Source organism: Gymnoscopelus microlampas, assembly GCF_963454915.1.
Source record: "Gymnoscopelus microlampas genome assembly, chromosome: 9".
In the NCBI taxonomy this organism is placed as follows: Eukaryota; Metazoa; Chordata; class Actinopteri; order Myctophiformes; family Myctophidae; genus Gymnoscopelus; species Gymnoscopelus microlampas.
In genome coordinates this window covers 549,231-805,000 of record NC_139946.1, presented here as the reverse complement: position 1 = coordinate 805,000, position 255,770 = coordinate 549,231, and the positions used below count along the sequence as shown (strand labels likewise).

Here is a 255,770-nt window from a genome sequence, read left to right as displayed (position 1 = left end):
TTGTAACCTTTAGCAGCCCAGCCTAAGTAGAGTAAAGGAATAAACACACTCCACAGCAGGGCCACTGTCATCTATATAAGGCCTACCGGCCGCTGTTGCTGTTGCTTACGGCCATACCACCCTGAACGGCGAGACGTGGATAGTCGTCACTCACTGACAGCCAATAGAATCGCATTAGGTTTTCCAAACGCAAAGGCCCTGTAGTATCAATGTCCAGTCAACAGGAGGCAGCATACCGCGGTAGGGCCACTTTGAGGCCAGCACACATCAAAACAGTATACTTGACCACCAGATGGTGGCAGCACTGCACTGTAATAACAGATCAATAACGCTTTTCTATTAAACTGTTACTATCAGCTCCTGCCCCGCGACACGAGACGGCCGCCTCTGGGCGTGGTGGCGGCAGGGGCATCCCTGTCGATAATGGTAGTGAATGCCAGCCAATGTGATTTCAGTATGCTTTAGCATGTCCATGGTATTGCAATATATAGAAGTGATTCCAGAGATTTAAATTTAGATGTATGGGGTCGTGGTCTAATAGAAATGGAATAGAGCCTGCACACTGGTAATGCCGAAAAAAGCTCTGCTTTGTATTTATTGAGTTTGTCAACGTTTCGGCCTGTTCAGACCTTCATCATGACCTGATGAAGGTCTGAACAGGCCGAAACGTTGACAAACGCTTTTTTCAGCATTACCAGTGTGCAGACTTTATAATACTTTTGTTTGTCTTGCACCTGGGCCAGTAAACTGTTGGGGTGTGTGCACTATCTTTTTCATCCGTGGTCTAATGCCTATCAAAGTAAGGGTCCTTGAAAGTTAAAAGGTTGAGAATCACTGAAACTATTTATTTTCAAAAAAACATGAACCAGATATTTACTCAGAGCTTTACAATGTTCTTTTCATGCTAATTGTCATTTGTCAGCTTTCAATTGTGAGAAAACATGATCATAGTTTCAGAGAATCAATAGGGATTTATTTTGTCACTTATACTGACATTATTGAAATGTTTATGCCATATGTTTGCTAATACAACACCATACAAAAAGATAAAAACGTAATAATTCTGGATATAATGAAATACAATATATATATATATATATATATATATATATATATATATATATATATATATATATATATATATATATACATACATACATACATACATACACACACACACACACACACACACACACACACACACACACACACACACACACACACACACACACACACACACACACACACACACACACACACACACACACACACACACACACACACTCTATAGGTAAGACAGAGGTAAATATTGTACAGGTAGAACGGCAGGTATGACAGAACTATTAAGGCATATACTGTATGATATGTTTTGCAGCCGTGGGTTATGTGCAAGAAGCAGAAGTCATACGTGTACATAAAATGTGCTAGAAGCAGCCATCATTCACAGTATATAAAAATGTCCAAGAAGCAGAAGCCATACATACAATATGAATGGAATTTCACTTGTCTATGTACAGTACGTACATTTTGCAAATAGCTGTTCAGGATTCTTTACAGTTTAGATTTAGTTCTTTCAGACCTTGTCCATGATCAGGGCACTAAAAGCTGCTGGGAAAAATGGGGGTGGGGGGGGTGGGGGGGGGGGGGGGTTGGCATATCTCTTTCTTCCTCTCTGCTGTCCACCTATCCTTCTCCATGGCATAGAAGGAGGATTGTTGGAATTCCTTCCATGACATCTCCTTTGCCATGCCTTTGTACAATAAAAGCACTTTTGATGGACAGTAAATGTACTTCCCAGTCACTCCTGGAAACCCAGTATGGATATGCGGACTGTTTGGGCCCTGCTTGAGCCCCTGGCGGCAGAAGCGGCAAAGTCGTCCGCTAGGTTGAGTGTCTGGGAGTTTCCTCTTTCTCTTGGCTTTGGCCTCCACTCTCTGTTTTGTTGAGACCGGAAAGTAACATCTACTCTTCCAGGGAAATAGGACATTCTTCTGTGCATGTTTGCCTATCAAAAATGAAGAAGAGAAAGTATTAGATTTATACATTAGACATATTTATTTTGAAACAAGTTATCTTAATTATATAGTGTGTGAGTCAAGCCATGGCTCGTGATTCATAGCTCTGTAAATGCCCAGGGCTATCAGAGATGTCTTGTGTCCCACATTATAGTTTATTTAGGTTTCATTCACAACACAGCTTATAGCATGGGCCTCAACAAATGGTAAACTTCACTGCTGGCTTGTGGTGGACATTTTTGTCAAAATTCTATTTTTGCCATGGACATACAAAGGAGCAGACAATAATATTACCAGAAACATATAAAGAGCTATAGCCTTAAATTACCTTTACAGGTCTGTAACTCTGGGAGTGTACAAATGGAACCAAACCCATTTGTGCACTCTTATAGTTATGGGGGTCCTTGAAGATAAAAAGTTAGAGAACCACTGTCCTAAGGGACTCTTAATGTGCCATAGCGTCATAGTAAGTCAGTGTCATACATATTCTGAAGAAAACCCAAAGACTGACACTCAGTAATTTGGTCTTATGTTCAAAACAAGAACTATATTATAATGTTATGTTATGTAAAAAACGAACAAAACAAAAATGTGCCACAGACAAGGCCAAGTCTTGCAGACACATTGATGATCAAGACAATCCCTGCAAATAACTTAAATATGCAAAACATATTACTGAAATATACAAAGAAACCCTGATTGACAATGACGGAATCAATAATGAAAATAAACAATGTAAAAACTATTGTTAACACAGGCCATACATATCCTTAATAAAGGGGAACTTTAAATGTATTTTTATGTATGAACATTTTTTAATTGTTTCGCCCAAAATGCTATAGGTTGAAAGGTGTTCAAAAAAGCATGCATGTGTAAATATGTTTAATCCAGCTGTGAGATATGTCATGTAAAGGGGGGAGGGGTGCATGGAAGGAGAGGTGGGGCAAATCAAGTGTGATTTTGGCCAAACCTACAATGATTTAATTGTTTATTATTAATTATTATTATTATTATTATTATTATTATTATTATTATTATTTGTGTTCAAATACCCAACGACAATAATCAACCAGCTTATTTAAATTTAATTTAGAGTCAACAATATGGCACAAATGACTGCAAACAACCGGAGATTAAATGGGTCAAACGTTACAAGTTGGGCATTTTATCCATCCCCAAATAACAAGACAACAACATGCACATGTATTCATCAGTCAACTTTTCATTCATCCAAAACAAGCAACTTACCTTTGTTGTGTGTAAGGAACGAAATCAAATGCAGTAATAATCATGGATCATCTTCTCTGTTCTCTCACACTGACCGACTGGCCGTTCCGTCCGTTCACCCATACTGGGGGGGGGGGGGGGGGGGGTCTAAGTATCCGTATCTTCCGTATTTTTCAATAAAAAGCCTTTTAATCCAATCGGTGGCCATTTTTTCATATGCTTTCAACAACGCAACCTTATCGGCTGGAAGGTGTACTGCACTCTGATACATTATAACTTATACAAAAATGGCCGCCGATCGGATTAAAATGCTTTTTATTGCACAATACAGAAGATACAGGTACTTAGACCCAGACGTTTTAACTTGTTACATTCATGGCCATGAGTTCAGCACTTTATATTTGAAATGTTAACGTTTATGTAGATGTACGGGTTGTAAATGTAGAAATCTTAAAAACAGGAACAAGTAGCGCCATGACTGTCATGATATGACGGAGCTAACATGATAACAGTACTAATTATAAAGATGGCCCAAATAAAACGCAAAAACGGCATGCTGACTAAACAGACTATGTCACAGCCTATTTAATAATGCACTGGTGCCCTTCTATGATAGAAAAAAAAAAAGAAAGAAAAAAAAACATTCTCGCAGTATTTTCGGGGACGCGTCCATTTACAGTTCAGTCCGGTCTAGACCCCCCGCATACTGTATCCGGTACGGCACACGTACAATACACAACGCTGTTTCCGTGTCCGCTCAAGACCGGATATGCAAACTGAAAAGCCAATTGGAACCCATTTAAAATGTACGTTCCGTGACCATTTTCTTAATCAAACATGGCCAACACAGCATTCTGACTAAACGTACTGTGTCATGCACGTGTTTAGTAGTGTACTTTTGCGTTCTATCGTTAAATACAAACATATTTGCCAGTCTTAACTCTATGGGTCCTGTCTATAGACCAATTATTTGTTTACTAACATTGAGCCTGGACGCACAGGTGATTGTTTCACGCAATCAATTCCCAACCTGTTTCGGGGTGCACTGGTTTCAGCACACCCAAACCCCCTCTTGTGTGTGTTGGCTAGTGAGACGCGTCCTAACGAGACCTGATATAATGGGTTTCGTTGCGCGCATACGTCGTCTGTTAAGGGGTCTATAGAGTTAAAGGTCCTGTCCGCACAAGAACTAAAAGCAAGATGGCTGCTCCTGCAAAACTGAGCTAGCCTGTGATTGGCTGGCAGAGTGAGGAACAGCGCCACTGACCTGCCATAGAGATAAAACGGTGGCCAAACACGGTATTGCATCCGTAGTGAGTTAAGACTACCATAGACTTTGCATTGGAAAAGTTAAGGGCGAGTTAAGCTTAACATTTCCCAGTGCTCGAGGGCCGGGGCCACTGTCATCTATATAAGGCCTAACGGCCGCCGCTGCTGTTGCTTACGGCCATACCACCCTGAACACGCCCGATCTCGTCCGATCTCGGAAGCTAAGCAGGGTCGGGCCTGGTTAGTACTTGGATGGGAGACCGCCTGGGAATACCAGGTGCTGTAAGCTTTTTTCATTTGGCAGACTGACTGAATGAGCAATCGTCTTGTTTATGAATGCAGCACTAATTAACAAAATGTCACTGCTGAAAAATGTCACTTGTAACCTTTAGCAGCCCAGCCTAAGTAGAGTAAAGGAATGCACACACTCCACAGCAGGGCCACTGTCATCTATATAAGGCCTACCGGCCGCCGCTGCTGTTGTGCTTACGGCCATACCACCCTGAACACGCCCGATCTCGTCCGATCTCGGAAGCTAATTAGGGTCGGGCCTGGTTAGTACTTGGATGGGAGACCGCCTGGGAATACCAGGTGCTGTAAGCTTTTTTCATTTGGCAGACTGACTGAATGAGCAATCGTCATGTTTATGAATGCAGCACTAACTAACAAAATGTCACTGCTGAAAAATGTCACTTGTAACCTTTAGCAGCCCAGCCTAAGTAGAGTAAAGGAATAAACACACTCCACAGCAGGGCCACTGTCATCTATATAACGCCTACCGGCCACCGCTGCTGTTGCTTACGGCCATACCACCCTGAACACGTCCGATCTCGGAAGCTAATTGGGGTCGGGCCTGGTTAGTACTTGGATGGGAGACCGCCTGGGAATACCAGGTGCTGTAAGCTTTTTTCATTTGGCAGACTGACTGAATGAGCAATCGTCATGTTTATGAATGCAGCACTAACTAAGAAAATGTCACTGCTGAAAAATGTCACTTGTAACCTTTAGCAGCCCAGCCTAAGTAGAGTAAAGGAATAAACACACTCCACAGCAGGGCCACTGTCATCTATATATGGCCTACCGGCCGCCGCTGCTGTTGCTTACGGCCATACCACCCTGAACACGCCCGATCTAGTCCGATCTCGGAAGCTAAGCAGGGTCGGGCCTGGTTAGTACTTGGATGGGAGACCGCCTGGAAATACCAGGTGCTGTAAGCTTTTTTCATTTGGCAGACTGACTGAATGAGCAATCGTCATGTTTATGAATGCAGCACTAACTAACAAAATGTCACTGCTGAAAAATGTCACTTGTAACCTTTAGCAGCCCAGCCTAAGTAGAGTAAAGGAATGCACACACTCCACAGCAGGGCCACTGTCATCTATATAAGGCCTAACGGCCGCCGCTGCTGTTGCTTACGGCTATACCACCCTGAACACGCCCGATCTCGTCCGATCTCGGAAGCTAAGCAGGGTAGGGCCTGGTTAGTACTTGGATGGGAGACCGCCTGGGAATACCAGGTGCTGTAAGCTTTTTTCATTTGGCAGACTGACTGAATGAGCAATCGTCATGTTTATGAATGCAGCACTAACTAACAAAATGTCACTGCTGAAAAATGTCACTTGTAACCTTTAGCAGCCCAGCCTAAGTAGAGTAAAGGAATAAACACACTCCACAGCAGGTCCACTGTCATCTATATAAGGCCTACCGGCCGCTGCTGCTGTTGCTTACGGCATGTTTATGAATGCAGCACTAACTGACAAAATGTCACTGCTGAAAAATGGCTGCAGGAGCATAGAGCCTACCATTATGCACCACCAACTACGATGGCTTGGTCATGCTGTAAGGATGCTAGCCAGTTGATTGCCTCGCAAGACCCTGTATGGCCAACTCCACCTGGGCCAACGCTCTGCAGGTGGACAGAATAAGAGGCTGAAGGCCAACTGAAGATCACCCTGGAATCAAGCCCCCTTCCCTTGAAGATGCCACTGCAGATCGCTCCTCCTGGCATGGACTCTGCCAACAAGGAGTCCAACTGGCAGAGGAGGAAAGAAGGAAACAACAAAGCCCCATCGGGTCAGGTTTTCACTTTCCCTGTCTGTAGCAGACAGTGTGCATCTTGCATTAGATTATACATACAATCATCAAAGGACCCACAAATAGTAGCAGATGGACTGAATACCAGTCATTTCGCCCATTCCGCAGTTCGCCCAAAAAATCGGACATTTCGCCCAGACATTTCGCCCTTAGATAGTGAAGCTAGCTGGCCGTTTGTGTGCGAGAATGAGAGAGGGTTAGATAAAAGCTCTCTCTCTCTCTCTCTCTCTGTGTGTGTGTGTGTGTGTGTGTGTGTGTGTGTGTGTGTGTGTGTGTGTGTGTGTGTGTGTGTGTGTGTGTGTGTGTGTGTGTGTGTGTGTCCCTTTTAAGGACCCCAATTGAAACAAGCCTAGAAGCTTTCTTGTGGTGTTTATCCTTTTAGTTGACCTTGTACCAGTGAATTGTACTGTCATGAAATTGTACCTTTTCCTATGCAAACTGATAATAAAAACCTCAATCAATCAATCAAACTGACTCACATAAGAGATCCATATGAAAGCAACACAACAAAAGAGGTCAAATGTAGGAATATATATCAGTTTATTGACAAAATAAAAGAGAACAGGTCAACACAGTTATTATGACATAACTGTAGTGCCAAATGTAACTGTAATAATAATAATAGAAGAAAAAGTTAGTTTCCAAAAAGTTACAAATGTAAAAAATAAAAAATAAAAAATAAGAAACATGTTTTTTTTCAAAGATAATGTCTAAAAATCACACCCTGTGTGAAGGAAGCGGTGCCTTTGGGGCGGGGCTTAACTCATTTCAGTTCGTCCCTATTGGTGGTCTGAGTCCACTTACCAAATTTGTACTTGGTAGCATGCTGCGAACTTGAGTTATGGCTGTTTAAAGGCCAGCCAATGGGAAGACAGAGGGGGCGGGGCTTGAGCAATTCACGCTCAGCCCGTATTGGTGGTCTAAGTCCACATACCAAATTTGGACTTGGTGGCATGCTGCAAACTGGAGTTATAGCTGTTTAAAATCCCGTGCTCATCCCGTGCGCATACGGGTGGACGTCCCTGGGGGTCCCTGGACCCCTCTTTGATAACCGGTGGCACGTGTGGCAAATGAGAGGAGAGATGGCATAGGCAATCTCCAAGTCCGTGTGTGTGTGTGTGTGTGTGCGTGTGTTTGTATGTGTTGCTTCTTTGCCGTGCTCATCCCGGGCTCATACGGACACACAGACACACAGACACACAGACACACAGACACCGAGTCAAAGCCACGTATAGAGCGGTTGGCACGGCTAAAAATACAAAAAAAAGTTCTATTCTGTGCTACTGTCCCACAGGTGTCACTGGGTTGCTCTGGGAGGGAGATAGGGCGGGACACTCTGGCGAGATGCCTTCTTCAGTAGCTGCATGACGGATATCTGGTTCCTTTCAAAGGCCTTCCATAACTGGGCCAAATTGCCCTCGGTCTGCTTAGTTGCCCTCCGTTGGTAGCGGCGTAGCTGGTTCTCTGAGACCATTCGCATCTGGTAGGGGATATGGTCAGCTTCCTTATACAGCAACGTTACAAGCATATACATCGGCAAGTTTGCTCGCACTGCGTGCCGGTTTAGCCTGTGATGCCATCCTTCCACGTCATTGTTCGTCCTAATGGCACGTTTGTACACGCTCCAATTCTCTGGTGGCCACTGGCCATCTATCCAGGTGTATTTGATGTACTCAGTCAGGGGTTTTAGCAGTTCTGTGGCAGACAATGTGAGGAGATTGAATGCTCCTTCAATCTCATGGGCAGGGAGATACGGAAGGGCAAGCAGTTGCTTTATGTATTTCCTGACATCTGGGTTGGTTTTGTAGGGCACTGCCAAGCCCAGGTGCTGGATATTACGCCGACAGCCTGAGCCCAATGAAAACTACATCCGTGGCCAACCATGCCAGGAAACACCTTGCGTGCAGCGCTCCAAATAGCTCTCTCAAAGTCTGTCACCATCTCCATGCCGTCGTCGTTCAGGTTAGGGGCCAGGTCCTTGATGGCCTGGAACACTGCAACGTAGTCACGCTTGCGCATGCGTGACATTAGGATGTAAACCAGAGGAACTTGCCTGACAGTCTTTTCATCCTCATCCGTCAGAAACCTGTGAAAGCTAAAAAGCTGAGTGAAAGGTTTTTTCACCACTTTGAATGTGCCGTCCAGGAACACCTGCTTTACAGTCTGGAGGAGCCTCAGTTGCTTGGTTGTGGCGAATATGAGATGGCGTGCCCCTTCAACGGTGATGTCCTTCTGCAGAAATCCTTCTGGTATGTGAGCTTCTTCCAAATCAAAGTCGGAGCTGATTGGATCTGCAGGCCTGTGTTTCTGGCGGTGTCTATTCGCATTTCTGGCCATATGAATTTGATTGACACAACACATTGCATCTTCGTCCAAGTCCTGCCTCACCACACCCTCCACGATGACTTCAGCTGATCTGTAGACATTCGCCAGAGAGAGTTCCTTGACCTTTTTGAAGATGTTGATCTTAGTTTCAACGCCAGGGGTTCCCTCATGGTTGTGGTCATGTGGTCCTGGTGTGTAAACGTTTCCAACTTGCTTAACTGTAGCAGGGCATTGCTTCGACTTCGTCTTTCCTCGTAAATGGCAGCGCCAGGATGTTTTCCAACACCTGGAATGACCACTTGACCGACCCCCCTCCCCACACGATCTACAAGCTCACACCTCCTCCAGTTATGAGTGAGAATGACACCTTATTCAAGCACAGCCATTGAGATAGATGGGTCAATCAAGTCTGTATATAGTCCTAATTTGTAAAAGGATTGCTGCAAATTCCTGAGACCTGGATGAATGGATGAATCCATTGGCATTATTCTTGTTCTGTCATAGCACCTGATGGCTTTCTGTGCCTTCATTGACGGCAAGGACATCAAACAGGTGCTGAGGCTGGTGACCTCAGAGAGAAGAAGCAAGCTTTGAGGGTCTCGACGTCATTGAGAATATTTATTACTTGTCCATGACCTTTTAACTGTTGAAGCTGATGTTGTATTGTATCTGTATGTTGTGATAGAGATGATATTGCAATGTTCCCAATAGGGTTGTCCGATATTGGCTTTTTTACCGATAACCGATATACCGATATTGTCCAACTCTTAATTACCGATACCGATATCAACCGATACCGATATATGCCGGGATTATTGTGATTAGGGTAAGCTCAAATTTCATATCACACACACCATATACAGTAAGAACTCCTGTAACTTATTTATAAAGCAAAAAAAAAAAAAAAAAAAAAAAAATCATTTTTTTTTTTCAAAAAACCATACAGATATTTTCCCGATATCCATTTTTATGCTAAACACACACTTGTCATTTCCATGAATCCCATTTGTAGCCAAATGTATTCATTGTTTTGAAGTAACAGGTTAGGAATGAACGATGAACTGGTGCAATATAATTATATATGTTACATTTACATTTATCCATTTGTACACTCCCAGAGTTAAATCAAAACTCTGGATTTTATTGTGTAAACCTGACTGGGTGCTGCAGTCAGACTTATCAAATGGCACACAAATAACAGATAATATATACCGCTGTGACTGCGGAGCAAATAAAAAACAAAAATGCCAACTCCGGTAATTATCTATAACTAGAAGCTCGGCCGCCCGCGGCTGAGGGTCTTGTCGGGGACCGGCCTACACAGGAACGATGTAAATAGGGAATGAATGCTCCACCCTTTAAATCAAACCCCATTATACCTGTTGTCATAGGACCCGTTTTGGCCATCTGTTTGCCTGTGTCCATTTATGCCCATCTGTGTGTGCATTTATGCCCATATATGGAGCTATCTGTGTCTGTGATATATGGACATCTCTGTATGTGTCTGGGTGTATCCCTTTTATGCCCGTATATGGAGATCTCTGTGTCTGTCTGTGTCCATTTATGCCCATTATCCTAAAGGAGTTCGCTATAAACAATGTTGTCAGTAATGCCCTTGTCATTATCCACAATGAAAACTTTTACAGCGCTGGCTCTCTTTCCTCTAGAGAAGGCTGTGTAGAGTTGGCCATGAGCGAACACAGGTTTAGGCAAGTAGATGCCAACTCGTTCATTCTCTTGGCCCTGACCCTTATTGATTGTAACAGAGAATGCTAAGCGGATAGGGAACTGTCGTCTAATGAAGGTGAAGGGAAGCTCACCTCTGTCATAGTGAGGTATTCTTGGTAGGAAGATTGTTTCACCCCTGTTTGTGCCTACTGCAATCTCACACTCAATGACTCTGTCCATCATTTGCATTACCACCATTCTGGTGCCATTCTTGAGAGTGCGGTCAGGACCTGATTGCAGGTTTCTAAGCAGCATGACTGGTGCGCCTACTTTCAATTTGAGGTTATGATCAGGGATTCCAGAGGGTGTCAGTGAATTGAGTAATTCCACAGTCACGTAATCCTTGTGGTCGTCCTCCTGAATTGAGTCGGCTGAAAGGTAGACTCTCTCTTCTGTAGGTAAGTCAGCCAAGCATATGTTGTTGATTTCTCGGATGTCCATCTGCTCCCCAGGAACACTGTCTCCTCCTCCGTCTGCTCCTCCTGTCTGGCCAGCAGATGTTGACTGTCCCATCTGATCCCCAGCAACAGCCTTATTAGCTTTCCATTTCGCATCCCAATCGAGTTTTGTAATTCTTTGGTTAATTTTTCTTTTTTCCTGCTCCAGTTTTTGTATATAAAGAAGGACTTGAGTCGATGTCTTGAAGGCCTGCTCCTGCAATTCCTTCCGGCTTTCCATGAACTTGCACTGATAATTTAGAAGTACCAAGTTGTTACGAATTATTTCTCCTTCACCGGGGTTTAGCTTTGGTAGCTTTTCTGGAGTACTCATTTTTTTGAGAGCTGCTTATAGACTATATGCAGAGGTCTGTCAAGAGTGCTGGACTTAGCTTAGAAGCCGGCTTATATGCTTTCATCTGTCACCTCGGAGTGAGAGGAAGAAAGACTATAGTTTATGCCACACTCAGAGATTTTTTGTTGACTCATCTAGTGTATGTGATGCCTTTTATGAAGTGATGTCAGCGCTTGCTCCGGAACAGCAGTGTGTGTGTGTGTGTGTGTGTGTGTGTGTGTGTGTGTAAAGCAAAGCAAAGTTTGTTGTTTATCCAGGGTGTTGGACTAAGTGCGGAACTTATTTACAGCCAGACCCTGCATGGAAGCCTTGCTCAAGGGCTATTCAGCGGTGATTCATGATTGATGTGATGAATTGGGGAATCGAACTAGGGACCTTCCGGTATCAAGGCCGCCCCTCTAACCACTAGGCCACCGCCGCCACTGTGTGTGTGTGTGTGTGGGGGTGCGTGCGTGCGTGTGTGTGTTGTGATGCATTAATACAACATATGGAAGACATATTGTGAGTCACAATTTATTTGTGAGATTTGAGACAATTAAAAAGGATACTTATATCCATCTGATAAAGGCATGCTATGAATCTGCATCATTTAATCTGTATGTTGACTGTAGAACACACACTTAAATTTAATCTGGAAACATATTATTTCTAAATGGATCAATGGGATTTTCATATTTCAGTTCAGTTTTGGATTTGGTGTCCAGTGGCGGAGCGTCCGGGGAGGCAAGGGAGGCGGCCGCCTCCCGGCCCGCGACCCTGGAGGGCCCGGCCGGGCCCTCCAGGGTCGCGGCCCCGACCCGGTCGCCGCGACCGGGCCGGGGCCGCGACCTCTCCGCGGCGCCTCTCCGCCTCTCATTTAATTAAAGCAACAACATAACCCTAACCTAACCCTATCCTAACCCTAAAACCGAAATAAAGTGACAAAAAGCCCCCCAAAAGGTGACCCGACCCGACCCAAACCCGCAAAATTTTCCGCGCGCTTCGCGCGCGGGATGTGCACCCACGCACGCGCGCTGCGCGCACGTGCGTGGTGGCACGAGGGGGGGCCTGATCACTGTGCTCTGCCTCCCGGCCCGGCTTTCAGTTGTTCCGCCACTGTTGGTGTCCCAATGCAACGTTTAATCTCAGTGGAATGGTGGATTCAGGGCTGAGTTATGAAGATGATCATTGATCATGGGCCATATTGTTTAATACATTGTGCTGTAAATGACAAGGATTGGGGGGAAATTACAAGCTGTCTGTCACAGGCGTCGCTACTTGTTCCAGTTTTTTGAACATTTCACATTTACAACCAGCAGCACATCTACATAAACGTTCAGATTTCAAATATAAAGTACTGACCCCCCGGCCACGGATGTTACAAGTTAAAACGCATGGGTCTAAGTACCCGTATCTTCCATATTGTTCAATACAAAGCTTTTTAATCCAATCGCCGGCCATTTTCTATTTATGTTTATTTATAATGTATCAGGGTGCAGTACACCTCCCAAACGATAGGGGCGCGTAGTCAAAAGCATTATGGAGAAAATTCAATCGGATTAAAAGGCTTTTTATTGAACAATGCAACAAGTAGCGCCATGAAACATGACTGTCATGGTATGACGGGAAATGTTTAATCATTCTCTCTCTCTCTCTGTCTCTCTCTCTCTCTCTCTCTCTCTCTCTCTCTCTCTCTCATATGCTCTCTCCTATCTCTCTCTCTCTCTTCTATGCTCTCTCCTATCTCTCTCCCTCCCCCCCTCTCTCTCTCTCTCTCTCTCTCTCTCTCTCCCCCTCTCTCTCTCTCTCTCTCTCTCTCGCTCTCTCTCTCTCTCTCTCTCTCTCTCTCTCTCTCTCTCTCTCTCTCTCTCTTCTCTCTCTCTCTCTCTCTCTCTTATATGCTCTCTCCTATCTCACTCTCTCCCTCTCTCTCTCTTCTATGCTTTCTCCTATCTCCCCCCCCCCCCACCCCCCCTCTCTCTCTCTCCAACGTAGGAACCATGCTTTTAGGGGGGGTTGTCGTCGGTTTCCGAACGGACTTATTTTTCAGACGCACACGTTGGATGGACCGTGATAAGCGGAACACACCGCTGGACGCAGCGAGTAGATACACACAACACATAAACAACAACACAGTCTGAACAAAACGACAACAACTCAACACAACAACACACTGTGACCACCGGGTCAATGCTCCACCAGGCATGGCGAGAGACAGGACAACGAGGTACACACACACACACACACACACACACACACACACACACACACACACACACACACACACACACACACACACACACACACACAATGCACATTTACTATGAGGCTGATTCTACTAATGTCTTCTAAATTCTAGTTTCAGTGGTGGAAAAAAGTACTCAAATTATTTACTTAAGTAAAAGTACCAATACTGCAATATAAAATACTCTGTTACAAGTAAAAGTCCAGAATTCAAAATTCACTTGAGTAAAAGTACAAAAGTATTGGCATCAAAATGTACTTAAAATATCAAAAGTTAAAGTACTAAATATTTGAAAATAGCAGATCTACAAGCTCACAATGCGTCGCATCGCGTAGCCCAGGTATAAAATAATGCTAAGGCTAAAATGTATGTTTTATAATGTAATAATTTATATCTGAAAAGTAACTAGTAACTACATTTTTCAAATAATTGTAGTGGAGTAAAAGTACAATATTTGCCTCTGAGATGTAGTGGAGTAGAAGTAAAAGTATTGGATATTGGAAATACTCAAGTAAAGTACAAATACCTCAAAAGTGTACTTAAGTACAGTACTTAAGTAAATGTGCTTAGTTACTTTCCACCACTGACTAGTTTAGGAGTGCTCAGTGGTGCTCAAACTTTTTCATGTCAAGGACCCTATCTATCTATCTATCTAATCTATATTATTAAAAATACATATATTTTTTATAGGGTTTAAAGAAAACATACCATGACATATTTTTTTCCCCTTCTTTTTACCTAATAGTTTCTGCCCACTTGCAATATCCTCACGGCCCACCCATGGGCCCCGGCCCGCAGGTTGAGGACCACTGGCATATTCATTACGGGGCCAGAGCTCAACTCTGGACCTGTTTTATTATTGGCATTATCTGTCTCTTCTTCTTCTTCTTCTTCTTCTTCTTCTTCTTCTTCTTCTTCTTCTTCTTCTTCTTCTTCTTCTTCTTCTTCTTCTTCTTCTTCTTCTTCTTCTTCTTCTTCTGCTTCTTCTTTTTCTTCATCTGCCACTTTTCGCAGTTCTGGCTGGAACCGTGCAGTCGCTTTTACGAAACTCGGCCATATGGTAGATGGTCATTAAAAACGATCAAGAAATAATTCTCACACTCATTCGTCAAAAGGTGGCGCTATAGCACTCAATTGAAAAATGCCAACTTTGAACAGGTACAACTCATGCCCTGTTTGACCTACAGCCATGACACTTGGATACACATATGCGTCTCCTCATGCTGAACAACTTTCACCCTCTGACTTTTGACCTCTGACCTTTAGATCTCCCACCATTTTGAATTATATGAAAAACAGTCATTGGCTCCTAACTTCTGCATTTTTCCACTCCTATCGTTTTGTCGGCAGAGGTCCAAAGTTCATGTGTAAAAGGTTTCGTGCAAATTGCTCAAAAATCCCAGGATTCCATAGATTTTAACTATTGCAGTTTTATGAAAATTATTCATCTATGCCTAAAACATACATGCAGACTCACATTTCTTTGAAACTTTGCAGAAATGTACAGGGTCATTCCAAATATCACTGAAACCAATCTTACTCCAATTGGCCAAAGGGGGGCACTATAGCAATTTTTTGAAAATGCAAACTTTAAACAGGCATAAGTCATGCCTCGTTTGGCCGAAAGTCGTGAAACTTGCTTACACTTGTGCCTTGACTCATGAGGAACACATGTATCGCTTTGACCAGTAAGCTCCGCCCTTAGATTGTCCGCAATTTTGAGCAGTTTGAAAAATACTTGTTTTTGGCAGTTCTGGCTTAACCGTGCATACGCTTTTTACGAAACTCGGCCATTTGGTAGATGCTCATGAAAAACTACCAAGAAATAATTCTCACACTCATTCGTCAAAGGGTGGCGCTATAGCACTCAATTGAAAGTGCCAACTTTGAACAGGTACAACTCATGCCCTGTTTAACCTACAACCATGAAACTTCGATACACACATGCGTCTCTTCATGCCCGACAACTTTCGTGGTCTGACTTTTGACCTCTGACCTTTAGATCGCCCACCATTTTGAATTATATGAAAAACAGCCATTGGCACTCATAACTTCTGCATTTTTTCACTTATGGAAAATCTGCCGCTTTTGTTTTGTCGGCAAAGGTCCTAAGTTCATGTGTAAAATTTTTCGTGCAGATTACTCAAAAATCCCAGGAGGAAATAGATTTTAACTATTGCAGTTTTATGAAAATTATTCATCTGCCCCTAACACATACATGCAAGACTCACATTTCTTTGAAACGTTGCAGTAATGTAGAGAGTCATTCCAAATATCACTGAAACCAATCTCGCTCCAATTGGCCAAAGGGCCAATTGGAGTGTCTCTTTCTCCAGTTTCCATCTCTCTCTCTCTCTCTCTCTCTCTCTCTCTCTCTCTCTCTCTCTCTCTCTCTCTCTCTCTCTCTCTCTCTAGTATCCATCTCTCTCGCTCTCTCCAGTTTCCATGTCTCTCTCCCTCTCTCTCTCCAGTTTCCATTACTCTCTCTCTCTCCAATTTCCATGTCTGTCTGTCTGTCTCTCTCACTGGCCCCGTATTATCACTGCTTGCAGCTATATTTATCTTGTTTTTGTTACCTAGGCTTGGTTTTCTTGACCAATTAGTAAATTGCTACTTAGCAGGCTACTTAGCAGGTTATTTAAACTAATGCTAGGTTCATTGTTTTCCTGGTGTCCTATAGTTTCAATGTACAGTACATATTATTATTTTTTCATAGTATATTGTTGTTTAGAGTGATCCTAGTTTACTGAGGCACTACACTGTCTCTCTGCATTTGATGTATATGATTCCCTTACTGTAAAGTCACTCTGGTTAAGAGAGATGGCTTGATTGATTGAATACTTTATTTAGAAGTTTGCAGAAAAAAAGCACATGAAAGTACAGTTTAAATACAAGGTCAACTAAATAGGATTAAAAAGCCCATGAAAGCCTAACGGCTTGTTTGAAATGGGGTCCTCACTCAATTCATAGTGATATTAAATGACAGATATACACTACTATGTATTCAGAACATCATATAAACAATTTACGAATTGAAAAATAAGAAAAACACAAATGTGCAGTAAAAAGTTCAAGAAATAAAAAGGGGGGGGGGGGGGGGGGGGGGTTAGGTTGACTTTTACAGGGGCCAGTTTTGAATTGCAGCCACCTGAAGGTATTCTTTTAGGGCAGTTTTGAAGGAGGTTTTACTCTCCTTCACTGCTTTTGGTAGGAAATTCCACATTTTTGTTGCATAGCAGGAGAACGAATTCAACCCCTTGTTTGTGCCAAATCTGGGTTGGACGTGATCAGTGGAGCTACCTCTGGTGTTTTGAAGTACTTTGACAGGTACATGGGTATCTTAACGTTGTGGTGTATCTTGTAGACCAGGGTGAAGTACTTTGACGGATACATGGGTATCTTAACGTTGTCTTGTAGACCAGGCCCATTGCAAGTTGCTGTACTCTGTCCTCTACCCTGAGCCATCCGACCCTAGCACAGTGAGCAGGGGTTAGATGAGTTGTAGATGTAAGGCCAAGGATTAGCCTTACCAGCTTGTTTTGGGATGTTTGCAGGCTAATTGCCTACATTGGAAATTGTATGTAGTTTGATGGTTCTGTGCTGTTTTTTAGGTGGAGGAGGCAGACCACATCTTTCTGCTGATGAAGGAGGAGTACCGCATCTCCAGGAATGTGCGTCTGGCCTGGTTCCTGGGCAAACTCAACCAGGTCATCTGCCCCGTCTCCAAGCCTCAGCTGGTGGGTTTGCAACCTGGCAATATACAGCCTATCTAACCCATTAAGACCGGGAAAGCATCTGTCAGACTCATTTTAGATCTGAACCACTTTAACCATTATCTTATACTTCGGCTATTAAAAAATAGCAGATATACAAGCTCATAGCGCGGCACCGAGTGCTGCGCTATGAGCTTGTAAATCTTTGAATACATATTTTTTAAAGCAAATATTTGTAACTCAAATCTTTGCTTCTGGGGGGATCTACAAATGTCTTCTAAATCCTAACTTTTTTTGAAAAATGTTGCTATAATCAGAGGTTCTCAAACTTTTTCATGTCAAGGACCCCCAAAATTATATGTATTTGGCAGCGGACCCCCATCTCAAAATATGTTGTTCCAGGGACCCCCCCAGAAGCAAAGATTTCAGTTAAAAATGTTCGCTTTAAAAATATATACATTCAAAGATTTGCACAAATGATTTTTCAAAAATAGCAGATCTACAAGCAAAATATGATTTAGAAAAATAAAAATGTCCCTGCTTTCTGTTGCTTTTTGGCGAAAACAAGCCACATTCAACTGCCTACAACTATGGATTGAATTATCACGGCGGCACAATTCTTTTTCTCCGATTCTACGAGACTCGGCTACGTCTTTTAAAGTGAACTTAGTGATCTTAAATATTCTATGATATGGTTAGTGAAAACGCTTGGAATCGCTGGCAAGGACAGCCATAGACGATGTTTAACTCTGGCAGTCAATGAGTTAAAACAATATAACTTATATAAGTGGGGTGGTTGTATTTTGTCTCCCTGCTCTTCTATTGAGACATTTAGATCGTGTCAAAGGTCATGTCTCATCTAGACACAGGATCTGACACACATTTTGACCTGATGGTAAAGATTCAATTTATCCACTGAGCAAGCAGGCAGGCTCTATAGCTCAATGGTAAAAATGTCAGCACTCGCGCAGGAAACCGGGGTTCAAATCCAGGATAGTAGAGGATTGTTACATAGTGCAGCTTGAAGTAAAAAAAAAAAGAAAGAAAAAAAGATCCCACCACTGACCAATGGTGGAAAGTAACTAAGTACATTTACTTAAGTACTGTACTTAAGTAAATGTTAAGGTATTTGTACTTTACTTGAGTATTTTCAATTTATAATACTTTTACTTCTACTCTACTACATCTCAGAGGCAAATTTTGTACTTTTACTTTAGTTATTAGTTACTTTCAAGATTTTGATTTATTATTACAAAACATACACTAACTAACCACTTCAGCCCTATATACATTTCAGCCATTTCAATATCAAAGATGTTTTACTTGAAATGGGACATTCTGCATAATGACTACTTTTACTTATGGTACTTTAAGTACACTTTGATGCCAATACTTTTGTACTTTTACTCAAGTACATTTTTGAATTTGGGACTTTTACTTGTAACAGAGTATTTCTATATTGCAGTATTGATGCTTTTACTTAAGTAATACATTTGAGTACCTTTTTCGACCACCACCACTGACTAAACCTCTCCCTCCATCCTTGTGTAGCTGAGCTCAGAGAATGAGTTGGACCTGCTGAGCATCCTGCCTAAAGGATGGCAGCCAGACATGTCCTCCAGCTCCACGTCATGTCCCTACGTCCTGGTGCCCTCCACTCGGGCCACCTTCCTGGCTCGCCGGTACCGCTTCATCATAGAGCTGGACCTCAGCCCTTCTACTGGCATCGTGGTGAGAGTCAGTGTGTTGCCTCGTCCGCTTATTATAAGGAACTTTGGGCTTCTTTTTCTGTAGTCGCTTGTGAGTATTGGTGGGTTGGGATTTTTATTTTGTTGGGCTTGTTTCTAAAGTGTAGTTGCTTATTTGGGCTTGCTTCCAAATGTTTTAATTATTGTTTAAACCAGTGTTTCTCAAATTAATATATGTATTTGACCCTAACCCCCATCTGAAAATGGTTTGTGCCAGGGAGCCCCGTACCAGATTTGTCAAAAATCTTCATTTTACAAATATTCCTAATTTTATTCCAAGATTATTTGTATTTCTTTTATAGCAGATCTACAAGCTCACAACGTGTCACGTCGGATACTGTATACAGGTTTAATGTGCTCATGTGGCCTATAATAGTTCCTTCTTTTGGGCTAGTTTTCCTAGACCTGGGGCCCCGTTTCACAAAGGCATCTAATAAATCATCCTGGATATAAGACAAATCCAGGTTTGACAAAGTCTGCTCAGTGCAGCCTGGTTTATTCCGTTCCACGAACGCCAAGCCAGGCTGTGAAGGAGCAACTATGTCGAGCCAGACTTTGCAGACAGAAATACTACTATTGTGAAAATAGCGCTGCGAGGCGTTGTGAGGTCTTTTTTCTTTTCTTTCTTTTTATTTTTTTCCAGGTATTGAAACGTTTTTAAAAGTCCTTAAATTGTCACTTCACTGTCATCTGGGGACCCCCCCAAACTTATTTGGGGATCACCCTGGGTCCCGACCCACATGTTGAGAACCACTGCAGTACAGGGTAGATGATAGTCGTCAGTGGTGTAAAGTAACTAAGTACATTTACTCAAGTACTGTACTTGAGTACAATTTTGAGGTATTTTTACTTTACTGGAGTATTTCCAATTTTCAGTTCTTTCACTTCTACTCCACTGCATCTCAGAGGCAAATATTGTACTTTTACTCCACTACAATGATTTGAAAACTTTAGTTACTAGTTACTTTGCAGATATAAATGATTACATTATAAAAGTTTGGCCCTGTTTTATATATAGGCTATTTGAAAATGGCCGGTCTACAAGCATCGCGACGCGTTGTTGTGAGCTTGTTTTACTTTTGGTACTTTAAGTATATTTTGATGCCAATACTTTTGTACTTTTACTCAAGTAATATTTTGAACACAGGCCTTTTACTTGTAACAGAGTATTTCTACATTGCAGTATTAATACTTTTACTTAAGTAGAAAATGTGAGTACTTTTTCCACCACTGATCGTTGTTCTAAAACCGTTGAGTTTGTTGTTTTTCCCAGGACGACAGCACGGGGGAGATGATCTTTGACGAGGTGTTCCATGCCCTGTCCAGGTGTCTGGCCGGCCTGGCTCGCCCCTTCAAAGTCCCTGGCACAGACCAGGTCTTCCAGCCCAAGATCTTCATCACCATCCTGGCCTACTCCTCCATCATCGGCCTCAGTTCTCACCAGGTTGAGCCCACCGCAGTTATTCTCACGCGCTTCAGTCTCAAGGACTCAAGGGGGGAGGGAAGCCGGGCGGGGGACGACGACGGTAGTTGTCACTGCACTACAGATCTACAAGTTCACAACGCATCGCGATAATAACACGCTATGAAGTTGTAGATCAACTACTTTCAACGAGTGTACGACGAGGCTTCTCAGTACTTTGATGTGTGTGTGTAGTGAAAATGGCCACGTTGTGAGCTTGTAGATCGGCTATTTTTGCAATGTCTGCCTCTTTTTTTAAATTTGGTGTTAAAAAGGTCTTTAAAGTAAATAAATCCCAACAGAATGATTAGGCACCGACGCGTAGGTGCCTAAAATCATCCTGTCGGGATTTATTTATTTATCAATAATGACCGGCGACCCGTCAATTACCCCGCTTATTACACGGCTACTTAATATATACATTTATACACAGGGGTGCACATAACTGGTGCGCAGGTGCGCAAAACTAAAAAATAAAAGCCTGGAGAACGAGGACACATGCTGCACGTGATTGTGTCATTGTCTGGCATCGCCTCGCATTGCCTGGCTGCGTGCGTGAGAGAAAAAGAAACGGCAAACATCGGATTTGGAAGCAGACCGTCCTTTTTTCTCGAGCAGCACCCCCCCCCCCCCCAACAAAGCAAAGTATTTCCTTGTCTACGGCAATGAAAGTATTCCATAAGCTCTGGGCGGACACGGTTGCCTCGGAAAACAAGGAAGTGTTGATCAAATAGAATACATTTTCGGTTGCTGCGTTGTCTATTTCTTGCTTCAAATGTTTTCAAAAACATTCTTGAGAGCAATGTTTAGCTGTGAATGACATTGTGTGTTTGTTTACATGGCTGTCATGGTGGATACGGCACAAAATCAAGCAGCGCAGACAGGTGCTTTGAGCCTTTGATTAGACAGCAGTCTGTTATAGAGCTCATCGGTCATTATTCAGAAATAACACACCGCTGAATATTCAGTGATTGACCAATCAGAATCAAGCATTCAACCAAGCCGTGTAATAAACACTTACCGTATAAAGTATGTTGGTTTGTTTACTGTTGAGTGAAAAAACAATGTTGCACATCAAGCTAATCATCTGGGGACCCCCCAAAACAATTTGGGGACCCCGACCGCTGCACTAGGTGCTGGTACAGGGCTGTAATGGCAGGTTCTGTCCACTAGGTGCTGGTCTGGGGCTGTAATGACAGGTTGTGTCCACTAGGTGCTGGTCTGGGGCTGTAATGACAGGTTGTGTCCACTAGGTGCTGGTGCAGGGCTGTCAGCTGGACTGCGTTGAGTTGGATCAGTTCTTACATCACATCTACCAGCAGCTCAGGACTGTGGAGAACAACATCGCCGAGGTGCTTCAGCAGCAGCAGCAACACACACACGTAAGTCACCATGACTGACTTTTGACCAGTGGTGGAAAAAGTACTCAAATGTTTTACTTAAGTAAAAGTATCAATACTGCAATGTAGAAGTACTCTGTTACAAGTAAAAGTCTGGAATTCAAATTACTTGAGTAAAAGTACAAAAGTTTTGGTATCAAAATGTACTTAAAGTACCAAAGATAAAAGTACTTAAATGTTTGTAAATAGATCGGCTATTTTCAAATAGCCTAGGTATAAAATAGGACTAAAGTGGTTAATGTATGTTTTTATAATGTAATCATTTATATCTTCAAAGTAACTTGTAACTTAAGTTTTCAAATAATTGTAGTGGAGTAAAAGTACAATATTTGACTCTGAGATGTAGTGGAGTAGACGTAAAAGTATAGACAATTGGAAATCCAGTAAAAAGTACTTCATTTTTTTAAGTACAGTACTTGAGTAAATGTACTTAGTTACTTTACACCACTGATGAAAACTAAAAAAAAAGGTATGATGACACAAACTATGACTAAATATATTGACAATTTTGTCGGCAAATAAAAACGAGACGGAAATGTTAGGGAGGGACTAGTGGAGAGGAGATCCAGTAGAACTAAGACAAGTTTCTTTATGCTCGGCTGTTCACAGATGTCGTGCTCCGAAAACAGCTTGTAGATCAGCTATTTTCGGCACTTAGCCAAGTATAAATCAGGCATTACGACGCCATCACGGCCCGCCATGAGACATTTTAGTCGACTAAATCAACTGCAGATTTAGTCGACTAAAATCTTATATTTGGTCAACTAAAACTAGATTAAAAACTAAAACATTTCAGATGACTAAAATATGGCTAAAACTAAACTTTATTCAAAAGACTATGCCTAAAACTAAGTCGAAATTTGCTGTCATAATTAACGCTGCTTTTGACTGACGTTGTCCATATTGTAGCAGTGGAGTAACAGTAGTTTTTGAACTCGTTCTCTCCCCCGCAGCCTGAGAAGCCTGTGCTAAGCTCCTCCCACTTAGAGGACCCGCCCCCCCAGAGGAAGCAGGGTGTCACCATGGCGACTGCAGATGTGGGGTTGGTCAGCATGGTGCGTCAGGGCATCCTGGCCCTGCAGCTGCTGCCCCCAAACTCCAGCGCAGGTGATGCACGGGGCTTCACTTCCTCTATAGCAGGGGTCTTCGACAGGGGGTCCGGGACCCCTAGGGGGTCCTCAGAGTTACTACAGGGAGGCCTCCAAATCTTTGTGTGATAGGTACTTCTTTACATGAACCACTTGAACCCTAGCATCCCTATTCCAGGGGGAACATTAGCCAAAAATCGCCGATCTACAAGCTCGCTGCGAGGCGTTGTGAGCTTTTAGATTGGCTATTTTCGGCAACCAGGTTTGGTGTGTAGAGGAATAAAAAAATCAAAGGTCCAATTTATTACGTAGTACGTATTGAGGGTGAGTGGTTAAGTGTCTCAAAATACGCATTAACATAAATCCAACATATTAACAGAAAATATCATGTGTTTTTCAACAACTCATAACATAGGAGTGGACGGAAATGACATTTTTTGGGATGATGTCACATCTGTCCATTCCTTCTCTCAGAGTCGAGGGATCATTCCTAAGTTGCGTTAGAGCGCCCTCTTGTGGAATTTTGAACACATCTTGAATTGACGGAGATCTCCGTCAATGGCAGGGAATGTGTTAACATTAGATCGGACGGGGCTGGGTTTGTTGTGATCACGTTATTTCCGGGTCTACTCTTCTCCGGAAGTCATAGGATCACGAATAGGTTGGCGAAGAGCGCCATCTAGCGTAAATACTGAAAACATGACATGTTACATGTCATTGGCACTCTGGGCTTTGGAAAAAAATGTACGTGTTACACATCATTGGCAGTGAATGAGTTAATATAACATCTTGGGTAACACGTTGTGTCTTTCTACAGGTATAATCATTATCACAGATGGAGTGACCAGTGTGCCTGATGTAGCCGTGTGTGAGACTCTGTTGAATCAGCTCAGAAGTGGAACCATCGCTTGCTCCTTTGTGCAGGTACAGTTAGAGCCGTCGGCCCGTCGCAGCTATTGACGTTTTTTCTTGATTACATTGACATTCAAATCATTGCGATCAGCGATTCCATTGTGTGGCTTTTAGGTCTTGGGAACAACAGAAATCAGAGAAGTCGTGTCACAAGCAGTCACAGCATGGATGGATATCAACTTAGAACACAACATTTCTGAGGATTCATTTTAAATGGTTGATGTCATACACTTTAGGACTGCCATCAACTTTGCACTTTGGACACAAATTGGCAAAAAGACTGCTCTCCATAAGCTTTATATATGACAAAAACTTTATATATGACAAAAAAATAAAAATAAATGACTGACAATGACATATACCAATAATCAAATACATAATGTGTTATGGCCAAAATACAGCATATTTAATATGAATTCAAATATTTTACAAAATAGTGTAAATAACCGATCTACAAGCTCACAACACATCTCGACGCGTTGTGAGCTTGTAGATCGGCAATTTCCACAGTTTTTAAAAATGTTTAAAAAATGTATGAACCCTTAACATGGAACCAATTATATGCGAAATAATTGCGATTATCTCAAATAATTGTGATTATGTAGCAATTGTGACAGGCCTAGGAACAGTGGGATTAAGATGCGCTTGGGTGTGTTCACAATGCTCACACACTGCTTGTGTTAAAAATCCATCTGATTTCAACACATCATTCATGTTCAGCAATTTGCGTTTGGGACATTTCTGAGAGACTCAGCATTGAATGATTAATGAACTGGGGCATTTTGTCCATATACAGTATATGGCGAGTGCATCACCATCAGCCAATTTTCCATATGGTAGAGTACCACAACAAATGTTTATCATTGACATTTTTCATTGTGCTCAAACGGCAGATAAATAATTTAGATTTGTTTTGATTCTTTATTAATCCCATTATTAAGAATGAAAACAAAATTGTTGCTGTTATGCATTCCCAAATGAGCGGTGAGGAGAGAGAGCGGGTGAGAAAGGGAGAGAAAAAGAGATGTTGTGACTACATGGCCTCCTGGTATTTTATCTGTCTCTGTGCTGCAGTGAGATCATCATCGATATGCAGATGGAGCTCCCAGGGTGCACAGAATGCATTCCTGATGTCTCTCTGTCATGTTTTGATATGCATTTAAAAGAAAGACTATCTGAGAACGAGCATTTGAATATTCATTTGATATACCAGGACACCACAGACAACTCTTTGGTAGAAAAAGTACTCGGATGTTTTAATTAAGTAAAAGTATCAATACTGCAGTGTAGAAATACTCTGTTAGGGCGCGCTCCCACCGCACTTTTATTTTACCTCTGGGGCAGAATCTGCCAATGCTTTGTCAATGCAAATGCGTGGATTCACGCAAGAGCAGATTTTTCCGCTTATCGCGCAGACCTTGCGTTTATCCGCTCTACACGAAGAGGCAGGAGCTGATTTTCCCCCTCTGTCCAATCGGGTGAGTCGAAGGCGGACCGTCCCAAGACTCAGGAAGCAACATGGTGCTCTCAGTGGACCAACTGGTTGTAGCTGTTGCATCTCACCCAGTACTTTATGATTTGTGCACTTGGGGTTCGTACATCTACATACACATTCAGATTTAAAATATAAAGTGCTTACCCCATGGCCACGGATTTTACAATCATGTACTGGCCCTCATAAGTACCCGTATCTTCCGTATTGTTCAATAAAAAGCATTTTAATCCGATTGGTGGCCATTTTATAATGTACCAACAGTGCAATACACCTCTTAACCGCTAGGGTCGCGCAGTTGAAAGCATACGGAGAAAATGACCACTGATTGGATTAAAATGCTTTTTATTGAACAATACGGAAGATACGGATACTTATGAGGGTCCGTACATGATTGTAACATCCGTGGCCATGGGGTAAGTACTTTATATTTTAAATCTGAATGTGTATGTAGATGTACGAACCCCAAGTGTGAAAGTGCAAAGACATTTTTTTTGTCTAGTGGCTAGTGTCTAGTGGCGGTGCGGGCTACGGGGACGGTCTTGAATGTGAGTGACAGGTGCGTCACAGCGTTTTTCTAGAATCCGCTGGCTGCAAAAAACTGTGGCCGCGCACAACCTGCGTTTAACAGCGGCCAGCCAACTTTTGGTGAGAGCGCGCCCTTACAATTAAAAAGTCTGGTAATCAAAATTTACTTGAGCAAAAGTACAAAAGTATTGGCACCAAAATATACCTAAAGTACCAAAAGTAAAAGTACTCATTTTGCAGAATGTCCCATTTCACAAGTTCAAAATGTATACAAATCTTTTGAAAATAGCAGATCTACAAGCTCACAATCGCGACGCATTGTGAGCTTGTAGATCGACTATTTTCAAATGGCTGAAAAATATATAGGGCTGAAGTGGTTAATGTATGTTTTGTGATAATAATCTTCAAAGAAATCTACAAAGTAACCAGTAGCTAAAGTTTTAGAATAATTGTAGTGGAGTAAAAGTACAATATTTGCCTCTGAGATGTAGTGGAGTAGAAGTAAATCTACTGAACATTGGAAATACTCCAGTATAGTAAAAGTACCTCAAAATTGTACTTAAGTACAGTACTTGAGTAAATGTACTCTTACTTAGTTACTTTCCAACACTGACAACTCTTGGGCATGAGTGAGTGTGTGCGTGCGGTCACACACACACACACACACACACACACACACACACACACACACACACACACACACACACACACACACACACACACACACACACACACAAACACAATAAGCACTGATCATCAAATGAATTGAATGACTGACAACCAGTGGTGGTAAAAGTACTCCAAAGTACTCCACTTTTAATATACTAGAGTTTACGCCCCCCTCAACCCCAGCCGCGCACGGGGCCCAGCGTGGGCGCATGTATATTGGGGTACCCAAATCGCCGGAGTGAAACTGTGGAAAAGTAAAAAAAAAAAAAATTAGAAGAAATTATATATTTTCTGTTTCAGGGGGTCCGCGGGCCCCCTGCTGGTCCACGGACATCCTGTGGAGTGTTGGGACGCGCGGGGACCCCCCTGGAACATTGCGGACCCCTTCGTGTTTTTTTTTTTTCATGAAGGTGTTTGCTTGTTTCTGGCGCTTGTTTTTAGAAAACCTGGCATGCCAACTTGGCAACCCTCATGTTTACCCTTAGCAGATGCAGTAACGGTGCGTGCTGTAGTTGTTTTCCACGCTCGCGCTAATGAAACACTAAACAGAGAAGCTTATGATTGTGAGGTTGAGCGTGAATGTATTAGCATTGTAGTCACCTGAATTGAGCGTGGAAGCAGAAGACACGGTGAAGGGGAGGTGAAGGAGGCGCTTCTGTTGTTTTTCTGGCGACGGAGAGAGCTGCGGAGTTTCAATGGCGGCCGTTCGTGTTGTTTCGGCGAAACCCGTCGCCGTTCGGTGTCGGTGGTGCGCACGCTAAACGGTAAGAAACTGATTCACCTTCCGTTTTGTCCGAAATGTGGTGAGTGTAAAAAATTATGTTGCGAAGTGGAAACTGTGGAGTGAGCAATGATAGGTGCCCTACGCCACCCGTAAATTGTGAAAGTCGGCCGTGGCTACTGTGGTGGCGACATGTGCTGTGTCGGCGTTGTGTTTACTCGATTACAGAGCTGTGGCTAGCGTCAGCGGCGTGCGGAAGTAACTTGTCGTTTATATAATTAGATAAAATCCTTTGAAAATAGCAGATCTACAAGCTCACAATGCGTCGCTTTGCGACGCGTTGTCAGCTTGTAACTTTTAATATATAAAATCCTTTGAAAATAGCAGATCTACAAGCTCACAATGCGTCGCTTTGCGACGCGTTGTCAGCTTGTAGATCGGCTATAAGTGAAAGTACCTCAAAATTAAGTACAGTACTTGAGTAAATGTACTTAGTTAATTACACTACTGCTGACAACAGGAAGTGATGCCCATAATTTACACACCCACCTTGGCACTTGTGGATAGTCTATGTCGGGTGGTTATTCAGGAAAAGAAGTGTTCCATTGGATCCAATGTAGTTATGATTAGAGTTGTTCCTATACTGATAGCAGTATTGGAAAAGCTGCTATCAGTTGTTTTTTTTGCTTAGAAAAAATCCCCGCCATGGTTTTGTCAGCGTAGGTCCCTGTGTAAAGTTTGGTGGGAGATCTAAAGCATATATGTGTAGAATGTGTTCATGGCTGTAGGTCAAACAGGGCATGAGTTATACCTGTTCAACGTTTGCATTTTCAATTGAGTGCTATAGCGCCACCCTTTGACGAATGACTTTGAGTCATTCCTTGACCGTTTTACATGACCGACTACCATATCGCCGAGTTTCGTAAAAAACGACTGCACGGCGAACTGCGAAAAACGTCAGAAGAAGGAGAAGAAGAAAAAACAGAACAGAAACAAAAAGGGACCAGCACAAGTGCTTGGCCTCTTAAATAGTGAAAGTGTAGAGATGCATTAAGGGTCCAAAGGCCCTACGGCCTTGGCCCCTTAAAAAAGTTGAAATATGGAGATCTCCATATATATAGATCAGGTCTCTGCCCGACAGTGACTGTGCGTTTTAACCCATTCAATCCGGGAACGCATCTGTGTCATTTTAGATGTCTTTGGGCTATTATATATATTAAAATGTTTGCTTTAAGAAATATATATACTGTAAATATTCAAAGATTTGCAAATGTTTTCACTATTTCACAAAAAAATAGTATTAGCATAGCGCGGCACCTATGAGCTTGTATATCTGCTATTTTTGAATAGCCAAAGAAATCTAAACAATCACACCCTGTGTGAAGGAAGCGGTGCCTTTGGGGCGGGGCTTAATTAATTTCAGTTCGTCCCTATTGGTGGTCTGAGTCCACTTACCAAATTTGTACTTGGTAGCATGCTGCAAACTGGAATAATGTCTGTTTAAAGCCCAGCCAATGGGCAGACAGAGGGGGCGGGGCTTAAGTAATTACAGTTCGTCCATATTGGTGGTTTTAGTCCATGTACAAAATTTGTACTCCGTAGCATGCTGCAAACTTAAGTGATGGCTGTTTAAAGGCCAGCCAATGGGAAGACAGAGGGGGCGGGGCTTCAGCAATTAATGCTCGTCCCTATTGGTGGTCTAAGTCCACATACCAAATTTGGACTTGGTGGCATGCTGCAAACTGGAGTTATAGCTGTTTAAAGCCCCGTGCTCAAACATACGGACGGACGGACACGGTCATGCTCAAACATACAGACGGACGGACACACACACACGGTCAAGTGTGTGTGTGTGTGTGTGTGTGTGTGTGTGTTGAAGTGGCGCATGTGTTGCTTCTTTGCCGTGCTCAAACATACGGACGGACATAACATACGGACGGACGGACGGACACACGGACACGGTCAAATGTAGAGCGGCTGGCACTGCTAAAAATACACAGAAGCGTTCCCGGTCTTAATGGGTCAATCTTTGATTATGTTGTGTGTGTTGCTAGGTGGGCGGGGCGTACAGCTTTGACTGCAGTTTGGGCTACATCCCCAACGTGGAGCTGATGAAGTTCATCTCTCTGGCCACGTTTGGCTCCTACCTGCCCAACTGCCCAGACCCTGACCTGCACTGCATGGAGCTCAACACCTACCACAAGGCCTTCCTCACGTACTCCTTCCTGCGCACCACGGACGCCATGCACTCTGAATACTACAGTGGTTAGTTTGAAATGGGATCGAACCGATTCCGGTTCCTCAATTTTAGCACACGCGCACACACGCACACACACACACACACACACACACACACACACACACACACACACACACACACACACACACACACACACACACACACCCACACCCACCCACCCTAAGCCTGCTACATATTTAAAAATTGCCCAACCAAACAATTTTGGGCCTCGGAAGTGCTTGCGGTCAGCAGGGGTGTATTGGTGATTTTCTGGTCGAACGGTATTTAAATTACGTCGCGCGTTGCACGCGCACACCGTGCGCATTTTATTTTACCTTGAAGTAGTTAACATGTTAGTATAGGAAATGTGTTTTAGCTTAGTTTTAGTCTTTTTAAACTACTGTAATACAAATTCAAGGAATGCCATGAATTATAGAGCTGAAACAAAAAGTTTGCTTTGAACGAGTATTTTTCTCTTCTTCGACGGTGGCTGAGGCATTGCTGCGTGCAGATAGGATACTGGCAGCTGCCCTACTGAAGCCAACATGCTGTGTTGCTTACCGTGTAGCCTGTGAGGAGTGAGGATACATTTTCACACTCGCTTGTAAACCTGTTATGCAAAGTAGCCATTTGAGTACTTGGCTCGTGAATCTAGGGGGGGTGAGTTCTAGCGTGCACGTGCCATACCTTTCGAGTGAAAAATGTACCAGCCACATGGCTGTCCTACTGGCCCCCATGACACCACTGCCGGTCAGTCAAGCAACTGGCTTGCATAATTTAGGAAAACAAACAAACCAAGTAAAACATTTAAAAAAAGTACGGTATACATAAAAAATATGAAGCTGCAATGTTTCTTTTTTTTAATATTTTTGCAGCTTTTCTGCCTTTATTCATAATATACAGTGGAGACAGATGGGAGATCGTCGGGATTGGGATTTGAACCCGCGGTGCGGATGTCCACGCCCATATGCGCATTAGAGCCCATATAGAGCTACAAGCGTCGACACAATAAGATGTGGTCAGTGGTGGAAAAAGTACTCAAAATGTTTTACCTAAGTAAAAGTATCAATACTGCAATGTAGAAGTAGAAGTCCAGAATTCAAAATTTACTTGAGTAAATGTACAAAAGTGTTGGCATCAAAATATACTTAAAGTAGCAAAAGTAAAAGTACTAAGATGTTTGAAAATAGCATATCTACAAGCTCACAACGTGTCGCTCAAACTCAACTTGAGTAGGGCTAAAGTAGTTAATGTATGTTTTATAATGTAATAATTTATTTCTGCAAAGTAACTAGTAACTCAAGTTTTTAACCTTACAAAGACCTTTGTACGCCGAAGCAAAAACAGGCACTCTGTGCGTTCCTGCACAGATATAAAGCAGACGAGAGAGAGCCTCAATATAGATTACTCTCCTCTTATAAAAAAAGAAAGAAAATTAACCTAAATTAAAGCCATAATGATGCGCTCACACGGGCAGATTAAAAGATACATGCTACCATTAATTTTCAATGGAAACCAGCGACATGAAGATACAAAGATACATCCAACGTTTGTAGCTGTAGCTCTAGCGACAAAGATACAAAGCTACAAATTCAAGTTGAGCAGGGTTCAACTTCCAGATACAAAGATACAAAGCTACAACTGTAGCTCCGATGTCCGCACGTTTGATGACGTCAGCAACCGCGTTGAGCAACACAGATACAAATCAACACAGCGACAAAGATTTGGTGTATTTTTGTATTGTTATATAATTATATATTATATAAAATATTAAAATATATTAAAATATGAAATATAATAAAGCATTGAAATTCAGAGAGAGAGTCCAAAGGCGAGAGCTCTACTGACTGAGCTACCTGGACACAAATCTGTGGTTGTGGTTCGATATATGTAAATAATGTACATTATTATTATTATTTACAAGTTCTCTAACCTCATAGTTCCATATCGTCTCTGTCGGTTGGAAACCTCATAAGTCCAAAACTGTTACTTTTCAGGATTCGGATGCAAAAGTAGCAGATCTACAAGTTCGAAGTGCGGCGTGAAGATACTTGACTATTCAAAAATAGCAAATATACGAGCTCATAGTGTGGCACCGAGTGCGCGCTATGAGCTTGTAGATCTGCTATTTAAAAAAAAAAAAAAGTATTGATAATGTGTGCAAATCTTTGAACATATATACATTTTTAACTCAAATCTTTGCTCCTGGAGGTCCCTGGAACAAAATATTTTCAGATGGGGGTCTGCGGCCAAATAAATATAAATTTGGGGGTCCTTGACATGAAAAAGTTTGAGAACCACTGACATATAGCAACATATGTTCCTAAATGTTCGCTTTAAAAATATGGTGAAATATCACTTCCTGTCGATTTGATCAGGTATCGGAGATCAAATCGACAGGAAGTGATGCCCATAATGCCCTAGGAAACTTGTGGATATAGTCAAAGATTTGCACATTTTCACGATAATTTTCAGTGGGTCAGCACAAGCTGTTCAACGAGCATCTGGTGTCGGCCAGTGGGAACCCGGCGCTGGTGCTGAGGAGAAAGAAACACATGGAGAAGGATGTCCACGCCCACCTGGTCAGCGTGGTGTCTGTGCGGCTGAGAGAGGGGTACACCATACGAGAGGTCAACTTCACCAAAGGTATATACACCTATCCACCTTATTTCCACCGGCTTCGAATGCTATCAATGCATTGAATGGGAGATTATCACGTTTTATCAGACCATTGAATGGGCGAAGTAGGCGAGCTACTGTCTACCCCGCGATTTGTCAGACCATTCATTGGGCGTAATCAGGAGCTACTGACCTACCGACGGAGGCGGAGCAGTCCCCACAACAATATTTACGATTCTGTGCGTATCGGTACATAACTCGAACGGCGCTGAGTAGGCACAGGCGAGCGTCGCACCGCTCCGGACGGCAACTCGGTCGCCTTAGCTCCCTCGGTGGCCCGTCGCGGGGCTCCAGCTCGCCTGAGACTGCGCGCCTCCGTCATGGTCCGAAACCAAAACAACCAAAACCAAAACCGAAACTGAAGTATTTAAGTCATCTCCGTCGGTAGGTCAGTAGCTCCTGATTACGCCCAATGAATGGTTTGATAAATCGCGGGGTAGCTAGTAGGTCGCCTACTTCGCCCATTCAATGGTCTGATAGAACGTGATAATCTCCCATTCTATGCATTGATAGCATCCGAATCAGGTGTTATTTCCCTACTGACTCCTACCTGGATCCTCCTGACCCCTGCTGACTCCTCCTGAGGCCTACCTGGATCCTCCTTGCTCCTGCTGAATCTCTCCTGCTCTCCCCGTGACTCCTGCTTACTCCCTGTGACTCCTGCTTAGTCCCTGTGACTCCTGCTGACTCAGTCATTCAGTCAGTAAGAGTCAGTAGGAGTCATGAGGACTCATTGGGTGTCAGTAGGAATCAGTACGAGTCAGTAAGAGTCGGTTGGCTGTCAGGTAGACAAATAGAGTCTGTCATTCTCTTATGGCTTATGCTGCAGGCTCTCTGCCTAGAGGTGCTCTATTCCACCAACATGGTCGCCGCGGGAAAGGGGGATAGCCCTCTATTATATGTATTTTCTAGCTCATAGCGCGTCACTTTGTGCCGTGCTATGATCTTGTATATATGCTATTTTTTAATAGCCAAAGTATAAAATAATAGTTAAAGTGGTTAAAATCATAATATGTGTAAGGATAATTCCTTTTAACAGGTCGTTCATGAAAGTCCTTGCGGTCTTGTTTCCAATGAGAACCTGTGAGCAATTAGGGGTTAAGAGTCTTGCTCAGGGACAAATTTCATTTCATCGACACATATGCTGACCTGGCCTGGAATCGAACCTGGGGCAACCAGGGCCTCTGGCTCCCTAGGCGGGCTCACTAACCATTCAGCTATGGCCGCCCCCGTGTCATTTTAGATTTTAGATTTTAACCTGCTTTTTACCTGGATTTTAACCCAGTTTTAATGGGTGAAGGATCACTGGTGAATTTTAAAAGATCTTCATGTTAAACAATCAGTTTTCTCCCCTGTCTTGAGGCGGGGCCCAGCTGGAAGTGAAGCTGGTGTTGCTATGGAAACACAACATGCGTATCGAGTACCTGGCGGTGGCGCCGTGGCCGCTGGACCCCGGCAAGAGGAGCACCAGGGTGGAGGTGACCATGGAGGGAAGCTACGACATCCTGCACGATATCAGCTGTACCCAACGCAAGCCTATCACCAGCCCCTACCGCACCTCTGTGATAAGACGCTTCTGGAACACTCTGCAGAGGTATCTGTCCCCTGTGGTGGAAAAAGTACTTAACATGTACTGCTAAGGAGTAAAAGTACAAAAGTATTGGTATCAAAATGTACTTAAAGTACCAAAAGTAGAAAGTAGTCGTTATGCAGAATGTCCCATTTCACAAGTTTTTTAAATGTATAAAATGTATAAAAATCTTTTGAAAATAGCAGATCTACAAGCTCACAATGCGTCACACTCACACATTGTGAGCTTGTAGATCGGCTATTTTCAAATGGCCGAAATGTATACGGAGCTGAAGTGGTTAATTTATGTTTTGTAATAATAATCAAAATCTACAAAGTAACTAGTAACTAAAGTTGTCAAATAATAGTAGTGGAGTAAAAGTACAATATTTGCCTCTGGGATGTAGTGGAGTAAAAGTATTGGAAATTGGAAATACTCCAGTAAAGTGAAAGTACCTCAACATTGTACTTAAGTACGGTACTTGAGTAAATGTACTTCCTTACTTTACACCACTGCCTGTCCCTAACACTAAACCCTAACCTAACCTAACTAACTGTACCCAACGTAATCCTATCACCAGCCCCTACCGCATCTCTGTCTTACGCAGATTCTGGAACACTCTGCAGAGGCACCTAATCCTAACGCATTGCTCCCACCCAGCTGTGTGTGATAAACAATATTAATATCTTTACTTATTTTCTATCAATTGCACACCCCATGAAGCCTTGAATTCATGGAGATTTGTTTAGTTTTTTTCACATTCCTGAGATATCATTTGAAGACCCGGGTGGCTGCTCAGTAGGAGACTCAAGTGCCCTATCGGAGTACAGACTTTAAGTACATTTTGATACCAATACTTTTGTACTTTTACTCAAGTAAATTTTGAATTACATTTACTTGAAACAGAGTACTTCTACATTGCAGTATTGCTACTTTTACTTAAGTAAAACATTTGAGTACTCTTTCCACCACTGAGTGTATGTAGGCTAGCTTTACTGTGTTTTCTGATGTGTTGTGTTGTCGTTGAAGTATCAACCAGACGGATCAAATGCTGGTCCACCTGCAGTCCTTCAATTCTCTTCCTGAAAACTACACCATTCCTGAGAGCACCAAGAATGGAGTTCCTCTCTTCTACATCCCGCCAGGCTCCACCACGCCGGTACTATACACTTCACTTATAATGTGCTTTGATTTTGAACACAGTTAAGATGATATATAGTGATGTTTTTGTTCAAATAAGTGTTAAATGGCTCTATATTGTGATCAGTGGTGGAAAAAGTATTCAAATGTTTTACTTCAAAAGTGTCAATTCTGCAATTTAGAAGTACTCTGTTACAAGTTAAAGACCAGAATTCATAATTTACTTGATTAAAAGTACAAACGTATTGGTATCCAAATGTACTTAAAGTACCAAAAGTACTAAAATGTTTGAAAATAGCAGATCTACAAGCTCACAACGCTGCAAGCTTGTAGATCGGCTATTCTCTGGCACCCCCATCTACACTGTAAAATCCTCAGTGTTGGCAGGTAGCTGCCAGCATTAGAAAGCATTTTGACACATTTTTCAATAACCTCAGAATATGTATCTCCAGTATGATCGATCCCCTGATGGTTGTTAATCATGGAGGAAATCACTATATATATTATTATTATTTTATTTTTTTAAAAGACGGATATATCCGTCTTTGGCGGTGAATGTGAAAGAGAGTTGCAGACCTGTAAGGGTCTATTTGGTTCCTAACTATCAATCATTTAGCTGGGGACCTCCAGAATCTAATAATCTTTGTGTTGGCGTTGTGCAGGTTTTGCAGTGATGAAAGAAGTACTCACATGTTTCACTTAAGTAAAAGTATCAATACTGCAACGTAGATATACTGGCCCTCATTTATCAACGCGGTGTAGACCAAATAATGGGCGTACGGCGAGATCACCGCAACTTTCGGCATTTATCAATATATCTTGGCTGATCTGGCTGCATTGGCTATTGAAAATAGCAGATGTACAAGCTGACGTTGTGAGCTTGTAGATCTGCTATTTTCAAAATATACAAGCGCTTATGCGAGAGCATTTTCGGGAGTTTGGACCGGTGCGTGGGCGCCGCTGTTATCTTTTCATGGACAGTGAGTTCTCCAAAACCTATATAGGCCTACAGTAGAGTGTCCTATGGAGTTACCTGGGTTTCGGGCTGCAGTGTGTCCCGTGGCGCTCCACGGGACACACTGCAGCCCGCCCGAGTCTCGGGGAATAGCCTTACATGACTGCTTTATTTTGGTGTAACTCTAACGCGCACTGCTCGGTATGGGTTAAATAAATGAATATACAAACGTATTCCATTCATGGTGATGTGATTGGTATCATCATCTGTCATTCATGTAGGCTACTAGCCTACTTGACAAAGATTGTACCGTTACACAGTTGGGCTTGCAAGTGTGTGTGTGTGTGTGACTTGACAGGCGGCGAGGCCAGCAGGGGAAACTTTCTTATTGGCTTTCCATGCTTTGTTTGGTCGTATTCTGGTTCTTCATGTTGTAAAATCGGGGCATTTCGAGAATATTTAAGGGTGTGTTATTTAAATGACGCTCGTTTTCAGCCGTCAGATTTATCAAAGCTCCGACCAAATGTACGCTAGGATTGGCTGTATAGGATCCTTTGATAAATGTCACTTGGACGTTGGCCTACGGCCAGATTTAAGGCCAAAAATTTGCCGCTTTTACGCTCCATTGATAAATGAGGGCCATACTCTGTTACAAGTAGAAGACCCATATTAAAAATGTACTTGAGTAAAAGTACAAAAGTATCGGCATGAAAACATATTTAAAGCACCAAAACTAAAAGTACTTATAATGCAGAATGTCCCATTTCACAAGTTCAAAATGTTTAAAAATCTTCACATCGCGACACATTGTGAGCTTGTAGATCTGCGATTTTCAAATGGCCGAAATCTATATACGGCAGAAGTGGTTAGTGTTTTTTGTAATACTAATGAAAGTAGTGCTAAAGTTTTCGTATAATTGTAGTTGAGTAAAAGTGCAATATTTAGAAGTAACTATTGAAAATTGTAAATGCTGAATAAAGTAAAAATATCTCCAAATTGTACAGTACTTGAGTACACTTTAGACCACTGAGGTTTTGTCTATAGACTCATCTACAGCAGTGGTTCTCAAACCTTTTCATGTCAAGGACCCCCAAAATGATATATATTTGGCCGCGGACCCCCATCTCAAAATATTTTGTTTAAGGGATTTTCACGATTTTTCAAAAATAGCAGAGTGCCGCGCTATGAGCTTGTATATCTGCTATTTTTAAAGTGGTTACAATTATTGTGATGCTATTTTGCTGCTGGGGACCCCCTGGAACCCCCCCCCCCCCCTCCCCTCCCCAAGGACCCCACTTTGAGAACCAATGGTCTTACAGTATGTGTTGGTGCTGTTGTTACAGGTCCTGTCCCTGCAGCACAGCGGGTGTAAGGACTCGTCTCAGTCTCTGTTTGCGTCTTACTGGAAGCCCATCCTCTCCATGGACGCCAACTTCTGGCAGAGATGGCTGCACATGCATCGCATCGCCATCATACTGGAGCATGACATGTGAGGGCACCGTGCACCTGCTACACACCATAGACCAGGGATGATAATGCAACTTTGATGATGGAGAGGGCCACTATATTTCCAAACTCACTCCAGAGGGCCCCATTGCATATACTGTCAGACACCTCTCACACAAAAGTAGCAAAAATACCCGATCTACAAGCTCAAAACGTGTTTGTTTTGAGCTTGTAGATCAGCTATTTTTGCTACTTTTGAATTAGAATCCAGATTTTTTTTAAAATTTCAAATGCATAAATTATACTTATGTTAACTTTATGAACGTAAATACAAATACATTGGACCTAAAAAATACATTAGAATTTTAATACTACTCACTAAGCTACTAAGATAGACTGAAGTAATTAAAGCGGGTCATGTTTGCATGTTTGGAATTGTAACAGCTGAAATCAATAATATATCAGTATTCTGATTAACCTGCGGGGCCGCATTAACACATTGACTGCCTGAATTATTTTCACTGCCTATTGTTATTCATGCCAGAGATTTTTCAATGGAAAAAAAAAAAGTACTCAGGAGCCGAGATACAAAATTTTAAAGTTTTAAGTTAACAAGGAAGTGGATGAGAGTAAAGATCTTGGAAAATTCATATCTCCTTGGTCTTTGGGTCAATTTTTTTTTTTTTAAAGTAAAAAATATTTTTTTACTAAAAACGAGTTAACTCGATCTTGGCAGGCAAGTGATGAAAAGCTAAAAACGAGTTAAGTCGTTCTAGGCAGTCAATGTGTTAAGTGAAGGTGGGGGCCGACACATGATCTAAATCAGTTTGAAAAATCATATTTGAACTGGGGACCCCCCAAACTAATCATATTTGAACTGGGGACCCCCCCCCCCCAAAATAATCATATTTGAACTGGGGACCCCCCAAACTAATCATATTTGAACTGGGGACCCCCCCCCCCCCAAAAATAATCATATTTGAACTGGGTCCCCCCAAACTAATCATATTTGAACTGGGGACCCCCCAAAAATAATCATATTTGAACTGGGCCCCCCACCCTGACAAGCACTTGGAATTATAAGAGTTGAGGCATTACATTTAGTTTGACTCAGTTCCACAGATAAATATTGTGAAAATAGCCGATCTACAAGGTCATAACGCCTCACACCGCGAGCTTGTAGATCGGCTATTTTCAAACAGCATAGGTATAAAAAAGGGCTAAAGTGGTTAATGTATGTTTCATAATATAATAATTGATAATTGCAAAGTAATTACTAACTCAAGTTTTCAAATAATTGTAATGGAGTAAAAGTACAATATTTACCTCTGGGGTGTAGTGGAGTAGAAGTAAAAAGTACAGAAAATTGTAAATACTCCAGTAAAGTAAAACATACCTCAAAATTGTACTTAGTTGCTTTACACCACTGGAAATCACTTGTTTAAACTGACAGCTGTGTGTGTGTGTGTGTGTGTGTGTGTGTGTGTGTGTGTGTGTGTGTGTGTGTGTGTGTGTGTGTGTGTGTGTGTGTGTGTGTGTGTGTGTGTGTGTGTGTGTGTGTGTGTGTGTGTGTGTGTGTGTGTGTGTGTGTGTGTGTGTGTGTGTGTGCAGGCCTGTACCGAAACACCTGCACACAGCTGGGAGTAACGGTCGCTTCAGTACCATACAGTGTCGCATCTCCCACTCTGCACTCACCTCCCTGCTGAAGGACTGGAGCAGCTTTGTCCTGGTGGAGGGATACTCCTACGTCAAACTCATATACAGGTGAAAAAAAGTCTATTTTATGCAATTATTTTAACCCATTAAGACCTGAGGCCGATTCTACAAATGTCTTCTAGTTGTAACAATCGGCCTTTATCTCTGAAAGGTTAACTATTAACTAAAAGGAAAAACAACGGGATCGGCAGGTGTTTAGCTGATTGCTTTAACACATTGACTGCCAGTCGCGTAGACCTACGCAAACCTATTTAAAGCCGCCACGTGCCAGTCGCGTAGACCTACGCAAAGTGGTGTTTTTTCTTTTTTTCGAAAAAAAGTTCACATTGCACTTTTTCCAATTTTCGATACGGCACATTTCATTGCAGCACCACCGGAAACGGAATTATCCGGGATCCGGTTTTGCCGATCCCGTCGGCCTCCGTTCTAATGACGAAACTGAAACGCCATTTTCTCTTTGTAGTTTTTCTCCTCGCTGATCACTGTTTAACATAAACCGTTCTAACTACAAGATGGCGATTCCGTTTGACACATGTTTTTTCTCTGGTCGAAGCAGTCACATCTCCGCGATGTTTACAAACAGTTTAGAGCTCAATCTTAAGGATTTTAACGAGGTCTATGGCGACATGAAAAAAACAAAAAAAATAAAATAAAACGCTGGCACTGGTAAGTACATTATGAGATTAACCTCTGGCATGGAATGTGCTAATACTCAAGCCACAAAAATAATAATTGACAATGCAAAATGGTAAATAATAATACACTTCTTGGTTTTAAATTGACTTCTGTCTCTATCTCTGTCCCTAACAAACAAAAGAAATAAAAAACAATTCAACAATCAATAATAACTTCACAAGCCCCTCCCAACCCAAACAATTCCCAAGTCCTTTACAACCCTCAATTCAGTGAATTCACACGTTCAACCGTTAACATAAACAGGGTCACATAACAAGGAAGAAACGCAACCGCAGTCAGACGTTTACTCGCTTTACATAACAACAATAAACAGTCCCACGTTACGGCCCGAACGGCTTCTTCACTCCGCGGCCTTGAGAATGTCTATTAAGTCCTTTGAACCAAAACAAACCGCAAACGGTCTTCCGCAATCGCGTTCCAAATAATAAAGCAATGTTCAGGGTACCCCTTAAGTTTGTAATCCACCGGAAAAGAAGCTATGGATTTATCTCACCCGCGGCTCCATCGGAATCCTCTCGGCGACCGGCGGTTCATTCATAAATCCTGGCTGGCATCACCACAGCGTTGCAACATGGCCGTTCCATCCGTCCTCCGCTGGGCTCGACAGCACGTAACTTTTGGCTGCAGTTTACACTCAGTTATTTCTATAACTTAACCATATAACACTGGTGCCTCAGAGCTCCTCTCTTCCCACCCGTTCACACTAGTACACAGGTTGTTTGTTTGATCCCCCCTCCCCCCGTGCCACACCTCTATTTGTAAAGTCGGGTGGCTCCAATGTTCCACCCACAGCACTCAGCCCCATTACCCCTCACGTGAATAGGAAATGTCCATATATCTCACAGTGTCCAACATGTTACATATCAATCAGATACAATAACATGCATAAGTAAATCAGATGTTACATATCCATCAGACATAATAACATCCATAGATCAAGCAGATATATTTAATAAATATAATGTGCATTTGTCACATAGTTTTCTGGAAAAAAAACATTGTTGCTATATATCGTTGCTGTCCACAGTACACTGCAGGCATGTGTTTTGCTGGTGAAAAACTGCTTACATGTTGTATTTCGTTGCTGTCGGGCAGAAATCTCCTATCTCCATGTTTTTACTTTTTGTGTTTTACTTGGTCACACAAAATTTACTTGAGTAAAAGTACAAAAGTAGTGGTATCAAAATGTAGTAGTACCAAAGTAAAAGTACTAAAATATTTGAATATTTTCAAATAGCCTAGGTATAAAATAGGGCTTATCTGTGGTTATCTGCACAGTAACTAGGTGAAAAAAAGTATTTTTGTCTCCATTCTTTCATTTGTTTTCTTTGCTTTGTATTGCAGTGGTTCTCAAACTTTTTCACGTCAAGGACCCCCAAATTGACATGTATTTGGCCGCTGACTCTCTCAAAATGTTTTGTTCCAGGGACCCCCCAGAAGCAAAAATATAGTTACAAATGTTCGCTTTGAAAATATATATTCAAAGATTTGCACACATTTTCACGATTTTTCAAAAATAGCAGATATACAAGCTCATAGTGAGCTTGTATATGAGCTTGTATATCTGCACATTTTTAACAGCCAAACTATAAAATATGGTTAAAGTGGTTAAAATGATTGTGACACTATCAACTCATTTTGTCTCATTTTGGGACCCACTGGTACCCCTCCAAGGACCCCTGGGGGTCCCCGGACCCCACTTTGAGAACCAATAGCTTATTGTATTGGAGAATAACACTCCTGCTACCACTGGGTCACGGAAGTATTTTTGTATAAGTGGCACTCGATGCCGCGCTATGAGCTTGTATATCTGCTATTTTTGAATAGCCAAAGTATAAGATAATGGTTAAAGTGATTAAAATTGAAAATGACAAATGCGTTCCCGGTCTTAACCCATTAAGACCTGGAACTGTGTCATTTTTAGATTTGAGCAAAAAAGCATTATTTTACACTTTGGGCAATTCAAAAATAGCATATATACAGGCTACGAGCTTGTAGATCTGCTATTTTAGAAAAATCGTGAAAATTTGTGCAAATCTTTGAATATATATATTTTTAAAGCGAACATTTTTAACTCAAATCTTTGCTTCTGGGGGGTCCCTGGAACAATATATTTTGATGGGGGTTCGAGGCCAAATACATATCATTTTGGGGGTCCTTGACATGAAAAAGATTGAGCACCACTGATATAGAAACATACGTTTTTCAGAAAACTGTTGAGATTTAGGAGACATGTAGAATCGGCTTCAGGTCTCAATGGGTTAAAGTGTTAATGGATCAAACAATGAAAAAAGGACCAGTTTTGAAGGTTTCCTCCCGACTCTGACGGTATGTTCTATAATGGATGTTTGTCCCCACAGTTCCTCTGAGCAGCCTCCCACCAGCTTCTACCTGGTGCGTCTCATCTCTAAGGCACCCTGCATGGTGCTGCGGCTGGGATTCCCCATCGGTACCCTGGCCCACGTCCGGAATAAGGTACTCACATTAACTCATTGACTGCCAGAGTTAAAACATCGTCTATGGCTGCCCTTGCCAGCGATTCCGAACGTTTTCACTAACCTTTGAAAAATCATAGAATATTCCTCTTCACAACGATCCACCCGCCGTTCACTTTAAAAAGACGTAGGGGGGTCATTGTAGAATCTGAGAAAAAAAATTGTGCCATCATGATAATCTCTTCCATAGTTACTGGCAGTTGAATGTAGATTGTTTTTGCCAAAATGCAACAGAGAGCAGAGCATTTAAAAAAAAAAAATCCTATTCACCTGTTTCCTAGGCTGTGTGTTTTCCACTTCCTGTCGGATTTCATTGGATCAAATCGACAGGAAGTGGAACACACACAGGAAATGAAAAGCCTAGGAAACAGGTGAATACAGTAAACATGAAGTATACAGTTGATGTATCCTCGATGATCTTTCTTAGTTTCATTATTATTATATCACACCACGTCAAAATGTGACACGTTGTGAGCTTGTAGATCTGCTATTTTGAAAGGTACTTTTACCTTTGGTACTTTAAGTATATTTTGATGCCAATACTTTTGTACTCTTACTCAAGTCCATTTTTTACACCAGACTTTTACTTGTAACACAGTATTTCTACATTGTGGTATTGATACCTTTACTTAACACATTGTGTGCCAGAGGTTTATTAAAATAGGGTACGTTCAGTGTCAGCATATCTTCCATCCACTTACGTGTATATGTTTCGTGCTGTAGAAGCCCCGACGCGGAAGTGCATGTAAACAAAGCGTGCGAGACGGCGGAGGGCCCCGACTAACGCCTGGAACAATAATATTTCTAACGCGATCCTCCATTGCAGAGTGATCGCCGATCGAAAACGTCTCACTTCCACCACGTTAAAAAGAAATGGAGATATTAAGCCTTTAGTCAAGCAGTTAACATTGGAGCGGCCGACCGGAAGGATTTTTGACATGGAGCCACATCCGGCCTCTCCTTCTCAGAGACTCCTTGGATGATCCCAAAGTTTCGTTAGAGCGCCCCACGTGGGCCCCTCGTATTAAAAACAAAAATGGGCCAAAAACGGTCCAGACCGTTTATGGCCCTCAATGTGTTAACCCATTAAGACCTGGAACTGTGTCATTTTTAGACTTGAGCTAAAAAGCATTATTTTACACTTTGGGCTATTCAAAAATAGCAGATATACAAGCTCATAGCGCGGCAACATTTTGGGGGTCCTTGACATGAAAAAGATTGAACACCACTGATATAGAAACATACGTTTTTCAGAATGCTGTTGAGATTTAGGAGACATGTAGAATCGGCTTCAGGTCTTAATGCGTTAAGTAAAAACATGTCAGTACTTCTTCCAACGTGTCTTTTTCCCCAACAGATCGTAGACGAGCTCCGCGAGCAGATCCTCAGGCTGCGCTTCCCCCACCGTGTCCAGAACAAGGAGGCCACGCCCAAGACCAAGAGGAAGCTGCTGGGTGGGCACCCGTCCCCCCCGTCCAAATCCCCCTCCTCTTCCTCCTCCTCGTCCTCCTCGCTGCCTGTCCCCAAGCCCACCCTGTCTGACAGGCCCTGCGTGGTGGTCCTCAACAAACCACTGGAGAAGCTGCTCATAAGGTAACGTTTGTCCCATTAGCACAATCCTTTTCCATTTCAAGGACCCCCGTTTCATATGATTAGGACATAACTGTCTCTGAGACGGTGGTGGAAAACGTACTCAACTGTTTTACTTAAGTAAAAGTATCAATACTGCAATGTAGAAGTACTCTGTTACAAGTAAATGTCCGCAATTCTAAATTGGTATTGGTATCAAAATGTACCAAAAGTAAAAGTACTAAAATGTTTGAAAATAGCCGATCTACAAGCTCACAACGCGTCGCGAGCTTGTAGATCGGCTATTTTCAAATAGCCTAGGTATAAAATAGGGCTGAAATGGTTAATGTTTGTTTTATGATGTAGTAATTTATATCTGCAAAGTAACTAGTAACTAAAGTTTTCAAATAATTGTGGGTGGGTACAATATTTGCCTCTGAGATGTAGTGGAGTAGAAGTAAAAGTATTGAAAATTGGATATACTCCAGTAAAGTAAAAATACCTCAAAATTGTACTTAAGTACAGTACTTGAGTAAATGTACTTAGTTACATTCCACCACTGCTCTGAAAGTGAGGGTCCATTTGGTTCCAGTTCTCCAACTTTTTCATGCCACCAAAGACCCCCAGCTTTTAAAAAATATATATATATTATGTTGGAACTGAAAAACGGGAGGGATTGTATCGCTTGTGACGTCACGTGCGGGGGCAAATCAGTTTGGCCTGTTTTGAGACCAAGTTACATAAAGGTGAAAGCCTGAGTGCTCAAACTGGGCTATTTTTTGGGATAGAAGAGAGGTAGGGGAGACCAAAAACACACAAAAAAGAAGGAAAAGTTCAAATTCATGGTGTAGTCCCTTTAAGTCAATATTAGTGCAAGTTCAATCACATTTCATTTGAATGAAAATAACTTGTGGGGAAAATACATACAATCTCTAATCTGTGAATCTAATGTGAATAATGTGAGCCCTACTTCAGTCAGTGAAGTCTAGGGCTGAATGTGACAAATATTGAGACCTATGACTTTGTACAAATATTGGTAATTTGCCAATACATTATTTTGTGAAATAAATGGGTTATATTTCACATATAGTTATACTATTCTTGTACTATATTAAAATGAAATCATCCTTAAACTTCAAGTTAAATAAATTATTTCCGTGGACTTAAAAATCATTGTTTTATTTGATGGCCTTCCTGCCCTGGCATTTGGCCTTTGTGCCCTTACAATGTTTTCAACACCAAAGGCCTTGCCCCTAAAATGACGAAATTCCAGTCCTGGTTACTAGTTACTTAGCGGAATAAATTATTATATTATAAAACATACATGAACCACTTAAGCCCATTTTATACATGGGCTATATATAATATATAAGGCTATAGGCTATTTTCTACATAGCGATGCGACTCGTTGTGCGATTGTAGATCGGCTATTCTCAAACATTTTAGTACTTTTACTTTTGGTACTTTAAGTATATTTTTATGCCAATACCTTAGTACTTTTACTCAAGTAACATTTTCAACACGGGCCTTTTACTTGTAACAGAGTATTTGTATATTGTGGTATTGCTACTTAAGTACAATATCTGAGTACTTTCTCCACCACTGCCTCCAGGTATGAGAAGCTGCCGTCAGACTACAGGACTCCCTTCATCCTCAACATGGAGAACTTCTCCCAGCCCGCCAATATGGCTGCCGCGGCCCCGCCCCTCAGCGTGGCAGCCAATCGCACGGCCTCCTCCACCCTGGCGTCGTTGTCGCGCTACTTCCTGCACCGGCGGTGGGTGTGGGCGGTGCAGAGTGAGCAGGGTCCCACCGTACCCCTTCACGCCGTCGCACACATCCTGTCCATGCTGGCCGAGTGAGTTATTTTTTTTTTACTCACTTTATTATTTGATTTATAATTATATTCAGGGTTCCCACGGTCATGAAATTCCTGGAAATAAGTTAGAAAAACTGTTTTCCAAGCCTGGAAAAGGTTTGTAATGAATGAAATGTTATTGGAAAATGATTGAATATACATACAGTAGTTTGTGGCTATTGATTTTGTTCATAACAACAAAACAACATTACGTGAAACATATACTGTAACATGTTAACCCTTTAAGACGCCAGAGGTTAATCTCATAATGTACCTACCAGTGCCAAGCTCTTTTTGTTGTTTTTTTGTTTTTTTCATGTCGTCATAGCCCCCGCTAAATCCGTTTAAAATCCGCGTTCATTTGGTTCGACACAAACACGGGATCCGTTAAAAACAAATACAAAAAAATCCGAGCCGTTCCGTGCCGCCATTTTGAAGTTACAGGCGAGAACGTTAGACAGGACGATGCGGTGAGGAAAACAACAAGGGAGATAAATCCATTCTAAGCTGACGCCCAGACAGGAAACGGATGCGAGCGAAAAAACCGGAACCAGTTTTATTCCGTTTCCGGTCGGCCCCGGAACCGGAAATGGGTCGAAAAAAATTCCGGAATGTGCACTTTTTCGATTTAACATGGGAAATGCGAGTCGCGTAGATCTACGCGACTGGCACACTGCGGCTTTAAATCGTTTGGCGTAGATCTACGCGACTGGCACGCGATGTGTTAAGACCGGGAAATAATCAGTGTCATTTTTTGATTTCTTTGAATATTCAAAAATAGCAGATCTACAAGCTCATAGCGCGGCACCAAGTGCCGCGCTGTGAGCTTGTAGATCTGCTATTTAAAAAAAAAATCGTGAACATTTGTGCAAATCTGAATGAATATTTTTAAAGTGAACATTTTTAACTCAAATCTTTGCTTCTGGGGATCCTACACATGTCTTCTAAATCCTAACAGTTTTTTGAAAAAAACGTATTTGGCTATAATATCAGTGGTGCTCAAACTTTTTCATGTCATGGACCCCCACAATTATATGCATTTGGCCGTGGACCCCCATCTCAAAGTATGTTGTTCCAGGAAACCCCATGAAGCCAAGATTTGAGTAACAAATGTTCCCTTTTAAAATATATATTCAGATATTTGCACACATTTTCATGATTTGTTTTTCAAAAATAGCAGATCTACAAGCTCGTTGCCGCGCTATGAGCTTGTATGTCTGCTATTTTTGAATAGCCCAAAGATATGTAAAAATGACACAGATGTGTTCCCAGTCTTAAAGGGTTAAAATGCAGTGCAGCGCTGCAGGAGCTGCGTGAGTGCGGCCTAACATACAGGATGTCACTTGACCAAAATAATAGATCTATGCTAACAACATGTTGCACCGTAATTTGTTGTTAGCTTGTAGATCTGTTATTGTTGTCACGTGACGCCTTCACTCGAGTCAGTCTTGGAGCATTGATAGCACACTGGTGCTAAGAGCCTCGTTATTGCACCATATGATCGCTATAGGCCTGGAAATGGGGTGAAATACTTTGGAAAAGTTATGGGAAAGTCTTGAAAATTCATTAACACATTGGGTGCCAGCATTTTTTAATAACAGAATACGTTGGGTGCCAGCAATCTCACCATTGACTGCGCTTTGCTGTTTAAAGCTCTAGACTCCACGACGAGCAAATCCACGTAAAAAAAAGCATGCATTCATGGAGCGCGATGACCCTGGCTACATCCTGGAACGATAACAGTTCACTCGCGAGTTACAACGGGGAGGGATTGTGCATCGCGCATGACCGGTTTTCCCCAGCGGAAACAGATTCGGAGATACAGACGTTTTAAAGAAGGAAATAGACAGGAAGTGGATGGGGAGCCATGTTTTCCTTCTCAGAATTGCCTAGGGTGACTCCAGAGCTGCTCTAGCCCCTCCCGTGTGGGAAAAAACAAAAAGACTGAAAACACGGTTCAGACCGTGTTCGGCACCAATGCGCTACTCTGTGTAAACACGGTTCAGACCGTGTTCGGCACCCGATGTGTTAAAAATATGTGGGAACCCTGTATATTTTGTTTATAATTGTGTAATTATTTTATTTTGTTTATTCTCTTCCATCTTTTCACTTCTTAATAACTCATTCACTGCCATAGGACGACTTTTTTCCAAAGGCCCAGACTGCCAAGGACGACTAAAACGACTTTTGGACTTTTAAAAAACTTTAAAAAAAAATATATATATATATTTTATTTATTTAAATGTTTTTATTTGGCCCACAGAACCAGGAGATAACGTGATCCAAAGATGTACTGTTCCATTTGTAAATGTTCTATTTTTGCATTGCGCATTATTATGGTATCTACGGTTCAGCCACTCTATTAGGGTGTTTACGGTACCTCCCAGCGAGCTTTGCTGTATGCGCGGGCCCATGTAGTCAGTCTATTATGTGAAATGGCGGTGGCCAGTTTGTTGTTGTGTTGCCTGAAGTTCAACTGAGTAAAGTATACTAATACAAATAAGAAGGTTGTCGTTATTGAGTCATCAATGGTAGCAGAGGATGGCTAACAACGCTAACTACAGAGTCCCCCCTGCGTTTGAAGAAAAGAAGTCATATGAGAGCTGGAAAAATGAGATTGAAATGTGGAAACGTGTTACCGAACTGGATAAGAAGAAACAAGCTTTGGCTGTTGCTCTATCACTGACGGGAAGAGCTAGAGATACAGCTTTGGAAATACCTGCAGATGATTTGAATAAAGATGATGGAATGAAGACGCTTGTAGAAGCACTGGATAATGTATTCTTAAAAGAAGAAAAGCACCGAGCATATGATGCATACACAGACTTTGACAAGATCCGGAGAGAAAATGACGTTTCCATGGCGGACTACATCGTTCATTTTGAACAGAGGTACAACAAAATGCGCAAATTTGACATGGTCCTACCCGACGCTGTTTTAGCTTTCAAGTTGTTGGATACAGCCACTCTTGATGTTAAAGATAAACAGCTTGCGCTTACAGCCTGTTCAACTCTTACATTTGCAAACATGAAGTCAGCTCTAAAAAGGATTTTTGGAGACAAGACTGTGTCACCCACATGCAGCGGGGGAATTAAAGTGCGTCAAGAAGAAGCTGTTTTCTATCTGGATCAAAGAAAAGACGTCAACAGATTTCGTTCCCAAACCAACCACGGGAAGGCGCCATTGGGCAACTCAAACCAGGGCTCAAACACACCAGATTTTTGTTCCCAAACCAATCAAGTGAGACCACTGACTGGCACAAACCCAGTTGACAGGTATGGAAGGAGAACAAAGTGTGCAATTTGTCAGAGTACATTCCACTGGGTTAAGGACTGCCCAAATAAGGCTGAGCATGTTAAACTGACAGAGGAAAATGCAGAGGCAGAACAAATTGAACAAATTGAAGAGTGCAACATTACATTGTTTTCTAAAGAGTCAGTATCTGATTCTGAAATATTCATGGTAGAGGCTTTGGGTTCAGCTGTAATTGACACTGCATGCACTAGAACAGTCTGTGGTGAAAAATGGCTGGACAGTTACATTCATACACTTAAGGAGAGTGACAAGAAAAAAATGGAAAATACACAGAGTAGAAGAGCTTTCAAGTTTGGTGATGGGCAAGTTGTTCATTCCATAAAAAAAGTAAAAGTCCCAGCTAAGATAGGCCAAACCAGGTGCCACATAGAGACTGAGGTGGTCCCAGTAGACATTCCTTTACTATTAAGCAAAACATCACTTAAGAGGGCAAAAGCAGTGCTTGACATTGAGAATGATAAAGCCACAATGTTTCAGAAACCAGTACCTCTTGAGATTACCTCCTCAGGACACTATTGTGTCAGCATAATAGACAGAGATTGCACAGCCACTTGTGAGAAGGAACCCCAAGCTGATGAGGTTCTGGCCATAACAGATGGCATGAGTAAAGATGAAAAACACAAAGTCTTGGTGAAACTTCACAAACAGTTTGGACATGCTTCAGTTGATAAACTTAAAAAATTACTGATTAGTGCTGGAAGTAATGATGATGAGAGCATTGCTATTCTGAAAGACATTGTAAGCAGCTGTGAAATATGTCTCAAGTACAACAAACCTAAGCCAAAGCCATCAGTTGGTCTACCAATGGCTTCAACATACAATGAAACTGTGGCAATGGATCTGCATGAGCTAGAACCAAATGTGTGGTACCTCCACATGATTGATCACTTCACCAGGTTCAGTGCTGGTAGCATTGTGACCACAAAAAAATCCAGTGAAATTGTGAGGCACTTTATTCATTCCTGGGTGAGTGTTCATGGGGCCCCATCTAAGATTTTTTTTGATAATGGAGGTGAATTCAACAATGAGGAAATGAGAGACATGGCTGAGAACTTTAACATTGAAGTCAAAACCACTGCTGCCTACAGCCCATGGAGTAATGGATTGATAGAAAGACATAATCAGACCCTTACAGAGATTGTATTAAAGGTAAAGAAAAGCAGTGGATGTGACTGGAAAGCAGCCCTAGATTGGGCCTTGATGGCAAAGAATACAATGCACAATGTACATGGATTTAGTCCATACCAGCTAGTGTTTGGACAAAATCCAAACCTACCTTCTGTGCTGGTTGATAAACCACCTGCTCTGGAAGGTACCACCATGAGTAAATGGGTAGGACAGCACATTTCAGCTTTACATGAAGCAAGGACAGCGTTTACTGAGGCAGAATGCTCTGAGAGAATCAGGAGAGCTCTGCGCACACAGCTTCGTCCCACAGATGAACAGTACGAAACTGGAGATAAAGTGTACTACAAAAGAATAGACTGCAATGAATGGAAAGGCCCTGGGGTGGTAATTGGACGAGACGGGGTGGTAATATTCGTAAGACATGGAGGCACCTATGTCCGGGTGCATCACTGTAGACTACGCAAGGCCAAAGATCACTACACTGACAAATCTGGTGACAACCAAGAAAGTCAGACAGAACTTAATGCAGCAGAATGTGACATGGACAATGTTGTAGATCCACCTAGTACTGTATCTGGGGATGTGGACAGTGTGCCTGACACAGAGAATGCTGCAGGGGGCTCTAATAACGACAGAGACAACAATGAGCATGATAATGATCCATCCAACCGACAACCTCCTATCATAAGAACAGACTGTAGCATGAATCTAAAGGCTGGACAAGTCATTAAGTATGTGGAAAGAGACACTGGAATTTCACACACAGCGAAAGTGCTAGGTCGAGCAGGAAAGGCAACTGGAAAAAACAAGGACTGGTACAATCTGGAGTACACTGAGCCAGTTACCCTCACTGGCACAACAAGGTCAGCTGACCTTTCACAGGTTGACACACTGCAGATTGAATCATTGGACAGGGTGGAACAGCCATCTGACAGACATCACGAGGATGTACTTGTTACAAAGGATGTGTCATTCGAATCAGCTAAACTCACTGAAATCAGTAACTGGGAGAAACATGGAGTATTCAATGAAGTAAAAAACATGGGACAGAAGTGCATTTCCACAAGATGGGTATGCACACTCAAAGACACAGCAGACGGCATAGTCCCAAAAGCAAGGCTAGTGGCAAGAGGATTTGAAGAGCTAAACACAAAAGATCTCCCAAAAGACTTGCCAACATGTGCCTCAGAGTCTCTTAGACTACTCATGTCAGTGATATGTCAAAACCAATGGACACCCCACTCTATGGACATTAAGTCAGCATTCCTTCAAGGAAATGAGCTATCCCGAGACATATATGTCCGTCCACCACCTGAAGCTAAGCGTGAAGGAATTCTGTGGAAGCTGAATAAATGTGTTTATGGACTAAATGACGCATCACTGTACTGGTACAATAGAGTTAAAGAAACAATGTTGCAAACTGGAGGAAAGATGTCACAAGTTGACCCTGCCATTTTTTATTGGTTGGATAAAGATTGTAATGTGTCTGGGGTGCTTGCCTGTCATGTTGATGATTTTATCTGGGGTGGTTCACACACTTTTGCAACAACAGTAATTCCTCACCTGCAATCTGCCTTTCAAGTGGGCAGAGAAGAACATGACAGTTTTCGCTATGTAGGCATGGAGTATGTCACTGCAAATGGAGTAACATGTATGCATCAAGACAATTACATACAGAATCTCCAGCCAATTCAAATAAACACCTCCAGAGTCATGATTCGGGATGCTCCTCTGACTGAAAGTGAAACGGATGACCTCAGATCAAAGATAGGTCAACTTCTGTGGGTTGCCAGACAAAGTAGACCTGATGTTATGTTTGATACATGTGTCCTTGCAGCTAACATAAAACATGCTACTGTGCAGACTTTACATGACACAAACAAGGTGGTGAGAAAGTTGAAATCAGAACAAGTGACACTGAAGTTTCAGAACCTGGGAAAAGACAGTTCTCTAAAGCTAGTAGTGTTCTGTGATGCCTCACTGGGAAACCTTCCAGATGGAGGCACTCAAGGGGGACATCTCATTATGCTGATGGGTGAAGATGGAAGATTCTCACCTGTTTATTGGCAGTCAAAAAAGATCAGGAGAGTCGTCCGAAGCACTCTTGCTGGAGAAACTCTTGCCCTTGCAGATGCTGTTGACAGTGCCATTTCTCTATCTGACCTGCATACAGAACTTACCACAGGGAATGTAACACAGCATGTCTTACCAATATTGTGTGTCACTGATAACCACTCCCTTGCAGACGCCATCAAGTCTACTAAATCAGTGACAGAGAAAAGACTCCGCCTTGAAATAAGTGGCATCAAGGAACTTCTTCAGAGCAAAAGAATCCAACAGATACTGTGGACACCTACAGGAGAGCAGCTCGCTGACTGCTTGACAAAACGAGGTGCATCCGCACTTCAGCTCCTAAAGGCACTCAGTGTTGGAGTATGGAAACTGGAATAGAGACTATTCAGTTTGTGAACTTTTTTGGACAGTTTTGTGTTGGTCACCATGTTCTTACTTACACATGTTTATGGACATTAATAATGACATTGACCTTTTCTGTTAAAAAAGAAAAAAGAAAAGAAAAGTGGGAGATTGTAAATGTTCTATTTTTGCATTGCGCATTATTATGGTATCTACGGTTCAGCCACTCTATTAGGGTGTTTACGGTACCTCCCAGCGAGCTTTGCTGTATGCGCGGGCCCATGTAGTCAGTCTATTATGTGAAATGGCGGTGGCCAGTTTGTTGTTGTGTTGCCTGAAGTTCAACTGAGTAAAGTATACTAATACAAATAAGAAGGTTGTCGTTATTGAGTCATCACCATTCACTTCCTCGTTAAAGTATTTGGGAAATATTCTGTATATCGGCTCTGTGTTTTACTATGTATTTTGGGCGAGACATGCTATTTTCAACGAAGTATAACAAACAAACGGGAGGTCGCGATGACATTTTTTTTTCTTTCGCGGAAGCACAGTGAACCCCCCCGTGATTAGCAACCATCAGGGGATCGATCATCCTGGAGATAAATATTCTGTGACTACTTGAAAAGAAAATCGCTGGCAGTGGGCAAACACTGCCAGAAATAAGTCTAGCAGTGAATGAGTTAACAATTTGACATGTTCAGTTGAGTTATTTTTTTCTTTGTACTTATAATACAACATCACCCCAAGGGGACTCTGTACACTTCACAACAAATCATAAAGGCAAAACACATGTAATTAAATTCATTATCACAGAACCTGGCGTCTGTGGAAGAAACAAGCAACCAACGTCATCTTGTTCTGCATTAGCGTTAGCTCGTCGGGGACATTCAGTGCCTGTTTGAGTATCATGAGACTCCACAATGAGTACTAGGAGAAAAAAAACAGACTTTGCATTTGTTAAAATAGATTTTCAGTCATACACACTCTCCCATTATGCCGCTGCAAGGGGTCTGCAGAATGTACTACAGGGGCAGATCTGCTATTATTCAACGTTCCTTTGTATGTTGGTGAGTGATTAGCGACACATCAAACATACAAGCTAAAATGACCGGAATTCTCCTTTAATATTATAAATGATACACATTTAAGAACAACATATTACCAAAAATGTCCTTCTCTGTCATTTGAATAATCAAAAAGCTAGTGGATAGAATAATCACTGAGATAGAATCAGAATGCAAATCAACTTTAGTGTCACTTCAGGTTTAGAGAAGTGGGTGAAATACTGTAAATTTTTTGTGGTTTTCAGAAAGAGAAAAAAAAGATGTGTCTTCTTTGCAAAGGACACAAAATCAAATAGTGAAGAAAAAACATGTCAAGGACATGCACAAATCTAATTTATCTACTACACATAACATGAACTGGCAGGTTCATATTAAATATGTGATAGTTGTAGCCCTAGTGTGAACATGAGTAGAACTGTTCCCAAAATATCGGAGTACTCAACGTGTTGTTTGTGTTTTGTTCAGGATCCGTCTGTCGGAAGGCTTTCATTTTGCTGCCAGTGGGGAAGGCATCGTAAACATGGTGATGGAACTGCCCATTAAGGTATTACATCCATCACAATGGATTGACTACAAAGCCAAAGTGCAGTAACTATGTTTTTGGACACACCGTATGTATCCCAAAGGTCAAATTAGCCTTCATGATTTTGGGGAATAAACAATTACCTCAAGAACAGATGTACAATTAGTGTAATATCACTTATATGCCGATATCTCATTTGGCTGACCAGTTGATTCACTTTTAAACCCATTTTCAGCGTTTTTTTCCCACAGTTACTGCACTTTGTGAGGCATGTGACATTTCCTAATCTGAAGGCACGCCCACTTGTAGGCCAGTGCGTACGCGATATGACGAACCCCCCCGACAGATTCAAGCGGAGAGCAGAATCTGTTCTTGAGAGATTATGCACAACGTTATGACGCTATGAGCTTGTATATCTGCTTTCTTTGAATAGCCAAAGTGTAAGATATGGTTAAAGTGGTTAACATGATTGGGACACTATATTAACCCATTGGGGACCCCACTTTGAGAACCACTGCTTTAATTAATCTTTTCTTCTTCTGCTTGTTTTTGGAACAATGGCGGTATGTAGGGGATGTCAGCTGAGCAGGACAGAGAGAGTCACACCTGTATCGTTCAGTACATCCTGTTCCCACCGCACTCCTCCTCTACTAAAGACAGGTCAGCAACTCTTCATTTTATGACATGTACTGAGTTATTGCTTTGATAAAACCAGTGGTGGAAAAAGTACTCCATTTGTTTTACTTAAGTAAAAGTATCAATACTGCAATGTGGAAACACTCTGTCACAAGTAAAAGTCCGGACACACAGTTAAAAAAAATAAAATACGTATGTTGCTGTAATATCAGTGGTTCTCAAACTTTTTCATGTCAAGGACCACCCCAAATGATATGTATTTGGTCCCCATCTCGAAATATATTGTTCCAGGGACCCCCAGAAGTTGTAACATGAGTTAAAAATGTTCGCTTAGAAAAAATGATATATTCAAAGACTTGCAAAAACAGCAGATCTACACGCGCTATGAGCTTGTAGATATGCTATTTTTGAATAGCCAAAGAAATTTTAAATGACACACAGATGCGTTCCCGGTCTTAAGGTGTTAAATTGCAATAGTCACATTGATGCTTTTTGTGTGTGTGATCGGACACAGTTTCTCCACGGACGATGACAATGACACGGAGGTAGAGCCCGTGGACGCCGACACGGAGCTGAGCCTGGTGACAGAGTGCTGGGTGGAGCCGCAGAGTGGCACCGTGTGCAGCCACATGGAGCAGCATGCCAGCTACCAGGGACTCCCCTACCAAGACATCCCTAAAGCCGTGCGTACCAGTGTTAACCACATTAAAACCGGGAAAGTGTCCGTGTCAAAATGTGGTCCTTTTTTAGCACGAAATCTTCGCTTCTGGGGGTCCCTGAACTAAGTGTACAGTTGATTTAGTTGGCTAAAATGTATTTTGGTGGACCGTAGTGCCTGATTTACACTACCGGAAATAGCCTATCTACACATTTTTATTTGTTGATGACATTGTCAATACATTGAGTCATAGTTTTCGTCAGTGAAAAAAGGTAGTCGACGGACATTTTTCGTCATAGTATTAGTCGACAGTATTAACACTCCTAACTGCTATATTAATGCTGCATGGACTCACCTACAGTACCAGGATATCCCTAAAGCCGTGTGTACCAGTGTTTAATTGACCTTTTTATCATTGACGAAAACTGAATAAACATGAAATCAAAACTAAGCTGTGGTGACTAAAACTATAAATGAATATACTGACACTTTCGTTAACAAATGAAACCTAGACTAACATGTCATGGATGGACTAGTGGAGACGAGAACTAAGTAGAACTAAGACGAGTCATGTTGTGCGCACTCCGGAAATAGCCGGCACGTTGTGAGCTTGTAGATTGGCTATTTTCGGCACACAGCTAAGTATAAATCAGGCATTACGTTATCAAGACCCTCAAAATACATTTTAGTCAACTAAATCAACTGTACATTTAGTCGACTAAAACTAGATTGAAAGTAAAACATTTCAGATGACTAAAATATGACTTAAACTAAATGGAATTTTATTCCAAAGACTATGACTGAACCAACCTCAACATTTACTGTCAAAATTAAACACTGGTGTGTACAAATATACATTATTATTATGCTAACATATTCATAATGCTGCATGGAGCAGCTCACAACGTGTCTGGTTGTAAGCTTGTAGACCGGCTATTGAAAAAATATAAAAAAAATATGTATATATTAGATATTGAAATTTGAAGTTGAAATATTTGGAATATGTTTTCTTTTTAACCTTTTAAATACACAAATCTTGTATGGGGTCTCTGGCACAAAACATTTTCAGATGGGGTTCCGCGGACAAATACACATTAATTTGGGGGTCCTTGACATGACAAAGTTTGAGAACCACTAGTTAAAACAATACTTACAACATTAGGAAGCCCAAAGCAACCCGCAACTACTAATATTTACAAGCGACTTTACATGAAAACAAGTCGCTTATAATAAGCAGACATGGCAACACTGCTAATAACCAGCTGTGGGAAGTAACTAATTATACAATTTTAAGGTACTCTATCTTTACTTGAGCATTTTTATTTGTTAATAATTGAAACTTCTACTGTGTATGGTCTTGCAGATCTTCCCCAAAGACGTGGCCTGCATGTCTACCATGATGACGTTTGAGTACCTCAGTCAGCTGTGTCACAATAAAGAGCAGATCTACACGCTGCCTGCTGGCCTGAAGAATACTGCTGGTACATCTTAATCTAAACCGTAATTTATTTTAGAAATAATAGCAGCTCTGCAAGCTCACAGCGCAACAGGTTTTGAGCTAGTAGATCTGCTATTGTCACTATTATTGAAAAGAGGGCTTTTTTTATGGAACAAGCAAACCTGCCTGTTAAAACAAACCTATTTTCAAAGGATTTTATACATTTGAAAACCTGTGAAATTCAACATTCTGCACGATGCACTTATTTACTTTTACTTTTGATACTTTAAGTATATTTTGATGCCACTACTTTTGTACTTTTACTCAAGTAAATGTTTTATACCGAACTTGTACTTGTAACCGACTACCCAGTTCAAATATGAATTTTCTTTTTGTGTGGGGGTGGGGGGATCGCAGCCTGAAAAGGTTGAGGAACCACTGCTCTAACATGCTGCCTGTCATTGTCAGTAGGAGTGGAGGTCCCGGCCTGTGAGGATAACATCCACACCGTTCCCTTCCAGTTTGACCTCATCCAACTGCTGCCCAAGTGTCAACAGATTGAACTGTTCTTCCTCACGCTAAGCACAGGTCGCACGCACGCACGCACGCACGCACGCACGCACGCACGCACGCACGCACGCACACATGCACCATTTTCTAGCCTTCGCCAATTTCTGTGGTCTTGTTTTTAGCGGCGCTAGCCACTCTATACCTTTAGGTATAGAGCGGATCCTGCTCTATACCTGACTTTGTCCGTGTTCACCGTCAACGCTCTGATTGGTCAGACCCGTCAACGCTCTGATTGGTCAGACCCGTCAACGCTCTGATTGGTCAGACCCGTCAACGTTCTGATTGGTCAGACCCGTCAACGTTCTGATTGGTCAGACCCGTCAACGCTCTGATTGGTCAGACCCGTCAACGCTCTGATTGGTCAGACCCGTCAACAAAGTGATTGGTCAAGCGCCGCTACCTTCACACAGGGTGTGATTTTTTTCTTTATATATTTTTGATTTTATTTCTAAAATGTATGCATAAGATCATGGAGCCCATTCTGATACCAATTTTGTTTTTCTGATTTCCTAAAATCATCAGAGTTCATTTAAAGGAAAACAAAATGACTGTTTTCCTATCAATTACTCACCCCATTTTTTTTCTTTTTTTTTTTTCGACATTCCTGATCCTATAATCTAATATTTGACTAATTTAAGTTCATCAGTAGGCTCATCAGTGATTAACACTGTGAGAGTTGTTTGGTTATGAGCTTGTAGATCTGGTATTTTCACTATTATTTATATCTTTTTGGACCATTTCAGGAAACATGTGCATTTTTTGGGGATTCTTTTTTTTAATGCACTGATAAAAGTACATTGTAATTGCTACTTTTGAATACATAGGTGTTTTTAAAAGCAAGTACTCCAGTACCTAAACTGAAGTATAAATTTGACAGAGCAACTTTCACTTGTAGTTGAGTAATAATTGACCAGGACTATATATACTTTGACTCAAGTAGACACGTACTCGAGTTGAGTACTTGTCAACCTCTGATTATGTCTTATCCATACTTTGTGGGTTATGCTATAAGAATAACACAGAAAGCCCCGGGGGCTTGTTTCCATTGTGGTCCATTGCACTCAATGCATCAGTAATACATATGATACAGCACATACAGTACAACACAATACAACACAACACAATACAATACATATTGGTAAAAAATCTGTAGCATCAAAAGGTATTTTACAGAGAAAGGAGGGTCTTTTAAATTACATTCTATTTAGTTTTAGTCATAGTCTATTCGGAAATAGCTGATCTACAATCTCACAACTGTAGATCGGCTATTTTCGGAGTGCGACATGTGTGCGCAACAAAGCATAAAAAGTCCCTCCTTAGCGTTTTCATCTGTGAAAAAAGGTTGTCGACAAACATTTTTCCTCATCATTTTAGTCGACACAATGGACACTGGTGGGAGGCAGAGGATGTGACTACCAAAGTGTTCAAAAGTGTTAAACTTAGCCCTATTTTATTTTTCAGTGGAGAATGAGGAGCAGGTTCACGGTGCCCCCTGTCTGCCAAACGAAGTACTGCTGAGCTTGTTCCACACCAGCCTGGAGACGGAGCTCACTGACCGAGAAATCCCATTGGCTGCCGCTGACCATGTGACCTTCATGCACCATATCTTAGAGAGGGACCGGGACGGCCACGTTGCACCTTTCACCTTACCCCTCATCAAAGGTCAAATTAATACTATATTACCCCTCATCAAAGGTCAAATTAATACCTTATCACCCCTCATCAAAGTTAAGGAGACAATGATATCTCAAATGTATATAGCGCTTAAGTACCCAAAGACACTTTACATCGGGGGCATGAGAAAACAACAAAGAAAAACATCTTTATTAGGGGAAAAAGACTAAGGACTATAAAGAACTGTGGCATTTTGAAGAAGTGGGTTTTGAGGGTGGTTTTGTAGGTTTGGATGGTGGGTGCGAGTATTGGGGGAGTACATACTAGAGTTGGGGCAGCAAAATCGCCCCAGGTACGGTACTTAGTCCTGGGGACCTCAAGGAGGTTTGCGTCATCAGACCTGAGGGAGCGGGAGGGGACATCACGTGTGAGGAGATCGAAGAGGTAGGGGGGAGCCAGATTGTTCAGTGCCTTGTAGGTGTTTAGTAGTATTGTGAAGTGGATTCTTTGTTTGACCGGGAGCCGCTGAAGGTTGTGGAGGACTGGTATTATATGGTCTCTGGAACGGGTACTGATGAGCAGGCGGGCCGCTGATTTCTGGACATATTGAAGTTTTTTGAGGACTTTGGAGGTGATGCCATGGAGGATACTGTTGCAATAGTCGAGCCGGAATGTGATTAAAGCATGGATGAGTGTTTCAGCTGCAGAGAATGACAGAGAGGGCCGGAGACGGGCAATGTTCTTGAGGTGGAAGAAGGCAGTTCTGGTGACCTGGTTTACATGGGGGAGGAATGAAAGGGTGGGGGGGAGAATGATGCCCAGGTTGCGGACATGGTGGAGGAGGGTGTGACACTACTTACTTACTCCTCTTCGTCCCCTATGGGACATAAGGCTTCAATGATCGCTCTCCACTGCATTTGGTCCCTGGCAGTTGTGTTGTAACGGTTTGGCCAAATGCAAAATGGTCTGGGGTGCCAGCCAGGTAGCTAACCTGACAAAATGCTCAATAATAGTAGCCTAACCACTACATAAGGCTGTGCATGAATTGTCCGTCTTCTCTACACACCCTATACTGTAAATACACACTGTAACACACAATAAACTTCAGACACCAGAGATTGTCGTTCAACGTAGTTATATTAACTCACTGAGTGCCATTAACGTGTTTCACGTGTTTTACCGCTATTGTGCAACGTGCCATTAACGTGTTTGACGTGTTTTTGAAAAAAATGAAAAAATTGGGGGAAAAAAACATTTTATTTATTTATTTATTTAAAAAAAAAAAATGTTCAGAACCCAAGATATCATTACCTGAAGATGTGCAGCTCCATCCACTCCTTGTTTAACTTAGAACTAAAAAAGGCTATATCTCTCTTCCTAAGCACTTTTTGTTTTCTCTGAAAAAAACTCTGGAACTTTTCAGAATCAATTCTGAAATCATTCTGGCAATCCTGGCACTCAGTGAGTTAATATAGTTCTGGTTATATGGTACAGTTCAGTTTCATTCACAGTTCCAGTTAGTTTCACACATAGTTTTCGTGAGTTAGGTCGAGCCTGTTTGTCCACACCTAATATCCCAAATCACTGTATTTACAATTTGCATATTTAGGCATTTGCACAAAGCACAAAACCAAACACTTTCATGAGGAGGAGAAGCTATCAAAGGTTTATTTCTGAAGTATTATGCGACTCATTCCTCCGTTCAAGCAATGAAGTCCAGTGGTCTGTTGAATCCACCTTTTCTATTCATATACTGCCTGTATTTTCTCTTCTGGGATACGTTAATAGCATGTGCATTGACTGATCCATCAGTCTTCTTACCCTTTGTGGTGTTAAAACCGCCAAATCCCATTATTTTCATCATCTCGATCTCTTTTATCCAGGGCGACTTACAGTACAGTGTAGTGCTTCCGTAAACTAGGATCACAGGAAAACCAGGAACCTAGCTCTAAACACTCTAAACAATATCCTATCAAAATAATAAGCTGTACATTGCAACTAGTATATGATACCAGGTAAACAATCAACCTAGCATCTGTTTAAATAACATGCTATCTAATGTATGGATCAGCGCCATGTTTCTTGACAGGTACGTCTTGTACATTAATGGAAAAGATAATAAGAAAATAATAGAATGAAACATGCATTGCCATTGACCAATCACGGACCTCCTTAGACCAACCATGGACTTCCATTACAGTCCAGTCAATGTAGCATCAGCAAATAAACCCCCATCATAATAGAATCTGAGTGAATACACACACCACACAACACTTTTAAAGGGACTACACCATGAATTTTAACTTTTCCTTCTTTTTTGTGTGTTTTTGGTCTCCCCTACCTCTCTGCTATCCCCAAAAATACCCCAGTTTGAGCACTCAGGCTTTCACAGCATATCCGGGGTTTTATGTAAATTGTTCTCAAAACAGGCCAAACTGATTTGGCCCCGAAAGTGACGCCACTAGCGGTACAATCCCTCCCGTTTTTCAGTTCCAACTTCTTCTTTTTTTTTTTTTACTTTTTCCACTTGAATGAGTATTTCACAGTAGAATGAGTATAGTGTGTGTGTTGTGGTTTCAGAGTAGAATGAGTATAGTGTGTGTGTTGTGGTTTCAGAGTAGAACGAGTATAGTGTGTGTGCTGTGTTGTGGTTTCAGAGTAGAATTAGTATAATGTGTGCTGTGTTGTGGTTTCAGAAGAGGGATTGAAGGCCGCAGACAGACAGGACACAGTCATGTCCTTTCACACCATTGGAAGCAGCAAGGAGGTGACTGGTTCCTCCAGCACCTTACAGGTAATCCTCACAACAACACTCTCTCATAGTACTATGCTACCACCAGTGGTGGAAAGTAACTAAGTACATTTATTCAAGTACTGTACTTAAGTACAAATTTGAGGAATTTTCACTTTACTGGTGTATTTCCATTTTTCTATACTTATACTTCTACTCCACTACATCTCAGAGGCACATATTGTACTTTTACTCCACCATAATTATTTGAAAGCTTCAGTTACTAGTTGCTTTGTAAAACATACATTAGCCACTTCAGCCATGGCTATTTGAAAATAGCAGATCTACAAGCTCACAACGTGTTGTGAGCTTGTAGATCGGCTATTTTCAATGGATTTTTATACATTTGGAAACGTGAAATGGGATATTGTGCATACTGAGTACTTTTACCTTTAGAATTTCAGCATATTTTGATGCCAATACTTTTGTACTTTTACTCAAGTACATTTTTATTCCTACATTGCAGTATTGATACTTTTACTTAAGTACAACATTTGAGTTGTTCCACCACTGGCTACCGGCATAATGAGGAATAATCTACCAAAATATATGAAGGTTCTTGACTCCCTACCCACACAACACAAAATGAACCTACAACAATTCCTGTCCTTAACCGGGAAACCATCTGTGTCATTTTAGATTTGTGGAAAAAGTACTCAAATGTTTTACTTTTTAGTAGGGTAAGTGATTTACTTTTGTTAAAATAAGTGTTAAATAGCTCTATATTCTGATGCATTTTCTGTTTAATAAAGAGCTGGAGAGACATGGAGACTCCTTTTACTGAACAAACACTCTCCAGCTCTTTATTAAACAGAAGATGCATTTTCAGTGCCCTCTCCTGATTGACCACACTCAGCCTTATATACTTCGGCAATAGCTGACGCGTCGCTCTGTGAGCTTGCAGATCGGCTATTTTCACACATGAAAATGTTTTATGCATTTTGAAAACTTGGCATAATGAGTACTTTTACTTTTGGTCCTTTACGTATATTTTGATGCCAATACTTTACACAAGTACATTTTGAATACCAGACTTTTACTTGTAACAGAGCATTTCTTCTATCTTGTAATGATACTTTTTAATTTTATTACTAAGTAAAAAAATGACTGTGTGGGGGGCAGAGTTTCAGTAACACAGAGCTGGTGGATGAAGAAGTTTCACCAGCAGGGGGCAGTGTGTGTGCACCTCAGTGGAGATGTTACATCAAACACATCAACTCCCAGCACGTCTTCATCACCTTCATCCCTGCTACCTTCACAGGTACACCGACACTCACCTTCATCATCTTCCAGTGACAAAGTCATACAATCAGTTTAGTTTAGTCCTTAACCTATTAACACATTGACTGCCTGAGATTAATACATCGTTTTTTTTATCCCATGCCATTGTTTTTTACCTTAAATTGACCATCTTTGTAGAGCCGTGGAAGCTACGATGTAGACACGGAAGTAAACAAAAAGTGTCTGGGGGGTGGGGGAGGGTCTCCTCTATACCTCCTCTTTTTTTACCGTGATCGGCCATTTTGATGCTGTCGCCCGTTGAATAAGGCTTGCTTTCACCAACAAAATAAGAAATCCGAGCTAGATGTGTTCTTCTATAAATCATAACATAGGAGTGGACGGAAGTGATTCTACAAATGCCTTCTAGATCAAACTTTTTCGTGCATGTATTTGGCCGCGGACCCCCATCAGATTTTTTTTTTGCCAGCCAGGGACCCCCAGAAGAGAAGGTTTGTGTTAAAAAAAAATCAAGATTTTTCAAAGTAATGTTCAAAAATTTAAGATGTACAAGATCTGCTATTTATGTTGTTTGTTCGGGCGCTTCTCGCGACACATGAACTGAATATGCACGCACACACACTCACACGCCCTCTATAACTAAAATAAACATTTTAAAACACCTTAAATATTGTATTTATTTTACTCAAGAGGGGCAATGCCCGTTGCAAGTTGATGTGTCCATGTGTGGTCTAGCCCTATGGAATTTATGGACTGCATGTGCAAAAAAAAACATTTAAAATATTTGTTTGATAATCATATTAACCTTAGGAAGTAGGGGTGTGCCAATACACTCATTTCATGATACGATACACGATATTGGGCTCACAATATCGATACGATACCATATATGGCACTTTTTTAGTATGAAAATATATGGGGGGAAAAAAAGCAAATGCAAACAAATACTTATGTTTTTGCATTATTATTACTATTGCAAACAAAAATGTATTGAAAAAAAATGGGGAAAAAGTAAGTATCAAGTTGTTTTTTTATTTTCACATGCATTCCATAAATTCCATAGGGCTGGATTACTCATGGACAAATGACATCATCAACCTGCGACGGGCATTGCCCCTATAGACGGGTTTCCGAACGACGTCATCACAGAGCAGAATGCGCAATCTGCGCATGCCTGGGGGTGGAAGGCGCGTTCGAAAATACAGCCCTGAGCGGCAGTGAGCGCACTGGCCAATACAAACTAATAGGCGAGTGTGCTCCGGTGCGTAATTTCCAAACGCACCCATAGGCTTCCCCCCGCAGCTGCGCGGTCATATTCCTCTCAATGTTTACTAACAGGAAACCTGTCTATAGAGTGAAAATTATATTTATAATAAAATTATAAATATTTTACAAATGTTCGCTTTAAAAAAATATATATATATTCCAAGATTTGCACACATTTTTCCAAAAATCTTAAAATGACACAAATGATGCTTCCCCGGTCTTAATGGCTTCATGTTTTATTATGCTCGTTTTGTCAGACGTTTTAATGCTGACGTCGTCCGAGCCAGAGCACAACGTGAGCACGCAGGAGGACGAGGAGGACACTCTCACCCCGTCCTTCAAGTCCCAGGCCAGCTCTCTGTCGGGCTCCACCAGCGGTCTGGAGCGCTCCGAGTCGGGCCCCAGTCTGAGCGGCAGGCCGTGTAGGAGCTCCAGCAGCGGGCCCCAGGGGGGCCTCCGCTCCCCTGTCCTGTACCCAGGAGGCCCTGAGGGACACACGGACACAGAGCAGGACACAACCCCCGACGCCAAGGATGGAACCCAGAGCTTAGGTACATGCAGTGTTGGAAAGTAACTAAGTACATTTACTTAAGTACAGTTTTGAGGTGTTTGCTCTTTACTTGAGTATTTCCAATTTCCAATACTTTTTTTGAAGTACATTTTGATGCCAATATTTTTGTACTTTTACTCAAGTAAATTTAGAATTCTGGACTTTTACTTGTAACAGAGTATTTCTATGTTGCAGTATTGATACTTTTACTTAAGTAAATAATTTGAGTACTTTTTACACCACTGGGTACATGTAAGGTTCAGGTTAAACCCGTTCTGAGGCCGATTAATAAAATAACATATGTTGCTATATCAGTGGTACTCAAACTTTGTCATGTCAAGGACCCCAACAATGATATGTATTTGGCCGCGGGCCGCCCATCTCAAAACATTTTGTTCCAGGGACCCCCAGAAGCAAAGATTTTAGTTAAAAAATGTTTGCTTGAGGGCACGGTGGCGCAGTCGGTAGCGCTGTCGCCTCACAGCTAGAAGGTCCTGGGTTCAATTCCCGCTGGGGACGCTGTGGGCGCTGGGGGCGTGTCTCCTCCTCCGCGTCATCAGCGCCCATACCCTAGGTGGGGTTGGCGAAAGGGCCCACTCTGTGTGGAGTTTGCATGTTCTCCCCGTGTCTCTCAGGGTAGTTGATACCCTCACAAAAACATGTAGTAATCCTGGTCACTAAACTCCTCCCCCAAGACAGCCGGGGCGCCTGATGGAGGGGAAGGGAACTGGTTGGAATAACGTGTTCCTTCCACGCGCTACTTCCAACCAGGGAAACTCCCTCCTGTCAGGTGACAAGAAGGTCAGTTGGCTCTCATGCATGCATTGAAGGAGGCATGAGCTCGGCCCTGGCCTCCCTAGGCTGGTGAGGGGAGTGTAGTGCCCAGGATCACTTAGAAAATTGGCACCGGGTGAAAAATAAGGGTTACAAAATCGTGGGATAAAAAAGAAAAAAAAATGGAAAAAAAAATGTTTGCTTTAAAAATATATATTCAAAGATTTGCACACCTTTTCAGGATTTTTCAAAAATAGCAGATCTACAAGCTAATCTGAGTTCCCAGAAGTTTTCGCCAGCTCTCGCATACAAACGGGAGTGCTTCTGGGCCAGAGCCCTGGTATTTGTGGGCGGGATGTAACTTACGCTCAGAATCTGAGCGGACACGCCTCTTACCGGTCTGAGAGCTGTGCAACTCGTCTAAACAGTCCGACGAGAGGCAAACAGCAGTACACAGCAATGGCGGCCGCAATTTCTCAAGGGGAAATTGCTTCCCGTCGCTCCTATTTACATGCAACACCCACTGCATGTGGATCCCGCCCCCTTTTCTTCATTGGCTGTTGATTTGAATCACAACGCAGTGGCCGCGCCCCTGCTGTTAAAGCTCCGACGCAATGCCTCCCAGACTAGGCACGAAGTGACGCGCTATGAGCTTGTATATCTGACACAGATGCTTTCCCGGTTTTAATGGGTTACAGAAGAATTCTGCTCATTTTCAGCATTATAAACTATGTCATTATTATGAACCCCAATGTGACTTGTTAGCTTGTTGATCTGCTATTTTCAAATATCTAATGTATATGGTTAAAGTGGTTCAACTGATTTTGATGCTATATTTACTCATTTTGCTGGGGACCGTGTGTGTGTGTGTGTGTGTGTGTGTGTGTGTGTGTGTGTGTGTGTGTGGCAGTGGTGTGAAGTAACTAAGTGCATTTACTCAAGTACTGTACTTAAGCACAATTTTGAGGTATTTTTACTTTACTGGTGTATTTCAAAATTTCAATACGTTTACTTCTACTCCACTGCATCTCAGAGGCAAATATTGTACTTTTACTCCACTGCAATTATTGGAAAACTTTAGTTACTCGTTACTTTGCAGATATAAAATATTATATTATAAAACAGTAATTAGCACTATTTTATACATAGGCTATTTGAAAATAGCAGATCTACAAGCTCACAACGTGTCACATCGCGACACGTTGTGAGCTTGTAGATCTGCTATTTTCAAACATTTTAGTACTTTTACTTTTGGTACTAATCAAAGTATATTTTGATGCCACTACTTGTGTGCTTTTACTCGAGAAACATTTTGAACACAGGCCTTTTACTTGTAACAGAGTATTTTTATATTGTGGTATTGCTACTTTCACTTAAGTGAAATATCTGAGTGCTTCTTCCACCACTGGTGTGTAGGTGTGGGAGAGAAGGAGGGGGTCCAGTTCTCGGAGCCTCCTCCCAGGAGAGATGCCAGCGCGCCGTTGAGCAGACAGGGGTCCCAGCAGAGCGGCAGCGACGTGCCCCAACCTCGCTGTCCCGTCTACGTCTACAACTGTTCCCTGGAGCACCTGAAAGAGCAGCTCATCCACCCACACTCCAACCGACAACCCCGAGACATCTTCTTCAGGTACGCACAGGGGCGTGTCACGATTAGGACATTTTGCTTGACTTGGCAATTAGCAATTTAATTGCGTTTTCTGTCGTTGAACATTGTCAGAAAAGGCTACAATTTTCAATGTAGGCATTTAGCAGACACTCAGACATTCTTAACCCACCCAAGGCCGGGAACGCATCTGTGTGTCATTTTTAGATGTCTTTGGCTATTCAAAAATAGTGCCGCGCTATGAGCGCGACACTTGTAGATCTGCTATTTTTGAAAAATCTTGAAAATATGTGCAAATCTTTTTGTAACTCAAATCTTTGCTTCTGGGGGGTCCCTTGAACAAAATATTTTGAGATGGGGGGGGTCCGTGGCCAAATACATATCATTTTGAGTTTGAGAACCACTGATGTAGAAACATACGTTTTTTTTTTTTTCTTTTTTTTTTTACAGGATTAGATTAGATTAGATAGACTAGGATTCAAAAGACATTTGTAGAATCCCCAAAAGAAAAGATTTGAGTTAAAATGTTTGCTTTAAAAAAATATATAAATTCAAAGATTTGCACACATTTTCACGATTTTTCAAAAATAGCAGATCTACAAGCACATAGCGGGGCACTCAATCTGCTATTTTGGAATAGCCCAAAGATATCAAAAAAATTACACGGATGCGTCCCCGGTCTTAAAGGGTTCAGAGCGATTTACAGTAAGCAAGCTAAACACGAGGTAATACATCAAATGCATAGAGACAGTAATCTTGCATCATAGGTAAACCAATAACCTAAACATTATAATATCATTATCAATAAATACTATGTACATTGAAACTATATAAATATATAGGATATAGGATGCCAGTTCAACAAATTAACCTAGAATTTGTCTAAATAACGTGCTATCTAAATTACATTTTAACCTTTGCATAAAGGCCAGACCGCACAAATGCAACTAGTCAGGGACCCCGCATCAGAAAATATGTTGTGCCAGGGATCTCCATATAACATTTTGAGTTGGCAAAATGTATCATTTTACCCGCCTTGGGGAATTATTTCAAGTTTCAATTTCAAGTTATTGTGGGATCGCTAAGACGATCACACTAATGTTATCTTCACTACTTATTATTGTTTTTATTCTGTCCTTTTTTGACCCCTAACTGGTCCTTCATACTTTTAGCTAGAAACTGCGTTCCAACTCTACTGTTGGCCTACTTGTGGGCTACCTTTTGAATTTTTTTAAATAATTAGTACTTAACGTTTAATTGCTTAAAAATCACATTACGGTAATTTGAATTGGGCAATGCCATTTAGCTACAGTGGAGCCTAGCAACTACTTATTATATCTAATAAGCAGTTGTTGTTGGATCTAATAGCAACCCTAACCCGAACCCTGGAAACAACATTTTAGACCATAGCAACCACCCATTATACCCTAGCAACTGCCTATTAGACCCTAGCAACCACCATTTTAACCTAGCAACCACCTGTTTTACCCTAGAAACCACACATTAAACCATATAAACGGCATATTAGACCTTAGCAACCACTTATTAGATCCTAGCAACTGCCGATTAGACCCTAGCAACCACTGTTTTACACTAGCACACACCTATTAGAACCTAGCAACCACCTATTGTACCCTAGACACCAAAAATCACACCCTGTGTGAAGGAAGCGGTGCCTTTGGGGCGGGGCTTAACTCGTTTCAGTTCGTCCCTATTGGTGGTCTGAGTCCACTTACCAAATTTGTACTTGGTAGCATGCTGCAAACTGGAATGATGGCTGTTTAAAGCCCAGCCAATGGGCAGACAGAGGGGGCGGGGCTTAAATAATTACAGTTCGTCCCTATTGGTGGTTTTAGTCCATGTACAAAATTTGTACTCCGTAGCATGCTGCAAACTTGAGTTATGGCTGTTTAAAGGCCAGCCAATGGGAAGACAGAGGTGGTCTAAGTCCACATACCAAATGTGGACTTGGTGACATGCTGCAAACTGGAGTTATAGCTGTTTAAAATCCCGTTCTCATCCCGTGCTCATACGGGCGGACGGACATAACATACGCTGGGGGTCCCTGGACCCCTCTTTGATAACTTCATGAATTCATGCTCGTCCCTATTGGTGGTCTAAGTCCACATACCAATTTGGACTTGGTGGCATGCTGCAAACTGGAGTTATAGCTGTTTAAAATCCCGTGCTCATCCCGTGCTCATACGGGCGCTGGGGGTCCCTGGACCCCTCTTTGATAACTTGAGCAATTCATGCTTGTCCCTATTGGTGGTTTAAGTCCACATACCAAATTTGGACTTGGTGGCATGCTGCAAACTGGAGTTATAGCTGTTTAAAATCCCGTGCTCATCCCGTGCTCATACGGGCGGACGGACATAACATACCAGGGTCCCCAAAAAAAAAAAAAAATCCAGTACTGGAAAAGGTTTGAAATTGATCAAACATCATCAAAGGTCCTGGAATTTATCAAGGGTCCTGGAAAAATATTTGGCTATGCATTGTTTTTGGCTATTGATTTTGTTAAAACAAAACATTTTCATAAACATGAATAATATTACACGAAATATGTAACATAAGTAGTTTTTCGCCGAACGGGCTGTGTGACGGCAGCCTAATGTATGTCTCAAACTTTATTTTTGCTACACTGCCTATCTTTGGGCATTCTACATAGGAGTAAGAGACACATTATTGCGCCGAATGATTGTTATATAGGCCTGGAAATTGGGCTAAATATTCTGGAAAAGTTTTGGAAAAGTTTTGGAAATTCATTGCTAAAAATGTGTGGGGACCCTGACATACGCTGGGGGTCCCTGGACCCCTCTTTGATAAGAAGTGGCACGTGTGGCCAATGAGAGGAGAGATGGCATAGGCAATCTCTAAGTCCGTGTGTGTGTGTGTGTGTGTGTGTGTGTGTGTGTGTGTGTGTGTGTGTGTGTGCGTGTGTTTGTATGTGTTGCTTCTTTGCCGTGCTCATCCCAGGCTCAAACAAACGGACGGACACGCAGACAGAGTCAAACGTAGAGCGGTTGGCACCGCTAAAAAATAGCCGATGAGCTTGTAGTCCTCACAAGTGTAGTAATGTACGTGTGTGTGTGTGTGTGTGTGTGTGTGTGTGTGTACAGGTCGTTGTCCCAGGATCGCAGTAGCAGCGCTCCATGGACAGAGCTTCTGACCCACAAGCACAAGGAGATGGCAAACTACTGCAGTCTGCTGCAAGAACACTACCACCAGAGCTATGTGAAAGGTAACATTATTACCCTAAGCACTACTGCAAGAACACTACCACCAGAGCTATGTGAAAGGTAACATTATTACCCTAAACACTGCTGCAAGAACACTACCACCAGGAGCTATGTGAAAGGTAACATTATTACCCTAAACACGACTGCAAGAACACTACCACCAGAGCTATGTGAAAGGTAACATTATTACCCTAAACACTACTGCAAAAACACTGCACGAGGACATGAAGTTAGGCTAAATGCGTCAACTATAAATAGCTAATGTCAACAATACCAAAAGTTCATAAGCACAGAAATACATATTTTAAAAACGGCATACATAAAGCAGAAGACCAAACGACATTTGGGAATAGACTGCTTAAAGGGCCAAGTACGTACAGGGCCAGAGACAAACGGCACAATTTAAATAAATAGGAGGACAATTAATAGAGAACCCCTGAGGGGAGAAAACAGATTGGAGTGCACAAAGGCGGTAGATATTGGACATAATGTGTATTACTTTGTGAAACATGCCAGTGTTTTTAATAATGCTTCTTTGTCAGCTTTTTGGAGGTGTAGAGCCAGACCCTATATAGCATTTCTAGATTGTAGAATAGTTGTCTGGCTACGCAAGACTATGTTAAAGGTAACATTATTGCCCTAAATAAAACTACTGCAATTACACTACCTCCAGAGCTATGTGAAAGGTGACTAGCAGGGGCGTCATTTTTTAACCTCAAATGCCGTTACAGGCATGCAAACGTGTTGCTTTTCGGCGTAAATCGGCATTTTGAATCCAAAATAGGTGTGTGTGAATCTTACAGATCCGAGGAGAAAATGTTTTAGGGGGATTGTGTCGATTGTAAAGGCTGCACTGGTCGATCGCGTGCAATTCACAAGAACAAGAAGGATTTTAATGAACTTAAAACCAAAACCTGCGTTGATTAATCATAATACATGATACTGATCAGCGTGAGTGTTATTTTGAAAGCCTGCTACAGGAAGTCTGAAAGTCTGCCGTGACGCAGTTGGGGGAGATGTTTGAATGACAAATGAATGGATAATATGTTTGTGACTCGCTCAGCTTCAGTTTTTAACAATTAAATGTTCAGGTCGGGATACTGATTTAATCCAATCAGGCGATAACTCATACAGGATAAACTAGTGAAATTTGAAGTAAAATGTTGCTGATTAATGATCTTTGGTCTTTTTGTAGGTGTATAAATAAATATGATATATTTTATGCATGTGTAGGTGTGTACAGGAGTCTGCAGCAGTCATACAGCATAGCGTCCCAGGACGTGCTGACAGCCATGGATTACTGTGAGGAGTCTCTACAGGAGATAGACATCACCTCCTTCCTGCAGACCCTCTGTGGTCACATCAGGTACTAAAGTGTTAATTTTGACAGCACATTTTGCTATAAATGTGCTGTCTATAAATGTGCTGTCTAATAATATCATTATTTTGGGGGTCGCGGCCTGAAAAGGTTGAAAACCCCTGTCTTAGAGAGCCTATATGGGGTACGTGTCTGGACCGCTAGGCCAGGGGGCGCCCCCACCAGATTTGTTAACATTTCCTTTTTTGGTCATTCTTCTCAGGGTCTTCCAGGAGCGCAGTGAGAGCGTAGCGGTTCAGAAGTCCGTGAAGACCCCTCCTACGTTCCTCATCGGAGAAGAAACAGAAGACGAGTGGCGTGCAAAGAGGCCTGCTGTGACCTCATCACCCAGGTGCGTTTAACGATTCCGGTTCCTTAACGATTCCCTCTGAACAGTCTGATTCCTCGACGATTCTCTTTAATTCTCTATATAAAAAATGTACTCTACAGCTCTCTGTTTGTAAGGAAGGATTCACAACGTGTCGTTGTGAGCTTATCTGCTATTTTTGATTTTATATTTTTCAAGTATAAAATCATTTTGTAATAATAATAATCTAAATCTACAAAGTTACTTGTAACTAAAGTTTTCAAACAATTGTAGTGGAGTAAAAAAAGGTGCAACATTTGTCTCTGATATGTAGTGGAGTAGAAGTACAGGTATACAGTATTGAAAATGGGCACACATGTACAATTAAGTACAATACTTAAGTAAATGAACATAGTTCCTTTGGGCCACCAGTTGCCACTGTGCCAAAGTGCATTTGCTTGAGTACTGTACTTAAAGCTGCACTGTAACTTTCCTCTTCTACCCCGGATTTGAACCCGGTTTCCTGTTGTTCTGATATTTTTACCAATGAGCTAATAGAGCCTGCCTGCTTGCTCAGGGGACGAATTGAATCTTGACCATCAGGTCAACATGTGTGTGTCAGATCCTGGATCTAGGTGAGACAAGACCTTTAACACAATCTAAATGTCTCAATAGAAGCGCAGGGAGACAAAATACAATCAACCCAACTATATGAGTTATGCAAGGGATAATTGACGGCTCGCCGGTCGTTGTTGAGAAATAACTCCCGACAGGATGATTAACTCATTCACTGCCACAATAAATAAATAAATCATATACTGCCAGCGATTTTTCATTTTTCTTACCTTTTCAAGTAGTCACAGACTATTTATCTCCAGTATGATCAATCCCCTGATGGTTGCTAATCACGGTTTCGTTGCTTCCGCAACGAAAAAAAAAGTTTCGAGTTGCGTTTTTTGGGGCTTTTTTCTAAAGTGTAGCTGATTTTTTTTCACGATCACGGAAGTGCCACAGATGACCCAACTACTCTGACAATTTCTGAAAATGTACTCGAGCATATCGTCTCTGTCGGGTCATATGTCTAAAACTGTTACTTTTCAGGATTCAAATTCAAAAATAGCATAAGTAGCAGATCTACAAGCTCTACAAGCTTCGTGCCACATTTTCGAGTTTGTGGATCTGCTGCTTTTGATGCTTTTGTGTGACGCTGTAGTATGATCAAGTAGGCCGTTAATTAAAAAGAAAAAAAAAGCTAGAAAATGTGCTCCTCGGAGCACAAGTCTCCGCCAGCAGACCCGTGCTATTTTAACCAAAGGAAATCACTTACCCTATCTTTAACCATAGTTTTCTAGAAATGTTCTGATGCTTAGATTAGAACATCTAAGGATTAGAACATGTTAGCACATGTTAGCTTGGCTAACATGTTATATGTTTTGAAGTGACATCAGTGCCATCAGCCAAGCTAACATTGGACATGTTAGCTTGGCTGATGGCACTGATGTCACTTCAAAACATATAAATAATGTTTTGAAGTGACACACCTATTTATAGGTCTCTATTTCGTCATGCGTCTCGCTAGCTAATCAAAGCACACCCTTTCAACATATTGTCACGTGTCACGTGAAGCTTGACCAATGTTAGCTTGGTGGACACACGGAAGGACGAGAACGAAAACATAGTCTCTTGGCGGAGACAATGACATAAGAGGTTTCTGCCCGACAGCAACGATATACTTTGTCCACCACCGGTTCTTATGTGTGTTTATGTGGTTCTAGTGTGGACATGGATACTCAGGCCAGTGTCTCTGCATCATCTCCACCCATGCTGGACGAGCCCAAGATGACCAAGGGCTCTGACTTCCCTCTGTCTCTCCTACAGACACAGCACAAGTGTGAAGTGTGTCCACACCTGCACAAGATCATCCAGGTACAGCTGGAAAGTCAGCACTAATTACTACATTGGAATGCAGGCTAAAGGAGGAGTTCACCCAAAAAATAACTTATTTTCTATCAATTACATACCCCATGAAGCCTTGATTTCATGGATTTATTTTTGTTTTTGTGGCATTCCTAAGAAAATCATTTGATGACCGTGTGTATTTCCGGTAGGAGACACAAATAATCTACGTTGTGTCTCCTACCGGATACATTAGCAAATTATCAAATTATTAGCTTAGGAATGCCACAAAAACAAAAAATAATCCATGAATTCAAGGTTTCATAGGGTGTGCAATTGATAGAATTTTTTTTTTTTTTTACCGCCCGACGGTGACAATATAATAATATATATATAATCGTGCTCATTCCACAATTGCACGATCCTTACAAATCATACCACGTTGTACAGGTGACTAATCATTGATAGCAACAATATCTATAATACAATTTGAATCTGCGCCAGAACGGTTGTCAGTATGTCGGTTGTCAGTATGTACGTTGCATCATTCCTGTCCCCGTGTGTGTAAGTTCCACTCTTTATATGGTTATGGCTGAGTCGTGTGACATGAGCGTGACGTCAGAGGTCCGTGCTCACAGGTCTGCCATGCCAGGTGTGAGTAATCACAAAGTGGGTTTTGGTCATTGCAGAGGTCATGCACGTCACCTGTTTGTCAAGTGGGTATTTTCATAGCCTGGCGTGGATTTAGGGGAGCACAAAACTCTCTCTCACACTGTGAGGTGCCGGTAATGTGGCACTGCCAAGTGGACGCCGCGTCACGCTAGACGTTCGGGCCGCGTAGCGGAAATCTGGGAACCCATAGCAAAAAAAAAGGAAAAAAACAGCGCCTAATGCTGTTTAAATTTTTAATGTTATGTTATGTTATGTTATGTTATGTTATGTTATGTTATGTTATTATTGCATTATAATAATTCCAAAATAATCTAACAAAAGTTATATTAAAAGTAACATTTCTGGGGGTTCACACAGAATTGTAGGATTGAATCCTAGGATCTTATGGTAAAGACATTGTCCAAAATGTGCAAAAGCAGAGGCATAACACATCCTGTATTTCTATTCTTTATATCTTCTTTATGAAAATAAGCTGAAGGCACACATCAGAAATAATAGTCCCATGTCTAGTTCAGTTGTCTACTTAGCTGTACTTGGGTAAGTAACTATGACAATGACTGTTGTCTTAATTGTGTGTTTAACAGGACAAATTCATGCAGATTGGAGCTCAGTATTTCAAAACGGTGCCATCCAATCCACATTACTTCTTCTACTGTCCGCCATCATCAAAGAAAGAGGTGATGGTTTTCCCCCTTCTTTTTCTTACTACCGACCCCAGTGGCGCGTGTGTGTGTGTGTGTGTGTGTGTGTGTGTGTGTGTTGGGGGTGGTTGTGGAACACCCTCAAGGACCCCTGGGGTTCCCCGAACCCCACATTGAGAGGCAGTGTCCTCGGTCAGTGGTTCTTGAGGGTGTTCCAAATTAACCCTTATGCTGTGTTCACACTGTCAGATACAAAGCTACTCGGGCTACCTATCATTTTCAATGGAAGCCAGCGACATGAAGATACAAAGCAAACACCGGTCGTTTGTAGCTGCTACAAAATCTACAAATCTACGATTCAAGTCAACTTCAACTGCTGCGTCAAAGTTACAAAACCATTTTTTTTTAAAAACCAGTTGATTCAGACAATATAGAACATCATCAAACTCAGTACTGTTTTTTTGTTTTGTTTTTATATAAAAAAATTAACTTCCTGTTGATTTTGCTATTTTTATTAGGAAGAAAACCCGGATCTGGATCTTCAAATAGTAAAAACAACAGGAAGTTAACATTTTTATAAAAAAAAAAACAGTACTGGGTTTGGTGATGTTCTTTATTGTCTTAATCAACTTTGTTTGCGTTTGTTTATGTGCTAAAAGAGTGACTTTGAGAGCTGTTTCAGCGTACACCGTAAGTCAATGAGGAGCATACAGTATTTTGAATGATCAATTTCTAATCAATGGAGCAATTATTTTTGATTTCTTGTCCACCTTTTGGAGTTACATCATGGCAAGGTAACTACACAACCCAAACCTCTACGAAAGTGGTCTCTCCCTTTAAAATGGGGGGGCAACTAATTATGGCTGTGTTCTTTTTAACCCCAGGCTTTATTTTCCTTCATATTGTTCTTGCTTGTCGGATGTTGTGTCTCTTTGTAGCTTTGCATCTTTTGTAACTGTATACAGCATGCTGAATGCAGCAATACAGGTCTGTAACTCTGAGGGCGTTGGTTCCATTTGTACGCTCTCTGAGTTACGGGGGTCTTCGAAATGAAAAGGTTAAAGGCAGTGTCCTAGACATGGTGGGGGTCCTTGAAATGCGGTGGGGGTCCGCAGCAAAAGTAGTTAACGTAGCATCACAATCATTTTAAACTACCATTGTGAAGCAGAATTCACCAAGCGTTGGATTGTTCACCCACTAATAGGGAACGTGAGCTGGGATTAGACCGTCGTGAGACAGGTTAGTTTTACCCTACTGATGATGTGTTGTTGCAATAGTAATCCCGCTCAGTACGAGAGGAACCGCAGGTTCAGACATTTGTACCTTCCACTTATACTTTGGCTATTCAAAAATAGCAGATCTACAATCTCAAAGCCAGTGACGTAGCGCAAAATCGCGGGGGCCCCCCGCGGGAGGTTCACGTACATGCACACGCGCGCACAACCCGTGCACCCGTGCGCACGCCTGATTTTACCATCTCTATTTGACCAATATAAATCTATTTATTTCCGGTTTTATGGTCGCTCGCGGGTGTCCGCCACGGGGGGGGCCCCCGCGTTGCGTCGCTTGCTACCCCTCCGCTACGCCACTGCTCAAAGCGTGTCACTTTGTGCCGCACTTTGAGCTTGTGCATCTGCTTTTTTTTTTACATTTTCCTTTTTTAAAAACAAATCTTCTCTTCTGGTGGTCCCTGGCACAACACATTTTCAGATGGGGGTCCACGGCCAAACTACATATCAATTTAGGGGTCCTTTGTACATAAAAGTTTGGAAACTAACTAACCCCCCTAACCCTAACCAACCCTAACCCTAACGTTGTATTGTTTCTACAGGAGGACTCTGACGGGGAGGACTGGAGACCCACTGATGAAGTGGTGTCAGAGGCTGAACCAGCTACTGAAGATGGTGACACTTCTACACTATTCATATGATTTAGCTGTTTATTTTGAATATCATTTCGTTGATTAGCATGGGATACAATGGAAGTGAAAGGGAATGGCTGAAAACATTTTCTTATTTAATTCAGACTTTTGAAAGGTTTCGTTATTAACACATTGAGTGCCATAAACGGTCCGGACCGTTTTTGGCCCATTTTTTTAAAATATATTTTTTTGGGATCATCCAAGGAGTCTCTAAGAAGGAGAGGCCGGATGTGGATCCATGTCAAAAATGCTTCCGGTCGGCCGCTCCAATGTTAACTCCTTGACTAAAAGCTTAATATCTCGATTTCTTTTTAACGTGGTGGAAGTGAGCTGTTTTCAATCGGCGATCACTCTGCAATGGAGGATCGCGTTAGAAATATTATTGTTCCAGGCGTTAGTCGGGACCCTCCGCCGTCTCGCAAGCACGCTTTGTTTACATGCACTTCCGCGTCGGGGCTTCTACAACACGAAACATATCAACATAAGTGGATGGAAGATATGCTGGTACTGAACGTACGTAGATTTTTTGGCTATTCAAAAATAGCAGATATACAAGTTCATAGCGCGGCACCGAGTGCCGCACTACGAGCTTGTAGATCTGCAATTTTTTTGAAAATGTTTGCAAATCTTTGAATATATATATATTTTTAAAGCGAACATTTTTAACTCAACTCTTTGCTGCTTTTTGAATAGCTAAAGAAATCTAAAATGACACAGTTGCATTCCCGGTCTTTATGGGTTAAATCGTTGACAACAAGACATGTGCGCGCGTGCATACGTACATAAGTCTCAAAGAAAGACAACCAAAACAAAAAACTGCTGTATAGGCTGGCTGTGACATCTCCTCCTCCACAGAAAACGCATACGGCTGCAGCATTGTGACGGAGAGCGACACGGACCTGGAGGTGGAGTACCAGGACCCCACCGTCTCGAGGAGCCAGGGCCAGGAGGGGGAGGAGGAGGAGGAGGAGGAGGGGGAGATGGGCAAGGAGGAGTCTGGGTCTGACTCCAACACGGTGAACCATGATGAGGACTCCTTCAGCATCCTGGAGGGAGACAGCCTGCTGGACACGGACACTCACACGGAGATGCCTCCGCTGTTCCTGCACCTCACCTGCTCTGTCAACATGAAGAGCTGCCATGGATCCATGCCTGTACACACCCTGCCTACATGTCTGGGTGAGCACGCACGCACGCACGCACTTTGCATTACTATACTTGTGAGGACATACACATACACACAAGTTTGTAGATCAGATATAACTTTAACTTTTTATTTCTTACTGTAGGATTAATGAAGGAATTAGTCTTGCCACCAAAGTTTAAGTGAAAGAACAGTGTTTCAGATCGGATCGATTGATACAGAGTGAGTAGGGCTCTGGCTGCCTATCATAATGCATGCCTGCGCTCTGCGCCTGCCACCGCCTGACACTTGCTTTTCGCCCTGAAGCGTTTCATATAGATATAATGAAATCATAATTGATACACCAAATGAACATAGACACTTCACAGATTATAGAGAACTTTGAATTATAACAATCGCTTGAGAATTGGCCGAGTATGGCTTAGTTAAACTGCCGGTGTCCTACAATCAAACTTTTGTTTGCACTTAAGACGTGATCCTGAGGACGTCTTAGCACTAAGCACTGAGTCTTGGTAAGTCACGGTACAAAATACCAGATACCACATACCGCCCTAAATTAACATATACACACTCCCACGGGCGCTAAATATGCTGTCTAGTCTTAAGTCATAAGTCTCTTCGTTCTGCACGGCTTGTAAAATAGCGATTGCACATACGATGGTGGCGTTATGACTTCATTACCGTCTAAGACCTGGAAATATAAGACTCGCAAAATAGGCCCCTCTGTTTCATTAAACATTGTCTTGTGTTTAATGGCTTTTCCTTGCAGGGGAAGTGATATTGTGTCTGGAGAACGCAGACAGTCTGCAGTCAGTGGATCTGAACGAGCTGACTGTCACATTAGACATCTTTGTCCTGACATTACCTCTGGAGATAGAGGTCATGGCCTCTGATTTCCACCACAACAGGTGAGTGAAAGACATGCACTATTGACATCCGTCTGACAGTCACTCTACACCAGTTGTATTAAACACTAGGGCGGTCACCATCATGACATTGTACTTGAGAATTAATTGACACACAAATAATTGTGAATAAGGATTAATTGTTGTTTTAGCATTGGGCATTGGAACATATAAATATAAAAATACATTTCTTTTTGGCTTTTAGGCTTTGTAAACTGAAATTTCGTAGGGCTGATACGACAAATAACTTCAATATGCAAATATATTACTGACATATTTAATCACTTTTTACATTAGAAATGTTTTAAACAAAATTGAAACTAGCATTTTAAGCTTGTAGGTCAGCTATTTCAGCTACCAAAAAATAAACAATTGACACATTTGAAAATGTACAGTATGTGTATTTTTCAACATGGAAATTATTGTAAAAATAATTGTGATTGTAACGATTTATCGTAAATCGATTTAAATTGATTCAAACAGGTGACGATTTAAATGGATTTAATACAAAATGAATTGCGATGTGAAAAATAGCCAGAAGAAACATTTGGACGGGTGGAAAACTTTAGTTAAACTTGCAGAGTGACGCATTACTTTACCTGGTTTACATCTTCTGATAGTTGTATTTGAATGTTGACATGAAATAATAATTCCGTTAAGTGTTTCATTAGCGCGAGCGTGAAAAAAACAAAATACAGCGTGTAGTGATGCAGCTGGTAAACACCGACACGTTGAAAAGCTAGGATCATAATACCAAGGATTCCACTATGCGACCTGGAAGTAGCACGAACGTACGCCATTATGTTCAATATAAAGATACCAAGAATTCGTCAGTGATGTCACTGACATGTGCAAAAGAAGATACAGGATCTTTGTAAGAGAATTTGTTACTGTATTGAAATTGTATTGAAACAGAAAAAACAGTATTGTAAAAAATTAAATAAAAGAGAAGAAAATACTGGAATACTGGAGAAATTTACATTTACATTTGTCTGGAAAATAATTTTAGTTAAAAAAATTGTGAGAAATCGTATCACGAACCTCAAATCGTGCTTTGTATCGTGAGTTGAGTGAATCGTTACAGGTACTATCTACTATGCATCCAAATCATCCTCAGAAAGCCATCGCTTTTTACCGTGTTTTGACGATCTTTGGATAGCTGCTGAAGCCACAACGTGCACCAGGATGTAAACAAAGTGTCTGGGGTATGGGGGAGGGTCCCGTCTATCCACTGGAACATTGTTTTTACTGTGATCGGCCATTTTAGAGCGATCACCCGTTGAAAATGGTTGGCTTTCACCAACAAAACATTTTTTGGGATGACGTCCCAAAAACATCTGTTGATTCCTTCTAGCACAGTCGAGGGATCATTCCTAAGTTGCGTTATTTTAATTTAAATTTTAGTTAAAAAAAAAATATATATATATAGGAAAAGACGTAGATCTACGTTAATGGCACTCGACGGTTGTATTTCAAACGTCGTAGATCTACGTCTTAGATCGTTCGATCTAATGCTGCAGCTTCCCAGGTGTCCAGGTCGATGTTCAGGGCCTTCAGGTCTCTCTTGCAGATGTCTTTGTTGCGTAGTTTAGGTCTACCTATGGGACGTTTTAACAGTTTTAACAATGTGTTAACAATTATTATTCGTTGTAACTTTGTTTTTATTTAGCATTTAGTAATGCTTCTATCAAATTAAATACAGCTCTACTGCTAAACAAAACTTCACATTCCTGAGCATGCCTTTCAGAGTATTGCTGTAACCTTGGTTTAAAAATATACAAAAAATAACACCAGAATTATAATTAATAAGGCTACTATTAAAATAAACAAGAGCGCGCTCTACTGGTTGACTGTTGTAATTAAAATGGATCATGGAAAGTTGCAGCTGAAGGCAATAAATAGTTTACCATTTCGGATATGGTTACATTACTTTGTTTTTCTTTTATGATTTAGAAAGTACAAAAGAAAAATATAGCTGCAATCAGCGATAATACGGGGCCAGTGAATGGAGACAGAGAGAGAGACACAGAGAGAGAGAGAGAGAGAGAGATGGAAACTAGAGAGAGAGAGAGAGAGAGAGAGAGAGAGAGAGAGAGAGAGAGAGAGAGAGAGAGAGAGAGAGAGAGAGAGAGAGAGAGAGAGAGAGAGAGAGAGAGAGAGAGAGAGAGAGAGAGAGAGAGAGAGAGAGAGAGAGAGAGAGAGAGAGAGAGAGAGAGAGAGAGAGAGAGAGAGAGAGGCATTGAAACGGAATAGATTGAAGAGAGAAAGAGAGTGACATGGAAACAATAGATTGATGAGAGAGAGAGAGACAGACATGGAAACGGAATAGATTGAAGAGAGAGAGAGTGACATGGAAACAATAGATTGAAGAGAGAGAGAGATGGAAACAGAATGGTTTGATTGGACATCTCAACCTATTGCCATTAACAGGATTCGAACTCTCAACCTTCAGACTAATAGGCTACAACACTACCTATAGTGCTATAGCTTTGTCCAGGCTGATATTGTCTGTTGAAGATCATAAACTCTTGCCTTCTTTCATGAACCAAGCCCCTGTTTCACTAACACTAAGATCACTCGTTCACAAACCATTTACCGATGAAGAAATTGTACATCTCCTCAGAACCAAAACTAGTGAAAGTAGCCGATCTACAAGCTCACAAACCATGAAAAGTTGTGAGATTGTAGATCAGCTATTTTCAGAATGAAGTATGTCATACATTGAAAAAACGTCCTCTCAAATAAGCATTTCAGGTTATCTTTACCATTTGCACATGTATTCATTGATACAGTCATGTTGTTTGCAATTCAACTTAAATTAAGTCTGTATCAAGTGAGGCTTGAACTGGCGACCTTGAGATTGTGAGGCATTCATTTAAGGGAGACGCCATTGGACCAACAGACAAGTAACTGTGAAAAAGGAGATCACACAGATGATACAGTTTCACGCAAATAGCTGAAACATCCTGGGTTTAAGTGTTTTTCAAACTGCTCAAAATTGCGGACAATCTAAGGGCGGAGCTTACTGGTCAAAGCGATAGATGTGTTCCTCATGAGTCAAGGCACAAGTGTAAGCAAGTTTCACAACTTTCGGCCAAACGAGGCATGACTTTTGCCTGTTTAAAGTTTGCATTTAAAAAAAATTGCTATAGCGCCCCCCTTTGGCCAATTGGAGTGAGATTGGTTTCAGTGATATTTGGAATGACTCTCTACATTACTGCAACGTTTCAAAGAAATGTGAGTCTTGCATGTATGTGTTAGGGGCAGATGAATAATTTTCATAAAACTGCAATAGTTAAAATCTATTTCCTCCTGGGATTTTTGAGTAATCTGCACGAAACATTTTACACATGAACTTAGGACCTTTGCCGACAAAACAAAAGCGGCGGATTTTCCATAAGTGAAAAAATGCAGAAGTTATGAGCCAATGGCTGTTTTTCATATAATTCAAAATGGTGGGCGATCTAAAGGTCAGAGGTCAAAAGTCAGACCACGAAAGTTGTCGGGCATGAAAAGACGTATGTGTGTATCGAAGTTTCATGGTTGTAGGTCAAACGGGGCATGAGTTGTACCTGTTCAAAGTTGGCACTTTCAATTGAGTGCTATAGCGCCACCCTTTGACGAATGAGTGTGAGAATTATTTCTTGATAGTTTTTCATGAGCATCTACCATATGGCAGAGTTTCGTAAAAAGCGTATGCACGGTTAAGCCAGAACTGCCAAAAACAAGTATTTTTCAAACTGCTCAAAATTGCGGACAATCTAAGGGCGGAGCTTACTGGTCAAAGCGATACATGTGTTCCTCATGAGTCAAGGCACAAGTGTAAGGAAGTTTCACAACTTTCGGCCAAACGAGGCATGACTTATGCCTGTTTAAAGTTTGCATTTTCAAAAAATTGCTATAGCGCCCCCCTTTGGCCAATTGGAGTAAGATTGGTTTCAGTGATATTTGGAATGACCCTGTACATTTCTGCAAAGTTTCAAAGAAATGTGAGTCTGCATGTATGTTTTAGGCGCAGATGAATAATTTTCATAAAACTGCAATAGTTAAAATCTATGGAATCCTAGGATTTTGGAGCAATCTGCACGAAACGTTTAACACTTGAACTTTGGACCTCTGCCGACAACTTCTAGGCGGCGGAATTTCCATAAGTGAAAAAATGCAGAAGTTAGGAGCCAATGACTGTTTTTCATATAATTCAAAATGGTGGGAGATCTAAAGGTCAGAGGTCAAAAGTCAGAGGGTGAAAGTTGTTCAGCATGAGGAGACGCATATGTGTATCCAAGTTTCATGGCTCTAGGTCAAACAGGGCATGAGTTGTACCTGTTCAAAGTTGCCATTTTCAATTGAGTGCTATAGCGCCACCTTTGGACGAAAGATTGTGAGAATTATTTCTTGATCGTTTTTCATGACCATCTACCATATGGCCGAGTTTCGTAAAAAGCGACTGCACGGTTCAGCCAGAACTGCGAAAAGTGGCAGAAGAAAAAGAAGAAGAAGTGACAGAATACTGCCAATAATAAAACAGGTCCAGAGCTGAGCTCTGGCCCCGTAATAATTCTGTTTTTATTATCATATTCAAAATAAGCATGATTCGTGAAGCATGATTTATTTTTTTTATTTTCGGATATTGGCCTGGGGCTGCATTGAGTGACGGTGAGGGCCGCATGTGGCCCGCGGGCCGCCAGTTGCCCATCCCTGCTTTAAGTCTTTTCAAGTCACTTGACACCTACAAAAAGCTTAGGACTTGGGGCTTGACTACATACATACATTAGCCCTATATACACTTTAACTATTTGAAAATAGCCGATCTACAAGCTCACACCACGTCACAATGTGACACATTGTGAGCTTATAGATCTACTATTTTCAAAATAGTTTTATGCGATTTGAAAACTTGTGAAAATGGGACATTCCACATGATGAATACTCTTTTACTTTTGGTACTTTACGCATTTTGATGCCAAAACCTTTGCACTTTTACTCAAGAGAATTTTGAATAACAGACGTTTACTTGCAAACAGAGTATTTTTTACAATGTTTTATTGATACTTTTACTTAAGTAAACCATTTGAGAACTTTTTCCACCATTGGTCTCTGTGCAGGTACACATCAGAGAGCAGTGTGTCATTGAATCGCTCTCCGGGGCAGCCCTCCTCCTACCGCTCAGATGAGGAGCTGATGGGGACACTGGACCAGCTGAAGGGAGAGGGCATGGAGGCGTAAGGAAAAACCATAGCACCCATATGTGATTGAGTACAATGCTTTGGTCTGCAAGGGGGCCATGGTCATTTTTCAGCTTTTTACAGATTATGAAAGTACAGAATGTAAGCTTTCAAGTCGTTTATTGAAATAAAACGGCTTTCAAAGATTTCACACATTCAGGGCCTGTTCATGGGCGTTAACAATGGGTAATTTATTCAACCCCTAACCACAGCTCTAATCACCCCCCCCCGCCCCACCTCAGTCACATATGTCATTAGAGCCAGACTTTGTGACAGATTTTTGCGTCCTAGACCCCCCTTTACCAATGTTTTGACACATGTTTTGTCAAAAAGGTACACGATCTGGAAATCAATTTGAAAAACGTAACCATACAATAAACAGGGAAATATAAAATGCACACACACATGGAACTATATTTCATTTCAACCATTTAATAATAATAATAATAGAAAATCGCAGATCTACAAGCTCACAATACTTTATGTGTTAAGCTATTCCAATATGTTGGACAACAAAAGAACTTGTTGAATTCTTGACTGTTTTCTTTCTATCTACAGGATATCTGGAGACCCCCTCTCCAAACTCCCAGCGCCTCACAAGTTAGCCATGCTGGCTACAATGGATGAGGTGAGTTTGAATATCTATCCCAGAGTGACTTGAGAAGACAGTTAAACCACATTCGTTATCGCTTGCTGGTTTATTAACACATTAACAAAGAAAAAAAAAGAAGAAAATAGCAGATGTAGAAGCTCTCAACACATCATGAAGTGGCTGGGAGGTGCTGTAAGTCAAGACTGTTTTGGTCGAAACGAAATGTAAAAAGTGTTTGTTCAGTAACGGTGTTAAATAGCTCTATATTGTGATAGTAATAATACCAATTTCATCCAATCATGAGAGAGACCCCATTCATCAGTTTATCGTGTGTGTGTGTGTGTGTGTGTGTGTGTGTGTGTGTGTGTGTGTGTGTGTGTGTGTGTGTGTGTGTGTGTGTGTGTGTGTGTGTGTGTGTGTGTGTGTGTGTGTGTGTGTGTGTGTGTGTGTGTGTGTGTGTGTGTACGCGCGCTAGATTCGATGGCTGTTAGAGGATGAGATGGTGTCAGCTCTGCGTCATTCTCGCACCATCACAGCCTCCACGCTGCAGAAGGTTGCGGACCATGTGCTGCAGTCCAGCGGCCGGCCGCGGTGTCACTGCGAGGTGGTCCCTCTGCAGTTTGTCTTTGGACCTGAGCAGTCCCTGGAGAGGTTTAAAGAGGTGAGCTCACTCCACATTAGAGGTTTAAAGAGGTGAGCTCACTCCACATTAGAGGTTTAAAGAGGTGAGCTCACTCCACATTAGAGGTTTAAAGAGGTGAGCTCACTCTACATTAGAGGTTTAAAGAGGTGAGCTCACTCTACATTAGAGGTTTAAAGAGGTGAGCTCACTCCACATTAGAGGTTTAAAGAGGTGAGCTCACTCCACATTAGAGGGTTAAAGAGGTGAGCTCACTCCACATTAGAAGTTTAAAGAGGTGAGCTCACTCCACATTAGAGGTTTAAAGTGGTGAGCTCACTCCACATTAGAGGTTTAAAGAGGTGAGCTCACTCCACATTAGAGGTTTAAAGAGGTGAGCTCACTCCACATTAGAGGTTTAAAGAGGTTAGCTCACTCCACATTAGAAGTTTAAAAAGGTGAGCTCACTCCACATTAGAGGTTTAAAGAGGTGAGCTCACTCCACTGTGAAATCATGAATCTTGATCCCTAGAGCACATTTTGTGTGCTAGCTTTAGCAGTGCTAAACGTGCTAGCGTTAGCAGTGCTAGTGCTGGCGGTACTAAGCGTGCTAGCGTTAGCAGTGCTACGTGTAACTAACATCATGCATTCTCTCTAGGAGTTCCGCAGGGTGTCGTTATTGGGTTACGTGCTGAACGGAGAACAGGACAACTTCCACTACATGTCCCTGAGCCGCATGCACCCGCACAGGATGCAGGTAGCCAGGAAGCTGTGCGAGCCTGCAGCCACCAGCAGTCCTACATGTCCTACTGGAGGACATGCTGAGGACAGCTGCTCCACTCCGGGGAGAGTCCTGGACACTGACATGGACATGACGGGACCTGACATGGAGGCACTGGTGGAAGAAGTACCCATATTTTTTTTCTTAAAGGACGACTTCACCCATTTTCAACCTATATTAATATAATTGGTCCTCACTAATGCTCATTATAAGATGGTACCATTTTTGTCTACCCCGTCTGTGTCTCAGAGGAGGGCTGTGGACAGTTCAGAAACTCGCATACCAGTGACATCATCAATGGGAAATCCAAGCTAATAGAAAGTGCAAGCTTTCTATTCCTGGAAAGTTAGCATGCTATAATGGAATCCATTGTTCTCACGTTTATAAAAAATGTAAATCTTGTTTGAAAAAAAAAAAACCTGCCTAATGATGATGTCACTGGTAGGCGGATGTCTGAAGTGTCCACAGTCCTCCTATGAAACACAGAGTAGACTTTTTTTTGAGCATTAGTGAGGACCATTTATATGAAGAATGGTTGAAAATGGGTGAAGTCGTCCTTTAAGTAAAAGTATCAATACAGCATTGTAGAAATACTCTATACAAGTAAAGAATTTGGAGGCACAATTTACTTGTGTAAAAGTACAAAGGTATTGGCATCAAAAAAGTTTAACAAGTTTTCAAATTTATAAAAAATCTTTTGAAAATAGCAGATCTACGAGCCCACATCGTGTCACATCGCGACACATTGTGGGGTTGTAGATCGGCTATTTTCAAATAACCTACGTTCAAATGGGGCTGAAGTGGTTAATGTAAGATTTGTAACAATAAACTAAAACTACAAAGTAACTAACTAAAATTCTGGGGTCCCCCAAATATGTTAACTCATTGAGTGCCATTGACGTGTTACACGTGTTTTACCGCAATGGTGCAACGTGCCAATGACGCGTTTCACATGTTTATGGAAAAAACGTTCAGAACCCAAGATATCATCATTTGAAGATTTGCTGCTCCATTCACTTCTTGTTGAACTTATTACTGAAAAAGGCTGTATCTCGGCTCCTGAGCACGTTTTTATGTTATTATTTTATTTTCAAAAGGCAGACAATTAATGTCAACAAGGTCCAATGACCTCGTTGACATTTGTGAAACCACACAGTGCAACCCTTAGTGATTAGCATCCATCAGGGGATCGATTATACTGTTGACTCTGTGTCTCAGAGGAGGGCTATGGACAGTTCACAAACCTGCCTCATCAATCGGGATTCCAAGCTAATAGAAACTACAGACTTTCTCTTCCTAGAAAGTTAGCATGCTGAAATAGAAGCCATTGTTCTTGCATTAATGAAACTACATTAACAACAAGTTTGAACTCTTGTTTGAAATAGATAGAAACCCCATTCATTTTCCCCCTAGAGATTTACAAAAATATTTATATAAATTATTTTAAGCCTGGAACCAAGCCATCCAGGCTCTTGCTGAAATATGTATGACCATAAAACATTTGATTCTGTGTCAACAAATATTGGAATATTTAATTACATTATGTATTATAATTATTAAATACACTTTATTTTGTGGTTTTCAAATATATTTTTTGACACAGAATCAAATGCGTTGGTCATTATTTACCAGGAGCCTGCATGGCTCGGTTACAGGCTTAAAATAATGTATATCAATATTTGCGGAAATCTCTATGGAAAAGTACCACCAGAAAAAGTACCCATTATGCAGAATGTCCCATTTGACACAAGTTTCAAATGTATACAATGTATAAAAATGTATACACAAATCTTTTGAAAATAGCCAAAGTATAAATAGGACTGAAGTGGTTATTGCGTATTTTGTAATATTCCAAATCTACAAAGTAACTAGTAACTCACGTTTTCTAATAATTGTAGTGGAGTTAAAAGTACAGTATTTGACCCTGAGAGTAGTGGAGTACAAGTATAACAAATTGAAAATACTCCAGTAAAGTACAGTACTTGGTTGCTTTCCACCACTGGATGTGATTTCCATGTAATTGCAGGGTGAAGAGAAGAGGAGTGTGGATGTGTCCATGGACCCTGGCAGTGGGCCAGCAGCCGAATCTACGGAGATGTTCACGGACGCTAAACACGAGACCGAAGACGCCATGGCGGTGGACGCAGCCCCCCAGCCCGGCACAGTCCCACCGGAGCACTGCTGTGAAAACCCCTCCTCACCTCCGAAGACCCCCTCTGCCCTCAGCCTGGCCGAGTCTGTACAGTCCGCCACACAGAGTGAGTCTTCAAAAGTTGATCGATTTAATCAAATATGAAAAGTTATCGATTTTAACCCATAGAGAGCGGGCTGCTTTGCGGTCCTCACATCTAGAGAGTGGGCCGCTTTGCGGTCCTCACATCTAGAGAGTGGGCCGCTTTGCGGTCCTCACATCTAGAGAGTGGGCCGCTTTGCGGTCCTCACATCTAGAGAGCGGGCCGCTTTGCGGTCCTTACATCTAGAGAGTGGGCTGCTTTGCGGTCCTCACATCTAGAGAGCGGGCCGCTTTGCGGTCCTCACATCTAGAGAGTGGGCTGCTTTGCGGTCCTCACATTTAGAGAGTGGGCTGCTTTGCGGCCGTCACAGCTGCGCTGCACCATTGGTCCAACTGATATGGCCATATATGGAGATATATATCTGTCAGTCCTTGTCCCTTTTATGGGCATATATGGATCTCTGTATCTGTCAATCGTTGTCCAGTTTATGGCCATATATGCTTACTTATGCAGCTCAGAGTGAAAAGGTCAGCCTGCCAGGGTGACCTTTTGGTTTTGCGCCGCCTACAGGCTACACTATGGAGACCCTCATTTTGTGGTTATTAGAAATGGAGACACATGTGAAGGTGGAAAAGTAGATGTTTGACTTGCCAGAGCCATGAGTTAAGTTGGGAGAGAATTGGACAACTTGCTTGGCTCTGATCTAGTAGTCCGCAGAAATACAGGCTGGCTGGACCGGGCTTCAATTAGGTAGCAAGAAGCCTTCCAAATCATTAGTTCTCAAACTTTTTCGTGCCAAGGACCCCAAAAATGTACTTGGCCCCCATCTGAAAAGGCTATGTGGCAGGGACCCCCAGAAGATTATTGTGTGGAAAAGAAAATCTAAATTATTCTAACTTTTTCAAACACTTTCAAGATTTTTTTAAAATACTCAAAAAATAGCAGATCCGGCACGGAGTGACGCACTGTGAGCTTGTACGTATGTCTTCTATTTTTGAGAACCACTGTTCTACATCCTAAGAGTGTTCTGAAAACATTCTAAAATGTAAAATGTTACAGACGCTTTCCCGGTTTTAATGGGTTAATCAAATATGAAAAGTAATCGATTTTAATCAAAAGAACCTGTTTCTCGCTCCTTTCCACCACTTCATTACAGATCCACTGCACTGTTCCTGTGTTTATCCATAGTTGTATCCATAGTTTCCTAAACCAGTGGTTCTCAAAGTGACCCCAAGGGGTCATTTTATACAATAATTTAAAATTCCAGTAATGTATTTGTATATTTAAGTTATTTTGTGTGTGTGTGTGTGTGTGTGTGTGTGTGTGTGTGTGTGTGTGTGTGTGTGTGTGTTTTCAGGTAGTGGGAAGCTGCGTCCCAGTCGGGTGCAGAGTGTGGTGTCCAGCCAAGGCAGCCTGGACTCTGACATGCTGGGTAAGACTGTGCACTAGTGTTGATTTTGACAGCAAATTTGGATTTAGTTTTAGTCATAGTCTTTTGAATACAATTCTGTTTAGTTGTAGTCAGATTTTAGTCATCTGAATTGTTTTACTTTTAGTTTACTTTTAGTTTTAGTTGACTAAATATATCACAATGCGTCGACTGCAACACATTGTGAGCTTGTAGTCTGTGACACCCGCGCACACCCATGATGACATGTTTAGTTCTACTGGATCTCTTCTCCACTAGTCCCTCCATAACATTGTAGTTTGTATTTGCTGACAAAATTGTCAGTATATTTAGTCATAGTTTAGCTTTTATTTAGTTTTCGTCAGTGAAAAAGGTAGTCGATGAACAATGGTGATCATAGTTTTAGTAATTTTCCCCAATTGCTAAATTATTTCAAGAGTGCATTAGATTGCTCCCATCCCCTGATGATTCTCTAGACCAGTGGTTCTCAAACCTTTCAAGGACCCCCAAAATGATATGTATTTGGCAGCGAACCCCATCTCAAAATATTGTTTGTTCCAGGGACCCCCAGAAGCAAAGACATGAGTTACAAATGTTTGCTTTAAAAATATGTATATGTATTCAAAGGGTTGCACACATTTTTCAAGATTTTTCAAAAATAGCAGATTACAAGTTCATAGCGCTGCACTCTGTGCCGGGCTATGAGCTTGTAGATCTGCTAAAGTATACAAGGACCCCTAGGACCCCTAGGGGTCCCCCCTCCCCGGACTCCACTTTGAGAACCAATGCTAAAGACCAGTGTTTCTCTAGACCAGTGGGGTCCATGGCCAACCAGAGGTCATAGGTCATAAGACATTAAAGTAAAAAAGGATACACAAAAAAAGTCCTGGGGACTTATTTCCATTGTGGTCTATACATTAAATTCATCAACATAAAAAAATGACACAATAATACATGTCATCAACAAATACAATCACTATTATGTACAAAGGAGATGGGAAAAGTACATTTGCCTTCTCTTGTGGTCTCCTTATAGATGTTTTTTTTGTCGTCTTAAGTCGCCCTTGGCAGTGTGGGCGTTTGGACGATGTCTTGTCATAAGTCGTCCTTGGTAGTAAATGAGTTAATAGATGTTGTCAGGGCATTCCACATTTTGGTGGCAGAGGCAAAAAAAAAAACTTTTTTACTCCACTACAATTATTTGGAAACTTTAGTTACTTTGTAGATTTAGATTATTATTAAAAAAACATAAATTAACCACTTCAGCCTACTACATACTGTACTATACTATTTTCAAAAGACTGCATTTTCAAAACTTGAAATGGGACATTCGGTTCAATGAGTACTTTATTTACTTTAATTACACTTTAATTACCAAGCCTTTGCTTTAAACAGAGTATTTTTACATTTTGATATTGATACTTTTACTTAAGTAAAAATAAATTGCGATGTACAGTTTGTTTGTATTTTTTGGCATTTAACATTGGGACCTACACATAGAAATTGCATTTCTGTTGGGCTTTTAGGATTGTAAGCATAGATTGCACAGGGCAGATATGACAAAGAACTTAACAAATTACTGACATATTTAATAATTTTCAGAATCTGAAAAGTGGAAAAGCGGTTAATATACACGTTGTGAACTGCTATTTATCTTTATATGTCTGAAAATGCATGAACATGTTTCAACACAAAAATGATGACGATCATGTAAAATAATTGTGATTATCTCAAATAATTGTGATAAGGCGATTATGTTATGATTGTAACAAGCATTGTGTGTGTGTGTGTGTGTGTGTGTGTGTGTGTGTGTGTGTGTGTGTGTGTGTGTGTGTGTGTGTGTGTGTGTGTGTGTGTGTGCGTGTGCGTGCGTGCGCGCGTGTGCAGGTTATGATGGTGGCAGCAGTGACTCGGAGTGTGACGGCTCTTCCACCATGGTGGATGATCAGGAGGGACAAGCCCGTCTGATGCCCGACTTCTGGCTCATCGTCAAGATCCACCAGGACCGAGTGGAGGTCTACTCCCATTCTAGGTGACGCAGTTGTAGGATTACGCATGTAACTAAGGTTCTATGAATTCCGGATGACCGCCAGAGGGCAGTGTTTTCAACACCTGGATATCCATCGCACGCACCCACTTAGGGGAATTTTTATCCGAGCTGCTGTGTCGTAGCTCTTAGTAAGGTATTCATCAGTGATCCTGCATTGTGCTCATGGACAACGAGCATCCAGTCTGAGGACCTCATCTGGCGACACTATCAAGGACGCATAGTCATAGGATCCATAGTCTCCAAGTGGTTCAAACCAAATTTTGCCGCATTGTCCATGGCCGCCAAGGCCCTGCAGTTTTGTGGCAGGTGGAGATGAGACTTGGGATCTGACCAACATCTCTGAAGCTCATTGATGAAATGCTTAGAAGGTGGCACACTGAAAGAGGGTTGCTGAGTGTGCCTGGAAAAGGCATTAGGAGGCGGGGCCACCCCAGGGGGGATATCAAGTCCAAGCCGTGATAAGGCCAGCTGAACGGCCTCCTTGACTGTAGAGAGCCCAGTCCTAGGCACATGAGCATCTGCTCCAGACTCCTGAGAGCCCCCCACTGAGCGAGGGGGCGACCCCCCCTCTTCCTCTGGGTCCTCATGTTCCGTAGCCTCGTCCGCAAAAAGTCTGAGGCTGCAATAGACATAGCATCGTCCTCTCGTTGATTAGCAACATAGACAGCTGCACGGTTATTGTTCCCATCTCTGACCTGGAGTGGAGGCGCTGGGGCCGCAGCATCGGTGTGGGGTGCACCAGGCTGCAGGTTGAGAAGAAGGGCCTTAATCTGCGCAAACCCAGAGGCCAATGTGTCCACTTTGTGAGACAAGGGATCATCTTCCTGACGTCTCCTCTTGGCGCCTGTGGTCTCAGCATGTGAGTGCTTGTGCTTAGGAAGACCTCTCACAGGGCTCAAGACTGGCATTCCTGAGGGAGCCACAGCCAACCTTGCTGCCCTTTGGGTCCCCACGGTCATGAAATTCCTGGAAATATTTTGAAATAAATGTAAAAAAAATCCAGTACTGGAAAAGGTTTGGAATTGATCAAAGGTCCTGGAATTTATCAAGGGTCCTGGAAACATATTTGGCTATGCATTGTTTTTGGCTATTGATTTTTTTTAATACAAAACATTTTCATAAACATGTATAACATTACACGAAATATGTAACATAAGTAGTTTTTCGCCGAACGGGCTGTGTAACACCCCATCCGCACTGCCAGCGATGCGACGTGATGCGACGTGACGCGAAGCGAGCGGGCGATGAAATCTCATTAAAATACATGTTTTTGAATGAGACCGTCCTGACCTACCGCGAGCGACAACGTGCAACGACGTCGTCCACCCCTCCTATTTTCGCTCGCAGGGTCACTATGCCCTAATTTTGCACAAAATGTTGAATGAAATTGTACTATTTTATATTCTATGCTTTATTTTTGCTACACTGCCTATCTTTGGGCATTGTACATAGGAGTAAGAGACACATTATTGTGCTGAATGATTGTTTTATAGGCCTGGAAATTGGGCTAAATATTCTGGAAAAGTTTTGGAAATTCATTGCTAAAAATGTGTGGGGACCCTCAGCAAAAGGCATGCAACTGCAGTAGTGCAAGCATCCTCTGTCAAGGCTTGTCTCAGATGTCCGATGCCAAGACAGTGTGGGCACAGGTCATGGCCATCCCCTGGTCCCAGAACGGCTAAGCACATGGTGCAAACGTCATACATGACCAGTGACAAGCAGCAGCAGAGCGAAACACTCAGAATGCTTATACTTATAGTAATTCAAATAATAATAATAACCGTAGCACAAGTGCTCATGCTAGATTACGGTGGGCAGCACACCGAAACACGGTCATACAACAGCGGTAGGGCTGGGTGCACAGTCAATGCTATTGTTAGCCACAAATGCTACCAAGCAGATGTGCTACGCTGGTTCTAAATACCCAGCTAGTACACACCGTCTTGCAGGGCTGACATGTACGATCCGACAGCAGCGGTAGAGCGAAAACACTCTTAAAAGAGAATTTCGTCCGACGGTTTTATTACCTTTCTTATGATGTTATGAGTGGTACAGTAGAGCGATTTCATAACTCCATAATGGGTCCGCCGCAGTTCAAAACCTGCGCCTATGGTCCTTGCTCTAAATCGCGTATTTAAAAAAAAAATTCGGGAGAGATCTGATGTTAATAGTGTTAGAGCAGTATGCAACGTGTCTGTCTTGAATGCACGACTTGATAGACTAGGCAGGATTTCAGAAAATGTGCTTATTTAAAGTGCTGAAGGCAAATCGTGTTAATTTATGGCACACATGTTTTAGGGGTATTAAGGTGTGCTGAATCCAAATCTGCTGTGTGCCAAGCTCAAAAATGGCCGCTAAGCCCTCAAAATGGACCATTTAAAGATGGCGGCCGCCACTATGCTGGAATATATTACAAAGCATCTTTTTGACTAAACAAGGTAGAAACTTGATTGATTTTCTTTTTTTTTGTTTTTCATTTATGAGGAATCCAATTAAATATTTTGATTTGAAATCAAGTGTGAGGAAACTGCTTAAAAAAATTGGTGAATATTATTCACCAATAAATGTTCCCAATAATGATGTACATAAATGTGTCATTATATAAAGGTAACCAAGTTCATAATACTTGTGAAGAAACTGCTGAAAGAGCATATTGCAAGCCTGTGGTATAAAGTGATGGCCTAACTCAAATATCAGCCACAAACACCTTGCTCAGCGGACCAAAGTAGAGAATGGCTAAATGCTACAGGAAAGAAGAGTGGAGGCTTAGTAGGTATTACCAGAATATGGTCTGCACTGAGTAGATGGACATTGTCATATAATCTGAGGACACACATAGTTTATCAGACAGCAGCTTTGCTAGGAATGACATCAGGCAATGAAGATGATGAGTACACACACAATGAGTGCACAAAAAAAGAAAAAGACGACTCTGATGAAGGCAGAATAGTTGTGTCATTGAAACAGCATGGTGTGTTTCAAGATGGTGGCGACACATTGAAAAACATGATCAACAAGGATGTAGTCACATCTGAGATTCAGGAATCTCTGCTTAATGCAGAAGAACTTGGACAAGTACAAATGAAAGTCTTTGTCGAGAAACGTCTGTGTGAGCCTCCAGATAGTGACCAGCACCTGGCTCTGAAACCACCTATTCGAAAGAATAAGGCCAAGACATTTGCCTCTTTATATGAAGTTGTGCAACTTTCCAAGGGAAAGCAAAACACTATCAAAGTGGATCTTCTTCTTGCGTATGTCATCAGATCCTCATCTCCGTTGCAGCAAGCCAGTCCAGCAACATTGTAGACACGGTCTTGTCCACACTGAGCTTGAGGCGCCAGTCCTTCAGGTACGAGGACAGGATGCTCATGTCCTCCGTGAGGCCCTCCTCCACTGCCTGCCAGGATGGTTTGCTGGTTAGGATGGCCAGGTCATCTGCATAACCGTACTTCCTTGATGTTGTTGGGGGTAGGTCATGGATGTAGATGTTAAACAGCGTGGGTGCCAGCACCGAACCCTGTGGGACACCGTTCTTGAGCTTTCTCACCCTGCTGCTCTGGCCGTTGCTGGTCAGTAGCCGGAAGCTGCGGTTGCTCAGCGTCTCCATTATAAAGCTCACCATGTGCTTATCTGGGATGGTTTCCAGAAGCTTCATGTGTAGCCCACGTAGCTAGACCGTGTCGTAGGCAGCTGTGAGGTCCAGAAAGACGGCACCGGCCTTCTCTCCTGCCTGTAAGCTGTCCTCTATGTCTTGGCACAGGAGGGTTACCTGGTCTGTTGTTGACCTGCCACTTCGGAACCCTGCTTGTTCTTTGGGTAGCTGGGGGTCGATCACTGGGGTGATGCGGGCCAGAATGAGGCGTTCCAGGAGCTTGAATGGGATGCTCAACAGTGAGATGGGCCGGTATCCCTTGGGGTCATCGCTCGGCTTGTTAGGCTTCAGCAGGGCGATCACCTTAGCACAACGCCAGATCTTCAGCAGCTTTGAGTGGTGAAGACATGCGGAGAGGAAGGAGCAAAGCCAGTAGTTTGCCTTCTTGCCTTGATGTTTAATATATTCCGCATGGATACCATCTATGCCTGGCGCCTTACCGGTCTTCATGCATTGGATGGCCTGCTCGATTTCCTGAGCCGTGAAGTCGGTGGATAGGTTTAAGTCACATCCTGGGTTCCTGAGCAGCTCATGGACTCTTGCTGATGTTTTTCTGGTGAAGTCCTTATCTGCATTAGGGAACCGGCCATTACTCAGCAGAAGCGACGCAATGGAGTTTGCTGTGATGGGACATTGTGCTGGGGTTGTTGACCTTCCAGTCAGCTTGTTCAGGGTCTGCCACGCCCGGCGGCTGGAGTGTGTGAAGTCGATTGACTCCACAGTCTCAGTCCATCTTTGCCTGCTATTCTCGTCCAGCCTGCTGAAGAGCTCATCTGCTGCTTTGTCCCTGTCCTCGATGTTTTGAGCTTCTGCGTGGGCGCGAAGTAGATGTTCACATTCGTCGTCCCAGCAGGGGACATAGGCTTTGCGGATGCCGCGGGGGATGTTCTTCTTGGCAGCATTCAGAAGCATCTTACGGTATGACTCGTAGGCATCGTTCAGGTTGTTGGGGCACGGGGCTGGCAGACCAGCGGCTGCCCTGTTCACTTCTTTAGAGAAACCTTCCCAGATCAAAGTGGATAGGAACATTCTACAAAGGCTCATTACTGCTTGCAGAGCAGGGTGCCAGGTAAACCTTGAAAACATCCTTACGCATGAACTCATGACCATCCCACTACCTTTGGCCAAGTAAACATACTGACAGAACAAGTCCATCCCCTGCAAAAGTTACACTTGATGATTCCAGCTGACTGCTCATTGATGGCCAAGCACTCGTGATGGCACTAGGAAAACAACCTGGAACATTTGGTGAATATGCCAACATGTTTGCTGGAGCTGTGTTTAGAATGGGAGAAAACTGCCAGAGAATTGATGTAGTCTTTGACAGGTATCAAGAGGAAACGATCAAAGCAGGCACAAGGATTAAACGCAAGCAGCGCCACCGACCAATACGTTGTAAAATAGAGAACAAGTCAGTTCCTCTTCCACCAGACTGGTCTAGCTTCATGGCACTTGAGGAAAATAAAGCAGACCTTGCTCAATTGCTTTCCAACCATCTGATTAAACACAGCCCTAATAATCTAAGTTGTATCAGGGGGGTTTGCCGAAGGATTTGTCATCGGATCCAGATCTTGAAGTCTCTTCTCTAAGTGCTGACCATGAGGAAGCTGACACACAACTGATTTTGCATTGCATCCATGCTCAAATGGAAACACTAGTTGTGTCAGCACGTGATACAGATGTGCTTCTTCTACTTCTGGCACACTATGTCAGAATGCAATGTAAGCGTCTCTACATGAAAGCTGGGACATCAAAGGCGCCAAAGTATCTTCCAGTACATGAACTTTGCATGTTGCTTTCTGCTGATCAAGTTGACACACTACTTGCCTTCCATGCTGTCACTGGATGTGACAGCATGTCATAGTTCAGTGGCCACAGTAAGAAAACAGCCTGGCAGGTGTTCCAGCAACATCACACAGGTCTCATTGGGCTTGGAAAAGGCCCTCTCACAGTAGACATAGCGAGGTCAACAGAGAAATTCATCTGTAAGATATACGGTGTGCCTGAAGTTGATACATGCAATGAAGCAAGAGTCAAGTTGTTTTGTATAGGTCGTGCACAAGAGACTCTGCCACCAATCTCAGATGCAGCAGTTTCACATCATGAGTTCCCACTATCAAGCTCTTGTCTGGAACCAAGCTCACTTGCCACATCCTGGTCTTCCTCCAGTGAGCGAAATGGGATGGATGCACCTGAATGGTCAGTTGGTGCCACGGCTGCTTTCCCTGCACCTATGCCAAAAGCATGCAGGGAGATCACGTCATGCAGTTGCACAAAGGGATGTCTGAGCCAACGCTGCAGCTGCAGGAAAGTACGCATGGAGTGCATTGAAGTGTGCAATTGCAAGAAACCTGCCAGAACACTGAGCAAATACAAGTCAGAAACACAAATTAAGGCAATTATACATCTTAAAGCAATTATTCATTATCACCCCCCCCCCCCCCCCCCCCCAAAAAAAAAACATTATTCATTACCAAAGAGGCCAATTTTCACAATATAATTTATATAAAAGTGGTTCCTTCACAATTTATCTTAAATCAGAATATTGCATTGTATTCCCTATATATGTAAACATAAAAAAGGACATTTCAGTCTATTTTCTACCTTGTTTAATCAAACATATAGCGTTTTATTATGTTTCAGCATAGTGGTGGCCGCCATCTTTAAATGGTCCATTTTGAGGGCTTAGTGGCCATTTTTGGGCTTGGCACACAGCAGATTTGGATTCAGCACACCTTAATACCCCTAGAAAACATGTGTGCCATAAATTAACACGATTTGCCTTCAGGGTTAAGATTTTTGGAAAACTGACCTAGTCTATGAGGGACATTCATAGTAAAATATGACGAGAAATCTTGTCATTGGCAGTCAAAGAGTTAAAGTACCAAAAGTAAGATTACTCATTAAAGATATCATATGTAAAACATTTATTAAAGTCTTTTTAAAATAGCACATCTACAAGCTCACAACTCGCCGCAATGTGACACATAGATCTGCTTTTTAGATTTGCTATTTTCAAATAGACAAAGTTTAAGTAGGGCTGAAATGGTTAATGTTATGTAATAATAACCAAAATCTACAAAGTAACTAGTAATTATAGTTTTCAAATAATTGTATTGGAAAAAAAAGTTCAACATGTGTCTCTGAGATGTAGCAGAGTAAAGTAAAAGTATTGAAAATTGTGGTTGTGGGTTTTATAAACATTTGTTTTTTTTTCTTCTCCATTTCCAGAAAAGTAATGTTTTTGAACATACAAGGTTTCCCCCATTGCAGCTGTACAATTGATTACATGTATGGTTTTGTTTTGTCTGATCTGCAGGAATTTGACAGAGGGAAAAGAAGAGATTGCAGAGGAGTTTGAAAAGAAGACAGAGACCGAGACAGAGGAGTTGGATGAATGTCTCACCCTGCATCGGACTGCGGTGCAGAAGATTGGAGAAATCTGTCGAATAGTGAACCAGGTACATGCATGTCAGGGGTGTGTAGAGAATGGTAGAGGGGCAGAGGCAACATGTGTTTTTTGACGATTCTAGCCATATTTAGAGGAATATCTCATTTTAACCCATTAAGGCCGGAAAAACATCTGGCTAATTTTTTGATTTCTTTGGCTATTCAAAAATAGATCTACAAGTTTGTATATCTGCTATTTTTTTAATAGCAGCCAAATAAAAAATAGCCAAATAAATCTAAAAATGACACAGATGCGTTCCCGGTCTTAACTTATTCACTGCCAGACTTATTTCTGGCTGCGTTTGCCCACTGCCAGCGATTTTCGTTTTTCTAAGCTTTTCAACTCTTTTCAACTATCACATAATATTTATATCCATGTATGATCGCTCCACGTACGGTTGCTAAGCACGGAGGGGATCACTGTGCTGACATAAAAATAAACCTTACCGGAACTCCTCCTTCCCTTCTTACTGGCTGTTGAAAAAGCGTGCCTCACCAAAATGTAAGGGGAAAAAATAACTCAAGATACTCAGGTGATAGACAACAGTGCCATCTGGTGGAAAACCACTGAAAACGAAAAAGTCGTCTTAAGTCGTTCTTGGCAGTGTGGGTGTTTGGACGATGTCTCGCCATAAGTTGTGGGGGGAACAGTGCCATTTTGTTTTAGTTTGCCATATATATACACAATCACACGCACGCACACACACCTTTTAGGTCAGGGTAGCTCCTATCTATGGTGTTTAGCGAGCCGGTAGGAATAGCCCGTGACAAATGGGGGCTCGTCTTTACTGAACCGTTTAGTTGGGTAGTTTGTTTGTTATATAATTAGTAGCCGAGGAGTTAACCAGTAAAAGTAAATATGGGTGATGAATTTACGCCCGAGACATTTTTAGAAAAGATTTGCAGGCTTAGCGAGTGGTATGAGCTAAAAAAAGATGATTTACGCCGAGTGGCCGAGCATTTAGAAGTGGTATTAACGCCTGAGATGAAGAAGGGAGAAATGGTAGAGATCTTGGTGCAACGGGTGGGGGGAGAGCCTCTTGATAACGCCACTCGACAGCATTTGTCATCAGTGGAGTTACAACGAGTAACGCTTGAGCAAGTGAGAGTCAAGGAAAGGGAGGAAACAGAGCGGGAGCTTGCTCGTATTGCACTAGAAAAAGAAAAACTGAGAATTCAATTGGAAATTAAGAAATTGGAGCACGGGGTGGGTAAAAGTGAGAAACCATTTGAGGTGGGGCGTAATATATGCCTCGTGCCCAAGTTTTGTGAGCAAGAAGTTGATGTATTTTTTTTTGTCATTTGAAAAAGTGGCAAACAGTTTAAAGTGGCCTTCACAATATTGGTCGCTGCTAGCACAAAGTGCATTGACAGGAAGAGCTCAAGAGGTGTATGCAGCTCTAGATGAAGAAAAGTCGGCTGACTATCAGACAGTAAAAAAATTAGTATTGGGTGCTTATGAATTGGTACCTGAATCCTATCGACAGAGATTTCGGGGCTTGCAGAGGAAAGTGGGGGAGTCCCATTTAGAATTCGCCAGACAGAAGGAAATGGCATTTGATAGGTGGTGTCGGGCCCGAAATGTGAATCAGGATTATAGTCAACTTAGGCAGCTTATCCTAACAGAGGAGTTTAAAAATAGCATTGCCCCAGGAATAAAAACTCATTTGGAAGATCATAAAGTGGAAGATTTACAAAAGGCAGCCATGTTGGCAGATGAGTATGAATTATCGCACAGGACAAACTTTGGTAGTAGTAAAAATACTAGTTATCACGAAGTACAGGAGGATTTTGGAGTATCAAATAACAGAGAATCCAGGGTAGGGTTGAAGGTGAGGAATGACAGGCCATGGGTACCCTCGACAATGCCATCTGGGCCAACATGTCATTACTGTCGGAAAAAAGGACATATAAAGGCAGAATGTTGGAAATTGCAAAATGATGTGGGAAGAGAAGGTGGAGTAAAACCAGTGGGGGTGGTGTCGATGGGCCCTGAGTCAGAGGAGAGGAGAGAAAAGGAGAGAACCCTGGAGATGTACAAAGAGTTTATTTCAGAAGGATCAGTCATGGTCGATGGGAAAGAGAGTCCTGTTGTAGTGTTGCGAGACACGGGAGCTAGTCAATCTCTGTTAGTAGAAAATGTTGGGGAGAATGATAGAACATTTCTAAAGACGTATGCTCTCATTAAGGGGGTTGGAGGGGAGTTCGTATCTGTACCGATTCACCAAGTAACATTAAGGTCTAAGGTGGTGAGTGGGCTGGTGTCCGTGGGGGTGGTCACCAGTTTGCCGGTACCAGGGGTGAATTTTATTTTGGGTAATGACCTAGCTGGGCACAAGGTATATGCAGACCCTGAGATTACTACCACTCCAGCTTTGTCAAGGGAGACTGAGGGGTTACAAGACGAATTCCCAGGAATATTTCCCGCTTGTGTAGTGACGCGAGCACAGGCTCGACTGGAGATTTAGGCAAAAAGGGAAGACGAGGCAGGTGAGGCTCAGACTCCTCAGAGTAGTTTGGCCAATGTTTTTTTTTCAAATGTCGAGGGCTCGATTAAGACATTTACTCATAATGATTTGGGTGCCCAGCAGGAGGACCCAGATATTGGGAAACTGTGTGAGAGTGCGATACCACAGGAGGAAATGGGGAACGAAGCAGAGGGATTTTATTTGAACAATGAGGTACTTATGAGGAAATGGAGGTCTAGGGAGTGTCCTGCTAACCAGGAGTGGAAGGTAGTGTATCAGGTGGTGCTCCCACCCTGTTATCGAGAGGACATTCTTAAATTAGCTCATGAGGTTCCAACAGCAGGGCATTTAGGAATAAGGAAAACGCAAGCCAAAGTTCAACAGCATTTTTATTGGCCAAAAATGCATAAGGATATAGTCCATTTTTGTAAATCATGTCATGCCTGTCAGGTGGGGGGAAAACCAAACCAGGTTATTCCCAGGGCACCACTGATTCCGATACCTGCTTTTGAGGAGCCTTTTACTCGGGTGTTGATAGACTGTGTAGGGCCCCTGCCTAAAACGAAAAGGGGGCATCAGTATTTGCTCACAATAATGGATGTGGCTACGAGGTATCCGGAGGGAATTCCCCTGAGAGATATCAAGGCAAAGACAGTGTTAGATGCACTAATAAAGTTTTTCACACAGTATGGGCTGGCAAGAGAGGTGCAATCGGATCAACGATCGAATTTTATGTCAGGAGTGTTTCAAGAAGTAATGTACCAACTAGGTATAAAACAGTTGAAATCATCCATCTATCACCCACAGTCTCAGGGGGCCCTTGAGAGGCATCATCAGACGTTGAAAACAATGATTAGAACGTACTGTGTGGAGGACCCAGGTGACTGGGACAGAGGGATCCCCTTTCTGCTATTTGCAGCCAGGGATGCAGTAAATGAGCCAACAGGCTTTAGTCCGTTTGAACTGGTTTTTGGACATGAAGTAAGGGGACCGTTAAAGTTGGTGAAGGAGAAGTTTCTGGGGCAGGAGACAGAGGTGAACATCTTAGATTATGTAGCAGAGTTTAAGGCCAGACTGAGAGCAGCATGTGGAATTGCTAGAGAACATTTGAAGGGGGCCCAAGAGAAAATGAAGGCTACGTATGACCAAAACGTGAAGGCGCGTAGTTTCAAGGTGGGAGACAGTGTGTTGGTACTGTTGCCTATTAGGGGAGACCCCCTGCATGCTCGTTTTAGTGGACCCTATCTGATTGGGGAGAAGATAAATGATGTTAATTATGTCATTAATACCTCGGATAGGCGTAAGAAGAAAAGATTGTGTCACATAAATATGTTGAAGTTGTATCATGGTCGGGGGAGAGGCCAGTAGTAGCTATTAACATAGAAAAGAGTGAGACAGAAGAAGATAGTGGGGCAGAGGGTTTGGAGCCAGTGGGAATACGCTTGGTAAATAGTGAGGTGATGGCCAAGTGGGGTCAGGTGGTGGAACATCTAGAGCCAGAGCAGGGGGTTGAGGTGCATGCTCTGATCCAGAAATTTCCGGCTGTGTTTACAGATACTCCTGGGCTAACCTCTGGGCTTAAACATGATATAGAGGTAGGGGATGCGTTGCCTATCAAACAGCATCCCTATAGGTTAAACCCAGGGAAAATGGCTGCAGTTAGGGAAGAAATAAAGTACATGCTAGAGCATGATATTATTGAACCTAGCAGTAGTGATTGGAGCTCTCCTATTGTACTCGTTCCTAAATCAGATGGGAGTATCAGGATGTGTGTGGATTTTCGCAAAGTGAATGCAGTGAGTAAAGCGGATTCATATCCTATTCCCCGGATTGAAGACTGCATTGATAGGATAGGTTCAGCTAAGTATGTGTCGAAATTCGACTTGTTGAAAGGGTATTGGCAGGTGCCTTTGTCGGAACGTGCAAAGGAGATTTCAGCATTTGTGACTCCATATGGCCTGTATCAATTTCGGGTTCTTCCGTTTGGCTTGAGAAATGCACCAGCATGTTTTCAGCGCCTGATGAGCCAAGTCACCAGAGGGTTGATGAACTGTGTGACCTACATTGATGACGTGGTGTTGTACCATGACACTTGGGAATAACATGTAGCTCAGATAGAAGAATTCTTTGAACGGCTGGCCGAGGCAAAACTAGTGATTAATTTAGCAAAAAGTGAGATTGGCAAGGCCCAAGTGACATATTTGGGGCATGTAGTAGGACGCGGCCAGGTCCGCCCTCGTGCTGCTAAAGTACAGGCAATTACTGATCTTCCGGTACCTCAGACAAAAAAACAGTTGATGAGGGTACTAGGAATGTGTGGATTCTATAGAAAGTTTGTGTGAAATTTTGCAGCAATTACAGAACCTCTTACAAATCTATTGAAGAAGACTGTGAGATATACTTGGAATGAGCAGTGTCAGAGAGCATTCGAGCAAGTGAAGGCCATTTTAACTTGTCAGCCTGTGTTAACGGCACCTGATTTTGGGAAACCATTTAAGTTGGCGGTAGATGCATGTGATGTGGGAATCGGAGGGGTGCTCATGCAGGAAGACAGCACTGGTATTGATATGCCAGTGGCCTACTATTCAAAGAAGTTAAATCGTCACCAGAAGCTCTATTCAACCATAGAGAAGGAAGGGTTGGCCCTGGTGTTAGGTTTGCAGCATTTTGAAATTTATGTGACCAATCGCTGTGGGGAGGTTGTGGTCTATACTGATCATAACCCTCTGGTTTTTATTGAGAAGTTTAAGACCAAGAACCAGAGGCTTTTCCGATGGGGTCTGGTCCTACAGCAATACAATCTGTGTATACAGCACGTAGCAGGGAAGGATAACGTCATTGCTGACACACTGTCTAGGGCAGCGGGGTGAGAGGTTAGGTGTAGAGGAGAATAGGATTTAGTGTAGTTGCAGGGTAAAGAAAAAACGTTTTTTTGTCTTTTCTTTATGGAGGGAGATGTTAGGATATTGTGCAGTAGGCAATATAGGCACACATACATACATATCTTTTCACATCTTGCACCCATGTTTTGTTTATTTTCATTTATTGTTTTGGCACTGTTTCTGTACGTCACAACGGTAGCCGGCCACTGGAGGTACGGCTATATAAGTGAACGTCATCACGCCGGGACAGAAGGAGGAAGTGTTTGAAGAGCGTGGCGGCTCGGTTGTTTGGAGTTGCGGTTTGGGAGTTAGTAACGTTCGGTATACAGTACATACGGAGGCCACCTCTCAACTACGGATTTAGAAGATAAGCGACGGATGGATATCGCTGTCCTACTGTGCCTTGTAGTTTCTAAAGGAAGTGAGAAGAGTGGAGCTTCGCGTACGATAAGAAGTTACTGACGGTCCCACCGTAGTGATATCCAGTGTCGGTGTGGTACAGAGACTAATACATACATAAATAGCACAAAAACCCTACGGGAGAAAAAAAAAGAAGAAAACCGAAAAATACCATAAAAAGAACGTGGGTTATTATCCCCGCACCTGAACAGTGAAAGATCCAGCATCTCGCTCCGGCTGTGAGGGCCAACGCCAGTGCTGGCCGTATCCAGTAGGTGAGTGGAGCTGGGGGGGTTGTTGACGTGGGGGGAACAGTGCCATTTTGTTTTAGTTTGCCATATATATACACAATCACACGCATGCACACACACCTTTTAGGTCAGGGTAGCTCCTATCTATGGTGTTTAGCGAGCCGGTAGGAATAGCCCGTGACAATACCAATTTTATCTAATCAGGATAGAGAACTCAGGCAGGATACAGATTAAACAAGTGAAATTGGAAGTGATGACACAAAGAAATGAGCTGACAAAATTGGAACACTATAAAAATGAAGCTGATGAATGGGTACTCTCTCCTGATTGGTTGAAAATGTGTTACCTACCAGAATATGCATTTTCTGTTTATCAAAGAGCTGGAGAGACTAGGAGACTCCTGTTACTGAACAAACACTCTCAGAATATAGTGCCTTAACTCATTCAGTGCCAAGCTTATTTATTCATGTTAATGGAATTTTGGTTCTGAGTGCCACAGCCAAAATTCATTGTAAAAAAAAAGTGCTTAGGAAGCGAGATACAGCCTTTTTAAGTTATAGGTTAAACAAGGAGTGGATGGAGCAGCAAATCTTCAAATCATCATATCTTGGGTTCTGAACATGTTTTTCCCAAAAAAAAACAACAAAAAAAAAAAACTTTTATTTTGAATTTTTTTTTTATTTTGAATTTTTTTTTATGACGGATTTGACGGATTGTGGCGCTCTGGGCGTCAGGCCACGTGACGGATTTGACGGATTGTGGCACTCAATGAGTTAACCTTTTAACAAAAAAACATTATTTTTAACCAAAACATATCGCTTTACCTTTAACATTAGGATGATTCTTGTCACAAAAAAAAAAAAAAAAATTATGACACTGTTGTGATATCATTATTCAATATTGAACCTCAATATGTGCTCCTTTTCTCACTCTCTTTCATCCCATCACATGCCCTACTTGACAAATAAGATTGAAATGAGCAGTATACTGTATAATACTTTGTTTTGTCCACACATACGTATACCTTTCTCAAATGTAAACACATGTGTGCCGGGTTTGGTTTCGATTCAAGGGCTGGGCTTTATATACTTTTTGCACGTGGTGCACCGAAGATAGCCAATCTACAAGCTCTACTCCACTACATCTCAGAAGCTAATATTGTACTTTTTACTCCACTACAAGTATTAGAGAACTTTAGTTACTGTACTTTGTAGATTTGGATTATTATTACAAAACATACATATAAACACTTCAGCCTTATTTAAACTTTGGCTATTTGAAAATAGCAGATCTACAAGCTCACAACGCCTCCCATCATGACACTTTGTGAGCTTGTAGATCTGCTATTTTCAAAAGATTTTTATACATTTTATTCATTTGAAACCTGTGAAATATAGGACCCCAACGGAAACAAGTCTGCAATGTTTTTCTTTTTGCCTAATAAAAATTTCTTTCAATCAATCAAAATGTGATTTTTGGTACTTTAAGTATATTTTGATGCCAATACTTTTGTACTTTTACTCAAGTGATGGTTTTATTCTGGACTTTTACTTGTAACAAAGTATTTCTACATTGCAGTATTGATACTTTTTGTGTTGGTGTTGTGTAGTGTTTGTTACTCCAGGACTTACATGACAGTCATCAGTGTAACAGTCTACTGGTGGCAGAGAGTGAGGAGGACATCTGGAAGAACGAGTCCCTCTACAGGCAGAGACTGGCCACTGCTGACGGTCAGTCTTCCCTCTATCTTCCCTGCCAGGCTCTATGCACGGCAGCCATATTTGAAAAGAAATTGGGCCTCTTCCTTATTTCCTTCACAGGTTTTACCAATGATGCTAATGAATGCGCTGTGCCATTCTGGTCAAACAGAGTCAGGGTGCTGATATTGTGCATGTTGGCTCACTGGAAACACCAGTGTGTCTCAAAGTGTGGTCCAGGGACCCTCATGGTTCCTTGAGGAGGTTCCAAATGGGCCCTTACGGGTGTGTAACTCTTGAGAGTGCACAGATGGAACCAAGTGGACCTGTAAAAGTTCATTTGGTTCTACTAGCAAACCTAGTTTAACAACTAATCAAAACTACACTGATATTGAAAACAAAAAGTCAAAACAAAGTACAATAAAACTAATGAAAAAACGATAATAACCTTGGCCATTGACATTGTGGATGTATGTCCACTAGAGATGCGCGGATCGCGGTTGCCGCAGTTAACCGCAGTTTGGGTGGATTTGGGCCAATCAAATATAATAATGAATTAATATTGGATAAACCGCGGTGTGGGAATTACATTAATGATATCAATCTATAGGCCTATTATAGCTTTTAAAAATTGTTGCAGTGTTGCAAATTGCAGTTGGTGCGGATCTAGAAATAGGATGGTATAATTAACCGCGGCTGGATGGCGGGTGGATAATGAACATGTATATGCAGATTCGGGTGACGATAAACCCTATCCGCGCATCTCTAATGTCCACTGACTATGAGCCTAACGTGTGTCAGACTATGTGTCATTTTGGGTGTATGTCCACAGACTGTGTCATTTGGGTGTATGTCCTCAGACTATGTGTCATTTTGGGTGTATGTCCACAGACTGTCATTTGGGTGTATGTCCTCAGACTGTGTGTCATTTTGGGTGTATGTCCTCAGACTGTGTGTCATTTTGGGTGTATGTCCTCAGACTGTGTGTCATTTTGGGTGTATGTCCTCAGACTATGTGTCATTTTGGGTGTATGTCCTCAGACTATGGCACGGAGGAGAGCTACCAGCCCAGGGACTACCTTGCAGCCACCATGCAGTTCATTCCAGGACACTTTGCCTGTGAGGTGGCCTGGAGCACCATCATCCACATCCACCCACGCCTCAAGATGGGACCCAACATGGGCGTGTCCAGAGGTGAGTGGACCAATTCTGAATATACCTTCTCAAAGGATTAGACCCAACATGGACGTATCCAGAGGTGTATCCATGCAAAGAAACATATTCACTGTCATTTTACTACCATCTACGGGGCTGTAAGGGTAACTGCAGTCTGGATTAAAGGGATATCCCACCGCGCCTCAAACCGAAATCAGGCTGATCCGGTGCGTCTCAGGAGCGGACACGTATAACTGAATAAAGAAAGCGCTGGAGCAACTCGGATGATCTGAGCTTTTTATTTTAGTAACAGGGTGCAAAGCACAGAAAAAGACAACAACGTTTCGATGTGTGTGTGTGTGTGTGTGTGTGTGTGTGTGTGTGTGTGTGTGTGTGTGTGTTCTCTCCTCCAGCAATCCAGGCCCTGCGCTCCGTGCTCAACTCCTTCTGTGTGGTCAACAGGAAGAACATGTTTGTGTACCAGGAGCGCACCACCAAATCAGTCTTCTACCTCAGGTTAGTCACACCAGTTGTTCCTCAAATCTTTCTTTGCCGCAACCCCCAAAAAGAAACATATTTGATTTTGGGACCCCCCCACCCTGACAAGCACTTGGAATTGTAGGAGTTGAGGCATTACTTATTTAGTTTGACTCGGTTCCATAGATAAATATTGTCAAAATAGCTGAACTAGTAGTTCATAGTGGAGTCAAAAATGGAGGTTCCGTGACCATCCTCTGGCAAGGATGGTTTGACGATTGATTTGACCTCTATGGACCCTTTAAAAAAGATTTAGCCTCCAGGTCCCTCCCAAAAATCCCGGCATTTTTTGCTAGACAGCCAAATTCAAAATGGCGCCCGGCGCCATCTCTAAAAATTTACTTTTGATCTGGATGACCTAGAATCATGTATGAAGGCACTTTTCCATACAAGTCAACCATGAGGATTCCAAATCTGACACAATTTTTATTGTAAGACCTCGTTTTGACTCCGAAATTCAAGATGGCCGACATCCAGTAGAGTAAAAACGTATACCCAGGGGGCAAAGGGGGGTATGCTGCATTTGCCCTGCCATAAAAGGTTGGCCACCAGAAATAATATCTATGACCCAGTAGGATCACAACCTATATGGACAACAAGGTCACCTTGCTGCTGGAAATCCAATATGGCCGCCTCAATATTATCAGAAAATAGCTTTGGCAATAACTTTTGAACCAGATGGGCTAGAAATAAAAACTTGGTGTCTATTTCATGGTTTCAGAGCATGAGAAAGTCAATGGAATACTTATCTTTATGATTGGGTGTGTCTGGACCTTTCATTTGCATATTTCCAAGATGGACGCCACGCGAAAATGAGTTTTACTATGACTTTTACAGTGACAGCTGGCTGTTATGGCAAAAAGTCTGCTTTTTAAGCAATATGAACACATTTGGTCAGTTTGAGCTTTAATTTATATGTTGTCAATATGGCTGCAGTCATAAATAATGTATGGTATTACATTTTCCCTCAGATTTATTGATTTATAGATCTATAGTTGTGGGGATGATTGCAGAGAAAAATCGGAGAAAAAGCCCACAATGTATCTTATGTATCATTTTAATAAACTAAATACAATATAAACAGACACATGCACACTCCAAGACTTGCCAAAAACTTCAACTTTAGGGCTATACAAATTAACATAGTGGTATGCATTCAAGTAACATAACAAAAGATAGACTACTTAGTGACAAATAGAGTAAAGGCGGAGTTGAGGTTGCCTACAAAAGGTTCATTTTGACCTCTATGGTGCCAAGCCAATGATACTATGGTACAATGCTATTCACTGTCACTGTTGTCATGTGTTGCACTGATCTTGCTGCATCATGTCTCTAGTCCCTGGCAACGGCATCCTAAGTAGCATGGAATTGCCTTCTTTGCACGGGAACAGTTTTTCTGGCAGCCTTTGATACAGCTGCATGATATTGCCTTGTTCATTGACACAGGCCAGGCTGGCTCGGTAGATGCAAGGGGGACTGCATTGCTAGCACTGAGAGACCATCCATACTCTGTGAAAGAAGGAATATCCGGCTTGGCGATATGTGCACATTTATCTATTATGGTTGCTAGAACAGCTCTTCTCAGGTGCAGGTCAAAGGCATTCTCTGTCGGGGGAGGAGCTTTAAGAGGGTTGATCTATTATTGAGGAACTTGTACACTCTAAGCTTACTCAGGTCAAAATCCTCCTGGTGGTCCGCTTTGGATGTATATACAGCAATTGTGAGGTCTCGTGCCTTATTGATGGACGTCATCTGAGAGGGAATCATAAGAGTTTTCACCAAACTCCTCAAGTGCAGAGATCCAGACGCATGATGGCCTTGAACCATGCCTTCTTCCCAGTGAAGAAGGGATAGCTGGTGGTACAGTATCTCTGCCACTTAAACTATGGATAAAGGGCAGGGCACGACACTGTGGGAGCCCCAGTGCTGATACCATTTGATGGATAGGAAGGTATGAATTTTGCTCTGTTCTCACCCACAGCTCTGGAAGGCATCTGAGATGGGTTGCTGCATAGTAAAGGCACATGATGATGATGTCTGTGTCATTGGCATGGATGACAACTCTGTCAACTTTGTCATTCTGGACACTGTACAGGGTGTGGAGTATTGTTCTTGTATCAGCCTCCTGTTGTGTGGAATCTAGTGCAGGGACATCTTCAATAGACCCCTCCTTGATCACCACACTCCTTGTCTCTTCTTTAAACCCCCCACCCAGGTAAAGATGTGTTGGACCAAGGGCCGACTTAAGTTTCTCATTTTCACACCATTCGTCACAGAGGAAACTCAATAGGTTTGCCTTGTTAGCTGACACAGCAAAAAACTCCTGAGGATCTGGAGCTGTGTAATGCATACTGACTTCATATTATTTGGTAGGTTTTGGTCAAGCATATCTGTGTTCTTGCTCAGCTGTCTTAAGACTAGGTCCACTGTACCGGTCAAAACAGAAGTGAATGATCTCTGTGCCAGCAGGCACATCATTCAACAGCAGACGTTGGTATCGTTCAGCGATTGTTCCAAATGCTTCACCTTTCAGGAACGACCAATGGCGCATGGCATACATGGCATCAATAACTACTGCTGTTTTTATGTCTTCTGTAGGCAGGTCAGGGATGCATGCAACTTTGGTCTCCTCTTTCAGGACCTTAACAAGGCTTGCCTTGGTACCTGTTCTCATCCTGCCATCTTCCTGGAAGAGGGAAGGGGGGAAGTCACTGCACTCGTGGTTGCCTATAAAGTCAACAAGGTTGAGTTCTCCACCACTGGCTATGATTTGGGTCATGCGCAGGAGGGCAGTAATTTCATTGCTCTTGCCAGGTGCTGAGGTTTCCCCTTAGATTTTTTAGATTTTGTGTTTTGAGTGTAGAAAGTGTTAAGCTTCATTATGCTTGTCTTCTTCTGTTCACTGGACAGTGACTCACACAGTGTCTTCAGACCCAGTTCTTTCACACTCATCAAGTCGTCCTTGACTGTGGAATCAGCACACTGTCCTGTAGATATGTTGATCATGGATGATGTGCTCACTGTAAATGGGTTAGTCTCCACTGCTGCCTTGACTACCATCTCTGCATCCCGGATTACACGACTCTGACCAGACTCATGGTGTGGGTCTACCATATTGACAACATATAAATTAAAGCTCAAACTGACCAAATGTGTTCATATTACTTAAAAAGCAGACTTTTTGCCATAACAGCCAGCTGTCACTGTAAAAGTCATAGTAAAACTCATTTTCGCGTGGCGTCCATCTTGGAAATATGCAAATGAAAGGTCCAGACACACCCAATCATAAAGATAAGTATTCCATTGACTTTCTCATGCTCTGAAACCATGAAATAGACACCAAGTTTTTATTTCTAGCCCATCTGGTTCAAAAGTTATTGCCAAAGCTATTTTCTGATAATATTGAGGCGGCCATATTGGATTTCCAGCAGCAAGGTGACCTTGTTGTCCATATAGGTTGTGATCCTACTGGGTCATAGATATTATTTCTGGTGGCCAACCTTTTATGGCAGGGCAAATGCAGCATACCCCCCTTTGCCCCCTGGGTATACGTTTTTACTCTACTGGATGTCAGCCATCTTGAATTTCGGAGTCAAAACGAGGTCTTACAATAAAAATTGTGTCAGATTTGGAATCCTCATGGTTGACTTGTATGGAAAAGTGCCTTCATACATGATTCTAGGTCATCCAGATCAAAAGTTAATTTTTAGAGATGGCGCCGGGCGCCATTTTGAATTTGGCTGTCTAGCAAAAAATGCCGGGATTTTTGGGAGGGACCTGGAGGCTAAATCTTTTTTAAAGGGTCCATAGAGGTCAAATCAATCGTCAAACCATCCTTGCCAGAGGATGGTCACGGAACCTCCATTTTTGACTCCACTAACATGCTCACATTTGCCGTTCACATTGGCAAATTGGCAATCACATTTGCCAATTTGGCCAATGTTTGACAATTTTTATAGTATAATTTGTTGATTATGTTTGGCACGTAATGGTCATATTTATTTCTTACTTTTAGAGGTATTAACACATTGGGTGCCAAAACCGTATATATATACGGTTTTGGGAATACAACCATGGAGTGCCAAAACTATAGGTTACTTACGTAACCCCGGTTTTATAAATTGCGAACGAGGTGTTCACATATGGGAAGCAGCGCCCTCTGGCGATGATACAGAAGCTTCACATTCACTCCCTCAGGGCCAAAACCCTTTTTGGCCCCGAGGGTCTCCCGTCTCTTTCCGGTAGTCCTTTCCCCAAAGGCATAAAAGGAACCGGAAAACTGAAGTTCGTTCTCTTGTACACCAGCTTCCTTCTGCCGAGCAAAAAGAAGGGTGTTTTTGTGAACACCTCGTTCGCAATTTATAAAACCGGGGTTACGTAAGTAACCTATAGTTTTATTACATTGCTCTCTCGGTGTTCACATATGGGAGATATAAACCCACGGAAAAGTATCTACAACGAGATACCACAAAAACTGCCCCAGCACCTAGGCGCCAGGGCCCCCGTCCCCCCGGGACGTGGCCCCCTGGCACCCCTGTGCCTCCGGACCCCCAGGGTCCGGAGCACGTCCCCAGACCCACCGGGTCTGGGGAATGGAACAGTAAAAGTGGGGCCCTGACAGACCTAAGTCTGCCTTATGAACTAAAAAGGCAGGCAAGCCTGTCTATTCTAGTGAGGGGAAGGGCCCTGACAGACAGAAGTCCGCCTTATTAATCTAAGGCCCAAACGTCGTACACTAAAGAACAGGGGCATGAACAGATCCACAACCGTTCCATGCCCCTAACCACCTTTAGGTGGAAGCCACACCCAGGACCGCGTGCGCCATGGAAGATGCCGCCACGTCCAGGCTATAGAAAACAGCGAAAGTTGACGGAGACGCCCAACTCGCTGCCATGCAGATGTCCCGAATAGCCACCCCTTTGAGGAGGGCCCAGGACGTCGACACACCCCTAGTAGAGTGCGCTCTCAGGCCCTCAGGCACTGGGGCTCCCCTACTAGTGTAAGCCAGGCGAATAGCCTCCACAATCCAACGGGAAAGCGTAGACTTAGTCACCGCCTTTCCCCCAGGCCCCGGGCCCAAGGAAACGAACAGCTGGCTAGGTCGGTCCTGGGCCGCAGTCCGCCGGACATACAGCCGCAGGGCTCTGACTGGACAGAGACAGTGCAGCCTCTGATCCTCCTCTGAGGCAAACGGAAGCGGGTGAAAAGCCACCAGCTCGGTCGGTGTCACCACCGCCAGATGGTTCTTGGGGATGAACGCCGGGTTGGGTTTAAGGACCACCCTACTGCCATCACCAGCGAACCTCATGCACTCCGGAACTACCGACAGGGCATCAATGTCGCTCACCCGTTTCGCTGTTGTCAGCGCAACCAAAAGCACCGTCTTGAGCGTGAGGAACTTTAATTCCACCGTCTCCAAAGGTTCAAAAGGAGGACGAGAGAGTGAGTCGAGCACCAGGACCAAGTCCCACGTGGGAAACAAGGACCGTGAAACAGGATGTTCACGCAACGCGCCCTTCATGAACTGGCACACCAGGGGCTGTCTTCCCACGGTTTTCCCATCCTCAAAACCAACATGGTTGGCAGAGATGGCCGCCAGATACACTTTGATCGTAGAGAAAGCATTTCCCAGATCCAACCTATCCTGTAGGAAGGTCAGGATGTCTGCTACAGACGCCTGGAACGGAACCACGACCGGGGACCGTTCCATACACCACTCCTCGAACACACCCCACTTAACTCCGTAGACGGACCTAGTGGAGTGTGCCCTAGCGGCCTGAATAGTAGCCACCACTCTAGGTGGAAGACCAGCCGCAGTCAAATTCTCCCTTTCACGGGCCAGACCCACAGGTCTAGGTCTGCGGGTCTGTGATGACGAATTTCGCCCCCCGCCTGCTGCACCAGGTCCTCTCGCAGCGGGAGGGGCCAGGGCCGATCGTACAGGAGGGGAGCTATCTTCGACCTCCACGTGCCCCATGCTGGAGCCACCAGCAGTACCGTCAGGTCCCGGAGCCTGATCCGTTCCAGGGTGGGATGGATCAGCTCCAGCGGCGGGAACGCATAGAGCAGCCCCCTCGGCCACTCGTGCGCCAGGGCGTCCCCACCCAGCGGAGCCTGGCCTTTCACTGAGAAAAACAGCGAGCTCTTCGCGTTCTCCTCTGATGCAAACAGGTCCACTCGGGGCCGTCCAAACCTGGCCCAGATCTGGTTTGCGACCGCGGGGTGCAGAGACCATTCCGAAAACTGAATCTTGCCTCTGGACAGAAGATCGGCTCCTCTGTTCAGAACCCCTGGTACATGAGAGGCGCTGATTGACTCCAGGTGCATGTCGCACCACAGTATCAGCCTCCGCGCCAAACCGTCCAAGGTACGAGACTTCAAGCCTCCTTGCTTGTTGATGTAGGCCATGGTCGTGGTATTGTCCGTCTTGACCAGAACGTGACAGCCACTGATGTGGGGCTCGAAGCGTTTCAACGCCAAAAGGACCGCCATCAACTCCAAGTAGTTGATGTGGGCCCTCCTCAGACTGAGGTCCCACACACCCCTGGCCGTCCTGCCCTCGAAGGTAGCGCCCCAACCGGTCAGACTGGCGTCTGTGGTTATCATCTTCCTGGAGATGATCCTTCCCATTGGGACGCCCTCTGACAGGAAAGAGGCTATTTCCCATTGATGAAGGGACTGCATGCACGCTGCGGTCACCGTTACCCGGCGAAAACCCTGAGTGACCGGGATCCCTAGGGAGCCCATCCATCTCTGAAAAGGGCGCATGTGCAATCTGCCCAGGCGTACCAGGGAAATGGCTGAAGCCATGAGTCCTGCCGCCCTCATGCAGACTGTGTACTGGACCTTGCGTTCCAGTTGAAACATGGCCAGACACTTCAGAAAAGAGACTATCCTCTCCTGAGATAAGAGAGCCCTGAGAGTAATAGCGTCCAGCTCGATGCCTATGAAAGAAGCGTGTTGGGACGGGGTAAGCATGCACTTCTCGAGGTTCAGTGTGAAACCTAGGGAGGTCAGATGCGACACCACTGTATGAGTGTGGTGAACCACCTCCTGATACGAGTCCCCGCTCAGTAGCCAGTCGTCTATGTAACTCGCGATGCGAATACCCCTCTGTCTCAGTGGGGCTATCGCCGCCTGAGTACATTTCACAAACACCCTGGGACTCAAGGACATCCCAAACGGGAGGACCAGGTATTCGTACACACGACCCTCGAACTCGAACCGCAGGAATTTCCTGTGCGGTGGGTGAATGGGGACGTGAAAATAAGCGTCCTTGAGATCTATTGAGCTCCACCAGTCGCCCTGACGGACCGAGCGTAGTAACGCCGCCGTCAACATCTTGAACTGAAAGGTTTTCAAATACCTGTTGAGAGCTCGTAGATCCATGATGGGACGTAATCCCCCCCCTTTCTTCTTGACCAGGAAGTATCTCGAGTAGAAACCGAGCCGGCTCTCTCCTGGTAATACTTCCCGCACGGCGTTCTTGCGTAATAGGGAGGCTATCTCCTCTCGTAACGTCAGCGCCGCTTGACCACTCGCTCGTGACAAAAGTACTCTGTCGGACATGGGTGGTTTTGTAGAAAACTGCAGCCTGTAACCCTTTGCTATCGTACGAAGCACCCAGGGGTTGGCGTTGCATTCTTTCCAACGCTCGATGTGTAGCGTCAGAGGATTGGGGGGGATTGTTATTGTAGTCGTACTCACATGAGCCGCCATCTTGGCTGCGCTCGTTGGCATGGCTACCGTGCTTGTTGTTACATTCTTGCTCATGGGCGCGGCCATTGTCCTGGCTGCGCACAAGGGGCCGGTCAAAGTTATCGTCGACACGTGTCTGCGTATGGGGGCCGCCATCTTGTTTTGCGACACGTGTTGCATGGTGGAGGCGGCCATTTTGGCTGCCGCCGCCGTCATTGCGACAATAGTTTGGCCTTGTCTTACCTTGAGGCGCCGAGGAAAATTTTGGCGTGACCCATGTAGCATGTGACTGTTTTGGCCCGCCACAAAGCCTTTGTTCTGTCCGGAGACCACCATGGACCCCCCGGAAGGGGTCCATCGCGGTCTCCGGCTCATTCTCATTTCGACTGTTTTTACTTGCATTTTTTTGTTGGTCATCTTTATTACAGGAGCAGTCAAAAAAGGCACAACATTGGCAACAATCACAGGAGAAACAATAGCACGCACGGTCAGACATTCTGCTCTGTTTAGCAATCTTTTTTCTTTGTGGATGCCCGGCGAGCGATCCTCCGTCGCGTCTGCCGGCTCTGATGAAGATCTCCTCCTCTTCCTCAGTGACCCGTAAATGAGGCCCGAGGCCACTAGATTCAGGTGCGAATCCCCCGTCTGAGGGGAGAGGGAACCGGGGGAGAAAACTTCCCTGCTGTCCACGCAGGGAGTGCAAATGTCATTTACGCGACCTGGCACCGCGACCCCTGGTCGAGCCTCTCTGGCTGGGCCGGTTCTGCGGGGGGCGAGGGCGGTCGTCCTCCCTTCGGTCCCGCTGTTCTCTGACGGCTGGTGGAGCGGAGGAAGACTGGGCCTGGCGAGCTGGGCCCTCCTGCCGGGTCACCGGCCTACCCCGGTCTGGTTGACGTGCAGGACGGGACTGTGGTCTAGGTGGAGGTGGCCTGGACGGGGCTTGGATACAGGATAGAGCAGCCTCGTCCTGGGCTTTTCGAGCCGTGTGGCTGTCCTGCAAATAGCCCAAGGCGCCCTGAAAGAGATTCTCTGGAGTGATTTTTAGGTTCAGCAGATGCTTTTTATCATCCGGGCCTCGAAAATTAACATGATCGAGCCACCGTGCTCGCTCGTGGACGACGCAAAGCCCCAGTACTCTTCCCGTCCACTCCACAGGGGTGTATTTGTTCAGGCTAATCATCTCCTGAGTAAGGCGTTGCATCTCGGCCAACTGCTCTGGTGTGGCGGCGTCTCCCGCCTCGCTCAGCAGCTCCTTCAGGGAGCCCTGCAGAAGTGCGGTGGCGTTTAGAGCCCTGCCGCCCGATGTTGATGCCTTGTAAACGGCTTTAGTAGCCGCCGAGCCAGCGACGTCCTTGTCGTTGCTGAAAACAGGAGGGTCCTTCGCCGTCGAGAAAGGAGCCTTCTGGCCACGAGGCTGGCTATGCAGAAGGGAGAGGGCCAGTGTGCGATCCATGGGTGGGGGGGGGGCCGAGGCCCAGTTCGCCCGCACCCGTACAATCAATGTCGAAACGTGGTCTGGGATCCGCGTCGGGAGCTGTAGGAGTGTTCCACGATGAAGTGAGAGCCGCCGCGAAGCCTTTTGCCAGGGGAAGTTTGCTCTTTTTTGTAACCTTCTCCTCGACTGATTCGAGACCCTGGAAACCTGAGCTGTTGACGGGGGTTTCGCCTACCTCATCTCCTGGCCATTTGAGGCCACACCTGACGGTGGCTTTTTTATATAGCTCGAGGAGGGGAAAATCGGCTTTTTCGGCCGGTGGGGGGGCAGTGAGTGCCTCGGCGCGAGCAGCCGTAGTGGGGGGGGTTGGGGCGAGGGCTAGGGTGAGGGTGGGGGGGCTGCGGTCCACCGCGTGGGCCTTCTCCCGGACGATCTCCCCGTCCTCCACCACCTCGTCGATGACTTGGTAGTCCCGTTCACTTTCATGCTGCTCGGGCTGGTAAGGGGTGAGGGCGTCATCGTCCTCGCCGGCCGAAGCTACGCTCCCGGGCGCCAAGGAGTAGTGGGAAACCGCACGGTGTTCGGTGCGGCTACCGGGTGGGGTGGGGGGGGGTTCCACGCGGGGCACGGCACCCCCGTAGCCGTCCCTCGGTGGGGAACGAGAGCGGGGAGACTGGGTAGATCTCGGCCGCTCCAGAGCCCTGGAGCCGCTAGCTGCTGGGGGACGACGCCGGCGAGAGGAGTCCCAGCCGGCAGCTCGGCTAGCGGAACGCCGGGAGGAGAAGTAGTGGTCGTCGCCACGCTGCTCCTCGTGGTCCTCGTAGAGGGAATGTGGAGGCTGGAAAAGGTTTCGAGCCTCGTGGAAACGGTTCCTCCTCTCGTTGGAGCTGAAAGACGCGCACTCGAGGCATCTCGGGTACAGCTCATAAGCGGCGTCCTCGGCGTGGGCGAGGCCTAGGCAGGCAACGCAATGGCTGTGTGCATCCCACTCGTCGAGCATCTGGGGGCAGGAACGGGAGCCGCACCGCCGAAGCTGGAACTCCTGGCGATCGGCTACTGCAGGACGACGTCGAGCCATAGCAAGCTAGGCTGTTAGCTTAGCTGTAGATTTGGAGGGCTGTGCTTTCCTCCGGAAAAACACAGCGGACAGGGAAAAGGAGAGAGATCTGGGGAACTCTGTGGACGAGATCCGCCTTGTTGCTGTAGAGTTAGAAGACCCGCAGAAAACTTGTGCTTGATTGTAGTTTGTAGTAGATTGTTTGTAGAATTTTTGCGTGAAGCTCCTTCATCTGAGGCAGAAGGAAGCCAAGAGAACGAACTTCCGTTTTCCGGTTCCTTTTATGCCTTTGGGGAAAGGACTACCGGAAAGAGACGGGAGACCCTCAGGGCCAAAAAGGGTTTTGGCCCTGAGGGAGTGAATGTGAAGCTTCTGTATCATCGCCAGAGGGCGCTGTTTCCCATATGTGAACACCGAGAGAGCAATGTAATAAAACCGTATATATACGTTTTTTGAAAAAAAATAATAATAATGAAAAAAAAAAAAATAATTCAAAAACAGCACCAGGAGATATCATTTTCCGAAGATGTAGACTCCAATCCACTTCCTGGTTAACTTATGACTTCAAAAGCCTGTATCTCGGCTCCTTAAAAATGGTTAAAAATCCTGGCACTCAGTGTACTCTGTTTTTAAAAAAACCTGGCACCCCATGTGTTAACACTTCCGTGACTAAGCAATCAATGGGACCGATTTTGAGAATTGAAAGTGGCTTAACTTCTCTCAGGAAGCTCTGAGAAAGTTCCCCTTTCATGACTTTTCCTAAATATATGTTTCAAACCATCTCCGTTTTTTTTTTTTTTTTTAACTCATTATAAATATGAAATACATACCATGTATCCCATCCCAGCCGTTTTATTTCGGCTAAATTGATCGCTCTCCCCCTCTCTCCCCCTCCCTAGAGCACTTTACACCTCGAGACCCCCCACAGAGCGGCCCGTAGACAGCAGACTTGCTGCTGCGCAACTATTCTATGTTGCCATGTCTGCTTATTATAAGCGACTTTGGGCGTCTTTCTATTATTATTATTATTATAATGATATATATAATTACATTATAATGGTAATACTTTTCTACTCCACTACAACTCAGAGGCAAATCTTGCACTTTTACTCCACTACAATTATTTGAAAACTTTAGTTAGGCTACTAGTTACTTTGCAGATATAAATATATTTTCATACTTGTTTAGATTAGAGCTTCATGCATGTCCTTTTGTAGATAATTTTTATAAGTTAAATATTTATATAGAAAGGTCTAACCAGGGACTGGGGTTGCAAATTTGCCTCGGATATAAACCCCATTTACAATGCAATGGTTTCATGCCTCACTGTTTTCTTAGGGCACAATGCATGCAGTAACATTTTCATAGACCTGACTGCTTATTTTTCTCGCAAAATTTGGCAACCCTTTCACTGCAGTGTACAGAGTGTTTGCTACTGGATTGCGCTGTTTTAAAATGCTGTGCCAACAGATGTGATCTACAAGCATATGGCTCGTCAGGCAGCGATTGTTTTATGTTTGTAGATCAGATATTTAGCGCAGGAATGAGCACATTTGTGGAACATATAGCGATGTGTTCACTTGTTACGCTGACAAGGAGATGAGAGGGACAGGAGAGGAGACGCTTTCTCATCAGCGTGAACAGCTGATAGAATGAGAGCTTTACGCTCAGACAATAATGTGAATATTATATAATATAATATTGGTTTGTCAAGAGATATCCATGTGTTTTGCACAATGGAGATCACGTAATCTAACCCTAACCCTAACCCTGGAGTCACGTAATTAGACAGTGGCTTCAGTGGTTCATATAGGCTCCATGTTTCACTGAAGAGTTTAATGTGTGACGCTAGAGATCGCGCTGTTTTATACGCTTTTTTTAAAATAAAGATTTTACATACAGAATCTGCAGTTACCATTACAAGTTAATTACAAGCCTAATTTTATAATGTTTGTGTCTGCCTACAACAACAACATTATGTGGGCTCACTGACTGCGCAGAGTGCAGTTGAGATGTTAATGGCTATTTAGAAGACAATGGAACCCCCCACTGTGTGGGTGAGAAGGTGTCAGCTAGTCTGGAGCACAGAGGTGAGACAGTAACGAATAGGAGAGCTTGATTTCTTGTTCAAAATGACCGTTTTGCAGGCTGTGTGTTGGATAATGTAACCTCAGTCATGCCAGTGTTAAAAAGGAACAGTGGCCTCTAGTGTAAACCACTGAAAACACCAAATCTTTCTTTCTTTTTCCTTTATTTATTCAGGGGAGCCCATTGAGAGCAAGCTCTATTTTTCAAGGACGCCCTGATAACAGCATCTAAAACAAATGAAATACATACATAATGAAAAACCATAACAAACATTTGAATCAAATTACGATCATCACAGATACAAATAAATATGGTGTTACATGAAACAGGTGCAGTTACTATGCAATGTGTCCTCAAGAAGTACCCTAAATGTTTCTATTGAGACCAATCGCTCCAGTTTCAGAGAGTCCTGAAGTTTGTTCCATTTGTGTGGAGCATAATACATGAAAGCAGTCTTTCTTTGTTCACTGCTCTTCCGTGAAACTGCTTTTTGTATCACATAAACAAATGCAAAAGATTCTGCCAGTATCTAACATCACAAAGCCCAGACAGGCATTTAATTCTCTTTTTTACTGTTGATTTATTGTCCGCATATTCAGTCTGGGTCTTCTTTAAATTATATTTTTGGGGGAGATATCAATTTCTAATCAATGGAACAAAATATCTTCACCAATATTTGGAGCTACATCATTAGAAGGTAACTGCACAACCACATAAACCCTACTGTATATGGAGTCCCTCAGGTCTCTATACTAGTGTCTCTTCAGTTTTTGTTTGTTATTGTGGGGAAAGATTTTGATGAAAATAGCCGATCGACAAAGTCGCAACACAAAGTCGTTTGCGGCACGTTGTGAGGTTGTAGTTCAGCAAAATCTTTCCCGACAATACGGTTGCTGGGGTTTAAAGGAGTAGTTAGCCCAATGTTTTTTTCCTATCAATTACACACCCCATGAAGCCTTGAATTCATAGCGATTTTTTTTGTTTTTGTCGCATTCCTAAGCCAATAATTTGATTACCGGCGATCAACTTATTGGCTTAGAAATGCGACAAAAACTAGAAATAATCGACATGAATTTAAGGCTTCATGGCGTGTGTGGGTGAACTACTCCTTTAAGTGGTTAAAGCTACAGGGAGTGTTGTGAATGACTGTGGACTCCTGTTGTCTCCTCCAGGCTTTGTGAAACATCTCAAACCGGGAAGTCCTCCGAGGTGGATGGAAACCTGCACACATCTCATTCTGTTGGACTGGCCAGGAGTCAGGAGCCCTTCTTTTCAGAGGACCTCACGGTACTGAAAGATGACCATATTGTCTCTGTTCAGGTGGAAACCTCATACGTGACATGTCCAAAACTTACATTTCAGGATTAAAATTAATACAAAATAGCAAAAGTAGCAGATCGGCAAGCTCAGCTTGTGGATCTGCAACTTCTGATACTTTGGTGTGGCACTGTAGTATGATCAAGTAGGGCATTCATTTATGTAAAAACACACAGAGTTAGAATATGGAGATAGGATTCTCCATTCACTACACTGGCTTCCCGTCTCCTTTGGGATTGAGTACAAGGTCTCTCTCCTTACCAATTAGTGCATCCACAGCAATGCCCCCTCCTATCTAAAGGAACTCCTCAAACCCCCGACCTCCACCCGCTCCACCCGCTCCCTCCGCTCTAGAAACTCAAACACACTCAAACCCTACACAACAAAGTTCAATATGTAGCACTTTAAGATTTGTTTCAAATATAAAGTGTGTTACAAATAAAATGTATTATTATTATTATTATTATTATTATTATTGTTATAGGAGGTTTCTGCCCGACAGCAACATTATACAGTGGTTACTAGAAAAATACACATAAGAAATACAATTTAGGACTTACTGTAAGTACTACATAATTTCATAGAAAATATATTGAGGACACACACATACAGTATGCTGCGGTGCTTTGTACTGTACAATCCCTTGCTCGTTTGGTGGACACTTAAATTGCCTAAAACTGTAGTCTACCTTTAAATGTAATTAAAGGACCACTTCAAACTATCTACATATAAATGCTAATGCTCATTATGATATGGTACCATTTTTGTCTACTCGGCCTGTTTCTCAGAGGAGGGCTGTGAACAGTTTAATTTTGAATTTGCTTAACATAAATCGTGTCTTCTGGGGGTTCCTGGCACAAACAATTTTCAAATGGGAGGGTTCCATGAAAACGTTTGAGAACTACTGGTTTACAGAACGTTATCGTACATCAGTGTTGATGCTCATGTAGTAATCGTTACAGTTGTCGGTATCGTGCTCAGTGTGAATGGCGCTTAGCCGATTTAATCTGTGTCATTTTAGATTTGAGCTACATATATATAGCGCATCGGTTCTCAAAGTCCAGCAAAAGTAGTTTAAGTTAAAATAGCATCACAATCATTTTAACTGCTTCAACCGTTATTTTATACTGTACGTTTTGTATAAAAATAGCAGATATACAAGCGGCACAAAGGTGACGCACTAAGGTGCGTCACTTTGTGCGGCGTTGTGAACTTGCAGATATACTATTTTTGAAAGATCTTGAAAATGTGCACAAATATTTGAATTTTCTACTTTTAAAGCAACATATTTTTAACTGAAATATTTGCTTCTGCAGGGGTCCCTGGAACAAAATATTTTGAGATGGGGGTCTGCGGTCAAACACATATCATTTTGGGGGTCCTTGACATGAAAAAGTTTGAGAACTCCTGGCATAAAAAGATACTTTTTTCAGAACACTGTTAGGATTCCGAAGCCTCAGGTCTTACTGGGTTAACCCATTAACACGTTGGCTGCCAAAAACGCAGATCCGCGTTCTATTGAGTCCATAGAACGCAGGCTGCCAAAGACACAGATCTGCGTTTTATTTAAAAAACTTTTTTTTTGTGTCAAATTTTTAATTTGACCCAAAGACCAAGGAGATATGATTCGTTGAAGATTTAGACTCCCATCCACTTCCTTGTTAACTTAAAACTTAAAAATGTTGTATCTCGTCTCCTGAGTACTTTTGTTTTTTCATTGAAAAAGTATGGCAGTCTACTGTAGAAAATAAATAAATAATTCTGGCAGACAATGTGTTAAGACCGGGAACGCATCTGTGTCATTTTAGATTTCTCTGGCTATTCAAAAATAGCAAATGCTATTTTTGAAAAATCATGAACATTTGTAACTCAAATCTTTGCTTCGATCAGGGGGTCCATGGAACAAAATATTTTGAGATGGGGGTCCACGGCCTCAGGTCTTAATGGGTTAATTAATGGTGGTTATGGTTTTGTGTGGTCAGGGCTCCAGGTCTTCTCTGGAAGGCTCCAGGCCTGTTGGACAGGTGGACAAACACATCCTGCTGCTGGTGCATGGAGTTGGAAACGCTGGTAAGATTGTAGCTTAATTGTATGACACATGATGGAGACAATAACTTTCTATTAACTCTGTGTGTGTGAGAGAATATATTAACTGTGTGTTAATCGGTCATGGGCATAGTATATACTAATATTCAAAAGTACAAATTACGAAGTGCATTACATTTTTAATATCAATGCATTGCTGTATTGAAATATACAACATTTAAAAAAAAACATGTGAGCTTGTAAATGGGGTATTTTCACTGTATTTGAAATATGGCATAAGTGGTTAATTCATGATTTATTTGTGTAAGTTTGGGTCCCGACTTAAATTTCCTAGAAATGTAGTGGAGTCACAAATACCATATTTCTATTTAAAATTTTGCGGAGTGAAAGTCAGCTTGCAAAGAAAACAAATACTCCAAAATTGTACTTTACGTTACATTACTCAAGTGAATGTACTCAGTTACTGTCCAGCCACTGGTGTTAATGTGTTAACCCATTAAAACCCGGAAAGCATGTGTCATTTTAGATTTGAGCTAAACAGTATGTACAAATTCTTGAAAATCGGACAACATATGTATTTGTTTTTATGTATTCTTCAATTATGCTGGGAAAACTTATTTTAAAACATCATAGTTTTCACTATTAAACCATGTAATGGGCCAACCTCCCATGTTTATTTTTTTTAGATGTCATTTTTTTTTTGGACAACTGACAGAGTCTGACGGAGTTGACAAAATGTTATGTTTTTTTCATTCGACAACGCAGTCGTAGTGAGTTGACAATTTATTAAGTTGCTTTTTATATAAGTTGCTTAGGTTCTATTAATGTTAATAGAATGTTTTATTTTATTTTATTTAGTTTTGATTTAGAAGGACTGACGGAGTTGACATGTTATGGTTGGGACACACCAGATAGTAATATTATTTAGTGCATTTATCAAAAAATAGAAATTTTACCAGAGCTTTCGCAACCTTCGCGCCCTTTTTAAACCGGGAAGTAAGACAGGGGACATTAGAATATAGCTAAAACCTGTTTATGCCTGATTGAATAATTTTTTTGTAGAAATCTGACAGAGTTGACAACGATCTTAGACACAACTTTAAAGGGCAAAACTTTTACAAAAACACATTACAAAAAAGTTGATATTAACAGTACATTCTTACACCTACTGTATGCTATCAATACACATGGTTAGTTTTTTTTTATGCTTTTAACAACAACATAAGTTGTGAATCCTTGTCTTAGACAAGGGTGTTTTCTGGCAGAGTGCAAGTTTAGATGTAAAAAAAAAGAAAAGAAAACCAGACTAAGGATAAGGATAATTTCTTTTAACAGGTCAGTCATGAAAGTCCTTGTGGTCTTGTTTCCAATGAGAACCTGTGAGCAATTAGGGGTTAAGAGTCTTGCTCAGGGACAAATTTCATTTCATCGACACATATGCTGGCCTGGCCTGGAATCGAACCTGGGGCAACCAGGGTCTCTGGCTCCCTAGTCGGGCTCACTAACCACTCAGCTATGGCCACCCCTGACCAAAATCTTATACAACTTATGTAATTTATATATAAAGAACAGGGAAAACTGTTGCGCCCTTCTTTGTCCTTTGGTCCGTGCTGTGTGCTTGTACATCTGCTAAATCTTGAAAGTGTTTGAAAAATGTTTGAATCATTTTGATTTTTAACACGAATCTTCTCTTTTGGGGGGATCACTGGCCCAAAACATTTTCAGATGGGGGTCTGAGGCCAAATACATTTCAATTCGGGGGTCCTTGGCACAAAATAGTTTGAGAATCACTGGTTTAGAAGGCATGTGCAGAATCGGCCTCTGGTGTTAATGTATTAACTGAGTGTGTTAATGTGCAGGTCCAGAGATCACAGATGAGCTGGTCAAGGTGTTGCGTAAGCGTCTGGATGAGACCACCCTGGACATCATCACTGTCATGCTGGTCAGGAACTGCAAGCTGACCCCTGCTGACGTTGAGGTAACCACAGCAATACAGTTTTCTTTCTTTTTTTAAAGTTATGCGAACGAGAGCTTGACCCATATGTTGATCTGGCTGATGTATCAGTCATCATTTGACTTTTTTTTCGTGGTTTTTAAACACTTAAGACTCGCATGACAACATTTGGACGGCCTACCACACAAACGGACTTGCGATCAAATGTACTGTTTTTTTCCTGTGATTTTATTGGCTACTGTCAATTAACAGTATCGCTGTGAGGCATAATTACCGTATAATATATCCATAGGTTATGTTTGTGACCCACAAACAGACCGCTAGTAGGCTAAACACGTCACCGATTATCCTTGGATAATTATTTGTTCGACATCACGAGGGGTGGGATATGGGTATCTCACGATATGATATCTGTGGCAATATTAGGCCCTCGATAACATTAATATCACGATATTCGATATATTGCGATATCACGATATATTGCATGAAATTTCACCAACGATATATCACGATAGTCCTTGTATTCAATTCATAAACTCATAAAATAGCACCAAACAGTTCAAAATCATCATTACACAAATACAGAGTCGAAAAAACAACGTATCACAGTATCATTTTATTTTTTTAATATTGATATTTTTCGGCAGTATATCGATTATTTATCGAGGGAGAAAGTATCGCGATATCGATATATCGTCCCACCCCTAGACATCACACATAGGGCAAAATGGTCCATTTGTCCACGACGACCGTCATGGATAAACCTGGTGTTTGCACATTTACGGCCCATCTACAGAAACGGTACATCTACAGAAACGTTCATATTTCAAATATAAAGTGCTTACCCCTTGGCCACGGATATTACATTTATGTACGGGCTCTCAGAAGTACCCGTATTATCCATATTGTTCAATAAAAAGCATTTTAATCTGATCGTGGCCATTTTCTCCATATGCTTTCAAATGCGCGGCCCTATTGGTTGGTAGGTGTATTGCACTCTGATACATTATAACTATGAGAAAATGGCCACCGATCGGATTAAAATGCTTTTTATTGAACAATACAGAATATACACCCGTAACTTCTGAGAGTTCCGTGCATAATTATAACATCCGTGGCCATAGGGTAAGCACTTTATATTTGAAATCTGAACGTTTATATAGATGTACGGAAAATGCAGAAAGTACAAACACCAGGGTGAAGTTCATCCATGACTGTAACAGGAGTTTTCATGTAGGCCTACCGCAGGGTAAGACTACAGTAGCAGTTAATACATTAGCTGTGTTTGTGTTCAACAACACAGCCATGCAGCCTTGCAGTTTAAGCACAGATTTCAGCTTGGGAAAAGAACCCTCCAACGGGTTTGGGTACGTGGAATCTGTTGCTGGTTCATAGTCACCATTGCGTTATCGTGGTATTCCTATTCTTGCTATTATGTTGCAAATGATTGTGTGTGTGCGGGCGAAATAACATTGACAGCTATGACAGGTGACGAAAGCTTGCCAGACCTATGCCAGGCTAACAACGGTTGCTAAGCTGGCATTGGACAATCGCTTTTGGGGTGGGGTTTAGCGAAGGGTCCATTGAAGGGGTTGGAGTTATTTTAAACACATTTTAGTTTTCATTTTTATTTAGAGAGAGAGAGAGCGTGTCAGTCATTTTTGGTGTGCCTCACGCATTGCACAACAACGTAGGGCACGAGCATGAGATTTTATTTGGCTGTCATCTGCGCAACGTGATAAACTGTTCTTTCAGTAGCATTCGAGTTGACATTGTGAAACACTACACCACTTTATACACACATCTAGGTGCAATGGATACAAAGGATCCCATTAACATGTTTCAGTCCATTTGAATGGAATATTTAGGAAAAGTCTGGCAAGGGGAGCCTTCTTGAGAGCTTCCTGAGTAAAGATAATTGACTTCATTTTCAAATGGAACCAAATAGACCCTTCTGATCCCATGGTCTGGGGACCAGCAAGGGGATCCGAATGGACCCTCACAGGTCTGTAACTAAGTTAAATTAACACTGAGACCTTTGCGGTGTAGATTAGGGTCCCAAATATATATATGAAACAAAACAAACAAAACAAAAAAGTTCCAACAGACTTACATACCCATAAGGATCCATTTGCACTGCTGGTGGGCCCTGGCCCCAGATGCTGATAAAGTGTCATAAACTATGTACTGTCACCTGATATTGCCTGAAATATGGCAAAGCAGTCATATCTATTCCTGCACACTGTCGCACATATGTTTGCCGAGTCGGAAGTAGGTCGGACCAGCGATTGCCCAAAACCAGAAATGTATATCTGTGTATTATGCCCATAATATACTGCATATAGAGGTCTGTCTGTCTGTGTCCCTAATGTCATCAATATGTCGTCATCATAAGCTGGCCTCAGAGTACAAACAGCTACAACAGGTGAAATGGGTACGTTGGCTGTTGCATAACCTGAGAGGCTTCCAATGCAAACGGGCATTGCTCCCAACGGGCATCACCCCAGTTCCATAAAATAAGACAATATCCTTCCCGCAGCTGAGCCCGGTTTGAATCCAACCAGAGGTGTTGCTTTTCCTGTCCCTCGGTTCTCTGAAATAAATCCTCAACAAAAACATGACTAAGCAGCATAAAAAAACACAAGGTCTCAACCTTTGCAGTCATTTCCATCTCCCACTCACAGTTGTTTACAAACATATTCTTTTTTTCTTTTCCCTGAAGTCCTCTCTTATAACTGCCCGTTCCTTTACCCAAAGGTATCAACTGGCTCTTCTTCCTTTCGTGTATCAACAGATGTCCAGCGGAACGTTGTGTAGCCATGCCCTCGTCTCTAGACCTACGTCAAAGTGGCCGGCTTCTGTGGGTGGTCTGTATAGGGGGCAGGTGGTCATTTTATGTTTGGCAGTCTGCTCAGGCTCGCTGCACTCGCATGCTGCACTGTTTGCCAAGCACCACTTCTTAATGGATGATTTGATGCGGGCGACTCCAGTGTGTGGGCAGTTCAGCAGGGTCCATTGCCGGCGTGGTAGGTCTTCACCTTTGACATCCCTGGGTCCCAGCTGTAGCAACGGGGCCCAACCGTCTCCCACTCCTGCCAGCCATGCGTTAATAGACCGATCCTCAGGGATAGGGTGGCGTCATCCCTTGTGCCACCCTGTTGTAGAGGTGGCAGGATTTGAGTCTGCTTTGAGGCGCCACTGTCGTCGTGGTGTCACGCAGGATGTGCCAGTCATGTTTCTGGGCTTTTTCTCCTCTTGTTGCTGCCGTTATTCATGGCTGCCAGTTCCCACCTGATGTTGTGTGGGAGTCCCGACGGCTCCAGACCATACAAAATAACTTTTAGCTTACATAACGTCTTCAGACTAGGACTTAAATCTAAGATTAACCCTACATTGGGTATGTATTTGTATCCTCCAAAAATGATGATGCAGTCTCCCACCATGCAACAGCACATCCCAAACCTCCAACACGGGCTCCCCCCCTTGGGCTCAATCTTCCTCCAGGAGAAGGTCTCTGGATTGAATTTCCACATATCGTCGAAGGTCTGGTTCCAGCTATGGCCACCAAATATATACAGCTCTCCATTGTAGGCAAAGGCTGAATGATCCTCACGTCCCTCTGGAAGAAAGACCGGAGCGTGCACGTTCAGCCACCAGTCGTTGGTTTCCGTGTCAAACACTCTGATCGTGTTGTAGTAGTGCTGGTCCTGGTCCCCATGGCCGCCAAACACAAACATCTTTGTCCCGATGAAGGTGGCAGAGTGACAAAATGAAGCCGGCACGGGAGTGGCATCAATTAAAGTCCAGACCATTGTGGCGGTGTCCAATTTGTGGATGTCATTGGTGTATCTAGTCTGCTTATTGAAGCCTCCATAGATATACATGACCTTGTGCAAGACACAGGCCGAGTGTTTGTACCTCGCCTCCGGAAGGGTCCCTGAGACCGTGGGCATGAACCATCTGTGCGTGTCGACGTCAAACGCGTGGAGCACGTTGCAGTTGTCCCCCGTGATCGTAAGCCTGTTGCGGTCCTCCGTTATTGTGAAATTGACTATTCCTCCCCAGATGTAGATGACATATTCTATCAGCACAGCTGTGTGGCCCAGGCACATGGAGGGAACCTCGAGGGGGTCGTCTCCTCTTCCGGTCGTCACCGGGGGCAACTTGTTCCAGGTTAAGGACAGTGTGTTGAAGACGTGCACGTCGATCTGTTCCCTTTCGTTCACGTGGTCGTAGCCTCCAAAGGAATACACCTTGTGCCTCACTGCCACCGCAGCATGGCGGGCTCTTTTAGGTCCTCCTTTGGGGTTGACCGTCCAGCGTAGCATGTCAAGAAAACAATGTAGCAAAAGTCAAGCTCTGTAAAGAATGACTTCCATTGTGTCCACACTGCCACTTATATTGCTAGAGTGGCACAAACGCCACACGAAGCCTGGCCAAGCCGTGAAGTCGACGCAGCTGGTTCCTGTTGATCACCTTAATATGGCAAATCATCCTAGCAGCCCGTCTTACATTAGAAACATACAATTTTTATATCTGGGACCTGAGACTGGCACCCTAATACCCTGTTAACCCATTTAGACCTGAGGCCGATTCTAAAAACGCCTTTTAAATCCTGACCTAGGTTTTCTGAAAAACTTCAAATATTTATTTAAGAATTACAACAAATGTATGTTGCTATATACTGTACATAGCAACACGAACCCCAAAAGGGGTTCCCGTCTTGAAAGGTACAATTACAAATAGGGGTTCCCGCCCAAAATGGGTTAATTTAACCATGCACAAATTTAACCAAATGGACCCGCAGTGGTGTAAAGTACATTTACTCAAGTACTGTACCTAAGTTACTAGTTACTTTTCAGATATGAATTATGATATTATGAAACATGCATTAACCACTTCAGCCCTATTTTATACATAGGCTATTTGAAAATAGCAGATCTACAAGCTCACAACGCATCGCAAGCTTGTAGATCGGCTATTTTCAAACATTTTAGTACTTTTACTTTTGCTACTGTGGGGTCCACAGTGGTGGAAAAAGTACTAAAATTCTTTACTTAAGTAAAAGTACCAATACTGCAATATAAAAATACTCTGTTACAAGTAAAAGTCCAGAATTCAAAACTTACTTGAATAAAAGTACAAAAGTGTTGGCATCAAAATGTACTTAAAGTACCAAAAGTAAAAGTACAAAAAAAAACATGTAATAGCAGATCTACAAGCTCACAATGCCTCGCGATGTGTAAGGGCACATTTTAGTTCCATTGTATTACTGATGAATGGGCCATAATGGAAACAAGCCCCCTGGGGGTTTTTGTGTTATCCTTTTAGCATAACCGTTTCTTCAAAAAACTGTTTGGAAGACGTTTGTAGAATGCCCAGAAGCAAAGATTTGAGTTTATAGACATTTAATACAAGAGCCATATTGTTGTTGTTATGTTATATAATTGAAAATGCCAATAAATGTTGTTTAAAAAAAAAAAATGTTTGCTTTAAGACCCACGATTTTCCACGATTCTTCCAAAAAATAGCAGATCTACAAGCTCGTAGCGGGCACTCGGTGCCACGCTACGAGCTTGTATATCTGCTATTTTTTTTTAAATAGCCCAGAGAAATCTTTAAATGACGCACAGATGCGTTAAATCAATAGCACAATTATTCCAAACATTTGCCTTGACTATGAATAATAAAATTCTACAAGCTTCGTGAGCTTGTAGATCGGCTATTTTCACTATTTGAGTACGGCACCACTGTACAACGTATTAGTATAATGAAGTGGTTAATCAGACTAAGAAATTTAGTCGGCTTAATCTATTAGATTAAGTCGACAAAAAAGAAAAAAAGAAGAAGGTTATCTTTTTCCCCCCCAATATATATTTTATTTCAGAAAAGTACGTAGTGAAAGTGGCAAGTATTTAAAATGCAATATAACTTGTACAATTGGGGTGGTTGTATTTTGTCTCCCTGCTCTTTTATTGAGAGATTTAGATCGTGTCAAAGGTCATGTCTCACCTAGACACAAGATCTGACATAATTTTTTTCCTGATGGTCAAGATTCAATGTATCCAAGCAAGCAGGCAGGTTCTATTAGCTCTATGGTAAAACATGCAGCACTTGCGCAGGAGAGGGTAGAAGAGGAAAGTTACAACATCCAGGTCAAGATCAAACATATATATTTTCCCTCTTTAATTTTGTTTCCCCGTATCCCCACCCAATTAGAATGTTTTCTTGTTGATTTATGTACAAGGGGAAAAATGCTTCTCTATTATTCAGTTTTAAGTCAGTTATTAGTTCAAATATTGGTTTAGGCATATTGTCGGTTAATATATTATAATGTTTTTTCATCATAGATGATCACGTACACTAACTTTATCAATTGTGTTGTGCTGACAGTTCATCCAGCCTGCAGGCTCTCCAGCCACTGAGGTGATGCAGTTCAGTCTTCCACAGTACTACCTGACCTGGCTGCCTGCAGTGGCCCACTACCTCAAACAGAACCTGCTCATCTTCCTCCACCTGCCCAAGTACACCGACAGCAACATAGCACACCATTTTAAGGTACAGTACTCTAGCATAATACTGACAATAACATAGCAGCACACCATTTTAAGGTACAGTACTCTAGTTAAACCCCCGAAAAAGGAAAGAAAAAATAATGTGGAAACAATAGAAAGCACTTAATGAATACATCTTTACACTCATCTTTTAAATCACACAAGGACAATCTAACAACAGAGAAAATGTATAAAAAAGCAAAATTCCCCTTTAACACATTGCCTGCCCAGGACGTAGATCTACGTCCTTTCTGATCCAACCGTTGACCACCATTGACGTAGATCTACGTCAATTAAATTTTGTATTTATTTTTTAATTCCACAAGAGGGCCAATCTAACGCAAATTAGGAATGATCCCTCGACTCTGATAGAAGGAATGGACGATGTGACGTCATCCCAAAAAAAAACACTTCCGTCCATTCCTATATTTTAGGATTTGTAGAAAAACACATCTAGCTCTGATTTCTTATTTTTTTGTGAAAACGAGCCATTTTCAACGGGCGATAGCAACAAAATGGCCGATCGCGGTAAAAATGTTTTTCCTCCGGTGGATAGACGAGACCCTCCCCCACCCCCCAGACACTTTTTGTTTACATCAGCGTGGCTTCTGCGGCGCTCCAACGATCGTCAAAACAAGGTCAAAAACGCTGGCACCAGTGGATGAAGTGGATGCATAATACCTGTGAATGTGTTAAGCATGATTTATACTTGGTTGGGTGCCATTGGCTCAATTTGATATTTAGTCAAATATTATTTGATGCATGTTTGAGGATTTTGTGTTGTGTTTTGTGTTGTTGATGGTTGTGAGTGATTCACGCTACTACTGTATCTCTGCTTTTCCTTTTTTTTCAGAATGAATTATTCTGACACTTTTTAAGTTGGTTTGATTGGATGTGCGATGTTAAAATATCTATCCACGTTGGAGACATCTCTCTTCTTGGCCATATTCTTCATCATGTCATAAACTCAAGGGGAGAGGCGTCTGAAATGAGAATATTTAACGGCGTGATATTTAAACATAATTTAAATCTGTCACATTGACACCTGACCATTCTTATGCTGTGGCATGAAGCTTTGGTGCTTTGATGCTGTGCCATTCCTTGACCAGGTGACAGTTTTAAACAGATCTGGGCCATATTAAAACTGCAGCTTAAAACGTTCCTGTCCCCTTACACCAGATTTGAATCTGGGTCTCCTTAGCACTTATCTAATAGCCTGCCTGTCTGCTTACTCTGGGGAGATATTGAATTTTGACCAATTTGTGTCAAACCAGAAACGGGATGGTGTCAAATGTCGTGTCTAACCTAGACACAGGATCTAAATGTCTCAATAGAAAAGCAAGGAAACCAAATACAATCAGCCCAATTGTATAAGTCAAATTGTATTTGGCACGCACACACGCACGCACACACACACACACACACACACACACACACACGGACACACACGCACGCACGCACACACGCACGCACACGCACACACACACACACACACACACACACACACACACACACACACACACACACACACACACACACACACACACACACACACACACACACACACTAGAGCTGTAAGTTGTGGTTGATATTTATGTATTTATTTATTATGTTTTCTTTTGTCATTTCAGCACTACTTCCATTTAAACTGTGGCCTGCCCGATGGTGACATGTACCTCTACAATAAGCCTGGTGGACAAGGCACAGGAGGAAAAGGTAACCACATGTCTGTCTGTCTGTCTGTGTATTTTACGGGATGACATGACACTTTCAGGAAAGGTGGGCGATGATCTCTAGATTCATTCTCTCTCTCTGTTTTATAATGTAATTATTTATATCTGCAAAGTAACTAGTAACTAAAGTTTTCAAATAATTGTAGTGGAGTAAAAGTACAACATTTTGCCTCTGAGATGTAGTGGAGTAGAAGTAAAAGTATAGACAATTGGAAATACTCCAGTAAAGTAAAAGTACTTCAAAATTGTACTTAAGTACAGTACTTGAGTAAATGTACTTAGTTACTTTTCACCACTGCTCACTGTAAGGTGAGTCAGTAGGATACAACAGCAGTGACAACACACAGCTGAGTGGGGAGGAATTAATTGGCATAACGACTACATCGGAGAGAAAAGGGGGGGGGGGGGGGGGGGGGGTAAAGAAAATGAGAAAGAAATAAAAGAAAGAAATGAGCGATTTGAAACTGTGTTATATATTATTATTATATATATGACTGTTTGCAGCACATTTGCAGAGGTTTTATCTTGAAGCGTGTATCCTCTGTGTGGTCCTGCAGGTATCGCATGCATCGCCATGTCGTTTGTGGACTCCCAGGGCTGTCCTCTCCAGCAGCCAGTAGAGGGCGGTGGCGTGCCACAGAGAGCAGCGGACCCCTGTCCTGTCCCGCTGGCACCCCAGCACTTTGACCAGCTGACCACCGTCAACAAGGAGGAAGCCCACCACTCTGACAACGGTAATAATGATGATAATGATGCATGCAATTTTTATAGCGCTTTTCAAAGTACTCAAAGTTGCATTAGAAAACACAAAACATTTAAACAACTGTATTAAGAAAAACTAGTTAAAAGGTTAAAAACCATGGAAATAAATGTAGAAAAGGGGGATTAGGATTAGGTACACCATTGACCCAAGAGTTATTATAGTTAAAACACCCTCCACCAAAAATCATGTTTTGTTGTGTGGTTAATATATCATTGCTGCCGAGCAGAAATCTCCTATCTCTTAACACTCCCATGACTGAGGTTTGACCATCCCCTACGCAGCCTCCCCCTCTGTACTCCAGACGAGCCGACACCTTCTCCCCCACACTGCGGCACACAGTGGGGGGGTTCCATTGTCTTTTAAATAGCTATTAACATTTCAATTCCACTCTTCTCAGTGAGCTCACATTATGTGTTGCAGGCAGGCAGAAACATTATAAACTTTATAAAATAGGCTAACTTGTAATGGTAACTGCATATCCTGTAAAATCTGTATAAAACAGAGTGAAACATGGATAGCCTACATGAACCACTGAAGCCTCTGTCTAATTACGTGACTGTCTCCATTGTCCAAAACACATGGATATCTCTTGCCAAACAATATTATTATTATTCATAATGATAATATTCACATAGTTGCCTATTATGCCTAGGCGTAAAGCGTCTCCTATCATCACTTTCCACGTCGCTGACAAAAGCGCAACACGTGAACACATCGGTATGTTTCCTACATGTGCCCAATCCTGCAAAAAGTACAATATTTGCCTCTGAGATGTAGTGGAGTAGAAAATGATTACCATTTTAATGTAATTATTGCGACCATAGGTCGCACTTACTACAGAAAGCTGCTCCAGGTGTCCGTCCGTCACTCCGTCACTCCGTCACACACGTCACACTTTTGCCCTGCTCACATCTCCGCACCCATTGCCCCGATCCATGCCACATTTTGCACACACACTCCTTACCTGCCAAGCTACACCCTCCAAGGACCCCCGGAGCTCCAGGGACCCCCAGCTGCCTCGGGGACCCCCAAGTGTAAAAAATGAGCACATGTGGACAAATTACCAAATGACCACCCCAACGGGGCTGCTCACGGGGCATTCCCGGGGACCACCCACTCCTGGTGCTCCAGAACGGATGCAAAAGTGGTGGCGCCCCCAGTGGAGGACCCCCTGCCACTGCAGCTCACATAAAATGCCGTAACTCGGGGGCTTGCCCCCCACAAACAATCCCTCCTTTCCCCTATAAACACACTCTCTCTCCCACACCACACACACACACACACCAACAGCTCTTGCCTGAACCAATCGCCGTTACAGCCCTCTTCTGTATACATGTGACCTACGGTCGCTTATCTCCCGATTAGGGAGTCTTACTGGTATATAATAACCAGTAAGACTCCCTAATCGGGAGATAAGCGACCGTAGGTCACATGTATACAGAAGAGGGCTGTAACGGCGATTGGTTCCTAGTTGTGTGGGCAATGGATAGTTTTGTTTGGTGGTCTAAATGTGGGGTTAGCTGTGACATGGTGGCGTTTATGTGGGCAGAAAACGTGTACGAGTTACGGCATTTTATGTGAGCTGCAGTGGCAGGGGGTCCTCCACTGGGGGCGCCACCACTTTTGCATCCGTTCTGGAGCACCAGGAGTGGGTGGTCCCCGGGAATGCCCCGTGAGCAGCCCCGTTGGGGTGGTCATTTGGTAATTTGTCCACATGTGCTCATTTTTTTACACTTGGGGGTCCCTGAGGCAGCTGGGGGTCCCTGGAGCTCCGGGGGTCCTTGGAGGGTGTAGTTTGGCAGGTAAGGAGTGTGTGTGCAAAATGTGGCATGGATCGGGGCAATGGGTGCGGAGATATGAGCAGGGCAAAAGTGTGACGTGTGACGGAGTGACGGAGTGACGGACGGACACCTGGAGCAGCTTTCTGTAGTAAGTGCGACCTACGGTCGCAATAATAATAATAATGATAATGATAATAGGCTCTTAATTTAACTATATATATATATATATATATATATATACACATACACATTTGGAAACTTTTTGAATTGGAGTTTGTGCATAGCTCAATATATAAAATAAAGAAATACATCACATGGATGCAACTGGGACGCATCATCAGTGTTGTAGCCTGGGGTCATAGGGTGTTTCGGGTCTCGCAACATACAACATACACCCTCGCCCAGGTGACCCAGCCAGGGTTGATCAAGCCCCGACTTACGTCCCAGTAGCACCCACGGTCAGTCCTATAGGGAAAGACAGGGCCACTCAGTCCGCTTCTCCGGAAGTACTCTGCCGGGACTCGGGGAGGCTCTGGCACGTGGAGGGACTAGGCACTGTGGGTTGTCTCCTGGCCGGGCTCCTCCTTCGTCTCACCAGGTCCAGGACCTGAGCGCTGCGCCAGATCAGATGCACCGCCCCGATCCAAACATTTCCTTCTGGCGTGATGGTTCCTTGGGCCGATACCACTAGATTGGGCCGTCTAATGGTATTAGCTCCGCTTGCGGTACGCTGGAATGGAATGGCCCTCCTAAAGGCCTCACCGCGGGTTTGTTGGGCTTCTTCCTCACGGAAGACACAGCATGGGGCGCTAACCCATACTGCTCCCGGGATGCCGTCTACATTCCGGCTGTCAACAGTCTCTCCTGTGGTCACCAAACTATTCCTGGTTGTCACGTAGTCTATAAATTCCTATGAGCCACTATAAATAGAATAACTAATAAAGAAATACATCACATGGATGCAACTGGGACGCATCATCAGTGTTGTAGCTCACAATGTGTCTTCATAGAATGATGTGAAAAACAAGCCCAAAGTCGCTTATAATAAGCAGACATGGCAACAGCGAGAGAGAGAACGTAGGCTATACGCTGCTACTAGACTATAAACAGCTGCGTACATTGCTTAGATGAAATACAGCATTTAGAGGTTAGATTTACGGGAAAAACAGTTATTTTATTATTATTTCATTATTAGTAGGCCTAGAGGAGAGAAGTCCCTTGGCCAGGCTGAAAGTGAAATGCAAATCATCCATTAAATATAACAATGACGGTCTGCGGGCCAGTGCGGGGGGTCTCGGGGTGTGAACGGCTCTGTGCCTGGGGGAGAAAGGGTGAGAGCAGTCCAAATAGCCGAAATATAACGCCTGGGATGGTATATGTATACCTAATTTCATGTTTATAAAATGTTTCAGATTTAAAAAAAAACAGAGATGATTTGAATCAAATATTTAGGAAAAATCATGAAAGGGGAACTTTCTCAGAGCTTCATGAGAGAAGATAATCCACTTTAAATTCTCAAAATCGGTCAGATTGATGGGTTAGTCACGCGAGTGTTAAAGGTGTAGTGAAATGAAAAATATGTTTTTCACACTTTTAGAGCATATCCGTGGTCATCATATGGGCATACCTAACAATAGATGCCAAAAAAAATGAAAAAAAAACAATTTTTGTGAATTTTTACATCTAAAGTCCCTAAAAAGCCAATCTTAATTACTTCCTGTAAACGAAAACGTGCTGCGTGATGACATAATACAGCCTTCACGAATATAAATGAATCTTGATTACATGCACCTGTTTGATTCCCATAGCTGCACGTTCTTCAAACACAGCTGATTTTAATTACAGAGATACTCCATTTTGAATCTCATTGAAGATGAGTGTATTACTCATTTTAAACTTCATCTGCACACTAAAATATGTATCTGAAAACATTATAGGTTCGAAATAAGCCAGATAGTAGCAAACGTGCTTCACTGGCCGTCTCTCTCTCACTTGTAAACAAACACTAACCGTGTGCCAGCACGGCTGAAGTGATTGAGATCCAACGTCCCATAGCCTGAAGGGATGGGACCTTCTGATTGGTTTAGAGTCGTTGAGCCAACGTTTCGGGCTGAACCTTCAAAATAAAATGACCGGAAATGTCACTTCAGTGCGTCTTTAAAGATGCAGTCTGGTCATTTTATTTTGAAGATTCAGTCTGAAACGTTGTCTCAACCTGGTCTCAACCAATCAGAAGGTCCCATCCCTTCAGGCTATGGGACGTTGGAATCTCAATCACTTCAGCCGTGTGCAACCAGGGCTAGTGTTTGTTTACAAGTGAGAGAGAGACGACCAGTTAAGCATGTTTGCTAATACGTGCGTTATTTCTAACCTATAATGTTTTCAGATACATATTTTAGTGTGCTGCAGATTAAGTTTAAAATGAGTTATACACCGTCTGGATGTCATCTTGAATGTGATTCAAAACGGAGTAGCTCTGTAATTAAAATCAGCTGTGTTTGAAGAACGTGCAGCTATGGGAATCAAACGGGTGCATGTAATCAAGATTCATTTATAGTCAGGAAAGTTGTGTTATGTAATCACACAGCACGTTTTTGTTTACAGGAAGTAATTAATATTGGCTTTTTAGGGACTTTTGATATAAAAATACACTTTTTTTTTCTTCCCCGGCATCTATTGTTAGGTATGCAAGGGATAATGCATACCTAACGATTAACCACCGAGGCTTTAATCGCCCTGTCGGGCTTTAAATTTCAATAATGACTACCTTCCCATGCATTATCCCGCTTATTACACGGCTACTTTATACATACATAAATACATTTACCCAAAAGTAACAACAAAACGAAGTATTTCCTTGCTTACGGCAATGAAAGTATTCCATAAGTATTGGGCTGGGCGGACAAGTTCGCCTCGCAAAAACAAATGACGAAATGGAAAAAAAACTCGCCCCAAAACACACTCGCCCCCCATTCTATTTACTGCCGATTTGCCTGTAATACCGCCGGATTTGCCCCAGGGCGACTATGTTTTGGGGCGAGCGTTTTGGTATTCCCCCGTTGTTGTGCCACGATAAACAAGGAAGTGCAGTGGATCAAATAGAATGACTTTTCGGTTATTGCATCGTCTATTTCTCACTTCAAATGTTTTCAAAAACATTCTTGAGAGCAACGTTTAGTTGTAAATGACATTGGTTGTTTGTTTACATGGCTGTCAATGTTGGATAAAGCATAAAATCAAGCAGCGCAGGTTGATATGAGCAGGTGTTCTGAGTCTCTGATTACACAGTTTCCTCGTCGGTCTCACCGGTCATTATCATCGGTCATTATCCAGAAATAATGACCGATGACTGACCAATCAGAATCGAGCATTCAACCAAGCCGTGTAATGACCACGGATATGCTCTAAAAGTGTAAAAAACATGTTTTTAGCGGTGCCAACCGCTCTACATTTGACTTTGTCTCCGTGTCCGTCCGTCCGTCCGTATGAGCACGGGATGAGCACGGCAAAGAAGAAACACATACAAACACACGCACGCACGCACGCACGCACGCACGCACGCACGCACGCACGCACGCACGCACGCACGCACGCACGCACGCACACACACACACACACACACACACACACACACACACACACACACACACACACACACACACACACACACACACACACACACACACACACACACACACACACACACACACACACACACACACACACACACACACCCACACACACACACACACACACACAAGCCAATACTGCACACATGCGCACACACGAACACACGCACACACACACACACACACTTGACGTCCGTATGTCCGTTTGTATGTTATGTCCGTTTGAGCACGGCATTTAAACAGCTATAACTCCAGTTCGCAGCATGCTACGGAGTACACATTTTGTACATGGACTAAAACCACCAATAGGGACGAACTGAAATTAATTAAGCCCCGCCCCCTCTGTCTTCCTATTGGCTGGGCTTTAAACAGCCCTACGCCCAGTTTGCAGCATGCCACCAAGTCCAAATTTGGTATGTGGACTTAGACCACCAATAGGGACGAACTGTAATTACTTAAGCCCCGCCCCCTCTGTCTGCCCATTGGCTGGGCTTTAAACTGCCATTATTCCAGTTTGCAGCACGCTACCAAGTACAAATTTGGTAAGTGGACTCAGACCACCAATAGGGACGAACTGAAATTAGTTAAGCCCCGCCCCAAAGGCACCGCTTCCTTCACACAGGGTGTGATTTTTAATTTCACTACACCTTTAACTTTTTGTGTTTTTTTCCGGAAATCAACGTCATACTTGATCATACTACAGCGTCATATAAAAGCATCAATGGTAGCAGATCCACACATTTTGTGCCAATATGTTTTGGAAGCTTAACCATGAAAACCCTGGTCATCAACAAGGAAGTGACTGCTGGTCGGTGTGTTTGATATATATTCTCTTGGATTACCCATTGTTCTGGAGCATCAATCGTATGCATAATTCATAGAATATGGAATACTAAATTTGGGCAAAACCATAGCAAAGACAAAGGTTATGTAAACTTTAAGCTACCGTAGGGTCTTTTTTGCAGGGAGAAAACTACTTGTCATGTACCTTTTATTGATCAGAGACACTTTGGACGTGTGAACTGAAACTTTAACAATAGAATATATGTATTTGATACTTTTGTCAATTTTAGTCACTAAATATATTTTGATAGTAATCATTGCTATATATTAAATTTTCATGTTACGGTTATCAGGAGATAGAACTCATACAGGACACAGTACAAACAAAGTGAAATTGGAAGTGATGACACAGAAATGAGCTGACAAAATCAGAACTGGAACACTATACAATTGAAGCTGATAAACAACTTGTCTCTCCTGATTGGCTGAAATTGGCAACCCACCTGAATATGTTCGATTTATTAAAGAGTTGGAGAGACGGGGAGAGTCTTGTTACTGAACAAACACTCCGTAGCAATGATTATAACTTTGACTTTTTTAACAACATTTTTTCTTTTGGTTTTAACCCCAAAAAGTTTAACTTTTAAGAAATTGGCATGATTTCATGTTTCCAATGTGAGATTCCAATTCTTAAGAATCAACATGTCTGGTTGATTAAGCTATACTCTGTGTGTGTGTGTGTGTGTGTGTGTGTGTGTGTGTGTGTGTGTGTGTGTGTGTGTGTGTGTGTGTGTGTGTGTGTGTGTGTGTGTGTGTGTGTGTGTGTGTGAGAGAGAGAATTAATCTAGAGATCATCGCCCACCTTTCCTGAAAGTGTCATGTCATCCCGTAAAAGACAGACATGTGGTTAATAAATAAATACATAAACATCAGCCACAACTTACAGCTCTATTGTGTGTGTGTGTGTGTGTGTGTGTGTGTGTGTGTGTGTGTGTGTGTGTGTGTGTGTGTGTGTGTGTGTGTGTGTGTGTGTGTGTGTGTGTGTGTGTGTGTGTGTGTGTGTGTGTGTGTGTGTGTGTGTGTGTGTGCGTGCGTGCGTGCGTGCTTACAGAGGCTCAGCTGCATGTGCGCTTTGACATCTGGGAGCAAGGCAACGTCAGCCCCTCCCAGCTCAACGACAAGCTGCGCGCAGCCCTGAGACACGCCCTCTGTGATGTCATCATGGAGCTGCGAGTTCTGACCAATCCCCTGTGTCTTGAGGTGCCATGTGACTCCACCAAAGCTCCCAGAGAGGAGACTAAAGGTAAACATGTTGGATTGAGAATGATTGATTGAATACTGTATTAACACGTGTGTTAACAGAGGTAGTACATTACATTACATTACAGTCATTTAGCAGACGCTTTTATCCAAAGCGACTTACAATAAGTGCATTCAACATAGGTAAGGAAGGAAACTACTAATCTCCAGAAGTCTTAAGTGCATTATTTTCTAAAACAAGCAACTAAGAGTATACCTAGTGCTAAGGTAAAAAGTGCAATATATCAGCTACCTACTTTCTTAAACAGATGAGACATAACTGAAAATCAAATGAGCAAGAGCTAAAAAAAATAAGTGTATTGAATAAACAAGTTCCAATAATACAATAAAACAAGAGCTTGTGCAAATAGTTAACAACAAGTAGGCAAGGCAAAGAGGAAGGGTAGTGTTTCCTGAAGAGGTGGGTTTTCAGCCTGCGGGGAAAGATGGGCAGTGACTCTGCTGTCATGACATCAGTGGGGAGTTCATTCCACCACTGTGGGGCCAGAACAGAAAAAAGCTGTGACTGTGTAGATCGGCCAGAAGGACCACTGAGCGACGAGGCAACCAGGGGCTTGTTTCTATTGTGGTCCATTGCACTCAATTCATCAGTAATTTATATGATACAAATGCTCTTATTATTTTATTGTTTTGTATTGTATAATTGTAATATGGATCTCCCTGGGTCTGAAATAAAGATTGAATTGAATTGAAAATTGAATACAATACAATACATATCGGTAAAGAAAACTCAGTTGCATCAAAAGGTGTACTGTATTTACAGAGAAAGGCCTATAATAACATGCCCAAAATAGGAATACATTAATAATAATAATAATGAATTGCATTTTTATGGCGCTTTTCTAAGTACTCAAACTTACTCAAAGCACTCTTACAATGGTTCATTTATTCATTCAGGGAGGGGACATTGGGAGGTGGAGCGGCGAACATTCGACGCCAGCGTCCCCACTTTTTCCCACATTCACACACCAATGGTGGCAAGCTAGCGCCGACCGAATCATTGGAGGCAGTGTAGGGTTCAGTGTCTTGCCCAAGGACACTTCGACATGTGGACAGGAGGAGGAGCCGGGATTCGAACCGCCGACCCACGGATCATTGGCCGACCTGCTCTACCTCCTGAGCCACAGCCGACATTATTAACACATTCATTGGGTTTGAAATTACGGAGATATCTGTCTATGGCAGGGAATGTGTTAATCAATTTTGATTTATTAAATCATTGGTTAATATTTTTTACAATCAATTTAATTGATTAGTTTGATTAACCGGTGGATGTGCCAGAATGTCATTGTAATGTTATGTAGACAAAGTACTCAAGTAAATACTCAAGTACTCAAAAGCACAAATTACAAAGTACATTGTCTTGTTAACACATTCACTGTCAGGTATTATTTAATTCATTATTTTGCTGCTGCCAGCGTTTTTCTTGATGATCTTTGTGGAGCAGCAGAAGCCACGACGTGCACACAAATGTAATTAAAAAGTGTCCCGGGGGTGGGGGAGGGTCTAGTCTATCCACTGAAACAACCGCGATTGGCCATTTTGTTGTCGCGTTGAAAATGGCTGGTTTTCACCCAAAAAAATTATAATCTGAGCTTGAAGTGTTTTTTCTACAAATTCTAATATAGGAATGGAAGAAAGGGATGTGTGCGAGCCACACACATGTAAATCCCGCCCACTACATTTGATTGGGTAAAGTGCGGCCTGCTTCCTGATCTGAAGGCACGCCCACTTGTAGCCAATGTGCATTAGGTTCTCAACGCGGCTCCCGACAGATTCAAGCGCAGCAATGAATCTGTTCTTGAGAGATTAAGGACCCCCAAAATGATATGTGTTAGGCCGCGAACCCCCATCTCAAATAATTAGTTCCAGGTGTTTCTGCAGGCTTTGTATAACTTGGTGGTTCTAGAAACAAGCACGTCAGTGCATGCAGTGCAGGTGGTTTCAGAGAGTTATTTCAGTGAAACGAGTTACAAGGTCCTATAAATTAATTGTGAAAACATTGCAGAAATTCATTGATATGGCAATTCTGTGACTACTTGAAAAGGTAAGAATATCAAAAAATTGCTGGCAGTGGGTGAGTTTTTTAATGTATACACTCTGGCAGTTAAAGAGTTAAGTACAGTTCTCAAGTAAATGCACTTGCTTACTGCCCACCACTGGTAACGTACAGTAGTACTAGGCATGTAACGATTTATCGTATATCGATTTAAATCGATTCAAAGTGGTGACGATTTAAATCGATGCAATAAAATATGACATTGCGAATTTCATTGATATTAATCAATTAATTCTTATCTAATCTCATTTGGAGCAGTTTATTACTGTACATAAATGTGTTGATTTATACAGAATGCTGAGAATGTAGCATAGATAGAAAATAACTTGTAAATCCCAAGGCTAAGCCTTAGTTTGTTTATTTGAAGGTTTTCTTTATAATTTATTTCATCTGGGATATATGTTTTAAAATTCATTTATTTCATGAGACTTATTAAAGTTATTATTTTACAAATAACAAAAGTATATGTCTTAATGTGACAGTTAATGCATGTACCTCGTGTATAAAAAGGCTTTATTTAATTTCATGTATTAAAAAGAGGATAAGAGAAAATATAGTTTTTTAAAGATACATGATTTTTGTAAAATAAATAATCAAGGTTTTCAGTAATTTGTCTGGAAAATAAATGTGCTAAAAAAAATCGTAAAAAAATCGTGAAGAATCGTATCGTGAACCTCGAATCGTGATTCGAATCGTATCGTGAGTTGAGTGAATCGTTACATGCCTAAGTAGTACCATGTATTCTGTTCCATGTGGGTAAAGTGGTGAGCCCTCCACCAGAGGTGAAGGATTTGAAGGACAGCCCCCGGCAGCGCAGTGGCTCTCAGGTGTTTAAGAGCACCCCCTCACCCATCACCTTACCCCAGGCGGCCCCTGGCAGCACGGCCCCTGTGGGGCCCCCAGAGTCCACCACCCCCACCGGCAAGAGCACCCGACGCAGCTTCTGGGAAATACTGGTGAGTGCTTTGTTCCAGTGGGTTCTCTTGCTTTTTTCCATGTCAAATTGATATGTATTTGGCCACGGACCCCCATCTGAAAAGGCTTTGTGCAAGGGGACACCCAGAAGAGAAGATGCATGTGTAAAAAAGAAATCTGAGTTATTGTATCCGCCAAGCCGAAAGGCATGGCGAGAGAGTATATTTTGAACCCTGTCAGTCCGTGTGTCCGTCCGTCGTCCGTGTGTCCTTCTGTCTGTGAGCAGCTGATATCCGGCATCGTTGGCCCGGTCACTGCAAAACTGTGCACACATACTCCCTGGATGCCAATTCAGAACCTCTGGGCCAAACTTCTCAGTTTGGCCTGTTATAGCGCCACCAGGAGGCCGATTTGTGCGTTGTTTTTTTTTGTTGATACTACTCCTACAGATTTTGTCCAAACATCACACAAATCGGTACATAGTATCTCTATAGTCATGTGATCAACACGGATCTGTCCGATTTCCCATATTCCATCCTGATTGCATAAGATTGGCTTCCAAAGTTTGCAGGAATGGTTCGTTTTGAACAAAATGCCTCAAATCATGAACGCAGCATGCAATTTCAGTGACATTTTGCACGCATATTCCCACTAGGCTGAGAAAGAAATGCCACTCTTTTCACATTGGCATGTTATAGCGCCACCAGCAGGTCTAATTTAGCAAAACAAATGTTTGGACGATTGCTGTGAAAGACCTAAGAAGAAATGCCACCCTTTTCATATTGGCCTAGTATAGCGCCACCAGGAGGCCACAATAACCTACCTGACCTGGCAGAGACCTGTGCTCCGAGGAGCACTTTTTGTAGTTCAAACGGGTTTAAAAAATAGCAGATGTACAAGCTTGCAGCGCGGCACAAAGCCACACGCTGTGAACTTGTAGATTTGCTATTTATGAATAGCCAACCGATAAAGTGCTTAAAATGATTGTGACACTATTTTGTGACACTATGTTGACTACTTGTGCTGGGGAACCCCCCAAGGATAGCCCCCCCCCCCCCCCCCCCCTGCCCCACCAAGCAAGTCAAATTCTATCCTCTGCTCATGTGAGCTGTCCCCCCGTAGCTCAACAGTAAACATAAAATACATGTTCAGGTCGGGATACCAATTTCACCCAATAAAAATAGGTGTCATTTCATAGGACATGGGACATGAACAAATTTTGGCTTGAAAATAGCTGAAAACCAACTGGTGCAGCTGACCACGCTTTAATTTTATAAAATTTAAACCAGGGCTCTTCAACGGTTTTCAGGCCAAGGACCCCCTAGCTGAGAGAGAGAGATGAAGCGGGGACCCCCACTACATATTATATAATATTGTGTTGCAGATTAAACATTGTTATAGGTTTCATAGACTTGTTTGACAGCACTATCATCAGATCTTGGATTCATGTTAATGTGTATTTTCAGACATTTAAGCACTTAAACGGTCAATACTTAGTAAACTTGACCTTTGGCTTCGTACTTGGTCTGCTCTGTTTTTCCCTTTTTCCAAAAATAGCCGATCTACAAGCTCACGTTGTGTTATTTTAGTTTTTTGGTTAATGTAAAACAAATATATGTGTATAAGCTTATCAGACAAATATTTGGCGGCACCAGCCCTCTAGTAACTCTAACGACCCCCTAGAGGTCCCAGACCCTCAGTCGAAGACCCCTGATACTCTTGAGGATCCCCTAGGGGTCCCATACCCCTGTTGAAGACCCCTGATTTAGACGTGGTGTGTTTTTTTTCCCGCAGAGCAAGCCGGACTCCTCGGAGCTGGGGAGTCCAAAGACCACGGATGACATCGTGCAGGAGAGAGCGGAGGAGGGCCGCAGTGCCGTGCGCCGCAGACACAAGACCGAGAACGTCAAACAGCAGTGGAGTCAGGAGCGAGCCATGGCCGTGGAGCTGGAGCAGATTCACAGGTTTGATAGCCTGCAGTGTTGATTTCGTCGACTAAAACTATGACGAAAAATTTTCATCAACTACCTTTTTTCACTGAAGAAAACTAAATAAAAACTAAGCTATGATGACTATAACTAAATGTATTGACAATTTCGTCTACAATAAAAATTTGACTAAAATGTAATTTTATGTTTGGTTGCGCTCGGGTGTTGAGCTCTGAAAATAGCCGATCTACAAGCTCACAACGCGTCGCAGATCGGCTATTTTCAGCATGCAACCAAGTTTAAAATCAGGCATTTTTTTATTATTATTTTTTTTAGGAAAACGTTAAAAACCCAATATATCGTGATCCGAAGACTTGCTGCTCCATTCACTTCTTGGTTAACTTATTACTTAAAAAGGCTGTATCTCGGCTCCTGTGTACTTTTTTTTTTTACTATGTATTTTTTTTTCAAGACATAATGTCAACGAGGTCGCGATGACCTCGTTGACATTTGTGAAACCACACAGTGCAACCATCAGGGGATCGATTATACTGGAGATAAATATTCTGTGACTACTTGAAAAAGGTAAGAAAATCGAAAAATCGCTGGCACAGTACGCAATATTTTTTAAATTTAATTGGCACTGAATGAGTTAAAGGGTTAAAATGTGTTTAGTTTGGTATAATCGTTTGGTTTCTTTCGGTATAATAATTGTTTGGTATGTCCATATTTTATTCTAACTTGTGGCGCGACTAGTGAGACTAATATATTCTTATTATGTGGGAAACTAAAACTATGCGACGCGGGCCAGTTTGGAACGAATACCAGGCTTTCCTCCGCGGTGGAAAGCCTGGTGATGCGAGGTCACATCTCTGATGTATAGATCCAATACTCCAGTGGTTCTAATAGTGTGGTCCGGGGACCCCCAGGGGTCCTTGAGTGGGTTACAGGGGCTCCCCGGTAGTTTAAACCACTTTAACACAATACATTGGCACAAAAATGTGGAAAGAATTTAATATTATGGAACACAATCCTTGTATGAGGGTCCCGGCCACTGAATATTTTCAAATGGGGGTCCACAGCTGACATATTCATTTGGGGGTCCTTGACATGAAACCATTTTAGAACCGATTCACATTTTTTTTAATGAGATAGTTATTTTGTATTTATATTTTTCTAACTATTTATCTAATACCAATTTCTTTCCACGTTGGTGTGTTGTAGACGGGTGTTTAATTTGTTATGTTGGTGTGTAGTGTTCAGGTGTGTATTTTGTTGTGTTCAGGTGTGTATTTTGTTGTGTTGGTGTTTATTAGGAGACAGTTATCTCAGTTGGAGGAGGGAGATGCAGGTACATTGCATCCTGTCTACCAGCTCACCTGCCAGCCTTGGATCACATTCATGGCCAACCTGGGTGAGTTTCACCAACAATTGTTAATTTCCGAAGATATACTATCCCAATGGACCCTTCGCTAAAGCGATTGTCCAATGCCAGCTTAGCAACCTGTTAGCCTGGCATAGGTCTGGCAAGCTTTTGTCACCTGCCATAGCTGTCAATGTTATTTCGCACGCACACACACAATCATCCGTACATCTACTGTATATAAACGTTCAGATTTCAAATATAAATTGCTTACCCTATGGCCACGGATATTAAAATTATGCACGGGACTCTCAAAAGTACCCGTATATTCTGTATTGTTCAATAAAAAACATTTTAATCTGATCGGTGGCCATTTTCTCATAGTTATAATGTATCAGAGTGCAATACACCTACCAACCGATAGGGTCGCTTAGTTGAAAGCATATGGAGAAACTGGCCACCGATCAGATTAAAGTGCTTTTTATTGAACAATACGGATGATACGGGTACTTTTGAGAGCCCGTACATAAATGTAACATCCGTGGCAATATGAACGTTTCTGTAGATGTACGGGCCGTAAATGGAGAAAGTGCAAACACCAGGTTGAAGTTCATCCATGACGGTCGACAGAGACCGTCGTGTATCCATGGCTATTACTCCCTCTAACATTTCCCGTGTTTTTAGTTTATTGAAATAATGTCATGCACATCTTTCCAGTGCATAACCTACTGTAGGCCTTGTTGACTGGATTTTGAAGCTCTTGCTGCTGAAATGATCGATTATTTTTAAGGGGAAAAGCCATCATTTAACATGCAAGTCAATGGGTGAGAAGCAGAGTTTGCCAGGCCTGGGTGTGACTAACTCGCATCACCAGTCACAGAGTGGAGTAGGTGGGGCTTAGCGAAGGGTCCATTGGTGCCAGTAGAGGCGAAATAGTACACAAATCCTACAAATGGTCTCCTAAAGGCAGGTACACACTGTAGGACTTTTACAGTGGTCTGGGAGTCATCTGATCGTTAAGCATTTCACACTACAGGAGTCTATTTCTTGAAATCGGCTGTCATATATCGTTGTAGTTTTCACACTATGCGATTGATCGCCGACAAGGGATCACACACAGTAGGATAGTTCACTAGGATGCGATCCAGACCCGATACATACATTTGTTTTTATTCCAATTAATACCAACGTCCCACGAAAACGTGCAAGGCTCCCGTGATATATGCGCAAGACCGAGACAGGACGCTATTGATTGACATAAAATAATTAATTATCTATTTCTCTGTATGTCTCCATCTCTCTCTCTCTGAAACAAACAACAGGTCAACCAGCTTAAACGGTGCAATGCAACTCAGAAACTGTTGTCATGTCCTCTTATTATAAGTGACTTTGGGCTTGTTTTTCTGTAGATTTGCTTGTAAATATTATTGCGGGTTGTGTGTTTTTGGGCTTATTTCTAAAGTGTAGTTGCTTATTTGGCCTTGTTTCCTAATGTTGCTTAAACCAGTGATTTAAAGTAAACAACACATAATATGTATTTGTCCCCCCCCCCTTCTGCCATAGACCCCCATACAAGATATGTGTGGATTTGGAAAATATTCCACAATTTTCAATTATTTTCAAGATTTGTCTTTGAAAATAGCTGCGATGCATTGTCAGCTATTTTAAAATATGCAATGTATTTGTATATAAAGAACTCATGTGGCCTATAGTTGGGCTTTTTGTTTTTGTTGGGCTTGTTTTCATAGATCTGGTTGCTTATTTCTCTTGCAACACTGTTCAGAGTCTCTCGGTAATATTGCGGGGGAGGGTCTGTTTGTTCAGGTCCAGTGATCCACGGTGGCTGCTGTAATGTGCTCTCATTGGCTGTAACGTGGATCTCCTCGCAGAGTGATCCCATTCCCAACCCCGTTCATACCATATGATACTGTCTGATGTCCAGTCGGCGACAGAGCCAAATATCAAACCTGCTAGATATCTAGAAACACTCAGGAACGCATCACCGAGCGCTATCGCGGGTAGATCCTCTCGCAGAGCCTTTCACACACAGCGAGCAATTATGTCGCCGGTCAAACGCCGCTCTGCGGCAGATTGGGGGGTTTTGTCGACGATCACCCAGTACCCACCCTAAGTGGGGGTGGTTTGTTTCTCCCCCGACCTAAATACCACGCAGATACAGGAAGTAAACCGGAGATGGCATGTCTTTCTATTTCCGTCTTGGGTTTCACTCATGAAACATGACAATAGGCTCTATGCACAGCAGCCATATTGCAAATAAATTGGGCCGCTTCCTTGCGTCCTTCACAGGTGTTACCAAAAGTACAAAATGATTAGGTCAAACCTTGCCTATGTTTAAATCACTTTTGAAAACTCACTTGTACTCCTTGGCTTTCGATGATTCAGAGTGATATTCAGTTGCTGTTTCCACTAGGCAATGTGTCTATATGTTGCACCCTCTGTCTTTGTCCCCCTGTTTATTATGTATTGTTTTGCTCTTAGTATTTTAGTAGCATCGCGACACATTGTGAGCTTGTAGATCTGCTGTTTTCAAAAGGTTTGTATACATTTGAAAACTTGAAATGGGACATTCTGCATAATGAGTACTTTTATTTTTGGTACTTTAAGTACATTTTTATGCCAAAACTTTTTTACTTTTGAATTCCAGACTTTTAGTTGTAACAGAGTATTTCTACAGTGCAGTATTGATACTTTTACTCAAGTAAAACATTTGAGCACTTTTTCCACCACTGATTACTTGTTTTTTGTCTCGGTGAACAGGATGCCCGTCCATTCAGCAGTGCACGGTAGAGATGGCCTCGCATTTCCTTCTGCATTCCATCCTGACAGAGATGGTCAACCTGGTGTCCGGCCTAGCCAGCGACACCACCGTCAAAGTGTTCCAACGGCTCAGGTCAGCATCGACCCAAACTCACTCCATGTACTGACAACAATGGAACCATTATCAGCGCCGTCAGGCAGAAACCATGTATCGCTTTATCAATGGTGGAAAGTAACAAAGTACATTTACTCAAGTACTGTACTTAAGTACAATTTTGAGGTACTTTTACTTTACTGGAGTATTTCCAATTGTTTATACTCTATCGCGACGCGTTGTGAGCTTGTAGATCTGCTATTTTCAAACATTTTAGTACTTTTACTTTTGTTACTTTAAGTACAATTTCATACCAATACTTTTGTACCTTTATTCAAGTACATTTTTAATTCCAGACTTTTCCTTGTAACAGAGTACTTCTACATTGCAGTATTGATACTTTTACTTAAGTAAAACATTTGAGTACTTCTTCCACCACTGCGTTTATTCAAATCGGCCGGACGGTGGCGCTGTAACAACCACTTCAGGTTTTGGCCTACAACTCTTGAACCGTAGGTCTGTCAAAGTATTGTCTCTGAAGAGTAAATTAGGCTTAATTTGTAATAAGCTGCAGTGGTGGAATAAGTACTGTAGTTTTGAACCTGAACTGGAAAACAAACTACAAAATAAGCCTAGGGCTTCTTTCCCCTTTAAATGAACACTCAGGATTGTACGGTCTGTTGCTTTAGAGCGGTGCATAGAAGTTTCCAAGTAAAAATCTCATCCCTTTAGCCCGTGGATGATTTCATAATCCGCCATATGTCGCACTACTCGGCTCCTGGTTGTAAAGCGATGCTATGCTTCTGTAGAAGCCACATGTTTGTATGCATTTTAAGATTAAAGGGATACTAGGGAGTTCAGAGGTAAATAATCACCAGCAGTACTTTTCCCCGACCACCAGGGGGTGACGTAGGAGGGACCTCCATAGAGAGGTTCTTTTGAAGGCATGGTGCCCGAAAACAGGTTGCTTTATTGGGATACAATATGCGGAAATTCCCGCCCTGCTGGTTCTCTGAATTTTTATTTTTAAATAGGCTCTTTCATGATAAATTGACCACATATATGAAGTTAAACAACTACATTCTATCCACACGCTATCTTAAAATTAAATTCTGTGCCTCAAAAACGAAGTTTGAGAGCGTTTTAAAACCGAAAGTAAACGTTCATACGGACACGGACGCGCACGGACGCGCACATGCGTGCGTTAATTTACGTCCCGGTAGTAAACATAGAACACATAGACATTAGGGAAAATACGGATTTCAGAAGGAGGACTGTGTTTCAATGCATATAAACACCCCAGCATCATTATATAGTGGCTGATAGAGGGGAAAAAATGCAAAATATATATATATATATATATTTTAAATTTAGGCTTAATGTTCCCTACAATGCCTTTAACATGTCTAATTCGTAATCTCGCAGAGAAATACTTCACTACCCACAACACTAAAGTGTAAAATCCGGTAAATTTGCGGTCTCTGATTGGTGGAGCTAGCACTACCGTGGAAGTGTTTCCACTATAGATTTGTAGATTCCAGGTTTAACATTTTCTGAAATATGTCTATGGAGAAATGAATGGTTCTATCTGTGGAAACTAAGCCGCTGAAAAACATGGCCATAGACGACGGGTGGGCAATTTTGATGATGGAGAGGGCCACTATATTTCCACACTCACTCCAGAGGGCCACATTGCATAAAACTGTCGGGCAGACAACTCTTATCTCTGTATTTTAACTTTTTTTCGTAAATTAATGCTGTACTTCGGCATTATATGTCACATTATATTTCAAAAAAATAAATAAAATAAAATATATATATATATTTTTTTTTTTTTAACTCTGGATTTTTCGTTCTGGCAGGGAGGGTATTCATTAAAAACTCGGGGTAAAGTCTGGCACTGAGAGAGTTAAGCTACTAATATAGACTGAAGTAATTAAAGCGGGTCATGTTTGCATATTTGGAATTGTAACAGCTGAAATCAATAATATATCATATTCCGATATTAACCTGCGGGCCGCATTAAGTGAAGGTGGGGGGCGCATGTGGCCCCCGGGCCGCCAGTTGCCCATGTATGACATAGACACTGCAATGGTCTATCGTGATGAATGCATTGGATAAGTGATGCTCATGTCGTGTGTCACGTCATTAGCTGTCCCCAGACTGGAGAAGTGTTCCTTCCATTACCGCTGGTCCCGCAACTCAGCCAACCTCCTGCAACCAGCAGGAGCTTCATTCTGATTGGACGCAACTTCCACCAATGGCACTGCAGCACAGAACAAGGTACCCGCTCCAAGCCTTCCTCTCTAAAGCCACTGTTACTCAACATCATGTCCGGGGACCGCCAGAGGGTCCATTTGGTCCCTTTACATTTGTACACCCACTGATTGGTTGTACTCACTCACAAGCTTGTGTTGTCTGCTGTCTATTAAACACTATACACTATCTCAGTACTGTCTATAAGACAGTATGCACTATATCTATACTGACTATAAGACAGTATGAACTATGCATATACTGACTTATGGACACTATATGCACTATGTGCTGTCTATAAGACACTCTGCACTATTCTATACTGACTATTAGTTATGCACTATATATATATATATATATATATATATATATGTATATATATATATATACAGACCCTTTCCAAAAAATTAGAATATCATGGAAAAGTTGATTTATTTCCATTCAAAAAGTTAAACTTTCATAAATTATAGATTCATGGTCCACAATTTAAACTATTTCAAGTATTCATTTGTTTATTTTTACATAATTTGGGCTTCCAGCTAACAAAACCCACAAAAACAGGATTTCAAAAAATTAGAATACAGGATTTCAAAACATAGAATACTGTGAAGAAATCACAATTTACTTGGAGAAAAAAAGAAAAGAAATTAGGATCACATCAAAATCAGAATATGGCACTTTCAAAACGATATGTCAATCTTCAATACTTGGTTGGGAACCCCTTTGCCTTAATCACAGCCTCGATGCGCCGTGGCATTGAGGCAATCAGCCTGTGGCATTGCCTGGGCGTTATGGAAGCCCAGATGTCCTTGATGCTTGCTGTCAGCTCTTCTTTGTTTTTGGGTCTGGTGTCCCTCATTTTCCTCTTGACAATACCCCATAGATTCTCAATAGGGTTTAGGTCTGGAGAGTTGGCTGGCCAGTCAAGCACTGTGATGGCATGGGCATCAAACCAAGTTTTGGTGCTTCTGGCAGTATGGGCAGGGGCCAGGTCCTGCTGGAAGATGAAATCTGCATCTCCATACAGATCCTCAACAGAAAGAATCATGAAGTCCTCTAAAACATTCTGGTAGACTGTTGCGTTGACCTTGGATTTAAGAAAGCAGAGTTTACCAACACCTGCACTGGACATTGCACCCCAAATCATGACTGACTGTGGATATTTCACACTGGACCTCAAGCAGCTTGGGTTCTGTTCCTCACCCGTCTTCCTCCAAACCCTTGGACCTTGATTCCCGAATGAAAGGCATACTTTGCTTTCATCGGAAAACAGGACCTTGGACCACTGGCCAACAGTCCAGTCCTTCTTCTCCTTGGCCCAGTTGAGACGCTTCCTGCGTTGTTTCAGGGTCAGAAGTGGCTTGACCCGAGGAACCCGACTGTTGTAGCCCATCTCCCGGATGCGTCTAAATGTGGTGATCTTGGAAGCTGTCACTCCCGCCTCACTCCACTCTTTATGGATCTCTGCCAGATTATTGAACCTCTTCTGTTTGACAATCCGCTGAAGCCCACGGTCATCTCTTTTGGATGTGCATCTTTTCCTGCCACATTTTGCCCTTCCACTGAACTTTACATTAATGCGCTTGGACACAGCGCTCTGTGAACAGCCAGCCTCCTTTGCGATTAACTTTTGTGGCTTACCCATCTTTTGGAGGGTATCGATGATGGTTTTCTGCCCAGTGGTCAAGTCTGCCTTCTTCCCCATATTGAACCAAACTGAGACAATTGAACCAAACTGAAGCAATTTATTGACACCTGGGGAAGCCTGTACAGGTGCTTTGAGTTTATTAGATGATTAGTGTGTAACATTCAGTTTAAAACATTCATGCCCTGCAAAGTTTGGGCTGATTTCTCACAGTAGGCTATTCAAATTTTTTGAAATCCTGTATTCTAATTTTTTGAAATCCTGTATTCTAATTTTTTGAAATCCTGTATTCTAATTTTTTGAAATCCTGTATTCTAATTTTTTGAAATCCTGTATTCTAATTTTTTGAAATCCTGTATTCTAATTTTTTGAAATCCTGTTTTTGTGGGTTTTGTGAGCTGGAAGCCCAAATTATGTAAAAATAAACAAATGAATTCTTGAAATAGTTTAAATTTTGGGCCATGAATCTATCATTTATGAAAGTTTAACTTTTTGAATGGAAATCTGGAAATAAATCAACTTTTCCATGATATTCTAATTTTTTGGAAAGGGTCTGTATATATATATATATACATATACATATATATATATATATATATATATATATATATATATGTATATGTATATGTATATATGTATATATATATGTATATGTATATGTATATGTATATATGTATATATATATGTACCGTAAATTTCGCACTATAAGGCGCACCTGAATATAAGCCGCAGCAGCTAAATTGAATGATTTGTACATATATAAGCCGCACTGGACTATAAGCCGCGGGTGTGAAATCCATAGATTTAGGAGGTCCCCTAGTGGCCGTTAGCTATAAAAATCCATAGATAAGCCGCACCGTTATATAAGCCGCAGGGTCGAAAAATGGGAAAAAAGTCGCGGCTTATAGTCCGAAATTTACGGTATATATATATATATGTATATGTATATGTATATATATATATATATATATTAAGCCTGCAACGATACATGTATTCGTATTGAACAGTTCAATACCAGGGTCTCGGTTCGGTACGCGCTATGAACCGAATGATATCAATATACTTTTTTCTTTTTTTATCAACGTCAGACGATGCGCTCTCTGCTCAACCTTACTAGTCTCAATGGATCTGTGCTCAACTATGCAGCCTAGAGTTGCCTGCTCCTCCCCCCCCCGCTCCCCCCCAGTAAACAAAAAAAAAAGTCTTGCCGAAAGAGAAGACACGCCGGCGGATTCAGACTATGGGTCCCGGGTGCGCATCCCGGACCACTTGGCAGATTCCCCGGAACTGCCTGGGGAGGTAGTCTCGGATCCGGATCATGCGTACTCGGGTACGGAGCGCTGCAATGTGAATCCATCCGTACCAACAGAAGGAAGTGGACTGCTAATCATATATCATGTATATATTTTTGTAATGACACATTATTTTACCTGGGTTGTACCTTCTCATAGTTGTACTTGAATGTTCACAAGAAATAATAATCCCGCTAGTGTTTGAGTAGTGAGAGCCGTGAAAAAACATAAACAAAAAACACATATGTAGCGAACGCTGCCACTAGGATAAATATACCATGGATTAGTCTGTGACGTCACTGCTAAAATACCAAGGATGTGTCAGTGACATCACTGTCATGATAATTACAGACGACGTTACATTGTAAGGTTTCAAAGACCAGCGCACACACTGCTTTGGTTGTGTATTGTTGTTCTGTTAATATTATAACTCAAGACAACGTCAGGAACACAGTCAAACTTTATTATTCACTCTAAACTCTGACAAGTGACTCTTCTTCTGTGAATGACATTCTCTATCTCCCAAAGCCCCATAGTCGACAGCGCCCCCATGAGGCACATATTTACCTTAATATAAATATATATATATATATATAGATAGATAGATAGATAGATGGATAGATAGATAGATACTGTAGATCTATATAGAGAGAGACTATAAGACCCAATACACTATATATATATATATATATATATATATATATATATATATATAGATAGATATATATATATATATATATATATATATAGATATATATAGATAGATAGATAGATCTATATAGAGAGAGACTATAAGACCCAATACACTATATAGTATATACTGACTATAAAACACTATGCATTATATGTGATATAATTTTCTGCCTGACAGCTAAACATCTCACATGAAACAATGGCATTACTTTTGACTCCCTCAAAAGCCAGATTACAACACTCAAACAAGCAAGGAGGGGAGGCGAGGGTAGAGGAATCACTAGGGTTGGCTTTAAGGAAAGGGAACTCTCCTCACTCAGTCAGCGCCATTTTGAAGTGACAGCGTTTACTTATGACGTGTCACACAACTTTATCACTGGATCACTGGTTCTAAAACTTCCTCAAAGGAGACACGAAGGATACATGATGTATCCTCACTGATCCTCACTCCAAGTGGCCTGGGGAGCCTCCTCTCTCCGAGGAAAGCAATAATGAGCGTTTGGGACGCAAACCATTTCTGGCTGACACTGGAGGAGGCAGACATCTGAGTGTTGGAATTTAGCTCCTGAAAGCGAGCAGGCGTTAATCAATACTTCTACTAATGCTTTGCACCTGCACTTTGATTCTTGCATTCTATGTTTGTTCAACACACCCTTTCATGCATAACCTCAACGTTGCCTTTTGCCAGACTCTCTCTTAGCTGTGTGTGTCGCTGTGTGTGTGTGTGTGTGTGTGTGTGTGTGTGTGTGTGTGTGTGTGTGTGTGTGTGTGTGTGTGTGTGTGTGTGTGTGTGTGTGTGTGTGTGTGTGTGTGTGTGTGTGTGTGTGTGTGTGTGTGTGTGTGTGTGTGTCCTTGCCTTGCTGTCTGTTTGCCCTACAGCTGACTGTTCAGATGAGGAGAACAGCCCAGGGCTGATGAGTAGGTTCACACGTAAGTCTGTTCTCCAGGCCAGCACATGTTGTCTGCAGAGTTTTTTTTTTAGTAATACCAGACCAGTCATTAACTAAAACAATTTCAACAAATTGCTTCCACTTACCCTCACATAGAACAGTGATTCTTAACCTTTATGTATGTATGTATGTATTTATTATTTGATTTATTTCCATTTCAAGGACCCCATTAGACCACAGGCCATGGATACACTTTGTTTTATCTCTGGAACCTCAATCTAAAGTGTGAAATCATCATTGTTTATTTAAATCAGAGAGTGACCAAATGGAACCCATTTGTTGGTTTCATTTGTTAAAGGAGCACTTCACCCTTTTCCAACAATATCTTCATATAATTGGTCTTAACTAATGCTCATTATTAATGCACACCATTTCTGTCTACTCACTCTGTCTCATTGGTGGACTGTGGCCAGTTCACAAACATGCCTACCAATGACCTTGTTCCCCTATTTAAAACAAAAATCTATGTTGAAATGACCAAACCTGCCTACCGATGATGTCACTGGTAGGCAGTTTTTTTTTACTGTCCACAGTCCTCCTCTGAGAGACAGAGTAGAGTAGACAGAAATGGTGCCATCTTATAATGAGCACCAGTGAGGACCAATTATATGAAGATAAGGTTGAAAATGGGTGGCCCTGTAGTGTATGCTACAGTAATCCTTACAGTTAGGAGTATTTGTCCATTGATAAATCATATTGTCATTGTGTTGTGCGACAGCTCATAAGGGCTTCCAGCGCTTCGAGGCTCTGGAGCAGACTGAATGGCTGACCCCAGGTCAATGCAGAGGAGTGGCGCCACGCCAGAGGTTCCTCCTGGTCAACATACTGGACAAAAAGGTCAGAAACACTGCTGTAAAGGTCAGACACACTGCTGTAAAGGACAGACACACTGCTGTAAAGGACAGACACACTGCTGTCAAGGACAGACACACTGCTGTAAAGGTCAGACACACTGCTGTAAAGGTCAGAAACACTGATGTAAAGGTCAGAAACACTGATGTAAAGGTCAGAAACACTGCTGTAAAGGTCAGACACACTGCTGTAAAGGACAGACACACTGCTGTAAAGGTCAGACACACTGCTGTAAAGGACAGACACACTGCTGTAAAGGTCAGAAACACTGCTGTAAAGGACAGACACACTGCTGTAAAGGACAGACACACTGCTGTAAAGGTCAGACACACTGCTGTAAAGGTCAGACACACTGCTGTAAAGGTCAGAAACACTGCTGTAAAGGTCAGAAACACTGCTGTAAAGGTCAGACACACTGCTGTAAAGGTCAGACACACTGCTGTAAAGGTCAGACACACTGCTGTAAAGGTCAGACACACTGCTGTAAAGGTCAGACACACTGCTGTAAAGGTCAGACACACTGCTGGAAAGGTCAGACACACAGCTGGAAAGTACTGCAAGTACAGTACTTGAGTAAATGTACTTATACCACTGCTGGAAAGCAAGGGTTCTAAAAAAAGACCGCCCATAACTCTCAGAGTGTACAAATGGAACCAGATTCCATTTGTATACTCAGTTACACACCTGTAAGGGTCCATTTGGAACACAATTGGACAAAATGTCAGCCAATCAGGAGAGAGTACTCATCGATCAGCTTAATTCTATAGCTTCATAGTGTTCCAGTTCCAATTGAGTCTGCTCATGTCTTTGTGTCATTACATCCAATTACACTTGTTTCATCTGTATCCTGTCTGAGTTCTCTATCCTGATTGGATAAAATTGGTATCCCTATGAAGTTTAATAAAGAGCCGGAGAGACATGCGGACTCCTGTTACTGAACAAACACTATAGTGAAAAGTGCTATCAGAATATGGAGCTATTTAACAATTATTTTAATCAAATAAAATCACTAACCCTACCTTTAAAGTATGCTATGTTGATCCCAAGGCAGAACACAATCGATAGATTTATTATTATAATAAACAGGCTCTGAAAATGCACACGTCCCACCAATCTGCCCATTTAATGGTTGCCGTGTTAAATGATCAGATGGATGGATCTTCAAGTGGGCCCCGAGAAGGTTGGGAATCGCTGGCATAGAGCATTGGTTCTCCAAGTGAAGTCCGGGGACCTCCAGTTTTTTTGTAATGTATTTTATGTTTTAACTCAAATCTTTGCATCTGAAATATTGTTCAGATGGGGGTCCACAGCCAAATACATTTTGGGGGGCCCTCGACATGAAAAAGTTTGAGAACCACTGGCATAGAAAGCACTGCCTATAAACTACAGTGTGTAGCCTGCTCAGTAGATTGTGATCAGGAGTCTATGTGGTACAGTGTGTGCCAAGACTCATTCCTCATGTCCCATGGTGTGGCTTAAATCATCCCCAAAACATGTCCTTGTTCAATAAGTATTGTTATCCTCCCCAAAAATGTACCAAAAAATCTTTACTTTACCTTTAAATGTGCTGTATCTTTGATGTTATTTTGTATTTCATATCCTATAAATTATTCATACGGGGATCAAAGCCCGGATTGTAAAATCTGACATCAATTTGCTTGATGTGAAGAGTTCACGCTGCAGTTTAAAGAACAGCCACTAGAGGGCACGAGAGGACTTTACAAAACATTGTGGAGTATCCTCACCTGCCAAAAGGTCAGGATTACACATGTTTATTATAATTTTGTATAGTCTTACTGAAAAGCTTTATATCAAATCCAATCTTGACCTTAAAAGTCAAATAGAGTACTTGGATTAGGATAATTGTGACACACCTGATTATTAGGGATGTCAAAATAACTGAGTTAACCAAGTTAATTAATTTATGGAATTAATTGGATACAAAAAAAAGTAACAAAATAAACAGGCAGAATGTCCCGCCCCATACATCCCATAATTCCACCCACTCTGGACTAGTCATCGGTTTGTTATGTCTGGATGTAAACAATGAAACAAGATGGAAAGAGAACCTGTGCGTAGCCTAAGCCTGTGATTAATCTGATGACAATGTTAAATTGCTTGACAGCCCTACCCCTGATATTTTATTTGTATTTTTCTTCTTCAAAAATAACAGATCTACAAGCTCACATGATTGTAGATCTACAAAAAAAGTCTGTTTGTGTTTCTTATAAACATTTAACCAATGGATACTATTAATAGAAGCTTGTGACTACATAATAACAAATAATGACCCCCCCCCCCCCAATTTGGGCATTTGGGCACAAGGTTTCCACAGTGGTGTAAAAAGTACTTCAAAATTTACTTGAGTAAAAAGTACAGTACAAACGTATTGCCATCAAAATATATTGCAGAATGCATAATGCATGCATCTCACAAGTTTTCAAATTAATAAAATGTAAGAAAAAAATCATTTGAAAATAGCAGATTTAAGCAAGTTCACAATGCGTTGATCGCGTCGCGTTGTGAGCTTGTAGATCTGCTATTTTCAAATAGCCTAGATATAAAATAGGGCTAAAGTGGTTAATGCATGTTTTATAATGTAATAATTTACATCTGCAAAGTAACTAGTAAAAGTTTTTAAACAATTGTAGTGGAGTAAAAGTAAAATATTTGCCTCTGAGATGTAGTGGAGTAGAAGTAAAAGTATTGGAAATTGGAAATACTCAAGTAAAGTGCAAATACCTCAGAATTGTACTTAAGTACAGTACTTGAGTACATGTACTTAGTTCCTTTCCACCACTGCCCATAGGTGACCCTGTACAGCTACAACTGGTCGGTGGACCTGGGCGCGGCGTTGAACAGGGAGCTGCTCAGACTGGTGCAGTGGCAGAACGCCCGGGCTCATGTGGTGCACTGCCTTCTCAGCCAGAAGATGGGCCTGTTTCACCACTGCTGCTTCTCCGACTCGCCCAGCCACGAAGACTCCAAGCAGGTATGAACGCACGCGCGCACACACACACACACACACACACACACACACACACACACACACACACACACACACACACACACACACACACACACACACACACACACACACACACACAGTGGTGGAAAAAGTACTCAAATGTTTTACTTAAGTAAAAGTATCAATACTGCATTGTATAAGTTTGATACCAATACTTTTGTACTTTTACTCAAGTCAATTTTGAATGCAGGGATTTTACTTGTAATAGAGTATTTTTACATTGCAATATTGATACTTTTACTTAAGTAAAAAATATGAATACTTTTTCCACCACTGAGCTTGAGGTAGTGGTTGAGGTGGGTTGAGCCTTTATGGAGGAACATGTGTAAGTTTTCCACTTGAGAGAGAGAGAGCATTCAAACAGCTGTCACACGTCCACACACTTGTCACTGTCACTCAGCACACTGTCTCTCACGCAAGCCCTGTCTCTAACACAATCTCCCAACACCATACACACACCCGCTACATGTTCTGAATTCAGTTCAGAAAGAAACCAACATATGTTTTGGAATGTCCATTTCTGCTAAGTTAGCGTTCCATCCACTCCCTCGTTTTTTATTTTTTTTATTTACCCACCCATTTCTAGGATGGCGTTGTGAGCTTGTAGATCTGCCGTTTCCACTATTTCTATTTATTTATTTGAAGGAATAAAGTCATTAAATATGTCAGTCATGTCTTTGTATATTTAAGGTATTTGTCATATCTGCCCTGTGCAACTTTTGTTTAGGAAGCCTAAAAGCCAAACAGAAATGTGGTCATCATTTATGTGTTCCATTGTCCAATGGCAAACAAAAAAATCACACCCTGTGTGAAGGTAGCGGCGCCTTTGATACATTTTGTCATCGATATGTGTTTATAATGTGTTTATAGCCATGTGTCACGTGAAGCTTGACCAATCACTTTGTTGACGGGTCTGACCAATCAGAACGTTGACGGGTCTGACCAATCAGAACGTTGACGGGTCTGACCAATCAGAACGTTGACGGTGAACACGGACAAAGTCAGGTATAGAGCAGGATCCGCTCTATACCTAAAGGTATAGAGCGGCTATCGCCGCTAAAAATGTATGTATGACAATGAATTGTCAAGCGTGACATCTCTACTCATTTCCAGAGCTTCCCGAGTTACAGATGGGTGGGAGGAAGCATTTGGAAACTGTGGGAGCCAATGGGACTGTCTTGAGCAGTGTTAAATGTTGTGTTAATTATGACAGCACAGTTTTAATTAGTTTTAGTCTTTTGAGTAGAATTCCATTTAGTTGTGGTCATATTTTATTCATCTGAAATGTTTTACTTTTAATCTAGTTTTAGTTGAATAATAATATTTTAGTTTACTAAAACTACAGCTGATTTAGTCGACAAAATGTTACTGTATATTGGCGGGCCGTGATGGCGTCGTAATGCCTGATGTAGTGACTGAACATAAAATGATCTACATATATACACATAGCTTAAAGGGTTAGTTCAGATTTCTTGAGTATTTTCTGTAGGAAATACTTACCATTAATGTAGTGGTTGCAAAGGTATTAATTGATTGCCCGAGTCCCGTGGTCAGAGTTATGGTCCATTTCTGATAAATATGAAGTAGTTCCGGTGGGGCGGCCATAGCTGAGTGGTTAGTGAGTCCGCCTAAGGAGCCAGAGGCCCTGGTTGCCGCAGGTTCGATTCCCGGCCAGGCCAGCATATGTGTCGATGAAATGAAATTTGTCCCTGAGCAAGACTCTTAACCCCAAATTGCTCACAGGTTCTCATTGGAAACAAGACCGCAAGGACTTTCATGAACGACCTGTTAAAAGGAATTATCCTTTTTATCCTAGATTTGGTGGGGGCCGCTCATTAAAAATAAAAAAATAAAAAAAACTAACGTCATTTGTATTGTTGACCTATTTCTACCATATAGAGCAGGTTTCGTTCAATTTCGACCCCTCTGTCACATGGTACTAATGTTTGTGTCCAGAATCACTGCGCTGCGGCAGCCTACTCACGCACAAAATATATGACACAAAAAATAGTACCATGTGACAGAGGGGTCGAAATTGAACGAAACCTGCTCTATATGGTAGAAATAGGTCAACAATACAAATGACGCTAGTTTTTTAAATGTATTTATTTTTAATGAGCGGCCCCCACCAAATCTACTAATCTACCGGAACTACATTCATATTTATCAGAAACGGACCATAACTCTGACCACGGGACTCGGGCAATCAATTAATACCTTTGCAACCACTACATTAATGGTAAGTATGTCCTACTGAAAATACTCAAAAAATCTGAACTAACCCTTTAAGACCAGAAGTATGTACATGAGCTTAGTCAGTTATACCACTCCTTACTGGTAAAAGTATTATTACGGTATCGCGTTACTAGTAAGGCGGTAACGCATTACTAGTAACGCATTACCACCCAACACTGGTCATCAGCCATCCTCTTAAACCAGTGGTGGAAAAAGTACTCAAATGTTTTACTTAAGTAAAAGTACCAATACTGCAATATGGAAATACTCTGTTACTTGAACTGGTGTTAGGACCCAAGTGCAGGAACTCAAACTCAGAACTCAAACAAAGGCAGGAGATGAAGATCACATAAACTTGACTTTACTTGGTGAATGACATAGGATAACAGCACTGTACATACATAGAACATAAAACCTAACACTAACTTAAGATCCAGCACTGAACAAATACAAAGACAGAGTTTAAATAGTCACTGGAGCTCATCACCCTTTGCCTCAGGTAGAAGGGAGAGTAGGAGATTGGCTGAGGGGAAATAGGATCAGGGCAAGGAAGGGGCAGAGGCACACTCAGTGGCTAAACACATGATGGACACAACAGGGGACGTGATCGTGACAGTACCTCGCCATGCGACGCATGCCATGCGACACGTTGTGAGCTTATGTACAGTATAAATGTATAAAGTGGTTAATGTATGTTTTATAATAATATAATAATTTATATCTGAAAAGTAACTAGTAACTAAAGTTTTCATATAATTGTAGTGGATGAAAGTACAATATTTGCCTCTGAGATGTAGTGGAGTAGAAGTAAAAGTATTGGTACTCAAGTAAAGTACAAATGCCTCAAAAAATACAATACAATGAAGTAAATGTACTTAGTTACTTTACACCGCTGCTTACAACCAAGTCAGTCTCATTATAAAAATAGAAAAATAAGTAATAAATGAGGTTATCTTATCCGATGGCCCGGGTCTTAATGGCCGAGCCAGTAATGCGTGAGGACAGAAGGCAGGGGCAGAGCAGCGGAACGTCATTTGACCCCTCGCAGACATTCTGCTCATCTGTTCAGTCCTGAGGAAGACCCCTCGCATGGTCCCCCCCTCCTCCTCCTCCCTGAGGGGGACCCCTCGCCTGGCCGGTTGGTCCCACCAGAGCCCTGCTACCCCCCACACTGCCCTGCAGGCATGAAGCACTGAAGCATCCGTTATAGTCGCTATTCATTATTATGAGAGAGTTTCACTTTTTCATCCACAATGTCTTGAATTTCAGCAAGTAGTTTTTTATGTTTTGTAATAATATTCCAAATCTAAAAAAGTAACTAAGTTTTACAATAATAGGTTATATAGACGCCTTAACAGACGACGTCACACTGATACGAAACAGTATGCGCGCGCAGGTCGGCAGCAAAAAAAAACACCGCTCATAAGATGCAATGTAAAAGTGGTCACAGTCTCACGTGTAAAAATGCATCCCATCAAACTTTCAGATGCTGTTTTTCTCCCAGTGTGGAGGAAGAATGCTTAGGATTTTTACTGTGATCTCTCGCTCTTGAAATATATAATCCTTGGTTTCTGTTGTGTGTAAACAATAATAACAATTCAAAGCAGTTGTCCTCAAAACTCCACCTCCAGTGGCTGTCATAAGAACAGAGGGAGCGCTCTATGATCATGGCACCAGACCCTGCTTGGCTCGCGCAGCTGCAGCCCGTCAAGACTAATTCATGCTCCATCCCGCGAAGGTGTCGCGCGCAGAGAACGGCCGAGAATAGCAGATCTCCAAGCTCACAGCGGTCGCATCCGTGACGCGGTTGTGAGCTTGTATGTCAGCTGTTCTCGGTGCGCAATACCGTTGCGCAATGAAGTATATTGTGTCGCCAGGGCGCACCTCACTAGCCTACACACAGAGGAGGTTGAATGAACTGAAACAAGCTCACCCCAAAACAGCAGGTTTGGGGATCTGTTGGGAATTGTGCGTCCAGTCTCAATGTTTGTAAACAAATAATTGGTCTATGCGCACAGCAGCCATTTCGAAAAAAAACTGGGCCTCTCCCTTACTTCCTTCACAGGTGTTGCCAATGATACTAATGAAGGGCTCTGTTACGTTTAGTGTCGCACAGTGGTTCTCAAACTGTTTTTTATTTCAAGGACCCCCATAACTCTGAGAGTGTACACACACATTACACACCCGTAAGGGGCCATTTGGAACCACTATTTATGAATTATTTGTACTTGACAATTTACTTGACAATTAATTGTCAAGTAAAATAATAATTTTCAAGTACTTGAGTAAATGTACTTAGTTTACGTTCCAGCCGACAGCAGAGTGTCAGCTGTGTCTGTTGCGATGCCATCGTAAGATGAAGTGTAAATGATTGGTCCCTAAAGGCATCTATGTGCCCTTCACCCGACCCAAGAGAGCCCCCGCTATATTGCCCCCTCTTCCCTCATATCCCCTCAGTCCTCCCTGGCAGCCTGTTTTAAGCTGCTTTGTTGAACAAACATGTCCAAAAGTTCTCCACAATGACTGCTGCAGCGTCCATAATGGCCATGAGGCCTTTGTGGTGCTAGTCGTGCTTGTCGTGCTTGTCAAATACAGAAAAGTCATGATTATTGTGTAATTATTTCAATTAAACAAAAGTTATTTGAAATGTTGTACTTTACCCATAGAGCATCCCTACATACTTCCTTGTTTTTAAATACAAAGGAATACAGAAGATGGAAATCTTTTAAGGCAGGGGTCTTCAGCGTTTTTCAGGCCAAGGACCCCTTTAGCTATGAGAGAGATGAAGCAGGGACCCCCCACTACGTATCACATTTTGTTGCATATTAAACTGTTTTCATAGATTTCATAGATAGCTTCCTAGACTGTGTTAATGCATATTTTCAGGTATTTAACCACTTAAACCCTCAATACTTAGTCAAGTTGACCTTTGGCTCTGTGCTTTCGTCTGTACAAGCTCACGACGCATCACAGCGCAATGCATTGCCAGATTGTAGAACTGCTATTTTCGGCCAAAAAGATATGAATTATTTTGATAATGTTTTAACATAAATCTTCTCTTCTGGGGGTCCCTGGCAAAACCTGTGCAGATGGGGGGCCCGTGGCCAAATGCATATCAATGTGCGGGTCAAAGTTTGAGAACCTGCTGCGTATATCAGTGGTGGAAAAAGTACTCAAATGTTTTACTTAAGTAAAAGTATCAATACTGCAATGTAAATGTACTCTGTACAAGTAAAAGTCTGGAATTCCAAATTTACTTGAGTGAAAGTACAAAAGTATTGGTATCTAAATGTACTTAAAGTACTAAAATATTTGAAAATACTGTAGCAGATCAACAAGCTCACAACGCGTCGCGATGCGACACGTTGTGAGCTTATAGATCGTCTATTTTCAAATAGCCTAGGTTATAGGCTAAAGTGGTTAATGTATGTTTTATAATGTAATAATGTATATCTGCAAAGTAACTAGTAACTAAAGTTCTCAAATATTGTAGTGGAGTAAAAGTACAATATTGGCCTCTGAGTTGTAGTGGAGTAGAAGTAAAAGTATTGGAAATTGGATATACTCCAGTAAAGTAAAAGTACCTCAGAATTTCACTCAAGTACAGTACTTGAGTAAATGTACTTAGTTACTTTACACCACTGGCGTATATACGTAAATCAAATATCTTGGTTAGTTTTTTCTCTCTGTTCCAAGCCTCTCTTTCTGCACATAAACTAATTGAACTCACTTCTTTACAGCTGTATTGATCGATTGATTGAATACTGTATCAGTCAGAAATGTAAACAGCACCTGGTACAGACAGACATTAAGGCTAAAAGGATAAGTCCTGGGGACTTGTTTCCATTGTGGTATTCAATTCATCAACATAGCATAAAAATGTACACAATAATGCATGTCTTAAACAAATGCAAAACACTATTATGTACAAAGGAGAAAATGGCGGCAGTGAATGACACCTCCTTTCTACTGGAATTTGCATGTACCTCCCCTTGTGGTCTCCTGATAAAAGTTTTTTTTTTTTCAGGCCAATTTTGAAACCAGTGTTTAACATCTTTTAATAGATTGTGTCAGGGAATTCCACATCCTATATAAATATTGCCTAGTTTTGTAAACCAGCGATGTGACAATAAAGTCGATTCCGACCATAGAACTGCATGAAAGGTGCAGGTCTGTGGACAACAGCCCATATGAAATATAATGTACGTATAAAAATAGCATAATATCATTTGATTATTTAGAGTATGTGGGGGACTAGGTTATGAGTTTTACAGGGGCCAGTTTGGAATTGCAGCCTCCTGAAGGTATTTTTTTAGGGCAGTTTTGAAAGTGAGTAGGGTTTTATACTCCTTCACCACTTTTGGTAGGGCATTCCGCATTTTTGTTGCATAGCAGGAGAACGAGTTCAACCCCTTGTTTGTGCCAAGCTGACCAGTACAACCACAGTCTTAAACTGTAGTACACTGAGCAGCTCCACTGGAGCAGTTGGGGTTTCAGTGCCTTGCTCAAGGGCATTTTGGCGGTGTTGGGGGAGGGGTGAGTGGTGGCCATTCACTTCCCCACGCAGACTTTTCCTGCCGGTCCGGGGAATCGAACCGGCAACCTTGCGGCAACAAGTGCTCTCCTCTAACCTTCAGGCCACCACTGACTGCTCCAAAGCTGTGGGCTTTTAGAGGTTATATTTACGGTTTTAAAAAAATAGCTAATCTATGGCTATTTTCAGTTATTTCCAATGGCATCCTAAAATTGAGTTGTCTAGTGTAGTAATACAAACCTGTGTGTGTGTGTGTGTGTGTGTGTGTGTTTTCTCAGCAGGACCCTAACCCGTTTTTCAGCCCCTCCATAGAGCCGGACGCGCTGCTGCGCAGTCCGGTTCCTCCCGTCCCCAACAAAGAGCAGGGCCGGCTGGGTGGTCCGGGCCGCAGCCTGGCCCCCCTGCACTTCCCGTCGGAGCTGCTGCCCTTCGACGAGGCCCTCAGGGACGTGGTGGGGGCCCTGCGGCCCCCTAGCGGGGCCCAGGACGCAGCCCAGGATGCCGTGGCCTGGCACGGAGCCCAGCTCCTGGAGGTCAAAGCGGCCGAGAGGAGAGGTCAGATGCAGTGTTAATGATTATAGTATAAATCGGCCATTACAACACTCTCACGGTCCGCCAAAATACATTTTAGTCGACTGAATCAACTGTAGATTTAGTTGACTAAAACATTTCAGATGACTAAAATATGACTAAAACTAAATTGAATTTTATTCAAAAGACTATGACTGAAACTAAATAAAAATTAACACTGATCTGCTGACACTGTACACGACATTCCATTAATTTCATTCATTGCATTTGTTGTATTATTATTAAAGGTGGTGTAAGTGATTTCAGCTCTTTAATAAAATGCATTTCAGTTGGGTCACACATCATCCAATCAGGAGAGGAGACCAATTTATTAGCTTTAGTTTTATAGTGTTCCATTCCCCCCCCCCAAAAAAATTGTCACTTCCATTTTCAATTGTATATCATTTATCTTGTATGAGTTCCTCTGTCCTGATTGGATGAAATTGGTATCCTGACATAAACCCATTTTTTGCTGTATAGTAATGAACTGGAGAGACATGGAGACCCCTGTTACTGAACAAACACTATAGCAATGATTACTATCACAACATAGAGCTATTTTAAGAGTGCCAGATGTTAAAAAAAAAAAAGATGTAATGTCATTTGCTGTTTTTAACCATTTTTGGTTTTAAAAACATTCGGTAAATCCGTTCCATAGTTGCAGCCAGTTGAAAATAGTCCAAAATACATAGTAAAAAAAAAAGTACACAAGAGCCGAGATACAGGCTTTTGAAGTCATAAGTTAACCAGGAAGTGGATAGGAGTCTAAATCTTCGAAAAATGATATTTCCTGGTGCTGTGAAGGAAAAAAAAAAAAAAAAAAAAACTTTTTTTTTTTTAAACGGTTATAACCTTTTTTTTTTTATAACCGTTTTTGGCACTCCTCGTTTGGATTATGAAAAACGGCTATAACCGTTTTTGGCACTCAATGTGTTAACACTGTTGCTGAACAATCACTCTATAGCAATTTTTACTATCACAATATAGAGCTATTTAACAATGTTACTGAACAAACACTATAGCAATGATTACTATCACAATATAGAGCTATTTAACACTGTTACTGAACAAACACTCTTTAGCAATGATTACTATCACAATGTAGAGCTATTTAACACTGTTACTGAACAAACACTATAGTAATGATTACTATCACAATATAGAGCTATTTAACACTGTTACTGAACAAACACTATAGCAATGATTACTATCATTATATAGAGCTATTTAACACTGTTACTGAACATACACTCTATAGTCTATAGCTTTGATTACTATCACAATGTAGAGCTATTTAACACTGTTACTGAACAAACACTCTATAGCAATGATTACTATCACAATGTAGAGCTATTTAACACTGTTACTTAAAGTTGTTCTGTGCAAATTTCCAAAAACGACTTTTAGCAGCCTCTGCTGGTCATTACCGTCACTGCAGGCCGTTCGTTTATCCTCTGTTACCCAGAATTCCATTCGTTTTCACCGGAAGACGGAAGTGTTTCAAAAAGCGTTCTTTTAATTGTTTTTATACGATCTGTGGATCGTTTCTCTTAGCCAGTGGAGCTTTAGTTACCGTGAGCTGTGTTTTCTTTTTCTGTTTTTTTTCGTTCTTCAAATCATACAATCTCTTAAAATCAGCGTGAGTTTCCTTTTGTTATTAGCGCGGTAGTTCCTGGCCAAACAGGAAACCGGCGCGGTAGTTCCTGGCCAAACAGGAAACCGGTGGATTTCCGCTTCCTTTTTCTGGCCAGCTGACGTAATTTCCGAGGGAAAGTCATGCTCGACAGCGTTCAATAGAAAATATATAAATAAAAGGCTTTCGGAGGTGAAATTCATGGAGTGGGTGTTGTGAAACATTTGCCACTTACAAAAGATATACAATTTAACTTTAGTTTTACCGAAAACGTTACCTAGTATTACTTTAACAAACCCTCTATAGTAATGATTACTATCACAATATAGAGCAATTTAACACTGTTACTGAACAAACACTATAGCAATGAATAATATCACAATATAGAGCTATTTAACACTGTTACTGAACAAACACTATAGCAATGAATACTATCACAATGTAAAGCTATTTAACACTTAAAAAAAGTTTTTTGTGAAACCTTTTCTAGGATGTTGATGTGTGTGTGTGTGTGTGTGTGTGTGTGTGTGTGTGTGTGTGTGTGTGTGTGTGTGTGTGTGTGTGTGTGTGTGTGTGTGTGTGTGTGTGTGTGTGTGTGTGTGTGTGTGTGTGTTTGCGCGTGTGCGTGCGTGTGCAGAAATGGAGAAGCAGATGAAGATTGAGAACCTGTTTGTCACGTGGCAGCAGAGGTCAGCTCAGTCCAACATGCCCATCTCAGTAAGTATCATCCAAACCTTTATTCATTCTCGAAAGGACATTGAGGTTGCCCTTGTTTGCAGTGTCGTCACTATACAGCATACTTACAACACAAGTTAAAAACAGTTGGCAGACATTCCTACCCACAGCGGGTCTGCTGTCAAAGTTTCAAATTGGCCGTATGTTATAGGAGAACAGATGTTTAGTTTAAGCTGTAGGCAGTGGTGGAAAAAGTACTCAATGTTTTTACTTAAGTAAAAGTATCAATACTGAAATATAGAAATACTCTGTTACAAGTAAAAGTCCGGAATTCAAAATGCACTGGAGTATACTTTTACTTAAGTAAAACAATTGAGTACTTTTTCCACCACTGCTTTCATTGTCTATATTAAATATTAACTGTGTAGTTCGGACCACAATGGAAACAAGTCCCCAGTACCTTTTTCATGTTTTCCTTTTAGCGCAAATGTCTGACTGTACCTTGTGCTGTTTACGCTTCTGTCTAATAAAGTATCCAATCAATCAGTCAAGTGTTAACCTGTAGATGGCGCTGTTCCTCAGGTGACAGACTTGGAAACATTGAAGCATTCGTCCAGGTTGGTTCATTACTGTGCCACGCCGCTGCTGTTTGACCCCGTCTTCCGCAAGCAGATCCAAGAGGAGCAGGTCGCCCAGCCTCCTGTGAAGGTAAACCCTGGTCTTCGCCTCCTAGCGTCCCAATAGGCCGCTGTTTCCCAAACAGTGGGTCGCGGACCAATTTCTATGGGTCGCGAATAAATACCACTTTATTTGTTTTGTTTCCTGCATTTTGTTTTAATTATTATTATTTCAAAAGGTTTTTTATAAAAAATCACAAAAGAACCAAAAAATGTATTCCATAAAAAAAAAATGTTTTTAAGAAGCAGTGAAAATAGCAGATCTACAAGCTCACAACACGTCGCAACGCAACGTGTTGTGAGCTTGTAGATCTGCTATTCACTAGTTTGGGTCCCGGGGAGACATAACATTTCTCTTTTGGGTCTTGAGCTAAAAAGTTTGGGAACCACACTATTGAATAGGCTCTGTGCACAGCATAGACAAGAAATTGTCTTCACAGGTCGTACCATTCATGCTAATTAAGGCTCTGTTCCATTTAGTGTAGCACGGTAGTTCTCAAACATTTTAATTTCAAGGACCCCCTTAACTCTGAGCGTGTACAAATGGAACCGAATGGACCGGTAAGGGTGGGTCACCAATGTCATCAGGAGATCCCATTAGAAGTGTTCCAATTCTAATTGTGTCTGCTCATTTTGTTGTTTCATCACTTAAAATGTAACTGTATCATTGCTATAGCACTCTATAGCAATGATTACTATCAGAATATAGAGCTGTTTTTTTAATTGTTTTTTTTTACAGATTAATTAATTAATTAATACCTGACAATGAATGTGTTAGGTACACTATTGGGGTACTTTTACTTTACTGGAGTATTTACAATTTTCAATACGTACTTTTACTCCACTACATCTCTGAGGTGAATGTTGTACTTTTACCCCACTACAATTAATTGAAAATGAGTTATTAGTTACTTTGTAGAGTTTGATTATTATTACAAAACATACATTAATCACTCCAACCCTATATTGTACTTTGGCTATTTAAAAATATCAAATCTACAAGCTCACTGATGAAAGCTCACACTGTTAGCTTGTAGATTTGCTATTTTCAAATGATTTGTATACATTTTAAAAAATGTGTACAAATCTTTGAATATATATTTTCTAAAGCTAACGTTTTAACTCAAATCTTTGCTTCTGGGGATTCTACAAATGTCTTCTAAATCCTTTGTTTAAAAAAAACAACTTATGTTGCTGTAATATCAGTGGCTTTTTTCATGTCAAGGACCCCCAAAATTATATGTATTTGGCCGCAGACCCCCATCTCAAAATATGTTGTTCCAGGGACCCCCCAGAAGCAAAGATTTGAGTTAAAGATGTTCGCTTAAAAAATATATATATATATATTCAAAGATTTGCACAAATGTTCATAGCTCGGCACTCTGTGTCGCAGTATGAGCTTGTATATCTGCTAAGGAATCAAAATGACTCACGGATGCGTTAAAGGGGCTTTTATCTTATTTCCACACAACTGCTCTACGTAAGGTGTATTAGAGACATAGTTCAATGTTGAAAATAAGTGGTATTCCCCTTTAAGTGAAACATGCGAGTATACCTCTTCCATCACTGCAGAAGCGCCACCGCTCCAGTGACAGCATGGCGTCGGGCAGCAGGGATCGGAGCTACAGCACTGACTCTGCAGACACGTTCCCCGGCCGTCTGAAGGAGGAGGCCTGGCTACTTGATCTGTCCAACACCTTCCTACAGCAGTATGTCCAGTACCTGCAGAGCATGGGCTTCATCCTGGTACAGGTCCGCCCCATGTCCCCCACACGCAAGTATGTTTACATTAGAGCAACTAACTACATGTTCTCATGTACTGTACTTAAGTACAATTATGAGGCACTTTTACTTTACTGGAGTATTTCCAATTTTCAATACTTTTACTTCTACTCCACTACATCTCAGGGCAAATATTGTACTTTTACTCCACTACAATTATTTGAATACTTGAGTTACTAGTTACTTTGCAGATGTCAATTATTATATTATAAAACATACATTAACCACTTCGGCCCTATTTTATTCCTAGGCTATTTGAAAATAGCCGATCTACAAGCTCACACCGCGTCGCGTCACGGCGTGTTGTGAGCTTGTATATCGTCTATTGTCAAACATTTCAGTACTTTTACTTTTGGTACTTCAAGTATATTTTGATGCCAATACTTTTGTACTTTTACTCAAGTAATGTTTTAATTCCGGAATTTTACTTGTAACAGAGTATTTCTACAATGCAGTATTGATACTTTTACTTAAGTAAGAAATGTGAGTACTTTTTCCACCACTGCCGATAACTTGTGTCTCGTTCGATACCGAGTACCGATCTGATAATAGTGTGTAATTTAACACTTGGGGTTCCAGAGGTTTATTAACTCTCTCAGTGCCAAGCCCCGAGTTATCCCGAGTTTTTTCTGAATGCCCTCAGTGCCAGAACGAGAAATCCCAAGTTTTTACTTAATGTTGTTTTATAGACCGTCACGGTCTGATCTTGAATCCGAAGGGAGCAGTAAAACTGTAGCACAAACGGATACGGAAATAATGGACTTCGGAAATAATCTTTCCCGTCGACTCCATGTTTGTAGTTTTTTTTCTTTCGCCTGTATCTCTGTTCTTTTTTTTTTGTCCAGTTTTCAGAGGAGACGCGTGTTTCCAACGGCCTGTAGCGAAGGGGACACTAGCTCCGGATGTAATGTTTTTCCTCCGGAGCAATAGTGAGAGACTCCTGCTCCGGAAACACACAGTGAATCGATCGATAAATATGGATATAAACTTTTATGACAACTTTAAAATTACTAAAAACACTCCGACTAACGCCTGGAACAATAATATTTCTAAAGTGATCCTCCATTGCAAAGTGATCACCCATCGAAAACGGCTCGTTTCCACCACGTTAAAAAAGAAATGGAGATATGAAGCTTTTTCTCAAGGTTTTATAATGGGTGTGGACGGGAGGTCGTTTTTTTGGCATGGATCCACTTCCGTCCGCCCCTTCTTTCAAGCTCTGTGAATCATTCCAAAGTTGTGTTAGAACGCCCCACGTGGAAAAATAGATATATAAATAAATTAATCTCTTCCCTTAGATCTACGGTTTTGGCACTCAACGCGACTATTTACAAAACCGTAGATATACGGTTTTGGCACCCAATGTGTTAAAAGAAATCTAGGACAGCGGTACTCAAAGTGGGGTCCACGGACTCTCAGACCCTTACAGGTCTGTAACTCTGAGCATGTACAAATGGAACTAAATGGGCCCATTTGGTTCCAGTTGTACACTCTCAGTTATGAGGGTCCTTTAATGATATATTTTTTGAGAACCACTGATCTAGGAATCAATAAAAATGATGAATAATTGTTAAAGTGCATCTACAAGTTAGTCAAATAATCATGTAAATAGTACAGTAAGAGTATAAAAAAAAATCAGTCGTGCAACTGAAGCATTCAAAATATTACTGTAAATGAAATAGCATGTGATAAACTAGAAAATATTGTTCCATTTCGTGTAGCACAGTGGTTCTCAGATCTTTCGATTTCCACCACCCCCATAACTCTAAGAGTGTACAAATGGAACCCGGGTCCATTTGGTTCCATTTGTACACTCTCAGAGTTACACACCCGTAAGGGGCCATTTGGAAACCCCTTAAGGAACCATGAGTTTTCAGTGTTTCCAGTGAGCCAACATGCACAATATCAGCACCCTGACTCTGTTTGACCAGAATGGAACAGAGCCGTCATTAGAATCATTGGTAACACCTGTGAATGTCTTCACAATATGTCTGCTGTGCACAGAGCCTATTTGGCGGTCCTTGATATGAAAATGTTTGAGAAGCACTGTATTAATTACTCAATGAACATGGTTCTATTGCAGCGTAGCTCGAGCGCGTGCCGCCATGCTGAGCTCCATGTCCTCAGAAGGAAGAATGTCCTTCTCATACGTCAAACAGAAGAGCGAAGACAGCCCCAAGGTTAACACACACACACACACACACACACACACACACACACACACACACACACAAACACACACACACATTTGTATTACTATACTTGTGAGGACATGAACATTTTAGGATGACAATTTTATGAATGCCATTCTTACAAAAAAATATATATATACATTTTTAACGTGTAAGCCTAGAGCCGAAAAATAGCAGATCTACAAGATCACAACGCGTTGCACTGCTACACGTTGTGAGCTTATAGATCGGCTATTTATGAACTTTCCACAGACTACAGGATCGAGCCCTACTGTCTACCACCTGCAGAGGGCACTGCCGGGGGGCATTGTCCTCATGGAGCTGGCCTTTCAGGTAAGCAGAAAACCGTGTTGAATAATTGAGATGCACTTTTAAAAAAATAGAGATTTGCACCACCGATCCGACCAATATGTCTGAGTCGTAGTGTCGGGGTGTCAGAGTACCCGTCTGTCTGTGTTCCTTTATGTCCATATATGGAGATCCCTGATGTCATCAGTATATGCCCATCATATTGGCATGCCTATATATGGACATATTGGTCGGATCGGTGGTTCTGGACTACCACCTATCCAAACGACTCGACGGCGGACACCGCACGGGAACATTTTGTATTATCATTTTTGGGCGGTGTAACCGCCCCTATATGTGAGGTTTGGACATCGACATTCGCTGCACTGTGATTGGCCACCATTGTACCCCCCTAACCGTGCACTGTGATTGGCCACCATTGTACACCCCTAACCCCTACACATTCAATGCAAATCTATACTTTTCTTTAAGTGAGCTTCCATCACTGTGATGACCACTAGCTGCAATGTGATTGGCTGACTCTATTGGCTGACTCTATTCAGGACTGTGATTGGCTAGCGAAACACATGACACATGTGAATAGCCCTATAAATAGGACTATGCACTTAACTCTTTGGCTGCCATTGACGCAGATCTGCGTTCTTTTGCGCAAAAGCCCGCACGCTGCCATTGACGCAGATCTGCGTTCTTTCAAAAAAAACAAAAAAAAACGTTTTTATTTTTTTTATTTGACCCAAAGACCAAGGAGATACGATTTTCCGAAGATTTAGACTCCCAGACACTTCCTTGTAACTTAAAACTTAAAAATTCTGTATCTCGGCTCCTAAGTACTTTTTTTTTCTCATTGAAAAAGTCTGGCAGTCTACTGTAGGAAAAAAAAAAGAAGATGGCAGCCATGTGTTAAAAAAAACACATTTATGTTTTTTTTTTAAGTGAGTCATGGGTCTGTGATGACCATTGTGATGACCACACACCGCCCACTTCACACTGGGTGTGATTTTTGGGGCGGTGTAACCGCCCCCTATAAGTGAGGTTTGGACACTGACCAATCCTGCACCGTGATTGGCCAATAGTCTACAACGCAGTGTACAACGCTAACCCTTCCACAGTCAATGCAAATCTATACTTTTGCAAAGTCAGCCAATCACATTACAGCTAGTGTCATCACAACTAGCTGTAATGTGATTGGCTGACTGTGGCTTTGCAAATTCAGGACTGTGATTGGCTAGCGAAACACATGACACATGTGCAGCCCTATGAATAGCAGTATGGACTTAAAAAAACACATCTATGCTTTTTTTAAGTGAGTCATGTTGTGATGACCACACACCGCCCACTTCACACTGGGTGTGATTTTGTATATATATATATGTAATCAATGTGTACATTGATTAATTTGATTAACTGTTGCAGCCCAATTGAGATGGATATAGTAATTTAAAAATGTTTACTGAACGTTTTCATCATTGACATTAACATCAACTGCATTTGTCAGGGCTTTTTAGATGTTAACTGACCACTGTAACATGCATAAAACGGATTAATTTGATGCCCAATGCAGTATACATGTGTCTAAATGGCTTCCTTTTTTGGACAAGTGACACTCACATTCTGAAAGGTTTCATGACATCAAATGTGTTTTATTTTTCAGTTTTTTTTTTTTTGGTTTTCTGACCTCAATTACACCCCAAAAAACTGAACTTAGAACATTCAGTGGATTTTCTGTGGTCTAAAAAAAACCTGCCATGGCTGGTGGATTTTTCAGTTAAAACCTTTTAATACACGTTTGAAGGACCATGTTAAAGACTTTTAATGTTTTGTAAACCAGCATGTCATGAAACCTTTAAAATGGCCAAAATGGCATTTTTAGGCAACATTATTTTTTGGCTGTGTTCCTAGTTATAACTGCCATGTGCCCCCATTATGTTTACAAACATGTTTATAAACAAACCCAGTATGTGTATAAACATGTTTACGAACGTAATGGTTTCTTTATAAACATAATGGATTTATTTATAAACTGTGTGTGTGTGTGTGTGTGTGTGTGTGTGTGTGTGTGTGTGTGTGTGTGTGTGTGTGTGTGTGTGTGTGTGTGTGTGTGTGTGTGTGTGTGTGTGTGTGTGTGTGTGTGTGTGTGCACGCGCTACATTAGGGCTGTTATTTCTGTGTGAAGCAGTATGCTCTGGAGTGTTCCCGCATCCCCATGGGCCAGACTGTCAACTCACAGGTACACACTGTTTTACACACAGTAACACACTACTCATACACAAGTAAGACGCGCAAACGCGGGAAGCGAACGCAAAACAAAAAATAATAATAATAATGAAAAAAAAATATTTAAAAAAAAGTAACCAATACATTTTTTTAAAAATATACCAAATAATTCTGTGTTAAAAGGAGCATCTTAGAAAAATACAATTTTTTTACGAATGTTTTTGAACAATTCAACAAAGTGTTTGAAGTGCCTGTTTCACCCACTTCCGGGGGGCGGACCCAAAATCCGAGGCCGAAGTATTTGTTCGTAGACCCCCACTTAGGGGGGGTAGAAAAAGTTTGGGAGCGATTCGGGCACTTTTCATTTAACATGGGGTTTCAATGGGGAGTTTTTAGGAGCCTTCCCCGGGGCTTCCGGGGGAAGGGGCGGGCTTAAACACGACCTTGACAGGTGTGTTCAGTTTTCAAAGACCTTTCATTTGATGTATGGTACGTCTATACTGGACATTTACTTGGCTGCACACAGGCAGTGCAGACATACTGCACACAGACACGCACACACAGAGACACAACCCGAGCACGGTTTCATAGTAGGCTCCACTTGCGCGGAGGCGCGCCTTCGGCTCGCCTCCTTCCGCTGCGTTCGCAATAACCCTTAACACAGCACTAGTCTATACACTGTATACAGGCTTTAACACAACCATAGCCCCACATGCTCAACTGTGTGCAGACTCGGGACCAACGCAAACGGCGACTTCCACATCCTATAGTCTGGGACCGAACATTTCTGCCACAGGCACTTTCCCCCATTTAACCCTTTAAGACCGGGAATGCATCTGTGTCCTTTTAGATTTCTTTGGCTATTAAAAAATAGCAGATATCCAAGCTCATAGCGCGGCACCGGGTGCCTTAAATGGAAGCTTGTTGAGCACCAAAAATAGCTGATCTACGTACAAGCTCGCAATGTGTCTCGCTGCGACACATTGTGATCGGCTATTGCGGTCATTACTTGGTCAAACGGGCAATTCAATAGATAAAGAGTGTTTGAATTGGTCAGACAATAGGATGCATGTTCAGAAGCATCTTCCATACAACCCTAATGGTCTCAGATATTTCATAAAAGAAAAGCTTGTGAAAGTCTGTCATTCCTTCACCTGGTTGGCTGCATGTAGAACAGCAGGAACATACGTAGGTTTAGAACAATATTACTAAAACCATCATAATTCTACATGCATATTGTAACTCTGTAGGAAACAGAGTGCTATTGTTGGGGCAGTGGTGGAAAAAGTACTCAAATGTTTTACTTAAGAAAAAGCATCAATTCTGCAATGCAGAAGTACTCTGTTACAAGTAAAAGTCCAGAATTAAAAATGTGCTTGAGTAAAAGTACAACAGTATTGGTATCAAAATGTGCTCACAATGCGACGCGTTGTGAGCTTGTAGATCGGCTATTTTCAAATAGCCTAGTTATAAAATATGGCTAAAGTGGGTAATGTATGTTTTATAATGTCAAAAGCAAAAGTAACTAGTAACTAAAGTTTTCAAATAATTGTAGTGGAGTAAAAGTATAATATTTGCCTCCGAGATGTAGTGGAGTAGAAGTAAAAGTATAGACAATTGGAAATACTCCAGTAAAGTAAAAGTACCTCAAAATTGTACTTAAGTACAGTACTTGAGTAAATGTACTTAGTTACTTTACACCACTGTTGTTGGGAGGACTCCTTTCACGCCATTTCACAAATCCCAGATTGGGACATGGCCTGACAACGTTTTCAGTGGGATTTCATTTTTGAATCCATGCAGATGCTTTTATTGCAGCAAAAGTTGTTGTGATGCTTCGAGCTAAACGCTCTTCCTCCTCCTCTTCTTTTTTTATGGATGGTAAAGTATGATGAAAGAATGCATGGTATAAAATTAAGTAAAACAAAGATGACTTGATGCACTCACATTAACAAATCAAATTGAAACATTTTAAATGATCAACTTGGGTCCAGAGCAGACTCGGCTGTCTGCCCAGTCCCATCACCATGTCCTCATCTCTCCACTAGGGGCCACTGTTCACCAAACCCCGGTGCAAGCCATTCCCAGAAGGCACCGTGGTGTCTGACTCTGCGGTATGTCCCCTCTATCCTACAGGAAGGGGAGGGGCTCACTTCAATTGGCTCCACCTCTTCCCCTTCCTCAACTTTCTGCCGCCAGCGTTGCTTCAATCGTCTCTTTTTTCTCAATCCCTGCTCCTTCAGCTTCTCTCTCTTGTAGAGTCCCGGCCATTTGTCGCTCTGGCTGAAAAATTGCCACCGTTTTTTTTGTTTTTTTCCAACACTTTCAAGCTGACGTCCCTATTTTTAGGCATTTCATTAAAAGCGAACATTTTCAAAGCTCACCAGGTTATGAGCTTGTAGATCGGCTGTTTTTGATTGTATTTGTGGTTATATTAACCACGAATGCTTATATTTTATTCATATTTAGCTTGTTTTTTGTATAAAGTTAAATGTTCTTTTCATATGTTGACATTTAATATATTATGCTTTTTTAATTCATTAAAAACTGTATGTTTTAATTCATTCATAAGTACATTTTACTAATTAAATTGTACGTTTTTCGAATTGATTTCAGGATTTTTCAATTTTGTTTTTGTTTTGAAATATCGCTTCAAAACATCGCTACCGATGACATCGGTCAGTGGTTCTCAAAGTGGGGTCCGGGGACCCTCAGGGTTACTTGAAGGGGATCCAAATGGACCCTTACAGGTCTGTAACTCTGAGTTATGGTGCTCCTTGAAATTAAAAAAAGTTTGACAACCACAGACATAGGTCATCCAAAGCTGTATGATGGGCGGGGCTCTACTGTCTTGCTTTCTGACTGGGATTGGGGACCTTTCTCCCTCTGTTTAATGGGGTTCTCAGAGCAGCCTTTGGCAGCTATGGTTACTGACACCTACAGCTTGACATTCTTTTATGTCCGAATCTCCAGCGACTGAAGGAGGACTGAGGATCAGCTGTCCTCTGTCTTCAACCTCTTAAAGGAGTAGTTCACCCCAAAAAAACACACATTTTCTGTCAATTACACACACCCCATGAAGCCTTGATTTGTTTTGTTTTAGTCAAATTCCTAAGCCAACAATTTGATGACCTGCTGAGTCGCAGAGTCTCCTACTGAGTCTTGTATGAGCAGATGACCGGTCATCAACTTACTGGCTTAGGAATGCGACAAAAACAAAAAACAATCTCAAGGCTTCATGGGGTTTGTACAGTGGTGGAAAAAGTACTTAAATTCTCTACTTAAGTAAAAGTACCAATACTGCAATATAAAAATACTCTGATCAAGTCCAGAATTCAAAATCTACTTGAGTAAAAGTACAAAAGTATTGGCATGAAAATGTACTTAAAGTACCAAAAGTAAAAGTACTAAATATTTAAAAATAGCAGATCTACAAGCTCACAATGCGACGCATTGTGAGCTTGTAGATCGGCTATTTTCAAATAGCCTAGGTATAAAATAGATAGAATAGATAAAATATATCATAATGTATATCTGAAAAGTAACTAGTAACTAAAGTTTTCAAAAAAATGTAGTGGAGTAAATGTACAATATTTGCCTCTGAGATGTAGTGGAGTAGAAGTAAAAGTATTGGAAATTGGAAATACTCAAGTAAAGTACAAATACCTAAAAATGTTACTTAAGTACAGTACTTAAGTAAATGTACTTAGTTACTTTCCACCACTGGGTGTGTAATTGATAGAAAATAAGTAATGTTTTGGGTGAACTACTCCTTTAAACACATAGTTGACCGGTTTCCCTCACGGCTCTATACTAGATCTGCTCCTTTTTTACCTTCAACAACCAAATCTCTTCACCGAAAATAGCCCTGACACGTGAGCTTAAGAGCAGGAATAGGGCATAGCAGTGGCGGCCATTTTGTGGTTCCACGGATAGAAAGCCCATTCATTTTTCCAATAGAGATTTCCGGAAATATTTATGTAAATTAGTGTAAGCCTGGAACCAAGCCATCCAGGCTCCTGGTGAATCATGACCATACGACATTTGATTCTCTGTCAACACATATTTGAAATCCGCTATATACGGCTATATAATATAATTACATATTCAAATAGTTTGGTTACACAGAATCAAATGGTCATGATTCACCAGGAGCCTGGATGGCTTTAATCTGGGACCTCGGTAGCACAATCGATGAAGGGGCGGTCCCTTTTTTTTCCAAGCTACTTGCCAGGTGATTGGATGATCCCGCCCCTAGCAGCCGCTGATTGGTTCGAACACGCAGCGCTGCGAGCAGCGCTACTGTGTGAGCGAGTCCAGATGGAGGCTGTATTGTGAAGTCAATACCGCCCCCATCTGGCACTTTAGGATGGCTTAGTTCCAGGCTTAAAATCATGCTGCTACATGACTGTAATGTAAAGTATATAGCTAGGACCACAATGGAAACAAGCACTTAGGACTTGGTGTATTATCCTTTTAGCATCATTGTGTAATTGTACCACTGTACTATTTTGCAAACTGTTAAAGTATTTGATCAATCAATCAATAAATATTTTTGGAAATATCTATGGGAATACTTTATGGGCTTTCTATCTGTGACACCACAAAATGGCCGCCACTGCTATGCCCTATAGAAGACACGTCTTGCTATTCTGAGCTGATTTGCTCCTCTACCCTATAGTATTGATTGTGCTGCCGGGAGCTTGTCAGTCATTGATTGAGTTTGTTCTTTCCTTTAATACTCGGACCTGATTTATACTCGGCCACATGACGGTGTCACATGCCGAAAACAGCCGCTGGATATGTGATTTTTGACTCACAACACCATGCACGACGAAGTATAAATCAAGCCTTTAGCTTAACAATCAACAATCAATGAGAAAATAACCAATACAATATTTAATTTACAATCAAATGTACATTACTAGGAATTTGATTGTGGTTCTTTAATTACCCTGAAGTCTGTTTGAATGTGTGACATCATTTCTATGAGAGTAACATGCAACCTTTCTCATGTCAGAGTTGAGATCACGTTGTGATCTTGTAGGTTGACTATTTTCCACACACGGCAATGTCAAGCGACAAAGCATAAATTAGGCTTCAACATAAATTAGGAACAGCACACATTGTGTAATTTTCATGGTGTTTAGCTTCAAGTCAGCACTAATAGTGTGACTGGCCTTTCTGGTAACACGTTTGCAGGTTGCTCCACAACGTTTTAGAAATGACGGTGTCCCTCGCTAACAGCCACGGGACATGTTGCCTGTGGAGTATAAATTGTTTAGGGGTCTTCTCTCTGGAGAACTCCATCCTTTCAGTGTGCTTATAAAGCCTGAGCCATCACTCAGGATTTTGTGGCGGAGATTAGTATTTCTTGAACAGTTTAGCATCATCTCTGATGTCTGGTTTGTTTTTGTGTGTGCTTAAGACTTTGCTATTCAGATTAAGTCCCTAGTCAAACAGCAGGACACTGCTTAATGTTTTGTCATGTTGAACTGACGTTTTGTGAGCCTACTGTACATACTAAATATAGTGTAAATTATACTGTTTTATCATGGCTGATCTTTCCTCCAATGAAATCGTTCAGTCTGCCTCTGCTTCAGGCTCTAGTGATTACATCTGTTCATAATAATTTGGTTTCTTCTCCTCTCAATTGGTAATGTTTTTCCCCTTTGTTCAATTTGTATTCTTTTTTGATCAGGTGCAGCTTTCAAAAACACAAAATCTTATTTCCACTGCATGCAATTTCTTCTATTTGCATCATGCAAGCTTTGTTGTCAGAACATGATGCAATACAAAGTGTTTTCAGGATGTTAGTGGTGTCAGAATGGAGGTTTCTCATTTGAAATATTTGCTTTCTTTATAAGACCACTGGTTTCCTGGTTGTTGAAGGCAACCATCCCATACACTTCATCTCTTATTCATTTCCACAACCAAAATGTTCATCTTTTGTTTCCTCAGTTGTGCCACTGTTGAAACATTCATCTATCTTCTTGTAGTTCAGACATTAATTGATAAACGAACAATTCTGACAATATGACATCACAAAATCTAGTATTTGTTTATTTATTTTTGTATTTATATTTATTTGTATTATTATAATTATATTTTGTATTATTAGTATTATTTTCAACTTCCTGTTGATTCTTAAAATTTGAAGATCCATGGATCTAGTCAGGATCGTATTCCTAATCCAGATTGTAAAATCAACAGGAAGTTTACTTGTTTTAAATAAATGAATATATTTATATATATATATTATATATATATTATATATTATGCCCTACTGGGGCATGTGAAGTTATTTAATGTCAGACGGCCGTGAGGATGGTTCCATTCATTTTAAAATGCATGATAAAGCAGTGTATGGTTCTAGGGATTCTACTGGTTCTACTGAGTGAAGACCCTCGCTGCCCTTCCGGCCAATAGCATTCGTTTTCCGGTTGCTTTTTGGGACTGGAAGTTCCAAGATGGTGATTTGCAGAACAAGTGGCCTCAAAGCGGGTCTGTAGAAAGCAATGGCTGACGTCACCGTTCCTTCGTCCAGTGGCACCTTTTAGATCCAGACCCAAAAAAAGAAATTAGATGTTTGTCCGGGACCCAAACTAGTGAAAATAGCAGATCTACAAGCTCACAACGTCTCACTTCACGCCACGTTATGAGCTTGTAGATGCTATTTTCACTACTTCTTAAACATTTTTATTTATTTATCATATATATATATATATATATATATATATATGTTACAGGGAAATTGGAAAACCTGTGAAATTGAAAAAGGAGTGCTCACCCCCCCCCCCCCCTCGCTTCCCCCTTTGTTATCGATTCACTTTGATTGCGAGTGGTGACGTTAATCTGTCTATGTAATCAACACACCTGTTACGTAGAGCCCCCCCACACACACACACACACGCGTGCACACACACACACACACACACACACACACACACACACACACACACACACACACACACACACACACACACACACACACACACTATGTGCACGGCTAATTAGAGAGTGTCGTGGATAGTAACCCATGAAAAGATCTATTCTCCCCCTATCGGTTTACAACTCGGACGGCGCTGATTCGACTAGCAGACCATCGGCCGGTCGGGACGGACACTCGCGCCTGGAGGCGCTCGGGCGCGCCTCCTCGGCCTCAAGGTCTGCTGAGTCGGCGCGCCTCTTGGCTAACCGCTTCATTATCCAACCTGTCGTAGAATATTTCTCTCATATTATCCATTTTATTTTCAGCGCTCCTCAGCGTTCCCCTAGCGTAGCTTCCTGGTTGCTATGTTGGGGGGAACAACAAAAGCCAGGTTCACCTCGCATCAAAGCCCGCCTCGCGCCGAAGCCCCGCGCCTAAAAACGAACATACCTTTCCAATTTCCCAACGAATGCCTATGTATGCATGTATGCATGCATGCATGCATGCATGCATGCATGCATGCATGCATGCATGTATGCATGTATATATATGTGTTTTTTTAGGTAGTAAATTGAAAAAAGATATGTACTTTTGACCCATAAAACAATTGGTCCGCCCGACCCACCGTTTTAGTCCATACGTGTTACAGTCCGTTCTCTGTTCCCCAATAGCTGTCCATGCTCTTCACGGAAGAATGCGACAAGGTGCGGGACCTGATGCACGTGCACTCGTTCAGCTACGACTTCCACCTGCGCGTGGTGCACCAGTACCTGGTGGGCTGTCACATGACGCTCAGGCAGGGCTACCAGCTCACCAGCTTCCTGGAGGACTTCATCGCCCACCACCCCGACATCCCCAAGTTCGGACGCAACCACGTCTACCAAGGCCAGTTGGTTTGCGTTGCTGTTAGACAATACAACTCATTCAGACCGGGAACGCACCTCTGTCATATTCTTTTTTTCTTTGGGCTATTCCAAAATAGCAGATCTACAAGCTCATAGCGTGGCACTTGGTGCCGCGCTACGGACCCTCATCTCAAAATATTTTGTTCCAGGAGAAGCAAAGATTTGAGTTAAAAATGTTCGCTTTAAAAAAAAAAATATATATATATATATATATATATATATATATTCAAAGATTTGCACAAAGTGTCATAATTTGTTTTTTAAACGCAGATCTAGCACAAGTGTAGCACAAAGTGACACGCTATGAGCTTGTAGATCTGCTATTTTTGTACAGCCAAATAATCAAAAATGACAGATACTTTTCCGGTTTTAATGGTTAAATGTTTTGTTTTGTAAATGAATGCCCTACTTAATTGCACAACAAAAGTTGCAAAAAAGCAGATCTACAAGCTCACCATGCGTCCTATTTTGGCGCTTTGTGAACTTGAAGATCTGCTATTTTACTTAGCACTTAATTTGAAAGATAATGAAGTCATTCTTCTCGTAACCAGACGTTTATAAAGATGAATCTGTATTGTTTGCCCGCACATGCTTTTGTTAAAGTGTTTTGTTTGTCCAGTGGTTCCAGTGATATCTAATATGACAGCTGTTCTCAAAGTGGGGTCCTTAAGGGGTTTCCAGGGGGTCCCCAGAAAAAAATGCTAATATAGAATGAACATTTTCTGACCCCTTATAGATCGGCTATTTGAAAATAGCTGATCTACATGCTGACAACACAACGAAATGTGATGTGTTGTGAGCTTTTAGATCTAACAATCTTGGAAACACAATGGAAAAATGTGGAATATTTTCCAAACTAAAATGTTTGGAACAACGCAGATGTGTTGCAAAGATGCAATACATCTTGTATGAGAACCGCTGTTCTATGACTGGTTCTCAATGCAAGGTATGGGGGAGCTGCACTGTAGATTGGGGGTACCTGAGATACAACAGTTGTGTCAAATGGGGGTCTGTGGCATAATGCATATCAAACTAGGGGTCCTTGAAGTGAAAAAGGTTGAGGACAGTGATGGAAGAAGTACTCACATGTTTTATTTAAGTAAAAGTATCGATACTGTAATGTAGATTTGATTTCCTATAACTTAAGTGGAGTAAAAAGTACAATATTTGCCTCTGAGATGTAGTGGAGTAGAAGTAAAAGTATTGAACATTGTAAATACCGCAACATTTTACTTAACCCATTTAGACCGGGAACGCATCTGTGTGTCATTTTTAGATGTCTTTGGCTATTCAAAAATAGCAGATATACAAGTATCTTGTAGATCTGCTATTTTTAGGAAAAATTGTGGGTCTTTAAATATATAAATATGTTTTAAATTTGTAACTCAAATCTTTGCTTCTGGGCGGATTCTACTAATGTCTTCTAAATCCTAACATTGTTTTGAAAAAACGTGTGTTGCTATAATATCAGTGGTTCTCAAAAAAATATATGTATTTGGCCATGGACCCCCCCCCCCCATCTCAAATTGTTTTGTTCCAGGGACCCCCAGAAGTTGTTAAAAATGTAGTTAAAAATGTTGGCTTAAAAAAATACATACATTCAAAGATTTGCACACATTTTCACGATTTTTCAAAAATAGCAAATCTACAAGCTCGTAGCGCGGCACTCAGTGCAGCGCTATGAGCTTGTATATCTGCTATTTTTGAATAGCCAAAGAAATCAAAAGATTACACAGATTCTTTCCCAGTCTAAGTGGCTTTACACCACTGGTGAATGAGCGTTGTGATCATCTCTTCCTCGTTGATCATGGCAGGGAGTTTCTCGGTGTCCACCGGTATGATAACGGCCCACCAGCTGTACAACTACATCACTGACCACGCCGGCACGTACAACATGAAGCCCATCCGCATGTCCAAGGCAGCCGTCCCCACCGACGCCAAGAAGGGAGCGCAGAGCGCCGACCTCCATGAATACGCCCTGGTGGCCTTATGGAACAGGTAGAGATCACACACACACACACACTAGGTCAAGTGGTGGAAAAAGTTTTCCTTAAGTAAAAGTATCAATACTGCAATGTAGATGTACTCTGTTACAAGTAAAAGTCCGGAATTAAAAAAATGTACTTGAGTAAAAGTACAAAAGTATTGGTATCAAAATGTACTTACGGTACCAAAAGTAAAAGTACTAAAACTGTTTGAAAATAGCAGATCTACAAGCTCACAACGTGTCGCGATGTGACACGTTGTGAGCTTGTAGATCTGCTATTTTCAAATAGCCTATGTATAAAATAGGGCTAAAATGTGTAATGTATGTTTTATAATGTATGTAATAATCTGCAAAGTAACTAGTAACTAAAGTTTTCAAATAATTGTAGTGGAGTAAAAGTACAATATTTGCCTCTGAGATGTAGTGGAGTAGAAGTAAAAATAGTGAAAATTGGAAATACTCCAGTAAAAGTACCTCCAAATTGTACTTAAGTACAGCACTTGAGTAAATGTACTTTACTGTACTTTGCGGAAGTAGGTTGGAGTCTATTCATTCCAATGGAAGAGCGAACGTGAACACAGCTTCTGAACCATGCTTTAGCTCCATGGTCACTGAACTAAATATTGGACCTCGTCGTCACAAGCCACACAATCCTCTCAAGATGTTTATACTAAAATGGCTTTTTTCAAAGAGACAATTCAGGAGAAAATCAACTTTATTATTGACCTTTCTCTGTCCCAGCAACACACTCTCGCGGGTTCTAGCACCAGAACATACACCAGAACAACATAGGATGTTCGCTAGATTTGCCGCCAAATGCCGGCGCCCACTTAGGAGACCATGTGTAGGATTTGTGTACTATGTTGCGTACTAAGTGGCTCCAATCGGGATGGTGTGTCTTCATAAATTAACCATCTTTGCCTGGAAGGTGCATTAATGTTTCTGAATGGTTTTGTCTTATCTTCGGTAGCTCTGGCTCCTACAAGGACCTGGAAGGACTGCGTCACCACGATGACTTTGACGTGTCGCTGCTGGTCTGTCACAATGCCGCTCCGTTTGAGGAGCAGTCCGAAGGAGAACGCCATCTGCTCAGGTAACTACATGTATATACACTAATGGATTCTGTGGGTTGAGCCCGCCAAGCCTCGGACTAGAACTAGGTCAGGTCAATTAACCCATAATATATCGATATATTTGGAAATTGGAACCAATAACCAACGTAAAGGTAGGGTAAATGATCTTTGGTCAAACTAAGTGTTAAATAGCTCTATATGCTGATAGTACTCATTGCTATAGAGTGTTTGTTCAGTAACAGGAGTCACTATGCCTCTCCAGCTCTTTATTAAACAGAACATGCATTTTCAGGTCATGATACCAATTTTATCCAATCAGGATAGAGAACTCAGTCAGGATACAGATTAAACAAGTGAACTTGTGATGACAAGAAACGAGCAGACAAAATCGGAACTGGAACACTATTAAAATGAAGCTGATAAATGGGTACTCTCTCCTGATTGGCTGAAATGTTGTCACCTACCTGAAAATGTATTTTCTGTTTATTAAAGAGCTGGAGAGACAGGAAAACCCCCGTTACCGAACAGACACTCTATAGCAATGATTACAATCAGAATATAGTGCTTTAACATTTTAATACAAAACGTTTTGTTTTAATTAAAACATATCACTTACCCTACCTTTAATCATTCCTGTGAGGTTATTAGTTAATTAGTTTGATTAAGAAAGTTTGTTGTTATTAAGGTTTCGAGAGCCTATCAGGCTTCGAAGCCTTATTACATCTCTTGGCTTTCCTCTTCCGCCGGTTTTGGCAGTTCTGGCCTAACCGCGTCGTCACTTTTTACGAAACTCGGCAATATGGTAGAGGGCTATGCCAAACGGCGAAGACCCGAAACTCACAATCATCGGCCAAAGGGTGGCGCTGTAGCACTCAATTGAAATATTCCAACTTTGAACAGGTACAACTCATGCCCTGTTTGACCTACAGCCATGAAACTTCGATACACACATGCGTCTCCTCATGCCGAACAACTTTCACAGTCTGACTTTTGACCTCTGACCTTTAGATCTCCCACCATTTCGAATTCTATGAAAAGCAGTAAAAAGCAGTAAAAGTCCATAGCTTTCTGGGATCTTTGAGCAATCTGCACGAAACTGTCTACACATGAACTTTGGTCCAATGCCGACAAACGTGAGCAAGCGGATTTTCCATAAGTGAAAACGTTAAGCTTTTATAAGCCAATGAAAATTGCAGTTTTATGACAAAGAAAATTGCAGTTGTTTGACACTTTGCAATATTGTAGAGGGTCATTCCAAGTATCACTGAAACCAATCTTACTCCAATTGGTCAAAGGGGGGCGCTATAGCAATTTTTTGAAAATGCAAACTTTAAAGAGGCAAAAGTCATGCCTCGTTTGGCCGACAGTCGTTGAACCTGCTTACACATGTGCCTTGACTCATGAGGAACACATGTATCACTTTGACCAGTAAGCTCTGCCCTTAGATTGTCTGCAATTTTGAGCAGTTTGAAAAACATTTAAATCCAGGATTTCTGAGCAATTTGCGTGAAAGTGTGTCATGTGTGTGAACTCCCTTTTCACTAGTTCAGGTGTGTTGCTCCAATAGCTTGATCGCTTAATCATCTGCCTTGAAACCACAGGGTTGCCGGTTCGAATCCCACCTCATGTAGACTTCATTATAATTGCATTGCACACAACATGACTGTATCAATGAATGCATGTGCAATTGTTAACCAGTAAGCTCCGCCATTAGATTGTCTGCAATTTTGAGCAGTTTGAAAAACATTTAAACCAAGGATTGCTGAGCAATTTGCGTGAAACTGTGTCAAATAAATGTTTGTGGCCCTTTTTCACAGGTTCAGGTGTGTTGGTTCAATAGCTTGATCGCTTAATCATCTGCCTTGAAACCACAGGGTTGCCGGTTCGAATCCCACCTCATGTAGACTTCATTATAATTGCATTGCACACAACATGACTGTATCAATGAATACATGTGCAATTGTTAAAGATGACAAGAAATGCATACTTGAAAGTAGTTATTTTCAATGTATGACGTACTTCATTCGCCCTTTTGTTTTGTTTTGTTGGATTCTCCTTTCTCGCTGTCTATTGCTGTGGATTCAATAGCTCCACCAGTAGAGTGTGAGCCTCATGTGCCGAAGGTCCATGGTTCAAATCCCATTGATTACAGTTTACATTTAGATTGCATTGTACAAAACATGACCCTGTTAATTCAGACGTGTGCAATTTTTAAACAATAACATGAAATGCTTTTTTGAGAGTAGTTGTTTTTATGTATGACATACTTTCTTGTGAAAATAGCCGATCTACAATCTCACAACTTTTCAGATAGCAACGCGTTGTGAGCTTGTAGGTCGACTATTTTCACTAGTTTCCATTCCGAAATATATTGAGCAGTTTGAAAAACATTAAAAAAACAAGGATTTCTGAGCCATTTGCATGAAACTGTGTCAAATAAATGTGTCAGGCCCTTTTTCACAGGTTCAGGTGTGTTGGTTCAATAGCTTGATCGCTTAATCATCTGCCTTGAAACCACAGGGTTGCCAGTTCGAATCCCACCTCATGTAGACTTCATTATAATTGCATTGCACACAACATGACTGTATCAATGATTGCATGTGCAATTGTTAAAGATAACGAGAAATGCATACTTGAAAGTAGTTATTTTCAATGCATGACGTACTTCATTCGCCCTTTTGTTTTGTTTTGTTAGATTCTCCTTTCTCACTGTCTGATCCTGTGGATTCAGGCTCCAGGTCCCTGGTTCAAATCCCACTGATTACAGTTTACATTTAAATTGCATTGTACAAAACATGACCCTGTTAATTCAGACATGTGCAACTTTTAAACAATAACATGAAATACTTTTTTGAGACTAGTTGTTTTTTTATGTACAACATACTTTCTTGTGAAAATAGCCAATCTCACAACTTTTCAGATAGCAACACATTGTCAGCTTGTAGATCAACTATTTTCACTAGTTTCCATTCCAAGAACACAAAACAAAACTTTATTGCTAAATATTTGTCAACCAGTAATCTAGAGTAGTTAGCAAAACAGAGGCTTGGTTCATAACGGACTGAAAAACCTATAGATATCAACAGACACCATCAGGGAGGCCATATTTCTAGCTCAATAAGAAGAGAGGCAGACTGTGAATCCATAGGTCGCTGGTTTGATCCCTGTCCCCAACAATGCATTGAGGTGATCATTATTTGGAATTCTTACTTTGTTACAAACATACTCCTGGTAGCCTGTCTGTCTGTCTGTCTGTCTGTCTGCCTCTCTCTCACTCTGTCACTGTCTGTCTGTCTGTCTGTTTGCCTCTCTCTCTCTGTGTCTGTCTGAGAAACCGGCCTCTGTTACCCGGCCCCTCGCACCGGCCACATCATGTACCGTAACAGCAAGCCTGCCCCCAGCACTGTGAGAGAGTATGTCTGACTCCATGGAACCACTGTACTCTGTTTTATCCAATACATTGACTTGAGGAACATTATCTGACTGGAACTTTCGACTTCATGTTTCACAGTATTTGAACATTTACCAGATAATGGCGTTGTCCGGCAGCCGTGCATGGTTTGGTGATTTGCAGACAACAGTGTCCAAGGACACTGGGTGTCTGTGACCGGGCCGCATGTAAAGAACTTAAGTACAAAGTCTGTGACTTTCTTTTTTATAGATGTTTTGTATAGTCAACTAAATTGATTAGTCTTATTAGCCACCTACACCTGTATTATACTTTGTTGTGCAAGGTGGCGTACACATATTGTGAAAATAGCCGATCAGCATTCTGCTTCTACAGGCCGATGGCGTGGAATAAACTCCCATTACACCTACGACAGGCAGTCTCTGTGGATAGCTTTAAAGCACATCTCAAGACCTATTTCTTCATTCTTGCTTTAACTTGATTTTTAATTATCTCTGTTGTTATTCACATGTCCTCACTGTTTTCCCCGATTCACTGGCTTTTTTGCTATTATTTTAATGTTGTTTTATGCTTTTGATTTCTTTTTTCCCTTATCGTTAAATTATTTGTACTTTTTCTGTAATTGTATTCTTGCTCTGTGAAGCACTTTGAGCTGCATTTCATGTCATGAAAGGTGCTATACAAATAAAGTTTATTATTATTATTATTAAGCGCTGACACGCTTTACCATTGAGCTAATAGAGGCTGCCTGCTAACCTGACTCCGCCAGATGGGGGCGGTATTGACTTCACAAGTAGTCTGTGAAACAAATGTGACGCAGGCTTCTTCCTTCTGGCGGAGTCAGGTTAGCTGCCTGCTTGCTCAGGGGATAAATTGTATCTTGACCCTCAGGTAAAAGTGTGTGTCAGATCCTGTGTCTAGGTGAGACATGACCTTTGACACAATCTAAATGTCTCAATAGAAGAGCAGGGAGACAAAATACAACCACCCCAATTGTACACGTTATATTGCATTAACATACTCTACCGTACATATTGGACAAAATGAAATGTTACTCTTAAAAAAAAAATGTACATACTGAGGCTTTAAGTACTTCTTCCTCCACTGTGTTAAGGTTGCGCTACTACGTGATCATGACCAGCCAGAGGGAGCTGTTCCCTCGCCTGACGGCAGACATGCGGCGCTTCAAGAAACTCCCCCAGATCCACCGCGAGCCCGGCGGCGGTGAGGCAGGGTCCGGGAGGATCCCCCCAGAGCGGGGGGCGGAGCCGGGCGGGGGGCCGCACGACCCCGAGCAGCTGGACCTGTGGGAGGAGCCGTCGCCCATGGCGACCTCGCCCGTCCCCAGCGACGGAAACGAGTTCTACCCCCTGGTGGGGCGCGGAGCGGAGGGCCAGGGTCTGCTGTACCCCTCCCCTCTGTTCCCCCTGCTCAATAACGAGGTAACATCTACCAGCAGCGAGTGCATTTAACCCATTAACACCGGGAACGCATCTGTGTCATTTTAAGATTTTTTGGCTATTCAAAAATAGCAGATCTACAAGCACCGAGTGCCGCGCTATTACTGTATATATATATATATATATATATATATATATATATATATATATATATATATATATGAGCTTATATATATTTCCTTAAAGCGAACATTTGTAACTCACATCTTTGCTTCTGGGGGGTCCCTGGAACAACATATTTTACAAATGTTTGCTTTAAAAAATATATATATATTCAAAGATTTGCAAAATGTTCAATTTTTTTCTCATAGCTCATAGCAGCCACTATGAGCTTGTAGATCTGCTATTTTCTAATAGTCAAAGACATCTAAAATGACAGATGTGTTCCCTGATTGAATGGGTTAAACAACTATTGCCAGCTTACAACAGTTGACAGCTTTAGTGACTGTACATTTGTACACTGACAGATAGAGGTCTTCACGGGTAAAATATAAAGACCCGTACCCAAATGGACCCGTGAAAATATTACCCGAAACCGAATGGACCCGGGCCATTGTTCGAAATCTGAGTTACGGACCCGAACAGCACCGAGAGCTGTCCGTATAGAACCGTGACATACAAGAACCGAACCCGTACATAACCCGAGGCCCCGAAATACCCAAACGCAAAATTGTTTGCCAACGTCATTACTAGTTGTAGTTGTCCAGCATTAAATAAGACTTTTCATACTTTCTTACCTAAATGTATAGCCTCCATGATTATGATGTATAATCCCAGTCAATGCTCATTGGACAGCTATACAAAAATAAATCCATGTTCTAGATGTGTGTAATCCTTCTTCATTGCCAACTATAATCCACGTTAATTTTTCATTAGTTATCATACGTCTAAAATGTATAAACCTTTGAAAATAGCAGATCTTGTGCGCGTAGATCTGCTAATTTCAAATAGCCAAAGTTTAAATAGGGCTGAAGTAGTTAATTTATGTTTTTTTATAATAATCAAAATGTACAAAGTAAATAAAGTTTTCAAACAGAGGAAAAGGAGAAAAAAGGGGAGAAATGTTTAGAAAAATGAAGGGAACGGAACCAATTCTAACACAGCTTCATGTACAATCCTGTTGCAAGCTATTATGTATCCGCATATTTAAAAAAAGCACTGAAATGTTAAAACTAGAGTTTCTAAGAAGTGGAAGTATGGATCCCAAGGTCACCTGTTCGATCCCCGCGTCGACAGAGAGTAACCTGACCCTGACAAGTGCTCATTGGATGGGAGTCTCCAGACTGTTATGGACCGGCTCTAGGCCACGACAAATAAGGGGAAACAGGAAAGAGTTTAACTGAAAATGAGTGATTTTATTTACAAAAATATAACAATGATAACAATAAAGCAGGCATACTGCCAAACAATGCAAACATGAGTGAAACACAAATGCTCTCTGTGTGACCATGCCCCATTGTTCCAGCAGTGTGGCCCAGGTGGAAGGAAGAGAAAGAACTGTGGAAGGGCAGGTCTTTTATACTCTGTGGGAGACAGTGGTCACTTCCCCTGATAGGCTCTATATGCACAGCAGCCATATTGGAAAGAAATTGGGCCCCTTCCTTACTTCTCCTTAACAAGTGTTACCAATGATACTACTGAAGGCTCTGTTCCATTTAGTGGAGGGTTCTCAACGTGTTTGATTTCAAGGACCCCCATAGAGTGTACAAATGGAACCAAATGGACCATTTGGTTCCATTTGTTCACGCTCAGAGTTACAAACCCGAAAATGGCCATTTGGAACCCCCTCAAGGAACCATGAGGGTCCCTGGACCACACTTTGAGACCCACTGGTATAGCAGAGTGTTTCCAGTGAGCCAATGTGCGCAATATCAGCACCCTGACTCTGTTTGACCAGAATGGAACAGAGCCTTCATTAGTGTCATTGGTAACACCTGTGAAGGAAGTAAGGAAGAGGCCCAATTACTTTCCAATATGGTGGCTGTGCATAGAGCCTTTTGCCTCCAACTCCATCCTCCAACTAGCACAGCAACAGAGAAGAGTTGTAAAGCATAGCCCTGGAAGAGTGCCATTTGTGACTCACCTGTTAGAGTGAGTCACAAATGGAGGATTGATTGGCACTTGGCCTGACTACGCTTTTCAGACGTGAGATTTGTCATTGTGCGTTATTTTTTCTTGAATCCCTGACAGGTGGCGTCGGCCCAGAGGCAGATCCAGAGCAGCGTGGAGCAGGCCATGGGTCACTGTCGCCGGGACAATCTGTGGAGGAGGCTGTTCCACGGGGAGCACCTGGCTCTGGACAAGCTGAAGCTAAGCAAGCTGACCTTCAGCGAGCTGGAGGAGCTGCTGGAGGCCGTGCAGAGCCGCTCCGTAGGGGAGATAGACCCCCAGCTGGTACGCATACCCTGTAAACCACTGTTTCCCAATTCCTATGGGTCGCGTTTATGTAAAAAAAAAAATATATAATATAATATATAATATATAATATATAATTATATATACATATATATATATATATATATATATATATATATATATACACACATTATATATAAGTTATCATCAATTAAAAAAATGTTTCAAAAGTATTTCATAAATAACAAGTAAATAGTAAAAAAGAAACCTAATAATTTCCATAAATAAATATATATATATTTCTTAAGAAGTAGTGAAAATAGCAGATCTACAAGCTCACAATGCGGCGCAAAGCGACATGTCGTGAGCTTGTCGATGTGCTATTTTCACTAGTTTGGGTCCTGGGCAAACATCTAATTTCTCTTTTGGGTCTCGAGCTAAAACGTTTGGGAACCACTGCTGTAAACCATGTCCTAACATCTAACACACACTGCAAACCAGGGTTTCTCAAAGTGGGTGCTGTGGTCAAGTCTGTGGTCAAGTCCAGGGTTGCCACAGAATACCTTGATAATATTTGACTTTGAAAAGAAAAAATCACACCCTGTGTGAAGTGAGTGGTGCCTTTGATGAGCCCCGTATTGATGTTGTCATCAATGTTTGTGGACATACATACATACATACATACATACATACATACATACATATATACATACATACATACATACATACATACATACATACATACGGACACACGGACACACGGACAAAGCCAGATGTAGGAGTGGTTGCCTTCGGCACCACTCAAAAATCACACCCAGTGTGAAGAGAGTGGTGCCTTTGAAAGTGTAACTGGTTGCATCCTTGTGTTGCAATCAGCAACAGTATGTTGTCACGTGAAACGTGACAACATATTGTCACGTGTCACGTGAAGCTTGACCAATCAGCCGTGCTCAAACATACGGACAGACGGACGGACATACGGACACACGGACAAAGTCAAATGTAGGAGTGGTTGGCACCACTCAAAAAAGGGGGCATTTTTTTCCACCAAAACTCTTAACCGTAAATAGCATATCTACAAGCCCACGTGTTGAGCTTGTAGATTGACTATATTTGGTGAATGTTCCCCCCAGAATAGGGATGCTGGGGTTCAAGTGGTTCTTGGTGTAGTTCACCCAAAAAGATCACTTATTTTCTATCAATTTCACACCCCATGAAGCCTTGAATTCATGGAGATGTTTTTGTTTTTGTCGAATTCTTAAGCCAATAATGTGATGACGGGCAGAGTGTCCAGTAGGAGACTTGCGGAGTCTCCTACTGGGTCTCCTATTGACTGATGACCCGGTCATCAAATTATTGTCTCAGGAATGCGACAAAAACAAAATAATCTCCATGAATTCAATGCTTCATGCGGTGTGACTACTCCTTTAAACGTCAAAGTATAAAGTTATTTTCAATCTGTCCTAAATGGAAACTGACATCCTCTCATGTTATCCTCTTGACACACTGTATTTTAGCGGGAAATATTGACATATTTTCAGTGCCGTAATATGACATGAACGTAAGGTTTTATATAGTAATAACAATATAATACAGGGGTACCCTGAGCAAGAAAAGCTTGTTAACCACTGCTGTAAACTCAGCAGTGGTGTTCTAACACACACACACACACACACACACACACACACACACACACACACACACACACACACACACACACACACACACACACACACACACACACACACACACACACACACACACACACATTTAATATATTTATTTATGTTCACATTTTACAAGAGAAATTCTTGAACACAAATAGTGGTAGATGCACATACAAGCTCAGAATCTCATTGACATGTCTGATCTGTCTATGGATATAGGAAGCAGCGTCTCCTCCATATGTGGCGGCTGCCTATTATCACAGATATCGTGCAGAATTTTGCTAATGCTTTAGCTTTTGGCTTTGGAATTCCTGCCATCTGCAAACCCCTTACAACTTGTCTGTGGACGTTGCCAAGGCTTCCAAATATAAACACAAGTAGTTTGCACCTGTACCCAAGTTGTTCAATCTCATTTCTGAGAGGTTGGTATTTTAAAACCTTGGCAAGGAATGTCTCCTCCAGACTATAGTCAAACGTACAGCCTACTTCTAAGATGGTGACATCTCTGCTTTCTTCGTCAACAACAACAACATCTGGTGTATTAGCTGTCACATTTGAAAAGATCTCAGTTTCGTTATTGCATAGTATGAACATGTCAGATGAAACCCTTGTGTGAGTATAAACTTCAACAGAACAAGGTGGGATGTATAGAAGCATGTCCTTAACCAGTAAGTCAACAATCCTGTCATGTCTGGAAATATACATTCCTTTGTATACATGGCAGCCATTCAGAATATGTGACAGTGACTCTATGGTTGAGGTGTTGTGATGGTGCAGGCAATGAGGAGAAAATGTATTGGGGTACCACAGAGAGAGATTGAGTCTGGTTGGGAGGACCTGTAATCTAGCTTTAACTGCAAATGTAAGAATATCCTCATTAACTGCGTAGTTCTTGTATATTGTATGGGAAACTGTATGATCTCCCTGTAACTCTAAACCATTCCCTGTAACTTTAAACCAGTCCAGTGTTGTTGCTGCCTCTGTTGTTGCAGCCCTACCAGGTACCTGCGTGTGTTGGCTGGTGATACATGATGTTGAGTATCATTAATAGTTACTCTTACTGAAACTGTACAGTCAGATATAACGTCCTCAGACACGATTACAGTGTCTGAGTCAGACTTCACCCAGTCCAGGGACACTCCAGTTCGCTCGCAAAGGTCATTGAGGTCGGGCCAGTCCGACGAGACCCCAAACCCAGCAGAGTGAGAGTCCATCTTGCCGTTGGGCTTCCTTCTGAAGCCTAGGAAGCTCGGATCATCTTCTCCTACCAGGGGAACCTTTCGCCGTTTCATATCGAGGAACAGCGAAGAGCGTGCAAGTTCCCTGACAGTGTGGTCAGCCTGGTGGCGTTATAGATCCACTCCACGCTTGGAACACCTAGACCTCCCTCCTGTTTCGACTGAAAAATAATGTCTCTGGTGGTGTGTGTATTTAGTCCGAACCACTTCCTCACCACGGAAACCACCTTGTTGTCCAGTTCTCGCAGTGTTTTGACCATAAGGTGGATGTTGGAGAAAAGATGTTGGATTCTCGACAAGGCCACCTGTCTGATGGCCTCCAACTTCATGAGCAGTGGGAGAGGTGAGGCGTCGATCAGATCCAGTCTGGTGGTGAATTCTGTGACCATATACTCCACCTGCTCCTTCCATTCACCTGCGACATTGAACTTGTGCCCGAGGTAGGTGTACGTCTCGTGCAGATCGTACACACGGATTGGTACCGAGTTAATGGTGAACTCGGGATTTCTGTCTGTTTTGGACTTATACCAGCGGTTCCCGCCACTCCTTCTCTGGTACAGAACTGCACATTTAGATTGTTTTATCTCCAGACCGGACCAGTCCAGGACTGTGTCAGTTCTGGAGAGCATGTTCTCAATAACGCTCACCTCCCGAGAGGCCAGCTGCACATCATCTGCGTAGCCTTGTATGGGGTTGGGGGAAATCACATTAGGTGGGGCACAGTCACACAGCCACCTAATCCACTGGTTGATGGCGAGGACAAAATTGATGGCACTCCACGGACATCCGGTTTTAATGCCCACCTGGAGGGGGACGGGGTCTGTAAGTTGTTTCCCACAGATTACCTGAATGAAGGAAGAGCTGTAAACATCCTTGATAATGTCAATAAACACCTGAGGTAGCTGGATTTCCTCAAGGGCGTGAATCATGACATTGTGGGTCAGGGTCCCAAAAGCGTCCCTGAAGTCCAGGAAGACAGAGTAGAATTTGCAGGATTCATGTTTGAAGTCATCGATCCCCGTTTTCAGACAAAACACGTGTTCATTCATGCCCTGTCTATTAATGTACGCTTTCTGCTTGGGTGACAGGATGTTATTGTCTACTAGCCAGGGCAATACACGGGACAGGATACACTTCATGAACACTTTATAGGTGATCGGTAGGAGAGAGATATCTCTCCAGGTGGATGGATCATCTGGTATGTTATCTTTTTTGGGGATGCGATGAATCGTCGCTCCTTTCCAGGACTCAGGGACTTTTTTATTTTCCAGGCAGACATTAAATATAGATGTTAATATTTCACATGTCCGTGGAGTCTTAAGGCTTTCATAACTAACACCATCTATGCCACATGCCTTGTTGTTGGGTAGGCTGCATATGACAGTGTTTACTTCAGCCTGTGTGAAGTGTGAGGTGTCTGGGAAGTCTCTAGGTTGAATTGGTGGCAGGCTACTCCAGGGTGTTAATGGGAGGGGATCACTGATTAAAGTTCGGCTTTGACATTTATTTTCATAGTGGCGCTTCACGGCTGTGATGTCACTGGGACAGGGGGGGGTGTCCGGGTATTCACTGTTGTTTAATATTATTTGGATCGCCTCTGATCTTCTATGCTGCCACAGAAAAGCAAGCTTAGTCCTGCTCACCTTTTTACTGCGGCGCTCCTGCGCTCTAATGCAGAGCTGGGGCTGTACTGTATTTTGAATGAAACACAGTTGTCCCTCGATCCAAACAGCAGCGGTGGATGACGTCATCGGCTCTGGGAGTGGCTGGTACAGAGGAAACTTTTTCAGTATCCGCGTTACATACTTCAGAAACGGGATTCCGAGCTGTTTTCCTCTTGAACTCACCGTTGTAAAAACGCCGTTCTTAAAGAATACTCCGTACAGTATCTTGATCAGACGTATCCACTAGTGTTTAACACCGGGATTCCCGGGATGCGGGAATCCCGGGATGCGGGAATCCCGGGAATTCGGGGTTATTTACCATCCCGGGAATTCACTTCGGTTCCCGGGCTTCCCGTTGTTTTTTTTTTCTTGTTAGAAATGAATACTAATTAGTAGAAAGGCCTATCTACAGCGCGGAGGAATTACTATTATAATTAGACTAGTTACTTGCCGCGTTGCCGACCAGGGCAGGGTCCCATCGTCCCGTTGTGAACCAGTATGGGACGCACTGAATGTAACAGTAATGAACTAAATAAAACACAAGTGGCCGTGATGCCCCCTGCCCTGCCTGCCCTGCGCACGCTGATTTCACCGTTTCCTCTGCTGTCATGTCAATACGATAGACACCAGTTGACTATTAGTTGAGATTCAACATCAAGTGAAACGATGCATAAACAGTGGCTAGGTTTGATTTCGAGCCTATATTCCAGCTTAAAATGCGCGCAAGCCAAGCAATGCTTTTGATAGAGAGAGAGAGAGAGAGAGAGAGAGAGAGAGAGAGAGAGAGAGAGAGAGAGAGAGAGAGAGAGAGAGAGAGAGAGAGAGAGAGAGAGAGAGAGAGAGAGAGAGAGAGAGAGAGAGAGTATTAGACCGATGTGGTCCGATTTTTTTTATCATCATTAATGTAGCCTACCCTACCTACACTTGCATTTTAGAACATTCAATCTACCATTTTACTAGAACTACCCAGTAGAACAAATTAACTGCAACAGCTGTCAGTCTGTCTCATTGATTGTCAGTGGCAGCGCATGCATGCACATCAAAATCACACTACAAAACCCGACATTTGATCAACAACAAAATATACATTAATACATTTGACAACATACAGCCAACATCCTAAAATGGAGTCTTAATATCCAGCAAGTAGCCTAATATAAATGAATAACTGCGAACAAATTACAAATTTAGGCTATCAAATCAATATCCTACAAAAGTAGAGATAAGCTGTGACCTCACCTGCGCTCTGATGGACAATACATACATAATCCTTTTGCAAATTCTCTTGTCAATAATGATACAAATGGAACGTTTATTTCAGCAGCTAGAGTTTGACATTGTTTGAGTGCGTTTTGGCTGCACAGCGCAGCTCCTCGTTTAAGTTAATTGTCTTCACCCGTTGCTGTGCAACAGGGCAGATCTCCGCCAGGGCACTGTATTATATTTATATATTATATTTATATGATTTAAAAAATCAACTTAAGTCATTATTAGTGCAAGTTTATAGGTGGACACAATAGGGACATTTGGGCACCTCGATATAAAATTGGCTATTTAAGTATCTATATATAAATGCATTTTAGAGGGCACTTTTTTTTTTTTTACCCTTTAACGGGAATTCCCGGGAAGCCCGGGAAAAGGTCTGAAAATTCCCGGGAATTAAAATTAGATATTTCCCGGAAAATGTTAAACCCTAGTATCCACTCTCCCGGGTCTCCAGAACACGCGAAACGCTTCTCTTGCCGTGGCCTGGTGTTGAGTCCGGCTCTGAAGGCTCTCTCGCTGTCCTGGAAGGCTGCCCATAGCTGCGGAGACAGCGGGTGCTGGTACGCAGAGTAGTCCGTGACAGGAGGCAACACGCCCGGCAGGGTTGGGTCGGCATGCTCCGGTAGTCGATAGACTCTCCCACTGAGCAACGCTTGTTTGAAAGCGAGTTTCAGTAGGGCGATCAACAACATGATCAAGACGAGTTTTCCGAACCTATCATGCATCATCTACATTTACGATGGTAGTTACAACGGGTGTGCGTGGGCATATATGTTCATATAAGTCTGTTTATGTTTTTAAGTTGCAAAAAACTAACAAACAAACAAAGCTTCCCCCGCGGGTTACGTGCGGCCAGCCTGACACGCACACACACACACACACACACACACACATACACACACACACACACACACACACACACACACACACACTGTATACCCTGTCCTAACATAACATATTTCAACTGATCTATAACCCCTCCTGTGTAACATCTAACATACACACGTGCATTCCTTATGTGAGATGCAATTCAGTGGAGCCCCGCCCCATGGCAGATTTTTAAGTGAACATTAAGCAACAACAACAAAAAGATACAATTTTGGTCAATTAACATTGAACAAAAATTGGTGCAATATTTGTAAAGTGAAACGTTTTATAGTAATAAAAGCGACTGAGACATAAGTGTAGGTTGTAGTGATGCGCGGGTTGACCCGTAACCCGCGGGACCCGCGGGTCAACCCGCGGCGCGGGTGGGTCGAGTCAGAATTTCGGAGAAAATTCTGCGGGCTGCGGGTGAGCGGGTCACGCGCTCTCACACGCAAAAAAAATAAAAATAATAACATGCTCTTGTTTTGTCTTTATTCCTAATAAGAATAAGAATAATAACAATAAAACAGTTTGAATACACTTGGGGATTATTTTCTAACCATGATTTTACAGAACTAAAAAAAAATCGCGGGTCGCGGGGCGGGTTGAGCCGTAGATTTATATATGGGTTCGCGGGGCGGGTTGAGGCGGGTTGGGTTCCGTCGCGGGTCATGAAAAAACCCGACCCGCGCATCACTAGTAGGTTGGGGGTTTGGGGGGGACAGGGACAAAAAACTATGCATTTTACCTAATGTGACCTAATGTGAATAACCATTAAGCTACACCCCTGGCTTAAAGGATTGAATTAAGTGCATAGTATGTTCATAGTAGAGCAACAATTAAAGTTGTAATTTTCATCATTTGTGCTGCCATGACCACTGACTGGTGATAAATGTGTCTTTTCATCGTAGGACTACTAATAAAGTTGTCATTTTCATTCTAGGACTGTTTCCTGACCATGAGTCCCAGCTGGTATCAAAGTCTGATCAAAGTTCTCCTGACCAGATTCCCTCAGAGCTGCAGACACTTTGATGAGAACTCCATCCAGTATCTGGTTAGAAACATTACCAATAGTCACTTTACAAATAATCAGTGGTGGAAAAAGTACCACATTGTTTTAAGTAAAAGTATCCATACTGCAATGTAGAAATACTCTGTTACAAGTAAAAAAAAGTATTGGTCATGGTCATGATTCACCAGGAGCTTGGATGGCTTGGTTCCAGGCTTAAAATAATTTATATAAATATCTTCGGAAATCTCTAGGGGAAAAACATGGGGGGTTTCTATCTGTGGCACCACAAAATGCCCTCTACAGAGAGGTGGAACTGAAGTATTGTTTTTTTTTTTTCCAGGCGGTCCTGAACCAGAAGTTCACAGACTGCTTTGTTCTGGTCTTTCTGGACTCTCAAGCTGGAAAAACAGTGAGTGTACAGTATGCTTGTGTCCTCAATGTTTTATTATACATGTGTTATTATGTTTGAATGCTGAAGAGAATACTTAATAGATACAGTACCTGCAGTTATTGTCACCCTTGACTATGATGCAGAAAAATAAGACATCAGAAGAATGCTAATCAAACCTGTTTGTTATATTTATTGAAATATGGTGAGTGTCTAACAAGTCAGCTATATAAATGCTGATCATTACTAATTAGCATGGGTTGTGTTTGATTCTCCTTAAGATTATGTTATGTTATTATTTACAGGTGCATGTAAAAAAAAAAGTGAACATTGTGGAAAGAATATGTAAGGAATCTGACACAACTTAATCCAAGAAAACATAATTTCTTGTAAAGAGAAAATTGATATCATTGTGATGATATCAATTTTCATGATGACTTAAGGAAATAATTCATTACAGATTTACTTTTGAGATACTTTGAAATACTGGATGTTTGCTTTTTATGAGCTGTGTGCCGTAATCATCTCGATTAAAAAAAAAGGCTTGACATTTTTCACTTGAGTATGAAAGTCAGACTTCTGAATATTCCATTTGTTTTACATTGACCTGTTCAGGCCTGAATCCTAACTGGTGACATGAAAATAGGTCTGAATCCCAACCCTAATTCATCAATATCCTTGAGCCCGAGTCCTGGTTGCAGACCTATAAGCTGCTCTTGTTTTTTAGTTTTCATTTGGACATTTTCCGATTTTTTTGTCTTTTTAGAGTCTCAAAGTTGTCTTTCGGGAGCCACTGCCTTCACAGCCCCAACCCAGCAACAGCCCTCCGCCCCAGCTGGTGTCCATGTACCACCACCTGGAATCTGTCATCAACACAGCCTGCTACAACCTCTGGACAGGCCTGCTGTAGCACAACCGTCTTCATTTCAACGACCCCCCCCCCCCGTCTGAGATGCATCAGGCATTAATACCATTTATTTTTGTATCCCTTGGACCCTAAATCTACACTGTAACATCCTCAGTGTTTATTTAACTCTGACAGTTAAATGGAACTCGCAGAGTTACTGACCCACAAAGGTCCTTTTGGAACCCTGTATAAAATGGCCAAATATATGTGAAACGGTCAATTCCATTAGAAATGAAACGGACTTGGATCTGGGGTTGAAAAAACAATTCAGAGAAAGAACTCAAAATGACAGATTTTTTTGTTTTAACACCGACTTGAAGGTCTTGTTTGCTAGTAGGCTAAGTGGTGTTGATTTGACCTGCAACGGGTACTCGACTGACACTCTTAAGTTCTACCTCGCTGGGACCCAGTGGAGGAGGGAGGGTTGTCCCTGAAAATGCACCACGGCAGTGTTATTTATGCAAAATGTACGGCATTTACTGAGCCAAAAAAAAAGGTCAATTTATGCTTTGACGATAGGCCGCATTTACGTGTCTCACAATGTTTGGAGCATTTATACTGTCTGCCATTTGCAGACAGCGTCACCATTACAAAATGTAAACAAGGAAATGAATGCAGTCCTGTGTACTATCACAGCTTGTGTCATCTTCCAACCAGTAGTATGCAACATGTTATGAAAGCGTCTGCGGAAATAAATGTTTCCAGAGGTACCCGACACTGTCCACAAAGATCCTCCACAACACCCTGTTTTTGTCGTTTTGACGTCACGATTGTCGTCGGTCGACACTTGTCGCTCAAAGCAAAACAAATTGGCCTTAATGCTGACGAAAATGTGGAGCCAGTGAGATGAGCTGGTGACAATCAGCCAGCTTTCTGTAGCCTTAAAGACTTTGTAGGTTTTATCAAGCAAGTGAGTAATACTTAACTTAAAATACTCTTGACTAATGACCGCGCCACTAGACGAAAATGATCCGTTTTGAGCAGATCGGCCATTGTCGGTGGACGACACATTCATGCAACAAAGTATAAATCAGTGTCTGGGGTTTCCCGATATTAGAAATCTTGGATTTGAATCGCATTTCAGACGTCCTAGTAATGTGGCTCAAATCTGATTCACAGAAATCAGTTTCCATGTGTTTTGGTGCTGTTCAGACTTAAAAAACACACATTTCATGCCAGTCTGGATAGGGCACAAATGGGATTTGGGCTGCCAACCTAAGAGGAGTATTGTGTTTTCTGATGCATTTAGCTTAACCACTTGAACCCATATTCTGGGGGGAACCTTAGCCAAAAATAGCAGATCTACAAGAGCACACTGTGGCACATTGTGAGCTAGTAGATCTGGTATTTTTGGGCGAAGTAATTTGTTGTTCTAAGTGCAGTTCTCTAAGACGACAGGGGTTTAAGTGGTTAATACCTCAAGAACAAGGTTAATTTTGAGTTGTGATGTAAAGCCAGTTGAGAAGCCACTGCCATGCTGTGCTCATGTCTGTTTAGTTATTTGTTGTTGTTTTGGTTTGTGATCTAATTCTCCTCATAGAGTTACAAGCCGCTGACTACTAGCACAAGTCCTCAATGTTTAAAACATTTAAACAATTTGAGTTCAATTAAAGATGATGTGAGTGATATTTTTCTTTTGGTCAAAAGAAAAAAGTGTTTTTGTTAAAAAGTTTAAGCTCTATATTATGATAGAATATAGAGAGATATTGCTATAGAGTGTTTGTTCAGTTACATGTGTCTCCCCGTCTCTCCAGCAATTTAGTAAACAGAAAATAATAATAATAATTAAAATAAAATAAAACATCTAGGGAGAACCTGTTTATTAAGCTCCAATGTTATAGTGTTCCAATTCCAATTTGTGTTCTCCCTTCACCATATTATGAGTTATATCTCCTGATTGAATTAAATTGCTAACCGGGCCTGGACATGTATTTGCTGTTTACTAAAGAGCTGGAGATTTACTGTCTTTAGCAATAATTACTATCAAGTTATAGAGCTATTTAACACTAATTTAACAAAAACATATCACTTAAAATACCGTCTGCTTCAAATAACTTTATTGACATTGTCAATTTGTAGGTGTCCCACCTGACATCAGGGTCTAAATGTCTCAATGGAAGGGTAGGGATTGGTTGTATCCGTTAAAATAAAGTTAGTGGACAATGTTAGCCATATCACACCACCTTCCTAAGGTAAACTTTAGTCTTCAGTGCTTCGGAACTCTTTAACACATTAAGACCGGGAACACGTCTGTGTCATTTCTTTGGCTATTAAAAAATAGCAGATATACAAGCTCATAGTGCCGCGCCGAGTGCCGTGCTACGAGCATGTAGACCTGCAATTTGTTTTGAAAATGTGTGCAAATCTTTTAATATACATATATATATATATATATACACTTTCAACTAAAATCTTTGCTTCTGGGGGGTCCCTGGAACAAAATATTTTGAGATGGGGGTTCCGCGGCCAAATACATATCATTTTGGGTGGTCCTTGACATTTTTGTTTTGTTTATATGTTAGGATTTAGAAGACATTTCATTAATTTTGTAGAATCCCCAGAAGAAAAGATTTGAGTTGAATGTTTGCTTTAAAAAATATATATATATATATTCAAAGATTTGCACACATTTTCACGTTTAAAAAAAATAGCAGATCTACAAGCTCAAGCGCAATGAGCTTGTATATCTGCTATTTTTGAATAGCCAAAGAAATCTTAAAATGACACAGATGCATTCCCGGTCTTAAAGGGTTAAAAGTGTCAAATGCCCCCCCCCCCCCCCATGGTCATATTGTACCTGCAGCCTGGAAGTGCCTTTATTTTTGTTTGCTTTCTCATTTAAATCACAAGACTGTGGAACTGCAACAGACCCCATAACATATCATCTCTGTCAGGTGGGATACATGAATATTGAACCGATTAAAAGTCATATTTAGTCTAAACATCAGCTTGTGACTACATATGAACTACATTGGATCCATTGGATCACAGGTTCTTTATCTTTCCTAAAAAGTACTGGTTTTGGACATACAAGGTTTCCACCTGACATCGATATTAAAGGATTCGTTCACCCAAAAAAAAATACTTATTTTCTATCAATCACACACACACACACACACACACACACCCCATGAAGCCTTGAATTCATGGAGAACATTTAGTTTTTATCGTGTTTCCAAACAAAGTCTCGTACCGAAGACGTTAGTATCTTTCTGCCGGTCATCAAATGATTGGCTCAGGAATGTGACAAAAAAAAAAAACATGAATTCAAGGCTTCATGAGGTGTGTAATTGATAGTCAAGTCATTTTTTGGGTGAACTACTCCTTTAACAGTCTGTTTTCACCAGTTCTATAAGGAACACAACAGTCTGAAGAGATAAATACAGCCTTAAGCCTCACTTGCACTTAGTCGTGCATGTTGTCTCTGAAAATGGCAGATCTGTTTTCCGTGTGAGACACCGACATGCTACTACGTGTAGATCAGGTGTTACTATTGATTTAATTGAAGGAAACCAACATATCCCATTCTTTGTTCATATTTTGATGAAGTAGTACAGTATTTAAGAAATCTATGATTGGGTTTTTGTCGTTTGAATGTTGATGACACTGGATAATATTCTGTAAAAATAGTACTAAACTGTAATCAAACTTACACTGCAATTGTCGTGTATGTTGTGTATATACTGACAGATTTGTATGTATGATGCAAAATGCTTAATGCTAAATAAACCTATGGATGTTAAACATAGTTTTTATTACATGGTAAAGGAGAGGTGTGTGTGTGTGTGTGTGTGTGTGTGTGTGTGTGTGTGTGTGTGTGTGTGTGTGTGTGTGTGTGTGTGTGCGCGCGCATATGTGTGTGTACGTGCGCGACTGCGCGCATATGCATATATATACACATATACATATCGTCGGTGTCCAGCCGGGACCAGCTAACTCCATTTTCAGTTTTTTTTTTTTTCATAAATCAATGCTATTGAACCCCCTTTAAATCTGTGTAAAGTTTTTTTTTATAATAACCTATGAAAAGTATTAAAAAGCGCCTCTGACGAAAACTCCCAACTCTATTGGATCCTCAAACTGTCCGTCAAAAACAAACAACTCCCCCCTCCTCTCATGCTCTCCAATGCTGCATACTATATATACAGGGTTTTTGCCAATTGTCAAATACTAGAAGTTCGGGCCGCTACGCGGCCCGAACGTCTAGCGTGACGCGTCGTTCACTTTGCAGTGCCACCTTACAGGCACCTCACAGTGTGAGAGAGAGTTTTGTGCTCTCCTAAATCCACGGCAGGCTTTGAAAGTACCCACTTCAGAAAGAGGTGACGTGCATCACCTCTCCAATGACCAAAACCCACTATGGAAGCCGTCGAACTGGTGCGATCTGACGGCATCCTAGAATTTATAGGTAGGATGTGATGTCATGCGTGATGTCATGCTGTCGTGAGATTACGTCACACTGGCGTGATGTCAGATTACGTCACACTGGCCACATACAACGTACGTACATACTGACAACCGACATGGCGCAGGATTCAAATTGTATATATATTCGGGCCGCTACGCGGCCCGAACGTCTAGCGTGACGCGTCGTTCACTTTGCAGTGCCACCTTACAGGCACCTCACAGTGTGAGAGAGAGTTTTGTGCTCTCCTAAATCCACGGCAGGCTTTGAAAGTACCCACTTCAGAAAGAGGTGACGTGCATCACCTCTCCAATGACCAAAACCCACTTTGTGATTACTCAGACCTGGTATGGCAGACCTGTGGGGAGTGTGCAGTGGTGTACAATGTGAAAAGATAGTTGAAATCGCAGGAGATGAAGTTAGCAGTTTATTTGTGTAAAGGGTCGTCGGCGTGGGTTGTGTTGAGGATGGAAGCCGTCGAACTGGTGCATCCTACTGCGCGCATATGCATATATATACACATATACATATCGTCGGTGTCCAGCCGGGACCAGCTAACTCCATTTTCATTTTTTTTTTTTTTCATAAATCAATGCTATTGAACCCCCTTTACATCTGTGTAAAGTTTTTTTTTATAATAACCTATGAAAAGTATTAAAAAGCGCCTCTGACGAAAACTCCCAACTCTATTGGATCCTCAAACTGTCCGTCAAAAACAAACAACTCCCCCCTCCTCTCATGCTCTCCACTGCTGCATACTAATTATACAGGGTTTTTGCCAATTGTCAAATACTAGAAGTTCGGGCCGCTACGCGGCCCGAACGTCTAGCGTGACGCGTCGTTCACTTTGCAGTGCCACCTTACAGGCACCTCACAGTGTGAGAGAGAGTTTTGTGCTCTCCTAAATCCACGGCAGGCTTTGAAAGTACCCACTTCAGAAAGAGGTGACGTGCATCACCTCTCCAATGACCAAAACCCACTATGGAAGCCGTCGAACTGGTGCGATCTGACGGCATCCTAGAATTTATAGGTAGGATGTGATGTCATGCGTGATGTCATGCTGTCGTGAGATTACGTCACACTGGCGTGATGTCAGATTACGTCACACTGGCCACATACAACGTACGTACATACTGACAACCGACATGGCGCAGGATTCAAATTGTATATATATTCGGGCCGCTACGCGGCCCGAACGTCTAGCGTGACGCGTCGTTCACTTTGCAGTGCCACCTTACAGGCACCTCACAGTGTGAGAGAGAGTTTTGTGCTCTCCTAAATCCACGGCAGGCTTTGAAAGTACCCACTTCAGAAAGAGGTGACGTGCATCACCTCTCCAATGACCAAAACCCACTTTGTGATTACTCAGACCTGGTATGGCAGACCTGTGGGGAGTGTGCAGTGGTGTACAATGTGAAAAGATAGTTGAAATCGCAGGAGATGAAGTTAGCAGTTTATTTGTGTAAAGGGTCGTCGGCGTGGGTTGTGTTGAGGATGGAAGCCGTCGAACTGGTGCATCCTACCTATTTATAGGTAGGATGTGATGTCATGCTGTCGTGAGATTACGTCACACTGGCGTGTCTCATCGTGATGTCACGACCGTGATGTCATATGACGTCACACTGGCTACATACATACATACATACATACTGACAACCGACATGGCGCAGGATTCAAATTGTATATATAGATAGATAGATAGATAGATAAATACTACAGATTTAAAAAAAACGTAATTCAGACTTTCTTTTTGACCAATTGTCAGATATAAATTTGGACAGTTTTCACTGTGTAATTTCAGCGTTAAATCAATATGCAGGATGTGACTGAATATCACTCATGTCAGACTGCATTCATGCTTTACCCTCCACCTTTAGCAGAGACTTTAAGTGAACAGTCATTTGCTCTCGGGTCTGGTCACCGCTTTGCGGGGTGTTTTCACCAACCCAGTGACTGGAAGGTTTAGGCAACACACAACACACAACAGTGTAATAATAAAATGTTGATGGATAGGTAAATACAACTGTGGTTGTTATTGTTAGTGCAGTAGCCTACAGATTTGATAGGCTACAGATTCTATTATTCATGAATGTATTTTTTTTTATTGATATGCCATTTATTTATTGTTGGTGTGCCATGATTGCTTTTGTTAAATACATTTAGTATTGAGTATTGAGGCAGAATTGTTTGTTGTACTCAACTGTAGAAGAACAACAGTGGTAACAGTTAGATCCATGGATGTTTCCAATGCATGTTAAAATAAAAGTACAGCATTCAGCTTGATCTATAGTATATGAGGATGGCGCACACCATAAATAGCTGATCTCCAAGCTCACAATGCGTTGTGATGTGTTGTGAGCTTTGAGATTCATTGTCAGCTGTTCTTATCAATGATGGACAAAACCTCCTAACTCCACTCAATGATGGACAAAAAGTTTGATGAGGCAGTATTGCTTTGTTTTAAAAATATAAGGTTTTCTTCATTTTCTGAAAAATGTATATTTTGTTTTTCATTTCCTGAACAATTACCATTTTGGAGTTAGCTGGTTCCGGCCGGACAACAGAGATATACATATATAAACACACATATCTATATATATTTTACACACATCTATATATCGTTGATGTCCAGCAGGAACCAGCTAACTCCATTTTTCCGCTTTTGCATTTTTTTCCATAAATCAGTGCTATTGAACACCCTTTATGTCTGTGTGTTGGTAAAAAAAAAATGTAACTAATGAAAAGTATTAAAAAGCGCTTCTGACAAAAGCAGCTAACTCCATTGGATCCTCTAACTTTCTGCTAAACCAGCTAACTCCAGCAAAGGGGGGTGGAGTTAGCTGGTTTTGCTGATTCCAGACTCCACCCCCTTTGACCACCTCATTGTGAACTTGGAGGTCCATTTAGCTGTTCTTATCAATGATGAACAAAACCTCCTAATGAACATTTTGGAGTTAGCTGGTTCCTGCCGGATAGCAGAGATGAATATATACTGTGTGTGTGTGTGTGTGTGTGTGTGTGTGTGTGTGTGTGTGTGTGTGTGTGTGTGTGTGTGTGTGTGTGTGTGTGTGTGTGTGTGTGTGTGTGTGTGTGTATATATATACTGCTTAGAGTTCTATTAATGCTAATAGAATTGCAAATGTTTTATTTATTTTTTGTCCTTCTAGATTTAGAAGGACTGACGGAGTTGACATGTTATGGTTGAGACACACCATAGGCTATAGTAATATTATTTAGTGCATTTATCAAAAAATAGAAAGCTTACCAGAGCTTCCACAGCTTCCCCGCCTTTGTTTTAAACCAGGAAGTGAGATAAGGGATCTTAGGATAGAGCTAAACCTTATGCCTGATTAAATTATGTTTTTTGTTGACAACAATCTTGGACACAACTTTAAAGGGCTAAAACTTTTACAAAACCCACAACCTTTGAATCATGTAGACATCATTTATTAACGTGGTGTAGACCAAATAATGGGCGTACGGCGAGATCGCCGCAGTTTTCTGCATTTATGAATCTATCGTGACTTTAACTTCAGCGTACGGCCCGCTCAGATCTTACGTCAGGTCTGAGGCTGTGTAGACTTTGGTTGCACCCGTTTGTTCCATTGTAGACCTGCGGAGCAGCATTGGCTGACCGTCTGACAGTTATCTGGACACATGTATCCACTCCAAAATGTATATCTAACACACTGATAAATAATCCCTGTGAAAATATAACATTTTATAAACGCATTCAAACAAACTGCTTTAACAGTCATTCAGATACTGGCTGCATTGGCTATTTGAAAATAGCTGATCTACAAGCTCACAACACGTCACATCGGCAGGCGTTGTGAGCTTGCAGATCTGCTATTTTCAAAATATACAAGTGCTTATGCGAGAGCATTTGGACGCGGCGGTCTTTTCATGGACAGTGAGGTCTCCAAATTTACAGTAGTGTGTCCTAACAAGTTTAACAACCTGGGTTGAGGATATAAACCCGACGCTCCAAACCTGTGCCCAGCGCAGGGGATTCTTCATGTTGTGGATTTATTTGGGCTACCGGTAGATCGGATATTTAACCCTCCCAAGTCCAACACATACCAGCCTTCATCCATTAAAGTTTATTATGAATTCATTCATCAATCACTCAATAAACATTCAGATTATGAGTGCCTCTCCAGGCTATCGCTCATTAACGTGGAGGCACGGGACTCACTGCAGCCCGCCCGAGTCTCACGGGGAATAATCTACATGACTCCCTTATTTTAGTGTAACACGAACGTGCACTGCTCAGTATGGGTTAACTAAATTAATATACAAACATATTCCATTCATGGCGATGTGATTGGTGTCATTCATGTAGGCTACTAGCCAGGGACGTGCTGGGCCCCTAATTCAGCCTGGGAATCTCTGATAGAGAGGCACGGCCGCGCACCGGATTTTTTAACTTAATTTCGCCTGGTCGGCCTGGAATGGAGAGAGGCCTGTCTGGAATTGTCCCACATTTCCCAGTGGCTAGCACGTCCCTGCTACTAGCCTACTTGACAAAGATTGTACCGTTACGGAATTCATGAAAGACAGAGTTGGGCTTGCAAGTAGGGATGTCTGTTTCAGCCGTCAGATTTATCAAAGCTCTGACCAAATGTATGCTAAGATCCTTCAGAATCAGAATCAGAATCAGGTTTATTGTCACATCACAGGTTTACAAGGTAAAAAAGTGGGTGAAATTCGTTTTTGTACATCACTCCCATCGCAACGTTAAATTCCATAGAAAGAAGAGTGGGGAGAGAGAAAAAGAAGAGGGATAGGGGGCAAGTGGGAAGGAGATCAACAAGAGAACAATAGAAGGCCAAAAACAAGTTATCTACATATTTACAAAGTACCTGAGATAAGAGACAAACTAAGGTGCCTGAGCATAGCAGCAATGTATGTATACTGTGCATGATATACTTATAGACGATAAGGTGCTTAGAGAGAAAAAGAGCACAATAATAAAAAATAAGAAAAACAAAAAAGTTTGTGCGTTATACATGGGGATTAAGGTGCAGAAGGTCAGTGCGTGTTCACCTAAGGGTGGACTGACCCTGGTATAATCCGCAAGTAGCTCCATGAGGAACAAAAAGTAATCTTTAGCATTTTGACTAAAGCTTTTGCCACAAAATGTACATTTAAAGCCCTTTCTCCTGTGTGTATCAACATGTGTTTCTTAAGATTAGCATTTTGACTAAAGCTTTTGTCACAAACTGTACACCTGAAGGGTTTTCCGCTGGTATGATTCCTCCAAGTCATTTTCCTGGTATAATAATCCACAGGTGTGTTCAGGAAGAGCCAGAAAAGTCTGCAACCAGCTGGGCAGTACCGCCTGTTGTCAGGCTGCTGAAAAGGGCTCATGCTTCATTCAGCATTCTGACAGCAGCCGGGTTAAAACTATTCCAGAACCTGGTGGTGGAGCTCTTGATACTGCGGTAGGTCCCCTTGCCCGGTCGCGGTCGTTGTAGGGTTCTGAACAGTCTGTGACTTGGGTGGTACTTGTCCTTGATGATGCGCTTGGCTTTGACCACGCACCGCTTCTTGTACAGATCCTGAAGCGCTGGGAGCTCGCTTCCCATTATTCGCTCTGCCGATCGCACTACTCGCTGTAGGTTGATCTTCTCTCGGGCAGTGCAGTTCCCGTACCAGGCCGTGATGCAGCCTGTTAGGACGCCTTCAACCGAACTGTTGTAGTTCAGCTTGAGGATGCGCTGTCCTACTCCAAGCTTAGAGGTTGTTCTCCCGGCACCAGAGCGCCAGTGAGTTGATCTCATCTCTGTAGTCAGACTCGTCGTTGTTTACGATTCGGCCTATCACTGTCGTGTCGTCCGCGTACTTTATGATGATGTTGGAGACATGTGTGGCTATGCAGTCATACGTGTACAGGGAGTAGAGAGAGAGAGAGAAGACAGACTATGCACCCACTGCACACAAAAGGAAGTGGAAACCGAGCTACACTTCCTAACCGTCTGTCCATTGTACCAAGACATCAGAGACACATACTTCCCACAGATTACAACCACACACAGAGATTTTGAAAACATGACCAATGACAAAAAACTCCCATATCTGCTGGGCGAAGTACAACAATGTGCAAACACAGCAGCAAGATTCGTGAGTTGCTGTGATAGGAGAAGGATATCGAACGGAACACAACCACCCTAAAGACTAATCATTGTGTATATTCCTGCACTATACCTGCACCCAGTGATCTTGGTACATAGAAATTGATCTATTGAAGATTCTGACTTTCAAATGTACATTTTTTGTTTTGATTGTATTGCTGTATTGTTGTATTGTGCTTTTTGCTTTGGCAATGTAAACGTATGTTTTCTCATGCCAATAAAGCCCTTTGAATTGAAAAAATTGAATTGAATTGAGTAGAGGAGAGGGCTCAGCACGCATCCCTGGGGTGCTCCGGTGTTGATGGTCAGGGGGTCAGATGTGATGCTGCCCATTCTCACCACCTGATGTCGGTTGGACAGGAAGTCCTGTATCCAGTCGCACATGCTTGGGTGTAGCCCTAGGTCTCTGAGCTTTTTGTCAAGTATTGCTGGGACAATGGTGTTGAATGCTGAGCTGTAGTCCACGAACAGCATACGTACATATTTGTCCTTCAGCAGCTTGTTGTCCATGTGCGAGAGGACGGTGTGGAGAGCCATGGCAATAGCGTCGTCGGTGGATCTGTTTTTGCGGTATGCATACTACCACGGATCCAGCGAGGCAGGTAGCGTGGAGCTGATGTATTCCCTCACCAGTTTCTCGAAGCACTTGCTGACGATCGGGGTGAGAGCGACAGGTCTCCAGTCATTCAGGCATGTCACTCTGGCCTTTTTGGGAATGGGCACAATGGTTGACATTTTGAACCCTGCAGGGACCACAGCCTGGGAGAGGGAGAGGTTAAAGATGTCAGCGAAGACACCCGCCAGCTGGTCTGCACATGCCTTAAGGACCCGGCCTGGGATTCCATAAGGTCCGACTGCCTTGTGGATGTTGACCCGTGCAAAGGCTGTACGCACTTCTCTCTCCGAGATGATTAGAGGGTTCTCCTCTGCTGGTGTTGCTGATGCCCCCGCTTGGCTGCCACGGTTGGAGCTGATCTCAAACCGGCCATAGAAAGTGTTCAGTTTGTTGGGGAGGGAGGCAGGCGGGTTCACCTCACTTCTGGTTCTTGTTTTGCAGTCTGTCAAGGTGTGTACCGCCTGCCACGTGCTCCTGATGTTGCCATTGCTGAGTTGGTCTTGCATCTTTTCAGTGTAGGCCTTTTTCGCTTTCCTGATGGCGCTGTTTAGGGCCGCGCGCGTCGTCTTACGCGTTTCCACGTCGCCAGATTTGAAACCAGCATCCCGTGCGTGCATGTGTACACGTACTTCGCTGTCCATCCATGGCTTCTGATTGGGATAGATCCGAACTGTCTTTTTTGGGACTATGTCGTCTATGCACTTACTGATAAAGCCAGTGACTGAGTCTGAGAGTTCGTTGATGTTATTCCCAGCGGCGTTCTTAAACATCCCCCAGTCAGTCTGGTAGAAGCAGGATTGTAGCATAGCGTCTGTGTCCTCAGACCAGATTCGGATTTCCTTCTCAACGACCGGCTCCCTTTTTAGCCTCTGTTTGTAGGCAGGTAGCAGCTGGATGGCGTGGTGGTCAGAGCTTCCTAGCGGTGGGCGGCGGAGGGCTTTGTATCCATCCTTGAAGGGCGTGTAGCAGTGGTCAAGAATATTGTCACCACGGGTACTGCAGGTGACGTGCTGGTGGAATTTGGGAAATACCTTTTTTAGGTCTGTCCGGTTGAAGTCGCCTAGGCAGATGGCTGCGCAGTCCGGGTGACGATTTTCTTGTGCACTGATAGCCTGGTGTAATTCCCTCATGGCTGTGTCCTTGTTAGCTCCAGGATGAATGTAAACAACGGCTACAATCACAATGCTGAAGTCACGTGGTAGGTAGAAAGGACGACAGGCTATGATTAAAAGTTCTAGGTCTGGTGAACAGTGGCTATCTAGGATTTTAACATCTTTGCACCAGTTGTTGTTGATAAGGGCACAAACTCCCCCTCCACGTTGCTTACCGCTCAGTACAGGGTCTCTGTCTTTCCTATACGCGGTGAAGCCAGGAGGAGTGATGGAAGAATCAGATGCTAGCTCCGTTAGCCATGTCTCCGTTAGCATAATACAGCACGTATTCCTCGTCTCGGTGTTATACTTAACGCGCGCCAGTAAGTCGTCTATCGTGGTCACTGTTCTAGATTCACACAGAGATCTAAGGTTCGCTAGCAGGATTGAAGGCAGTGCAGGTTTATATCCACGTTTTGTTGTTTTAACGAGGATGCCTGCTCTCCTTCCACGACGGCCGGGTCGCCGTCGCCGTTTGCGTCGCTTCTGCGTTGTTGTTCCAGCTGTTCCAGGGACAAAGGGATCCCCTCCCCCCACCCAGTTTTTCGGTTAAAAAGTCCGAAATTCTATGTGCAATCGCTTTTCTGATGTCCATAAGTGCTTGTCTATCATAACTCCTTAGGCACCCGACGGTGTAGGAGAAAAAGAAAAGGCTAAAAAATACTAAAAAGAGGGAAAAACGTTGCGATGTAACGGAGCTCCTTTGATAAATCTCACTTGGACGTTGGCTTAAAGACGGGGTGCTGTGATTTTCAGTGACCCCCCCCCTAAAACATAATCATCAGGTTATACTAGGAGGAAGATTCTTTTCAAAAAAGTGTACAGAAAGTGTTAAAATTATGTTTTTATGTGGACACACCTCCAGTTCATTAAGTACACCTGGTTCTCACCTTAGCACCTCCCACCTGAACCAGTCCCTCCGCCTCCTGTCCTAGTCCCTCCTCCTCTTAATGCTGTTAAGATAATGATATTGAGGGGGAGGGTATATTTCTACTGTGTCATTAAAGCGCTGTTTTTCTATTGGCACGTTTGACCCTCAAGGTTTCAGCCTCCAGGAAGAAACTCGAAATAGTCAGAGAAGACATAAAACACCATAAAAACACCACCAGGGGGCTTAATGAAGTTCTATCAACCTCATAGACACATGAAAGACAGAAAAAAAGAAAAAATAATAATTATATATATATATATATATATATATATATATATATATATATATATATATATATATATATATATATATATATATATATATATATATATATATATAAAATGGAAACAGTCCTCTGGCTTTTTTCTGATAAATCCATTTGGCTTCTGATGAGTAACAAGTTCAATAGCTCACTGTGTAAAGACACTCTCTACATGATACAAAGGTCCTGGGTTTAAATCCTACAAATGGCAGATCTATATTTTGAAGAATCTTGAAATGTATTTTGAAAGTTTAAAAGAAATATATCTTATGGGGCATTATGAGTATGTATCCTTTACCTTTAAAAGAAAAATGTATTATTATTATTCTCTAATTTTTTTATCCCACGATTTTGTAACCCATTTTTTCACCCAGTGCCAATTGTCTAAGTAATCCTGGGCGCTACTCTCCCTCTGCCAGCCTAGAGCCAAACTCATGCCTCCTTCAATGCATGCAAGCTAGCAAGCCGCTTTTCCCAGGTTAGACGTAACGCGTGGAAGGAACACGTTATTCCAACCAGTTCCTTTCCCCTCCATCAGGCGCCCCAGCTGACCAGGCGGAGACAGTATTGACACCAGGATTACTGCATGTTTTTGTGAGGGTATACCTACCCTAGGGGACACGGGGAGAACATGCAAACTCCACACAGAAAGGCCCTTCCACCAACCTCACCTAGGAGAGAACACGCCTCCAACTTATGACTTTCACTCCATTACATTTCAAAGACAAATTTAGACATGCTGTGATCTTGTAGCTATTTTCACATTTGTTTTTTCTGGCATTTTTTCCCTGATTTATATGAATCAGAATTTGAATCACATTCCTAAGAGGTTTGAAATTAGATTCTAATCGTATTTCTGAACACTCGTACACTGAAGCTTGATCCATAGTTTGTCATACAACCGTGTCACTTGTCGAAAATAGCAGATCTACAAGCATCAGAATTGATGCTGATGGAGTTATTTTGATTGATCATAATTTGTCTAGTGCCCTAAACCTGCTTTAAATGTCAAATTAATATAATGCTGTCATATTGGCCTAAACTCTGTCATGTACTATTCTGCTATTTCTCTGTCTATGCAAGGTCAAACTAGCTACAGGCGTTCTGTGGCTATCAGTTGTTTTAAGAACACTGTATCTCGGTGTTCTCTGCGCTAACAATTCCTTCAGCGCCACTGAAGTCATCACTGACCAGTGACAGGTCAGACCCGAGGTCAACGTGTTATTCGAGACATGTGGACGCTGTTTATTCAAAGATAAACTGTCACACCATCTTCATCATCTTCATCATCTACCATCATCATCCTCATCTGACGACGACGTAATCATCACTATCCACCAATAGCAGGATAACATACTGTGACGGCTGGACGCTCGATGTATCTTCAATGATGTCATATGTTTATGTTACTGGACGCTGTTAAAGTCCAGGGCTTTCTCTGTTTAACGGCAGAGAGAGGCGACGACCGATGATGCGTGAACCTGCTGATACTGTAACCTTCCATTACTCTCTCTCTCTCTGAATAATAGACTTTCATTACATCCAATGGCTGCCTGTGTCCTGAGTCTGGTTTTTTCTTGTCGCCTTTGATGAAAGTTACCGGTACTTATATACATACTGATGTGATGTTTCTGCCATGCATAAGTATCTATACATATGGTTGATAAGGAAAAATAACAGCTCTATCAATTGGTCCAAATCGATGCCGGATATGTTTAAAACAGGGTGGACGGGGGGAACTGAGCTATTGACCGGAACTGTACGGTCAGACTCTCTTCCCCTGGCAGACCATGTTTTAATACGTATCAAACGAACCAGCCTTGGGTGTAACGATGTATCACTTCTATTCAGATGAAGGTTATCTTTGAACAGTATCACATTTTTTATTTTATTTATTTTGTTTTGGACCTGGACGCGATCGCTGGACCTTTGGACTTGCCCTGTGACTCTCCACATGTCTCAAATTCCACATGGTCCAGCCATCGGAGTCAGGATCCCTGAACCATTGATTCGGTATGTATATCTTTTTATTTTTATTTTACCATGGTCCAGTGATTGGGATCTCCACGTAACTTCTCCATGTGAACCTTGATCTGATGAGTATACCTTTTTCTTTATTTTTATTTTAATGTCTTTACCGAACTATTTGTCTCATAAATTATCAGCCTGTTTTTAAATTACTGTTTAACACAGCTCCGCCAGGGAGTCAGTCAAGTAAAAATGTTTTATCACCTTATATTCCTGGGAAGACATTCCTAATGTCTCATAAATTCTCTTATCTGTGGTCATTTATTAAGGTCGTTTCAGCGATTTCTTACCTGCTATGTTACTAGGTTATATTTAGTTCCTTCTGTTTTGGTGGATTTCGTATTGATTACTATATCTTATCTGTCTCTCTTTCTCTCACCACCTCCGGTATATCAGATACAGTATGCCAGATACAGTATATCAGATACAGTATATCAGATACAGTATGCCAGATACAGTATATCAGATACAGTATGCCAGATACAGCCATGGTGGTGCGGGAGTGAGTATATAGATTTTTTTTACCTTTGACCGGTTTTATTTTGACCACTGTAGGTTAAATCATCCATCCATTTAATATATTGAGCTTTAAACAATACGTTTTAAATGCCTTAATAATACATTTTATATTCCTTTGAACCAGTGAATATATTTTGCCTTAATAATAAGTTTTAAATCCTAAGTTTTAAATTCTAAGTTTTAAATATTTTTTATAATTTAAACTAATAAGTAGCCTAATACTGAACCCAGTCAGTAAAATATTTCTCATTCCAAATTTAGTTTGTCGCTGAAATATGTATGTTCGGTATGTCTGTGTGTATTAATGAACGATTGTTTTTTTTTGTTCTCTCTATCTCTCTCTCTCTCTGTGTGGATCCGCCAGTGTGTGAGTGCAAGGGAGTGGGAGAGCGTAAGGTGAAAGTTCTCTGTTTATCTTTCTCTCTTTTCTGTGTGTGAGCGATTCAGCTATGCAGGCATGCGTGAATGTTTGAATGCGTGTCTGTCTCGCTCGTTCTCTAACAATTTTAGTCCAAATTTCAATCCTTCTCCAGTCAGTTAAAATTAGTTAAATTAACCCTAATAAGATTCAATGTGTTCTAATATCAATATTGGAAAAAAAATTAACTATAATATTACGTTTTGAAAATATTTTATAATTTTAACTTAAGATTATTTTTTTTTGAGCTTGTAGATCTGCTCTTTTTGGAAAAAAATTGAATTTCGATCTATTTTGGTGTACTTTATCTAACTCTAATATACTCTTCAGAACAAAGATGTTTATTCCTTATTTTTCATTGTTATACTTTAATTTTAAATATTTTAATTATAACTTTAAAAAATGTTTGTCATTTTTTTTTTTTTTTTTTTTTCTCCCGATTTTCAGTTTTCTTTTTCTTTTCTTTCTCATCAACAAATTCGTCCTCTGACACACACTATATTACAGATATATGAGTGTCAAATAGAGGGGAGTTTGATGAATGATTTGATTTAAATGTTTAATATGCTTTGCTTGTGTTTGTTTCATTTTAGAACGAGAATGTAAACCAATTCCTGGACAACAATAAGGTCACAATACCTGCGATTTGTGACATACAGGGCTAAAACTCTAATTTTATATTTTGTTCCAAACTGTTTTAAACTCTGTTTCATACTATAGTCAACTGTAGGTCTCATGCCAAACAGTAAATTTGATTTCCATCTATCTTACAGATTTCAACCAATGTCTTGGATAGATGTTTGATGCCCCCATGCCTACATGATGCAATCGGGAAGTATTTCTTGAGTTTTAAGACCATTCCACGTGAGTTTTTCCCTAAATAAAGTGTAAAGTGATGTAATAAATACAGGTATCAGGAGTGTATTGTTCCAGTCTCAAATACTTGGACCAACAGGTCAACTTGTTAAATAAAGCACATGACCACAGTTTCACACGAGGAGGATAACTTTTCTATTCCTGGACATGCACAGAATCGGATCGGACACGTAGGTGTCTTGTCAGATTTCAATTTGAAATTGTCAGACTGGTCAGTTGTCTCTCACTCTATCTCTAAGCTGCCAATGTCATTAACGGTGCTGAAAATTGATTAATCTAAACATGTTTTGAAAAGGTTTGTTGGGACAGTACATTAGCTGAGATTTTTTTGAATTATAATAAAGTTATTTGCAAATTGCAAGGGGAAAACTTTGTTGTGTGGTGTCTTAAAATGTCATGAAATATAACCATGTTTTGCTTCCTAATTGAATAAATAACCATTATATACAGTCCTTTTGAAGAAGTACAATTTTGAATTAATATCTGAATAAATTATACAGTCCTTTTGAAGAAGTACAAATGTGTATGTTATCTGAATAACTAACCATTTATTTTTGCCCTTAAGTCATTGAAATCTCTGTCACAATGTTAAGTTTGCCTGTCTGTGTCTGATTTGGTTTGAATAATGTCACAAGGTACAAGACCTGATCAGCTTGCCCTTTGACCCTATCCAAATCATGATAAGATGTAGGCTTGATGGAGTTATTTTGATTGATCATAATTTGTCTAGTGCCCTAAACCTGCTTTAAATGTCAAATTAATATAATGCTGTCATATTGGCCTAAACTCTGTCATGTACTATTCTGCTATTTCTCTGTCTATGCAAGGTCAAACTAGCTACAGGCGTTCTGTGGCTATCAGTTGTTTTAAGAACACTGTATCTCGGTGTTCTCTGCGCTAACAATTCCTTCAGCGCCACTGAAGTCATCACTGACCAGTGACAGGTCAGACCCGAGGTCAACGTGTTATTCGAGACATGTGGACGCTGTTTATTCAAAGATAAACTGTCACACCATCTTCATCATCTTCATCATCTACCATCATCATCCTCATCTGACGACGACGTAATCATCACTATCCACCAATAGCAGGATAACATACTGTGACGGCTGGACGCTCGATGTATCTTCAATGATGTCATATGTTTATGTTACTGGACGCTGTTAAAGTCCAGGGCTTTCTCTGTTTAACGGCAGAGAGAGGCGACGACCGATGATGCGTGAACCTGCTGATACTGTAACCTTCCATTACTCTCTCTCTCTCTGAATAATAGACTTTCATTACATCCAATGGCTGCCTGTGTCCTGAGTCTGTTTTTTTCTTGTCGCCTTTGATGAAAGTTACCGGTACTTATATACATACTGATGTGATGTTTCTGCCATGCATAAGTATCTATACATATGGTTGATAAGGAAAAATAACAGCTCTATCAGATGCGTATATACTTTCCTTTGGTTAAATATTTATTTAAAAAAAATCTCCACAGACAAACTTAACCATTTTCACTTTTCAATATACTCTTTTGTTGCCGCTTTTGCTGGACAATATATAGAGGATGAAATGCATAATTTATGAAATAATATAAAGGTAATTTCAAATACATTTTCAAAAATAAGAGACAGTGATGCTTTATTAGCAAGACAGTGTTTTATTATGATATTATTGTCTCCGCCAGGCCGAAAGGCATGGCCGAGACTATGTTTTGCACCCTGTCCGTTCGTCCGTCCATCCTCCGTCTGTGTGTGGTTCCATCTGTGAACAGCTAATCTCCGGCACCGTTGGCTTGATCGAAGTGAAACTGTGCCACACACTCCCTGGATGCCAAAGCAGAACCTCTGCCCCAAATTTGTCACATGGGCCTGTCATAGCGCCACCAGGAGGTCGATTTGTGCACACACAAAAATGTACAGTACTCCTACGGATTTTGTCCAAACAAACATCACGCAAATCGGTACACAGTATCTCTATACTCATTTATCGAAACGGGTCTTTGAGATTCTTCATTATCCATCCTGAGTTTGCAGGAGTGGCCCGTTTTGAACAAAATGCTGCCAATCATGAACACAGCGTCCGATTGGGGTGAAACTTTGCACGCATATTCGCTGTTGAGGAACAAATGCCACCTTTTTAACATTGCCCTATTATAACGCCACCAGGAGGCCGATGTTTGCATTCTTTTGTTTTTTATATTACTCCTACAAATTTTGTCCAGACATCACACAAATCCAAATCCAAACAAATCCACACACAGATCCGTCCTATTTTTAGCGGCGCTAGCCGCTCTATACCTTTAGGTATAGAGCGGATATTAGCCCTCTATACCTGGCTTTTGCGTCAACGTTCTGATTGGTCAGGCTCGCCAAGGTTCTGATTGGTCAGGCTCGCCAAGGTTCTGATTGGTCAGGTCCGTCAACGTTCTGATTGGTCAGGCTCGCCAAGGTTCTGATTGGTCAGGTCCGTCAACGTTCTGATTGGTCAGGCTCGCCAAGGTTCTGATTGGTCAGGTCCGTCAACGTTCTGATTGGTCAAGTCCGTCAACGTTCTGATTGGTCACTATTCATGACATCACTATGTTACTATTCATGACATCACTATGATGTCATGAATATAGAATTAGATGTCTATATAAACAATGACTAAATAAACAATGAGTACTATTTAGTGCCACTGGAAGCCTTGAAATAAATTTACAGAGATTTAATATTGTTTCTCTAGTAGAAACACATATCTATGACAAAATATATCAAAGGCGCCGCTACCTTCACACAGGTGTGATTTTAATATTCCATCCTGATTGGCGAATTGCAAATATTGCTGGCCCACACGTGACCTGGCGGAGACCTGTGCTCCGAGGAGCACTTTTTCTAGTTGTTACTCATTTAGCTGGGGAACCCCTTTATACTGTTACAGAGAACAACTGCCTTAGAATATAGATGATGGGGTGGCCATAACTGAATGGTTAGAGAGCACGCCTGCGAATGAAGCCTCAGGAGTCTGCGTCTACGTCATGGACTCCTGGTGTTCTGATGCACAGATCATTGGCTCCCTCTGTTGTCCAGACGTGGAATATATCATGATTCAACTCAGACCATTCTGGCTCCCCAGAGAGTTCAGTGCTGTGATTTTTATTGGTGTCTACATCCATCCAAGAGCCAGTATAGACACAGCACTGGGCGAGCTGCACAAAGTCATCAGTGAAAAAGAGACTGCTCAGCCAGAATGTGTCTTTGTGGTGGCCGGAGACTTTAATAAGGCAAAACTTAAGAAGGTTCTCCCCAAGTTCCACCAGCACATCACCTGCAATACCAGAGGTGATAGTATATTGGATCACTGTTATACCACCTTTCCAGGCGCCTACAAATCCCTCCTACGCCCTCCTTTTGGAAAATCGGACCACAGCGCCATTCAGCTTTTGCCTGCCTAATAGGCAGAGGCTGAAACGAGAGCCCATCTGTAAAAAAGAGATACAGATTTGGTCTGAACACTCGGACTCTACACTACAAGACTGTTTTGACCACGTGGACTGGGGGATGTTTCGGAACGCCGCTGGGAACAATATCAACGAGTTCTCAGACACAGTCACGTGTTTTATCAGCAAGTGTATTGAGGACGTTGTTCCAAAAAAGTCAGTTTGGATTTTCCCCAACGAGAAACCATGGATTAACAGCGAGGTACGAGCTGCTCTCCATGCACGCAACATCGCCTTCAGATCTGGGAATCTGGGGGACACCCGTGCGGCACTCCTGAGAACCATCAGGAAGGCCAAGAGGGATTACGCGACCAAGCTAGAGGCCCAGTTTGAGAGTGGGGATGTGAGGAGTACATGGCAGGGGCTGCGTGCTGTCACAGACTACAGAGGGAGAACTAAATCTGCAGAGACCCCCTCTGCCTCCCTCCCTGGCGAGTTGAACACCTTCTACGCCCGGTTTGAGTCTGGAAGCACAGAGCAGCCACCGCCTGCACCACCTGCGGACACCAGCCCTCTAACCATCTCAGAGACTGACGTGCGCAGAGCCTTTCAGCGGGTGAATACCCGCAAAGCTGCCGGCCCGGATGGCATCCCGGGCCGTGTACTAAAGGCATGTGCATTCCAGCTGGCAGGAGTCTTCACAGACATCTTCAACCTCTCCCTTTCCCAGGCTGTGGTCCCCTCCGGCTTCAAATCATCTATCGTGGTCCCGATTCCTAAGCACTCTAAGGTGACGTGCCTCAATGATTGGAGACCGGTCGCTCTTACACCGATTGTCAGTAAGTGCTTCGAGCGACTTGTGAGAGACTACATCTGCTCCATGCTGCCTGCCACGCTGGACCCATGGCAGTTTGCCTATCGTCAGAACCGTTCAACTGACGACGCAGTTGCCTTGGCTGTACACTCTGCGCTCACCCACCTAGATAGGGGGAAGAACAGATGTGTGCGGATGCTCTTCGTGGATTATAGCTCTGCCTTTAATACCATCATCCCAACCAGACTGGATGCAAAGCTCAAAGACCTGGGCCTGCACTCGACCATGTGCAGCTGGATTCTGGACTTTCTGTCGGGCCGACGTCAGGTGGTGAGGATGGGAAACATCACGTCGGACCCCCTGACCCTCAACACAGGAGCCCCACAGGGCTGTGTGCTGAGCCCTCTCCTCTATTCCCTGTACACATATGACTGTACAGCCACGTACAGCTCCAACGTCCTGATCAAATACGCGGACGACACGACGGTGGTGGGCCTGATCGACGGCGATGACGAGACGGCCTACAGAGCTGAGGTTGTTGCACTGACACAGTGGTGCCAGGAGAACAGCCTCGTTCTGAATGTCAGTAAGACCAAGGAACTGATAGTGGACTTTAGGAGGACTGAGAGGGTGCACGCACCCGTTTACATCAACGGTGTTGCAGTGGAGCAGGTCTGCGACTTCAAGTTCCTTGGCATAAACATCTCAAGGGACCTGAAGTGGGCCACACACACCACACAAGTGGTGAAAAAAGCCCAACAAAGACTATATTGCCTCAGACGCCTGAAGAAGTTCAGAGTGAGACCCCGTATCCTCAGAGCGTTCTATAACAGCACCATTGAGAGCGTTCTGACGAGCGGCACCACAGCCTGGTTTGGGAACTGCACCGCAGCGGAACGGAAAACACTGCAGAGAGTGGTGCGAACAGCGCAGCGCATCGTGGGAGGGGAGCTTCCCCCCCTCCAGGGAATACACGAGAAGCGCTGTGTGGCTAAGGCCGAAAACATCATCAAGGACCTTTACCATCCAAGCCATAATCTGTTCAAGCCACTGCCGCACCCACGGCCAGGCAAACGGTACAGGAGCCTGGCGAGCAGTATCACCAGATTATTGAACAGTTTCTACCCCGCAGCAATCCGGCTGCTGAACAGAAATTAAAGTCTGGTGACACTGCACAGAACTGTGAAATGTGCTCTAAAAGGGACATTTCTTGTAAACACCTGTATGCACTCACTCACTCACTCACTTTATTATAGATATTATATATGTAGTTTAGTCATTTATGCACTGTATGCTTCTCCTCTCTCCCTATGAGATGACTATCTTTTAACTGCAATGATGAGCCTGCACAACCAAGAATTTCACCCAATTCAATTCAATTCAATTCAATTTTATTAAAGTGTCAAATCACAACAAGTTGTCTCAAGACACTTTACATGTAGAGAAGAGACCCAACATCCCACCCTGAGCAAGCAATTTTGCGACAGTGGCAACGAAAAACTCCCTCTTAATTCAACAGGAAGAAACGTCAGGCAGACCCTAGGCTCTAGGGCGGGGGCCTTCTGCCTCGACCGTGTTGGGGGAAAGAAGAGAGAGAGAAAGGGAGAGACAGAGGAGAGACAGAAAGAGATACAGTGCAAGCAGTAACAATAACAATAATAGCAAATATAATAGTGTAAGATACTAGCATATGATAGTATAATATAGTACAGCAATAGTGTGTATGCAGTATATAATGGAATAATATAAAAATGTTTAAGATAATATAATATGCGGTATAGTGTAGTGTAGTAGAAGTCCACGGTCGTGTCCAGGTCGTGCTCCATGGAGAGAGGCCCGGTCCGGTCCGCAGTCACAGTCTTGAGCCGCAGCTGGGGGTCCGTAGTAACAGTCCATAGACTCCATGGAGAGGCCCAGGCCCGGTCCGCAGTCACAGTCTTGAGCCGCAGCTGGGGGTCCATAGTAATAGTCCATGGACCTGCGACGTGGGTGGTAGAAGAAGCTCCGGGGAACGAGTCCCCGGTTGTAGAATTAGTGGCAGGCCTTACTAGAGCGTGAATCCGTACAGGGTTAATTACGATTGTACCAATGGGACACAAACCCACACAACCAAAGGGAGGACGGGAAGAGAGAGGAGAAAGGGGAAGGTGGGGGAGAGAGGATGACTATAGGGGGACTGAGTCTATACACTTCGGCTATAGGCTTTATCATAGAGAAAGGTTTTTAGTCTAGTTTTAAATATACAGAGTGTGTCTGCTTTACGGACTGAGACTGGGAGAAGGTTCCACAGCTGAGGTGCTTGAAACTTAAATGCTCTACCTCCTGTTCTAGTTTTTTGGGGGTTTACTGGAACCGTAAGCATTTTTTCATACTGTGGACGCAGTGGTGTTCTGGCTGGTTTACGGGGCTCGATGAGTTCTTTGAGATATACTGGTGCCTGTCCATTGAGAGCCTTGTATGTGAGGAGGAGAACTTTAAACTCTATTCTGTATTTAACCGGGAGCCAGTGCAAAGAGGCCAATGAAGGAGTGATATGATCTCTTCTTCTGGTTCCTGTCAGTATGCGCGCAGCGGCATTCTGGACAAGCTGCAGGCTATTTAGGGACTTACTTGGGCAGCCTGATAGTAAGGCGTTGCAATAGTCCAGCCTAGAAGTAACAAATGCGTGGACAAGTTTTTCTGCATCATTTTGGGACAGAATGTGCCTAACTTTTGCAATATTACGCAGGTGAAAAAAGGCATTTCTTGAAATTTGTTTTATGTGGGACTGAAAGGACATGTCTTGGTCAAACGTGACTCCCAGATTCTTTACAGTGGCCCTGGAGGTCAAGGTAATACCATCTAGGGTAAAATTCTCATCGATTAATTTATCTCTGAGGTGCTTAGGGCCGAGTACAATAACTTCAGTTTTGTCCGAGTTGAGGAGTAGGTAATTACGGGTCATCCAACTCTTGATGTCTATAAGACATGCTTGAAGTTTAGCCAGTTGATCTGTTTCATCTGGCTTCATTGATAGATATAATTGTGTATCATCTGCATAGCAATGGAAATTTATAGAGTGTTTCCTAATTATCTCACCTAAGGGAAGCATATATAGAGTGAATAGTATTGGTCCAAGTACAGAGCCTTGTGGGACTCCGTATTTAACCTTTTCGCGTAGTGAAGGTGTATCGTTAACGTTTACAAATTGAAATCTGTCAGACAGATAGGACTCAAACCAGTTCAATGCAGCACCCTTAATGCCAACCAGATGCTCAAGTCTCTGCAACAAAATATGGTGATCAATAGTATCAAATGCAGCACTGAGGTCCAACAGAACCAGTACAGAGAGAAGGTTATTATCGGATGCAATCAGGAGGTCATTTGTGACCTTCACCAATGCCGTCTCAGTGCTATGGTGTGCTCTGAATCCTGACTGAAAAGCTTCAAATAGCTTGTTGTTATGTAAAAAATCACATAACTGCTTGGCGACTGCTTTCTCAAGGATTTTAGAGAGAAATGGGAGGTTCGATATAGGTCTATAGTTAGCCAAAATGCCTGAGTCGAGAGTAGGCTTCTTGAGGAGAGGTTTGATGACAGCTACCTTAAAGGACTGTGGTACGTAGCCCGTCACCAGAGACATATTGATCATATCGAGTAGGGGTGCACCAACCGGGGTCAGGGCCTCTTTAAGCAATTTAGTTGGGACTGGATCCAAGAGACAGGTCGTTGGTTTGGAAGATGTGATCATTAAAGTGAATTCGGAGAGCTCGACCGGGGAGAAACTGTCCAAATATACACTGTGTCGTACAGTCACTTCTGAGGATATTACGTCGGAGGGCGGTCCGGTAGGGGCTGAGAGTAGTAGGTTATCAATACTATCTCTGATAGTGTTGATTTTACCATTGAAAAAATTCATGAAATCATTGCTGTTAAGGGATATAGGAATACGCGGATCAGTAGAGTCATGACTTTTTGTCAATTTGGCTAGAGTGTCAAAAAGGAACCTATGGTTGTTTTTGTTTTCCTCTATTAGAGAGGAATAATAGGTGGCTCTGGCATTGCAGAGAGCCTTCCTATATATTTTAAGGCTGTTCTGCCAGGCTATACAGGATTCTTTCTGTTTGGTTGAACGCCATATCCTTTCAAGCTTACGTGACGTTCGCTTGAGATTTTTAGTTCCAGAGTTATACCATGGGGCTAGCCTCTGTTGCTTTATTACCCTCTTTCTTAAAGGAGCAACAGAGTCAAGCGTTGTCTGAAGGGAGCCTGTGACATTATCAACAAAGTGGTCGACCTGAGAGGGGCTATAGGTATAAAGATCTTCAATTGTATTGGAATATACTGAGTTGATGGCTGATGGTATTGCTTCCTTAAATTTGCCCACAGCACTATCAGATATATTTCTACCAAATACATTTTTGTCCAATGGTGAGTAATCAATTAATGTAAAATCAAAAGTTATTAAATAGTGGTCGGAGAGGTTCTCATTATATGGGAAGACTATGAGATGTTCAATTTCAATACCATAGACCAAAACAAGGTCGAGGGTATGGTTGAACTTGTGAGTAGGTTTATCTACACACTGAGAGAAACCAATTGACTCAATTAATGTAATAAACGCTTTACTGAGGCTATCGGTTGCAACATCCACGTGGATATTCATATCGGCAGCCAGAATGATTCTGTCAGAGTCTAGGACTAGGCGTGATAGAAACTCTGAGAATTCAGATAGAAATTCAGTGTAGGCCCCAGGAGGGCGGTACACTGTAACAAACAATAGAGGCTGTAATGATTTCCAGCTTGGGTGCGAAAGAGTGAGAACCAGACTTTCAAACGTTTTGTAAGTCAGCCTGGGTCTGGGGCTGATTATTAAGCTTGAGTTGAATATGGCTGCAACGCCACCTCCAATCTGGCCGGTGTCTCGGGGAATATGAGCATTTATGTGACTTGGTGGGGTGGCTGTATTTAGGGGGACGTATTCTTGCTCACCCAGCCATGTTTCAGTAAGACAAAGTAGATCAAGATGGTTGTCTGATACGATTTCATTTACCAATACACCTTTATAGCGTAGGGATCTAATGTTCAGGAGTCCACATTTAATTATTTTATTTTGTGGCACTACTGCATTAATTTTGATCTGTGCCAAGTTTTTATGCACAACTCCTCGAGCCCTTGGTTTCACATGCCTAGGGGGTCGAGTAGTTTCAATTGTTCTGATTTGTAGGGTAGGTGGCTGCTCTGGTGGAAGCACAGAGAAGCGTGTAAGACTGCAACTCTGCTTCCTGGTCCCAACTCTGGGTGGTCATAGTTTATTGTCGATAAACTTGTCTATATTTCTAGAGATGAGCGCTGCACCATCCCAGGTTGGATGTATGCAGTCTCTCCCCATCAGACCAGTTTTCCCCTCGAAAGTTTGCCAATGGTTTATAAAGCCCACGTTATTATCTGGACACCACCTTGATAACCAGCGGTTGAATGAAGACATACGGCTGTACATCTCATCGCCAATCATATTTGGCAGGGGACCAGAGAAAACTACTTACTTGTAATGTGATGTGACAATAAAGATTGATTCTGATTCTGATTCAAGTCCCAGGTTCAATCCCAGGCCTCAGCAATGCGTCAAAGTGTCCCTGAGCAAAACACTTAACCCATAAATCATCTCCGAGGTGTTGCCCTCGTAGAGCTCCCACTGCTCCTGTTACTTAGGATGGGTTAAATGCAGACCTCATTTCACTGTGTATGCAAATATACAGTGACAGATATCACAAAGGTGTGAGGACTATATTATAATTATATAGAGATATTATAATATCTTTCACTATTATAACACTATACACGATTTGCAGGCCAAGGACCCCTTAGCTGACAGAGAGATAAAGCAGGGACGCCATGTACTATATTGTCTAAAACTGTGTTGCAGATTAAACTTGCAGTTGTTGTATAAACTAATGTTTATTTTATTTACACATTTTTTACACATTATAGTTTCTATTAATATGTTGGATTAGATTCATGTTAATGTGCATTTTCGTTTTTACAAATTAAAACTCACAGGGAAATGAAATACATTGATATTACAGATATCTCCTCTTCAATGCATAATATTGAGTCACACATTTCAGTGAATTCACATTGATTGATTTTCTTTTTTTTAATGCAATATCACATTTAATTTCAACATCTGTAGGTAATATAAACACCTCCTGCATTTTAACTGAGAGCTGTTCTATGCAACTCATTCAGTGCCTGACTTATTTCTGGCAGTTTGGCTCTGAGTGCCAGAGCCAAAAATACATTGTAAAAATTGTCATTGGCACTGAATGAGTTAATACTGAGGGCAGGGTTTGATACAAAACCAACTACTTGACTCATCCTTACCGCCAATTCTACTAGTAAGGCGGAATTTTGCCGTTTTCAATACACGATAGTGCACTTGGTGATACAAGCGCGAAATTTGGCACAGATGTCCTTCATATGACCCTAATTGATAATCAACCTCTGGCCACGCAAAAATCCTAAGATTTCAAGATGGCCACCACCAGTTTTCAAAATGGCTGCAACTGGGCCAACATTTTGGACTATATCACTTTGCTGGGGCTGTAAATCTTTGATTTCCCCCTTATTTTAATATAGGAGAATATGTTCTGAAGGTATTTCTACCAAGTAAGATAAAAATAATAATATTAGGTTCCAATATGGCGGCATATTTTCCAATATGGCTGCCGATACATTGCATAAATGTACATTCACATGAGCTTGAAGCACATGTATTTGTATTAATTACCATACACAGAATCAATTTATAGCACATTTTAAAGTGATTTGGTAGCTCTTTAATGACCTATAGGGCAACAGACTTTTCAATATGTTCACCAATAAATACAAAAACCTATATATATATAGGGATATTTTCTCAAACAGGTGCTGACCTTTTTCTCTTTCCGTGGAAGGACAAAACTGTATGGCATCTGCTGAACGCATGAAAGAAGCAAAGACCTGATGACTTTGATCCAATAGCTGATGCATTTTCATGAAGGGGGATCCATCTGAGGTCCTTCGACAGCTTTTTCAAGTCTTTGTGTCTGGGTTGCTCAGTCGGTAGAGCTTTCACCTTCGGATCACATGGTCATGGGTTCGATCAGGATCAGTGTATGAGTAGGTACGGTGAGTGTGGCGCTCCACCTCAGCAATACCAGGGGGTCTATAAGACCCCTGCGTTCTCAGCTGATACTGACAATAAGTCTCAGACTTATTTAATTTGAACAAGTGCAACTGCTATGACAACAACATCAGTATCTGAGCTGCGAATCATGATGTGTCAGATGCTATCCTCTGCAGCTCTGCCTCAGATACTGACATTGTTGACATAACCGTTTCACTTGTTCAAAGACTTGGCTTGAATTAGCTGTGGATTGCCTGGGTGCATTTCGCCTTTCCGACATGTTGCCTTTCCGACGTTGACGAACCCTATACCTAACCCTAACCCTAACCCTAACCGCACGCGGAAGCCACTAGTCGGAGTGGCGAGATGTCGGAATGGAAGGAGAACCCCGGATTGCCTTTGGAAGGAGGGAAGGATCTCAGATGGATCCCGTTCATGAAATTGCATCAGCTATTGAATCAAAGTCATCAGGTCTTTGCTTCTTTCATGCATTCAGGGGATGCCACACAGTTTCGTCCTTCCATGGAAATGGAAAAAGGTCAGCATGGCAGACAACTTCTCCAAATTAGGTTCAACACCTGTTGCAATAAATGATAAACATATGCAAGTCATTGAGGAGTTCATAGTACTCATGTACGATAGAACTTCATAGAAGTAGTTCCTACAAGGAAGTGAATGCAAGTGAAGTGCATTCCAAGCAGGACATATATGGGGCCAGTCACTCTTATGCAGTCCTGTTTGCCAAATTATGCCAGAAGCTGACACGATGTGGATGTAAAAAAGCATGTTCTGGACACTGCAAATGCTTTAAGTTTGGACTTATCTGCTATCTGTGGTTGCAGTTGCTAGTACACTGGCCTGTCACTTGCCCAGCCACCATTGTAAATGAAAATGTGTTTATAATGACTTGATAACAAAACAAAAAGTAAGCACTAAGCTTTACCAAGCTAATAAATCACTTTCAAATGTTCCATAAATGGATTCTGTGTATGGTAATTAATACAAATACATGTACTACAAGCTCATGTGGATAAACCATAAGCAGATGCACATCTCTGCAATTTATCAGCAGCCATATTGGAATACATGCCGCCATATTGGAACCTAATGTTATTTCTTATCTTACTTGGTAGGAATACCTCCAGAACATATTCTCTTATATTAAAATAAGCCCCAGCAAAGCGATATAGTCCAACACATTGGCCCAGTTGCAGACATTTTGAAAACTGGTGGTGGCCATCTTGAAATCTTAGGAATTCTGCGTGGCCAGAGGTTGATTATCAATTAGGGTCATATGAAGGTCATCTGTGCCAAATTTCGCGCTTGTATCACCAAGTGCACTATGGTATCAAAATTCCGCCTTACTATACTGTCAAATTCTGATCTCATTTGGACACTGAATTGTTCACAGTTATGTCTGTGAGGATTTGTGACACCCTTTCAAGATTTGGAAAGTCAAACAAATAGCCGACCTGGGGCCTGTTCCTCAAAAGGGAATTAGAGCTTAAGCCTGGCTTTAACACCTATCCTGGCTTAATTTAGCCAGGATTAGGGCTGAATCGGTTCCTCAAAAGCTGAATTAGCTTGAAGATTAGTTTAGCCAGTTCACCCTGTCTAAGTTTAGCCTTGACCCGATTCCTCAAAAGAGAATTGAAGCAAGCCTACCTTAGTTACCATGGCAATTTAGCTGTGAAGTTAGCCTGGTCAGGAGCAGGCTAACGGCCAAGTTTACTTAATCCAGTGCCTTTGTTCTTCAAGTTTGTCCACAGTTAATTCAACACATGTGTTATATGGACTCATTTGAATGACCCTGCATTCAAATAAAATGAAATAAATACAATAAGATATAATCAAACTAATTATATTACTGAAATAGTGTGTGACCATGAATCATAATTGTTTCACAATGACTCATGTGATATGTCATTGTCACTCTGTTAACACTATAGTTCTATTGTTCATATTGTTGTTAGATGTTTGATAATATATAACAGATTTTTTTTTTCACTGAATGTAAGTCAATGAGGAGCATATTTTAAATGATCAATTTCTAGTCAATGGAGAAATTATTTTTTATTTCTTGTCCACCTTTGGAGTTACATCATGATGGCAAGGTAACTACACAACCCAAACCTCTACCAAAGCGGTCTTGCAAATGTGGGGTTATTGCGTGTCCCCCCCCCCGTCCCCCGTCCCCCGCTCATCCCGTCGCGGCCCCCAGACGCGGTCATGTTGCTCACAGAATGAGTGCAGAGTACAGTCAGCTGTGCAGAGTGTGAACGTAGCCTACTAGTCTTCTACGCTCCTCTCAGACTGGGTCAGTCCACTTTCAATCATTTGATTCCTTAACATTGATTCAATATAAAATCAACTAAAATGTGCATGTAGATTCCAATTTAGAGGATGGTTGAATCAACATTGATTTAGAGTCAGTTATGGTTGAAAATCCAACGTTTATTCAACACAATTAGCGCTTTCTGTATAATTTCAGTGTTTGGTTTCAACTTGGATTCAATATTTCTGAAAAAAAATAAAAATATTTGAATGACAATTAATCATCGACTAAAATGTCATTTTGTGACAGCCCTACATACATATTGTGTGAAATGTTCTTTAATTGCTGAACGGCTCCTGGTGGGAGGGGCTAGATGGACTATCTTCTGTGACATCACATGGTCCAATAATCTTTCAACCAACCGAGGCCTTCATCTGTGGATCCTGGAGTGGAAATAATAGTACTGGTCAATCCAGAATGTTTTGAAAACAACCTCAAATCAGTTGATACAGCATCAAAATCAGTTTAACCACTTTAACCTTAGTAACACAAATCTTGTGCAAAGGTCCCTGACTCCCTGGCACTTAATATTTTCAGATGGGGGTACACTAATTTGGGGATTCTTGCTGTGGTGTCAAGTAACTAAGTACATTTACTCAAGTACTGTACTTATAGGTAAAATTTTGAGGTATTTTTTTTACTTTACTGGAGTATTTCAAATTTTCAGTACTTTTACTTCTACTCCACTACATCTCAAATATTGTACTTTTACTCCACTACACTTACTTGAAAACTTTAGTTACTAGTTACTTTGTAGATGTTGATTATAATTACAAAACACATACAAAATACATTCAGCCGTTTGAAAATAGCCGATCTACAAGCTCACAATGCGACACATTGTGAGCTTATAGATCTAGAGAATTTCTACATTGCATTATTGATACTTTTACTTCAGTAACACACTTGAGTAGCTTTTTTCCACCACTGAATTCTTGACATGAAAAGGTTTGAGAACCATTGATATGTGGAATCACTGACCTAGAGGCTTGTATTCACAGCCAATGTAGCCCTGGTAGCCACACTGCTGCAGGGTGCTGAACACATAAGAGTAGTTCACTTCTCCGGCGCTGTCTGGCTCGTTGCGCCCCGGAACCTGAGCGATCTGGACATGAGCTGAAAGAGGACGACAGCAGCAAAGAAGCAAGTTACTTTATCATGCTGAAAAAGTGAATATCATCTTTGTCGGGTAGAAACTTCATATGTCCAAACTGTTACTTTTCAGGATTCAAATTCGGCTCTAAAAACAGCAAAAATAGCAGATCTACAAGCTCGAACCACGTTGTAGATCTGCAACTTTTGATGCTTGTGTGTGACACTGTAGTATGATCAAGTAGGGCATTCATTTACAACAAAAAAAAAAACACAAAAATATAGAATATGATGAGAGGTTTCTGCCCGACAGCAACGGTATGTTTGAGTTGTGGATCAGTATTGATGATGACAGGACTTGCATCAGGGCCAGTGTTGCCAGATCTTGCGAGAAAAATTAGCAACCAGGTCTATAGACCCCTTAACAGACGACGTCACACTGATAAGAACCAGTATGCGTGCAACCAGTATGCGCTAAATGAAACCCATTCTATCAGGTCTCGCCAGGACGTGCCACACTAGCCAACACACAAGAGGGGGTTGGGGTGTGCTGAAACTAGCGCACCCCGAAACAACAGGTTGGAAATTGATTGCGTGAAACAATCACCTGCGCATCCAGTCTCAATGTTAGTAAACAATTAATTGGTCTATGAAAACAAGCCCAAAAGAAGCAACTAGGCCACAAGAGCACTTTAACCCATAGGCATTGGCTATTTGAAAATAGACGATCTACAAGCTCACAACGCATCGCGGTGCAACGCGTTGTGAGCTTTTAGATCTGCTATTTTCAAAGCAATCTTGAAAAAAGTGAAACATTTTGAATATATGTTTTAAACATTTTAACAACACAAATCTGGTCCCTGGCACAAAACATTTTCAGATGGGGGTCCGAGGACAAAAACATATTAATGAGGGGGTCCTTGATTTGAAAATGTTTGAGAACCACTGGTTTAAACAACGTTAGGGAGCTGGAAGCCCAAATTAGCAACTGCACTTTAGAAAGCCCAAAAAAACACAACCCGCAAGGCCGCAACTACCAATATATTTACAAGCGACTTTACAGAAAAACTATACCAAAGTTGCTTATGATAAGCAGACATGGCAACACTGATCATAGTCAGGGGATATTAAAAACATCTTGGAATAAATTCCTTACCAAAAAAAATCTTCACCAATGTGTTTTTGTAAAAGTGTCTAGTAACACATCTCACAAAGACTGAAATGCAGTTTCCCTAGGAGAATTTTTAACAGCTCCTGAAAGTTGGGGTACCCACCATAACCTTATGCGGGGGGAAAAAAATCTAAATTTAGCATGTGAGGGGTCAAACTAGGGTGTTTTTATGATTCTGAATCCATTGCAAGCATTTGTTTTGCACCAAAACCACTCCTTGGGCTAAAAACGATATAGCCATAGCCATCAGGTATACTTTATGTGTAAAAAGCCCATTGAGATTGGGCTTTTCCATTGCAAATGCTTGCAATGGATTCAGAATCATAAAAACACCCTAGTTTGACCCCTCACATGCTACTTAAAAATTATCCTAGGGAAACTGCATTTCAGTCTTTGTGAGATGTGTTACTAGACACTTTTACAAACACATTGGTGAAGATTTATTTTGGTAAGGAATTTATTCCAAGATTGGAAATCTTTCTGCTAATATCCCCTGACTATCAGGGCCAGACAACCTTCACGTCATGAACTTGATGACCATTGGGCAGCACTGCAGCAACCAGGCACGAAGCCGAGGCTACAATTTGCAACAGGCTAACCAAAATTGCAAAATAGAACAGTGCTTCTCAAACTTTTTCATGTCAAGGACCCCCAAAATTATATGTATTTGACCGCGGACCCCCATCTCAAATATTTTGTTCCAGGGACCCACCAGAAACCAAGGATTTGAGTTACAAATGTTCGCTTAAAAATATATATATTCAGAGGTTTGCACACATTTTCACGATTTAAAAAAAATAGCAGATCTACAAGTTCATAGTGCGCCACTCGGTGCCGCGCTATGAGCTTGTAGTTCTGCTATTTTTGAATAGCCAAAGTATAAAAAGTTAAACATATTGTGATGCCATATTAACACATTTCACTGGGGACCCCCTGCAACCAATACATATACAGTATATATATATATATATATATATATATATATATATATATATATATATATATATATATATATATATATATATATACACACTGGTGAGCTTGTAGATCGGATATTTTCACAACTTTAAAATATTTTTAAAATATTAAAAAAGGAATGGTTTTGGACACACAAGGTTTCCTCCCGACAGCAACGAGATATATACAGTATACTCAATGTAATCGCCAGTTTCCACACAGCTTTTTACAAATGTAATATCCTGTTTTAGAAAAGCATCAGCACATTGACAGCTGCCTAGGTGTTTAAGAGACATTGGTCGCTGACGTCTCATCTCACTGACAGATGATGTCAGTCTTTGCTCATTTATTAAAGCGTAAGACATGCACATCCGAAACCCAGAAACGGGCAAGTGCTGGGTGAGGTAGCAATATTTCAAAGAGTAGCAATCGTAAATGGGCTCCATTGCAGATAGGTTTTTATTGCACCCAGTGAATGCCTAGACCAGTAGTTCTCAACCTGTGGGTCAGGACCCCCAGGGGGGTCCCCACATGATTCTGGGAGGGTCCCCAGATTACAGTGACAATTTAAGGACTTTCAAGACATTTTCAATCCCTCAATGTAAGAAAGCAAAATTGTGAAAATAGCCGATCCAACAATTAGCTCACAACACCTCGCATTGTGAGCTCACCACAAATCCTAGAATTCCAAGTGTTTGTCAGGGTGGGGGGTCCCCAGTTCAAATTATTTATTATAATTATTTTGGGTGGTCGCAGCCTGAAAAGGTAGCCCTAGTGACTCTGTCTTTGTTTCATTTATCAAACGCTCGGAAACATCAACATTGCATCTAAATACTCACATATCAAAGGGAAATACTTCTGTATGTTTTGTGTCAGGTTTCCATCCATTATCTGCCAGTGGAACACATCCTGACATAAACACAAAAGAACAGTCGTTAATAATGGAGCCTCATTTGTCTCCCTGGGTCTGTTTAACCACTGGAACCCCAGCATCCATATTCTAGGGGGGAGCATTAGCCAAATATAGCAGATCTACGGTACAAGCTCACAACGCCTCGCAACACAACACAATTGTGAACTTGTAGATCTGTTATTTACTGTGAAGAGATTTGGCATGGATAGAAAATTACACATTATCTTTTCTATGCAGGATTGATGTTAATGTGTATTTGTATTCATATATGTTTTCAGACATTTAAACACTTAAACCCCCAACTTGACCTTTGGCTCTGTACTTAATTCTGCTCTTTTTTCCTCAACACCAAACCTCTTGTTCCAATCAGAATATGGATGCTAGAGTTTGTGACTAAAGTAAAGAAGAAAAAGAAAAACGTTCCTAGCACACAAAGATTTGGTGACCCCCCCCCCCCCCCCATAGTAACTTTGAGGACCCACTAGAGAGAGCAGGGGTCAGCAACTAGGTTTGGCCTCGGGACAATTTTTTTTCTAAGATAGCGGGCCAGAACATAATGAAAGGTTAATTTATGAAATTGATTTGATGATTGATTAAAAATGTTACTGGAACACATAGGCCTACATTTGTGATACAGAGAATGAATCAAAATGTAAGCTTATAGACCAATTATTTGTTTACAAACATTGAGACTGGACGCACAGGTGACTGTTTCATCTAATCAATTCCCAACAGATCCCCAAACCTGTTGTTTTGGGGTGCGCTGGTTTCAGTTAATTTAGTGAGGTGCGCCCTAGCGAGACATATATACTTCACCCCGCAACGGTATTGCACGCCGAGAACAGCTGACATGCAAGCTCACAACCGCGTCGCGTATGCGACCATTGTGAGCTTGGAGGTCTGCTATTCTCGGCCGTTCTTCGCGGGACGGAGCATAAATTAGGCTTGACGGGCTGCAGCTGCGCGAGCAAGAGCAGGTTCTGGTGCCGTGATCATAGAGCGCTCCCTCCGTTCTTATGACCTCTGGAGGTGGGGTTTTGACGACAACTGCTTTGAATTGTTATTATTGTTCACACACAACAGAAACCAAGGAATATATATTTCAAGAGCGAGAGATCACAGTAAAAATCCTGGGAGTAAAACAGCATATGAAAGTTTGATGTGATGCATTTTTATTCTTACACATGAGGATGTAACCACTTTTGAGCGGTGGGGTTCATTTGGTGCCGGGCCTGCGCACGCATACTGGTTCTTATCAGTGTGACGTTGTCTGTTGACCCCAAGCGGAGGGTCTGACTGAGGGTACTCCCCCCGAAACATTTTAACAGAGTAGATGTAATTCCCTGTGTTCTGGTGAATTTGGTGAGTTTGATAACAAATCAAGGTAAAATGACAATCAAGAAGTCCTCAAGGAGATGTGGTAGGAGACTCCCGCAGAATCAAGGAGGGTTGGCAGCTACTAGGTGGCATAATAAACTGTAAACGACCCCTGGTCTAGAGGGTTTAAGTCATTAATGTAATCATAAATAAAAACAACGCACCATTTGCAGCTTGATATTATCCTTCCCAACCTTCTCCAGTATTGCAGCCGCTATAGTGAAACAAAAAGTCAGATAATATTTTACTGATAAGATACATAAATGGATGAGTGCAGTCTAGATCAGTGATTCTCAACGTTTTTCATTTCAAGGAAGTTTGATATGCATTAGATATGCCCCCCATTTGATACCTTTTTATGTCTGGGACCCCCCATCTACACTGTGCAATCCTCAGTGTTTATTTAACTCTCTTTGCTGCAGACCCATAACTTTTGGACAATTGGACATCTAGAGCCTAAACAATGCCAGTTCTTTGGGTTCACAAGCTCACAATTATTTTATTTAAGTTTTTATCCCACAATTCTGTAACCCATTTTTCACCCAGTGCCAATTGCCTAAGCTTGTAATCCTGGGCGCTACCCCCCCTTCTTTTTCTTCTGCCACTTTTCGCAGTTCTGGCTGAACCGTGCTGTCGCTTTTTACGAAACTCGGCCATATGGTAGATGGTCATGAAAAACGATAAAAAAATAATTCTCACAATCTTTCGTCCAAAGGTGGCGCTATAGCACTCAATTGAAAATGCCAACTTTGAACAGGTACAACTCATGCCCTGTTTGACCTACAGCCATGAAACTTGGATACACATACAGTATGCGTCTCCTCATGCTGAACAACTTTCACCCTCTGACTTTTGACCTCTGACCTTTAGATCGCCCACCATTTTGAATTATATGAAAAACAGTCCTTGGCTCCTAATTTCTGCATTTTTTCACTTATGGAAATTCCGCCGCCTAGAAGTTGTCGGCAGAGGTCCAAAGTTCAAGTGTTAAACGTTTTGTGCAGATTGCTCCAAAATCCTAGGATTCCATAGATTTTAACTATTGCAGTTTTATGAAAATTATTCATCTGCGCCTAAAACATACATGCAGACTCACATTTCTTTGAAACTTTGCAGAAATGTACAGGGTCATTCCAAATATCACTGAACCCAATCTTACTCCAATTGGCCAAAGGGGGGCGCTATAGCAATTTTTTGAAAATGCAGACTTTAAACAGGCATAAGTCATGCCTCGTTTGGCCGAAAGTCGTGAAACTTGCTTACACATGTGCCTTGACTCATGAGGAACACACGTATCGATTTGACCATTAAGCTCCGCCCTTAGATTTTCCGCAATTTTGAGCAGTTTGAAAAATACTTGTTTTTGCCAGTTCTGGCTTAACCGTGCATGCGCTTTTTACGAAACTCGGCCATATGGTAGATGCTCATGAAAAACTACCAAGAAATAATTTTCACACTCATTCGTCAAAGGGTGGCGCTATAGCACTCAATTGAAAGTGCCAACTTTGAACAGGTACAACTCATGCCCTGTTTGACCTACAACCATGAAACTTCGATACACACATGCGTCTCTTCATGCCCGACAACTTTTGTGGTCTGACTTTTGACCTCTGACCTTTAGATCGCCCACCATTTTGAATTACATGAAAAACAGCCATTGGCTCCTAACTTCTGCATTTTTTCACTTATGGAAATTCCGCCGCCTAGAAGTTGTCGGCAGAGGTCCAAAGTTCAAGTGTTAAACGTTTCGTGCAGATTGCTCCAAAATCCCAGGATTCCATAGATTTTAACTATTGCAGTTTTATGAAAATGATTCATCTGCCCCTAACACATACATGCAAGACTCACATTTCTTTGAAACGTTGCAGTAATGTAGAGAGTCATTCCAAATATCACTGAAACCAATCTCACTCCAATTGGCCAAAGGGGGGCGCTATAGCAATTTTTTGAAAATGCAAACTTTAAACAGGCAAAAGTCATGCCTCGTTTGGCCGAAAGTCGTGAAACTTGCTTACACTTGTGCCTTGACTTATGAGGAACACATCTATCGCTTTGACCAGTAAGCTCCGCCCTTAGATTGTCCGCAATTTTGAGCAGTTTGAAAAACACTTAAACCCAGGATTTTTCAGCTATTTGCTTGAAACTGTATCATCTGTGTGATCTCCTTTTTCACAGTTCCTTGTCTGTTGGTCCAATGGCGTCTCCCTTAAATGAGTGCCTCACAATCACAAGGTCGTCAGTTCAAGCCTCACTTGCAGACTTCATTTAAGTTGAATTGCAAACAACATGACTGTATCAATGAATACATGTGCAAATGGTAAAGATAACCTGAAATGCATATTTGAGAGTACATTTTTCAACGTATGACATACTTCATTCTGAAAATAGCCGATCTACAATCTCAATCTATTCCGTTTCCATGGTGCTCTCTCTCTCTCTCTCTCTCTCTCTCTCTCTCTCTCTCTCTCTCTCTCTCTCTCTCATCTATTCCGTTTCTATCTCTCTCTCTCTCTCTCTCTCTAGTTTCCATGTCTCTCTCTCTCTCTCTCTCTCTCTCATCTATTCCGTTTCTATCTCTCTCTCTCTCTCCAGTTTCCATGTCTCTCTCTCTCTCTCTCTCTCTCTCTCTCTCTCTCTCTCTCTCTCTCTCTCTCTCTCTCTCTCTCTCTCTCTCTCTCTCTCTCTCTCTCTCTCTCTCTCTCTCTCTCTCTCTCTCTCTCTCTCTCTCTCTCTCTCTCTCTCTCTCTCTCTCTCTCTCTCTCTCTCTCTCTCTCTCTCTCTCCAGTATCCATGTCTCTCTCTCTCTCTCTCCAGTATCCATCCTCTCTCTCTCTCTCTCTCTCTCTCTCTCTCTCTCTCTCTCTCTCTCTCTCTCTCTCTCTCTCTCTCTCTCTCTCTCCCTCCCATGATGGCTGTGTTGTAACTAGTAAGCCACTAGTAAGCTGTCAAACACACAAACAAACACACAAACTCTCTCTCTCTCTCTCTCTCTCTCTAGTTTCCATGTCTGGCCCTGTATTATCGCTGCTTGCAGCTATATTTCCACTTATATTCGGAATGACTGCTCATTCAGAATAAAAATGCTCATGTAAACACCTCAATTGGAATAGAATATTTCATTCCGGTCTGATCAGAATGACTTTTAGTAGTTCTGTCAGAATTGGCCAAAAATGTCCTATCAAATCTCGATTTTTTTTTTTGTTATATATAAAATATTGTGTGCAGTCAAACTTTAATTCAAAGACTGCATAAGTCTGTTTACTGTATGTCTCTGTATGCGTCGGCCACGGTTGGTGCTGAGAAGCACTCGCTCCTATGGGATGAAATGGATGATTAATATTCTATAGTGTCATTTAATAAGCTTATATACTGTAATGGTTAAGCCCAGACTTGTCCAGGAGAACGGACGCTCCGAGGATCTGAGCCTGTGATGGAGGAACAATCTTTACCTGTCCTTGACATGAAACGGGAACTTATAATCAAAAGAATCTATTCAGTCAGATGAAACGTTTGTTTTTTAATAAATAAAATGAAGGTAGTAGGCTAGCCTAAGTTTTACCGTGTCTGGTACCAATAAAAATAAAATAAACTGGTCTGATCTTGTAGATCTTCTACTTTCGCATTAAAACGGCGATAAGGCAGGAGTCAGTGCGTTGCTTCCCAGCCTGCCTACGGCCGACAAACCTCCGCCACGGAGGCACAAGGGGGCTATTGCCTCCTCCCCATGCCCACCAGGGGAAGCTCCGCCCCGGGTACTGGAGCTGGGCAGCCCCTGTTCCATGCCCGGGCGTAGGCGGGAACCACTTTACTCATGTCAAAAGTTAAATTCCAAATGAATGCTTTGGGTCAAGTAAACGAGGAATACTTTTAGTCAGGTTCCATGTAAACAGTTGGGTATGAATCTCTGTTCGGAATGAGTTCATTCTGAATGAATAAATATTGTCCATGTAACTGCAGCCAGAGTGATCTTACATTATGTTATTATGTACTGTTCAAAAGGCATGGCTATAATGTAAGAAGACTTACCCTGATGTGGAGAGTCAAGGAAATACCTGGGATCTGTGATCCTAGTGTTGATTGGCTCAATCAAACCTATAACACCATCCTGTTGGACACAGCACAATGGCAGCCTTTGTTCAATGAATATGCATTCATAATGAAATAAAACAATTGCATTAATCTTTTTTTTGCCAGAGGGTCTGGCATCACAGCGACATGTTTAAGCAATGGCTGCTGAAGGAGCGCTAAAAATGGTGAAACAAGTCCGTGAAGCGACAATTTTCCTTAGAGAGGAGGTGTAGTGTATCTACCTTAGAGAGGAGGTGCAGTACATATACCTTAGAGAGGAGGTGCAATATATACCTTAGAGAGGAGGTGCAGTATATTTACCTTAGAGAGGAGGTGCAGTATATCTACCTTAGAGAGGAGGTGCAATATACCTTAGAGAGGAGGTGCAGTATATTTACCTTAGAGAGGAGGTGCAGTGTATTTACCTTAGAGAGGAGGTGCAATATATACCTTAGAGAGGAGGTGCAGTGTATTTACCTTAGAGAGGAGGTGCTATATATACATTAGAGAGGAGGTGCAGTGTATTTACCTTAGAGAGGTGCAGTGTACTTACCTTAAAGAGGAGGTGCAGTGTATTTACCTCAGAGAGGAGGTGCAGTATATTTACCGTAGAGAGGAGGTGCAGTATATTTACCTTAGAGAGGAGGTGCAGTGTATTTACCTTAGAGAGGAGGTGCATTATATTTACCTTAGAGAGGAGGTGCAGTATATTTACCTTAGAGAGGAGGTGCAGTATATCTACCTTAGAGAGGAGGTGCAGTATATTTACCTTAGAGAGGAGGTGCAGTATATCTACCTTAGAGAGGAGGTGCAGTATATTTACCTTAGAGAGGAGGTGCAGTATATTTACCTTAGAGAGGAGGTGCAGTATATCTACCTTAGAGAGGAGGTGCAGTATATTTACCTTAGAGAGGAGGTGCAGTATATTTACCTTAGAGAGGAGGTGCAGTATATTTACCTTAGAGAGGAGGTGCAGTATATCTACCTTAGAGAGGAGGTGCAGTATATTTACCTTAGAGAGGAGGTGCAGTATATTTACCTTAGAGAGGAGGTGCAGTATATCTACCTTAGAGAGGAGGTGCAGTATATTTACCTTAGAGAGGAGGTCTGCAGCATATTGTAGGTTGTGCACAAAGACAGCTTCCATCTCTGAGGACACAGTGCTCCTGTCTGAGCCAATAGGAACCCTCCCTGCCATCAGGTGGATCCTGAACACATAACACAAAAGGTATTTTTTACTTTTTTTCAGTATTTTTAATTTTCAATATTTTGACTTCTACTCCACTACTCAGAGGCAAATATTGTACTTTTTACTCCACTACAATTATTTGACAGCTTTAGTTACTAGTTACTTTGTAGATTTAGATTATTATTACAAAACATAAATTAACTACTTCAACCCTATATATATTTCGGCCATTTGAAAATAGCTGATCTACAAGCTCACAATGCGTCGCTATTTTCAAAGGGTTTTTGTACATTTTATACATTTGAAAACTTGTGAAATGGGACATTCTGCATAACTTTTCCTTTAGGTACTTTAAGTATACTTTGATGCCAATACTGGTGTACTTGTACTCAAGTCAATTTTGAATACCAAACTTTTACTTGTAACAGAGTGTTTCTCTACTATACTTTTACTAAAGTGAAAAATGTGAGTACTTCTTGCTATTCACATAGACATCAAAGGGGGATTGATCCCGAGCCCTGTTACCGTCTGTAAGAGGTGCCCTCTCCAGACCATGAATGCTTTACTATGCATTTACTATGGTGAAAGGAATGCAAATGCCCCCTTTCCATGCCGTACCTGAAGGAAGCATTCAAGAGAATTGCCTTTTCCAAACTCCCCTGAACTTGAATGCAGCATTTTATGTTAAAGAGAATTACAAAGTCACTAAGCACTGTACTTGATGTAGTACAATGTTGAGGTATATACAGATGTGCCACTTCAAAACTTCACATGTCCTGCCATCGCCAAGACAGTAAATTTTCAGGGGATTCCCAGGGCAATAAGAGGGACAAAGAAGGGCATTTAAAATGCTGAATTATTTTGATGATCACTGCTTTTATGATGCTAATTAATTTGAGCAACTGGTCAAATCATCTTTCGCCTCATAATGAGTCTGACACCTTGTTCAACACACATTCTTTTGTTCTCATGTATATGGATGTCTGTTGAAGGGAAAAACGGGGGTGTGTAGTGACAACTTCTTTTCAGGGGCAAAACAGTGCATTTTAAGGGCAGAAAAGGGAGGGAAAAAATGCTTTTTCAGGGCACTATCAGGGAAAGAACAGTAACGTGTGAAGTTTGAAGTGGCACATCTGTATATATATATATATATATATATATATATACATATATATATATATATACATACACACACACACACACACACACACACACACACACACACACACACACACACACACACACACACACACACACACACACACACACATATAGGCAATTTGAAAATAGCAGATATAAAAGCTCACAACGTGACGCGTTGTGAGTTTGTAGATCTGCTATTTTCTGTACATTTTATACATTTGAAAACCTTCTGCATAATGAGTACTTTTACTTTTGAATACCGAACTTGTACTTGTAACAGACTATTTCTCCAATAGGGTATTGATCATTTTACTTAAGTAAACATGTTTTGTACTCAGGGACGTGCACAGATAGACTCTAGGTGGTGCTAGAGCACCTGCCCTTTGCCCTCTTGACCAGAAGTGCCCTTTTGAAAAAAAGAAAAAAAACTTCTTTTTTTTTCCCAGTTTACAGCAGGGGTCTTCAACAGGGGGTCCGGGACCCCTAGGGGGTCGTCAGAGTTACTACAGGGGGTCCGCCAAATCTTTATGTGATATGATTTTTCTTTTTACCATAACCACTCGAAACCTAGCATCCCTTTTATGAGGAGAACTTTAGCCAAAAATAGCCGATCTACAAGCTCACAACACCTCGCGCTGCGAGGCGTTGTGGGCTTGTACCTTGTGGGCTTGCACCTCTCCAATAAAGGCCTGATTACACTTTGTTGCGTGAGCTTGTAGATCAGCTATTTTCTGGCTCTAAAGTGCACTTTTAAGAAATTTTAGCCCTGCCCCTCTATTATTCTCTGCATGACCCTGTGTGTGTGTGTGTGTGTGTGTGTGTGTGTGTGTGTGTGTGTGTGTGTGTGTGTGTGTGCGCGCGCGCGTGCGGGCGGGCGGGTGTGCGGGCGGGCGTACGTGTATGGTCATAAAAGGTTCCAGCACAGTCTAATCAATACAGCAATGCTAAGCCAAGTCCAAGGTGCAATGTTGCATCATGGGGAGTAAAAAAAATGTTTATAGACTTGAGGTGGCCTTACACTACGCAGGAGTGTTTCAATCTTAAAGAGATAGTTCACCCAAAAAAGTACTTATTTTCTATCAATACAGACCCCATGAAGCCTTGGATTCATGGAGATTCTTTTGTTTTTGTCACATTCTTAAGCCACACTTTGCGTCTCGTATAAAGATGTACGTCCCCTAAAATGTTTGAGAATCACTGGTTTAAACAACATTAGGAAGCTGGAAGCCTCAACTTTTCAAAAATAGCAGATCTACAAGGCGCCAATCCTGTGGGTGCCAGTCAGACCGGATTAGGGGGTACATCTTTGTACCAGTGTTAGGGGTACATCTTTGTACCAGTGTTAGGGGGTACATATTTGTACCAGTGTTAGGGGGTACATCTTTGAACCAGTGTTAGGGGGTACATCTTTGAACCAGTGTTAGGGGGTACATCTTTGTACCAGTGTTAGGTGGTACATATGTGTACCAGTGTTAGGGGGTACATCTTTGAACCAGTGTTAGGGGGTACATCTTTGAACCAGTGTTAGGGGGTACATCTTTGTACCAGAGGAACTTGTTGTGCACTTCCATAGCTCTAATTGCGCCACTCAACGGTCCTTCTGGTCGATCGACACGGTCACGACTTTTTTCTGTTCTGTCCCCACAGCGGTGGAATGAACTTCCCACTGATGTCAGGACAGCAGAGTCACTGCCCATCTTTCGCCGCAGGCTGAAAACCCACCTCTTCAGGAAACACTACCCTTCCTCTTTGCCTGGCCTACTTGTTGTTAACTAGTTGTAGGAACTATTGTTGTATTGTTGTATTGGATCTATTAGCTCGTGCTCATTTGATTTGGCTATTTTATCTCATGTGTTTATGAAAGTAGATAGCTGATATATTGCACTTTTACCTTAGCGCTTGGTATACTCTTGGTTGCTTGTTTTTACAGGAAATGCACTAAGACCTCTGGTGATTAGTAGTTTCGTTCCCTACCTATGTTGAATGCACTTATTGTAAGTCGCTTTGGATAAAAGCGTCTGCTAAATGACTGTAATGTAATGTAATGTAATGTAATGCTACAACTGGTTCCATATATGGGCGAGCCTAACGCACCATCGAATGACACTGTTTTATTCCCGCCACAGGGGGCTTGTTTGTTCCAGTCTGTCTGTTTTTTTAGTTAGTTAGTTAGTTAGTTAGTTAGTTAGTTAGTTAGTTAGTTAGTTAGTTAGTTTCTAGTCTTACAGTACCTCTTACAGTCCAGAGCTTTAGCATACTGCAGTGCCAGATGTACTCCCTGTCTGAAGTCACTCTCTCTGCCTGGAACTGCTCCCAGGCCCATCTCACCTGCCTGCACATCTCCTGCAACACAGTGATGGAACAACTATTCACAGTGACGCAGTGTGCGTCCGAGGACAAATACATATTAATTTGTAAAATGTTTGAGAGTCACTAGTTTAAACAACATTAGGAAGCTGGAAGCCCAAATAAGCAACTACACTTTAGAAACAAGCCCAAAAAAACAATACACACAACTACAGTACTACTGTATAAGCGACTTCCAGAAAAACAAGCCTAAAGTCTCTTGACTTGTGATAGGACTTGTGATAATGATAGGAGGACATGGCAACACTGACCAGTACCTGTATGAGTTTGTGACAAATACAAAAACCTTTTTCATTCAAATATTCTACTTCAGTTCTTCATGTTAAGGACCCCCACATTAATGTATTTGGCCACAGACTGCCAAAGGACCCCTCATACAAGGTTTGTGTTGTTACTCAAATGTTTTACTTCAGTAAAAGTATCAAAACTGCAATATAGAAATATTCTGTTACAAGTAAAAGTCTGGAAATCAAAATGTACTTGAGTAAAAGTACAAAGGTATTGGCATCAAAATGTACTTAAAGTACCAAAAGTAAAAGTACTCATTATGCAAAATGTCCCATTTCAAGTTTTCAAAATTGTATAAAAATCTTTTGAAAATAGCAGATCTACAAAGTAACTAATAACTAAAGTTTTCAAATAATTGTAGTGGAGTAAAAGTACAAAATTTGCCTCTGAGATGTAGTGGAGTAGAGGTAAAAGTACTGAAAATTGGAAAGACTCCAGTAAAGTTAAAGTACCTCAAAATTGGACTTAAATACAGTACTTGAGTACGTGTACTTAGTTACTTTCCACCACTGGTTAAAACCATAGTTATAATATATCGGTTAAAAGCCCACTTTGAGAACCACTGTTCTATTCCAGCGTAGTTCTACATGGTGTGATCACTTTTAGTAACAATTTAGTTTGTTGTTACTTTTTCAGTAATCCATGTGTAGATGTATGATACATGCAGTGATGGGGAAAAGTGCTCTTTCCTTAAGTAAAAGTAACAATACCACAATGTAGAAATACTCTATTACAAGTAAAAGTCCTGTATTCAAAATGTACTTGAGTAAGAGTACAAAAGTATGGGCATAAAAATAAAACAGACGGTGTGTCGTGGGTTCAACTCCCGATCGAGACGGCCTTTGCTGCGTATCACTCCCCATCTCTCTCCCATTTCCTGTCAGCCTACTGTCCTATCAATAAAGGCATAAAAGACACAAAAAAACTTTAAAAAATACCACACATAAAAGTACTAATTATGCAAAATGTGCCATTTCAAGTGTTTTCAAATATATAACAATGTTTTGAAAATAGCAGATCTACAAGCTTGGAGATCTGCTTTTTCCAAATAGCCGAAGCATATAATTAAAATCTACAAAGTAACTAGCAACTAAAGTTTTCAAATAATTGTAGTGGCGTAAAAGTGCAATATTTGCCTCTGAGATGTAGTGGAGTAGAAATAATATTATTGAAAATGGAAATTCTCCAGTAGCCTAAAGTAAAAAAAAGCAATACCTCAAAATTGTAGTATTGAGTATTTCCATTTTACAGTACTTTTACATCTACTCCACTACATCTCAGAGGCAAATATTGTACTTTTACTCCACTACATTATTTGAAAACTTTAGTTACTACTAATTACTTTGCAAATATAAAGTATTCTATTATAAAACATAATTAACCACTGTAACCCTATTGTATAACTAGGCTATTTGAAAATGGCCAATCTACAAGCTCACAACGCGTCGCATCACGATGCATTATGAGCTTGTTAGTCTGGGAGGCATTGCCTCGGAGTTTGGACAGCGGGGGCGCGGCCACTGCGTTGTGATTCAAATCAACAGCCAATGAAGAAAAGGGGGCGGGATCCAAATGCAGTGGGTGTTGCATCTAAATAGGATCGACGGGAAGCAATTTCCCCTTGAGAAATTTCGGCCGCCATTGTTGTGTACTGCTGTTTGCCTCTCGTCGGACTTTTTACACGAGTTGCACAGCTCCAGACCGGTAAGAGGCGTGTCCGTTCAGATTCAGAGCGTAAATTACATCCCGCCCACAAATCCCAGGGCTCTGGCCCAGAAGTTCCTCGCCGAGCCGGCGAAAACTTCTGGGAACTCAGATTATGAGCTTGTAGATCTGCTATTTTAAACATTTTAGTACTTTTACTTTTGGTACTTTCCCAGCAAGCACAGTCAGGACCCGGACCAATCAGTGACGTCTCGATTGGGGCTAGATCAAGTCAAACCAAGACAAGTCAGATCTGGCCCAGAATATCACCTGATTTCAACCAAAATTAATCCTGACCACAAAAACGTCACTTCCAGCACGTCATCTAAACACATTCTCATCACCCAAAATTGCTGTCCAAATGTCCATTTGATGTCCCGGTGATGACGTCCTGTAAATGACGTAAAGATCATCCCCATTATATGGGCTGTGATCTGGCCTAGTCCTGAACGTCACCGGGGTGATGACCGGGCGTCATCATAACGTCATCATGACGTCATTGTGCTTGCTGGGTTAAGTACATTTTGATACCAATACTTTTGTACTTTTACTCAAGTACATTTTTTATTCCGGAATTTTACTTGTAACAGAGTACTTCTACATTGCAGTATTGATACTTTTACTTAAATAAAAACATTTCATTACTTTTTCCACCAGTGTAGTACTTCTACATTGCAGTATTGATACTTTTACTTAAATAAAACATTTCATTACTTTTTCCACCAGTGTGTGTGTGTGTGTGTGTGTGTGTGTGTGTGTGTGTGTGTGTGTGTGTGTGTGTGCGTGCGTGCGTGCGTGCGTGCGTGCGTGTGCGTGTGTGTGTTTGCGCTCAATGTTCACCAGGGGGCGTGTTGATGAGCGCCACCTCCACGCCGCTCTCGTCGCGCGCCCGCCGCAGCTCATTCACGTCCGCGTCGTACGGCCACGCGCACTCCACCGCCGGGAACCCGCGCGCACCGGCCGCACGCACCCGCTCCGCCAGCTGTGGCAGCTCCGTGAACAGCCACGAGATGTTGGCGCTGAACTTCAACGACATGTTTAACCAACGTATGACTTGACTTTTCCTTGCTTTACCGCCGACGTGCCAACTCTACCACAACAACGGTTACACCCCAATGTGTGTCCCTATACAATCTGGTCAGTGTTGCCATGCTTTGTGAGAGAAAGCAAGCAGGACTAGGAAAACAAGCCCACAAGAAGCAACGAAGCTGTGTTCCGTGAGCAGAAATAACGGAGCAGAAATAAGACTTCCGGTTGACGATCTCTTCAGAATAAGAGTACCCTCTAGAGTAAAAAGAAACCATTGAAAACCATTGAAAAACTGCTCATTTGCACATTAAAACTATAAATTAAGCATTTAAATGAAGCTATACAACACATATTATGTTTCTGTGTAACAAAAACGTTTTTTAAAAGATAAAAAATGTATCTAAATGGACTATGCTGTTCAAAGGAGTGCATAGCCTATACCAATTGGACACTGGACCGGAGACGGACACGTGTGCCAACACTTGTGACATACTCACGCGCAGAGCCGCAGGAAGGGTGGTGCGAACGGTGCGGCCGCACCGGGCCCCGCGCTACGGGGGGCCTCGCAAAAAAACGGGAACATTTTTTTTTTAACATGACACCCAACATGATACCCAACTTAAT

At 42.0% G+C, this 255,770-nt stretch overlaps 2 protein-coding genes across 8 annotated transcripts; one reads left to right on the top strand and one right to left on the bottom strand.

Moving 5' to 3' along the window:
- Positions 1–13,506: 13,506 nt before the first annotated feature.
- Positions 13,507–210,519, top strand: szt2 (SZT2 subunit of KICSTOR complex). 7 transcript variants are annotated; one of them, XM_084065742.1, is made up of 76 exons: positions 13,507–13,656; positions 17,286–17,411; positions 18,939–19,118; positions 20,409–20,579; positions 21,851–21,979; positions 22,951–23,104; positions 23,903–24,009; positions 29,462–29,672; positions 32,122–32,292; positions 33,688–33,919; positions 34,925–35,054; positions 37,334–37,479; positions 39,048–39,200; positions 42,209–42,323; positions 43,701–43,936; positions 45,525–45,770; positions 54,158–54,236; positions 54,787–54,875; positions 55,366–55,534; positions 56,873–56,990; positions 57,419–57,535; positions 58,979–59,179; positions 61,828–61,925; positions 63,045–63,183; positions 64,685–64,978; positions 67,168–67,378; positions 70,477–70,598; positions 71,830–71,962; positions 72,177–72,305; positions 74,036–74,186; positions 75,413–75,505; positions 77,301–77,373; positions 78,246–78,569; positions 79,304–79,442; positions 84,545–84,661; positions 85,223–85,292; positions 85,732–85,917; positions 86,534–86,782; positions 88,683–88,914; positions 90,248–90,322; positions 92,186–92,330; positions 99,320–99,461; positions 107,060–107,180; positions 108,189–108,341; positions 108,716–108,818; positions 122,290–122,404; positions 124,417–124,504; positions 126,340–126,458; positions 132,828–132,992; positions 134,620–134,704; positions 135,279–135,455; positions 142,789–142,980; positions 145,789–146,012; positions 147,766–147,935; positions 149,216–149,313; positions 152,041–152,173; positions 154,287–154,417; positions 158,900–158,950; positions 159,689–159,807; positions 162,632–162,814; positions 169,898–170,174; positions 172,460–172,539; positions 173,080–173,205; positions 174,747–174,952; positions 177,040–177,136; positions 177,401–177,481; positions 179,610–179,684; positions 181,720–181,785; positions 187,274–187,487; positions 189,322–189,505; positions 190,465–190,587; positions 195,091–195,418; positions 197,627–197,830; positions 205,437–205,547; positions 205,846–205,914; positions 206,660–210,519. In XM_084065742.1, exons 2-76 carry the CDS (start codon positions 17,316–17,318, stop codon positions 206,801–206,803), a joined length of 11,184 nt encoding a protein of 3,727 aa, XP_083921868.1. In that variant the 5' UTR covers positions 13,507–13,656; positions 17,286–17,315; the 3' UTR covers positions 206,804–210,519. The 7 variants fall into 7 exon arrangements, with proteins under 7 accessions (XP_083921868.1, XP_083921869.1, XP_083921867.1 ...); XM_084065743.1 differs by having other exon boundaries at positions 57,416–57,535; positions 145,819–146,012; XM_084065741.1 differs by having other exon boundaries at positions 57,416–57,535; positions 169,901–170,174.
- Positions 210,520–237,781: 27,262 nt separating this feature from the next.
- On the bottom strand, positions 237,782–255,172 carry hyi (hydroxypyruvate isomerase). Its single transcript, XM_084066692.1, has 8 exons — positions 254,958–255,172; positions 251,990–252,101; positions 248,520–248,634; positions 247,385–247,463; positions 243,523–243,572; positions 241,908–241,977; positions 238,830–238,964; positions 237,782–238,231 (listed from the first exon to the last, which is right to left on the bottom strand). Exons 1-8 carry the CDS (start codon positions 255,151–255,153, stop codon positions 238,182–238,184), a joined length of 807 nt encoding a protein of 268 aa, XP_083922818.1. The 5' UTR covers positions 255,154–255,172; the 3' UTR covers positions 237,782–238,181.
- Between the last annotated feature and the right edge of the window lie 598 nt (positions 255,173–255,770).

Coding starts and splice junctions, on each gene's coding strand:
- szt2 (XM_084065740.1), top strand. CDS start 17,316: ATGAAGGAGGAGTACCGCATCTCCAGGAATGTGCGTCTGGCCTGGTTC. Junction 108,819..122,289: donor AAATCAGTCTTCTACCTCAG/GTTAGTCACACC, acceptor TGTCTCCTCCAG/GCTTTGTGAAACATCTCAAA. Junction 149,314..152,040: donor CACATTCATGGCCAACCTGG/GTGAGTTTCACC, acceptor CTCGGTGAACAG/GATGCCCGTCCATTCAGCAG.
- hyi (XM_084066692.1), bottom strand. CDS start 255,153: ATGTCGTTGAAGTTCAGCGCCAACATCTCGTGGCTGTTCACGGAGCTG. Junction 241,978..243,522: donor ATAATATCAAGCTGCAAATG/GTGCGTTGTTTT, acceptor TGTTTATGTCAG/GATGTGTTCCACTGGCAGAT. Junction 238,965..241,907: donor GAAGTATTTCCCTTTGATAT/GTGAGTATTTAG, acceptor GTCCTCTTTCAG/CTCATGTCCAGATCGCTCAG.